The sequence below is a fragment of the Desmodus rotundus genome, chromosome 6 (assembly GCF_022682495.2).
Source record: "Desmodus rotundus isolate HL8 chromosome 6, HLdesRot8A.1, whole genome shotgun sequence".
NCBI lineage: Eukaryota > Metazoa > Chordata > Mammalia > Chiroptera > Phyllostomidae > Desmodus > Desmodus rotundus.
In genome coordinates, this window is record NC_071392.1 from 104,490,002 (window position 1) to 104,763,535 (window position 273,534).

At 49.7% G+C, this 273,534-nt stretch overlaps 21 protein-coding genes, 1 long non-coding RNA gene and 2 pseudogenes across 36 annotated transcripts; 15 read left to right on the forward strand and 9 right to left on the reverse strand.

Moving 5' to 3' along the window:
- Positions 1-3,378: 3,378 nt before the first annotated feature.
- Positions 3,379-21,868, forward strand: ZNF335 (zinc finger protein 335). Of its 4 annotated transcripts, XM_071221743.1 has the most exons (29): positions 3,379-3,518; positions 4,191-4,441; positions 5,774-6,014; positions 6,825-6,902; positions 7,102-7,407; positions 7,496-7,627; positions 8,517-8,663; positions 10,098-10,350; positions 10,434-10,611; positions 11,537-11,649; positions 13,038-13,056; positions 13,164-13,280; positions 13,364-13,440; positions 13,531-13,691; positions 14,417-14,649; positions 15,473-15,566; positions 15,669-15,763; positions 17,486-17,745; positions 18,676-18,787; positions 18,865-18,996; positions 19,117-19,239; positions 19,983-20,125; positions 20,209-20,363; positions 20,500-20,603; positions 20,696-20,773; positions 20,968-21,051; positions 21,136-21,201; positions 21,279-21,360; positions 21,446-21,868. In XM_071221743.1, exons 2-29 carry the CDS (start codon positions 4,241-4,243, stop codon positions 21,571-21,573), a joined length of 3,912 nt encoding a protein of 1,303 aa, XP_071077844.1. In that variant the 5' UTR covers positions 3,379-3,518; positions 4,191-4,240; the 3' UTR covers positions 21,574-21,868. The 4 variants fall into 4 exon arrangements, with proteins under 4 accessions (XP_071077844.1, XP_053782226.1, XP_053782228.1 ...); XM_053926251.1 differs by having other exon boundaries at positions 18,865-19,239; XM_053926253.2 differs by having other exon boundaries at positions 18,865-19,239; positions 21,449-21,868.
- A 698-nt stretch (positions 21,869-22,566) lies between these two features.
- PCIF1 (phosphorylated CTD interacting factor 1) lies at positions 22,567-34,472 on the reverse strand. 2 transcript variants are annotated; one of them, XM_024559364.3, is made up of 17 exons: positions 34,010-34,472; positions 32,143-32,315; positions 30,617-30,759; positions 30,403-30,527; positions 28,608-28,745; positions 28,302-28,432; positions 28,009-28,163; positions 27,215-27,362; positions 27,040-27,123; positions 26,700-26,799; positions 25,483-25,645; positions 24,656-24,828; positions 24,433-24,519; positions 24,161-24,345; positions 23,388-23,481; positions 23,117-23,292; positions 22,567-23,030 (listed from the first exon to the last, which is right to left on the reverse strand). In XM_024559364.3, the coding sequence occupies exons 3-17, from the start codon at positions 30,738-30,740 to the stop codon at positions 22,796-22,798; spliced, it is 2,118 nt and encodes a 705-aa protein (XP_024415132.1). In that variant the 5' UTR covers positions 30,741-30,759; positions 32,143-32,315; positions 34,010-34,472; the 3' UTR covers positions 22,567-22,795. The 2 variants fall into 2 exon arrangements, with proteins under 2 accessions (XP_024415132.1, XP_024415133.1); XM_024559365.3 differs by having other exon boundaries at positions 32,031-32,315.
- Positions 34,473-46,984: 12,512 nt separating this feature from the next.
- PLTP (phospholipid transfer protein) lies at positions 46,985-56,342 on the forward strand. Of its 2 annotated transcripts, none has more exons than XM_024559606.4 (16): positions 46,985-47,115; positions 47,679-47,789; positions 47,873-47,972; positions 48,627-48,755; positions 49,051-49,206; positions 50,442-50,505; positions 50,585-50,648; positions 51,374-51,465; positions 52,431-52,607; positions 52,699-52,758; positions 54,550-54,714; positions 54,812-54,879; positions 55,267-55,309; positions 55,412-55,475; positions 55,560-55,636; positions 56,017-56,342. In XM_024559606.4, the coding sequence occupies exons 2-16, from the start codon at positions 47,690-47,692 to the stop codon at positions 56,158-56,160; spliced, it is 1,503 nt and encodes a 500-aa protein (XP_024415374.1). In that variant the 5' UTR covers positions 46,985-47,115; positions 47,679-47,689; the 3' UTR covers positions 56,161-56,342. The 2 variants fall into 2 exon arrangements, with proteins under 2 accessions (XP_024415374.1, XP_045050953.1); XM_045195018.3 differs by having other exon boundaries at positions 46,999-47,125.
- On the reverse strand, positions 56,270-62,091 carry CTSA (cathepsin A). Of its 2 annotated transcripts, none has more exons than XM_024559607.4 (15): positions 61,950-62,091; positions 61,577-61,758; positions 61,319-61,430; positions 61,037-61,087; positions 60,862-60,948; positions 60,475-60,630; positions 60,080-60,171; positions 59,668-59,752; positions 59,040-59,131; positions 58,879-58,957; positions 58,659-58,798; positions 57,882-57,957; positions 57,159-57,248; positions 56,879-56,983; positions 56,270-56,637 (listed from the first exon to the last, which is right to left on the reverse strand). In XM_024559607.4, the coding sequence occupies exons 1-15, from the start codon at positions 62,001-62,003 to the stop codon at positions 56,554-56,556; spliced, it is 1,485 nt and encodes a 494-aa protein (XP_024415375.2). In that variant the 5' UTR covers positions 62,004-62,091; the 3' UTR covers positions 56,270-56,553. The 2 variants fall into 2 exon arrangements, with proteins under 2 accessions (XP_024415375.2, XP_045050954.2); XM_045195019.2 differs by having other exon boundaries at positions 61,876-61,952.
- A 27-nt stretch (positions 62,092-62,118) lies between these two features.
- On the forward strand, positions 62,119-64,990 carry NEURL2 (neuralized E3 ubiquitin protein ligase 2). Its single transcript, XM_024559820.3, has 2 exons — positions 62,119-63,119; positions 64,161-64,990. Exons 1-2 carry the CDS (start codon positions 62,378-62,380, stop codon positions 64,274-64,276), a joined length of 858 nt encoding a protein of 285 aa, XP_024415588.1. The 5' UTR covers positions 62,119-62,377; the 3' UTR covers positions 64,277-64,990.
- A 246-nt stretch (positions 64,991-65,236) lies between these two features.
- SPATA25 (spermatogenesis associated 25) lies at positions 65,237-66,407 on the forward strand. Its single transcript, XM_024559210.3, has 2 exons — positions 65,237-65,377; positions 65,757-66,407. The coding sequence occupies exons 1-2, from the start codon at positions 65,239-65,241 to the stop codon at positions 66,386-66,388; spliced, it is 771 nt and encodes a 256-aa protein (XP_024414978.3). The 5' UTR covers positions 65,237-65,238; the 3' UTR covers positions 66,389-66,407.
- Positions 66,408-67,010: 603 nt separating this feature from the next.
- On the reverse strand, positions 67,011-70,098 carry ZSWIM1 (zinc finger SWIM-type containing 1). 3 transcript variants are annotated; one of them, XM_053927425.2, is made up of 3 exons: positions 69,864-70,001; positions 68,842-69,052; positions 67,011-68,725 (listed from the first exon to the last, which is right to left on the reverse strand). In XM_053927425.2, exons 2-3 carry the CDS (start codon positions 68,886-68,888, stop codon positions 67,537-67,539), a joined length of 1,236 nt encoding a protein of 411 aa, XP_053783400.1. In that variant the 5' UTR covers positions 68,889-69,052; positions 69,864-70,001; the 3' UTR covers positions 67,011-67,536. The 3 variants fall into 3 exon arrangements, with proteins under 3 accessions (XP_053783400.1, XP_024415278.2, XP_045050955.2); XM_024559510.3 differs by lacking the exon at positions 69,864-70,001 and adding an exon at positions 70,017-70,098 and having other exon boundaries at positions 67,011-69,052; XM_045195020.3 differs by having other exon boundaries at positions 67,011-69,052.
- Positions 70,099-71,120: 1,022 nt separating this feature from the next.
- On the reverse strand, positions 71,121-86,214 carry ZSWIM3 (zinc finger SWIM-type containing 3). Its single transcript, XM_024559786.3, has 2 exons — positions 85,654-86,214; positions 71,121-73,527 (listed from the first exon to the last, which is right to left on the reverse strand). Exons 1-2 carry the CDS (start codon positions 85,806-85,808, stop codon positions 71,601-71,603), a joined length of 2,082 nt encoding a protein of 693 aa, XP_024415554.1. The 5' UTR covers positions 85,809-86,214; the 3' UTR covers positions 71,121-71,600.
- Positions 86,215-86,289: 75 nt separating this feature from the next.
- ACOT8 (acyl-CoA thioesterase 8) lies at positions 86,290-98,267 on the forward strand. The gene is made up of 6 exons (XM_024559627.3): positions 86,290-86,423; positions 87,683-87,819; positions 92,881-93,106; positions 95,245-95,402; positions 95,802-95,996; positions 98,015-98,267. The coding sequence occupies exons 1-6, from the start codon at positions 86,305-86,307 to the stop codon at positions 98,131-98,133; spliced, it is 954 nt and encodes a 317-aa protein (XP_024415395.2). The 5' UTR covers positions 86,290-86,304; the 3' UTR covers positions 98,134-98,267.
- On the reverse strand, positions 98,014-103,752 carry SNX21 (sorting nexin family member 21). Of its 4 annotated transcripts, none has more exons than XM_071221744.1 (4): positions 103,090-103,750; positions 102,438-102,595; positions 98,700-99,362; positions 98,014-98,127 (listed from the first exon to the last, which is right to left on the reverse strand). In XM_071221744.1, exons 1-4 carry the CDS (start codon positions 103,349-103,351, stop codon positions 98,116-98,118), a joined length of 1,095 nt encoding a protein of 364 aa, XP_071077845.1. In that variant the 5' UTR covers positions 103,352-103,750; the 3' UTR covers positions 98,014-98,115. The 4 variants fall into 4 exon arrangements, with proteins under 4 accessions (XP_071077845.1, XP_053783404.1, XP_053783401.1 ...); XM_053927429.2 differs by lacking the exon at positions 98,014-98,127 and having other exon boundaries at positions 98,265-99,362; positions 103,090-103,383; positions 103,608-103,752; XM_053927426.1 differs by lacking the exon at positions 98,014-98,127 and having other exon boundaries at positions 98,265-99,362; positions 103,090-103,357; positions 103,608-103,744.
- A 3,445-nt stretch (positions 103,753-107,197) lies between these two features.
- Positions 107,198-110,074, forward strand: TNNC2 (troponin C2, fast skeletal type). Its single transcript, XM_024559601.3, has 6 exons — positions 107,198-107,329; positions 108,757-108,808; positions 108,949-109,092; positions 109,198-109,312; positions 109,463-109,599; positions 109,900-110,074. The coding sequence occupies exons 1-6, from the start codon at positions 107,327-107,329 to the stop codon at positions 109,929-109,931; spliced, it is 483 nt and encodes a 160-aa protein (XP_024415369.1). The 5' UTR covers positions 107,198-107,326; the 3' UTR covers positions 109,932-110,074.
- Positions 110,075-114,418: 4,344 nt separating this feature from the next.
- On the reverse strand, positions 114,419-117,641 carry UBE2C (ubiquitin conjugating enzyme E2 C). The gene is made up of 6 exons (XM_024559699.3): positions 117,453-117,641; positions 116,885-116,912; positions 116,068-116,154; positions 115,250-115,454; positions 115,086-115,145; positions 114,419-114,671 (listed from the first exon to the last, which is right to left on the reverse strand). The coding sequence occupies exons 1-6, from the start codon at positions 117,551-117,553 to the stop codon at positions 114,613-114,615; spliced, it is 540 nt and encodes a 179-aa protein (XP_024415467.1). The 5' UTR covers positions 117,554-117,641; the 3' UTR covers positions 114,419-114,612.
- Positions 117,642-118,697: 1,056 nt separating this feature from the next.
- Positions 118,698-138,192, reverse strand: DNTTIP1 (deoxynucleotidyltransferase terminal interacting protein 1). Of its 2 annotated transcripts, XM_024559637.4 has the most exons (13): positions 137,999-138,191; positions 137,333-137,403; positions 134,952-135,048; positions 132,115-132,213; positions 128,997-129,065; positions 128,698-128,754; positions 128,384-128,442; positions 127,444-127,489; positions 125,415-125,473; positions 125,265-125,325; positions 121,002-121,073; positions 119,173-119,228; positions 118,698-119,061 (listed from the first exon to the last, which is right to left on the reverse strand). In XM_024559637.4, exons 1-13 carry the CDS (start codon positions 138,170-138,172, stop codon positions 118,923-118,925), a joined length of 1,059 nt encoding a protein of 352 aa, XP_024415405.2. In that variant the 5' UTR covers positions 138,173-138,191; the 3' UTR covers positions 118,698-118,922. The 2 variants fall into 2 exon arrangements, with proteins under 2 accessions (XP_024415405.2, XP_045050782.1); XM_045194847.2 differs by lacking the exon at positions 128,997-129,065 and having other exon boundaries at positions 137,999-138,192.
- Positions 138,193-139,963: 1,771 nt separating this feature from the next.
- WFDC3 (WAP four-disulfide core domain 3) lies at positions 139,964-151,784 on the forward strand. Of its 2 annotated transcripts, XM_045194778.2 has the most exons (7): positions 139,964-140,073; positions 140,351-140,439; positions 141,143-141,274; positions 142,088-142,234; positions 149,605-149,736; positions 150,799-150,984; positions 151,570-151,784. In XM_045194778.2, the coding sequence occupies exons 1-7, from the start codon at positions 140,051-140,053 to the stop codon at positions 151,584-151,586; spliced, it is 726 nt and encodes a 241-aa protein (XP_045050713.2). In that variant the 5' UTR covers positions 139,964-140,050; the 3' UTR covers positions 151,587-151,784. The 2 variants fall into 2 exon arrangements, with proteins under 2 accessions (XP_045050713.2, XP_053782712.1); XM_053926737.1 differs by lacking the exon at positions 149,605-149,736.
- Positions 151,785-155,941: 4,157 nt separating this feature from the next.
- On the forward strand, positions 155,942-157,270 carry LOC112304224 (heterogeneous nuclear ribonucleoprotein H-like; annotated as a pseudogene).
- A 27,314-nt stretch (positions 157,271-184,584) lies between these two features.
- Positions 184,585-191,528, reverse strand: WFDC13 (WAP four-disulfide core domain 13). The gene is made up of 4 exons (XM_045194865.2): positions 191,441-191,528; positions 188,980-189,130; positions 187,676-187,740; positions 184,585-184,881 (listed from the first exon to the last, which is right to left on the reverse strand). Exons 1-3 carry the CDS (start codon positions 191,526-191,528, stop codon positions 187,698-187,700), a joined length of 282 nt encoding a protein of 93 aa, XP_045050800.1. The 3' UTR covers positions 184,585-184,881; positions 187,676-187,697.
- LOC112303630 (protein WFDC10B) lies at positions 191,417-197,042 on the forward strand. Of its 2 annotated transcripts, none has more exons than XM_024559206.3 (4): positions 191,417-191,547; positions 194,208-194,366; positions 195,835-195,985; positions 196,694-197,042. In XM_024559206.3, the coding sequence occupies exons 3-4, from the start codon at positions 195,886-195,888 to the stop codon at positions 196,825-196,827; spliced, it is 234 nt and encodes a 77-aa protein (XP_024414974.1). In that variant the 5' UTR covers positions 191,417-191,547; positions 194,208-194,366; positions 195,835-195,885; the 3' UTR covers positions 196,828-197,042. The 2 variants fall into 2 exon arrangements, with proteins under 2 accessions (XP_024414974.1, XP_045050801.1); XM_045194866.2 differs by having other exon boundaries at positions 191,425-191,540.
- A 7,737-nt stretch (positions 197,043-204,779) lies between these two features.
- WFDC11 (WAP four-disulfide core domain 11) lies at positions 204,780-211,036 on the forward strand (the record flags this gene model as incomplete). Its single annotated transcript, XM_053927405.1, has 3 exons — positions 204,780-204,882; positions 205,894-206,036; positions 210,974-211,036. Coding segments are annotated over 3 exons (309 nt in total), but the record flags the coding sequence as incomplete, so codon positions are not given.
- Positions 211,037-211,111: 75 nt separating this feature from the next.
- Positions 211,112-212,233, reverse strand: LOC112303800 (WAP four-disulfide core domain protein 10A). Its single transcript, XM_024559324.2, has 2 exons — positions 212,137-212,233; positions 211,112-211,260 (listed from the first exon to the last, which is right to left on the reverse strand). Exons 1-2 carry the CDS (start codon positions 212,231-212,233, stop codon positions 211,112-211,114), a joined length of 246 nt encoding a protein of 81 aa, XP_024415092.2.
- Positions 212,234-216,967: 4,734 nt separating this feature from the next.
- Positions 216,968-219,158, forward strand: WFDC9 (WAP four-disulfide core domain 9). The gene is made up of 3 exons (XM_024559291.2): positions 216,968-217,058; positions 218,453-218,594; positions 219,119-219,158. The coding sequence occupies exons 1-3, from the start codon at positions 216,968-216,970 to the stop codon at positions 219,156-219,158; spliced, it is 273 nt and encodes a 90-aa protein (XP_024415059.2).
- A 3,128-nt stretch (positions 219,159-222,286) lies between these two features.
- WFDC8 (WAP four-disulfide core domain 8) lies at positions 222,287-235,668 on the forward strand. Its single transcript, XM_053927406.1, has 9 exons — positions 222,287-222,335; positions 222,499-222,554; positions 226,268-226,350; positions 227,995-228,024; positions 229,068-229,177; positions 232,239-232,379; positions 233,504-233,671; positions 234,417-234,557; positions 235,523-235,668. The coding sequence occupies exons 3-9, from the start codon at positions 226,301-226,303 to the stop codon at positions 235,666-235,668; spliced, it is 786 nt and encodes a 261-aa protein (XP_053783381.1). The 5' UTR covers positions 222,287-222,335; positions 222,499-222,554; positions 226,268-226,300.
- A 2,055-nt stretch (positions 235,669-237,723) lies between these two features.
- On the forward strand, positions 237,724-238,517 carry LOC128781282 (adenylate kinase 4, mitochondrial pseudogene; annotated as a pseudogene).
- A 6,049-nt stretch (positions 238,518-244,566) lies between these two features.
- On the forward strand, positions 244,567-251,007 carry LOC112303759 (eppin-like). Its single transcript, XM_045194989.1, has 4 exons — positions 244,567-244,657; positions 246,167-246,298; positions 250,155-250,322; positions 250,843-251,007. The coding sequence occupies exons 1-4, from the start codon at positions 244,567-244,569 to the stop codon at positions 250,854-250,856; spliced, it is 405 nt and encodes a 134-aa protein (XP_045050924.1). The 3' UTR covers positions 250,857-251,007.
- A 13,589-nt stretch (positions 251,008-264,596) lies between these two features.
- On the forward strand, positions 264,597-268,165 carry LOC139441014 (uncharacterized). Its single transcript, XR_011651388.1, has 2 exons — positions 264,597-264,795; positions 267,789-268,165. It is a non-coding gene; the product is annotated as an uncharacterized lncRNA (long non-coding RNA).
- The last annotated feature ends 5,369 nt before the right edge of the window (positions 268,166-273,534 follow it).

The following is a 273,534-nucleotide window of genomic DNA, read 5'->3' on the forward strand; positions in this document are numbered from 1 at the left end:
CATCACAAGCAAACACTATTTGGACTACACACTGTTTTCTGAATCCAGCTGTGCTGGTCCTAGGACCTTTCCCCACCACCCCCCAGCCCCTCCAATACGGAAAGAGAACAATTTAGGACAAATAAAAGGAAGCCTTAATTTACACCATGGGGAGTCAACTTAAGGGGCTCATTATGCCAAGTGGTGTTACAGTTGTCAGCTATAAATAGGTTTTTAAGAACAGGTTTAGCTAAACCCATAGATGGCAGTGGCAGGGAGAGAGAAGATAGAAATGAGTCCCAGAGCACCCACCTGCTGACTGCCTACTCCCAGCCCTGCCTGGGGCATCTAGCACCAAGGAAGGAGCGCTGGCTGGGAGTCGGGAAACCAGGGTTTGAATCCCAGATCTGCTGACCATCAAATGCCTGATCTCGGACAAGTCATTTCATTGCTCTTGAGCCTCTGTTTCCCCACCTGTAACACAGGAATCCTGGGAGGAGGGAGGATCTCTGGTTACGTGATGACGAGTTTAGAACTGCAGATAGAGCACCTAATGCTGCTCCTGGTACTTGGTCAGAGCACAGCACACATTCACCAGTATGGCTGTTATCTGCTGCAGGAGATCTGGCTGGAGCTGGAATCGCAGCCCTCGGCATTAGCTAGCCTAGGAATCTTGCTGTGGGATCTTGAGCCAGCCACCTTTCCCTTGGGGGTTCGATTTCCTCATCTGCAAAATGGAAAAATAGTAACCACCCTGCCTGACTCAGGAAGGCTAAAGGGTCATCTAAGAACCAGGTGTTTCTACATGAGCAACAGAACCATAATCTAAGTGTGGAGTATGGAACCAGATTGCTTGGTTTTCAATCCCAGCTCCACCCCTCACCGCTCTGTGCCTGTTTGTTCATACATAAATTGGAGATAATAATGGCAACTACCCCATAAGGCGTTTGTGAGGATTAATTAATGTAGATAATCAGTGTAGATAAAGTGCTAGAGCAGTGACTAGCATACAGTATTTTAAGTGTTGTGATTACTAAGCATACTTCACATGGTGATAGATTGTTTGGGGCTTTGGAATCAGACAGACCTGCCTTCATATCCCAGCTCTACCCTCTTCCTGTGTGACCTTGGGTAAGTCACTTGCCTCTCTGAGCCTCAGCTTCCTCCTCTCGACAATGGAAGGTGATAACTACCCCTGCTCCCTTTAGATACCAGGATGCAGCAGAGCACAGGTACCCTGCCTGGCGTGTGTTAGGTGCTCATTGAAGGCGCTTTCCCGTCTTTTCCTCTTGGCTCCTCTCCTCAGCACTTTTCTCAAAGGTATACTTTAATGTCCTTCTGACCCAGAGCCCCTTCACTGCTTCTGGAAGTTTCCCCAATCAAAGCTGAGGCCAGAACTACAAACTGCATGTTCTGATGGGAAGAACCCTGAATTAGCAGTCAGAAAACCTGGGCTGGCCTGCTCATCTCTGTGATGCAAGGATTCTGATATGTTGTTTCCAGGGAGCCATGACCTTGGTCCATGAGCTTTCCTTCTCTGGACCTTGGGCTCCTCTTCTGTTCCATGATGAGGCTGTCACCTTCTGTAATCTTGCGATTTGGTGGCGAAGGCCAAGGTTAGGGTGGAGCCTTGGTTGGGCTGGGAATAGGATGGGTAATGCGGGACTACTCCTGAGTACCAGGACACCCTCGAGTGAGGATGTGTCCTTCTGGCATGGGCTGAGAGTTGGAGGAAGGCTTTGTAGAGGTGAGGAATCAGGTTGACGTTGGAAAACTACCTGTGGGGTGCTAAACCAACCTGTTGTTATGCCATAGTTGCCCAGCTTTCCAGGGGCTGGTCCTGCCAGATTGGGAAAGGGGGAGATAAGTGGGCCTAGCCCATCCAGAAGCCTCATGATCCCCCCTACCAAGACCTGTTCCTAGGAAAGGACCAGGGAACCCCCCTCACACTCAGGTACACACAAATTATAATAGCTCAAAGCACTTTTTGTCTTTTTTCATAGGTTTTCTTTAGAGGAATTTTTAAAAATTCTCCCAGGTTCCCCCCAAATTTGTATTTTTCTACTGAGGAAAGTAAGTTTTGCAAGAGACTTAAGGATAAACCAGGGCACCAGGCTCCTCTGCAAAATATTTAGGTCTTAAAGAGAGGGTAGTGCCACAGATGCCATTTTGGGGCATCGAGGAGGGGCACACCTTTCTGAAGGGCTGCAGGCCTTTAAATATATCTACGCCTTCTACATGGAGCAGAGGGCTGTGGAGGACGCCCTGACTTCCAGCTCTATTAATGTAACAAATACAGTAGGCCCCCCTTAGCTGTGGGGTATAGTTCCAAGCCCCCTCCCCCCCAGGGAATGCCTGAAACCTCAGCCAGCCAACCCTACATATACTACATTTTACCTATACATACCTATGACAAAGGTAATTTAGTATATAAATTAGGCACAAGAGATTGGCAATAGCTAATAATAAAATGGTAACAATTATATAAAAATACATGGTAATAAGTTATGTGAACATGGTGTCTCTCTCTCCCTCCCTCACCCCACCCTCGACAACTGAACTGATCATTGAGACGGCTACCAACTAAAATGAGGGTATCATATACACAGGGAGGACAGTCAGGACAATGGACCATCCTGGGCAGGAAGGGGCTGAATGGCACAAGATTTCATCATACGACTCAGACCAGCATGCAATTTAAAACTTGTGAACTGTTTATTTCTGTAATTTTCCATTTCATATTTTCAGACCACAGTTGCCCCCGAGTAACTGAAACTGCAGAAAGCAAGAAGCTGGGGATAAAAGGGCTGTGTATATACAAAGCTGACGAAGGGCCAAGCATCGAATCCTCTCCATTTGCCCAACTCCAGACATCGGGACTTGCCTTCGGAGTCCCTTTACTTGATGCGATCTTGGACCATGCACATCCCATCTTCAGACCTCAGTTTCCCCACCTATACAACAAGGATCATAAGCTCCCCAGCTGCCAAAGGCACATCAAACCTAATCGAGAAGGATTCAACTAGTAGCTCGGTAAGAGCATTAAGCAATTAGTTCAGAGCCGGGAGAAATGACTGGTAACACTTATTTCTCTACCTCCAAGTTAAAATCTCCCGGTTACCGCAAGGTCTTTTGAGCTGTTCCGGGAAAGGCGTGGTCAGGCCTCTGCGAGCCACACCCCCAACACCAGGGCGGTCTTCGCCGCGCCCAACCCTGCGGCCCAAGGTTGGGACCCAGCCGTGAAGACGTACCACTCCCTATATAACCATCCGCCAGAGAGAAAGTAGTTCCCAACCCATAGAGGACTCCGTTAATCATACTAGGCGACATATAAAATTCTAGCTCCTCTCTAGACTCAGCTATGATTTTGAGGCGTAGGGGTCACCTTCCGGCACACTGGAAACCTGTTTTTCACCCGGTCGCCGTGGAAAGTAGTTCCGGCCTACGATAGGCTGATGGGTCCCTCCGCAGCAGGGGAAAGAAGATGGCGACCTCGTCGATGCCGGAGTCGGAGAAGAACGCGGCTACGAAAGCGTCAGGTGAGCGTCGGGTAGAGTCAGGTCACCCCACTGCATCCTGCTGTGAAGTGAGTCCACACCACGGGGGATACCCAGCGGCAAGGTCCTGGCCGGCGGGGCTGTCCGAACAGGGCCCCGGGGTCCCAGGCCCTTTAGTCGCTCTCGCACTTGCCTGAGCGGAAACCTGGCGCCGCCACAAGATGGCGTCGGGCCTGGAGCGCAGGCAGCGCCGGGGACAGCCCCGAGTCTCCAGGCCCCGGGACCGTCGTTGTCGGCCCCCTCCGCATGTGAACTAGGGGAAGGGGGAGCGAGCCACTGACCAAGGGTGCCCATGGGCTGTACCACCGACCCTGCACCCGGGGGAACTCGGGAGGTCGAAGGGCTGAACCACTGAGCCCGGACGGGACCCTCAGAGCGAACCACACTGCAGGAATCGTGGAGGGGAGGAGAGAAGTGTCATACCGGCCCTTGACCACCCTCCCGGGGATGGGAAAGGACCCTGGATTGGGGTGCAAGGCTTCTCGGTCCTGTTTTCCTGAAGCTCCTCTCTGTGCACACGAGATAGCCCCATCCCGTCGGAGACTCAGTCTTTTCGCCTGCGGAATGGGCACAAGGGTGCAGCTGGGTGGAGCGTGGGTGCCGGGGCCAGTAAGGTGTCCCACCTGTATCAGCCCCCACCACCTCTTCTCTCAGAGTGAAGGCCCCAGAATCTGCGCCCCCTTGTCAGGCGGGCCCCCGAGCCCATGGAGGAGAACGAGGTGGAGAGCAGTAGTGACGCGGCCCCTGGGCCTGGCCAGCCTGAGGAGCCCTCTGAAAGCGGCTTGGGTGTGGGCACCTCGGAAGCCGTGTCCGCCGACAGCAGCGACGCCGCCGCAGCCCCGGGGCAGGCGGAGGCCGACGACACCGGAGTGGGGCAAAGCTCGGACCGTGGCAGCAGCTCTCTGGTATGGACCGTGCTGGCCGGCATGGGTGGAGGCAGGGACCACACGCAGCAGTGCCTGGCAGCCAAGGGGAAGCTGCCAGCAAGGTTGGCTTATAACTAATAACTTGTTTTTGGTTTACTGTGAGTCAGGCACCATGCCAAGCCCCTAACATGGATTTTCTCATTTAAGCCTCAAACCTTGTAAGGCACATACCACTCTTTCCCACACTTTTCAGTAAAGGAAACTGAGGTACAGAGCGTTGACAGAGCCAGGATTCAAATCTAGGTTGTGGTCTTACCCACTGTCCTTACTATTTGAGATACAGGTGTCTTGGTTCAAGCCTTGCCTCTGCCCCTGATTCACAGAGTACCTCTTTGAACCTCAGTCTCCCCATCTGTAAAACGGGGCGGGAATGTCTGCTTCTGAGGATGCTGTCTCATGAGCTCCCACCAGACATTCTCTTGGAAACGCTTTGTAAAACCACCTCCTCCTGGTTCTGCCACTTCCCTAAGCGCCCTCCCTAGTGCGAACTGCTAGCTCTCCGTTTTCTCATCTGTAGAGTGGGAATGATGAATACACCTGCCTCAACAGGGTTTTGTGGAGGATTAAATGAATTTATATGAATGCGCAACACAATTAAAACAGTGCTCAGCACGTATTAGCCATTACCATTGTTGTTATCTGCAAGACAGTGATTGTTTTCAAAACATCACGGTCTAGAGGTGCACAACAACGGCCCCCACTTTGGGGTTCAGGGTTTCATTAATTCAGCAGAAATGAGCCTACCATGTGCCCAGCTTGCACTGGATCCTGGAGAAACAGCAGAGAACAGGACAGATGTGGTCCCAGCCCTTATGCAGGGTACAGTCAGCCCTGGGAGATGTCACACTACACAGTAAACTGTGTGATGTGAGAACACAGGCTACTGCAGCACCAAAGACAAGAGAGGTCCCAACTTGGCCTTCAGGGTCAGGGTCGGCTTCCGAGAAGAGGTACTAGCTAAATGGTGGGGAGAAAGCTGGGCAGGATTTAGCCATGCTGGTGCAGTGCTGGGAAGCGTTTCAGGCAGAGGGAATAACTTATTCCAAAGTGCAATGAAAATAGCTACCCCTGGCTGTTGTGTGGGGGAAGTGGGGCCCTTTACCTGAGCAGAGAGCCAGGTACCATGGGACTTGTTCTTGGGGAACATGTTGACTAGAGGGCCTTTTCACTAGTACTCAGTGGGGCTGACGGTGTGCGTGACTCCACTCACCATGTCCTTGGGCCTAGGAGCTCTATCTAGCAGGTAGCAGCCTGCCTGACCACCCCATCCCTGGCTCCTAAACTCCCTCTCTCCCTGTTTCCTGTCCCCAGGAGGAGGTATCTGAGAGCAGCTCAAGCACGGATCCCCTGCCCCATGGCTACCTCCCTGACTCATCTTCTGTGTCCCATGCGTCAGTGGCAGGGGTGACAGGTGGCCCCCCAGCCCTCGTGCACTCCAGTGCACTCCCAGACCCCAACATGCTGGTGTCCGACTGCACAGCTTCTTCCTCAGACCTGGGCTCAGCCATCGACAAGATCATCGAGTCCACCATTGGGCCTGACCTCATCCAGAGTAAGTCAGGCAGAGGGCGGCAAGGGTCGGCCCACTGGGGTGTCCCTGCAGAGGCCAGCGGAACCAGCTCTGCACACCCCAGCTGTGCAAATCCCACTCTGGAAGTGTAACATGGGAACAGTAACCCCTGCCTCAGAGCGGTAAATGGTGTGAGGATTTAATGAGGCAGCACAGTAAAGTTCTTAATGTAGTGCCTGGCATGTGATAAGAGCTCAATAAATACAGAAACAGTAACGCCTAACTTTATACTGTTCTAAACACTTTACATCCAGTAGCTCGTTAATCCTCCCAGGAACCCCAAAAGTGGGTGCTGTTATCATCACAGTATAGAGGAGAAATCGAGGCACAGAGGATGTAGAGTACCTGCTGCTGTCAGCAGGTGTTGGGCCATGGGCTCCTGCAGTCCAACTCCAGAGCTCATGATTTCCCGCACTGTACCTCCTGTTCATAGTGCGTGTAATGGCCATAGTGCCCGGGAAAGCCCCGGGGTGGTCTGAAAAGCCAGCCCTACAAAAGTGGTGCAGGAGCGGGGACTTAACCTTGGGCCAGTTTGGAGAGGAAGGAGGGAGACTCTCCAGGATTAGTGGCTGAAGGCGGGGCAGCTGGGGCAGCCATGGCATCTCTGTGACTGGGGGTCATCATGGCACACCAGCCAGACTTCCCAATAGCCCTGCCCTGGAGTTGGGGAGGCATCCGAGGCCCAGAGGGAAGATGCAGCTGGTTCTCAGTCACCCAGGTGAGCCAGAATGAGTGTGGGCAGTGACACTTGTCATTGTTACTTGGGAATCCTCTCCCCACATCTCTGCCCAGGCTGCATCACTGTGACAAGTGCTGAGGACGGTGGGGCAGAGACCACGCGGTACCTGATCCTGCAGGGACCAGATGATGGTAAGATCCCAGGCACCAGGCCCAGGGAGCCCTGCCACGAACTCACTGTGATCTTGATGGGTCATGTACTGCGTTGGGCCTCAGTTTCCCCACTCTTCCTCCGGTAGGGCGTTGGGTTCTAGAATCCCTGAGAGGGACAGCTTCATGGCCAACCTCCCCCTCCACTTTCCTTCCCTCTGATTCCCTCACCCACCCCCAGGTGCTCCCATGGCATCGCCAATGTCCAGTTCCACCCTGGCCCACAGCCTGGCAGCCATCGAAGCCCTGGCCGACGGCCCCACGTCCACATCCACATGCCTGGAGCCAGCTGAGGAGGCCCGGGGTGGGCCCAGCTCCCCAGCACGGCCTCCCCCGGCTTCTGGCACCGAGGAGCCAGACCTACAGAGCCTGGAGGCCATGATGGAGGTGGTGGTAGTGCAACAGTTCAAGTGTAAGATGTGCCAGTACCGAAGCAGCACCAAGGCCACCCTATTGCGCCACATGCGGGAACGGCACTTCCGTCCAGGTGCACTGACAGCAGCCTACCTGGCTGGGACAGCACGGGTGGGGATGGGATGCGAGAGTCAGACCTGAATGCATGTCATCCCCCCCAGCAGCAGCTGCAGCTGGTAAGAAGGGGCGTCCACGGAAGTGGGGCACCTCGACCAAGACCCAGGAGGAAGAGGCACCAGAGGAGGAAGACGATGACGACATCGTAGACGCTGGTGCCATTGATGACCAGGAGGGTAGGTCACCCTAGCCGCCAGGCCTGCTGCCTTCACTCCCATCAGCAAACACTGAGCTGCTCCTGCTCCTTCTGACCCCATGGAGAGCCAGAAAGGAACTGGCAGCAATGTGGCCCCGGGCGCCTTCAGTATGAGACAGAGGAGTGGGGCGCCCATAGGGTCAGGACCCCTGTGCGCAGTTGTGCCCACTGTGTGCTGAGCGAGGGCGCCGGCCACACGCATGAGGGCCACACACGCATGTCCAACAGGAACGGAGTGCATGCTACACAGGCGCTTTCTTTTTGTGGCCATATTTTTTCAAGAAAAGAAATATGGAATTAAGTTTATTTTATTTACCTAATATATCCAAAATATTGTTTCAATGTGCAATCATTATAAAATATTATTAGTTACCTTTCTTTTTTCGTATTAATTTCTGGAATCCAGTGTGTATTTTACACTTACTGTGTCTCAGTTTAGGCTCGGCACATTTCAAGGGCTCAGGAGCCACATTTGGCTAGTGGCTTCTGCATTGTCACAGACTCCGTGTCTTGCATAGTCGCAGAGTTTGTAGGCTTGAATGTTTATTTCAGCTGTTTTCTAAGTGACTGTAAAGCGACTGGAGGAAGGGGTGCCTTTTTCTAATTCACATGAAGGTGCTGTGTAAGCTGATGGTGGGTGTCAGGAAAGGTGCAGAGAAAGGACTGCAGGGGTCTGGAGAGGGATGCTCACAGTCAGCCAGGGGGATGTCAGGAGGGCTGTCTGGAGGAGGTGTCCCTGGTGGGCATGGAGGAGGCATGGGCAGGAGTGGGGATGTAGGCCTCTTCCCCGGGGGAGCAAGACAAGGGATCAGGACTGAAAGGCTGGGTTCAGCATTATTAATGCCCACCTTATCTCACTGTCCCCACAGAGGACAGTGACTACAATCCAGCTGAGGATGAGCCCCGGGGCCGACAGCTGCGACCCCAGCGCCCCACTCCCAGTACACTGAGGCCCCGAAGGAGGCCTGGCCGGCCCCGGAAGCTGCCTTGCCTAGAGACTTCGGACCTCCCAGATGGTGAGACTTGGTTGTGGGAGGGGCTAAGGGGTGGCCTCCTTCCCTGCCTGCCTGTGCGGAGTCCTGGGGCCTGAGTGTGCTGTGCAGAGCAGCATGTCTCAAGCCCGGGTAACCTGCTGACCTCCTTGTAAAGGGGAAATCCCTCCCAGACCGGGCTTGAGAAACCCTGATTTAAATGATTATGTGCTTTATGGAAGGGCTGTTCAGTGGTAAGTTGTCACAGTGCAGAAGGCTGAGGCTTTATAGCTGAGCTAGTGAAGTAAGTGTTAAATGTCATTACTGAAATAAGGACAAAGCTGAGACCTGAGACTGTCTAAGGAGCATGGGCTAGGAGCATTACAGGTTGGGGACAGGAATGACCCATTCGTGCCAGCTCTACCATTAACTAGCTGTGTGACCTGGAGCGTGTTCCTCTGCCTCTTGAATCTCCTCTTCGTGAATGAAGGTGATGGTGCCTGACACTTAGGGGTGCTTTAAGGCATAAATGCGCACAGAAAAGCACATGGTAGCTCTCTCTGTACCGGCGATTTGGAGGGAGTTACATTCTGTAGTCTCCTTTTTAAAATGACCTTACTGAGATGTGTGTATGGAAAAGCACACCTGTCTTGAGTGCATGACTCTGAATCCTCACAAGGTGAGCACACCTGTGTGATCTGGCACCACAGTCAAGAAATAGGACGCGGCCCTGGCCGGTGTGGCTCAGTGGGTGGAGCGGTGTCCCACAAACTGAAAGTTCGCAGGTTCAATCCCTGCTCAGAGCACGTGCCTGGGTTGCAGGTTCAGTCCTGGTTGGGGGCGTGTGCAAGAGGCAGCTGATCCATGTTTCTCTCCCTCTCTTTCTCTCACCCTTCCCCTCTCTCTAAAAATAAATAAATTCTTTTTTAAAAAGAAAAGAAAAAGAAACAGGATGTTACCAGCATTGTCTGGATCGTTTTTAATTTTTACAATGTTACATTGAAACACTATTGATGTATTTGAATAGGCAATACTCCTAGCTGCCCTCCAACCACCCAGCCTCCCTGGGGAGACCAATGTTAAAATGCTGCTCCCCAGACTAGAATGTTCTGTGAGGTAACTAGAGCAGCAATTATCATTTCCGTTTGCCAAATGGGGAAAATGAGACACACAGGGGATAACTTTGCCTAAAGACACACAGCAAGTCACTGACGGACCGAAGCTAGCACACAGGTCTCCTGGCTGAGAGGTCCCCAGCGTGCTGGCTGCTGCTCCAGACGGTCACATGTGAGTCACGCTGTGCCACTGGCATGGGAGCATATGCCTGCTCTCACCGTGGGCTGTCTGCGTCTGTGCTCTGGCCGGACATGCCCATGAGTGATTGGACTGTGACCACGTGGGGGAAATATTTTGACTGGCTTCTGTTACATCTGTCCTGGTGTGTTGTGGCTGATTTGTGACCGGGCATGTCTGTGGCAGGTGTGGAAGGAGAGCCTCTGGTGAGTTCCCAGAGTGGACAGAGCCCTCCGGAGCCACAGGACCCCGAAGCACCGAGCTCCTCAGGCCCAGGACGCCTGGTGGCCCTGGGCAAGGCCAATAGGGTCCCCGTGGACCCCAACGTGAGCCAGTCAGATGTCGAGAACACAGCACCCACCTGCCAGGAGGAGCCTGACACCCCACCCCGCCGCCGTGGTCGACCCTCCAGGCGCTTCCTAGGCAAGAAATACCGCAAGTAAGTGGAACAGGGCTGAGGGTCAGGGAGGCAGCCGGCCGGCCCCAGCCCAGCCAGATCTGTTCCCAACACCCTCCTGGCAGGTATTATTACAAGTCGCCCAAACCGCTTCTGCGGCCCTACCTGTGCCGCATCTGCGGCTCCCGCTTCCTGTCCCATGAGGACCTGCGCTTCCATGTGAACTCCCATGAGGCTGGAGACCCCCAGCTCTTCAAGTGCCTACAGTGCAGCTACCGCTCCCGCCGCTGGTCCTCACTCAAGGTGCGAGCTACAGAGAGAAAGGAGAGCAGCTGGGGCCGGGGGTGGAGGCGGGCATGGGAGAAGGCAAAAGCCAACTGACTGGTGGCGCCAGGGAGTGGAGGTAACGGCCTTCCCGGGCACCCTCTCCTGCTGCTTCGGGGACACATCTGGGCTGCTGCGGCGGTTTTGCAGGTCGCACACTGCATAGCAGCATCTCATCTTCAGGGGTGCGGTTTGTATGGTGGTTATCATAGACTTGCTTGTTCGCCACCATAGCCAGCAGGTGGCAGTAAAGCTGGTTTTTTATCTAATTCAGTATGTTAGAAAGTTTTCCAGCACGTTGCAATAATGTGTCTCAGGAGTGGGGCCCAATACCCAGGCCTTGCAGGCCACTCTCATTTCATTTTCATGCAGCCCAAGGAGGTCCCTCATAGGTGTCGGTGGTCCCATTTTACTGACCAAGGACATTGCAGCTTGGCTGGACCGAAGTGAGGCAGCAAGTTGAGCATCACTGGGGTGGAGGGTCCTCCAGGAGAAATGGCCAGAGCCCCTGTGCTCCCGCGCACAGTGCCTCCTCAGACAGGCACTGTGACCCCGAAGTTTTTCTCTGGAACCCCGGGGGGGGGGGGCAGTGGTGGCTGTCCCATCCTGCAGTGGGGAGTGTGTAGGCTGTGGAGTTGCGCTGCCTGGGCTCAGCCTCACATCACAAGGTCACTGTGGGGCCTTAGCAAGTCACTTCACTCTGAGCCGCCATTTCCTCCTCTCAAATGGTCGGCGGACGGGGCCTGGGGTAGAGCAGGCGGTCTCATTGGAGTGAGTCCCCAGCCCTCACTGGCCAGATGCTGGCAGCACTGCCCACCCCCGCTCGAGTACTGTGGGCACAGGTGTGCTGCAGCAGGGGGGCGAGTCTGATCCCCGGTCCCTTGTCGTTTTGTCTCTCTCCCAGGAGCACATGTTCAACCATGTGGGCAGCAAGCCCTACAAGTGTGACGAATGCAGCTACACCAGCGTCTACCGGAAAGATGTCATCCGGCATGCAGCTGTGCACAGCAGGGACCGGTCAGTGTGTGGGTGGGACGGCACCAGGGTGGGAAAATGGGAGCCCAGTCTGGTGTGGTTCTCAGGTGGCACCGGCTCAGGGCCAGGCCCTTTTATAGCACATTACAGACGTCGGAGAGGTGAGGCGATTCATCCCAGGTCACTTGGCTCAGAATGGGGCAGTAGCAGGCCCTTAAGGCCCCCGATTCAGTCTGCCCCCACCTGCGAGCTTTAGTGTCCCGTCAAAAACGGGCAGCCATTGTCGAGGGCGTTGAAGGAGACTGTGTTCCCAGAGGGGCTCCGTGAATGATCGAAAGACCTTCCGATCCCTGATCCACACTCATCTCCCGTCACACCGAGAGAGCAGACTTAGAACCGGTATGAGGGGCCTAGTGACTGCCCGCCGAGTTAATGATTAGACCTGCAGTTTCATAGAGGAGTTAGCTTCACAGGAAGGAGGAGCAGCGAGCAGAGGTTCAGTACAGATATCCAGACCAGGTGGGTCTGTCAACAAAATTTTCAATAGAAATTCAAGGAGAATTTTATTCAGGTGTGATTTGCAAATCAGAGAACATAGTCCTTGGTATGACCTAAAGACTCACTGGTAGGGGGTGGCAGGGCTTTTAAAAGGAGAAAGGTTGCTAGGGAAACAAGGTTATACACTCAGGCTATTGGCTTTCTTTCATATTCCAGTGCATGAGTCTGTCAGAACAACACGTTGCACACCTTAACGTTGTTTTCTGATTGGTGGGGGCAGCTGCATTTTCCAACAGTGGGCTGACTTGGTGGTCAGAAGGTGGGGCTGTGATACAAGAACAGTGGGAACCTAATGTTTCGGCATTTGTCAGGGTTCTAGTTCCAGTTCAGACTTGTAAAACAAAAGCTTTGGGGTTACTTAGCAACAGAAACAGCACAGAGGGACTTCATTCTGCAGACATTTTTCAAGTCCAAGGAGCAGAGTCATGCTCTGTCACCAGCCTCAGCATTCAAACTGCAAAAATCCAACTATTGGGCCACAAATTATGATGTAAAAGTTCTTATAAGTCCTCAGATCTCAAACTGTGTTTGTGGGAGAGCCAGCTCTCCAAGATGCTTACAGTTTTGCTTAAGAAAATACGAGGAAGAGGAGTTATGTGTCCAAGTAAGATTGGAGACGCTAGGGGTACAACTGTGTTCTTTCCTATGGGGTTCCTCAGAGCCTTAAAAATGCAAGTGTGTTTTCTGGCTGAGAGAAAGGGTGCACCATTCCTAAGTGTAGAGAAGGGCAGAACTAACTTACAGTACCCTCTTAGCGTTCCCCCAGGAAACTCCAAGAGAAAGGGGCTTGGGTGGGGAGTAGGGATGCTCAGGGCTGAGGCTGGGCCTGGGGGTCTCAGTGATGGTTTAACGCCTGTACCTTTCTCCTCCAGGAAGAAGAGGCCAGATCCCGTAAGTCTGGGGCCCGGGCCTGGGAAGGGAGCCTGCTTGAGGGCTGCTTATGGGATGGGGCCAGAAAGTGAGGTCTCTCCATCTGGCCCCCTCTCGTCCCTCCCCAGACCCCGAAGCTGAGCTCCTTCCCCTGTCCCGTGTGTGGCCGTGTCTACCCCATGCAGAAGAGACTCACGCAGCACATGAAGACACATAGCACTGAGAAGCCCCATATGTGTGACAAGGTGAGTGGGCCAAGGACTGGGCGGGGATGGGGTAGAGCGCCTCCCTGGCTGATCCACCAGCCAATGCAGCCCACCCCTTACAGTGTGGAAAGTCCTTTAAGAAGCGCTACACCTTCAAGATGCACCTGCTCACGCATATCCAGGCTGTCGCAAACCGCAGGTACATCTCTTGTGAGGCCTGCGGGGCTGGAGGAACCCCCACCCCCACCCCCACCCTCCACTGAGCCGCCCTCCCTCTGACCACCCCCAGATTCAAGTGCGAGTTCTGCGAGTTCGTTTGCGAGGACAAGAAGGCACTGCTGAACCACCAGCTGTCTCATGTCAGCGACAAGCCCTTCAAATGCAGCTTCTGCCCCTACCGCACCTTCCGCGAGGACTTCCTGCTGTCTCACGTGGCAGTCAAGCACACAGGTCAGGCCGGCCCCACCCCTCCCTGTCAGCCCTCAGTCAAGGACTCAGCTCTGTTCTTCTGCTCCCCCTTCAGCCACGGGAACAGCTGGAATCCTACCAGAAAGGGAACCCCTCTGTGGGGTCACTCTCCCCTCAGCCCCAACCCAGCTCCAGCCCAGCACCCTGCTGTCAGGGTGGCCCTGGGTCAGTCACTTCCCTCTGCCACATGATGGTTGAAAAAGCGAGGCCCGGTTGCTCCCTGAGCCCTGTCTTTTCAGGGTGCCGGGCTGGGCACAGGCCGCCGGTAGGCCCTGCCCTCGGCAGCTGATGCAGCAGAGACGGCATCAGTCTGCACTTGCTCCGCGAAAGGTCTACCACCAAAACGGGTTTATTCTTCTCCTGGGTACCCAGCCCTCTGGCAGGCACACTAGGGGGGACTTAGAGAAAGGAAGCCAGGGGCCCCCTTCACCAGACTCTGCCTGGGGGCTGGTGACTGTTACAAGAGGAGCGTGTGGTCATGTGCCCTTGAAAGGGGGCACTCACAGGAGGGCTGTGAGTGCAGAGGGCAGGCCTGGTTCCCTTCCGTCCTGGCCCACCAGCACGGACAGCGCGCGTGTGTGCCTGAGCTCAGGAAGGAACGCCTGGGAGGGAATCAACTGGAGAGGTCCTCGGGGTCGTGGAAGGCTTCTCTGAGAGGGTGGGTGCGGCAGCGGCATTCTCAAGCACCCCCTGACGTGTGCCTACAGGGGCCAAGCCCTTCGCTTGTGAGTACTGCCACTTCAGCACGCGGCACAAGAAGAACCTGCGCCTGCACGTACGGTGCCGACACGCGAGCAGCTTCGAGGAATGGGGGCGGCGCCACCCCGAGGAGCCCCCATCCCGCCGTCGCCCCTTCTTCTCTCTGCAGCAGATTGAGGAGCTGAAGCAGCAGCACAGTGTGGCCCCTGGACAGCTCCCCAGCTCCCCGGGAGCCCCCGAGGTTAGCTCAGCCAAGCAGGATTGTCATCACACCTCGGGTACGACAGGGCTATCCCGGCCTCAAAGAGCAGCGGAGGTCACAGGCATGCCAGCCCTCAGCTCAGAGTAGGAGAGGTTTTCCGGACTAGTGACAGAGAGCAGGAGTATCAGGAGCTTGTTATGGTGATGGTTTATTATTTTCTCATGTGAAAGAAGTCCACAGGTCAGCAGTCCAGGGCTGGTGTGGCAGCTCCATGATTGGCCAGGGACCAAGCTCTCTTGTTTTTTCCCAGCCCTCTGAGGGAAACCGCTTCTATCTTTGTGATTCCCTCATGGTTCAGTATAGCTGCAGGAGCTCCAGCCTTCCTTCCTAGCCACATCCTAAGCAAGAAGCAGGAGGAAGGAGGAAGGGATGGGGGAAGAGCAGAAGGGCTGTCTGCCATCTCTCCACGTGTCTTCCGTACGACGTTTACCAGAAGCTCCTGCTCAGCCACATGGCCACACTTCACCTGACTGCAAGAGAGGCTAACAAGCGTAGTCCTGTAGCTGAGTACATTGCCAGCCCACTCCCCTGCCAAAAGGCGCACCGTCACACTGTGCTGCCAGAACACAGCCTCTGGAATCTGTGTGCCGCTCACTAGCTGAGAGATCTTAAGCCAGATAACTTCACCTGTCTGAGCCTCAGCCAGCTCTCTGAGGCACTGAGCCAGTAAATACCTTTAAAAGTGGTTGTGAAGATGAAACAAGCCAACATATAACATGCTCAACACATGGGAGGTACCCAGTACCCACAGCACTTGAACCTGAGCTGCCTCTCAGTGTTGGCCATTCCCCCCCCCCCCCAGGTCCCTTCAGAGACAGCACCTTTCCAGTCACCTGGGACGCCCCCACTGCTCTGCTCTGACACCCTGGGTGGCGCTACCATCATCTACCAGCAAGGTGAGCTCTGAGGAAGGGTGGGAACCTGAGTGTGGGGCAGGGGGAGGGAGTTGGGTGCCAGTTTTCGAGCCCTTTCTAAGTCTCAGGTCCCACCCAACCCAGGAGCTGAGGAGTCAACCGCTATGGCCACGCAGACAGCTTTGGATCTGCTGCTGAACATGAGTGCTCAGCGGGAGCTGGGGGGTGCAGCACTGCAGGTGAGCCCCCTGGGGACCTCTGTGCTGGGCGCCAGGCGGAGAGGAGAGCAATGAAGTGGACATGCCCCACCCTTGGGGAGCTCCCCAGTAGTGGGTGAGACAGATGCACTGACCCCCCGTGGGCACACACACGAGCTGTGCCAGGGAGGCCCCGGGAGGGCAGGGAGGGCAGAGGACCTCCCCCTGGACTCTCCAGAGTCACCAGCAACCTCTGCAGTGCTGAGCGGTGAGCACCGCTTCCCGTGCCTTTTGGGTCCCTGTTCTCGTTCAGTTTTCCTCCTAGCTCTGTGGCCACCCTGTGCCTGTGGGTCTGAACTAGCTTCCTCCCACAGCCCGAGGACTCCCCAGGCTTTCTCCTTTCAGTCCTCTCTCTTGTCCATGCTCCTCAAGCCCACACCCTCCCCTGAGTTCATCATCTTCTTCCTCTTCCATCCAGTTGCCCATGGTCACCTTCACCCCATCTCCCTTCCCTCCACACCTCCCTGCACTTCTCTAAGGAAGGGAGAAGTTTGGGTATGCGTCCTGTCTCCCAGCCTCTTGAAAACATGTGGTGTTTATCTGAGACGGTACATTTCAAGAACTTGGAGCAGTAACTGCTGCCGGGGGCTGGGAGACAGGGAGCCTAGCGTTAGACCTGGAAATCTTCATAGGATTTAGCTTGTGGCATTTGGGGGTATAGAGACGTTTTCTATTTTTTAGATAATTAAATGTTTTAATCACTTTTATCTCAATATCATCCCTAGAAAGACCTCTTTCCCCCCAAAACTGTATGAACATTCATTTGGACCTTTTTTTTTAGGTTTCATTTTTTACGCTTTAATCTGTTCTTAAAAAGATTTTATTTACCTATTTTTAGAGAAGAGGGTAAGGGAGAGAGAAAGGGAGAGAAACATCAGTCGGTTGCCTCTTGCACACACCCCAACTGGGGGACCAAACCTGCAACCCAGGCATGTGCCCTGACTGGGAACCGAACCGGTAACCTTTTGGTTCTCAGGCCGGCATTTAATCCACTGAGCCACACCAGCCAGGGTGGGAATCCGTCTTTTATGTCTTGTACGAATTGTTAAACCCTGCTCACCCTCCAGTTTCTTTATTTTCTGATCTCATGGTTTGTTTTGCTGTAGTTTGTAGCTGGTTTTCTATCATGATTAGAAAAATCTCCTTACCCTAGGATGATAAAAATACTTATCCACATTTTTTCTTCATATGTATTGAGAGTTTTATTGTTACGTTTCAGTCTTTAATCCATTTGAAGCAGACTTTGGAGCGAGATCTGAGGTTGCACTGTGACTTCATTTTTTTAAAGTGGTTTGCCGCTTGTCTGTCCACCCCAAGATTTCTCAACCCTGGCACTTGGGGCCAGATAATTCTTCAGGATAGGGGGCTGTCCTGTGCATCCTGGAGTGTTTAGCAGCATGCCTGACCTCTACCCGCTAGACGCCCATTGCGCCCCCTCTCCAATTGTGACAACCAAAGAAATGTCTCCAGACACTGCCCAGGGCCCTTGGGGGGCTGTGGTGTTCTCCCGAACTCTGGCTGAGTCTGTTTCCAGGATCCGAATGGGGTTTGGGAAGCCAGGTTGTGTTTCGGAAAGAACACACAGTTGGGGTTGCACAAATGAGTGCTGGCGCAACGGGGTCTGGCCAGAGCCTGGGGTAGCGAAGGGCCTGGAGTACCAGCTCCCACAGACCCTGCTCCAGATGTGCACCGGTGCCGTTGCAGGTGGCCGTGGTGAAGTCGGAGGATGCGGAAGCACAGTTGGCATCCCCCGGTGGGCAGCCCTCCCCTGCGGGCGCCGCTGCACAAGTAGTAACCCTCCATGTGGCAGAGCCGGGGGGCGGAGTGGCAGCCGGGAGCCAGCTAGGCCCCCCTGACCTACAGCAGATCACCCTGGCACCCGGTCCTTTTGGTGGGGCTGGGTACAGCGTCATCACAGCACCCCCTATGGAAGAGGGGACATCAGCTCCTGGCACACCCTACAGGTAAGGCCTGCCGCCTGAGAGGCTGCCTTCAGCCCATTGTAAGCAGCTGAGGGTGGTCAGAGGAGTCCCCTGCCTGTCCAGACCCAGGTGGCAGGAGGTAAAAGTCCTAACACCTATAGAGTGATTGGGCCACAGGGGAGTTGTCTCCTCCTCAGGAGTCAGAAGCTACTGTCTCGGGGCCACTTAGATGTTCCAGGCAGTGGACACCCGTGAACTCACCTAAACCATTCCTGTGAGGTCCACGTTTCCCTCATTTTACAAATGAGAAAACGGGCCCGGGGGGGTCAGACATGCAATGGGTGAGGATTTCAGCCCTGCTCCCTCTGGCTCTGGAGCCCGTGTGCTCTTTGTTCCGGATGATTCCTGAGGTGTTTCCCAGTTCTGACCTTTGGAACAAACTCGGGCTCCTTGCTGGCATCTTCTCTCAGCTTCCTCCACACTGAGCAAGTTTGGGACAGAACTGTTTGTATCTTGGGTGCTGACCGAACCCCCAGGCGGTCTGAGGAAGGCCTGAATTCAAGCACCGAACTGTGTAGTGGGGGTGGGGGTCAGGGTCGCTGGGCCAGGGCCTGGCAGCCCAGTCTCAGAACCTGCCCTCTGCTCCTGGGCTGCGGGGTCTGTCGGCCCTGTCTCCCCCACTTGGCCAGCCTTGGGCTGGACCCCTCGAGCTTCCAACCCCCTGCTCCCCACTATGCCCATCAAGGGGACAGGGTCCCCACTCCTAAGCAGCACAGGACTCTAGACGCTGTGCCACTGGCAGCAGAGACAGTGGAGGTGCCGCTGGTGAGGAGCAGAGCCAGGATTTCATCCAGGGTCCGCCCTTGGTGCACTCACCCTGCAGTTGATGACTTTCTTGGGGAAGGGGTCTCCTGTGGCCCTCTAGCCCCACTCAGAACCCTGGTTTGCTTCTCCCCTCCTTTGTGCCCACAGTGAGGAGCCCCCAGGGGAGGCAGCCCAGACTGTGGTTGTGAGTGACACCCTGAAGGAAGCTGGCACCCACTACATCATGGCAGCCGACGGGACCCAGCTGCATCACATCGAGGTGAGGCTGGGTAGCCCACCCTGCCCCATTTCCTGGCCCCACCCCGCTCAGCGCCTTATGCTCGCCCCTGTCCACAGCTGACTGCAGATGGCTCCATCTCCTTCCCAAGTCCCGATGCGCTTGCCTCTGGAGCCAAGTGGCCTCTGCTGCAATGTGGGGGGCCGCCCAGAGATGGCCCTGAGTCCCTGTCTCCAGCCAGAACCCGCCCGGTAGGGGACCCCCAGGGCTCCGCCTCCCCACCTCCTACAACCAGCAAAGCCCTGGGCCTAGTAGTGCCCCCCTCACCGCCATCTGCAGCCACCGCATCATCCAAGAAATTTTCCTGCAAGATCTGTGCCGAGGCCTTCTTCGGCCGAGCTGAGATGGAGAGTCACAAACGGGCTCACGCCGGCCCCAGTGCCTTCAAGTGCCCTGATTGCCCCTTCAGCGCCCGCCAGTGGCCCGAAGTCCGGGTAAGTGTGGTCCCCGGCGCCCCAGCTGGCACCAGCTTGTGTGACAAAGCCTGAGCACCCCCTCGAGCCAGCCGTCCTTTCCCCTCTAGTCAGAGATGACTCAGCGAGGTGCTCAGGCAGCTCCGTCTGGGGGGTAGGGAGACCAGACGGCATGGCTGGGGCCCAGCAGTGTCCCCAGAGTGAGCAGTACCCATAGCAGAGCACAGACGGGGACAAGTCACATGGGCCTGGGGTGCAGGGGGTGTCACAGAGGCGGTGTGGAGGCATGCTTAGGGAAATCTTGAGTCATTCAGAGTACAGAGCGTGCAGAGTCCAAGGAAGGTTCCAGGGCAGGTTCATGGTCCAGTCGGGAGCGGGGCCAGGGGGGTGCTCCTTCCCTCTCCCCGGGGATTTCCAGATCCAGCCACACACCGAGTTCTCCCAGCAACTGAAATCAGGGAGCTGGGCCCCAGGGCCCTAGAATGTCAGGGCTGGGGGAGACCGTCAGAGGTCCCTCTGTCCGAACGTATACATTACTTGGGGTAAACTGAGTCTAAGAGCAGGGACAGGGTTTTCTGAGTGACCTAAGGACAGAGCCCGTGACTCTTTCCTCTTGTAAGTGTACAGCCCCAAATCATAGTCTGGTGTGTGCTTTCTGTCCGGCTCCTCCCAGAGCCCCCTCAGGGGACAGGCTCCCCTCCCCGACAGCTCTGCCTGGGAGCTGCCTATCCATACCCCGCTGACGCCCGCCTGGCCCCCTGTAGGCCCACATGGTGCAGCACTCCGGCCTGCGGCCCCACCAGTGCAGCCAGTGCAGCTTTGCCTCCAAGAACAAGAAGGACCTGCGGCGGCATGTGCTGACCCACACCAATGAGAAGCCTTTCTCGTGCCACCTCTGTGGGCAGCGGTGAGGCTGGGGACGGCTGGGCTGGGCTGGGCTGCTGGGTACGTATGGTAGGGCCTGCCCCTGAGCCTTCGTCCCTTCCCCAGTTTCAACCGGAACGGGCACCTCAAGTTCCACATCCAGCGGCTACACAATCCTGATGGGAGAAAGGCAGGGACCCCTACTGCCCGGGCACCAGCCCAACCCCCCACCCAGACCATCATCCTGAACAGTGATGACGAGACACTGGCCACGCTGCACAGTGAGCTGCCCCGGGGACCCAGGGTAGACCAGGGACTTGAGCCACTGCCCTAGAGAGCACCCTTGGGCCATGGTGGGGGCCGAGCCATTTCAGATTTTCCTGGAGCCCCCAGTGAGCACCTCCCCTCTCTGCCCAGCCGCCCTGCAGTCCAGTCACGGGGTCCTGGGTCCAGAGCAGCTACAGCAGGCCCTGGGCCAGGAACACATCATTGTGGCTCAGGAACAGACAGTGACCAATCAGGTAAGAGCCTGCGTGGAGGGCCCTGCTGGCAGGTCAAGGGCAGGGTTGGGGCATGTGGAGAGCTGAGGCTGGCACTGGCTTGCCTGTGGCAGGAGGAAGCCACCTACATCCAAGAGATCACCACAGCAGATGGCCAAACGGTGCAGCATCTGGTGACCTCTGACAACCAGGTGAGCTGAACACCTCAGCGTGAGTGCCCACGTCCCAGGCCCCACTTTGGGGGCAAGCAGTACTTCCCAAACCACCCCTCCCAGGGTGTGTGCTTGCAGCTGCTAGTGCTGTCGCCAGCCCCCCTGCTCTGGTGTCCTTGCTGAGCTCCTGGGGAGCAGGACTTAGCACCTGCCTCCTCTCCACCCTCCTTCAGGTACAGTACATCATCTCTCAGGATGGAGTGCAGCACCTGCTCCCCCAGGAATATGTTGTGGTCCCAGAGGGCCATCACATCCAGGTAGGCCAGTTCTGGGGTGAGAGTGGGACAGAGAAGGGATGCACAGCTCCTCCTGGAGTTACCAGGTTGGCTCCCTGTCTGCAGGTACAGGAGGGCCAGATCACACACATCCAGTACGAACAAGGGGCCCCGTTCCTTCAGGAGTCCCAGGTAGGGCTTAGGGGACCCGATGGAGCTAGGGCATGGGCAGGATTCTCCGAGGCCTCACCAGCTTCTCTCCCTTCCAGATCCAGTACGTGCCTGTGTCCCCAGGCCAGCAGCTCGTCACACAGGCCCAGCTTGAGGCTGCAGCACACTCGGCTGTCACAGGTATGGTGCCGGCCCCTGAGGACTATGGGGCCCAGGCCTAGCTTCTGGGGCCTTGGGCTCACCATCCTTTCCCCTCCTCTGGCAGCAGTGGCTGACGCTGCCATGGCCCAAGCCCAGGGCCTGTTTGGCACAGAGGAGACAGTGCCTGAGCACATCCAGCAGCTGCAGCACCAGGGCATCGAGTACGACGTCATCACCCTGACCGATGACTGAGCCCCAGGGCGCAACGCAGACCACGGATGTTGGGGCCGGCCCTGCGGGGGTGGGGGCGCCCCACCAGGACTCATGTCCTTGCTCCACCTAGGGTCTCCGGATACTGGGAAGCCAGCATCCCGTCACTCCAAGGGAACCAGACCTGTGCTGTGGGGGTTGGGGGACAGCCACGGGCGCCAGCCTGGACATGCTGGGTGCCCCAGCCTGCAGGCAGGCTTTGGGAGAGAAATTTATTTTTGTTTGGATGGACCCACTGGCCTCTCAGTCTCAATAAAGGGACCAGAGTCCAGCCCTGGCCAGCTCAATTTGTCCACTTGTTGCTACAGCGTGAAAGCAGGGAAGACTTGGGGAGCAGAAGGAAAGAAAGGTGGAGCCTGTGACAGCCACAAGGGGGGAATGAGGTGGAGGCGGCCTGGCCTGCAGTGCATCCAGCCTCGCCTGTGTAAGTACGGTGGCCCCAAAGCAGGGCAGGCCTGATACAGCCTGTGAGAGCCCCCAGCTCCCTCCTCCAGGCCCCAAGGGGCACCTACTCCACACACAGAGGTCCGCAAAGGGCACCACAGCCAGGAGCCCGTTTGCCCGGAAGCTGTGGTGAGGCCTGCAATGGCTCAGAGCCGCGTTTCCTCCTGACCCTTGACTGCAAGACACCTGCTGCCCACTCACTGCGCCGGTTGCAGGGCCAGCATGTGTCCAGCTTTCCTCCTGTGCACAGCTGCCTGGGGGACTGGCCAGGGCTCAGCAGTGGGAGTGTGGGGCTTACCAGACAGATGATGCAGGGCTTGGGACTCCAGACCTGCTGGGCAGAGGCTGAGGCCACCAGGGTCCCAGTGGTGGGGACAGCAGGGAGAGAAGTTAAGACCCCGGAGCCCTGGGGTGGGGCGGTAGGAGCCAGGGGTTATGAGGTGAGCCTGGATGTACAGAGCTGTGGTCCCAGAGTGGCTCCAGGTACCTGAGCCCTCTCTGCCCTCAAGACCTTCACTCGTTCTTGGGAGAGGGCTTTTGTATTTCCTTTTACAAATGAAACAAGGTGGCACAGGTGGGGGGAGAAGGGGTGGGGCCTATTTACAGGGGACTTGGAGTCTGAGGTGGGAAGTTGGGGGGGGGGAGGCAGGGAGGGGAGCCTTAGCAGAGCCGTAATCTTCCTATGTCATTGGCAGCCCGAGAGCCCTGAGTCCCGTAGTCCGTACCAGCACCCTGGGGCTCCTCCTCCCCGCAGGATGTGTTAAGTGGGGTGAGGCTCTCTGCTAGGGCCCTGTTCTCGGCCGGAGTCCCGGTCCTTGGCCTCCGAGGAGGAGGAGGAAGAGGAAGAACTGGAGCCATGGCTTCGGCCAGACTGCCGGTAGGCAGCAATCAGCTCCTGCAGCCGCTCAGCTGTCGGCCCCCACTTGGCAAAGCCGGGGTCGTTCTGCAGGAAGAGGATGGCTGTGTTGTGGACAGCCTTGTAGTGCATCTCCTCCCTGCGGGCAGAGGCAGCAGCTCAGGGTCAGGCTCGGCCAGCCCAGTTGGTCCAGCCCTCCCACCCTGCCCCTCCCTGGGCACCCACTTCTTGCAGATGTGCTGGGACCCACTGCGGTACTCATGCTCAAAGGCGGGCAGGACCAGCTGGTGGCGTTTGAAGTGGCTCTGCTCCATGCGGGTGAGCGCTGGTGTCGGGGGGTCCCTCCACTCGGGGATGAACACGATGAAGGACAGGGGCTCTGGAGAGCTCTCGAGCAGTTTCTACGGGAGGTGGCATGGGATGGCTGTCAGGGGCTGCTCTCTGGGTGGATGGCGATCTTGCTTGCCACCCCCCAGCCCAGTGGCAGCATACCCACCTCGAAGTGAGAAACCATGGCATCCATGAGCTCCTCGCAGAAAGGAGGGTTGGCCTCAAAGGAACCACTCAGTGGGGAGAAGTCCAGGCAGGGCCTGGGGACAGAGGTGAGCATTCTAAGTTCCGGTCTCAGCCAAAAACAGATGCTGCCCACCCCTAGGCAGCCACGCTGAAGACATGGCCTTGATGAGGCCGGAGGCCAACACTGACCACGAATTCCTCCTGTGACAACATGTGGCCATCTCCACTGAATACATGAGGACAGAGAGGCCCAGGCTTGACACCCCAAGTCACCAAGCTGACCAGTGGAGGGGCTAGAGTGCAAATCCAGCTCTTAGCCCACTGCCACCACAGCACAAGCCACACTCAGAGGAGCTCCCTAGCTGCTGAGCTTGCCCTACTGCTGGCCTGGCCCCATCTTCCTACTGGAGACAGCATCATCTCCTATCCGAGCTCACCTCCCACCCCCATGTGAGTCCATAAGGCCTGTAAGGCCTGTACCACCATTTCTCTTTCCTCTCAGCGCTCCAAATATGGGCTAACTGTGAAACCCACAGGCTGGGTGGGGGTGGGGGGTGCAGGCTCCTGGAGGTTCAAGGGTATGTGCAAGGTCACAGAGTGACCTGGTAGGGTACAGGCAGGGACTGTACCAGAGACGGCCCAGCTCCAAAGCCCTACAGTGTTAGAAAAGAGGCTGGCCAGGGTGAGATCTCTGCCCTGGATGACAGCTTTCCAGGCCTGTGCAGCAGAGGCCCAGCATCCTCTAGCTCTCACCCGCGGGATCCAAAGTAGCCATCTGTGTCGGGGAAGGCAGAGCAGTACTGACGGAAGTAGCAGTTGAGTGGCGAGGCAAAGCACTCAAAAGTGACACCAAAGAGTCGGTGGAGGGCCTCGAAGACGTGCACTGGCAGCGATCCCTGCAGGCCTGTCCCCTCATAGAGGCCCACACCAAACATCATCTGCAGAGTGGCCACAGTCAGCATTTGGGGTTCAGCCTGCCCCCCGCACCCCCAGAGGAGCCCTGCCCTGCTACCCCAGGCCTGTACCTGGTACCGTCGGAGAAGACACCAGACTCGGGGCAGGAACCTCTCGAAGGCTGAGTCATCGATGCAGCTGTAGCGGTAGAGGAGCCACTGTGGGACAGAAAGCAGTGGGCTTCAGCACAGGTCCCCCTTCCTCACTGGCCTGCTCAGGACTCGGGGTCAAGAAAGATCCAGCCCTTGCCTTTCCCACCTGTGAAGACCTGCCTCCCCTCCTGCCAGCTCTTACCAGCTTACTGAAGTAGTTGCGGCTGACCTTGACCATCTCTCCCTTATACCGGATGCAGACCACATTATTCTCCATATGCATCTCTACACTGGGCATGGGGGGCGCAGACACAGCCAGCCGTACTGGGTAGCAGTACACCAGGCGGGGCTCCACCTCTGGGGCCTCCACCACCTCTGCAGACAGGAACAGCAAACAGTGAGGAACCACCCTGCCCCCGCTTGGCCGGTATCCTGGACAGCCTCCATGCTCACTGTGCGCCAGGGGTTCCCCCTCATCCCAGTCACCAAGGGAGGTACATCCCATCCCACAGAGAAGTGTGTGCAGCTCCAAGAGACACGTCAGGGATCAGTGGGGGCAAGAGCTGGGGGCCTGTGTCCACGGCCCTGTACTGACCCAGGCTCCCACTGTGCAATGTCTCCGGCCTGGCGGGCAAGCAGGCTCAGATGCCATGTGGAAATAACACTGCATCAGCTTCACAATAGTTACAATACCTTACTTAGGGATCTTTTGGGGGCCAAACACTAAGTTACCACTGAATCCTCACGTGATACTACTGGCCAGGTATCATACCTCTGTTTGAGGAAATTGAGGCTTACAAGAGAATGGATCTAAATGCAGGTCCAACTAACAATACTTACCCCCTGCCTGCCTGTCTCTCACCTTCTCGTTACTTCTTTCCTAGAAGAGTGCTGAGACCCCTGACCCTGCTGGGAGGAATGGCCCTCCCCAAACCAGTCTGGCCTTGAGGCTCTCACCCGTCCCTTCAGTCAGGGCCTAGGATACAGGACTGGGGCATCACAGCTGGCTCCCTGCCAGTCGGCCCCTACCTGGGATGTTGTTCTCCTTGAGGATGGCAAGGTGCTTCTCGCGGATCCGTTTGACATACTCCAGGGAGATGTGGTAGATCTTACTGCAGATGCCCTCCACGGAGTCCTTGGCGGCAGCCGAGACGTGGGGACCACACTGTTTCCGCAGATGCTCCAGGCGGTCCTGGAGGAGAGGGCTCTAGTGGGCTGGTGGGCAGGGGAGTGGCTGCTGGGTTGCAGCAGTCCTTGTTTTGAAACAGGCTCTGCTACTTACTAGCTGTGCCACTTGCATAAATCCCTTTGTGTCTCTGAATCATTCCTAGATGTTAAGGGCACCTGAAATACCTAATAAGACACTTGGAATATTAAATGTGATCACTCCTGTTCAGGGCCTAACAAGCCCCTAGCATACAGTAAGTGTCCAATAAATGCCAAGGTTACCCTGTGCCAGGTCCCATGATACTTGGCTGGGGAAACAGACAACCAGGCATTGTCCCTGCTTATACAGCATTTCCTTTCAGTGTACTGGGGGGAGAGATCATTAAAAAACGGGGTCCTTCCTTGGTTACTGCAGATTTGAAATGTGAGCTTTTAGCAGCTTGCAAGGGCAACGATGGGCATTTTCAGCTTCGCTGAATCACACGTGCGGAAGTGATGAGTGAGAACGAGTCTCTCTGGCTAGTGAGCACACACCTACCTCTGTCAGTCTCTACGTGTCAAGTACAGTTACTATCGTGAGGTACTTAACCTTGTTTCTTGTGAAAAATGGTCCTGAAAAGAAAGCCCACTGCTAGTGCTGGTGGAGTCAGAGGGGCGATGGGCCTGGTCCGGAACAAAGAATTGTTTGGGACACCTTAGGGGACTGAACTGAATCTTGTGGTAGCTCTTAAATATGATGTGAACACACACACCCAAAAAAGACAGTTTGTCAACCTGTTTCTAAAAGTCACTCAAGAGATGGTGACTGTTACGTTAAGCTGAAAAGGTAGCAACTGACGGCGCGCAGCCAAGCACAGGAGTTCGTTGGGAACCTTAAGAGCAATGTTCTCTGGGAGAAAGCCAAGAGCCTAGACAAACATCTCCACTTTCGTGAGTTTGGGGACCGAGGAGTGTCAAGTCTGCTGTTTTGCACAAGAACAGGCTGCTGTGGGGCCCTGCCCAGCTTGGGCAGGCAGAGTGGGCTTCTGGGAGGAAGTGAGCACACAGCCTTTCCACTGGCCTTACTCAGGGCCACTTACCATGTAGTCCTCCTTGGAGGCTGAGTGGTCCTTCCGCAGCCAGCTGAAGGTGTCCTCCACGTTCCACTTGACCACCTTCCTGCTGTCAGGGGATGCACTCCTGCCAGAGGGAGGGCATGTAGCGGGGGCAGAGGTTAAGTGTCTGCTCCACCCCTTACTTCCCAAGTTTCCCCCATCCCACTTCCAGGCATCAACCCCTAGGCTTTCTTCTGCCTTTGGGAGCTTAGCCCCACTCTGCCTCCAAGAGCAATGACAGAGCCCTGTGAGTGAGCCAATGGCCTATGACCTCCCCACCCCCATCACAGAGCCCTCCGGCTGGAGGCAGGAAAGACAACCAAACCTGGACTCGATGAGCCGCCTGGCGGCCTCTGCGTATTTAAAAAGCAGGCGCTTGGCTTCCTCCCGGAATTTGATTCGAGATAACCTAGGTTAGAGAGTGGACAGTTAGAGCCCTGCTATACAGAACTGGACACAAACTAAATGGCCCTGGGCCAGCCTCAGCTGTGGGGACATACCTGATAGGAATGTCATTCATGATTTCACGAAACATGGAGGGCGACACAACCGGTTCACAGTTGCTTGGCAACAGAGGGTCAGAGCCTTTGTCCACGACCTTGCGCTCCAGCATCCAGCGGTTGAAAGATTCCCGAGGGGGCTCAATGCCTGCAAACAGGAGAGCTGATCACGGTCTGGATTTAGTCTGCGGGCTCCAGGCAGCCCAGCGCTGGAGAGGCACCACGTGGGCATTGGAGGTGCGACAGGAAACAGGACGCGGGGCGGGGTGTCAGGAGCTTCCATTCTCAGCAATGTTTTCCAAAGTGTATTCTGAGCATAACTGGTTTTATCAAGTATGCTAATAAGTGTTGCACAGGGTAAGCAGGGGGCATTCTGTATTTCAGCAAAGTTAAGCAGGGTTATTCACTAGTTAAAACTGCCGTTCCTGTGCACTTCCCATCCCACTTATCCCCTGCAGTGCTCACGGGTGCTTTCATGTTTACACCCTTTCACAGACAGGCCTGGCCAGAGTGAGCGCTCTGAAAGCATCACTAACTGTGTTTCACTGTTACTGACCCCAGCCCCCCTTAATGTAGGCACTGTTGTCCCTATCTTACAGGTAACGACAGAGAACCAAGTGCAGAGAGGCTAAGTGAGGAGCCCAAACTCGGAGCCAGGGCTTAGTGGAGCTGGGACTCCAACAGGCCTGCGCCCTCCGCAGCGCATGCTCAACCAGTGGGCCTAGCTGGCAGACCCTCGCTCCTGCTACAGATGGATAAAACAAAGGAGGCCGAGCCCCCAAGGGGACAGTTACCCTCTCGCTGCTGGCACAGCTCCCGGTAGTGCTGCCGCAGCTTCAGGATGAGCTGGGAGCGGAGCAGCTCCACGTCGGGATGCGGGGGCAGCACCTCTGAAGGCCCCCGGTGCTTGATGACAGCGTTGGTCTGGATGTCCAGATCCCAGTACACCCTTGGGGCACGGACAGGAGCAATGAGGAAAGTAGAGGAAAGGGAAGGAGGGGCACCCTGCCAGCCACCACACCCCCTCAGTCCCAGGCAGGCTGCCCACCAATGACGGATGCCCCTAAGCCAGTCAGCAGGGACTCACTCAGTGGGACGGAGAAGAGCTGCCTGCTGTTTATCTTCAGGGGACGCCCCCCAAATCTTCAGTGTTGGGGTTCCTGGGACATTAGGGGAGCTGGGCACCGATGGACCTGTGGGTGTCACAGGGATTTCGATCTGGAGCAAAAGAGTCAAAGGCAGCAAGTTAGGAAAGATGGCCAATGGCTCCAGCGCTGTGTGCACCTGGGGAGCTGTGCCCTGGGCTCCCCCCACCCCTGACTAACCTGCCAAAGCCCAGCCCTTGCAGAGAACCACAGAACCTGCTGACTGCCTACCAGGGCACTGAACTCACCTTGGGCTTCTTCACACCATTGCCGCTTGGCTGCTCTTCCGAGAGCTGCCGCTTCCGAGGTTTGTTCTCAGCCGGGGGGGTCTCCACCAAGCTTGAGTCTTGGGGCAGAGGGGTCGCATTCAGCCCCAAAGGGTCCGACTGGAGGAGGGAGACCAGCAGAGTTACAATCAGGGCCAGCACCTTAGGAGTCCCAGTACTGCAGAATCCTGATGCCCTCGCCCCCTGCTCCTACTCCTTGGAGACCAACAGAGGGTGCTGGGATGCAGACAGAACACTGGGTTCCACTCCTGATGCTACTGGGTTGGCCAGAAGGTCTGTTACGTTTTTCTTTTCTATAAGATGGCTCTAGGAGGGCTGAGTTGTCTTGAACTTCATTCGAAACATTTTTGTTAGATTATATCGTGACAGCTGCCAAAACAGAGTGCATTTTTTTAAAAAATCAGAATTGGTGAATTTTTTGTGCAGCCATTTTAACATTGAAGATGGCAGAAAACATGCAACATTTTCGGCATGTTATGCTTTAGTATTTCAAGACAGGTAAAAACGCAACTGAAACACAAAGATTTGTGCAGTGTATGGAGAAGGCGCTGTGACCAAACATGTCTAAAGTGGCTTGCGAAGTTTCTTGGTACCACTGACAATTTGACAAATGATCCTTTGCTGTGGAGCTGTCTTATGCATTGGAAGATGTTGAGCTGCAACCCTGGCCTCTGCCCACTAGAAGCTAATAGTGGGAGAGAGCCGACCTACTCAAAATATCCAAATCAATAAAGTTACTGGTGAAAATGAAAAATGTGTCTTTCATTTTATGGAAAGAACTAAATGAAGAGACTTTTTGGCCAACCCAGTACTTGCAACTGTATGACCTTGGGGGTTACTTCCCTTCCTAATTCCCTCAGCTTCAAAATGGCCATGACACTTCGCCACTGCGACGGTAATTAAACAAGTCAAAGAATATGACCAGCTTAACATGACATCTGGCGTGAGGCCAGCACTCAATACACATTAGTTTCTTTTCCTTAAGGACCAGAATGAAAGTCAGGCGTGAAGGAAAAACTCAGGAAACGCGTATTTTTTAAGAAGCAAGGCCCTGTGAATGAACGCCTTTGGCGACACTAGGACTATAAATGTGACGATGGGCAGTGGGGCCCTGAAATCACACCAGGGGCAAGTCCTGCCCTGCTCGGATTGGCAGTGAGGTCTTGGGCCAGTCATTTCCACTCTCTGCAAAATGGGGGTGCCAGCTGGCTTGACTGTTGCAAGAAAAGAAAGCCTATCCCAAGTGAGAGGGACCCAGGAGCTCACACTCCCACCAGAGAGCCCATATCTCCCCCACCACACTAACATCGCAGCTCCCCAGAATGCCCTTGTCCTCCCCTTACCATTTACCCTCAGCCAACCTTCTTATCTTAGCCACTAGTTCAGAAAAGCTCACAGAGAATCCCCCACCCTGGAACCCACTCAGGATCTTTGATGTACTCTAACGCCCTCCTTCACCCAAGTGCCACACTGTAATCCCACTGGCCCTGCCCCCCAGATGGTGTGCCCCGAGAGTGCGAGGGCAGGACCATGTCTACCTCGTTCACACTGCATCCCAAGTACGGTGCCCAATGTGTAGCACACGTTCAGTATTGTGCACTATTTTAATCATCAGTTTCCACACCAGTCTCGAGTCCAGGTTCCACGAGGGCAAGGGTTGTGTCTGTCTTGCTGTCACTGTACCCACAGGACTGGGCACAGAATAGCCGTCCAGGGTACATTTGGGGAAGACCAGATGCCCAAGGCTAGCACTTACAATCACGTCATGCTGGCCCAGCACAGGCATCTCCCACAGGGACTGGTTGGTGAATCTGTTGAAGTAGTAGGGACGGTTCTCCCTCCTGCTCCAGCACTTCTCCCAGCCCGCATGCACCAGCTCTTCTGCAAACAAGCACGGAACCCAGCCCGATCAGGGAGGCTCCTGGGCACCCTTCTGACCCCGCCACCCTGCCACTGTCCCTTGCCAGTACCTGGGAGGTCCTGCACCAGGCGGACGGGCTTTGGAGAACAGGGCTGGCTCTGATTGGAGGTGCCTGGGGAGTGACTCAGCAAGGACGCTTCCTCCCGGGGGCTGCCGTGATTCTCTTTGGCCATCTCAGCACCCACACCGGACCTGCCACAGAGGACCAAAGGGTGTCAGGGCCAGCAGGGCATGGAGTTCAACTCCACCGCCACCCACCAATTACAACCTAGAGGGCCCCGGGAGCACCTGCGGATGTGGGCAGATCAACCCAGACCTGTCCTGGGGGACCAGCACGGTGCCACAGAAGGAACCTGGAATCTAGGTCGCAGTATCTCAGCTGTAAAATGGGCGCACTCCTGTTGCTCCTCTTGCCTGAAATGTTCTTTCCCCAATTCTCTGCCTGGCTTGCCACTAGGTTCACATCCTCCAGGAAGCCTTCCTTGACTCTGCCTTCCCCAAGCAAGTGGTCAGAGCCCCTCCTCAGGACCATGAACATCTACACGGTAGCACACAGTAAGTCCATGGTCTATCAGCTTGGGGTTTTCCTCCCCATTAGACTGTCAGCTCTCCCAGGACTAGGAACTGGGTCCAGTGTAGCTCTCTCCAGAGTGCTCAGCAGGGTACCTGGGCCCCACAGGAGCTGTTTATTCTGCGCATGTTTACAAAGCACCAGCAACAAACGACAGAATAGGATCTGCCCTGGAGAAGCTATTCCCACAAGGAGGAATTGTAACTCCTCTTTCCTGCTTCTATCTGGTAAAATCTCACTGGCACAAGGCACAGCCCGGGAAGGGAGATGCCATCTAACTGGATGCCTCATTTTATGCTACAGGGTAAGAAGCAACCTGTTGCTAAAAGAACCAGTGGAACTGAGAAGGAATATCTAATTCAGTCCATCATAATCCCCAGGTGAAGTCTGTTTAAATACCAGGAAGAGGGTCAGCTCCTTTAGATGTGTATCAACTACTACCCCCACCCAAAACACACCCAGTACAAGTCTCAGTGGACAAAGTAGTTCCCAACTTGGCGTCAGACTCCTAGGCCGCCAACCGTGACCACATCGGTGATCCTAAAGGTGTTTTCAGTATGTCACAATACCCAAAAGAAACCAAACATTTAGGCCACAAAGGCACATTTAAACATCAGTTATCTTTGCCTGCTGAAATTTTATCAACTCATTGTGGACACACTGATTATCTCATGCTGATCAGAAGCTCTGATTGGCTATTGACAACATCATAGAAATCACTGGGACATTGATTTTATTGTACACTCAGTTGCAAACATCTCTGTTAATTTGGAAAGGGACAAGTGAATGGCTACTTCATCAGTACAGTCTGGCAGATAAAAACACAGGAGCAAGAAGACACACGTACAACAAAAAGGGGGCCACAGGGACAAAAAGGTTTGGAACCACTGACCAAGGGGAGAAAAGGCTCTGGTTGCTTTGGTTCTCTGAGGAAGAGGGATTCCTGGTGCCTTGGGGCTGAGCCCACAGGTCTCAAGGCTGAACGAGTTCCCCCTTTTTCTCACCCTCTGGGGTCTGCAACGCTAGCATGAGAGGGTTTTCTTCTCTGGCCGGATGGACCCCACACCACAGGGTCCTACAGAGGCGGGAGGGAGGCCTGCAGAAAGGCTCAGCTCAGGTGGGAGGGCTGGTCAGCAGTGACGGGAACGGGGACCCAGGGAACTCCTTGCATCGGCAACTGCAGAGCAAATAAAAGAAAAGAGTCACAGACCTGTGAAACGCTGCAGAGAGAGACCACAGCAAGAGGGGCAATGACACAGAGCCAACTGGCAGCCTGCAGAACACGCTGTGGGAGAGCTGGGGGTTCAGGGCATGAAAATGGTGCTTCTCAAGCTTCCCAACTGACAGGTTCACCCTCACAGACTTGCAGCCCAAAGGCACACAGAGCTCCACCTTGGGCTCACGAGGGCCCTGAGCCTAATTTAACACTCTGCCATCACTGTGTTGAAGTTTTTAACAAGGGGCCCACATTTTCATTTTGCACACTGGACCCTTGCAAATTGCTCAGCTCATCCTGCCAACTGAAGTATCCCCATGATAAGGAGAAAATGAACCACCACACACATCAACAATGGGGGCAAGTCCCAAGCCACCCAGAGAGGGAGAAAAACACATTTCTTTGACTGAGTTCTTAAAAAAAAAAAAAAAAGCACACACATGCAAATGGTTATATAACACAGCATGTTCATCTTTATTGAAAATTGTCTTCCCCAGGAAATACTGTGTGATATTGATGCACCAGGAAGATTAACTATGCAGAGCAGGCACAGCGGCACACAGCTTAATGAGGCCAAATGGGGACACTGCAGCGTTTCCAAAGCCGGCTATGCATCAGAACCACCAGGGGGCTGGTAAAAAATACCCCATCAGATTCCTGTCCCTCACGCCACATCCTGGGTGTCAGAAATGGGAAGGGAAGATACACAAGAATTTCTATTTTTCTATTTTTTTAAACGAGCCTCAGGAGTGGGACTGAGAGACGTATGAACAACCTTTTGCTTTATACCATTTAAAATCTTTATCAAGACTTTACAACTTAAAAAAATTAAAAATTTCCAGCTGATTTAAATACAGCAGGTCGTTGACTAAAGTACCAGCTGGGTTTGGACAAACCTAGGCACCACGCCCTTCTGACACTTTCCGATTTGTAAGCCGCACTCAACCTCTAAGGTCTATACGCATTGAGTTTAGCATATTGTACATTCTCAGTAATAAATAACTATTCTTAAAACGACGTTTTTATTTATCCTGTAGCTCACTGGTCCCCAGCATACCAAAGTTTAACAGTTTACGGATTAACAACTCTGCGCAACCAAGGGAACCCACCAGAACGTATAGTCCGATTCCCGGATTGGACAATGATGGGGCGGGATCACTTCAATAATACACCAATCAGAACCCTCCAGACCAGTAGGGCGGAGTCAAAGGACTGGCAAAATGCGCAGGTGCGGGGGGCTCGCGAAGGAGGGGCGACCCCCAGCGCGCGCACACCTTCCCCTCTCCCCCTCCTCAGCGGGGGCGGGATGTTTGGCGCGCGCGCGCAGGCCCTTCTCTCGGACTCCGCCCCCCGCCCCGCCGCGCGCTCCCGCCCCCGGGCTGAGGCGACTCTGAGTCGGAGCCCGACACAAAGGCGGTGGCGGCGGCAACGGCGGAGGGGCCCTAGAGGCCGCTCCGCCCGCGCTCTCCGGGCCCACCTCCTTCACCCAGGCCACCGGCCCGGCGGCGCACCCGCAGGCCTAAGATGGCGGCGGCAGAAACGAAGCAAGCAGTGGCCCCGAGTGGAAAGCGTCGGAGAGGCCACTGCCACACAGCTTCGGACTCCCGGATCCTGGCACGGCTCGCGGCGGGACCATAGCTTCCTGGGGCTCTTACCTGCCCGAAGCGGACTCGAGGGGATGCGGCTACACGTTCTGCTCGGCTGCCCGTTTTGCCGCCTCCGCCTCGCCCTCCCCAGCGCCGCTCCCGCCATCTTGTGTCCCGGGCCGGGACTCTGCACTACGCATGCGCTGGTACCGCCTCTGAGGGACCTCGCCGCTGCCGGTCGCCATCTTGAGTGTGGCGGACCGGCCGGGTCCTCAGACCCTGCTAGCTGTCGACCCCCTCCCCTTCCTTCTATCTTTTCCTTTTCTTCCATGCGGGTCCGAGCAGGGGGAGGCAGTTTGTGGGCCCTGGGAGGTGAACTGAGGACGGACCGGACTCACAAACACTCCCTGCCTCAGTTTCCCATCCTAGTACACCCGCTGGGGCAGAAGGGCTCGGGTGGGCGGTGCGCAGGCAGGGTCGGACTGAGTGTGCGCACCAGGGGGCGCGGGGCGGGCTTGAAACCTGAGGGGGCTCGGCTCCAACGTCTACCCGAGGGCGGAGCCCTGATGACGTAGTTGTGAACGTAGCGTGCATCCCGGCCCTATCTCCCCCCCACCCCGCCCCGCACATCTCTGCCTCGTTCAGCTGGTCGCTTGCCCTCTCTGGGGCTCTGTCCAGAATTTTTTACAGGCATTTCCTGTATCCGGGCTGCATGCAAATCCAACCTTTTCCCATAGTGAGACCGCACAGGTTATAAGTGTTCTTGAGTAGAAGAAAGAACAGCTGTGGAGGCATAATAAAGACGGCTTTTCTTGCCGAGCCCAGCGGGCTAATTTTAAGTACAAACATTATACACTCAAAAAACAAAGATGACTTTGGGCAAAGTTGGGAAATTATAAACTAAATGCATCTGAGGGGCTTTCCAACACTGACATCTATGGCCACTAGTTGAAGTGCAAATCCTCACTGAGACCTCAAGCCGGCCACAAAAGTTGGTCCAGCAGATGCATAGGGTTCCCTATGCCCAACTCCGTGTCAGATTCTTTGTAGAGGCCCAGGGACTCGCTAGCTCCACCTTCCTCTGGGCTCCCAACTGAGCCGGCTTGCCAAGGGTAGCTTGAGAGAGAAAATCGCTGCCTGCTAGTCTACTTGAGCTTCCCATGTGGAGCCAGAGGCTGCAGATACCCCAGCTGGGCGGCCTCTTGTGTCCATGGTGCTTGTCCCCATGGAGCTCAGTGGAGCTGGCAGCAGCAAAACGAAGCAGTGGTGTGAATAGTAATTAAGAACTGGAGTTCTCTTTTTTTTCAAGATTTTATTTCTTTTTAGAGAGGGAAAAGGAAGAAAGAAACGTCAATGTGTGGTTGCCTCTTACACACCCCCCCCACTGGGGGGCCGGGACCACAACCCAGGCATGTCCCCTGACTGGGAATCAAACCAGCGACCCTTTGGTTCTCCAGCCAGTGCTCAATCCACTGAGCCACACCAGCCAGGGCCGGAGTCCTCTATTTGATAAAGTAAATGAATAACTGGTGTTGGCAAGGATAAGGAGAAAAGGGAACCCTCGTACACTTGTTGCTGGGAGCATAAATTGGTGCAGCCACTATGGAAAATGGTACAGAACTACCATATGACCCACGTATTCCACTTCTAGATACCTATGGGAAGAAAAGACCAATTTGGAAAGATATGCACCCCTATGTCTATGTTTATTGCAGCATTATTTACAATAGTCAAGGTAGGCAAACAGCGTAAATGTCCATCAATGATTGAATGGATAAAGGTGTGATACAGGTGTACATACTGAAATTACGCCACCGCTAAAAAGGAAATTCTGCCCTTTGCAACAACATAAATGACCCTCGAGGGTATTGTGCTAAGTGAAGCAAGTCAGAGAGAGAAATACCATATGATTCCATGTACATGTGGGATCTTTTAAGAAGTTACAGAAGTTACCGGTTGGTGGTTATCAGAGGGGGGGGGGTATGGGTAAAGGTAGTCAATTGATGGTGATGAATAGTAACTAGACTTACTGTGGTGATCGGTTTGTAATGTATGTGTGCTATTCTGACAAAAAGTTTAAAAACAATGGGGCTTGCATTAAGGTAGAGGAAACTCAAAAGATTGAATTTGTACGTCTAAAACTAGTATGTTACATACCAATGTTACCTCAGTTTTAAGAATAACTAGGTTTCACCCTGGCGGCAGGCTAGCTCGGAATGTCATCCCTATAGGCCAAGGTTGCGGGTTCCTCACAATGAAACAACCAATAAATGAGTAAGAGGAACAACAAAGCGATGTCTCTCCCCACTACCCTTTCTCTCTAATCAGTTAAAAAATAGGCCCTGGCTGGTGTAGCTCAGTGGAGTGAGCACAAGCCGGCAAACCAAAGGGTTGCCAGTTCAATTCCCAGTCAGGGCACATGCCTGGGTTGTGGGCCTGGTCTCCAGAAGGGAGTGTGCAAAAGGCAACTACACATTGTTTCTCTCCCTCTCTCTCTAAAGATAAATAAGTAAAATATTTAAAAAATAAGTTTCTCATCAGACTGGGTTCAAACCATCTCCTCACTTGCCACTGTGTGTACAGTAAAAACCTCTCCACTCTTGTTTCCTCTACCTTAAAGCAAGCCCCGTTTTTTTTAAACTTTTTGTTAGAATGGCACACATACAGAAATGTCAAGACACTGATTTGGCCCTTGCGGGTGCGGCTCAGTGGGTTGAGCGCCAGCCTGTGAACTAAAGGGTTGCTGGTTGGATTCCCAGTCAGGGCACACGCCTGGCTTGTAGGACAGGTTGCCACTAGGGGGCGTGTGAGGGGCAGCCACACATTGATATTTCTCTCCCTCTCCTTCCCTTCCCCTCTTTAGGAAACAAAAACAAAACTGTCACAAAGTGAACACCTGAATAAGCACTCAGCTCGAGGTATTGCCAAGCAGAATTCCCTAATGGGGTAATTACTCTCCCCACTATTGTGATTGTTTCCTTGCTTTTATAGTTCACCACCTGAGCATGCATCCCTAAACACTACAGTTTTGTTGTGCCTGTTCCTTGAACTTGATATAAATGGAATTACACAGTCCTAGTTTGTGTTTTCTTTTGCTCGACATCACACTTGCAAACCCATCCTTGTTGCAGGCAGCTGGAGTTCATTGTCATGGTCGTATTCCGTCTTTCAGCGTCTATCTACTCTGCTATTGGGGGATATTTGAAGATCCCTACCCCCACCACTTTTCTGAATTATTATAGTAGTCTCCAGACTGGTCTTCCGGTCCCCCAGCCTTGCTTCTCTCCTACTCTGTAATCCACCCAGCAGTCACAGGGCTCCCTTTAAGTCTGCTCCTATTGCAAATCTGATCAAGTAACCCTGGGCTTAAAAACCTTGAATGTCTCATCGGTGTCTGCAGGATAAAGTCCCAAACCCTCAATTTGGTTCACAATGAGCGGTACCATGGCAGAGCATTTGTGATGGGCTGTGCCAAGCATTTGACATAACATGTTATTCACAGCCTGGAGCTTCAAACCATCTCTCCATCCAGTCCCAGCCATCTTGAACTACCCAAGTGTCCCAGGTTGTCTCTTGACCCTGGGCCTTTGCATATGCTATTTACTCTCTTCCCACTTTGCCTAATTCAGCCTTCAAGTCTTAGATGTCACCTCTACCAGGCAGCCTTCCCTGAACTCACCTGCCCCCCAGCTAGGTCAGCTCCTCTCTTCTATATTTCCATGTAGGCCTGTGCTCATTTTCCATTCTTTTCATCCACTAGGCTGTGACTGCTTAAGCGCAGGGCCAAGGCTGTTCTCCCCTGTGCTGTGCCAGACACTAAATACTGTATTTGTTGACTGTGGACAGAGCACACTGGGTTGAAGTCTGGGTGACTTTTCAGGTATCCACGTTTCTATTCCAGGCTCTAGTTTCTGTGATGGAAACACCAAGGCAGCGCCCTTTGGGGTGCCAAGAAAAGCACAAGCCACCCACTGTGGCGAGTCCCTGCCAGCAGCCCAGTGTCCTCTACTCCCAAGATGGGGATGAACAGGTTGGGCAAAGATACTGGGTCTTTTAAGCACTCCACCAACTTTCCTGGACTAAGAAGCCTCTCTGGACAGCAGGATTGGGTTGGGAGAGATGGTTAGGATAAGCGGGGCTTCTCCAGCAATAGCCAGTCTTGGCTGGGAGCCTGCTATCAGGGCCTCTGAGGACCCGGGCTCGATGCAGGACAAAGCGGAAGCATAAACATGCAGGCGGAGGTTGCCATATACCTTAACCTCCTTATTCTTTTCCACTACAGTAAGAAGCAGCTGAGAGGGAGCCACACGTTTCAAGCCCTGAGGCCCTGGTGGTTTGGGAAGGGAGGCTCCAGCGTGACCCTGTTCCAGGCTGTCCCCACCCAGGCCAGGCCTGAGCTACCAACCATAGGCCCCGTTCTGCAGTTTAAATAACATTAGGGCAGTTTCCAAGGCGAGAAGGCCTGGCCCCAGGCAGGCTGTGGAAGGGAGGCTTCACCCCAAACTGTGGTTTCCACAGGGAGTGGCTCTCTGGCCATTCTGGGGCCACATGAGAGAAGCCATTTAGGCCAGGAATAGATGAGGGGAATGGCACGTCTGGCCTTCCCGTCCCTGCTGTCGGTGTCTGATGTGGTGTCACGCTCCCTTTCATTTCCTCACTCCGCACTGCCCTCGGCCCTCGGACCGGAGAACCAGCAGTAAATAAGGCAGGCTCTTTACCCCCAGGGAGCCCACAGGGGCGTGGGAGAGGCAGACCATAAATAAACCCTCAGCTGCAGGGAGATAAGGGCTCTTTTGGGATGTCCAGAGGGTGGGCATGCAAACTAAAAGACTTCAGAAGAGATGACCATGAGTTGAGTCTTGCAGGAAGAATAGGATTTTCCAGGTGGGCAAGGAGGGGGAAGGATGCATCCCACACCAAGGCCGAGGGTTGCAGAAAGGCACAGTATGCTGGCAGAGTCAGCCTGAGCACTGCCACGTACTGGGGCAGGTGTAGGGCGAACCAGAGCCTTGGAGCCCAAAGGCAGGTTCTGTTCTGGGTTAGCACTGAACCTCTCCAACAGGCTGTTTGGGGCAGCTCAGGATAGGGGTGGGGGCACTTCTGGTGGTCCCTGCCATCGTCCCACCCATTCCCTCTGATGCCCACTTTTCTATTTTGGGCAGAGTGGCCAAGAGCCAGGATGTTTACACCCATATGAGCTGAGACAGCAGAATTAAATCCCAGACTTCTCCAAACAAGAAGCCTGATGACAGCTGGCAGCTTCCTGAAATTCTAAGACCAGAGGAAATTTTGACCCAGAGCTGTAATGGGGGTTGGGAGGGAGGGTACCATCTGAGCCTGGGTCCCAGCTGAGGGGTTCCTAGGACACTTGGCTTCTAACCAAGAGATCTCAACCCTGGCGAGGAACAATCTTTTTAACAATCTTTTTAATCTTTTTATTGGGGTATAATTTCCATACCACCAGATTCACCAGTTTCAAATAGACAATGATTCTGGACATTGCAGTTTCAAATGCAATGTTTTAAGTAAATTTATACTTTTGTACAACCTTCAGTTTTAGAACATTTCCATCACCCCAAAATATCTTTTGGGACTATTTGCAGTCAACCCCTCTCTCTGATCCCCCCATCCCAGGTTAACCACTGATCTGCTTTCTGTCTATAATTTATAGAGTTGCCTCTTTCAGACCTTTCATATGAATGAGATCATACAAAATGTAGCCTTTATGTCTCGCTTCTTTTATTGTGCATCATGTATTTGAGATTCATACATATTGTGTACAGCAGGTATCAGGAGTTCGTTCTTCTTCATTGCTGGAGATACCACATTTTATCTGATTAGCAGCTGGTGGACATTTGGGCCGTTTGCACTTTTGAGCTATTGTAAATAAAGCTGCTAAGAACATTCGCACACACGTGTCTGTGTGTGCGTACATTTTTCTTTTTGTTGGATGGATGATACAGGTCTCCTTATAGGGACCTCGGAGTGGAATTGCTATAGAATAAATTTATGTTTAACTTTACAAGGAACTGCCAAATGTTTTCCAAAGCCATTGCGCCATTTTAACATTCCTAGCAGTAAAGTATGAGGGTCCTTGCCAACCCTTGTTATTGTCGATCTTTTTTTTATCACATTCTGCTAAGGAACGTTGTAAAAACACCCTTTGATGCCCAGGCTCCATCCCAAACCAATTAAACCAGAATCATGGGGTTTGGGGCCCAGGCACAGGTATTTAAAACAGAACAGAACAAAGCCCAAACCTTTGTCCCTAAAGGCTGCTCGTGTGCAGAATGGTGGAGAGCCCTGATTTCAGGTCTGATTTCTGTTCTCCTGGGCACTGAGAGGGAGCTCACACTGGCCAGCGGCCTCTCCCACACTGGGAAGCATGTGGGCTTGAGGTCCAGGAAACCAGATTGCCCCCCCCACGAAGGGACATGGACAGTCCCAGAGCAGACGGGCCTGTTGGGAGTGAGGTGGAAAGGGCCTGGGGTTGCAGTAAGGAGGCCTGACTTCTGCACAGCCAACTGAGATCCTGAGGGGTTGGGGTACCTCCCACTCCCACAACCTTCGGACTGTTCGGGCTTCTGAAGAGATCAGGAGAGCATGACACCGCTGGCTGCAGGCCAGCTACAGAGCAGCTGCAGACACCCCCGGAGAAATGCAAGTAAATGAGTGAAGCTGGCAGGAACTATAGGGAGCTTAGTGGCTCAGGGAGATAATCCGGCCAGGGTCATGCAGTCTGGGGTACAATCTCTTCTTTTCAAAGGGTCCGCAGATCTTAATAACCACCCATGCCCCGGGTACCAGACCCTGTGCTGGGCACTGAGGATACAGCCATGAATAAGTGTCTGGTTCCCACTCTCGTGGAGCTTGCAGTCTCCTGGAAGAAACAGACAATACAGAATTAAACAGAATGACAGGTAACGATGGGGCCTGTCAGTGGGGGTGACGTCTGAGCAGAGACCTGAGTGACTGCAGGAGGCTACCTATGCCAAGGTCTCCGTGCCAAGATGGATCTGGTAGAGGGAACAGTTCATGGAAAGCTCGAGGCTGAGCGAGCTTGGTGTTTTCCAAACAGTGAGAGTAGATGGAGTAGTAAAGAGGAAAGAGCTAGACTCTTTTGGGGGTCACGGCCAAAGCCCAGGTTTTATTTTGTGTGCAATGGGAAAGAGGGGCAAGTGGAGGGTTTCGAACAGGGTGGTAAAATGCTATGATTTCTACTTTTTTCTAAAGATTTTATTTATTTATTTTTAAATAAATAAAATCTTTATTTATTTAAAAAGGGAGGGGAAGGGAGAGCGAAAGGGAGAGAAACACCAATCTGAGAGATACATTGATCGGCTACCTTTTACATGCCCCCAGCTAGGGACCTGGCCTGCAACCCAGGCATGTGCCTTGACTGGGAATCAAACCGGTGACCTTTTGGTTCGCAGGCTGGTGCTCAATCCACTGAGCCACACCAGCCAGGACTGACTTCTGTTTTTAAAGACAATTTTGGTTGGTGCAGGAAGACTAAATCTAGAGGGGCAATAGTGTGGCAGGGAGATAAGGCAAGTTGTCCAGGTAAAAAATGAAAATGGCTTGGGCTAGTGTTGTTGCAGATGGAGAGGAGAAAGTATAGATGTGGGATAGCTTTTGGAGTTGGGGACACAATTATTTACTGCAATGGCGTAGAGAGAAAAAAGGAGTCAAGCGTGAGTCCTACGGTTTTGACTTGAGCATCTGGGTGAAGGACGGTACTGTGACCTGAGGTGGAGAACACAGAGAGGAGCAGAATTTATTGCGGGGTGGGGGGCAGGGGTGATCAACTGTGGGTCTAGCTGGGTGGAGAGAGTGGGGGAAGCTGGAGGGCTCTGACGTCCTCATGGTTCCTGGCTGCAGGCGTTGGCAATCCCTGTCAGATCAAAGCCTGTTTGTATCAGTATTTATGTAGTATTAGAGCATCTTGAAAAAAAATTCAAGATGCTGGAATGTGTTGGGTGCTTCTGTCAACCTTTAGGAAGCTTTCCCTGCTAAGTAAGAGACAAGCTTAGGTTGAAGATGGTGGCGCATCCTTATCATCCAAAGGAAGTGTCACTCCCTGTCGTTGCCCCCTCGCTTCTCATTACTTTGAAATTTTATGACTGGCTTTTGAACACCCTGATAGCACTGCCACAGATGTCCACCCTTCCCCAGGCTGAGTGACTGACTCACGAACACAAGGACAGGAGGCTTAGAGGACCTTAAGAAAGAGGCCCCACAAGTCAGAGTCTTCTAGCAGGCTGCAAGAGGCATAGAAACTGGGAGGGAGAGTGGAGCATGAAGAAAACAAAGGGGAAGGAAATCAGAGAGACGAAGGAGCTGCTGGAGGTCAACACCCGAGCTGAGCGCCAGAGGTGCCAGGGGCGGCTTGAAAAGAACCCAAGAGAAGGTGACGCAAGGCCCTGCGAGGAGCATTCAAATTCTTGAGTTTCAAACTTGGAAGGGCCTTTGGGGACCAGGTGGCCTTCTCCTTCAACAGAAAAAGGAACTGGTCTGCAAGGAGGAAATGGGAAAGAAAAGGAGAAACAAAATAACCAGGTCTCCAAGGTTTAGAAACCACAGAAAGAAGTCGACGGGTCTGTGCTGAACTTAGAAAGCCCCAGCCCTTCATTTCCCATCTCTCCCGTTTGATAAATGTCTGGCCCAGTTCGGTCCAGCTGCTTTCTGGAATCAGGAGGTCATTCCACCTGTTTGGGAGATAGAATCAAGGTCTCCTTGTCTGACATCTGCCCCCCACCACACACACACTCCTCCCCTTCATTCCAGCTGGGTCCCCTCTCACACGTTCCAGCTCACCCGTGCTGACCAACACAGGCACGTACATTGCAGTGCATGGCCTCAGGCAGAGCGAGAGGGTGGAGGGTCACTTCCTGAGGGATAGCTTGGGTGGGCACTGGGGGTGGGGTTGGTCAGGAGGAGAGATGGGCTGACGCAGCTTCTCCAAGCCATGCAGGGATCCAAAGAAAACACAGCTGGAGACGGAGAGGGAGTGGAGAACCAGGCCAGGCATGTTGACATCTTAGGCAGAAATCCAGCTTGGTATCCCGTGGTCAGCGGAGCCTGTTTACTTAGGCCGGCTACTTCCTTTCTGCTGTATCTCAGTTTCCCAATCTGCACAACAGGGGCCCTAATAGCTATCTCAGAGGATTGCCGTGAGGATTAAATGGGGTCATTGAAGAAGAAAGACAATAGAATGCAGTGTTTAGGGGCATGGGCTCTGGAGCCAGACTGACTTGACTTAAATGCTATGGCTTAACATTAGTTACGTACAAATGCACAGCTACTCATGAACTTGAACCTGTGCCTCCAATCTATGTAACAATATTTAAGAAAAGAGTTTGTATCTCTAGATCAGCCATGACCACTGCAGGGTTAATTAACCTCTCTGGGCCTCAGTTTTCTGGTCTGTAAAATGGGGTGATGATACCTATCTTATAGGATGTTATGAAGCTTAACTGAATTAATATTTGTAAAGTTTTTTAAAAGATTCTATTTATTATTTATTCTGAGAGAGAGTGGAAGGGAGGAGAAAGAGAGGGAGAGAAACATCTGTGTGTGAGAGAAACATTGATCGGTTGCCTCTCACACACACCCCAACCAGGGACTGGCCCAAAACCCGGGCATGTGCCCTGACCCGGAATTGAACCAGATGACGCCCAACCAACTGGGCTACACCAGTCAGGGCAGTAAAGTTTTTGTTATTAAAAAAACTAGTTAATATTAACAACCAGAGATATTTATTGAGCCCTTTAGTATGCCAAGTACTAGGCTCAGCACTTTATCTTCTTCATTACATTAAAATACCTCTGCCACCCAGAGAAGTAGGCAGGTACTAGATCATCCCCATTTACAAATGTGGGACCTGAAGCCCATAAAGAGATTTACTTATTATTTTACTCTAGAACTACAGCCCATGGCTGAATCCAGTGAGCAGCCTGTTCACTTAGATACTGTTTACAGCTGCTTCCATGCTACAATGGTGGAGTTAAACAGCTGTGACAGAGACTGGAGGGCCTGTAAAACCTAAGTGTGTGCTATCTGGCCCTTACAGGTAGAGTTTACTGACCTCTGCTCTAGAAAGCGGCGGAAGCGGGACTTGAACCAGGTGTATCTGATTCCAAAGTACCTAGCCACTTTGCTATCCTGCTGCTTTTATTCTTAAGATTTTTATTTATTTTTAGACAGAGGGGAAGGGAGGGAGAAAGAAAGGGAGAGAAACATCAGTGTGTGGTTGCCTCTCACACACTCCCTTCTGGGGACCTGGCCGGCAGCCCAGGCATGTGCCCTGACTGGGAATCGAACCCGTGGCCCTTTGGTTCGCAGTCTGGCGCTCAATCCACTGAGCCACACCACTCAGGGCTCTATCCTGGTTTTTTGTTGGTGGTGGCTTGTTTATTTGTTTTTGTTTTTTGTGGGTTTTTTTTTTTTTTTTTTTTTTGCAATATTTCTGTACTGCCTGCTCAACAGAGGCTAGAAAAGCCTTTCTTTCCTGTCCGTTTTAGTGCTGGAAAGTCTCCGTTCCCTCTTCAAAGCCAGGAGTAAAAGTGGAAAGGGATTTGGGGATTCTGATCTCTCCATTCCTCAAGCCAAGTTTTGGAAGAAAGGAGAAACACGTGAGGGCGAGAGGCAGGCTGAGTAGGCAAGTCTGGGGAATCAAGGCCAGTGACTGTACCTTATTGTTTCCCAGCCCAGGCCAGGCCTGTGTTTAGAAGCAGCTGGCCTGAGACTGGCGAGGTGCAGGAGTTGAAAAAAGAATCCCAGGCTGGTGTAGGTACATCTGCTCCCAGGGACATTGGAGACCTCCAAAGCAGTTCAGTCACGCCACAAATGTTTATTCAGTGCCTACTCTGTGCCGGACACTGTTCTAGATACTGGAAATAAGTGGTGAATCAGGTCCTAGCTCTCCACGCCCCCATGAACCAGTAACTTAACAAACCAACATTAAATCCAAATAGGATCTATAAAGAAAAGAAACCAAGCTTATGTGATTGAGAGCGACTGCTGGGTAAGCAGGGAAAGCCTCTCTGAAGAAGTAACATTTAAGCTGAGACCAAGAGAACCAGGAACCAGCTGTGGAACGAACAGGTGGAAAAGCATTCCAACCAGTGGGAACACAAGGGCAAAGACCCCGGGCAAGGAGAACGTGACCTGCAGGTTCACGGAACCCAAAGGCCAGTGTGGCTGGAACAGAATGAAAAAGGGGGATAGTGGTGCAAGACCAGACGAGTTAGGCCCTTTCACATGCTGGTACCTCAGGGCAGGGAAGCAGAAGTCTGTTCACTTGTGACGGAAGCCACCAGATGGATGATGGCTAATGATGCTGATGATCGCAGCTAACATTTTGTGAGCCCTTTCTAAGTGCTAGTTGCTTATTAAGCCCTTTAAATACATTAACTCATTTAATCCTTACAGGCAATCTAGATGAGGAAACCAAGGTCCTGAGAGGTGAAACCCCGCGCCCAAGGTGACGTAGCCACATTTCAAGCTCACTGGGGCTGCTGTGGGGACGGTAGGTTGCAAGGGATGAGACGTTATAGGAGATAACAATGGCACGAAGATGGAGCTCGCATTGCAGTTAATGAGAGGAAAGAAAGCTAACATCCAGCAGATTTCCTGCTTGTGCCAGGCTCCAGGAAGAGTGAGAGTTACTGGAGTTCAAACATACGTTTTTCCACTTCCTCCTCTGGATATTGTTAGCACATTTGCTTACACCGCCTCTGCCTTATTTGCCTGTGGTTTGTGCCCGTAATCATAACAGCTAGCATTTATTTGATGCTAATGGTGTGCCATGTACCATCCCCAGCACACGCACTATGGTCACTTAGTTGATTCTCGCAATAAGCTTATTGCGGCCTTTTTACAGTGAGGGTATCAAAGGTCACAGCTGATTAAGCAAGGGATCCAAGAATTGGTACTAAGAATTGACAGTGTAGGATTTGAACCCTGGTCTTTCAGACACTAGCGGCTAAGCACTTAGCTACTGGGTTATAACCACCCACCTCCCACCTTCCCATGAACGGTCAGTCTGTGGGTTCCCCAACAGCGGCCACAGGACAGCCTCTTCTTCTAGTTGCCTGCTGAGGAGGGTTCACAATAGTGCAGACTTCGCAGGTTAAGAAGGCTACATTAGCTTCTCTAGATCTAGGGTGACCAGCCACACTGGTTTGCCTGGGACTGAGGGGTGACCGGGAAGGGGACATTCAGTTATCAAAGCCAGGGAAGTTCTGGGCAAATCAGGGCAAGTTGGTCATGAGTGCTTGTTGCTAAATCTGGATTCGATGGACATTAGTCATTATTGTTCTCCTTTCCTCTTTCTTTAGTTTGACAGTAAGAGAGCAGCAAGCACCTACTCCGTGCCCTGTCCGAGGAGGGAACTCTGCAGGCAGTAGATCTGCTGAGGGGTTGGGGTGGGGTACTATTCAGAGAACCTAGTTCCAAAGGTTCACACAAAAAATCCACAGTTCCTGGGGAAACGCCAGCCCTTCCTCTGGGGCGACTCCAGCAGCCTGTGTGGACTTGTTTGGACCCCATGGGAGAGGTTCCAGGACCCTTTTCCCCAGGTGGTGACACAGACAGTTGGGGATTTCATAGTGAAGCCTGGCAAGGAGAGTTCTTGAGATGATTGTGGGTGGAAGGGAAGGAAAAACTGTGCCTTTGGTGTTGACTTTGTGGCTTGCTCTGGGCTGCAATAAAGGCCTAAGAGGTAGTTCCTTCAGCACACACATTTTGCTGGATGAGGAAACTGGAACTCAACGACCCCAGCGAAGTGACTTGCCCAGCATCATGCAGGAAGAGATGGGTAACTGGAATCTCAACCAATGTCCCAGAGAAGCAGAGATTGTTGGGGCCGGGCGGGCCGACTCTTGCACTTCCCTCCCTCCTGTCCGGCTTGGGTCTGCCACTCGTCTTGACAGCGTCCGGGTCTGTCACGGGGCTCTGTACAGCCTTCTCTACCACCCTGCCTGCCAGCGTCCCGCCCCATCTCCTCCCAACTCCCGAGAGCGGGAAGAGGAGGGGGGGTCAGAGAGGCCCGGCTTTATAAAAGCGGATGGAACAGCGCGGCCCGCCAGACCCCGCCGCCCGGATCTCTAGAGCTGCCAGCCGCCCCACGTGACGGCGCCGACCCTCCACCCCCACCTCCCAGCTCCACCGCAGTAAGTTGGGGTGCGTTCCCACCCACCCCTAGGCCTTCGCTGACCCGCGTGGCCTACTAAACCCGGGGTGGGGAGGTTACTCCATGAAGGAGGGCGCTGAGATGGGGGTCACCAGTCAAAAATCCCGATGGCAGGGATTTAGGACCCGGGGGAGCCGAGAGACCCCTCTGCTCCCCGGCTCGGGGCCTTGGAAACTGCAAGCCAGCCCCCAGGAATGCGCGTGCAGCCGTTCCCATGGTAATGGGCAAGCCGCGCCCGCCCTCCGCTAAAGGAAAGAGGTTGTTGGGGAGGTCCAAATTCGTCACGCAGCGGATGCACGAGGGAACCGAAGATGTCCCCTCCTCCTCCGCCGTGCTCCCAATCCTCTGGGAGCCAGAGCGCAAGTCGCGTCGTCTTCCTCAGTCTCAGTTTTTGCATCTGTCGAATGGAGCCAATATTATTGGTCCAAATTCCCCGAAGAGCTATCTCGAGGGTAACGGCCCGCGCCAGCCCCTCTCCTGGCTGGACATCCGAGGAGTGGCTTTTAGCGGCCGGGTGACTCTTGTGACCCACCCTACCCTCAGGCCCGCTCGCCATGGCCCTCTTCTGGGCCCTCTTCTTAGCCCTGGTGGCAGGAGCTCACGCCGAGATCCCCGGCTGCAAGCTTCGCATTACCTCCCAGGCTCTGGAGCTGGGTAAGGGGCGCGGGCGGGGGCGATTGGGGGTGGGGTCACCCCAGCAGCGGGCGCAGGAGCTAACTATCTGGCTCCTGCCTCAGTGAAGCAGGAGGGGCTACGCTTTCTGGAGCAAGAGTTGGAGACTATCACCATTCCGGACCTGGGAGGCAGAGAGGGCCCCTTTGCCTACAACATCTCTGAGTAAGTAGGGAGCCTCTCGGCAGGGCTTCGAAGAATGGGCGCGGCCAAATCGATGAGGCGGGACTAAAATAGAATGGGGCCTAGAAGACAAAGGCCAAACCTGCCAGTATAGGTGGGAATCGAGCAGGTGGGCGTGGCCTGTGAGATGTGGGCGGGGCCAAGAACAGCTAAGGAATTGTGGCGTGTCCAAACAGCGCTAGAGAAGCGAAGTCGAGAAACTTGCCAACGGACGGGAGTTAGGGCTAGGGCACCCGAGTGTAGCTAATGGGAGAGATCCTGGGAACAGATGAAGCCCCGTGTTTTAGAACGGTAGGGACAGGGAGATCGGATTTTCGATGAGGTAGACAAAGGACTCGATGAAAAGACCTTATCTAGCAACCCCAGGGTGTGGAAGGGAAGGGAGTGCAAGCAACAAGACTTCTAAGAGAAGGGGTGAAGCTCACTTTTCACACCTGAGTCAGGAGAAGCTCATTTCGGAGCCACCATAACCCAAGTTGAGCCACCCAAGCCCAGGGTGGGCACTTGAGGAGCAATGGAATATTTCATTCCAACCACCCCAGTTTTCCCAGGCCTGGGCTGGAAGAGGAGGGGCTGAATTTCCCGTTGGGTGGTATCCCCTCTTGGCCTTGAATCTGACCCTGAGGCCTCCTGCAGGGTGAAGGTCACAGAGCTGCAGCTGACATCCTCCAAGCTCCATTTCCAGCCAGAGCAGGAGTTGGTGCTACAAATCAGCAATGCCTCCTTGGGGCTGGGCTTTCGGAGACAGCTTCTCTACTGGTTCTTGTGAGCACCTGGCACCCTCAGGGGAGTGGCAAGTGGGTCAGGAGGGCTGAGTATGATGTGCGTGTGTGGGCAATCCCTCAGCCTTTCTGAGTCTCAGTTTCTTCATCTGTACAATGGGGACTGTCATACCCACTTCACAGAGGCTGACAGGGTTTGGTAGAATATCTGGTAAACTGTGCAAAAGTGAAGCCTTCTTAAGAGGTATCATGATGTATGGGATGGGGAGCGGGCAGTGAAGTCTTGGTTAAGCTCCAAGCTTGGGTGCACCGCTAAACCTGCACCCCACTCCTGGCAGCTACGATGGAGGCTATATCAATGCCTCCGCGGAGGGTATATCCATCCGCACCGCCCTGCAGCTCTCCGGGGATCCCACTGGCCGGATCAAAGTCTCCAACGTCTCCTGCGAGGCCTCTGTCTCCAGAATGCACGCAGCCTTCGGGGGAACCTTCCGGTAAGCCCCACGCCCAATCCCAGCGCACCCGCTTCGAGCTCCACAGTCCAGCTGCCTAGTGCAATGCAAAGTGCACGGACTTGGGAGTCAGACCAACTGGGTCCAAATGTCAGCGCCACCGTTTCCTGGCTGTGTGACCTCGGGCATGTCGCTGAAGCTCTGAGCCTCCGTTTCCTCATTGGCAATAGGATGATAATAGAAACTATTTTGTAAGATGTGGAGAGGCCTAGTTGTGTTAATATATGTGAAACTATTTAGAGCAGTACCTGGGATGTAATAAGAAGCTAGCCACCTAGATAAGAGTAACCGTGAGGATATGAGTGCACAGTTGGGCATGAAATGGGTTCTCAAAAATTGATGGCTCTTATTAGTTATAACAAAAATAATAACATAGGCCCAGGTTTGGGGCTCAGAAGGGGACTTTTTGCTGGTTCCAGAAGGGACTTGGGGAGAGGAGATGGTAGATTTGTCATCTGGTGTTGGTACACTGTCACATTTTAATTATTCAACAAAGTGTATGCCGCCCTGACGAGTGTGGCTCAGTTGGTGGGAGAGTCAGCCTGTACATGGAAAGGTTGAGGGTTCAACTCCCAATCAGGGCACAAACCTAAGCTGCGGGTTCTGTCCTCCATCAGGTTGCTTAAAGGAGGCAATCGATATTTTTCACATCGATCTTTCTCTCTCTCTCTCCCCCTTCCTCTCTCTAAAATCAATTTTAAAATATCCTCAGGTGAGGAGTTTTTTAAAAAAGGATATTCCAGTCCCTGAGGATTCAGAAAGAACCTCAGAGCCTAGTTGGAGGGAAAACACATTTGTCACTGGGGCCTTGAGAGCGGGACTAAGGAAGTACTCTGGGGACTAAGAAAGTCATCTGGGAAGACTGCCTGAAAGAGGAAGCATCTGAGCCTAGGCAGGGAAATATAGAATGTGGGCATTGAGGGTGGAAGTGAGGGCATGGGTAATCACGTGGAGGTGGGATGCTCAGAGCAGGTTTGAGGAACGGTGGCTAGATTCATTTGGCTTATGGGAGGTTGGGATAGGAGGGCTCTTGAGAATAAGGCTGGAGGGGATTTGGGCCTGAGGCATGCAAGACCGCTTATTGAAGAGCTAGTAGTTCAGGTCAAGTTGATGCGTCCAACCCCTCGCCCCCATCTCTCTGATCCCTGTGATTTCTTTTGGACCTGGATTTGGTTGGGGCAAGGCCCCAGCCTACTTGGTCTCTCCTCCCCTCACAGGAAGCTGTATGAAATCCTCTCCACATTCATCACCTCCGGGATGCGCTTCCTCCTCAACCAGCAGGTGTGGGCAGTGGCAGGTCTGGGGGACAGCGGGGGTGCCCTCTCTTTCAAAGGCCCTGACTCTAGCACCCACCTCCCAGATCTGCCCAGTGCTCTACCACGCAGGGACGGTGCTGCTCAACTCCCTGCTGGACACTGTGCCTGGTGAGTTGGTGCTGGTGGGGTATGGAGCTCCAGGCCAGGCCCTGGGGCTGGAATGGGGGTGAGAAGGAGGCTGGATACACAGCTGTCAGGCGGCACTTCAGAGTAAGTAAGCTCCTTCCACACCCTGCTGTGGAACGGCCCTGGGTTCAAATGTGGCCTCTGCTGATTTGCTCTGTGACCCAAGGTAAGTATGCACTTTTCTCTGGGCCTTGGTTTCCTCGCTTAGCGGGTGAGGCCTCCCCCTGGGGTTGCTGGGAGGAGTAACTGAGGACCGGTTTTCAAGATCCTCAGTGTGTGCTTGCTGATCATCGGGGCCTCTTTGTGTTCATCACCTGGCACTTAATAGGTGCTCACTTAACACAAATTCTCTTTTCCTGAGCTGTGACCTCTGTCTGCTGTGGGGAATGGGCAGGGAAGGAGGCGGCAGGGGAAACCAGGAGGGAAGGGAGTCCCTTGTCATCTTGTTTAGTGATCTGATGAAACCCCCTACCAATAATGAATAATGATAATAATAACAATAATAGCTACCATTGTTGCACACTTACTGCGCATCGGGCACTAAGTGCTTTCCACAGAAAACTAATTTGACCCTCATAACAACCCTATGAGGGAAGTGTCGTAATGACCACGTGATAATACTTATGGGTGAGAAACCGAGGCCCAGGGAGCTTAAGCACTTGGCCGAGCCTCACACAGCTTGGAGTGATTTGGGCCCCTCCCCACAGTACGCAGTTCTGTGGACAATCTCGTTGGCATTGACTACTCCCTCCTAAAGGACCCTGAGGTCTCCACCAGCAATCTGGACATGGACTTCCGGGTGAGCTGCCCTCCCTGCTGATGCGTCTGTCACAAGATTCCCAACTTCTCCCTCAAGTCACTGGTTTCATCTTCCTAAAGCACAGTTCTTACAATAGAAGCCACTCCATGGCTGGGAATGCTGTGGTGACCCCCTGCTGCCTACAGAGTCAGGCCCGCCTCCGGGATCTGGCCCCAGCTTTCTAACTTCACCCTGTGCCTCTGCAGTGACTCTTTCTCAAATTTGCGCCCCCGCTTCCTACTTCGGGGCCTTTGCTCACTCACGCACGGCCTTCCCCCATCTCCTCTGAAACAGCTGGATGGAGAGCTCCGTGCACATAATCTCATTGCAGACTCTCACAGTCCTGAGAGTCAGGTACTAACGTTATACCCTTGCAGGAATGTGGAAACTCGCTCAGAGAGGTGATGTCCCTTGCCCAAGGCCACACAGCACCTTCGATCCTCTTACTGGAGTAGAGCAGAGTGTCAGGGCACAGATTCCGGAGCTGCAATGCCTGCAGTTCAGATCCTGGCTCTGCCACGTACTAGCTGTGTGACCTTAAGCAAGCAGCTTTGCCTTTCTGTGCCTGTTTCCTAATATGTAAATGAAAATAACACAGTAAAGAAACTTACCTCGGGGGATTAAAGGAGTCGGTCTATGTGAAAGGCATGGAAGAATCACTACCATGTATATGGAAGCAGTAGCTGCCATCTTTACTGTCACTTAGCTTTCAAGGTCCACTCAAATGCCCCCTCCTCCTTGAACCCTTCCTGAGCCTCCCTTCCCAGGTCCGATGGCCTTGCTTCTTTGCGGCACTCCAGCTGCCCTCCTTCCCAAGCCTTTTAGGGTGGGTGCTTGCAGGTCCCCCAAGGACAGCAGCTGGGTCTGACTCCCCACCACCCCTCACAGTGCCTTGCACTGGGCCTGGAGACATCCTTGTGCCAGGCCAGTCGGCCTTGGCCCTGACCCTGATGCCCCTACCCCAGGGGGCCTTCTTTCCCCTGGCCCAGGGGAACCGGAGCTTCCCTAACCGGGCAGTGGAGCCCCAGCTGCAGGAGGAGGAACGGATGGTGTACGTGGCCTTCTCTGAGTTTTTCTTCGACTCAGCCTTGGAGAGCTACTTCCAGGCAGGGGCCCTGAAGCTGTCGCTGGTGGGGGACAAGGTATGCCAGGGCCTGTTTGTGGGATGGGCAAGAAGGGACCTGTGATGGAGCTTCTGAGAACCCTGCCTCACCACCCCATTCCCCTGACCAGGTGCCCCACGACCTGGAAGTGCTGCTGAGGGCCTCCTACTTTGGCAGCATTGTCCTGCAGGTGAGTTTGGAGGGAGGTAAGGACGTGGCCAGGGTGGGTGCGTCCCTTGTGCGGTGTGCGGTGAGGTATGGAGGTGGAGACCCCAAACTGCAGCCACGGAGTAGACAGAAGGCCTGGCCTCTGGCCTCTGGTCAAGTCCCGTCACCTAGCCAAGCCTGTAGCTAAGGAGGCTCGGTAGTTCCTGCTCCATCCATCCTAATACTTGAAGCGGTGACGAGGATGGGCTGAGAACCCAAGCTCTGCAAGGAAGTGTAGAGGCTTTAATAACCGGTAGGATGTTCTTTTTGCTTATTTTCCCTTGTTTAATGGGGAGAAGGGGGGGAGTCCAAAATTTAACCAAAAATCTTTCGGTGTCCTCGGTTCGGTTTTGTAAATAATGGAGTTGGGATTTGCATCTGGATTATGAATCTGTGATTCCGGTCACACTGGCATTCTCCACTACACTGTACAACCTCCTAGGGTTGTCATGAGGAGGAAAAGAAATAATACATGTAAAGCAAGTAGAACAGTACCCGGGACAGAGTAAATGCTCAGTAAACTCTAGCTGCCATTGTTATTGCTATCATCGTCATCACCACCATCAAACCTGTGGCCAAGCACTGCTTCTAAGAGCATGCCAGACTGCCCGGGTTTGAATCCCAGTTCTGCAACTGAGTAACTGTCTAACCTTGGACAAGTTACTTGACCTCTCTGTGCCTCAATTTCCCCATCCCAAAAGGAAAATACCTGCCTCGCATGATTATTTTGAGGTTTAAATGAAGTGTTTGGGACTGGCTGGTGTGGCTCAGTGGATTGAATGCCGGCCTGCGAACCAAAAGCCCATGGGTTCGATTCCCAGTCAGGGCACATGCCTACGTGTGAGAGGCAACCACACACTGATGTCTGTCTCCCTCTCTTTCTCCCTCCGTCCCCCTCTCTCTAAATATAAATAAAACCTTTAAAAAGAAATGGCCCTGGCTGGTGTAGCTCAGTGGATTGAGTGTGGGCCTGTGAACCAAAGGGTTACCAGTTCAATTCCCAGTCAGGGCACATGCCTGGGTTGCTGGCCGTCCCCAGTAGGGGGCAGGTGAGAGGCAACCACACACTGATGTTTCTCTCCCGCTCTTTTTACTTTCCTTCCTCTCTCTCTAAAAATAAATAAAAATCTAAAAAAAAAAAAGAAAGAAAAAATGAAGTGTTTGCTCAAGAGTAAGTATTTAGTCAGTGTGGGAAGCGAACCGTACTCGTACACAGCCTCTGGAAGAAACAGCACAGCAGCGTAGGGAGAGGAGGTATGGCCATGGACTGGGATATGTGAGGCAAAGACACTGGCCTCGAGGGGTCGGGATGGGAGACGGATTGTGAATACTGAGAACCTAGGAAAGCAGAAAGAGAAGGACAGGGACCCTTATTTTTTTTTTTAAAGATTTTTATTTACTTTTAGAGAGAGGAGAAGGGAGAATGAAAAAGAGGGAGGGAAACATCAATGTGTGAGAGATACAGCATTGGTTGCCTCTCGCACACCCCCAACCAGACACCTGGCCCCCACAACCCTGCCATGTGCCCTGACTGGGAATCGAACCAGCAACATTTCAGTTCACAGGCCGGCACTCAATCCACTGAGCCACAGCAGCCAGGGAAGGAGACCCCCTTAGCACAAGACATTTCTTTGCACAAAGGCAGAGTCCGGACACAGTTCTGCGGGGTTTGGAAAGTCACACCTCTTTCCGACGTGTCACTCGGGGCTCCTCCAGGTGGGCTCACCTGGGAAGAGACCTGGGACTTGACCCTCCCTCGCTGCTTTGTCCCCAGAGCCCAGCAGTGATTGACTCCCCGCTGAAGCTGGAACTGAAGGTCTTGGTGCCGCCGCACTGCACCATCAAGCCGTCAGGCACCACCATCTCTGTCACTGCCAGTGTCACCGTGGCGCTGGCCCCACCCAACCTGCCTGAGGTCCAGCTCTCCAGCATGATCATGGTGCGGGCACCCGCGTGAGGGCTGCTGAGGGTTGGGGAGAAGGGGGCTGGGTACCTGCCTGGTCAGTGACACGTTGCCCCTCCCCACGTCCCCGCAGGACACCCGTCTCAGCGCCAAGGTGGCCCTGCAGGGGAAGGCTCTGCGCGTACAGCTGGACCTGCGCAAGTACGCAGATGTCTGAAAATCTCGGGCAAGCTCTTAACCTCCCTGAGCCTCAGTGTCTTCAGGATAATCACACCTGCCTAACAGAACTGGGGAGCTAACATTCAGTCACACCCACATGCCACTGGAGAGCTGTGGTCTTTGCTAACACCCCAAAAGCGCTTTATGTATTAGGCATTGGGGTGAAAGGGCTCGACAGATAAGCAGCCAATGTGGAGAAAAGGACACCTAGAGGGAGAAATGGCTCTCCAAGGACATACAGTTGGAGTGGAGGAACCCCCTGGAAAGGGGTGTAGGTGGGACATCTAAGACTGAGGCTCAGCTCCTGGGGGCCTGATGGAGGGGAGCTTCCTGGCTCATGCCCACCAGGCATTTCTTTCCCTCCCCCAGGTTCCGAATCTACTCAAACCATTCTGCACTTGAGTCGCTGGCAGTGAGTTGGGAATGGTGGGTGGGCCAGGGCTGGGGTCAGGGTGAGCGGCTAGGGCAAGCCCACCGCCCCCTTGGCCCTGACTGCACCCCTCCTCCCGCTCAGCTGATCCCACTGCAGGCCCCTCTGAAGACCATGCTGCAGTTTGCAGTGATGCCCCTGATCAATGGTAGGGGTGGGGGTCATGAGGAGGGAGGGGGGAGTGAGGGGGACCTGGGTAGGCCCAGACTGAGCCCACTGTCCCCGCCCACAGAGCGCACCCGGCGTGGGGTGCAGATCCCACTACCTGAGGGGATGGACTTTGTGCGAGAGGTGGTGACGAACCACGCGGTGAGTGGGGGCAACCACGGGGAAGGAGGGTGCAGCGGCCCTCTCCTTCTGCAGGCCCCCCTTTTCCCTCCCCCACTGGAGTCTTACACAGATCCCTCCAGCCCTTTGCACAGGCTGTGCCCTTACCTTGGAACACTCTTCCCTGATTCCACCCCCAACGCCTATTCATCTTTCAGGTCTTAGCTAAGAGGTCCCCCTAGAGCCCCAAAGGCTGTACTCCTGCAGCCTCTCTTTCGGCACCCCTCACACGAGTTTGAAGAACTGCTTTGCTGGTCCGTCTGTCCCATTAGACTGAGAACCCCCACAAGGCCAAGGACTCTCTCTAAACTCTGGCCTCAGTAAGGGAATGAACGGACTTCCTTCTCTGCCCCGCTGCACAGGGCTACCTCACCATCGGGGCTGACCTCCATTTTGCCAAAGGGCTGCGAGAGGTGATTGAGAAGAACCGGCCTGCGGCCACCAGGGGCTCCCAGGCATCCCGCGCCCCACCACCCTCCACACCACCCTCCACGGCGGCAGTCTGAGCCCTCAACCCCCACCGCTGGCGGCTGCACTCAGGACTCCAGTGCCTCGCATCCCCTCCCTCACAGCTTATAGTGTCCTCTCTAACCCCGGTGCCACAGAGAAGATCAGTTTTAAGCTGTACTCAATTTAATTCCGTAATCACAGTCAGCCCGTCAATTACAGTCCGTCCAGCCTCCAGGGGCTGTCCTGAGCTCTGCTGTGTTCCTGGGGTGGCATCAGTGCATTCTGGGCATTCTTGAAGCAGGGAGGGGCCAGGCCCTACCCCAGCCAGGAATAAAGTGCAAACTCCCCCACTGCCCTGCAGGGGACTTCGACATCAAGAGAGACCTCGCTTCTAGCAGGAGAGGCTGGGAGGGGCTGGACTAGGCAGTAGGGGCCGGCCCGTGGTGGCCTCAGTATGGCTCTTTATTCAGGAAGCGGGAGAACATGGTGAAGGCAGCCTGGGGCATGTCAGTGGGGACCATGTGTCCAGCGCCCTGAGGAGCAAAGCTTTGTGAGATTCCTTCCCTGTACAGCCTCTGGCTCAGAGGGCTTCCTTCATCCCCCTGGATTCCCCTAGTCAGTGACCTTCCTCCTCCCCTGACTGCACCCCAAACCTTCCCTTCTTCCCGTCCACACCCTCCCCCCACTGAAAACCGGCCCTTAACACGGGTCAGATAGCGACCCAGCTTAAAAGGCCATGGGAAGGAGAGGAAGGGGGGGCCGGCCTGCCCCTACCTTGATGGTGAGAAAGGCAATGTGGGAGAACTCCTTCACGAAGCCCGCGATCTGCTCTCCGCTGTCCCTGTAGTCCACTAACCAGGGCCGGCGCTGCACCTCCATCTGCCCCACCGGGGAAGGCTTAGCAGCCTGCAGGCACCTGTCACCCCTGTGCCCAGGCCCCAAGCCTGGAGGGCTCAGGGGCCGGGAACTCCCCCAGGTAGGCCCCGCCTGCCAGGCACAGTGCTCGCCTTGCTCCTGCACCAGCCTCACCCCGGGGCCCAGACCCCTGCCTTACCTTCTGGTTGAGGGAGTCCACAAACCACTCATCGCCCATGAAGTTGCAGGCCATGTCCACGTCCCCGTTGTACAGCAGAATCCGGTATTTCTGGAGGAGAGCAGGGGACAGTGGCAGGTAGGGGACAAGCCCAGGCCTCACCCTTACCAGGTTCAAGCCCCACCTCTGAGGGAACTCAAGGGGCCCCGCTAAACAGCACAGATCAGGAAATGCTTTTGTTTTCTGGCTGCTTTCCTGCATGCCCGGTGCTCTACGTAATGCTTCACCTACAAGGGGAGTTAGCGTTATTAATCCCACTTTACAGATGGGAAAGCAAGGCTTTGGGTTTGTGAGAAACTTGCCCAGGGTCATACACGCTGCCTGACCCCAGAGACGATGCTCTAACCTGTGCCACAGGCCTGGTCCTCACCTGGCTCTACCAGTATCTGCTAGGTGACCTTGGACAAGACCCTGTCCCACCCTGGCCATCCATTTGCCTCTCTGTAACATGATCCGACTAGCTCTTCTCACGCTCAGGGCTCTTTGGCTAATGCAGACTCCTCAGCCTCCTACACCAGACAAGCATGGGGTGTAGCCAAAGCCTGGTTCGTATCCCGACCCTGCCAACCACAGGCCTTTGGGCAAGTGACATCACTTGGAGTTTCAGCCTCCCCTGCTCCCCTGCCTTGCCACTCTTCCAGGGCTGAGGCTGCTGGTGGACCTAGCTGTGCTGCCTCTACTCACCTGCGGGGCGAGCAGCTTAAGGTACTGGGCGTGCATGCTTTGGTAGAGACGGCGATACTGTAAATTCACGAGGAAGCTGCAAGAGCACGTGGCAGGCCCCAGGAAGACCAGGTAGGGGGAGAGAGAGTCAACAGGTCAGACCTCCTCTCCTATCCCCAAGCTCCAGCCTAGGAGGTGGACAGCTGGGACTCACTCAGTGCCCTCCTGAGGCACACCTCCTCTCTAGGACTTACCTGGATTGGGCGGGGGTTGGGGGTGGGGGGTATGGAATTCAGAGGTCCTCAACCCACTTCCACTTAGAAATGCATAGGGACACTTTGGTTGTTTCAATGACTGGGATGCCCTGGCAAGCGGCTTGTCGGGGTGCGAAGCACAGCACATGACAACAGCAGGGCATGGGCACTGACCCATCCAGAAGGGACCTGAGTGGCCCCTGCTGTGCCAGGTCATCACCTTTTGACTTTCGGGGTCACAGGAGAGCTGAGCCGCCAGGGTTGGCATTGGAGTGGGGGTGGGGGAGGGCAGTTGGGAGTGTGTCTAGTAGTTAAATGCCAGAGAAGTAATTGATATTTTCAACAACCATGTGGCCATTTAAGAACAAACTGGCTGAATATCAGTCAGTTTAGGGGTTAAACATCCTGTAAAAAACTCACAGCGGCCCGACTGCCCCCACTGAGAAAGCCTAGCCAAAAGACCCCTGGGAGCTTTTCTGATGCCCACGAGCGCCAAAAGCCTGCTGCTGTGCCCCGCCCCTCCCCAGCAGCCACAGAGCCTCACTTGCACATGTCCCAGGGGGGCAGCTGCTCCGGGATGTGCAGGGCCTTCCGCACGAGAGGGTTGTTGAGATAGGTGGAGGTGGCTGTGGTGTTGGTGCACGGGGGGTCCATGTGCACCCTGGCCCCGGAGCGCAGCAGCGCCTGAGGGGCACACAGTTAGGGTCTTCGATTCCCTGCCCCAATCCTCCCCACCCCCGGAGGAAGCCCAGGCCCCTGCACACCTGATGCCACATGCGCTTGACTGGCAGGCGAGTGAAGAGGTTGCCCAGGTCGTGGACCACGACGGCATCTTTCTCGTACCTACGCGTGAAGTGGGCGGATGGGTGCCTGAACCTCCGGAGGAGGCTGGGGTCGGTCCCATGGGGCACTCAGCAGCGCCTACCTTAAATGGCCAGGCACGCCCCCAGCACATGGGGCGTAGAGGTTGTAGATATTGAGGCCAGAGTTGCCCACGATGCGGGACACTTCCTGCAGCTGCAATGACACACCGAACCACCGCACTTGACAGAACCCTAGCCTCCCCATGACATTGCCCGCTTGTCCCAAAATTTGGTGCTTTCCTACTTCACCCTGTCATTACCCTCCTGCTACTTTTTTCACAGGTAGGGAAACTGAGGCTCAGTGGGGAGGAATTTGCCAGAATGGTCTCTAAATCCTAGCGCTTCCACTTTCCAGCCCTGTGACTTTGACATTCTCGGCCCTAGTTTCCTCACCGGGAAGATGGGGATAATATGATCCCCCTTGAAGGTCCCCCACTGGAAGATTAACCCACAGTGACACAGTGCAGCGGTCCTGACACATGGCAGGTGTTCTACAGAATGCCTGTCCCCTCAGGGGTTACAGGGTTTGCTCAGAGTCACAGAAGTGGTGGCGGATACCACCCACATTCATGTGTCCCAGAGACACCCAGTTGCTGAAGGATGCAGGGTAGGACAACAGTGGAGGATGTGGTCCTGTTCTCAGGACTGGCAGTATCGGGGGAGACACATGGCAGCGGGGCAGAACCTTACGCTGGTTACACATTCTGGGTCTCTGTTGTCGTAGAAGTTGCACTTGTTCTGTGAGCAGCAGTGGGTCTGGAGAGAAGACCAGAGCCTGGAGAAGATCAGAGCGCAAGTGCTTAGAGACCCACAGTGGGCGGGGAAGGCAAGAACCCCACCTTCTCCCTCCAATATCACAGGGTGTGGTACTTAGGTCTCCAGCCTAGCTGCCCTGGGCCATGATGGCAGGTCTGCTTGGTCCCTTTAAATTCTAATCTCCAGTCTTTGGCCTTTTTGTACCAAACCCTTCAAAGCAACCCCAGCCCCCACCATGTGCTGATAAAGCGGCGTAGGTCTTGGGGTATGACATGCCTAGAGGACACACCTGAGATCTTGTGACCTGCCCCACCCTGAAGACCTCCCGGCTGCCCCCCTCCCATACCTGTTCCCCAGAAGGCCATGGTAGTAGGCGAAGTAGACAAGAGAGTTGTCGTTCTGCTCATAGGAGGAGAGTCCATTACCCACGGCCAATCCCTGTGAAACAGCCGGGGTATCCAGCTCAGCAGGAGGGTGAGGAAGAGGAGCCACCCTTGACCTACACCCAGGGTGCTTTGTGGGGGTGTGTGGGTGGGAGAGGCCACAATACATAGAGAACAGAGCTGGCAGCTTGACAGGTGAGCTTCCTCATGGGAGACACACAAGCAGAGAGAAGCCAGCTTGTGGCAAGGGTGTTATGGAGGAGTCCGGGTCGGATGGGGGAGTCGACCTCTTTGACCTCGCTGGCCCCCAAGCTATGGTCTCAAGTTGCCTCCCTTCCCTTCTGCAGCTGCCCTGCACCTGAAGGTTCATGCTTGGGTCCTGCATGACCAGCACGGCCAGGGTGGGGATGTAGATGCCGGCATAGCTCTCTCCCGTCAGGAAAAGCTCGTTGTTCTTGTACTCGGGGAAGAGGCGGAAGAAATCTTGAAGGGCCTCAAAATTACTCTGGGCAACCTGAGGACGGCAGGGTGGAGGGGATCCGGAGACTTTAGTGTCTGAGCTGGAGAGACTCTCCACATGACACCAACCACCCGGTATGTGCAAGAGGAAGTGACAGTGACAAGGCCACAGTGCATAGCACGTAACTGAAAAATGGGTTCCACAGCCATGGTTTTTCTCTCCCTGTATCACGCCACCTTCAGAGAACCAGGGCGTCTGGGGCACCCGGGCAGGTGCAGGACTCACCTCAGTGTCATTGGTCGCATAAAACTTGTCATTGGAGTAGGAGAAGCCCACCCCAGCCGGGGACTCGAGGTACAAGATGTTGGCAATCTGGAGGGGAGGAGGAAAGCAGCTGCAGGGGGCTCCACCCATCCAAGCGCCCAAGACCTCTCCACAGGACCCACAGCATCGCACATACCAGGTTCCACGAATAGGGATTGTACTCCAGGGTGACACCATCTGGCTGGATCTGAGGAGGACAGGTGTGGCTGATTAAGGCCCAAGAACCCGCCAGGTGGAGGGAGAGGGCCACGGCGTTCAGCCGATGATACAGATGAAGAAACTAAGGCTCAGGAAGAGGTGACATTTTTGGAAAAAAAGACAAAAGTCCTCTCCCCTCTTCGCCGGCCTTTTCCTTTGGGAAGTGTCCCCACCCTCTCCTTTTCCTGGGTCACGGAGGAGAGAGCTGCTTTCCACTCACCAGGAAAGGGCCGTGCTCCGTGAGGAAGCCATCTAGGGAGCTGCAGCCCGGCCCTCCGTTGAGCCAAAGCACCACAGGGCTGCTCTTGGGATCCTTCTGGGACTCCACAAACCTGGGAGGGGTGTCAGGCCGGGGTGGGTGCAGGTGGAGGGGCCTCTTCCAGCCCTCCCCTCTCCCCAGCTCCGCAGTCCTCTCCCCTGATGAGCATCACTGTGGGCCCCCCTACCCCACCCCGCCCAGGGAGAGAGAGCTGCGGACCAGTAGTGGAGATGCTTGGAGCCGGAGCCTTTGAGGTAGCCAGAGTACTGGCGGAAAGAGGGCTGCTTGGCCAGCCCGGGCAGACACTGGATCTCGTCCTGATCCGGGGCTGCCTCGCCTTGGGGCGACCACAACAGCAGCAGCAGCAGGAAGCACGGCGGCGACGACGCGGCTCGGACCATCTGTGGAGGAAGCGGGCGCCTGCTGTTTACTGTGTCCCGGGCTGCCCGCAGACGTCCCCGGGGAGGAGCTGGCGGCGCTCCGGCAAGGAAATCCCCAGCCCCGTGCCCAGCTCCCACCGCCGAGCCTCCTCCGCCCCTCGCGCCCGCAGCGGTGGCTCCGGGATCCCTTCCAGCCTCCGACGTCTTCTCACCTCTGCTCCCCCGCGTCCCAGCTCTCCCGGTGGTGCCTTGCTACTGCAAGTCATGTGTATGCTCAGTCACGTGTGCATTGGCCTCACGTGACAGACAGCCTCCGCCGCTCAGCTGCTTCTGCTGACCCAGGGTGGAGGGGGCGGGGACTGCGGCAGACCACGCCCTGTCAGGGGCCACCGGCTTCGAAGGTCAAGTCCCTGGCGACCTTGATCAGATGACTCGGGTGTGGACCTCCAGGAACCCCTATCCTCCAGGGGAATCTCGTTCTAGGCGGGGTGGCTCAGAAGGGGGCGCTAGGACCCCCGGCGCAGAGCCTCAGGGAAGGGAGTAGGTGGGAAATTCCCTACATGGTGCCCCCCGCAGTCATCTTCTGAGCCAGCTGCCCAAAATAGTCCCAGGCACCCGCGAGCCAGCTCTTGGCGGGGAAATGGCTGCTGTCTCCGACCCCGTGGAATTGGGTCCGACCTGGGGACCCGCGCGCCCCGAGCCCCCTCCCACCCGCTTCCACCGGGTGCACGGTGCCAACATCCGCGTGGACCTTTCTGGGACGCGAGCCACACGCGTGGAGAGCTTCGCTCACGGCGTGTGCTTCAGTCACGAGCCACTGGCCCCGGGCCAGGTATTCCTGGTCGAGATCGAAGAGAAAGAGCTGGGCTGGTGCGGCCACCTGCGCCTCGGCCTGACTGCGCTAGACCCCGCCAGTTTGACCCCTGTGCCCGAGTTTTCGCTGCCTGACTTGGTCAGCCTCGGCCACACCTGGGTCTTTGCCATCACGCGCCATCACAACCGCGTGCCCCGGGAGGGCCACCCGGAAGCAGAAGCAATGGCCCCCAGCCGCCCCCCAGCTCTCCTGGTGGAACCGTATCTGTGTATTGAGCAGTTTCGTATTCCCCGCGACCGCTTGGTGGGCCGCAGTCGGCCCGGGCTCTACAGCCACCTCTTGGACCAGCTCTATGAGCTGAACGTGCTGCCTCCGACCGCGCGCCGTAGCCGCCTGGGCGTTCTCTTCTGCCCACGCCCGGACGGCACAGCGGATATGCACATCGTCATCAACGGCGAGGACATGGGCCCCAGTGCCCGGGGGCTGCCAGCCGCCCGGCCCCTCTACGCAGTGGTGGACGTGTTTGCCTCCACCAAGAGCGTTCGCCTGGTGCAGCTTGAGTATGGCTGTAGGTATCCCACCCCCTGGGGATCGACCCCTCCTGGCCCAGGGTGGGGACCCAAACTTGCTAGGCTCCCAAGCCAGCTAGCAAGCCCTTGGTCTGTCCAGAATTTCAGGGATTTGACCTCAAATTCTGCCTTTGCTTGTGATCTTGGATAAGCCACTACCTGGCTCTGGGCCTGTTACTCATCTTGGCTGTGATTGATTAGGATGCCCTCCAAATTCCCTTCTGGCTTTGACAGTATTTTCTGTATTAACCCAGGGCAGGGTTTCTAAACTGATTTTAGATTCTGGGCCTCTTTGAGAATTGTGTGCTCTTTTGTCAAGCAAATGCTCCTAGATTTGGGCATATCAATCTTTTAAAATTTACTTATTTATTTATTTATTTATTTATTTATTTATTTATAGAGAGAGGGGAAGGAAGGGAGGCAGAGAAGGAGAGAAACATCGATGTGCAAGAGAAATATCGCTCATTTGCCTCTCTCAGGCCCCCAACCAGGGACCTGGCCCACAACCCAGGCCTGTGCCAGGACTGGGAATGGAACTCACCACCTTTTGGTTTACAGGCTGGCACTCAACCCACTGAGCCACACCAGCCAGGGCCATACCAGTTTAAAGTCATCACAGACTGTAGACTGAGAGCTTCATCCTTAGGTGTGGTTCTCTGGGTAAACCCTTTATTTAGATCTCTGATCCCACTTTTATGTATTCAGTGAACTAGAACCCACTTTGAGCCAGGCCTGTGCGGAGGCTGGAGCTGCAGAGCTAAATCAGACGCTACCCCTGCCCTCAGAAGCTGCTAAGTGAGGGGGAAGGGAGGGCCCTGAGTGTTATAATACAAGTAGGGCTGCAACGTTGTGAAAGTGTTGTGAAAGAGAGGTGCTTATCTCAACCACAGGTACAGCCCCGTGAGTCACGGGGGACCGAGAGAGCAGAAGGGAATTGCGCAAGTTAACGACAAAGGGGAGACCGAGACCTAGATCTTCTGGAACTCAGCCCTAGACCCAGCCCACAGTTCAGTTTGCCTTTGACCATCTTCTTTCCACAGTGCCTTCCCTGCAGACCCTGTGCCGCCAAGTGATCCAGAGGAGCGTGGTGCACCGGTTGGCCATCGACGGGCTCCACCTGCCCAAGGGACTTAAGGATTTCTGCAAGTATGAGTGAAGGCCAGCAGCGACCCCGGAGCGGAGTCCAGGAGCACGTCTTGGCCCCAGAGCTGTGGTTGGTCTGAAGCTGGCCGCACTGCTGTCAGCCAGGGCCGGAAATAAACCCAGCCGTTGCTGCACTGATCACGGGAGGGTCTCCTTGCCCCTGAGGCCCGTGAGGAGCACTCCTTTTAGAATCACTGTGGGCTTGCAGGCCAGAGCAAGAGACAGCACGTTAGATCACCGGGGGTTCCCCAGCCTGGGTGCTCATCAGAGTCGTAGACTCCACTCCAGAGATTCTTACTAGATTTGTTGGAGGTTTGGGGCCAGACATTTCTTGTGAAAGCTTCCCGGGAGATTCTAATGTACAGCCAGGGTTGAGAAGCCTTTCCCTAGCGCAGAGGTCTCAGCTTTGGCACATATTGTAACCACTTGGGGAACTTTGAAAAATACTGATAACTGGGTCTGACCCTGGAATTCTGATTTAATTGCTCTTGGATGAGGCCGCACATAAGGATTTCTAACGTTCCCAAGGGAGAGACTCCTGTGAAACCTGGACAAGAACCAGTGCCCTAGAGCAACTATTTCATTTTGTAGGTGGGAACCCAAAGCCCAGAGACGGGAACATGATTTTCCAAAAATCACACAGCAAACGCGTGGATGCAGAGCGTTCCTTCCTCACACTACAGGCACAAAGCACTAGACCCCATTATCTGTACCTCTGATCGTTTCCCCCCACACGAACGGTCTCATTTAATCCTCACAACTTCTGAAGTCGTGGGCGGTCATTACCTCCACTTGACAAGTGAGAGTATCAAGGAACAGAACTGCCCAGGTGATTCACCCAAGGTAAAGGCAAGAACCTAGAATGCCCAGATCCTGGTCCAGTGCTCTTTCAACCCCACCCCGTTGTCTTGTAGAAGTTCTAGAATGACCAGATCAGCGCTGTGGGGTGGGTCCCAGGTATAGAGGGGAGGGATTATGAGGGGACATTCTAGAAGGGTGAAGCGGGTGGGAGAGGAGGCAGATGACTATTCCTTCACAAACAGGGGCTTTGGGACAGTCATGTCCTATTTCATGTCTCCACAAACTCATCCCGGTCTTCTGCCTTCCGGCCAAGGTGAGAGAGGGGCTCCTGGAATTGGAGTGGGTGCCACGGCCTCCCCTGAGAACCTGTGTCCTGGCTCCGGGGAGGTGGAGGTTCTGCTGGGCATTTTGGGGCTGGCCCTCAAGTGTATTTTTTTCAAAGACCAGCCATTCCCAAAGGGCTTGCCAAGAGCTAGCCACTCCCTCTCTCATTCATTGAGCAAACACGTCATCACTTAGGGTTGAGGACTGGGTGTGTGCATCTGAGTAAAACCGAGTTCCCAACCACTAGCCGCCCCTCTTAGACTGGTCTTAACTGCTCCTGTTCCCAGGGCTCTGCTCCTGTGCCCTGCCCCTCAGGGCCTCCTCCAAGAGACCAAGAATAACATTCCATCTCATTCCTGTTTCTGCAGGTGAGACTGCTTCTCCAGGCTCATCCCTTGGCCCCTATAGTCCTGTAGAGCCAGTGGTGGTGGCCCCTGGTGGACGAGGCCCACTGCACCAGAAAGCTGAGCAGGTGGTACCTGCTGCCCAGACCTGGGGCCCAGCCCTGGCAGTGCCGGAAGCCAGGGGCTGTCTTGGGGGGCCTAGCTGGGAGATACTGCAGCAGAAGGAGTATGGCCAATACTGCCCCAAGTTCTCCCACGTGAAGCAGCCAGAGAGCTTGGGCTGGGAGGATGGCTGCTCCAGAAGCCGAGCTCCTCACCTGGGTGGCTCCGGCAGGCCTGGGTCCCTGCTACTGCATGGGCTGTCACCAGGGGTTGTGCCAATGCCCGCCGAGGCAGGGGGGAAGGAGGCCGGCTCCCAGCCTGACATCTGCATCCTTACCCTGGCCATGATGATCGCTGGCATCCCCACCGTGCCCGTCCCAGGCCTGCGGGAAGAGGACCTGATCCGGGCAGCTCAAGCTTTCATGATGGCCCATCCAGAGCCAGAGGGGGCTGTGGAGGGGGTGCAGTGGGGGCCGGCACGTGCCCACGTAGCCTCTGGGCAGATGCCCCCAGTGAGGTCCAGGAGGGGCCAGCCTCCTGGCTCCTGCTTGTAGCTGCTGAAATAGCATCAGACGCATAGGGTGGCTTCTTCGTATGGTTTTTGGGCAGACAGGCTTGGGGGTGCCTATGGCAGGGATGGGGTAGGGTGGTGGTTTGAACCACTCTGATGAATACCAGTCCTTCCTCAGGGCCCAGACACCGCTAAGCCAGGAGACAGTTCTTGTCAGAGGAATTGTTCAACACAGTGAAAATGAGGTAGGCACCCTGCTTGGACAGTGGACTTCTTTGGTAGTTTTGGGACTCCACCAGTTTCTTGTACAAGGTCCCAGGCAACGTGAATTTCCCAGCCTGCTGAGGGCAGGTGCTGGAACCACAGGCAAAGAAAGAAAATTAACACTTATTTGAGCGCCCACTGGGCATCCGGCCTATTATACACGCCCATTCCTTCAGTATTACCAGCGGTGTGAGGATCTCCATTTTTACAGGTGAACAAATTGGGGCTTAGAAGGGTGACTTGCCCCAAGTCCCACGGCTAGGAAAAGGCAGAACCAGGCCTCAAAAATCAGGCGGGTGAGGATCCAGGATTTGCTTGTAGTGCTGGACTCCAAAGTCTCTCTCCTTTCCACGGTATTTCCCAAAGTGCCTTCCACAAGATAAAAAACTAGACCAGTGCAGAGCGGGCAACATTCAACTTTAATGACGTCAGGATAGGGCTTGGGGGGCGGGGTTAGTAAAAAGGCTGGGAACATGTCTGAACCACTCCCTCTAAAGGGCCCCTCCCTCTGCAGGTCAGGTGAGTTGTCTCATGACTGGGAAAACTCATCCCAGACCTTGATCTTACCCACTGTGCATCTCTTGTGTCAGACCACGGGTCACCTGTTCTTATAAGGCCCTTGAACTAATGGTTTGTACGTTTTGAAAAGACTGTAAAAAAACAAAACAAAAACAGGAATATACAATATACTGTGTATGGCCAGCAAAGCCTAAAATAATTTACTGTCAGGTCCTTTACAGAAAAGGTTTGCTGACTCCTGGCTTAGGGAACTAGACATATTGTAGGTACCAGGCTATGGCAGACTAGAAGACGCTTGTCCTTTCCTGGAGGAAGGGTCCATGGAAGTGTAACTGTGTGTGGGGGGGGGGGGGGGTGGGGGGAAGATGTGTGTAGGTGTGTATGAGCATCTTTCAGCTCTGAGGGCAATCACAGTTGGACCTGCTCATAAGGGCCGATCCAGCTGTCGGCCAGTTCCCGCAGGGTGCTGTACCGCCGTTCAAACTCCTCCTGGCTGCAGTGTTGCAAGAGCTGCCCCACCTCCTCAGTGAGGAGAGCCACGGCCAAGTGCTTATCCAGGGTCTCACTCCACTTGCTGCCCAGGATGTCATTTAGCTTGGTGGCACAGCCGGCCGTCCACTGAGGCGGCAGCATGTTGGGCGGCAGCACCTGGCGGCGGGCGCTGAGCATGGCTAGGATGTGGCGGCAGGGCAGGTGGAAGGCCTGGTTAAAGTAGCAGCTGCAGCTGGCAGGGGGCTGGGGCTGCACCCTGTGGGTGTCTTCCAGGATCTGTATGTTCACCTTTTCTGAGCCAGAGCCAATGAGGTGCACGGATTTCTGGACCACGGCAAGCTCACCCAGGCAGAGCTGGGCTGCTGGCTCCGTGCAGATGGTATTGAGGGAGTGCTGGATGCAGGCTTCTACCAGCTGCTCCACTTTGGGGATTTGGGGGCTGATGTCTGAGGTGGCGCAACTGTCCTGGGGACTCAGGCCCAGGCTGAAGCCTGCCTTGTCTCCAGAATTCTGCTGCTTATATCGGAGCAGGGAGGTCATGCCCTGTTCCACAGATGGGGTGGCCCCGAAGAACTGGCTGAGGATGCGGGTGGTGACCTCCAGGCCCTGGAAGTAGCGGCTGCTCTCAGCTCGGCTCCTCCAGCGGTGGGCCAGCCAGATGCGGTCGTTGAGCAGCCAGTGTGAGTGCAGCTTGGGCAGCTGGTCCGAGGGGACGTAGTTGATCAGCAGTGCATACAGCTTCCTCAGGTTGCTAGCGGTGGCTGAGCACATTGTGCTCTGCAGGGAGGTCAGGAGCACCTGCTCCACAGGCTGCTCGAGGGAAAGCTGATAGAACTTACCCTGGAGGAACTTGCAGATGTGGAAGGCCGATGGCAGGACCTCAGCTGCGGGGAACTCCATGGCTAGGGTGGGCATCGGGAGGAAGCAGGGATCCACTAGGATAGTACAGACTTTCTCCCAGGCTGGGTTAAACTTCTTGAACACCTGGAACATCTGGGCCAGGCCTTCAGCATCCTCCTTGGCAGGAATGGCAAAGTAGACCGCCCGGGCAAGATGGGCCTCCAGCTGTACCCGAGGACCATCCACCAGGAAGGTGTATAATACCCTGCCCGTTGGGTTATAGGTCCGGTGGATAAATAAGATCTCAGGGAAATGGGCAAAGACGCTCTGCATAAAGCAGCTCTGATAGTTAAGGGTATCTAACTTGGCAGTATTGCTAACCTGGTACAGAAGCATCGGTGGGCCTGGGTCCTCCATGAGGAGCTCATTCAGCATGGTCAGGGCCATGGGGGAGAAGGGAGATGTCTAGAGGCCAAGGTCAAAATACTTCTATGCCAGGCTGCTGTACAGGAGGCTCTCAGTTTCTCAAGCACCAACTGAGTTAAGGCTTGAGGCTGGACTGTATTCTCCAGATCTTGTTCCAAAGAGGAGCCTAGGGAGAGAAACAGAGGGTTAAGGAGACAGTAGGGGCTTGGCTCTTCAATTATTCATCCAGACAATATTTATTGAACTTACTATGTATCAGCACTCCTCTCAGGGAGATACACCATAAACATGTAAACAAATAAGGACATATCAAATAGTGAAGATTACAAAGACCACAAGACTGGGTAACAGGGAGTAAACTGGGGAGGGAGGGGAACTGCAGCTAAGGTGGTCAGGGAAGCCCACTCTGGGGGAAAGGAGGATGACATTGGAGCTGAGACCTAACTGACGAGCCAGCCATGGAATGATTAGGTTCCAGAAGATCTAAGTGGGTGGGAAGGCTAGTGCTGCATTTAGTCATCTTTTAAAACACAGTACTTCAAATATTTGTACAGCACTTTGTATTTACAATTTACTTCTTGGCGTCCATTCTTTCATTTGGTCCTGGTGGATACAAGAGAACTCAATTGCCCCAAACTTGCTGTGGGCTCTTGGGCAAGTCGAGGACACTCTCTGAGCCTCCATCTCTTCAGCCATAGAACGGGGCTAGCGAACGTGCATAGCTGCTCCAGCCTCTATGCAAATCCCTCTTTGCACCGCAAAGTTCTAGTCAAATGTTTCCCCTACTTGGCCCCAGAGCAGGTTATTGTCCCCATTTCACAGAAGGGAAACTGAGGCTCAAGGAGGTTGTAACTTGCCCAACATTATTCTGTAAATAGCTGGATACTGCGTCTTTGGCTACAGATCTTGAATGTTTTCCAAAGTACCCGAGTCGGAAAACCAGGGAGAGAGAGAGGAGGGGACCTATGACCTCTCACCTCTAGCCCGAACAGGAGGATGCGGATGCCCCGCGATTCCAGACAGGGTGTGGCCGGGGCCAGAAGTCAACCTCCCACCCCACTGGAAGTTGTGTCACGGCTGAGAGCAGTCGTCAGTTGCCATATCTCCCCACTCCTTCCTAAATCACTCACCCACAGCCTGGCCCCGGTCGCCATTTCTCCATATTTTGCCCAGTCTCTGGCTCTGACGGCTCTCTAGGCTCACCAACCCTGGCGCCAGTTTTCTGTGACTCGGACCAATGGGCCGAGGAGCTCACGGTAGGCTTTTCGGGCCTGGACCAATCGTAGCCTGGCGGTTCGTGGGCGGTGCTGTCACCAGGGTTACGAGGGGCTCGGCTGGCGGTAGCCAGTGAGAGCCTGAGGACACTGGCATCCAGGCGAGTGTGAGCCCTGAGGTGGAACTCTGGAACCTCCCATCTGCGTAGACTACCGGAACGGCGTGTTACTATGGAAACTCCCTCAGCTGCCCCAAATGAAAATAAACAGCGATGTTTCATGAATTTTTTCTTTTCTGGTCAAATTCCAAAGGCCCAGGATGGGCAAGAAAGCGTGCAGATGTAGCTGTACTGGGTCTTCTGTCTTGGAAAAACTGAGGTTTGCAAATTTTGCCTTTAGGTCAGGGGTCAGAGGCCCAACCCTTGGCTTTGAGAAAATCCAGATCACCTTGGGGGAGCTTGGTGTTGCCCAGCCCGCCCCTCCCAGGGTTTGAGAGAGAGAGAGAGAGAGAGAGAGATCCAGAATGGCGCTGTGACTTGCTAAGGTCATGGCGAAGGTTTGCAAGACCTAAGACTGGCTCCATCTGTTGACCTCAGTTCCCCCGAAGCTGGCTGGCTACCAGGAGGTTAAGATTGTAACTGGCAACAGCAAAAGTGGTGTTGATGCTTATAAATGCGACAAAAATGTTCTGTGTATAGAAACCCAGAGGGGAAACTGGGACTAGTACTGGCCAACACTAATTTTTGCAGATGAAGAAATTAGGGACTTTCCCACAGCTCCCCCCCCCCACACCCACCCCCCCCAAGCTGTGGGTAACTAGCTGATTCTAGGATTCAGGTTTTTCCTCCCCCATTTGGCCGCCTCCTGCTAGAACATGAGGCTGCCTGAAATCAGTGCTGAAGGTTTAGTTGGCAGGCAGAGGGTGAAGTGCTGGATTAAATCTCCAAGGTATCAAGCTGTTTCGCTTCCCAATCCCCACCAGATTCCTTCCCTATTCAAGCAGCACACATTTCCCTTGCTTATTTGATTTTATTTAAAAAAAACCCAAAACTTTAATATGAATAAAAATAGACACAAATAACAGATTCTTTGTAAAGAGCAGCAATAGTTAAGGACAACACTCCTTCCCTCTGTCCCTGAAAACAGGCCCTTTTACCGGGTCCACTTTGTCTCACCCTATCCTGGGCCTCGGGTTCATCTCTGTAAAGTGAGTAAAAAATCTCAGGGATGAGGGGAGAAAGAGGCATGACCTTTCAACATGAAAACAACTTTGGCCTTGAACAATGAATGAGGCTCTGAGGAATGCCAAAGGTAGGGCAGAAAAGGGAGTGATTCAAAGGACTGTCAAACGGGGCTCCTCTCTCCCTATTTTAACGATCTTCCTAGCCCTTCCTAAGAAGACAGCGGATAAAATACTGACTCCTGGTGGGTCCTGCTTTCTCTGAGCTCTTGGACTTCCAGGGAGAGAGGATGGCGATCCAGTGCATCAGAGCAAGTTCTTCAATCATGAATCATGGTTCCAGCAAGAGGGAGTCCTTCCCCTTCCTCCTGCTTTCCCCAGAGAAAAGGGAGGCGGCCCACATCCTTGAAGTCCCCTGGCTGCTGAGTGGGCTCCGACAGCTGGCAGGGGTCAGCCCAGATGTCCACAATCTTGCGCAGGGTGGAAAGGCGCTCCTCCAACTCTGGCCCCTCACTCTGCATTAGCAGGTTTGCTAGCTCCCTGCTTAGGTCCTGAATCATGTCCTTCCGTCCTTGCTTCCCAGGCAGGCCTATGTTTGGGACCCCGACAGGGTCCTGGAGCTCCCCACCAGGCCCAAGGAGGTGCTGGTACTTCTTTTGCCACCGGCGGCAAACCATGGTTTCACCCACAGGCTTCTGGCTGGTGTGCAGCAGGGCCAAAATGTGCCGGCACGGCAGGCGGTACTGTTGTTGAAAGGAACAGCTGCAGCTACAGCCATCTTTGCTAACCTGGTGAGAGTCCTCTAGCAGCTGCACGTCCACTGAGGAGCCACCCATATCCACCAGGTGAGTGGAGTTCTCGACCACCTCCCATTCGTTGTAGCACAGCTTATAGGCCAGTTCGAAACCACTCTGGCGCAGGCTGTCTAGCATGCCGCCGTGGGAGGGCTGCACCAGTGGCTGCTGCTGCCCCTGCACCTGCTGTGGGACCTCCTCCGCAGGGATCTCGGTGAGGCCCCCTCCACAGATTCCAAAAGGCTTCTTAGATTTGGGGGGCAAGCTTGCTGGCCGTGCTCTCTTTAACTTGGGGGGAGCTGTGGGCAAGTTTTTCACGCCTTTGGTATTGAAGAAGTCTATGTAATCCACAAAGCGGAGGATGCAGTCCAGCAGGGACTGCGGTTCCCGAAAGAGGCTTGACACCTTGCTGGTGACGACGTCTAGGCTGTCCATGTAGGTGTTACACGCGTGCAGGCCCTTCCTGACGTGCATGTACCACAGCAGCTCGCAGGAGAACCAGTGGGCCTGCAGGAAGCCGAAGAGCTCCTCATCTAGGAGGGCCTGGGACATCCGACAGAGATTCTGCAGGCTGGCGTGAGAGGTGACAAACACAGCCTCCCGCAGGGCTTTCTTCATGAGACATTTAAAGGACAAATTTGCTGAACTACGGTGCAACTTCTTCTCCAAGAGGCGGGTTGTGTGGTAGATGGAAAGGAGGATGCGGGCAGCGGGGAAGATCTCCTGCAGGACAGCTCGGTGAGGGAAGGACGGGTCCACAAAGACCACCTTGATCTTGGGCCAGTCTGGGTTGAACTCTGTGAAGATGCTCAGCATCTTGGCCACAGACGTGGCTGTCTCGGCCTTGAGCACAGAAAAGTGCACCACTCGGCCCTCTCGCTCCTTGTTCTCCACCAAGAAAGCATAGAGAATGTGGCCCTGGGCATTCTCCACCCGATGCAGCAAGAGACTTTCTGGGAAGCGGATGAACAGGCTGCTCATCTTGCTGCTCTGGAAGCTGAGCCGGTCCAGGTCCTGGCTGTTGCCCACACTGAGGGACGCCATGGAACCCTCATCCACCTTAAGAAAGTTCTTCATCACTTTTGCTACTTTGGCCAGGTCAGAAGGGGTGATACCCTCCTGCTCTGGCTGTGGGGCTGCTTGGACCTTATCTGAGCAAAATGACGGCTCAGCCAGGGGCTTCTCGGCCACGTTAGGGTCTTTCTTGAATGCGGGCTGCTCGGGCTCCGGTTTCTGCAGGCACATCGTCTTTTGAGACTTGCCAGCTGCGTCTCCTTCGGGACCCGCAGTTTTGGAGTCCACGTGTACGTGCTGGGTGTTGAGTTCACTGATAAACAGCCTGTCCAGTTTCTCACTGTACCGCAGGAGCAAGTACGCCGGGCACATGTCTGCCTCTGGTGTTCTCTTCCTGTTTGACTGGGTCCGAATGCAGACGAATTTCACCCGCACGTATCTAGGGAAGGCAGAGTTGACAATGAGAAAGGGGCTGACCACCCCGTTTCTCTGATAAGACAAGGCCCTGTTGGGACTTGCAGTGGCTGACGTTTTCTGGAGACCGCAATGCAGTGTGGGATGCAGGGAGGAAGACTGACATTCACTCTCCAATCCCAAAGTACACAGCTCATTCTTCAAGACCCTAACTAAAACTCCCTTCATGTTCATCTACAGCAGCTCTAAGCCCCAGCTCCTGGCATTCACTCTCCCTTGCCCCTCTGTAGCTGCCTACAGTTCAATCTGAGGGCAGGTATGAGGGAAAATAGATAAGAGGCAAGAGCAGAGCTCCCAGCTGCTTACAGGGGGTGGGGGGAGAGGATTTGGTAGAGGTAGATAAATGGTGATGGGAAAAAACATTTTTTTAATTAAAAAAATAAAATGCCCCCTTCACCCCTGCCTTTTGGGAGCCATTGTCCCCTGCCCCCCACAGCGAAAATGAGAGTGGCCCCCAGGGGTAAAGTTACGTCTGGGCCTCCCCCTAGGACAGAAGACCTCTGTTCACCTTTCGTTTAAAGAAAAGTGTCCACATCCTCAGAGATTTTGAGAACCCCTGGGCTAGGTCATCTTTGGGGTCCCTGCTGGCTTTGCCACTCAAGTGGAAAGTGATGATTCAGAGGAGAAGGATAACTAAAGTGATTATCTGCTCTCTCCCTCTTGCTATCATCACTCAGCCCAAGCTCCAGGCCCACATCAGGTCCCACCTGCTCCAAGGAGCCTTTGTGGATGCCCTCAGGCCACAGTAATGGCTCCTTTCTCTGTATTCATGGCATTTATTTAGAATGAAAGGGTTAGCAGATTCTCTGGATAGCAGTAGATCTAGTGGTTAAACGGAATAAACGCTGGAGGCTAACTGCTGGATTTGAATCCTGAACCCCAACCCTGACCACCACCCAGAAGCTGTTTGACCTTGGACAAGTCACTTCGCCTCTCTGTGTGTAATTTCCTCAACATAACATGAAACTATCTTACTAGGGTTGTTGTGAGAATTAAATAAGCCACACTTCACCAGTGTTAACAGAAAAAAAATTTAAATTTCCAGTTGGAAACAACAGTGGATTAAGATATAGAAATAAAATCATAGTAACACTAGAGCTGCATTTCCTTAAGCCTCTGCTACCTGATTCCCCATACGGAAGATGCACACCCCTGGCCCTGGCCGGGTACCTAAGCTGGTGAGAGCATCATCCCAATTCACCAAGGTTGCAGGTTCGATCCACAGTCAGGACACATGTAAGGATCAACCAGTGAATGCATAAATAAGTGGAAAAACAAAATCAGTATTTCTCTCTCCCTTCCTGTTTTTAAAATCAGTTTAAAAAAGAAAGAAAATGCATACCTCTCACACCTTACTTCTGGACAAAGGCAATTAGAGGGGTCTTATCCCAGTATGGCTGGATTTTAAACATACCTGTGTTTCCCATAAAACCATCAGTCTTGAGAGAACTTGGGAACTGATTACTTTTTTTAAAAGGATTATTCTTTTGTTGATGAGTTATTTTGAGAGGAATGGAGATTCTAGAACATCTTGAAGGTGGAATACAAATACTACTATTTTCTTGGGTTTGGGAGAGTTGAAGCAGTTCCTGCAAGACCATCAGCTAATTTTTCAAAAGAAACCTCACAGGCAAGAAGGGGCTGGAAAGAAGTATTCCAAGTCATGAAAGGCAAGGACCTACATCCAAGATTGCTCTATCCAGCAAAGCTACCGTTTAGAATGGAAGGGCACATAAAGTGCTTCCCAGATAAGGTCAAGTTTAAGGAGTTCATCATCAACACTTATATGAAATGTTAAAGGGATCTTCTTATCTAAGAAAAAGAAGATCAAAAATTATAAACAGTAAAATAACAACAAACTCACAACTGTCAACAACTGGACCTAAAGAACAAAAACAAAAACGAAGCAAATAACTACAACAGGAACAGAATCATAGAAATGGGGATCACATGGAGGGTTATTAGCAGGGATGGAGAAGGGGAAAATGGGGGGGAAAGGTACTGGGAATAAGAAACATAATTGGTAGGTACAAAATAGACAGGGGGAGGTTAAGAATACTATAGGAAATAGAGAAGCCAAAGAACTTATATGTACGACCCATGGACATGAACTAAGCGGGGGGAATGCTGGAGGGTGGGTGACGCAGGGCGGAGGGGAATAAAGGGGGGGAAAATTAGGACAACTGTAATAACATAATCAATAAAATATACTTAAAAAGAAAATATTACAATAACTAGTAAATAATAACCTAAGAATAAACTGTTTCACGTAAAAAAAAGTCAGCTAGTGTCATCACCGCTCTTATGCCCTGTGACGTTCACTTGGGTGTTTTTGCAGTACGTTCCAACGGAATGGGGCTGCCTTCAGTGAGAACACTCAGCGTCTTCAGAGCACCTAACACAGTGCTCGCTACTCCTTCGTTGAAGATCTACTGGATGAATGACTCATTACTCATGGGTAGAATGGGTCACGCCCCTGCCTCTTCAGGGAGTGTCCCCGCCCAAAGACAAGCGAAGTGGGGGTGTGGGGAATCTCAGCTGCTGGCATAACACGACACAGCCTGGGCATCTCACCCACCCCTCTTCAAACACCTTAACCCAGCTGGTCCGGTTTGCTTACCCTGTGGGGCGAGCTTAGAGAAACAGGATATGCCAGGACCACAATAACAGGGTGGAGGGGCCCGAGGCTGAAAATGCACATGTTGTAAGCACAGTGCCAGGCCAGCAACACCATCCCAGCTTGGGACCAGGAAGGGGCTGGAGCAGCCCTATCGTGCGGCACACCCAGTGAGGGATGACTGTGATGTGGCCTCTGCCAATGTCTCCAGCCTCGTTTTCCACCCACTCGCCATCTTGTTTTTTTGTGGTCAAACTGTCCACAGCTTCCCACGTTCATTATGCTGTGTCTCACCTCTGTGCCTTTGCTCGTGTGTGTTTCTGTCTGCCACGCTCTTCACACCTGTCTTCAGCGTGGAGTGTATTCATCCTTCAGCACTATGTGCAACCATCACCTTCTCTAGGAAGACTCCCCTAAGCCATTAGATTGGGCCCCACCCCGCTTCTGCTGCTTCAACATCCTAGCGTAGCTCTAGCTCATCAAATTATATTGACTTTGTGAGCTCTTAGCGCGTATTTGTTAAACTAGTCCAACGAAAAGGTGCTGACGAGTGCCACCCATAAAGGTCTTTCTGCCTTTCTTGGTTCTGGTAATGACTGCTCCTCCCAGGGTAGAAACCTTGCCATTCTTTTTAATTCCCCCTTCTCCACGTATCTGTCTATATCTGATATGTTAACAAGTCTTTTCTCCTACCATGCCGACATGTGTTAAGGATTATTCTATGCCACACTATGTGTAAATCTCTGACATGCATAATTTTATACTACGAAAAGGGTTCTATTATCCAAATTTTACAGATGGGGAAACAAGCTTAAAGAGGCTCTTCTCAAAGGTGAGAATCTGGGATTTAATCTTGCAGCCGAAAAGCAAGGATATGGGAGTTGAGCTAAGACTGCTTGGCAACAGTCTGTGTAATTAACCATTATGTTGCCTGTTTTCTTTCAAAGTATTTCTCCTTTTTCTGAATTCTCCTTTTATCCTCCTCAATTTGACCCTCAATCCATTGGTTCTTCAGCTTCAATAACTTCCTTAAAGATCTCTAAACAGATTTCTGGCCAAGATGGAGGCGTAGGTAGATATACTTGGCCTCCTCGCACAACCAAAAGAAGGACAACAACACATTTAAAACCAAAAAATAACCAGAACGGCCAGAAATTGAACTGTATAGAAGCCTGACAACCAATGAGTTAAGGAAGAAACATTCATCCAGACCAGTAGGAGGGGCAGAGCAGGGCAGCCAGGCAGAGAGGACTCGCAGCAAGGCGGGGGCTGGCTGACGGGCGGGCCCACATGTGTGTGAGAATAAACTGGGAGTGAGACAGACCGAGCAACCCAGGGTTCCAGTGCAGAGAAATAAAGCCTCAAAATCTCTGACTGTTAAATACTGTGGGGGTTGTGTGGGCAGGAGAAACTCCCAGCCTCACAGGAGAGTTGGTTGGAGAGACCCACAGAGTCCTAGAATGTACACAAAATGACCCACCTGGGAATCAGCACTAGAAGGGCCCAATTTGCTTGTGGGTAGTGGGGGAAGTGACAGAAAGCCAGCTGAGAGCTGAGCAAGCAGCTCTGTTCCCTCTTGGACCCTCCCCCCATGTACAGCCCCACAACACAGCGACCTGGGTTGCCCCACCCCGGTGAACACCTAAGGCTCTACGCCTTACTACGTAACAGGTGCTCTGAGACAAAGAAATATGGCCCAAATGAAAGAACAGATCAGATTATATATGATACATTCAAATATGAAAATAATAAGAGTATCGGTCTCTGAATAATCTGTACCTGATCCAAGAATAACCAGAATCACTAAAAATTCACTTAAAAGGCTCTGAAAGGATCCCTTGGTGGCCACCCAACATCCCATGGCCCCTCCTCCCTTCCTAACAGACGGCCATCCTACCCGCCATAGCTAAGCGCTGCTGGCCTAGTCTAAACCCATTAGGGTAATCTCATTAGGAATGGACAGCAGGAGAATGGCCCAATTCTGGACCAGGAAACATGATAGGAAATCTGCGGGAAATGAGGAAGGCTTTATCTTCTGGACGTGACTCCTGCATTTGTGCCGTGTGGGAGGCCACCCTGAGGGCACAGCTGAGACCTGAGGGTGGCAGACTGGAAAGAAGCCAAAAGCCTGGGCCACTGAAACAATAGCCTCCCAAAGGCCCACCCCTGGGCTTCTAAGAAATAAGGCATTTTACCCTGGCTGGTGTGGCTCAGTGGATTGAGGGCCAGCCTGTGAGCCAAAACGTCGCCGGTTCCGTTCCCCGTCAGGGCACACACATGGCTTGTGGGCCAGGTCCTCCGGTTGGGGGCATATGAGAGGTGACTGATCGATGTTTCTCTCCTTCCCTTTCTCCCTCCCTCCCCCTCTCTCTAAAAACAAACAAACAAACAAACAAAGCAATAAAGCATTTTGAGTCAGGGTTTCAGTTACTTGAAGCCAAAAACATCTCCATAGTAAATAGCAGGAAAAAAGATTTGAACGGAACTTTATGTGTAAAAATGAGACTAAAATTATGAAGTTAATTTAACAAAACTTAAGTGATAATGGTGGCTATATGCCAATTCTTAGAATAATCAAAGAATGACTTAAAGTGCCATCTGTTTTTTTCCCCCTTGTATATTTTCCCCTTCTATCTCACTCTTGTAATAAGCAAAGGTTCCCGGGTTTTATCCCATGTCCCTAAAACCTATTTAAATATTTGGCTATGTAAATCCTTCGTGTTTCAAGTTCCTATCCCATCTTCACCCTTTTGACTTCCCTTCTCCAATTGTTCACTGGCATAAGGCTGAGTGAGGGTGATGTAAGGACTTCACCAAGTCCTCCAGCTCCTGGGAGCTGGGCAGTTTCAGTGTGCAATCAGTTTTATTTGTACTGTATTATCCAGATGTTTACCACATCTATTCATCAGCCAGAAACTATGGAGGACATGGATGGGGCTGGCAGGGATGAGCAGGAAGGGATGACTGAAGTAGTGACTCATTTTGTAAGTGGCCAGTGTGTTAGCTAGATTTTTGCGTCATGACTTGTGCTTTCCTAGCTGCCTTGTGACAACGGGTACGTGTAAAAGGCAAACTCAGATATCGGAGTTCACTTAGGTCAAAGGCTGTGATGAGGATTAAACAAAACAATGCCTCCCAAGTTCTCAGCAGAGCGGAACACATTCCAAAACAGGGTGCAAAAGAGGTAACTACTGCTCTTTCAGTCTCCCGCTGCTGCAGCGAAGAGCAGCTGCCTGCCCTCCTGCAGGGGACAGTGTACAGACCTGCTCCAGCTCCCCAGTCAGAAGAGCCAGCAGACAGGAAGAGCCAGCAGACGTAAGGCACCGACCCCAGGAATCTGAAGGCCTGCAACTCCTTTTGCCACAACAAGCTCATTCAACGCAAGATGGTGGGTGTGGAGCTGGCGGGTGATGGCAAAGGTGTGGTGGTCATCAGGTGTGAAAGCCAGTCACCTCCTACGGGCCAGCAAGGGGACCACCACCAACAAGAATGCCAGGGCCACCCTGAGCAGCACCGGGCACGTGACCTGCAAGAACAAGGACCGCTGGGATCTGGGCCAGGCAGCCATCCGCAGGGCCAGTGCCATCCCACCTGATGGTGAAGAGGAAGCAGGCCACCCCACCAGGAGCTCAGGAGCAACCCCTTCCCCTGAAACAATAAAGGAATCGGCCAAATTTCCTTTAAAAAAAAAAAGCTATTAAACTGAACAGCAATGGAGAGAGACATCAAAATACTTCCTGGTCTGCAGTGCTTGCAAGAACATTCTGAAGCCGTTTGAGGCCTTGCTGCACCCAGAGCTAGGTTATGGTTAAAAAAAAAAAAAAAGAAAGAATACTTCCTGGTCTGTTTGAAGAACATCAATCCCCCAAAAGACAAAACAAAACCCCCCACAATAGCCAGCGACAGCCACATATAAATAACATGGGATAGGAAGTCGCACATAAAACTACAGAATCTCCCCAGGACTGAGACTTTCGGTCAGTTAGTGGGAACTCCCACAGCACACATCTTTGGCTCCGAAATGCCTACCACTTCTTATCAGTACTTGCAGAGCCTCAGCAAGTATCTACTGAGTGCTCTGTTTCAGTCACTACATGCATTTTCCTCCCTCCTTTCATGCTTTCTTTCTCTCATTGAGTTTATCGAGGTGACATGGGTTACATGTATCTTCTTATTTAATCTTCACCACAACCTCCTCATTTTACAGAGGAATACACTGTGTGGCAAACATTTTTAAGAAGTCTTGTCCAAGGTCAAGGGTAAAACCTGCTTTTCAGGCTCCAGAGCTCTTGCCTTTGGTTCTTTTTTTTTAATCCTCACCTGAGGGCATGGTTTTCATTGCCTCTTTTTTTTTTTGAGAGAGAGAGAGAGAGAAAGGGACAAAGAGGAACATCTACTCGAGAGATAAGCATGGGCCGGTGGGTGGCCTCCCGTACAGGAGGCCACCCAGACCAGGGGTCAAACCCACAACCTAGATATGTGTCCTTACTGGGAATCTAACCGGCAACCTTTGGGTCAGGGGAGGGCACTCCAACCAACGGAACCACACTGGCCAGGGCACAGAGCTCTCTTTCAACCACTACACCAGCTTTCCCCGAACTTCCAGGAATCACAGACCACCCTCCACATCGGCCATATCCACCCATATAAATTTGCATTATTATTTTCAAATGGTTTGCTCTAAGTCAGCTCATTTTACTCTATACAATAAGGATCTTTGTTTAGATATTAACGTAGATACTTAATCTCACCTGTCCACCAGTAGTATGCATATCTGGTTGCAAGAAACGTTGAGCTCTGCTAAATTTTCTCCTAAAAACACTCCCCCCACACACACGAGAAGTGCTCATTCTACACATTCACGTACCAGTCAGAAAGCCTAACACCCTGTGCAAGAATATTCTTTATATAAAAATATGACCAGTAAAATGACAACAAACTCACAGTTATTAACAACCGAACCTAAAACAAAAACAAACTAAGCAAACAATTAGAACAGGAACAGAATCACAGAAATGGAGATCACATGGAGGGTTATCAGCTGGGGAGTGGGAGAGGGAGAGAAGGGGGAAAGGTACAGAGAATAAGTAGCATAAATGGTAGGTAGAAAATAGACAGAGGGCAGGGCAGGGGGTGGCGTTGGAGTTAAGAATAGTATAGGAAATGGAGAAGCCAAAGAACTTACATGTATGACCCATGGACATGAACTAAAGGGGGGGAATGCGGGTAGGAGGGGGTGTGCAGGGCGGAGGGGAACAAAGGGGAGAAAATGGTACAACTATAATAGCATAATCAATAAAATATATTAAGAAAAAGAATATTCCTTATAACATCCAAACAGCCTCTGCTGAAGGCCTGGGCTGCTCACGAATTCACTTTGTCATAAACGAGCTCAGTCCACCACTGTCCTCAAGGGGAGAGACCACAGTTCACCCTTCTGTGTGCTCCAGCTCAACCCCTGTTAGAGGTAAACATTTTGCCTCTAACTAGAAGTTTGTTGAATGAACTAGTAATTGCTGTTAAAAAGCTATTATAACCCATTGATTAAGTAGGGCAGTTAAGCACTCAGACAATAAACAGGCTGACTTTGACCTTCAGTTCTAACACCTACGGGCTTTCTTACAGTTTTTTGAAATCCTACCCCACTTCCTGTTCCAATGTGAGCCCTCTTTTCTGCCCATTCCTATTTTTTTCTTGGCTGTAACTGTAATAAATTCAGACTTCCTTGGCTCACACCAGGTGATTTTTGAAGGTGAGGGTGCATTTGCTATAGGTTCTCTTATTTTCCTCTCCCAAGTATTGAAAACCTTAATCGCTGTTCCTGGCCGCCCCTTTACTAAATCTTTCCTCTCCTGCCTTTTGCTCAAGCAAATGCAACTCGGAAACTCTGGGCCTTAATGTAAAGCAGAGAGGTAGAAACTGTTAGTCCTCTTAACATGTAACTTCTCGTAGCTCTGCTTCCCATCTGCAAAATAATATTACTACAGCTAATATTTATGAAATGGTTTCTATGTACTAGGCACTGTGGTGTTAATGCTATTGTAGCCCTTTACATGTTATTAATACACAATGGGAATAACAAAACCTACCTCTGACAAGGTTATTCTGAAGACCAAGTCACATAATGAAGGTGAATGTGCTTTGTAGACTATTTCTGCAAAATGTTAGGGATGACTTTTTCCCCCCCTAATCTAGAGCCTGCACTGGTATCAAGCATCAATCAGCACCCCCACCCTACCCACCAAGATTAAAGTTCCCTGTCATGCCCCATCCAGCACTCCAGACTCTTCCGTTGGAGCACTCACTATTATTTTAAGGAAATAATTATTTCTGTGATTAAAGTTTAACACCTGTGTCTGACTTCTGCAGAACTATTAAGATAATCTGCGTTTAAATCACTGCGTTGGTGGTCATTTGTTAGAGCACCCAACAGAAAGCGGATTTGCTCTCTTGTGGGTCCCTACAACTGCCCTGTTGCTGAGTCACGGTTAGCACTTGATGACTCGTCCATTCAAACATTACTGAAAGTCTGCTATGGGCCAAGACCTGGGCTCGAACCCGGGATGGTCTGCCTGAAGGGTGTTTACAGGCAAATGTGAGGTGTTCAGACTTGAGCCCATGCAGTAGCACTGTGCTAATCAGTGAGAACACAGAAAGTGGTAAGCTACAGTCCTCCCAGGAAGAGCTCAGCCGACCCGTGGAAACCTCTGAAAACTGTATTTCAAAACAAAAATTTGGCTGCTGTATCTCTCCACACCGTGCCCCTCTCCCCTCCTGGAGAGTGAATTACAACTTTACTCTCTACACTTTCTTCTCTTCGTGAATTCTTTCACAGTCTATGTTACCAACCACCCTAACATTTTGGTGGCCCGTACAGGGACATTCTCTATTTCTCCCTCTCCTCCAGCCTCCTGAGACCGGCAACCAGGGGAGCAGCGGGTAGTGGAAGCTCGCCCCGGGCTGACCCCCTAACCCTGTCTTAGTGAGGCTTGGGGAGAAGATTCTAATCCTTCTCCGTCTCTGAGGACAGCCCCCTCCTTGCCCGTCTTCACTGCCGGTGATGGATATAAGAAAACTTTTTTCCCTAGAACAACTTGTGAATTAGACCCTCATAAGCAACATTGAAACATTTACATTTTTCTCCCGACTTAATTCCTCCAGAATCCAGCAACTCTTAATGAAACTGGAAATGACTGGAAGCAAAAACTTCAGTGAGCAGAACTGACTACTCCCTACAGCCACAGGCAGAAGACAACACTGGACCAAACCGCAGCTGCCGTGTGTCACACTGCCTCAACATGTGCCCCAACTGCTTGGGGGCCTCACAACAGCACCCCTACCCTTTTCTAATCTGATTATAATACAATAAAAGCTCAAAGCCCCCCCCCCCCCAAATTGCTATACCAGGAGTAACAGGTGCTGTCGGACCACAGATGAGCATCTATCCTAACCTTCGGGGCGTTAAAGCCTTCCTGGAAAGCGTGCTGAACTTTGAAGGAGAAGTCACAATGAGCTAAAACAGTTTCCCCTGACGGGTCCAAAATGACATCCGCTTGCATAAGAATATTTATTTTAACAGTTATGTATAAATATATCCCATTGGGGGAGGCCTCTATATTGTTACCTCTTACATATTGTTGCTTAGATTGGGCCTAACACAGGTTTCTTCGAAGGTTAAAACTGAATTTAAAGAAAAAATGCTAAGTCACTTGTAGTACAGGATATACAGTACTGAGATGAGAGTGTACAAAATTACTAACATAGAAGAAAAGTGATGGGCAAGGTCATTCTAACCGATGGACATGGTAAGTGTAAGAGCCAAGAAGCCGGGGGCTTGGGACAGGGGCTGAGTATGAAGTAGACTCGCTATGGGCGGGCACAGGGTGCAAGATGGAGAGGTCAGGGGGTCAGATGGTCTGGAGGGCAGGTGAAAGGTCTTAGACTTCATCCGGAGGGCAATGGGAGGCCCCTGCATTTATCTGACCTAGACTGTAAGCATCTCAAGAGCAGGGCGTCTTTTGTATTATTCTCACTGCTTAGAAGGGTGCTATTGGCATAGGATCAGTCCAAACACCTCACAATGGTCCCTAAAAACTTTTCAGGTAGCCTGCAACTGACTTCATCTCCTGCCAAGCATGGCATCCCACCTTCTTTCTTAAATATGCCACCTTCTTTCACACACCTGTACCTTGCTTCATAGCTCCCTCTGCACCGTAACTTCTGTCAAACTCCTCCATGCTACTCGGTCATCAACCACTGAACTCCTATTCTAGCCCTTTGCATTCATTCACGGCTCAGCAGAAACCATCACTTCCAGCACGAAGCCTTTCTCTCCTTCCCAGGCGTTTGGCACTTCCTCTGCACATCTCTTTTACAGCATTGATCACGTACCACTCAGTTTACTGGAGTCCAAATCTATTCATTCTTAAGCTTTCTGAAGGTAGGTTGGTTTCTTATTCATCTTTATGTTATCTGTACACAGCATGGCCATGGACTTCAGAGCAGGGGAAAGAACGTAGCCTGCCTTCCTAGATGGGCTTTGGCCAAACATCTCAACCCAGGTCTCGGATGTACGTTGACCCTCGGAGTTGGCTCACGTAGTCTACATTCAAATTGAACTGATTTTCAATTTGTAAAAAGTGGACAAATTCACAAATAGCCTGGATTTCTGACTTGTCTTGCCCCAAATTCTGGCAACGCTGGGTCTTTATTTTCAAGTGGCAGCCATCGGCTGGAGTTGATTCACTAGGGCCTGCTCTTCCTGTTACCCCATTCACTCGCCTGCTGTCCCTAGCACAAAGACCTGGTGTTGGTTGTTAATGGCACCACTTTTCTTTCAGTTAAATTAAAAGGAAACTTTCTCACACTGGGTGGTTTCACCTGAGCCCTGAAATACATCTACCAAATGGGAAAAATAACATTTAACTATAATTGTCGATACAGCCCTGTGGGGTAAAGTATGCATAGACTAGAGAATGCTGCTTAAGCCACGGAAAGTGTCTGAACAACGGTTGTTAATCTCAGGAGCTCAAGAACCGTTTAAAAAGGACTGATGGAACGAATGAATGAATGAACCGAACTAACCAACAATTGACCTCATTACTGCTTTGTAAAGAGATTGATGAAGGAAATTAACCCCAAGGCATTTTCCACCTATTTGTGAAGACCATACTTTGTGTCTGGTATACTGCACGTGCTCAGAAAATGGGGCAAACTGCACTTAGTGTGAATTCCAGAAAAGCTGTGAATGAAGGACTGTGAGTGAGTAAAAGTGGTGAAGTGGGAGGTCAAAAACTCATGCTTGTGGAGGTTTGGCTCTCTTTTCACCAGGCACCCAGTAGGTGCTTAATGAGTGCCTGTTGAATGCTTCCAGAAACAAGGGCCCAAATGCACTCCCTCCTCCTCCAGGCCGCCCTCCAGGGGACTGTCCGGCCTCCTCTCCACCCTCCTGCCCCGTCCCCACCCCGCCCTTACAGGATGTCCTCACGGATAGAGGTGCCATGGCTGAGGTTGTGGAAGCGGACGGAGACGCGGTCCCTGAGAATGAAGGAGCATCTATTCTCCTTTTTGTAGACGGTGAAGCACTTCTTGAAGTCCTCGTAGGTCTTGAAGCAGCTGCCCAGCTCCATGGCTGCCCCCACAGCCCACTCCAGGGGCTGGGCTAAGATCAAATACCAGGGTCAGAGGTCACACTATGAGGGTCTACAGGCTGGCGTAGACCCAGAACGCCTTCAAGGTCGGCCCCAATTGGGTGGCCTGCGATGGAGACCAGGAGGAGTTCAAGTCTCAGCCGGTTAAATGGGTTGGGGGGCGTCTTTGCTCTTTGACAGAGGGGAAATGACGCTCAGCCCTCATTATCAAGTCCCTGGGCTCCGCCCCATCACGGTCACATCCAATCACACATAGGATTTCCAGACTGATACTCATTTTCTCCAATCACTAGAGAAAGTTAGCAACAGAGCCGAAGACTGACAGGAGCACTGGCCAATCATAATTTGCATCCTTTATTCTCAGGGTTCACAGACTTCCGGTTACTTGAGCAAGCTGCGGGAACCTGCGAATTCAGGACTGGTCTCCGCGAGTCCGACTCCGCTCAGGGTTTCCGGCCGGCAGCAAGTGATCGACATGACCTCCCCGCAGGCCCCGGAGGATGGGCAGGGCGGTGGCGATCCCCCCGGGGACCTCCGCAGCGTCCTGGTCACCAGCGTGCTCAACCTCGAGCCGCTGGACGAAGATCTCTTCAGGTAGCCGGCCGCATCTGGCGCGCATCCCCTATTAGGACAGAGGCTCCTGATCGCCGCTGCTTGCCACTCTGTATGTAGTAGCCTCCGGCTCATAGTCTTCTGGAAGAGAATGTGCTCTGTGCCGGATGTAGGCTCTGCGGCGATTGGGAGAGAACTTGTGCCTGACAGCTGACCTCGCTGCCCTGGCTTGCTCCCTCTCCACGCCGGTTTTGCGCAGCCCCACCCCTAGGAGGACCTGGCAGTCTGGACTAATAAAGTGGTGACCTGAGATGTCCTTCTCAGCAGCTTCCCATGTCCCTGGGAACCAGGCTCAAAAGGGCTGCGATTAGTCCAAAGGCACGCAACAAATAATCAGATTTAAAACTTATCCTTAGCTTCTTGCATATTCACTATCCTTTTCCACACCACCACTTACTTGTTGAGGTGTGGTAGCTCCCTACTCATTCTGAAGCCTGACCCATTTGCTTTCCCCAAGCCTCGTAAATTCTTGACTGCAGCTGGGGATTTAACCGTTTTGGCCACCAAGTTTCCTACTGGCTTGTCGGGAGCTATTTGGAGTGTTGACTTCTCTTCCCCCTATTTAAGGAATCACAAATAACTTCCTGGAGGCCTATTAACAAAAGCATTGTATAAAATTGCTAAACTTGGGTGTGGCCTTGGATCCGCAAGGTTCCTGCACTGGGCAATCCGTTTTCACCTCTGGGGCCTTAGTTTTCCCATCTGCATACGGAAGGGGTTAAACTTGAAGTCTGAGGACCCTTTGAGCTCTAAATCTAGTTCTTGGGTTGTCAAAGTTGAGGGGTGTAAGTGGCAAGCCCTTAATGCAGTCCATTTTAGTTCTTGGGGTTCATCTTAGTCCACTCAAGGCCTTGAGAGGCTTCTGCCTTATCCTGGTATGGGCTGTGGAAGAAATATCAGACTTGGGGTCCAAAGACCCAGATATTGCTAAGTATTAGCAATTGTGTGACCTTGCTAAAGCCACTTCCCCTCTTTGATCCCTGTTACTATAAAATATGGGGGTTGGTTTCTTAGCCTAAACCGAAGTCCACAGAAGGGTTAGGCAATCCCGAAGGCCTTGAAGATGCATTCTGTGTGCAGAATGATATAAGAGCATTTGTCTGGGCGAAGGGTCCAGGGCTTTCTTTCACCAGATTCTCAAAAGGATCCCAAGCCCCGATGAAGTTAAGAGATTGGTACTGATCATCGTAGGATTTGGTCCAGCCCTGAAGTCTTTTCCTGCTTTCCCTTTCTCCCTGCAGAGGATGGCATTACTGGGTACCCATAACCAAGCGGCTGTTTGGGGGTCAGATCATGGGCCAGGCCCTGGTGGCTGCAGCCAAGTCTGTGAGTGAAGACGTTCACGTGCACTCCCTGCACTGCTATTTCGTACGGGCAGGTAAGCCACCCCCTCCTTGCCCCCAACCCACCCCTGGTGGCCCAGCAGGCACTTCTTCCTGGTGTTGGGGACCTGCCTTGGGAGAGGGAGGAGGACGGGGGGGGGGGGGGGGGGGGGGAGGCAGTAAGGGAGGGAGAAAGAGAGTTAGTTGATCACCAATAGGGGAGCCTGGAGAGGAACAAGACCTGAATGGGGCCAAGAAGAGCTTTAGACCTCACACCTGCTTGTTATGTGGCCCCAGATGACACAAGACTTAACTGCTCCCTGTGGGTCTTTTGTTCTTCATTCTGTGCACACCTTCTGGTGCCAGGTACTGTGCTGGAATTCTCAGAGTGGTGCTGTAACCCCTGCTAGGAGTTTGGAGGTAGGCAGCTTGGTTTGGGGAAGAGAGCACCAGCCAGGGAATCCAGAGACAGTGGGTCTAGTTTCCGTACTAATTCACCATGCCACCTTGAGCGAGGTCACCCCTCTCTCTGAGGCTTGGTTCCTTCATCCCTCCTGAAAAATGGAGGAGGGCGGGACCAAGGGTGTTTTAGTGAGATGATTTCTACAGCTGCTCACAGCTTAAAGGAACAAGAGAGTAATCTTTTAAAACTCATGCTCTCTGTTGAGAAACAAAAAGCTCACTGGCTTGCCCTCTCTTCCCCTCATTCCTGAGGCAGATGCCCCAGGTTTTAAGAGTTACTGTCTTCTGCATAGTCCCATCAGCTGAGAAGACTGTATGGAACTTAACAATGTGTGATTCATATTGAGAAAACAATAATAGGCCCTGGCTGGTGTGGCTGAGTGGATTGAGTGCTGGCCTGTGAACCAAAGGGACACCAGTCCAATTCCCAGTCAGGGCACATGCCTGGGTGGCGGGGCCAGGTCCCCAGTAGGAGGTGTGTGAGAGGCAACCCTCTCTTTCTCTCCCTCTCTTTCTCCCTCCCTTCCCTCTCTCTAAAAATAAATAAAATCTCTTTTTAAAAAAGAAAACAACAATAGGGTTTTCCTCTTCATTTTACAAACATAAAATAGTTATAATAGCAAGTACAATATATAACCTTTTCACAGTACATCCCCATGTCCCTCATTCCCCATCCTTTCGCAGCCAGACCCTCCCCGGCGGGCATTGCTATAAAGTACACAGGCATTGCATTCTTCCCTTTAGGCCAGTGGGGAATAAGAGTGTCCTCTATTTCTTCACTGTGGTTGTAACTCCAAAAGTGCTGGCCCTTTGATACCGTACTCCTAGCACAGTGAGCTTGTTGGTTTTGTTTTGTTTTGAGGGTGTAGGGACATTATCTGATTGGTTTCTTCATCCTGTTCCTGAAAAAATTCTGAGTCTTTGCAGCTAAAGTATCTAGTACAAGACCCAGTATGTTGCTGGTTTTCCATAGATGACAACATTACTTTTTATAACGAGCTTATGGGAATGATTCAAACTTGCATGGTGCAGAACACAGCCATGTATGCTCTCTTGTTAGTTCTCATAAGTGACACCAGGGGTGGGGATTCCTGCCTCAATTCTGCTTGTATGGAGACCGGGAGTCCGAGAGGTTAGTGCTTAGAGTGGCAGAGCCAGGATATGAACCTGAATTTGTGTGACTCCAAGCTCCACATTCTTCCCTCCTTTCGTGGTTTTCTCTTTCATTCTTAGGAGATAATTCCAAACCACGGGAGAGCTGCCAGAGTGCCCATCCCAGGTTCTGGGGGAAGGATCCTCTTCCTGGGAAATTCTCCACCCAGGGGGGCAGCATGAAATGAGCCATGCCTGTGCCACTGTTTCTAAATAATCACCAACTAGTTATGTCCCAACCTGCCTCTTGAAAGGCTTCCAGACAGTTTAAAGTAATTGGTTGCTGTTTTAGAACTATTACAATAAAAACCCAGGGACAGGAGTCTAGTAGTATCAGGGGATTTGGGGAATAATTATGTCAAAAAACTAGGCTAAGGCATATTGTTGCAGTTCTACACAAAAATTCTGAGCTTCCTGGCACCAAGGCAAAAAGGGAAACTCTGCCTTGATGTTAACCTAAAAATAAAAAGGCCTTTCAAAGTAAGAGGCAACAAGCATTTCTTTGACATCAAACGAAAAGCTATTCCAGAAGCACTGATTCAGGCAGAAACCCAAATAGTGTTCCAATTAGGAGCCAAAGACAAGGGGTATTTATGAGAAAGGGAAGGGGAACAATGACATCAATAGAAGGAAGTAATTTCTATTGGTGCAGATAACAGTGATGTTAATTCTAAGCAATGTTTTTAATTTTCAGTCCAGTAGTCACCAGTCTGGTAGTCATCATCTCTGTTTTCTTGTTATCTTTGCAAACAGTTTATCGGGCCACAAGCTTGCTTTAAGCCCAGTCCAAAGGTTATTTTGCCCCATTTTTCCCTCCCTCCCTCCCTTCCTTCCGCTTTTCTTCATTTATTTTCAGAGAGAGGGGGAGGGAGAAAGAGAGGGAGAGAAACATCAGTGTGAGAGAGAAACGTCACACCTCCGACCCGGGGACCTGGCCCAAAACTCAGGCATTTGGCCTGACTGGGAATCAAACCAGCAACCAAACTTTCAGTTCACAGGCTGGTGCTCAGTGCCACACCAGCCAGGGCTTTTCTTTTTAAAGAAAAATTGATTTAAGGGTGAGAGAGACAGAAACAGAAACATTGATTTGTTGTTCCACTTATTGATGCATTCATTGGTTGCTCCCTGCCTTCAATGTACTATTCCAGAGCTGTTAGCTCCCTACTTCAATGTACTACTGCAGAACTGTTAGCTCCCTGCCTTCAATGTACTACTGCAGAGCTGTTAGCTCCCTACCTTCAGTGTGCTACTGCAGAGCTGTTAGCTCCCTGCCTTCAATGTGCTACTCCAGAGCTGTTAGCTCCCTGCCTTCAATGTGCTACTCCAGAGCTGTTAGCTCCCTACTTCAATGTACTACTGCAGAGCTGTTAGCTCCCTACTTCAATGTGCTACTGCAGAGCTGTTAGCTCCCTACCTTCAATGTACTACTGCTGAGCTGTTAGCTCCCTACTTCAATGTGCTACTGCAGAGCTGTTAGCTCCCTACCTTCAGTGTGCTACTGCAGAGCTGTTAGCTCCCTGCCTTCAATGTACTACTGCTGAGCTGTTAGCTCCCTACTTCAATGTGCTACTCCAGAGCTGTTAGCTCCCTACCTTCAGTGTGCTACTGCAGAGCTGTTAGCTCCCTGCCTTCAATGTACTACTGCTGAGCTGTTAGCTCCCTACTTCAATGTGCTACTCCAGAGCCTACTTTCTCTGTTCTAGTAAAAATTTCCAAGAGTAGGTCTGGAACTCATTCACACTGAAAGGTAAAGCACTCGTAACTAGAAGTACTGTGTTAGCCCAAGGATTAGATGAAAGCTAATTTAAGTTCATTGGTAGGAAGGAGGCTTCCCTTCCTGCCCCTGAGGTCAGACTGCACTTGTAGCTATCTCTAGTGTCTGGACTCTTGGCCTTTGATCTTGAGGAGTCCCCATTCTGATAAAAGTGCCCCTTCGGCAATGCCAGATATCAGACTGACCAGCCGGCCACAGGGCTCCACAGTGATGTTTATTGTCATTGAATGAGCCTGTGGTGCCTGATGAACTCCCCACTTGGCTTGGGTGGAGGAAGTGTCACTTTTCTAGATCTGGCTTCTTTCAAGACATCATATTATCTGGTTGTCAGGGTTGATCAAGGTCAGAGTTCTCCAAGGTTGTCCTAACTCAGAGAGACAGTGAAGGACTTCAGGGACACCAGGGAGACTCTCTCCCTCTAAACCCCACCCCTCTCGTCCGTTGTTCAAGGCTGACAGTCCTCAGCCTGCAGCCAGTGCCTTCCATCCTGCATTGGGAGAGAAGACCGGAAGGAGAGGGACCGAGCGACTGCCATTTGCACCGGGGAGGAAGTGACTGACAGCAGGCTTTTCCTGAGAGAGAATGAATATTCAAACAGTGGCCAGACCATACACAAACAGAGAGCTCGGATCCACGACTGGCATCAATAAGCACAGAAAGCCAAAGTACTTTCTATATGTCAGGTTTGAAACCACCATCTGTAGCAACCAGTCCAGAAGCCAAATCACAGCCCCTGTAACGATCGCCCCAAAGAGCCAGGACTTGGCTGATGACTGACAGCTTCCCTAATTTTTGCCTGTACTAACGTAGGACCAACTGTGGACAGCCAAACGTGGACCCCTAGCCAATTGCACAGTACCCACTGCTTCTACTTAGCCTGCCTCACCGCTTCCCCACGGCAACAGCCTCCAGTCAGGGGACATCTGAAACCTTTTCTCATGAGAAAGCTTGCTCACTCCTCTGCCTGCCTTTGAGTCTCTGCCAAACATTGTGATGGCGGCTCACTCCCTTGCTGTACTAAACTCTGAATGAATAACCTTTGCTCATTCTTGAAAGGAGGGAAGGAAGGAAGGAGAGAGAGAAAGAGAGAAAAAAGAAAGGACAGGAGGGAGGGGTGAGGGAGAGAGGAAGGAAGGAAGGGAGGGAGAGAAAAAGAAAGAAAGAAAACAGGGGTCAGGACAGATGTGCTGGCCCCTAATCTAGAAGAATGGTCCTGGACTCATGCATGACAAGGTCCCAGTCACAGAGGGAACAAGGCAAAAGCTGGGAGTGTTTATTTTATTTAACAAACCCTACAGAGCACTTTCTGTGTGCCAGATATTATTCTAATCACTTTACAATTATGAACTAATTCTCATTAAAATCCCGAGAGTTATGAACAGTATGATGATCCTCACTTTATAGTGGGTTAAACTGCTCAGAGAGGTTAAGTGACTTTCCCAAGGTCACACAGCCCATGAGCTAGGATTTGAATGCAGGGGATCTGGCCATGTCCCTTCTGTTCGTTGCTGTTGAGGAAGAAGGGTTTCACCTGCCCTGGGAGCATCGCCGGGCAGGGTCTGGTGATCTGTCTGTCCCTGGTACCTGGGCCTCCGCTGGCCTCAGTCAGTAGCTACCAAGCAGAAAAGGAATGGGGAGCGAGTAGCAGCAGTGCCTGTCCTGCCACTGTGATGACGACAGGGTATGTGGGGCTCACTCGGGCTCACTGTGTCCCTTGTGCCCCCTACAGGGGACCCGAAGGTGCCCGTTTTGTACCACGTCGAGCGCACACGAACAGGGGCGAGCTTCTCGGTGCGCTCTGTGAAGGCCGTGCAGCACGGCCGGCCCATCTTCATCTGCCAGGCCTCCTTCCAGCAGGCCCAGCCCAGCCCCATACAGCACCAGTTCTGCATGCCCACGGTGCCCCCACCGGAGGGGCTGCTGGACTACGAGACCCTCATTGACCAGTACTTAAGGTGAGAGACCTGGAGACTCCGGGACAGTGCCGTTGCCACCTGTGTGTGGGTCGCGGACTCCGTTAGTGCGTCTTGACCATTTAAAAATATGGACTCGGGAAGAAGGTACTGGGGTGTAATGTATGTAGTAGGGGTAAGAATGCTCGTGTGAAAGTTGAGTTTCAGTTGTGTGTGTCGGCCTGTCTGCGTGTGTACGTATGTAAAGTGCAGGCTTATGATTCAGCCAGTCCAGGTACAGTACAGTTTTACTGGTCGTTAAAATATTGAAACACTTCTGTAAGTACTTGGTAAATCTTCACCTCCCCAGTCCCTGTGTGACGCTCCCCCCCACCACACCTTTCAAGGTCACATGATCCAGCAGCCTAAGAGCTAATGCCTGGCAAGGGGAGGGCTCGCTCCTGCTGCCTTTGCCTTAGTGCATGTTAAATTTTTTAAAGATTTTATTTATTTACTTTTAGAGAGATGGGAAGGGAGAAAGAGAGGGAGAGAAACAGTGATGTGCAAGAGATACATTGACTGGTTGCCTCTTGCACGCCCCCCACTGGGGACCTGGCCCGTGACCCAGGCATGTGCCCTGACCAGGAATTGAACCGGTGCAGTGACCCTTTGGTTCATAGGGCAGCATTCTGTCCACAGAGCCACACCAGCCAGGGCATGTTAAATATTTGAAATATCACCTGGTAAAATATATTTCTTACTGGGATCACACTTGATAAAGTTGGAAAAATGCCGGGGCGAGGGAAAGCGCCCTGGGCTCCGACACCGGGCTGGCGCGTGGGCTTCGGCCAGGGCTCTGCTCTGATGCCCATTTGCTCTTGACTTTGCCCAATTCCCTGGCCTCTCAGAGCCCTGCTTCTTCATTTAAAAAATGTTTGTTTCTGCTCCGCCTGCTCACAGCTGTGTCTGAGGGAGAGCGCCTCTGTCTCGAGCTGCGTGCACGGGCGGCAGCAGGTGGGGCAAGTGTGGTTTTGAACCTGGGAAAGCTCTAGGTTCAAATCTAGACCCTGTCTCTACTAGCTGTGTGAGTTTGGGCAAGTTGCTTTCCCACCCTGAGCCTATGCTCTGAGTTATAAAATGGTGCTAATCATAATTCCTGCCTCGTAGGAAGGCTTCAGTGAGGATTAAATGAGGTAAGAGATTAATAAGGCACTTAGTGAGTGTTAGTAAATTGTAGTTATACCACTGTTGACCGAGAGGAATAAGCTCAGAGCCTAGTTTGCGGTTGGAGCCCGAGAAATGTTTGCCGAAGTGAAAGGAGGACATTGTTCTTACAGGTCCCTGAATCTAAAGAGCTGTGCTGTCCAATAAGAAAGCCACACAGCATTGTATTTAACATTAGGTAGAAGAGTCCTGTTCCCCAGTCACACTAACCGCATTCCAGGCATGCGGTAGCCACCTGTGGCTGGGGGCTGCCACGGTGGACAGTGAAGATAGAGAACATTCCATCCCCACAGAATGGACAGTGCCCGAGAGGACAGGGATGAACGTGGAAATTCCGTCGTGTACCAGGCGTGGCTGTGACCAAGACAAAGGAGCTTCCCTGGAAGTGGGCTCCTCCCCCTGGGGACACAGTGTGTCCAATTGCTCAGGGTTAGGTGACTCAGTCCAAGTCGGGCAGCCTGGCCCCTGAGTGTTTGGAAGAGAGAGACAGTTAAGAGTGTGAACCATGGAGCCAGGCCGCCTGGGTCCAGACGCTAACTTCTGTACTCCCTGCCTGAGCAGGCTGCTCGGATTCTGCGCTTGTTGCAGGACTCACCCAGGGGGAGATAATCGCGCCTGACTTACAGGATTGAGAGGAGCGAGTTACCGCGGGTGCAGGTACGCCTCGTGACTGTCCTGCGTTGGCTTTGTGCGCATTATCTTGCCTTCCCCAGTGTCACTGCGAGGCAGGCTGCTGTCACTGTTCGCATTTTGCAGATGGGTGAATGGGCTCAGGGAGATTACTAACTTGCGCAAAGCCACATGGCTCCTCAGAAGCAAAGAAGGGCTTCAAAGACTTGTCACTCCTGCCTGCCAGAGGGGAATTTTCAGGCTAAGGCCAGACTCCCTACAAAGGAATGAGGGGGTAGGAAGAAGCAGTTCAGAAGACAGGCTTCCCCCCTCTCTGGGTCTCTAGCTCTTCTCCCCTTTACTTTCAGGGACCCTAACCTCCAAGAGAAGTACCGAGTTGGCCTGAACCGAATTGCCGCCCAGGACGTGCCCATTGAGATCAAGCCAGTAAACCCACCCACCCTGAGCCAGCTGCAGAACACAGAGCCCAGACAGATGTTCTGGGTGCGAGCCCGGGGCTATATTGGTAAGAGGACCCCCTGGCCTGCACCTCATTTGCCCTGTGTGGCCTTGGGCATGTTACTTCCCCTCTCTGGGCCTATTTCCTCATCCGCCTGATGGGGAGGTTGGCTCAGCTTCTCACCAGGCCCGTCAGGCTTTTGCATGGGGAGAATGGGAGGCGACTGTAATCCTAATGTAGGCCCTTTCTGGGGAAGGCAAGGCACCTTGCTGAAATTCTTCCCCAGGTCCACTGCTACCTGTGTGGGAGACTTGGGGACTGAAGACTCCACCCCCTGCCAGGTGCCCTCATGCAGCGGACAGTCTGCACGTCTGTGCGCGGCAGCCCCTTTCTCCTCGCCTCCCTGCAGGTCCTGAGCTGTAAAGCCCAGGAGCCCAGTGCTGATGGGGCTGGGACCTATTGCAGGGGAGGGCGACATCAAGATGCACTGCTGCGTGGCTGCCTATATCTCGGACTATGCCTTCCTGGGCACAGCACTGCTGCCGCACCGGTGGCAGTGTAACGTGCACTTCATGGCCTCCTTGGACCACTCCATGTGGTTCCACGCCCCCTTCCGAGCGGACCGCTGGATGCTCTATCAGTGCGAGAGCCCCTGGGCTGGTAAGTGTGGGGCCATGTGGGACAAGGGCACTGGCCTTGGGGTGGCAGGGAGCCTGCTTTTCTATAGGGTACCCATACAGGTCACTTGCTCTCCTGTCCCCCTAGGCTTTGGCATCCTTGTCTTTGAAATGACAGGGTGAGGCTGGAGGACAGGACATCTGCTCAGCTCTTAGTTGCTGTAGCACACTGGGACTGTGACTCACTTAATCTCAGAGACCCAGTTCAGGTCCCAGAACCACTTCAGAGTCTCCGTATGACCTTGAGCAAGTCCCATCGCCTCTCCGAGCCTCAGCTTCCCAACCTAAATAGAGTTGTGTTAGAGTAGTAGTATCCCAACCTGGTGGCCCATCATACTACCACTTGGGGGAGCTTTGTCAAAATAGATGCTCGGATTCTAAGATTCTGACTCAGCAGGTCTTGGAAGAGGTCCAGGAAACTGTATTTCTAAGAAGCTCCGTAAGTGCTTCTGCCAATTAACCTGGTTGGGGCTGGGGGGCACTCAACAATTTCTAAGGCCCTCGCTACTTGGAAGCTCCTCACCAGGCATGGAGAAACCCAGACTCGTTCATCAGTGTCTGGTGGCAGAGCCCTGGGTTCCTCTCCAAGGAAGTACTTTTCAAATGAAGAAAAGCCTCGCTTTGTACAACAGGGACAAAACTTAAGGGACTCTTTATACTCAGGGAAGGGGGACTCTCAAGTACCAACCACATCACAATACAGGACCAGCAACCTTGAAGTTGGGAGACTTGGGTTGGGGTTTGGCCCGATTCTTAAAGCCAAGTTCATGAGCCTCTCTAAACTTCAGGCAGGCTCATATGGAAAAGGAGACAAGCAGCCCTGCTTCACTTGGCTGCTGTGAGGACTAAGTGAGCTGCACTGTGTGGAGGGGAAGCCAGCAGCTCCCGTCATAACCACCAAGCTGGGCCAAGGCTGGCCAAGACTGGCAAGGGAGAGGAGAAAATTGGCAGGTGGGGAGGGAGGACGGCCGGACCTCACAGCCTGAGGTCCTCTCCCCCGAGCCCCTTTGTACCCTTGGAGGTGGGGTGGGGGCGGGGCAGCTTTTCCTATAATACCAGCCTGGAGGGACTGGTTTAATTTATTGTAAAGGGAACTGACGGGTCTCCTAACACGAGCTTGGATCTGCTTAGCCCAGGTACTGACTGAGACTGTTCTAGAAGTCCCCGCTCTGTGATCTTTTTTTTAAAAAAGGTTTTACTTACTTATTTTTAGAGAGAGGGGAAGGGAAGGAGAAAGAGAGGGAGACAAGCATTAACGTGTGGTTGTCTCTCACATGCCCCTACTGGGGACCTGGCCCCGCCACCCAGGCATGTGCCCAGACTGGGAATCGAACTGGTGTCCCTTTGGTTCACAGGCCAGCACTCAATCCACTCAGCCACACCAGCCAGGGCCTATTATTGTTTTCTCAATATGAATCACACATTGTTAAGTTCCATACAGTCTTCTCAGCTGATGGGACTATGCAGAAGACAGTAACTCTTAAAACCTGGGGCATCTGCCTCAGGAATGAGGGGAAGAGAGGGCAAGCCAGTGAGCTTTTTGTTTCTCAACAGAGAGCATGCGTTTTAAAAGATTACTCTCTTGCTCCTTTAAGCTGTGAGCAGCTGTAGAAATCATCTCACTAAAACACCCTTGGTCCCGCCCTCCTCCATTTTTCAGGAGGGATGAAGGAACCAAGCCTCAGAGAGAGGGGTGACCTCGCTCAAGGTGGCATGGTGAATTAGTACGGAAACCAGCCAGGGCTCTGTGATCTTTCTGAGGAATCCGGAGGAGATGTGAAAGTGCTTTTAAGTTGTCATGTTGGGTTCCTGTGGGAGGAGTTATTCCCAATGAGTGACCACCCTAGGCTCATAAAAGGGCACTTGGAGTTTGGGAGTGACCACACACTCTGTGCGCCCATGTACAGGGCAGCTCAACCTGGACGGCACCCTCTCCCAGAAGCCGGTTTGGCTGTGCTAAAGGAGAGAGAAGGCTGTTCTTACCCTTCTCCTCCCCTGCAGGTGGCTCCCGGGGGCTGGTCCGTGGGCAGCTGTGGCGTCGGGACGGGGTCCTGGCTGTGTCCTGTGCCCAGGAGGGCGTGATCCGAGTGAAGCCCGGGGTCTCAGGGAGCAAGCTGTAGCCAGAGGTACCAGCTTGGCCTGGGCTTCAAGGACCTCTCTTCTCCCCCCACCTCCCCCACTCCTGATGCAGGAGTCACAGCTGAGGGCTGGGCCTTCTGTCCTTCACATCCAATAAAGAGACTGATAACACTGGAGCTGCTGGCCTTTAATTCCCCTGGGCCAGAACTGCAGCGTGTCCTCCAGCCATCACCTCCAGGACTCCAGAGGCAGAGTCCCTGGCCCTACGGCCAAGCTGCTTCACTGGCTGGGAGGCCCGAGGCAAAGGGAACCCCGAACCCAACCTGGGGCACAGCCCCGAGCTGTTCATAGGCTGAAAGGAGGGCACCAGACTCCCTCCCTGCCCCGTCTCAGGCATCCCCAGCCAGAGCTTTTCCTGAGCCCAGCTCAACGGAAGAATCACGTGTCCTTGGTCTGCCACAAATTCTCTGTGGTACTTCCAGGGGTTCCCAGCACCCCTACAGCCTCCCAACCGCTGTTAGGTCCTCACCAGTCCCCCGCCCCTGCTATCCTGGGGCAGCGCCTCTCCCCAGGCTGGCCTGAAGTCTAGGCAAGGTTAGTCCAGTACCTCCTTGATGAGCAATTCTTTGAGACTGGGGGGTGGCGTGGGGGTCAGGCCTGCCTCCTGCAGGGCCTGGAGCCGGGCTTCTGATTGGCGTTTGTCCAGGCCGAGGCGCCAGGAGAGCCGGACATAGGCCTCTAGAAAGGGTGCCAATAAAGGGTGGGGGCTCTTGTCCCCCAGCAGCTGAAGGGCTCTCTCGCAGCACGCCCGGGCTTCCCCAGGGTCCTCCAGTTCCTGGTGGCACACAGCCAGCCCAGCCAGGGTCAGCAGAGGGCGATCGGGGCCGGACGGGGTGTCCAGCTGGGCCTGCAGCTGCCAGGCATTGGCCCAGAGCGCCAGAGCCTCACGATAGAGGCCCGTGCAGGTGAGGCTCTGTGCCCGCCGCAGCTCAGGCAACACGAAGAAGTCCTGCAGGTCTGGAGCCTGGCGCAGCGCGGGGACGGCCTGCAGGTGGCTCAAAAACTGCTCGAAAGCCCGGCTGCGGCGGGCAATGGTCTCTGCAGTGAAGTTCCGGCGCAGGCGTTTCCGGGGGAAGGAGATGGCAGCCATGGGGCCCCGGAACTGCCGCTGCAGGTTTCGGTGCAGCCGCTCAAAGTCCGAGTACCGGCGAGAGATCTGGGCCGGCTGGTGATCGGGTGGCCCTGGCCCAGTCACTGCGATGGTGTAGAGCTGCAGGGAGGGTAGGGGTCAGGGCAGGTGCAAGTCGTCCATGGCCCCTTCCCTCCCCACACCCCACTTCCAGCGCTGTTCCCCCACCTCTTCCCTTCACCCCTAAGACTGGGCCCAGGAAGGTGGGGGCTGCTGGGGCAGCAGCCAGGGAGCCCAGCTCATCTTACCTGAGGCTCGTCTGAAATGGCCCAGGCCCAGGCAGCACGGGGAGAGAAAGACAGAGATGAGCTTCAGTGCCTGGAGCTGCTGCCCTTCTGCCCCTTCCAGAAAGTACTCCCTTCTTACTGGGGCTATTAGCTCTTCTCACAGCCCCTCTGGAAAACCAGGGGTGAGCGGAAGCCCAGGCCAGTCTCTTGGGCCTCTGAGCCAGCCTGTAGGAGCTTCGCTCTACTCTAGCACAGAGCGCCCACCTCCCTAGCCAGGTTATTCCCGTCCAGACCTGGAGGACGGGTCTTCAGACACGCCAGGAGCCATCACTGTAAAGTACCCTGGGCGCAGACTCCAGTTCTAACCCTGGGCCAGCTATTCCCACCCTCCCTGTGTGACATCAGGCAAGGCAGGCCCCCTCCAGTCAGCTTGCTGCTCCAGTGAATGAAGCCTGGGCCCGGGTCAGTGTTTACTCAGGTGTGGTTTGTGTACACACGTTGGCCCTGAGATCTTTAAGAGGTATGTGCTGGAGTAGGTAACACTGAATCAGAAGGAGGTGATTCCTGCGCCCCTGCCCCCGCCCAGTTCCCTTTAAATCTTTCTGACCACAAATCTGAGAAGTTCTGGTTTTAAAAAAGCACTTCAACACTTCTCAGCTCCAATTTTAGAAACGAGCCCGAAAACACAGGCAACAGCCTCCAGGCAGGGCTTAACACTGTGTCACTGCTTTTATTTTTGTGGATATCTTCTCTTTATGGCAAGCGAGGCTTTCCACATACCACAGCCCTATAAAGTTGTCTTTTAAACTTATGTAAGGAAAAAAAGTTTTATTTAAAGAAAAACATTAAACCGAGAATGGCACAAGCTGCATTCCGATGGGACAGGAATCGTGAAGGTGAAACCGAGTGACCGATGTCTGGGGAAACGCTGTGCACCTCCCCCCGCCCGAGAACCCAGGTAGGGAGCAGTCCATAAGAACGCTGAGCCAGCAGCTTTAAAAGGGGGTTAGTGAGCATTGGATGCTAAAGGCAGGCTAACAGCAAACCCGGTGTCTCCGCTGGGTTTGCTCTGTGAAACTGCCAGCCCTGTAGCCACCCGAGGCCAGTTAGGTCTGCCTACTCTATCCTTTTCTCGAAGATTCACAGTGTGCTCTAATAGTAAGGATTACAAAGTCAAACAGTAAGGAAACTTTATCTTACTCTTCAACTCTGCATTCCCCAAACATACGGACTGCAAAATCTTTTTTTTTTTTTTCTTTTAAAGGAACAGTTATTAACATTCCAGGAAACCTATTTTCTGTAGAACACACTTCAGGAAGAACTGGTCTATAATGGCCCCCTTACGCTTATCTGGCTTTTTTTGGGAGGGGGGGTGGCACCAAACCATCTAATATCCATTATCTCGTCTGACCCTGCAACGTCCTGCCGAGACAGGTGATCGGGATAGTGGCCCCACGAACTGAGCGCCTACCCTGTGCCCTGTATGGTGCCGGGCCCTTCACAGCCACTGTCTCACTCCATCACCACGGCACTGCAAGGAAGGTGTCCCCGCTCTGACCGCTGAGGCCTCAAAGTCACACAGCTGGGAAAGGGCCCAGCTGGGATTCAAACGCAGGCTGACCTAATTCTAAAGCCCGTGCTCTAAGCCCCCAGGGGAAGTTCGGTTGGGATTCAGGGTCCCCAGTGGACAAAGGAGGTATTTGTTTCTCCAGACAGGGGCCAGGGCCTATTTGGCCATCCTGCTCTATCTTGTCACTCTCCTCCCAAGAGTCACGCCCATACTTCCTTGTGTCCCAGCTGCTCCTTGATAACTGATCCTTGGGGTCCCCTTCCTGTGCATGATGCCTGGCCAGGACTTTAGCTACTCAAGACTTGATCATCGGTCAATTCCTGCTCAAACTGAAGCAATCACCCGCTGGGTGTGGACCTTGTTTACTAACAGCAACGGAGCGGTGGTGAGGCCCAGATGTGGGACCGGGCTCCAGGCCCCTGTCCTGCTGAGTCAGAAATGGAGGAGGGAGGTGACGGGCAGGGAGCCGCCGCCGCCAGGGCTAGCCAGGTCAGACTGGGTTTCAGGCCCAGCCTGGAGCAGGACCTGGCAGACCTCATTTTCCATATCAGTTTCTCCTTCCCACGGAGAAAACAGGGACTCCCAGGCCCTCCCCACAGTACTCTTCACCCAACCCCACCGACCCCCTAAATGAAGCCCTTAGGACAAGGTTATTCTGTACACAGCGGTTGCTGGAGAGTGGGTCGGCCTGGGTTGTAAGGAGGCCACGACAGGGCCCACATGCCAGACGTTTTCAGCCCAAAGCTAACATAACAATAGAGCTACTTTTTATTTTATTACGCATTTTCTGAAGCACTTCATAATGCCAGGCACGATGCTGAGGGCTTTCCATGCCCTGTCTGATCTGATTCCTGTGACAGTTCTCTGCAGTATCCCCATTGCTCGGATGAGGAACGGGATCATCGAGGTTATAGAACTCACCCAAGGTCAAACAACTGGGATTTAAATCAAGTTTTTACCCAAAATCTAGTTTTTTAAAAACCACCAACCAATGAAACTTGGGTCTTCAAGCCTGATCCAGACAATTTTGTTTCCTGTGCATCTTGCATTTTGCTACATTTTGCAAAACCCTGGGGGGTGAGGTGAGTAGGGCACACACACCAGTTCTCTTATTTGCAAAGCCAGGATAGGCGGCAGGTCCATAATCCTTTCTTTACTCAGTCTCGGAGAAGCTGTCATTTGCTTGAAGACTTCCACAAGTTACATCCCCTTTCTAGCCTCAGTTTCCCATCTGTAAAATGGGGGCAGCCATTCATAACTACACAGCCAGCTCCCTTCCCCCCAAGAGAGTTGGAATCTTCCCTACTCTCAGCTATATTTGTAGACTCACAGCCCAGGGGTTCCTGGAGCCACACTCACCACGTACTTGGAGGGAGGCTCCTTGACCACGTTGGCGCTGGTCACCTCGAAGAGCAGCCGCTGGGGAACCAGGGTGTTCCGGGACTTCTTCCAGAAATCCTGCAGTTGCCGTGCCAGGAGCTGGCTGCCCCGCTGTGCATCAGGTGAGGGGTTCCGTTCTGTGTGAGGAAGTGACCAGTCTCATCAGTAGGCCTGGGGCCAGGTCAACATCAACCATGTGCCATGACCTCACTCCTTCCAACAGCGGACACAGCTCTATCCCTGTTTGTCATAAATGGCAATTGAGGGCCAGAGAGGGGCCAGATGCCAAACATGGTGCTTGGCAGACAGTAGGCACTAAATAACTGTCTCCACCCGCAGAACATCCCCTAGCACATTACCATCTGTATCGCAGACTATGTGCATTTACTAATGTCCCCACAACCCTGAGCAGGGGGTGATGTCCCCATTTGACACAAGGGGAAACTTGGCTCAGAGAGGTGTTGTGACTCTTGAGGTCCCACAGCTAAGAGGTGGCTGGGACACTTAAAGAAGTGTCAAAATTTCGGAGTTTAGACAGGATCAACTCAGAACCCCAGATGCTTTCGGAAACACCACCGAGGTGAAGGCCTACTCGAGTCCAGGGTTCCCGCCTGTGTCCGCCCGCACTCGCCTGCGTCCTCTCCCGACGCCCCGTCCCCTGGGGGCAGCGGGTCGGGGCTGGCCGCCTCGTCGTCCTCATCGTCCTCGTCGTCCTCGTCCTCGGCGCTGTTGAAGCTAAGGGTGCCGCTGAGGCGGGAGGACAGGCCCTCGGCGTCGTCGTCCTCTAGCTCTGAGCTCTCCGGGAACTGCTCGCCCTCGGTGGCGGCCGCCGCCTCCCCAGGGCCGTCGCCGGCCAGGGCGTGCCGCAGCCGGTGCAGGAGCCGCGAGGCCATGGCACCCTGGGGGGAGCGCAGGACGGAGGGTCCTGGGCCGGGGCGAGAGTTAGACGCGGGTCCCCCGCGGAGGGGCGGGGCCCAGGCCTGTGGGAGGGGCCCCGTGGAGGACCTGCCCCTCCCCGCTGGGGTCCTGCGAGCTCCTAGACTCAGCTCGCTTCGTCCTCCCCTCACCCGTGCCTTTGGGGGCCGAGCACTTCCCCGGAGGCAGCCGGGTCTCTCCCTACGTGTCTCTTGCTCCCTGGTGCGTCTCTACCTCCTGCGCCCCGCGGTGCACTCCGGGGCGCGCTGCTCCCCAGGGGTGGGTCCGGGTGCCGCCTCCGGCGGATTACCGAAGCCGGCGGGGCTCCGCGGGCCTCCGCCGGGCCCAGCTGCTGCGCGCTCCGCTCCGGCCGCTTCCTGGCGCTGCCCCGCCCCCGGCCCCGCCCGCTCCCCGGAGCCGCCCGGGAATCCCGGGCCCTTCGCTCCAGGAGACTTGGAATCCTGGGTAGGCCTGAGTGAGCCCCAGGCCTCTGGCTGGATCGTCCTCGAAACCTCGGGTCTCACACCCTCCTTGAGCCCTCCTACCCCTCTCGGAGACCCAGGCTGGTCCCAATCAAGCCCTCGGTTTCCATCTTTTTAACTTTCCAAAGTCATTCGACAGTGGGAAGCCCATCTCTCTGGTGAAAAAACTGAGGCCAAGAAAAGGCACGTGGTCTGGGTTGGAATCTGACCTTGCTAAGCCTAGGTTTTCTCTTCTATAAAACAGGAGCGATTAATACAAGTACTATTTTGTAGCTCTTACGAGGACGCTAGTCCAGCGCCTGGCACAGAGCAGCAACTGACAAATGATCAGTGACATGGTTATCCTTTCTATAGTGTTCACAGGCTTTTTACAATCTGACGTGAGCCACACACGCAGGACGTAGGCAAGCGGGGAAACTGAGCCCCCAAGACTGAGTTGGTTGCCCAAGGTCAGTCTCAACAGATTGCCAAGAGGTCTGAGTGTGGGGCCTCGCAGCCGAGGTCTCCTGAGTTGTGTGTCCTGTTCTTTTCCCGTGAAGCAGGCAGGGTGATCTCGGCAACCCCTCTGGAGGGCTGTTTTATCTGCTACCCATGGGGGTAGCAGCAGGTCGGGAAGAGTGTATTGCCGCTTCCTGTCAGCAGGCCCAGGTCTCAGTCCCTAGCAGGACAGGTGTTGCTAGTTACACAATCAAACAAATGAAATCAGACAGTGGCCCCTACTCCTTTGGAATGGCACAGGAGAAGGGGGTCCAGGGAAATAGATTTGAATGAAAACAACACTCCCCACCCTCCCTATGTACAGCAGGGGCGGGGCTCTCGTTTTTCGAGGTTGCATTGTGTTGTACATCCTGTTTTAGGTGCTTCACACGAGGTCATATCTCACCTCACGACATGCTGGGGAGGAGGTTGCCATTGCACAATCACGTTCCATTTTCAAGATGAAGAAATTAGGCAAATTGACTTCCCCAAAGGCCACAGCTAAGAAATAGGGGAGCTGGGATGTAAGGCCAAGTCTGTGTGATTTCAAAGCTCTGAGTAGTTTTCATTCAGCTTACCAGCAAGGTGTTGGGGAGAGAAAAGCAGACTTCATTCATTCATTCGTTCATTCACTAAACACAGGCTGAATAGTAACTTGTACTTTGGCATATGCCTAAGTCTGGGTACAAAGCAGGGGTTCATAAAACCACAGGTGGTTGGAGCAGGGGGGTCACTCAGATATCTGGAGTCATGCCTTCACTTTCCAGATGGATAGTCTGAGGCTCAGGGAGGGGAGGGGGCTTACTCTGGGTCCAGAACAAAAAGACCTTCCGATGTCCTGTGTTCTCCGCTACTCTTAGACTCTGTATGGGTGTCTTCCTACAGCCTCTGGGAAGACCGTCATCAAATTTCTGCTTGCATACACTCAGTAACAGGAAGCTCATCACCTCCTGAGGTTATTGTTCCCGTTATCGTTCAACTGTGATTCTTAGGAACTTCCTCCTTATACTGAAGCAGAGACCATTCAGTGCAGTTATTCTTACAAAGAACACAATAGTTACTGAACAGTCGCTAAATGACAAGTGCTGAGTGCTGGGGGATACGACGGTGAACGGAACTCTGGTCTGTGGAACTCAGAGCAGGTCGTGAGTATGAGGCATGCTCAGTGCTACGGCTGACGAAGCTGCTGGAGGCCACTTTGGAATCCCTTGGCCTGGGTGTAGGCAGGGCAGTAAGAGATGTTACAGCTGAGAAAGATGATGGGGAAGTAGGCAGATGGAGAAAGAGAAGATGAGAATTCCTGGCAGAAAAAAACCCGAAAACAACCCAACATGTCTAAAAAAGCCTGGAGGCCAGGAAGGCTGATGTTTGGAGCTGTTTGAGTATTTTAGTCTGAACAGAGCAGAGCAGCATGCAAGCTGGGGAGGGAAGGCGAGTGAGCTTGGAGAGGTAAGTAGGCCCTCGCTGGGTTGCACTGAGTTCAGACCTTGCCTATCTCCCTGAATAAATGAAAGAACAAATTAATGAACAAATGATTGTTGAGAGTTCCACACTCTCTGTTCCAAAGGGATCCATTGGTTCCAATGTTTGTGTGCAAAGTGGAATCCCCTAGGTGTGGTCGCCCCTTGGCCCTCTGCCTGGCTGGGGGAGGCCTTATTTAGCCTGGCCTGGCTCCGCTGAGCTTTCCTCGGGAATGGCTATATATAGGGGAAGAGGGCAGCCCAGTTGCCACTGTCCATCTGTTTTCCTTGGTGTCCAGCCCCCTTTCACTGGCCCCAGGCTCTGCACTCGGCTGTCTCAGTGCTCTTTCTGCGTGACTGTGAGCACCGCCTACCCCCAACACCCAGTCGGACCCTGTGGACCCTCCGGCTGGGCCCCCTTTGGGCTTGCTCCACCCACCCCTTCACTCCCCCATGGCCAACTGAGAACCTCCAGACTTCCTCACTGAGCTCCCGCAAGGGGCCGTCTACTCCATCACCTACTTAGAGAAACTTCTCCCGGTCCCTTCCTGGCCCCAGAATCATTTCCCTGGAGAAGGTAAACTTGAGAGAAGACTCCGCGTTCAATGTTGATTCCTCCTCCAAGTGCACACCCTATTCCCTGGACCCCTGCATGCATTTCTCCTTCTGGAGGATTCCCGCCAGGACTGTCTGTCCCAGCTTCCCCCCAGTCAGGATTAACAACAATCACCGACATGACTGTGGACCTTTATGATTTACAAGCTCTGCAATAAAAAAGAAATAGTAACAGTTGCCACCTCATAGTACAAGTACTGGAGGAGAGCACGTGGTTAAAATGCGTACCACAGTGTGTAGGGGATGTTGTAGAAGTTTAGTGACTGTGGCTGTCACTTCCCCTCCTCCTGCCCACTGCCCCTGACCATGGTTCAGAGACAGGGCATTCCTTTGGTTGAGCGCCAAGCCTATGTAACCTGCACAAGCTAGGAGATTGATAATTTGGCTCGCATACGCCACGGTCTCTCTGCGAAGGACCATCCCCATCTCACGGATAAGAAAACAAGCTCAGAGCGGCATTGCCACCCGTCCAAGGTTACACGTGGACCTTGGGTTTCAGACTTCAAGGCCTGTGCTCTCCTCATTCCGCCATGTACCCTCACTTTTCTCTCTTCTGATTGTCCTTACCCATCTCGGAGCTGGTGTGCTTCTTGAGGGGAAGTCGCTAAGGCGGTGGAGCAGGGCGGGTTCTCCTCCGAAGAATCTAGGACGTCAAGTCCTGCCACCTGCTCTGAGTCTTCAATTTCTCTGCAAGGTCCCTTGGCTAAATTAGGTAATGGGCTAGGAAGCTGGGAGGGAGGGGGGAGAGCTCGCTGACCCCAGGATCTGATTGGCCAGGGCGTCCAGTCCTGGGGAGTAGGGAGGTGGGAGGAGAGAGTGCCCCTACAAATCTCAGGGGCTGGGGCAGGCCAGAACATCTTCGGGTAGTGGAGTGCAGAGGAGGTGGCCCGTGGCAGAGGAGTCCCTGTGATTAGCAACCATGGTAAGGACGCGAAGGGACTTCATCCCTTTGCTCGCTGGAGCATCTCTGGGCCTCTCTGGGGCCCGATCTGGGTGCTCTGTGGGGCAGTGACTCGGACGTTTGAAGGTGGAACGTGATGGTGCCTGACACCCAGCAGGAAGCCTGGGAAGGAAGCCTTGGACCTCTCTTAGAAGGGCAGGGCTGGGATGTTCCAGGCATTGATCCTGAAGGTGTGCAGATCCCCTGCAGACCTTCTGAGACTTCCAGCAATGGTGGTCAGAGAACTGTGAGGGGGAGGCTCCGCGTGTGCCTACCTTAACTAGGTAAAGATGGGGATCCAAAGGCCGGAGGGAGTCACCAGCAAACTGGCTGGAAGCCTGGCCAAACCTTCCCAGGGCCAGTGAGAGAAGAAAGACTCCTCTGGAAGATGGGAGGCCTGCAGGGCCTTGAGCCAGCTCAGGTGCGGGACCCCAAGAGCTCCAAAGGTGATGAGAAGGGACAGAAGATGCCAGACCAGTGTTAGAGAGACCACAGCCTCCCAGACAGGGCTTCTGATTTAGAACTCTCACCTTGCTCTAAGATCCCCCTTCCCACTGCACTTCAAGGAGTAACTGAACCCTGGAGGCCAGCTGTTGCTGCCCTTGCCAGACTAAAATTAGCCTGCTCTCCTGGCATGGGCAAGGAGGGGAGAAGGAGGGTGGGGGGCGAGGAAGAGGGCCAGCAGCCGGCAAGCTAAGGAACTCCTGGGACACCTCAGCCCTTCCTCACCACCAGCTGCAGCCCAAAGCCCCCTGCCCAGATGCCTTGGCTTAGACATGACCAGAAGTCCCCACAGAAATCTTGTCTTCACTCCCACAAGGGCCCCGTCACATTCTGCCTGGTGTGAGTGGCATTTACTCCAGTGACTGCATCCTCTCTGCAAGTTCCTCAAGGGGAAGGATGACCTGTCTGACTCTGGTGGGGGGAGGGGGGCGCCTAGTCTATGGCCTGACACTAAGTAGGTGCTCAATAACGTGGTGTCACATTATTTATTTGAGAACGTTTTTATCGAGCACCTGTGAAAATACTAGACACTGTTAGGAGATTGGGAAAACCACGCTGGAAGGGTGTCCACTTGGCAAATTCCGTTCATTTCATTTTATCTCTGAAAACCTGCAGAGAAGGGGGCGTGAGGAGACATTAAGTGATTTGCCTAAGTTACCGGGGCGTTCCTGATTTGACCTCTGATTGACAAGTGAGGAGGCCTCGGGCATATTCTGTTTCGCCCCTGGCTCTCCAAATCTGGGGTTGGGGGCTGTGGGAGTGGGCAGGAGCGGTGGCCAGTTTGGAGTTGTCCTGCTGGAGGACAAAGGGGCACTAACAGAGGTGGGGGGCGAGGGGAACAAGGTTAAAGCAAGACTGTGCCCCTGAGCTGCCCCTTCCGCCCTCTGACTCTCTGTCTTCTGCAGACGGACCAGCAGGCGGAGGCCCGGTCCTACCTCAGCGAGGAGATGATCGCTGGTGAGTGGCAGAGTGCAGGCTGGCTGCTGGGCGGTGTGTGCTGGGGCTGTTTGGTGCCCGGGAGCGTGGGAGAGTAGTTGATGTGAGGCTGACCGTCCATCCAGGCTCACCTCAGCTCTCTGCCTTCCTTCCCCTCGCAGAGTTCAAGGCTGCTTTTGACATGTTTGACGCTGATGGTGGCGGGGACATCAGCGTCAAGGAGTTGGGCACGGTGATGAGGATGCTGGGCCAAACACCCACCAAAGAGGAACTGGACGCCATCATCGAGGAGGTGGACGAAGACGGTGAGCGGGTAGCCCTCCGAGGCAGGGCTGGGGGGGGGCGGGGGGGGGAGAGGCGAGCACCCAGGCACCCGAGACTCAGCCTCGCTCACCGCCTGTGCCCCGCAGGCAGCGGCACCATCGACTTCGAGGAGTTCTTGGTCATGATGGTGCGCCAGATGAAGGAGGACGCGAAGGGGAAGAGCGAGGAGGAGCTGGCCGAGTGTTTCCGCATCTTTGACAGGTGTGTTGGGGGCCTGGGAGCCGCGGCAGGGCTGCAGAGTCCGAGCCTGGCCAGCAGGGCACAGAGGTCCCCGGGGTGAGGGCCCAGGAAGGGGCGTCGAGCGCGGCGAGCCCCCGTCCGCCCTGAGCCGCGCCGTCCGTCCCCCCGAAGGAACGCAGACGGCTACATCGACGCGGAGGAGCTGGCTGAGATCTTCAGGGCCTCTGGGGAGCACGTGACAGACGAGGAGATCGAATCGCTGATGAAAGATGGGGACAAGAACAACGACGGCCGCATTGACTTCGACGGTGAGGGCTGCGGGAGCGTGCGGGGCGCCGGGGACGAGCCGTGCGGGAGCGTGCGGGGCGGGGCGCCAGTGCAGCTGGGTCCCACGCGGGCGCCCACTGGGCATCGCTTGACCAAGTTCCTCCTGCGGGCGTGCAGGGAGCCCCCGGCGGTTTTGTGCCATTTCTCACTAAACGCGAGGGCACGCCCTCGGTGTGGCCAGAACCCTGGCCGGGCCTCACTCGTCCCGGGACACTGCACCCCGGCACAGGGCTCCGCGTCCCGAGGGGACCCCTGATAGCCTGTTCCTCTTTTCCCCGCAGAATTCCTGAAGATGATGGAGGGTGTGCAGTAAGAAGTCCGCCCCAGCCTCCCCCGAAACCGCGCGGCCCTCGGGCGTGGGGCCTCCGCCGCGCCCAGTGTCATTCCCCGCCCCGGAGGGAAGCGCGGCCCCTTCTGGGATGTCCTTCTAGAAGGAATAAAAGCAAACTTTGCAAAGCGCTTGGCCTGAGTGAGGGGAGGGTCCACGAGCGGGTGTCAGAGGAGCCGGGCCGCCGTGCAGAGCGCCATCTCCGCCCTCCGGCTCCTGGGGGGCGACTCCAGCTGCGCAGTGTGGGAGGTCGCAGGAGCCGAGAGCTGGGCAGCGCTGGACGCGCTCCGCAAGTTCGCGCCCCGCCACCCGCAGCTGGCGCTGGGCGTGTGCCGCTCGGCGGACTCGCCGCGGTGGCGCCTGGCACTGCAAGAGGGAGGCCGCAGGGGTTTCGGTTTGAGTCAGAATGAGCCGGCAGCCCGCGGACGGTGCGGGGGGACCTGGGGTAAAGTGAAGGCGCCGCAGGAGGCTGGAACTGGGCGAGGGAGGTGAAGCTTTCTTTCAGCGCAGTCCCTCGTTTCTAGAGCCTTTGGGTCTCGGGCGCAGGCTACCGGGTTGAGGATGGGGGAGCGGGTGCCCATCCATCCCAGGCAGCAGCATTCCCCCTTGATCTTTTCCACTTCCTCTGTTCTGAGCGCCTTATAGGTCTCCTGCTGGCGATGGTAGGGGTACACTTAGCCAGGAAGGAGGTTCTGACATCATCATCTCCACCCTGGATCCATCCCCGCCTCTGCCTGGTCTCCCCGACTTCAGTCCCCTCCAAGGCCATCAGCATGATGTAGCTAAAAATGAAATCTGACCTGGCCGCTCCCCTTTTGAAAGTCTTCCAAGGCTCCCCATTGCTTCTAGAATCAAATCCAGTTTCCTTCCCCTCCCCTCGTGGGCTCCATCCATGCTGGGCAATCTACCATTCCTGCTGTGAACAGTGAGGATGCGCATTCCAGCCTTTGGGCCTTTGCACATGCTGTTCTCCCTTCTTGGAATGTCTTTCCTCTTCCAGTAAGCCCGGCAGATTCTTCAACCAGCTCAGATACCATCTCCAAGATACCAAGACCCAGGGCAGATACCACCGTCTCCTCCCCTGAAACCTGCCCTCACTGTCTGCAGGCTGGCTTCCATAGTTCTTTGTACCCAATCTGGTTACAGCAGGCTGGGTCAACGCTAATTAAGGACAGGGGTAGTTTGGCTTTAGGTGAGCTTAGTTTGAATCCTCACTCCTCGTGACACATGAAAGCACTCTGTGCTTCAGTTCCCTAATCTGTAAAATGTAAAATCTGATCACGGTGGTACTGACATCACAGGGTCGTGAGAAGGAGTTACAGTGTGGCAAGTACTTAGAACCTGGCACATAGGTTCAGCATTTAATATATGCTATTATAAATATCATTGTTATCATTCTGAAGCCCTGAACTCCTCCGTTACTCATAGCTGCAGCCCTCCTTCCCCAACTCCCATTCATTCATGTTTCCTAGTTTTTATTTCCATTTCGGATCAGTGCTGGGGGATAGTAATTGGGCATTACTTCCGTTAGCCACACAACCCCGGAGGCACACGATCTAATGATCTCTACCTTATAGGCGAGGAGGCTAAGGCCTAGTGAGGCGCAGTACACAGGCACACAGCTAACAGCCTAGATGGCATCGCTCTGTGGTGGAAACAGGAACAAGGCCCTTGTCTGTTGACAGTTCTACCTGGACATCCTGCCCTGAGCAGATAAGTTCCCCTACTCCTCCATCTTGCTCTCCTGTGTGCCTTGTCTTTGGGATGGTACCCTGAGGGATGGGGCCCAGCCCAGGAATTCCGGAGCCCCCTTCTCACCTCTAATTTACTTGCTGTGACCTGCTTCCTTCTATCTCCTTATCATTTCGTCCCTCCTCTCCATTCCATGCCTGCTCAGCGTTACAACTCAGGCTTCCGCCATTGCATACCAGGCTGTTGAGAACAGCAGTGAACCTCCTCCCCTGCCCTTTACTCACCAGAGAGACAACAGCCAGAGGGATCTTTCTAACACCAAGTGTGATCGGGTCACTGCCCGGTTCAAGGCATCGTTAGCCGCCAGTTGCTCTCAAGATAAAGCCCAAGCATTTTAATATGGCTTTACAAGCCCTTGGTGACCTGACCTCATGCCACTTCTCCAGTCTTCGTTCCTCCCCTCCTGCCCATCCCCCTGAACTTCTGGCTTTCCAAGGAGTGTGCTTTCTTATTCCAGCTGTATGGTCCAATCCGTCTTCAGAAAGCTCTCCTTGGCCCTGCTAGTCCTTGTTAGGTGCCCCACCAAGTTGGCTGTCAGAGCAACATGTGAGTCTAGCACCCCACAATTATTGAGTGCTTACTATGTGCCAAGCTAAGCTCCTTCACCTCCTGTTTTACGAAGAGGTTAAGTCTAAATGCCCAAGTGTATACAAGGAACATGGGGGCGGAGCAGGGATTCTAACACAGTTCTCTGCCTGCCTGGTCTGCGCTCTTAACCATCACTCCGTAGGACACTCTGTCTGCCCTGTTAATATGTCTGTCTCCGCTTTGAACTTCAGCGTCTTTGAGCACAGGACTGTGTCTTTTCCCCTGCTTTATCCCCAAGCATAGGGCCTTTACCCTGTAGGCGCTCAATAGGAATAGGAATAATAATAATCATACCTTTAAAAAAAATCACAAATAGGGTTTTTATTTGTCACCATTAAAACTCTCACTCCTAAACAGCTTCTTGGACTAGGGGCTGGTATCCATCAGCTCGATTCACCATGAAGCTCCATGAGTTTTTCTAATTCAAACCTGGGCTTCTTCAGCATTTTGACTTTTCTAACAAAGACATCGTGGGGCAGATACATAGACCAGCAAGCCTTTTCTGTGTCTTTTCCAGCGCTATCTGAAATCAATTTATTGACCACTTCTTTCAATCATTTGCACTCTTGGGTCATGATATCCATCATCTTCTGTTGGATTTGGCGGACCCGCTGCTGCTGAGCATAAGAGGTCTTCCTAATCTGATTGCTGCGCTTCTTAGTAAAACCAACAGAGTAGACAAAGCAAATAACCATCGGTAGTCTTGACGTTAACATGAGCTTCAATCATGGTCTGCCGTTTTTTTGACCATGGAGCACGTTTTGTCACAGGTAAGATCCATGCCATGGAAATTAGGCAGTTTTTTGTCCTGGCTGGTGTGGCTCAGTGGACTGAGCACCCACCTGCAAAATGAAAGGTCGCCAGTTCGATTCCCAGTTTGAGCACATGCTTGGGTTGTGGGCCAGGTCCCTAGTACGGGGCACACAAGAGACAACCATACATTGATGTTTCTCTTCATCTCTTTCTCCCTCCCTCCCTCTCTAAAAATAAAAATAAAATAAAAATCTTAAAAAAATTAAAAAAAATGCAGAATCCATACCCCAGACCAACTAAATAAAAATTTACATTTGAACAAGAATTTAAGTGGACTTATAAGCACTTTAGATTGAGAAGCACGGCTCCAAGCTCCAAAGAGAGAGCTAAGTGCACAATTTTAGAGATAAGGAAACTGAATGAGGACACCCAAGTTCCACCCAATTTGACAACTCCAGTTCTCACATGTGGCTGCTTGCTGGGGGCTGGGATAGCAGGAGTAAGAAAAGGAGTGGGGAAGAACCTTCCTGATGGGCCCCTGCTGTCTCCTCCCCTCTGCCCAAGGCCTGCACAACCAGCTGCAGGCAGAGCAGACCCCAGGGTGAGCGGAGGCTGAGACCTGGGCAGTATCAGAGTGCACCTGGGTGCTGTCCAGCTTGGAGATCTTCCTGCAGGACCTGGGCTGGGCCCATTGCCTCAGCCTGCTCTTCTCTCTGCTAGGACCCTGCTGGTCAGCACAAGGGTTTCTTCATGGGGGAAAATGGCCAGAGGGGCTGTGGGCCTGAGTCACTGGGTGCAGCAGTTAGAGGAAGTGCTGGAGGTGAAATGTGCCTCCCTTGGAGCATGGGGCCATCTGTGGGAGACGTGGGACAAGAGGCAAGTTGAGAGCTCTGTCTGGAGGGAAGGGGCTTTCCCTGCCTCTCTCTAGATCCTGGACCTGCTCAGGGTGACCCGAGCCTTCTCCTTTTTCAGGGCCAGAGCACCTACTGTCAGAAGGTACGTGGCTGGTCCTCTGCACCCCACCTCCCAGACTATGGTCTGGTTTAGCCTCATCGGCAACACTGCTGGGGCGGCTCCAATAGTTGCTAGCATCCCTGGAGCAGGTCACTACTCCAAAGAAATAGGCATTTTGTGACACCCGTCTTATAGATGCATAACAGATGTAAAGTCATAAAATAAGGTCACAAGGGAACAAATCCTAGTCACCCCACTGCTTGGCCCTACGGGCTTGGACACTTTGAAGGTCAAGTGCTTCTCCCTGGAAACAGAAGCCCAGATCCTAGGAGCCTGCCCCCGCCCTCCCTGCCCCACCTGAGTACTTCTAACTCTAGGGTAACTACAAGGCAGCAACTTGTAAAAAAAAAGAAAAAACAACAACACACCAATATATACTTATTTAATATATTCATCACAGGAGTTCAACCAGACTTAATTTAAAAAACAGAAACAAAACAAATAGGACACCACGACTGAAGATACAGAGTCATATACAGAAATCAAGGCAAGGATAGACCATCTCTGGGAGAAAAAAAGTAAGAAAGACAGCGCAAGGAGAGGGGCTGGACAGCCTGGGTCAGGGCTCTTGGCTGGAGACCTGCTTCGCATAGGTTTCTTGCACGTACTTCTTAAAGGCTGGAAGAGAACAGGAAGGTCTTGGTGAGTGGGGGTGACAGGAGTTAAGGTGGGCAAGAGGGCAGCAGGGATGCAAAGGTGGGCAGAGTTTGGGGGGCAGCTCCCAGAACATATTCCCCCTCTGCTGCCCACCCAATGAGTCTTCCTGCCTCCCGTGAGACTGGGGAGGGTACTGGGGGCCTTGGTGAGCAAGTTTTTTGCACAAAGCTCTGCCTTCTCTTAAAAAGCCTCTCAACCCATGGGGTTAATTTTCTGATTTTATATCCAACAGGCAAACCAGAAACACCAAGGTAGAGGTAGGACTGGCTTCCCTGCCCCTTAGGACACATTCCCAAGTCATGGAGATTGTTTTGCTTGACGGAGCCTTGGAAGGCTGGGGAGGGATCGCCCGGTGCCGCAGGAGGAAGGGCTCACCCGTGGGGTTTTTCCAGAGCTCGGCAGCATGTGTGTTCAAGGGGCTGTCGATGTTGGGTTCTGTGGGCAGAGAGAACAAGATGGTCATGGGGGTGGATGAGGCTGCCTGGGGGAGTCCTGACAGGTTCCCAGGTGGCAGGGGAGGGGCTAGCCTCAGAAGTCACCTCCTAGCAGGCTCTGGATGGAGAGCAGGATGGTCCTGACGTCATATAGCGCAGACCACTTGTCCTTCAGGATGTCCAGGCAGATGTTACCCTGGGTGTCCACGTTGGGGTGGTAGCAGGGCGTAAGGAATTTCACCGTTGGCGCGTTGTACGGGTAGCCGCTGGGGAACTCCAGGGAGAGCTTATACCTCAGGTCTTCGTACACCTGGCATGGGGAAATAGAGGCGGGGAGTGAGTCTGCCACCCCGAACCTCAGATCCCAGCCCGAGCCCCACATAAGGGGCATGCTAGGACCTCTTGAGTTTTTCTGGGGCCTGACAGCAGACAGTCTTATACTGGCTTTGGTGCTTTCTCTCATATCTGGTGGGGACATCAGGGATCCCTTGGCCTGAGGGTTGTAAAGTAGCACCTGAGGGTCACCACAGCTGTGCTTTCTAGTCTAATTAGACTATTAGTCACTAACATGTACAAATTAGGAGATTTGGGGCACAGATCTGGAGTTCTGACTTCTCTTAAACCCGGATGTGCAGCAATGGGAAGCTGCCCTTTCGAGACCTGTGCCCTCTCCATGGCCTAAGTTCTTGCTTGTCCACCATTCCTTTCCTTGCTGTCTGGCCTCTGAAGAATCTAAGATGGAGAGACCTGCTTTAAACCCACCTTCTCACTATACAGAAGGGGAGACCGGGGACCCAGGCTCAGAGAACAGGGGTGTCCTGTTCGCCTAAAGGCTAGAAGCAGAGCTGGCACTTGTATTATTTCACCTCCCTCCTCTCCCCAGACTCCGCAAAATCAGTCGTCCAGCCCAACCCTACACTTACCGTGCCAGCTGCTCCATGGATGGTCCCCACCCACTTGAAAAGGTTGTCTGATTCAGGGAAGGCAGAAATTCCTTTGTCACCAGACATCTGGGGAGGAAACACAGCACTTGCTGGGCTGCTGAGAACACTCGTAGGAACAGGGGCTGACCCCTGACCCCTCAATCCCATCACATTCTGATCCAAAACAAAGCGGCCAGGCCAAGTGGATGGGCTTTGCTGCCGAAGTGGTTAGACTCCGGGGCCGACCATGCCCTTCTGGGGAGGAGGTTTGGGATTATACAGGTTCAGGGCCAGGCTACAGAGGGAGGGATTATGCAGTGACCATGTTGGTTGCTGGGAATTCAATTCAACATGCTACTGAGTGCCAGTTCCATACAGAGCCCAGAGACTATTCACAGACCATGGAGATATACAATATAGGCATTGAAGGACTTGAATGGAATATTCGGGGTTAACGTAGAAAAGATCATCTGGGACGGAAGCATCACAAGGAAGACAGGACTAGAGATACTAAGAGTGGAGAGCTGGTCATGGCTAAAGCTTAGGGCAGGAAAATAGGGTCAGGGGAAGGCCTTCCATGGCTTCCGGGAGCTGTACTTTAGAGGTAACTTCGTTGCGGGGAGACGGGATGAGGAGCAGAGGCTGCTGGAAGAAAGGCGTGGGTGGGCATATGAACTTCTTCCCGGGAGAGAGCAACCCAGACTCATCTTTTCACCCCTGTGTCCGAGCAAAGAGCCTGATGTGGACCAGGAGGCTACTGATGAGTGTGTCCATAAGTGGGAGGGTGGACCCACTGGCTGGGCAGCCAGTCACTCACCATGAGCGTCATCAGCTCCTGCTGTAACCTGCAAAAAGGGCGATCGGAGTCACCTGGGAGTCTGGATGGGCCACGACTTCCGATGGTCCCATCTCCTCCCACACAGGTCTCTCTGAAGGCGCTGTCACGGAGGCTTACCCCTACCCTGAGGGGAGACTGAGCTGGGGGCACACTCCCGTTTCCACTCGAGGGTCCCAGTGAGTCCTCAATCTCCCTGCAGGGTGATTACAGCTCTTACAGCATGATTCCAGCGTGTTCCTAACCCCCACTGCTCTTCTGGCATCTCTCCCCGTGCCAAATCTCAAAACTGTTCTCCTTCGTCATCCCCACAAAGCCACCGAGGGTCCCCGGGGCATCTTCATCGTGGCTCACCCGCGGAGTATCCTGGCAGCATTCCTACATCTTCTGTCCTCCTTCAGGAGGGTCTCTAAGAGCAGCCTGAGCTCCTAGAGTGTCTCTCCCTCCCATATCTCAGCCGGTCCAGGAGGCGAGGGGGTCCCGGAAGTCTTTGCTCTCGGGCCCACTGCTCAGGACATGTCACACCTGGCTTTAGCCTAACAACACTCACCTCTTGCCCACGGGGCCCCGGGCAGCGCCCCCGCTGGGCTCGGCTCCTTTACGAGCAGCGGCGACGCTGGCGGCGGCTGGGTCGCGGTTCTGGGAGGCCATGCGGGCAGCGCAGGCAGGGACAGATGGAGCAAGACCTCTGAGAACACCACTGCAACTGCAGAACTGTAGGGCAGTCCGCTTGTATTTGAATTGCAACACTCTGGGAGTACTGGCCAATCAGAGGCTCGCTTGGGTTTGATCCAGCCAATGGGCAGCGCTGCAGGACTGTCACGGTGCAACCGCTAGACTCACGCACTAGAGCGGCGGGAATCCCGCTTCCGAGGGACGATTGGCCGGAGGGGCTGCCATTAAAACGATTCTGCAGTGGATTGGTGGCCTTTGGAACACAAGGACCATTAAAGGGCTAAGTAAACGTCCACGTGGGATGAGCCCCTTTAGGTCAAAGGCCTGGCTATGGGCGGCAGCATCCAGCAGGCCCAGCCAGGACCCTGCTCTCAGGAAAAGGGAGGGTCTTTAATCTTGCCCTGCCAGCCGAGACCCTGACACCGGAAACCTCTGCCTCTGCCGGTGGTAATGTCCTGGGCTCATCGCGGGGGCAAAAACTTGAGGCTGATGGCAGTCTAGGAGTAGACTATTAGAGAGAGGTTCATATGCTGCCTTAGCTCTACTTTAGTGTTTTAACCTATAAGAATGACTGTAATAAAAGCTACTGTATTTTTCTCCTGGTTTATCATCAACCCACCGTCGTGCCACCCATTACATCCTGCTACAACCACACCTTAGTTGGGTGAAGAAATTATAAATAGAGGGACATGCCCTGGCCTGTGTGTCTGGGTTGGGCGATTGCAGGCAAATCTAAAGGTCATCGTTAGATTTCCGGTCATGCGCCTGGGTTGCTGGTTTCAACCGGTCAGGGCGTACCCAGAGGCAACCAATTGAAAGGCAAACCAATGGGATGTTTCTCTTCCACGTTCTCTCCCTCTCTTTCCCCCTCCCTTCACGTATCTCTAAAAATAAATAAAATCTTAAAAAAAAAGAGAGAGCTCAGAGGGACAGGGCAGTGTGCAAGGTGTTCCCAGCTTCATCTCATAAAGCAAGATGCATGTGCTGGGGCTGCAGGGCCTTCCTGGGTCTAACGTGGGATTGGAGGGGGTAGCTGGTCCCTTTTCCCTCTACCCACTTCTTCTGGAGCCCTTGATGTTTCCTCAGCCCTCACAAGGCAGAACACACAGCAGGCTCACCATCTGTGTTTATTACAAACTGTTTAATTGCATCGCATCTTAATAACTTTACAAATACAGAACTACACGCCAGTCTGAGGGTGCTCTGTAGTGAGTCACTACAGACTAGCCCAGACTCAGCTTAATGCTGCTATCACCCATCCAGGCGCAGTATCAGCGGTGGCCTCAGCCATTGCGGTAACAGGGCCTTGGAGGACAGCTGCCAAGTGCAGCCAGGGCACTTGGCTTCAGGTCTGTGCAGGTGCTTCGACAGCACGATGTTCATTCTCTGTCCGCTGGGTCTCCATGTACTTTCGCATCTTCTCAACTATCCAGGAGGGTAGGACAAAGGATTTCAGCTCCTCTAACTTCAGGTCCACGCATCCTCTGGCACAGACACGGAGGAAAAAAGTTGAAGACAGGATGGAGGCCCAGGCTCACCCTGGGGGCTGCTGTAAGGCAGGGAAAAGGGTAGGGGGACAGATCTACTGGATTTACCTATAATCATCGCTGGCAGCGAGGTCCCGGATGTCCTCCTCAATGAGGAGGTAGGCCTGGAGCGGGAGCAAAGGCAAGTGATTACCAACTCTGATTCATTTCTGTCTAACTTAGTAACACTTTATTAGACAGCTGCTTAAAATAAGGGCTGTAAAGGAGGGGGCATAGTTAATAATTTGGTATGGAGAGTAAATAGGGAGAGACTGTCTAGGGAACAGTTCCTTGAGACAATCTTTCATTCAAATAGAAACTTTTATGGGTGAGGGAGTGAAAATTGGTGACTGTAACTTCTTCCTCTTTTAAAAAAGGACCCTGAGCCCTGGCTGGTGTGGCTCAGTGGATTGAGTACCAGCATGTGAACTGAAAGGTCACAGGTTCAATTCCCGGTCAGGGTATATGCCTGGGTTGGAGGCCAGGTCCCCACATGGGAGCATGTGAGAGGCAACTGACTGATGTTTCTCTTCCTCTCTTGCCCTCTTTCTGAAAATAAATAAAATATTTTTAAAAAAGGACCCTGAGGTCCCATTAATAACAAACTGGCATGAGAGCTGGCAAAATACACGTGGAAACCTGTACTTTGAGGAAATCTGGAGGAAGCTCTGCTAACTCTAGGAACCAAGAGTATTTGGTTTTGAACTTTGGGGCAGAAAGGAACACTGTCTAGTCACTGGGCTGCGTTGTCCCGGCGCCTATAAAACTGCTCTGGCGCCATGCCACGGGCCGAAGTGGGAGCAGGCCCTCTTGTGAGCGCGCCGTACAGAGGATGCTGCCCGGCATATGAGAAAGAGTCTTCCGAGGGAGCCGTTTCTTTCTAGTCTTAGGGTTGGGAATAATTAACTGTGTGTCCCTTGAGTAATTTGACTGTCTTCATCTTAAGGGCACTGTGAACTTTGTAACAGACCAGGTGTTCTTGAGAGGGGCCTAGAGCTGAATTTGTGAAAACTTGGACGTGTACTGGTCTCCCAGGCCAGCAATTAAATCAAACACACACAAAAACTAGCTTTGCTCATAGCTTAATTTTAGATCTTGTTTTTCCTTTCCCTTCTTATTTCTTATTTATGTTATGTTGTACTTTATGAATCAATGGTAAGTTCCCTGAAATCCTTTTTGAAGCAGGGCGTAGGTTTAAATAGAGTAGTAAAATAAAAGATAGCTTTCAATACCAGGAAGGAGATGGTATACTGGTGTACAAGGCCATTAGATTCTTGGTGTATCATGATAATGCAGTAATTGACTGAGCTGCTGAGTCTTGGGGGGTCGGGGGTGGGGGAGGGGCCACCGCCTGTGATGGACAAAGCCCCGCCACGGCTTTATAACTTGTGCAAGGGTGATTTTCCTAAGGTCGAGGCTTGATGTGAGCAGAAAACTCTTGAGGTCATTCCAGGAGGGGCTGCCAGGTGTGGCAAACACGTTTCGCTCCTACTGACAAGGGGTGCTGCCTGGGGCACTGTGTCGAGGACAGATTTTCTAACGGTGTCTGGTGGCAGAGTGTTGTGATGGATGAGCGAGAGCTGTCAACGGCACAGGGATAAGTAATATGAAGTGTGTCTTGTACCTGCTGTTGGACACAGCTAACAACATCTAAACAGGAGGGTCAGAGGTGAGGGGTGCTGTATGGGAGACCTAGGGACAGTGAAGGGAACCCAGGGATTACAGCCTGACCTCCAGCATGAAGGAATGGGCCCCCTCTGCCCTTAAGAGCCTCCCTTTCTATATTCATCAGGCTTTGGAAGTCTCTCACATTTGGAGGTAAGCTGCCTCTCATAGCCAGAACCCTGGCCGCTCAGCTGGAGAGGTCTCTGGCAGTGCCACGAGGAAACAGTGCTTACCATCTTCCCCCCGGTCGCCCGCATGTGATGTTGCTCGGCCAGCCAGTGCTTGTCCTGGGGATCAGCTGCATACTGTGAGGAATGAAGTCACAGAGGAGACATTAGCCTGACGGGAGGGGATCTTCTCATTTGGTTGTAGAACACACCCTCGGCCCTTGTTGGGAACTGTCCTGCCTGGTTTCAGAAGCTGTAACCCCTCATGGCTAAGGCTGAGGACCTTAGTATGGTCCCAAGTAACGGACCTTGGGACCATAAGCTACTAAGGAGACAAAGCTTATCTCCCTGGCAGGGACACCGCCTCTGCCCCCTTTAACTTCACCCTGCTTGGCCCTGGGTGGATAACGGGTTAGCCAATGATGGTAAGATTCCTCAAGGGAGGGATGACCTAAGACAGGCACAGTCATGGAAGGGCCCTCAGGGAAGGACTGGGAGGGGGCTATAGAAGAAGGGGGTGATGGACCCTCACCTCTTGGCTTTGACATAGCCTGAGTCCTCATTCTGTCTGCAAGAAGTCTCCTAATCTCTTGGCTGCCTTCCTTCCCCTGCCTGACTTAAGCCTGAAACAATGCGGTGCAGCCCCGGGCAGGAATAGGAGGTTCCCCAGGGCAATCAGGCCTAAGAAAGAATGGGTAAAACCCTGTGAAACCTGCTTTGTTAAGAATGTCCTCAGTTTTCTGATAAGGGTCCAAGCAGGAAATGAGTTTGTTTTCCAAAGTTTTATAGCCCTTTAGCTACCTGACCCTGACTCAGAAGCCCTCAGAGTTCTTTGAATGTTATCTATTGTGTGATCCTTACCGCCTGACAATGACTGATGAGCTTTACTTGTATTCCTGTGCAAACTGAACCCAATAAAAGCCCAGGGAGGAAGAGGAACAGGCTCAAGGCCCTTCTCCTGTGAGATCAGCCACCTTTCCTTCCTAAGCAGATCATGTCTTGGTAGACTTATTCTCATCCATGGCGGATGTGGGGGGTCTGCAGGCAGAGTCCCCCCACAGGCCCTTAAGCAGGTCTCATCAACAAGCCCTTGTCTTGGCTGGGTGGATGTAGTGGGCGCACAGACCCCTTTAAAGCAAGTGCAGGGGAGCCCAGGAGGCCAGGGGTGGGGCCTGATTTCCAGAGATTTCGTTCATATCTAGTCCCCAACCCTCTCCTTTCTCAAGCATCTCTGATGAGTCAGACTGGTGACTATTGTTACAGAGCTCTACTCCTCTTTGCAACAATGACCTGAGGCAGCCTGTAACACATATGACTGGTATGGTGGCCAGACTTACTAAAACAAGAATCAGGACACTTCGTGCTCCGGGGGAGGAAGGACAGCAGCATAGTTAACCTGGTTTGTGAATCAGACAAAAATGCTTAAAGTCTAGTTTCTGCCACTTACTAGATGGCAGAGGCCTGGGCAGTTATTTCCTTGAGACTCAAATTCTTCATTTGTAAAACAGACAGTATTAATACTTGTAAGGTGGTTACAAATAAATAAAACGGTGCATGAAAAGTGCTAAACAGAGCATCTGACACACAGCAAATGCTCAATGAAGGTAGGTTTTGTTTTTTAAAAAATCCTCACTAGAGGATACGTTTTTTAATATTAGAGAGAGAGGAAGGGAGAAAGAGAGAGAGAAACATCAATTGGTTGCCTCCCTTATGTGCCCTGAGCAGGGATCGAACCTGCAACCTTTTGGTGTACAGGACGATGCTCCGACCAACTGAGCCAGGGCATTAAGGTAGGTTTTATAAAGTAGGCATAACCTTTGAAATAGAGACCCAGCTGGGAAATATGTATGGTGATGACCTTTGAGTTTAAATAATTGTTTCACTTCCCCTGTAATATAAATGTCAGTCAGAATTTTTAAAGTGTGCACTTTCTGGCCCAGCGATCCCATCTCCAGGGATTACCCTTCAGGATCACCCACACACGTACACGGGCACGTCTGCTGCACCACTGCTTATGACAGCAAAACGGCTGGAAAAAACAAATACCCGCCACCAGGGACAATGAAATACTCTACGGAATATTTACCCTATGGATTCTGTACAGCTGTTAAAAATGAAATGAGGCAGACTTATTCAATAACATGGACAGATCTCTAAGGTATCATCCATCAGCTCTACAGTGGCTAGCACACTTTTTCTGTAAAAGGCCAGTTCGTAAATATTTTAGGCTTTGCTGGCCACATACAAGAGGTACATCTCTGTCGCATACTATTCTTCATTTTTCAGCCCCCCATCCCTAAAACTCTAAAGCCCTTCTGCCCTGGCCGGGTAGCTCAGTTGGTCAGTGTTGCCCCGAGACACCAAGGTTTGTGGGTTTGATCCCAGTCAGGGCACATACAAGAAGCAATCAATGAATGCACCAATACGTGGAACAAATCTATGTTTCCCTCCCTTTCTCTCTCTCTCCCTTCCTCTTTCTCTCTAAAAAATCAATGAATAACAATGTAAAAAAAGTACTTTAAAAATGTAGAAACGTTGGACCTGGCTCACAGCCCCTAGTTTGCCCTGCATGCAATGTAAGCTCCGTAAGGGCAGGGAGTCCTGCGTGTGTGTTTGGTTCGCTGCTGTCTCTCTAGCACTTTGTGAATGCTCTGCACTCAGTTTTTGTTTGATGAATGAATGAATTTTGGGGTGAAAAAAATAAAATCAGAGAACAATATGTGTACTAGGAATTCAGTAACATAAAATACCACTAAGGGACAAGGAAGGACGCACATGAGGAAGGGGAGTGAAAATGCTTCCGTGGTATTGGTGAGGCCTTGAGGGGAGGAAGTCAGAGTCAAGGGCAAAGGAAGCTCTGTGTTTTGTTCCCTGTTAGCTTCTGTGTATTGTTTGAATCTTTTTACAAGAATGGGTTTGTAAATTATTTTTATAATTTGAAAAAGTTGAAGAAAAATTTGAGTAATGCCTTTAGGTCAAAAAATTGACAAAAGGTATAGTAGGCAGTTTACTTAAGATACCAACAGACTGCAAATGAATGAAAGATGCTATTGTCATGAACACAGAATCAAAAGTAAAACCCATTTCCCTTCACTTGTCAGACTGGAAAGATTACAATGAGAGACAGGACCCGCTGTCCACTGGTAATGAGCGTGAGCCGGGAGCTCATTACAAATGGGGGGTCTAAGAAGTGGGTAATAACGCTCAACGCTTACTGAGCTTCACCCTTGCTGTGTGCCAGCCATTGTGTTGGGTGCTTACCTGCACTCTCTCAATTTACCCACCCTGTGAGTTAGCCTGTATCATTCCCATTTCACAGATGACAAACAGGATCAGAAACGTGGAGCCACTTGCCCAAGGTCACACAGCTAGTAAGTGATGGAACCAGGACCGAAACCTTACTCTTAACCATCAGGCCATGGAAGTCAGTAGGTCCAAGAGCGTGTCTATTTGGGGGATGATGCAATGGCATGGGGGCAGGGGGATTATCCTCCCTCCTGTACAGGTGAAGGGAGCAGCAGGAGTGAAGACACTATGGAATACGAAGAAGTAGCAAGTAGGCAAATTGTCCGGGTTGTAGGAATCCCAAAATATAAGACTGAAACGGTAGAGGGCACAGGTCTGCCCTTCAAAGAACTTGAACTTGTGCAGAATGTTGTAGACTGAGTCCGTGATTCTGGGATCTCGGAGGGGATATGTAGTTCTGGCAAGGGGGCCAGGCCTTATGAACAGATGTTAAAAACATGTCTTGCATACACATGCAGTTTTTGTTCTTAATATGTTTGGATGCCTGTGTGACGAATACAAATTCACTTAAGAAGGGGAATGAATTCATGACTCCCGCCCATCCACTGTGTCTCAAATGGTGGCGACCAAGCACAGCTGCTCTCTGGAGGCAGTCCCCTCTTTGAAAAGGGTTGGAGCCACCACCTCGCCCTCATCTCTTCACAGACAACGGAAGAAGGCCGTGTTTAAGAGCTCTGGCTTGGCTGAGGACAGACCCAGATTTGAACCCTGACTCACTAATTACTAGCTGAGTAACTCTGAGCAAGTCACTTAGCCCTTCTCAACCGTAACGATTTTAAAGGACAGTTCCATGAGACATCGGTAAGTGCAGCGCCTAAAACCGTGTTTGGTACACAATAAATATATGAGGCAAGTAGCTAGAGGTGTTGAGTAAATTGCAAAAGACAAAGGTCAAGGGGAATGAGAACTCAGATGCCCTGACTCCCAGATTGGTGTTTGTCCCAAGCTTCCCTGTGCCATCTAGAGTCCCCACTGTCACATGGTCCCCTGCAGGGACCTGCCTAACCCCCAGCACTCACCTACCTTAAAGAGGTGTGGGTGCTTGATGTAGATTCTCCCTCTGGTGCCCCCCATCCCCAGGGCTCTGAAAAGTAACAGACAAGTGGTAAGGATTCCAGCCGCTGGAGTCCCAGGGGTGGACCCCTCCCTCGGTGCCAGAGCTCTCAGACTTACTTGTTGGCTCGAGATCCTAACACAAAGGTGGTTGACTCGTTCAGCCGAGCTGGGTCCCACTGTGTGGGAAACAGAAAGGCAGGTAAGGGTGAGGCTGATCTGTTGGGCAGAAGGAAGTACTCCTCCCCCGCCCCTCTACCGACACTGCCCTTGTCCATTATTCAAAACAGTTGATTCAAGAAACTGAATACTTACAATAGGCCAGGCCCTGTGCTAGACACTGGGGATAGAGATAGGAAGACAGTCTCTGTTCTCCAGGGAGCCACAGACTTACATGTAGGGATAATGACACCATCCCGAGATGGGCAACGATACAGGTGAGTACAGGGTGTGGGGGTGCCAAAGGGGAGGGTGATAGGAAGCCTGAAAGTGGTAATTCCCAAGTTGATTCTGAAAGGGTGAGCACGAGTTAGGGTGGCGGGGAGGAATGCGAGCTGGTCTGGCATGCCGGGGAGACTACCAGCAATTCTGTGTTGCCCAGAGAGAGAGCACAAATTAGGGAGTGGGAATTAAGGAGGCTCGAGAGAGAAGCCGGGAGGGCCTGGAGGCCCTGGAGCATCTTCCTCATTCTGAAGGCTATGGGGAGTTACTGGGGGCCTCTACACGGGGGTGAGGGGGCTTTAAAGATAGCCACCCCCAGATTCGCTTTAAAGACAGCAGCTCATCTTCTGCAATGTGGCTAATGGATTTGAAGTGGCAGACTACAGGCGGGGGAGGGGGAGGAACAGAAATGGTGCAATTTAGAGATTGTTCTAATAGAGCACTTTGGAAAGAAAATGAGGGCATGAGCTAGGACAGCTGTAAGGATGAAGAGCGTGAATCACAATTGTGATACATTTAGGAGGTGGAAGCATCCAGGATTTGACTGGATGCAGGGAGAGGAAGGAAAGGAAGCGGCAGAGATGGCTAAAATAGAGAATGTAAAAGAAGGCCTGCGGAAAGATTCAGACTTCCGTTTTGGGTACATGGAGTTTGAAATGCTACGGAAATTCCAGGCAGGCAGGTCTAGCAGACAGGAGGATATTCGAGCTTCAAACTAGAGGGAGGTGCGGGACAGACAAAGAGGCGGGACAACTCTGGCGCACGCTGGTCCTTGAAAGCATGACGTGAACGATTCAGATCATCCAGAGAGAAACCTGGTGGTCAGTGGGCCGAGGAGACAGTTCTGGGGATGCCCCCTTTATATGGGTCCCTGCTGAGGAAGAACTCACAAAAGAGAAGGGGTGTCTGGGGAGGGACAGAAAGACCCGAGACCCAGGAGAATGCAGGGCCACCTGGTTTATGAGAGCAGTTTTCTAAGACAAGTGTGGTCACCCTATGAAAGCGGAGGGCTGGTAGGACAAGAGTGGGCCATTTATACCAGACACAGCCTCAACCAGGACAGTGGGGCTTTACCTATTTTACCGGGCTCCCACACCGGACTTTACTTAAAGGGTTCTGCTTGCTAAAAGAGCTTGCAACAACTGTTCTGGGGGCAACAGAGGCTCATGGTCAAGAACACAGACTCTGGTGTCAACTGACCTTGTGTTTGAGACTTGGCTCCTCACTTCCTAGTGTGCAACTTTGACCAAGTCCCTCCGCCTTGGTGTACACACGAGTGTATAAGGTAACTAAATGAAATAATTTCTACCCATAGGGAGCTGGCAGGAATGGAAGCTCCTCAACTATAGAAAAGCAAAAGAATCTATTTCATTAAGGTCATTACAAAGATGAAGTGAGGTAATCCACGTAAAATTCAGGGCAGTGCCTGGCATATATTAAGTACTGCATAAGTACTAGCGACCACTAGCTTTTGCAGGGGGAAGCCTTCAGCAGGCTCAAGCCTTCTCTTTGTTTTGCCCCTAACTCCAGCCCCTGCTTGGGCTCCTTCTGAGTGGCCAGCACTGGGGGCAGGGGAAGGGGCAGATGGCCCTGGACTGGCGTGTACATGTCCTTCACCACCCCCAGCCTCTTTCCCTCATGGTGGGCCCCGGAGCCTTGACGGAGTCTCCCTGGGAGAGAGGTCGCTGCCACGCTCACATACTCATACCTTGGGGCCTTCTCGGCGAATTGGTTCACAGGATTTTGGTTTCCACCTATTTAGAAGGCAAGAAGAAAGGTGAATTCTCCAAGGTCAGGTCCAGGACTGGCAGCAAGTCTGCTGGTGGCGGGGGGGAGTTCCCCACACACCCTCACTTTAGCCCTGGGTGCGCTTCCTCCTGGCAGCCCAGCGGAGGAGGTACAAAAGGAGAAAAGCACTAGACTAGATGCCGCCCCAGGATATCGAGTCCAAGAACCTCTCTGAGCTGCGGTTCTCATCTATCAAGAGGAGGTCACAGCAGCAACTGCTGTTGTGTCCGTGAGGAATGCCCTTGCTCAGGCAAGACACAAACCGAAGGCATGATGGTTACTGCTACCCCATCTCCCCAGCCAGTGGCTCCAAGCTGTCCCCATCACCTTTAACCAGACCAGTGGGGCTTTATCTGCTTTATATACTGGGGCTCTATGTGAAGTTTTATTTGAAAAAAAGGTTCTCTTGCTTGAAAAATCTTTGAAAATGACTATCCTAGAGGGAATGGAGGTGTTTTGGACCTTATTAGCTGTATGGCCTTGGGCAAGTAATTCTCTGACTCTGCTTCCTGATCTGCAAAATGAATTATACCTTCATCGGAGGGTGGTTGTCAGGATTAAAAGGTACGTATGTAAGGTGTTCGGACCAGTTATGGTACATTATAAACATTCAATATACACTAGCAGCACAGAAAAGTCTGGTGTTTAATCAGGTTGGGCTGAACTGTTCTGGGGCAAAGGCAGATAAAACCACCTCCTACTCACTGCTTTCTTTTCCTGCCCCTCAAACCTGGGTAACCCTCCTCCTCACCGCCTTAGCTGAACAGAACTGCTGTCTAACGGAACAGAACTCTGGCCTCTTTCCCTCCACGCCCATTCCCTCCCTGCTCCTCCCTCCGGCTCCGCTGGATCCTACTCACACCATGCCAGTGGCTGCCCGGTCATTTGACAGGATGTGTCCAGGAGGCCGTCCCTTCCTCTGCCACAAAGAACAGCTGTCAGAGGCCTGACCCCATGGAAGCCCCCCTCACCCCACTGGCAGGTGCAGGGTCACTGTTGGAGATGGTTCTTCCAAAGAGACCAAATGATGCTTGAGAGTGAACGGGGAGAGTTGCGTGTTTCCAGCGTTCCTGCCCCTCAGGCTAGAAAAGCCCCAGGGTGCACTGGGGAAGCCCACCCCCTTCTCTGGAGCTTCGAGTTCCTTTCCCGGCCAGGAAACACAGGGATGGTTTACCTTTTTGGGAATGGGACTTCCTCGATGGGCACCTTCCTCTTCTGCCTGCCGACCACGCTGCAGAAAAAGAAAAGGGAGTCAGGGGAAGGCCAGTGCCTGGGGGCTACAGAGGACAGGGCCCCTGGACCTCGCCCCCCAGCCCTTCCCTGAGCCAGGCCTCGGAAACCCTCTCAGCAAGGTGGTATTGGGACCTGGTCCTACAAATGGATGCTGCATGGAACCCCCCAGGGCCCACGGATTTCACCTGCCCTGGGTCTGATCGGCCTCCCCCTCCAAGGCCCCAGGGCAGTGACTCTGACCTTTATCCCCGGAAGCTCATGGGTCAATCTGGGTATGACTTTTTCTCCATCTGAGAACAGCAGTTTAGCCTGGAGAGAAGAGACCATGCTCACCATCACTGTTTTGGTGGGGGTCTCTCTGCCTTCCTTTTTACAGACACACTCCAAACTGGGTCAGGACTGTGGGTCACAGTCAGTACAAGGGCTCTCTGAGACACGCACAGAAGTAGGTATCTATGTTTTTAAAAACTTGTGTAATTAATGATCACTGTTTAAAACTTAGAAAATGTAAATAAGTAAAATAATCAAACCTGATAGCTCAGTATCCACAGAATACTGTTAACATTTCAATGTAAATTCTTCTTCACTGTTTTCCATGTAAATATGTACTATAGGTGTTTTCTAACTAAATGCCTCAATATACTGCACTTTCCTCAGTAAGCTGCCGTTTTCATTTAATAAGCATTGCGTGCTTAGTAGGTGACTGCTGGGGATGCAGCAGGAAGTAACACAAGCAAGGAAGGTCCTTACTTTCGTGCAGCTCATATTCTGTGGGCGATCTGAATAACAAGCAAATAAATAAACATATAAATAGGGTGATTTCAGATCACGAGAAATGCTCTGAAGAAAAAACCACAGGCAGATGGGACAGAGACTCGCCAGAAGGGAGGGCCCCTTGAAGCAGGTGGTCAGGCCCGGCCTTGCGGCCTTGCTGAGAAGGTCGCCTCTGAGCTCAGGGGTGGAGATGAGGAGCTACATTACGCACTGTCTCCCAGCAGCTGCCTCCTTCTGAAAACACTTTTCTATTGGCTCCTGTGGCCACACTTCCCTGTTTTTTCTCCCATTTCTCCAGCCACTCTTTCTTAGCCTTCTTCACTGGCTTATCCTCCTAGATCTGGTTCTGTTCACTGTGTCCTCTTTCCTCAGATATTCTATTGGCTTTTCTCCACGCTCACAGCTTCAATTAACATCTATGCACTGATGACTCTGTAATTCCCATCGTCTGCTGTAGCCTCCCCTTTGTGCTCCAGGTTTATTTAGGAGTCTGCCCAAGTCCATGTGTGGCTGTCCCAAATAGGCTGAGTCCAAAAGTGAACCACGACCGTCTCCTCCAAAAGTTGTTCCTTTACAGTGAAGAGTGCGCAAGTCTCCATGCACACGTTTGTATTCTGTTATTTCACACCTGTCTGCCTGACAGGGATGTAAGGTCTACAGGTGCAGGAACTCTGCTCTCTGTTTGCCATTCATTCATTCGTGCATTTGTTCACTCATTCATTCAACAAACAGTGTACTCACATTAACAGTCATGTTCTAGGGCTAGGAATATGGCAGTGAGCAAGATCAGGCCTCAGCTCTTATAAAACTCAAGATTTTGCCCTGACTGGTATGGCTCAGTGGTTGAGTGCTGGCCTGTGAATCAAAGAGTCGTCTGTTCGATTTCCAGTCAGGGCACATGCCTGGGTTGCAGGCCAGGCCCCCAGTAGGGGGTGTACAAGAGGCAACCACACGTTGATGTTTCTCTCTCTCTCAATCTCCCAACCTTCCCCTCTCCAAAAATAAATAAATAAAATCTTAAAAAAAACAAACCTCAAGATTTTAGCAGAGGTAGGGGTGAGAAGGAGGCAGAAAACAAACACATGAACTATTAATAATTTCAAGTTGAAATAGTGGCAATGAACAAGTGAGGTGACAGAGAGTGACTGGAGATGGAGAAGGAAGTGAGGCGTAGGCCTTGGAGGGAGTGGCCAGGGATGGCCTCTCTGATCAGCTGATATGTAAGCTAAATCTGAAGAGAAGCAGCAGCCAGCTACGTAAAGAGTTAAGGGCAGAGCATGCCAGGCAGTGAGAACAGCAAGTGCAAAGGCCCTGAGCTGATGTGCTGGAGAAGCAGAAGTATGGCTGCAGTATAGTCCGCAGGGGCAGGTGGGATGAGACAGTTAAAGAGGCAGGAATCTGTCCACGCAGGGCTCTGTGGGCCATGGTGAGACGTGAGGGTTTTATTCTGCCTGCAAAGTGAAGCCATTGGAGTGCTGTAAAGAGCAGAGGGGGACAACCTGATTCATCTTTAAAAAGATGGGTCTGCATCTTTTGTGAGAATGGATGGGAGGAAGGCAAGACTGGAAGTAGCTCAGGGCTGAGACATACATTTGGAATCACCAGCAGCTAAATTTTTAGGCTTCAAAGCCCAGGACTAGACGGAACCACCTGGCACAAGAATGAGCCACAGAAGAGAAGGATCTGAGGACTGAACTCAGAGTGCGCCCACAGTGAGGTTCGGGTAGCTGGAGGTTAGGCAGAGAGGATGAGCTGGCCCGGGAAGCTGAGGGACAGGGCTGATAAGGCTGCAGACAAGAGAGGATCATTCTAAGAAACATGACTCGATCCAGTGTGACAAATGCCACCGAGAAGCTGAGTAAGCGCTCACTGACGGAATGGAGTTCTGCCCTTTCAAAGCTGAGGTCCAGGCCCTGATCCTGCTCTTTCTCAAGGCTGTGCCCGAGTAGCTGGCCGGCCAGTCTTCTGGTAATTACCCTCATGGAAGTGAACTCAAAGCAGCCCCTGTGCCTTTGATTATGAAGAGATTTCCATGTCTGACAGCTAGTGGCTTCAGAGTCGAGCAGAGTCTGGGTGATGCTGACGATTCCTGTTAATAGCAGCAGCTGACACATGCGAATTCACTACTATCTTGGGGACACAACCATTTATAGACCTGATGTCATGCCTCCTGACCACACCCTGAGAGGCAGGGAGGCAGAAAGGGCGACAGTCCCCATGATGCCAAAAGGGGTGCGACTACCTGAAGGATCAAGTCACAAGTGCTCGCAGAGGTGAGATGGGCCTTGGCTATTCTAACTCTTGCCTGTCCTAAGCCACGGCTTCTGCATCCGTAAGTTAGGGATTAAAATGCGTCTCCTGCACAGGGCTTCTTCCGGGATGCAAGTGAACAAATGGTGTGAGAACATTTATCACAGTACCTGGCACATAGTAACCCCTTCCTCCCCTCTGTCAGCAACACCTCTACGCCCTATATGGGTGTAGGGGCTTCTCCGGCACCCCCACTGGTGACGGAACCACACTTCTCAGTGGAGCCCCACAGGTGAAGCCCAGTGCCTACCTCTCTCGTCCTGTTTGGCCTCACCTGCTCCAGGCAGCTCCGACAGGCCTCCTGGATCAGCTGCTCTGCATCCACTTCCTCCCCAACGTTGTCTCGCACGTTCAGTGCTGCCTTCTGGAAGAACTAGGGGGGAATGCCAAGAGGAAAAATCAGAAGTCCAGCTAATTTGCATCAACTTGAAGGAAACAGAATATAAAAGAGAAGCTTTTGGCTCTTCCTGCCACCTGGGAGCCTGGGGAGGGCCGGGAACAGGACTCTGAAATGACAAATACACGTGGAAGGTGGTGGTCCAGGGTCATCGCTGCTGGCCATCAGCGGGGTCTCCAGAACCAGAGGGAGCACACAGCTCTGCTTAACACTGGAGGTGTTGACTGCTCGGGAAGACTGAATTCCCTCTGGGCAAGAGATGTGCTGATATGCACCAAGCAAAGAACAACACAGTGACTCCTGGTGGCAAACCAAGCAAAGCCCGAGTCACCTGGGGAAAGGAACTAGGGCTCACGGGAGCAGTGGCTGGCTCGTGCTGAATTCCACAGCAACCTTCCTGCTGAGGCTGTTGGACGCAGAATCTGTGTTATGTTGTGCCCTCACAGATTTAAACTTACTGAGAAGTAAATAAAAGTAGATTGGTTCCCTTGTACTTTTGTTAAATGGCTTAAATATAAAAAAAATAGAAGAGAAGCGTTTATCATACCCTCATAGAGAAGGCAAAAGTGACCGTGAGTGTGGCTTTGAGATCAGGCAGACTTCGAGTCATATCCCAGGCTCGTTCCCCCACTCTACCCTCATTTAAAGAGGAGCACAATCACAGAGGTGCCCAAAGGACGGTCACTGCAGCATTACGTGTAAATAGTGCAAAATCAAATAACCTAAGTGTCCAGGTACAATTCAAGTAAATTACCATACCATGAATATGCAAATATTTAAAAAATCATAGTAAGGATGTATAGGAAGTACATTTTGACATGAAAGGTGTTCATCATATGCTGCCGAGTGAAGGAAGCAAGTTATAAAATAGTTTGGCATCACAGGAACCTATTTATGTAAAATAGCAAAAAGCAAACACAGAGACAAAAGAACTGTAAGAATATACATTAAAGTAACAGCAGTGATATTATGAACGATTGCTTTCTTATCTATATTTCCTCAATTTTTATAGGTACATGTATTATTTCTGCAGAAGAAAAAAGGAACACCAGTGCTCGAGGTGAACAGGCCAGGGCAGGCCAGGAAAGACCCAGGCCACAGAAGGTCCTGGCAGAGTCTGACTTCGCGCCACCTCAAAGCAGCCGCTGTGGACAGGAGGGGTGAGGCCTGGCCAGGGTGGGGATGCTGGCAGCAACGGAAAGTCACTGAGGGACTTTAAACCGGGAACACCACCACTGGATTACATTTTAGGGATCACTAATAGCTGTCATGGAGGGCGGGTTGAAAGAGGGAAAGAATGAGGCACTTAGGGGTTACAGCAGGGGCCGGGTGAGAGATAATGAAGCCCTGAACCAAATCAGAGGCAAGGAAGACGGGCACGCTGGACGGACCATGCAGTGGCCCACACAGGACTCTGAGACTGGATGTGGAAGACACAGAAGAGGGCAGAGCCCCCGGTTTCTGGTTTCTAAGTGAACGATGGTCCCACTCACACTGCGAATGGGACACGTCTGAAACTGCGCTCCCGATTTCCTCCGTGTCCCCCTTCCTCCTGTCAAGTCAACGTGATCTATTTTGCAGGTGCCCAGGGCCACTCGCTCGGGAGTGGTTTGCTTCTCTTTTTTCATCCTGCACATCCGAATCACTGGCAAATCTTGTGGATACTTTTAAAATAACATACAGAATCTTGACTCTCTCCTGACATCCTCACTGCTAACACCCAAGCCACTATCATCTCAAGCCTCCTGACTGGCTCTCCTGCGGTCTGTCCGCCATACAGTAGTCAGAGTAACTCTTTAAAAAGGTGCAGATCGCATGCTTTGCTCAACACTCTCCCAAACCCTTTATCTTACTGATAATAAAACCCAAGGTCCTTACCATGGCCTCAGAGGTTCTGCCTGAGCTGGGCCCCTGTTATATCTCCGGTCACCTTCCCTACTACTCTCCTCTGGCTCAGTCTCCCCCAGCCACACTGGACACCTCGTTGCTTTGAAGGTTCCAAGCACAGTCCTGCCTCAGGGCCTTTGGCCTTGTTCCCTCAGCTAGGGTGGCTTCTCCCCCAGGGATCTGCGTGGCTTGTTCTTTCCTCATTTTATTTAGATCTGTGCTTAAGTGTCCTTTTATCTGAGGGCTTTCCCAGCCACACGATCTATGAAATAGCACCCCTGTTCTCCACTGGTCACTCTCTCCCCCTTCTCCCTGGCATTCCCTAAGAAGGTACAAATTTGCTAAAGGGGGACAAGGACATTGTCCGTCCTGTTCACTGCCACAACCTCAGTGTCTAGAATAGTGCCTGCCATTACGGTAGGTGCGCGGTAAGCGATTCTTGAGGGAATGAGTAAACACAGGAGGAGGAGGTTTAGGAAAAAAAGAGTTCAGTGTGAAGTCTCCATGAGGCATTCTCATAGAACCATGTAGAAGTTTATAGTCCTAGATAATAATTTTAATTAATGATAATGGTGAGATTATTAAACAAGTAATAAAAACACTTTCTATGCTCCAAGCAGGGTTCTGAGCATAATCTCACTCATGTAATTTGACTCTCACAATATAGCTTGGCAAAAGAGGTGTTCGAATTACCCCCAGAGAGGGGTTCAGAATCGGAAAACGTTGGGTATCTGTGTGTTCTAGAGGAAGCCAGGGAGATAACGATGAAGGAAGGGATGCTCCTGAGTCTTCCTCCCGCTAACGCTTTACCTTTGCGTCCTCCTCACCTTCATGTACTTGTTGAACACGGTCTGGATGTCCTCGTTGATGCTAGGCTGCAGCACGGCTCGCAGGAGGTCCATGGAGATGGCAGGATCCGTGAAACTGCGTGCAGAGGGAGGCACAGTCAGGGGACATGTCCCAAACACATCCTTTCTTAGTCCGCCCAGCCAGTTACTGACATAGCATCCTTTGATAACACTAAGAGCTTTTACTGAAAACTAGCTCTGTGCCCAGGTTCTCTGCAAACGACACAGATGCGTACCTCTATTTCATTCTCGTAACTCTATGAAATGAGTATTATTTAAAAAGTGTAAGGGGTATTGTTGGTGGCAGTGGGAGGGAGGGAGGGAGGTGGGCTGGGTCTGGCCACCTCCAGTTCCGGCCCCTCTCCCCTTCTGCTGCAGGCCCACGATGCTGCGGTACCACACCTGAGAGGAGTTCAGTCCCACCGCCGAGAAACTCTACCTCGCCAACCCTAAGAAGGCACGTGTGGTTCTCAAATACAGGCATTCTGATGCGAGTTTGTGTATTAAAGTAACAGACGATTTAGTTTGTTTGGTGTATAGAACAGACCACGCTCAAGATGTAAACAAGACAGAAATTCCACAGCCAACTGATGCAACTTAAGGTAGCCAAGGAACCCGCAGCGTTGCCATGGACACGGACTGACTTGTTTGAAATGAAGACTGTTTGCCACCGTCTTAGGAATTAAGTATTTTCTGAATTTGAGAAAGCGCTGGGACCGAAAATACTTCATGTAACTAAGTGGGCTATTCCGAAGCCGAGAGATTTTTTGTACTTTGTTTCTGAATATTTACTTTAGAGAGCTAGGAATGTAAATGCTTTCAGTTAGCAAACTTTTATTTATTTTTGGAAATTGAACAAGAAATGTGACCATCCTGGAAACTTTCTGCAGATTATGTCCTGGGCAAAATATACAATTACTTCTTTTGGTAAGTTTGTATCAATAATTTGAAAATGAGATATCAAGAAAAGCCCATTTTTCCTTCCGTTTATTCATCTTAAAAGAAAGTAAAAGTAACCATTTTGCTGAATTGACACATTTCTCTTGGGCCATAAAATCTGTGCAGCTGATGACGAAGAACTATAAAATCCGGTGACTAGACTTACCTGTGCACAGCAGCACACCTGGTTACGGACAGGAGTGCAGCCCCCTTGTATCTGAGAGTAATTATGAAAACGAGTAGGCCTTATCTTGAACTTCCCAAATTTAAACGATATTTTTGAATACAAGGGCTTCACAGTATTACTGGCTGGTTGAGCAGACTCTGAATCTGAGCTTTCAGTGTTCAAACTGCATGAACGGAATGATCACTGATGGTCCACATTACAGGACATTTGTCACATATTTCCAATGTCCAGTTTTTCAGAAGGGCTGAGACACCCCTGCCCACTTCTCTACTTCCTTAACCAGGTGTCAAGCATGACTGTCAACTGCTACGTTTTCCAGTGAACCAGACGTATGATATTTACTACTTATTTTATATTTGTAACCTGAATTTTACCACCAAAGTGTAATGTTCACATGTTGATTCCGACATTAAAATATTTTTTGTTAGGAATTTGTCATATTGAGCAACACTCTGATAAGGAAAGTTCCATTAGCCATATGAATTTCGACATGTTTCAGAGAGGTCAGTAAATAAAATATTATGTATATATATTGTTTCTCTTGAAGTTTTTAACTCCACACAAATTACTGATTTCTTGACTGGAGTATACTGTATTCATATAAAGTGAGCCTAATGATACAGTAAGTACATTTTGTTTGTTTTGTTTCTTGGTACTTATTACATTTCTGAGCCTAGGTTGATGGCCAGGTTCTCTTCTGGACTAAGGAAAGTAACCCAACTAGAGTAGGGTTAAAAAAAAGGGTTAAGTACTATATAATACTTACACAGAAAAGTCTATACGCTTTAGCAAATAGCGTTACTGAACATTCATTTACTCACTACCCAGGTCAAGAAATACAATCAGCATCCCAAAGGCCATTTTATGCTCCCTCGCTTCCCTTTTATTATTTATTTAATAATAATTCATCATTACCCTATATCGCCACAGGGCTACCGCACCCTGTGGATACTATTTTTTAACCTCCATGCTACTCTGCCTCTTTAGAGCCCTCAAATACAGAGCTAGTGAGGGTTAGGGATCCTGTGTAATCCACCTGTCCCCCCCGATTTTGTACAGGAGTTCAGAGGGGGAAGTGACTCGATCGAACTCATGCAGAGTCACAGAATCTGAGCCTCCGCTTCCCCAATCCAGTGCTCTTTCTACTGCCTGACCCCCTCTTCTCAGCCTCTACACCTAGGCCTCCAAAGCTGCCAGGGCCTGGGCGGTAAGTCCCACCCAGGGTCAGCCTTACCTCGTTGTCATCTGAGAGCGGCGGCCCCTTCGCTGCACTTGCCGGTGTTTTATCATTATGTTCCAAGGGTTCTGTGGGGACCAAGGGAGCACATGTCACCGAGGTCTGTGATGCTTGCTGGGGTGAAGGTGGCGGGTGGGTGTGATGAAGTTAAACCTAGAGTGTTGCTTCTCAAGTGCTTACACCACCTCTCCCACTATGGGGTGGGGATGAGGGGGGCAGTGATTGGAAGGCCCTGCCAGGGAGGAGAAACTCAGGGAAAGTTTCCTGCCTCAAAAGTCCCGACCCCACCTTTTCAGGAACGGCTGGAGGAACGGACTCAGTGTTTACAGAGGGCCCACTCTGCGGCATCTGATACGCTGGGCACTTTACCTGCACTTATATCCCATCCCCCAAACCACCTCACGAGGCAGATACTAATTATCTCCGTTTTATAGAGGAGGAAACTGGAGCTCGGGGGAGCTGACAGCCCGGCCCACGTCCTCTAGCGAGGAGGGCAGCACCAGAATTTGAATCCAGGCCGTCGGGCTGCGAAAAACGCCAGCCCCCTCGGCGTTTTTCCAGCTACCTCGTTCCCTCGCCCGTAGGCTAGGTAGGGTCCCGGGAACCCGAAGCCCTGCCGGCCCGAGCCCAGGTCCGGCCCGGCCTCCCTGGGGACAGTCTCACCGTGAGAACCAGCTGTCCCGCTGCACCCAAATCTCCCAGCTCGGGGCCGCCCCGCTCTGCCCCGCCGGGTCCCCGCGGCTGCTCGGCGTCTCCAGTGGCCCCCATAGCGCCCCCAACCCTCACAAGCCCTGGCCGACTCTGCCAGTGGGCCGGAAAGCGGCCTCGTGACGTCATTGGAACGCGCGGCCGCCTGCCGGAAAGCGCGACGCGGCGAGCTGCGGAGTTACCCTGGGAACCAACTGCCGCGTCCGCCCGGAACTCGGGCGCTCAGAGTCCGGTGGGGCGGGGCGGGGGTGTGTAGGGAGAAAGAGGTGAGGGGAGGATCACGGGGGCGGGGCTACATTCCCGGAGGGGTGGAGTCTCGGGTGTGGATGGGGCATGTTCAGTCAAGAACCGTTCTCCGTCTGGGGAAGTGCTGCGGGGAGCAGGTTTCCAGGATTTGGGGTTGGGGAACGTAGGGGAGCGTTTCGTACAGTGGCTCCTGCAGTTCAGTCTTTGCAAACTGTAGATTTTAATGTGGCCGGTACTCAGCCCCCGGACTGGAGTGGCTTAATGCGGGGGCCCGAAAAACCAACAGCAGGAGGCCCATGCCATCCTTAACACTCATTCCAACCCTCCGACCCTAGGGCTGCCTCTTAGATTTGTAGACATGAGAATGAAGGTTGGGACCTGGACCGTGGACTCCTCCAGTCCCAGGGAGCTGGGCTTCTCTTCCCAGACTGGTGATTCTGGGCTGGGCCAGGGATGCAGGGGTTTAACAGCCGTGGCGTTCCCCAGAGCTCCCCTTAACTCTGCCATATAGGTAAGACGGCCCTGAACAGAATTGGGTCCATTAACGAGAGAAAGTTAGTTTTTCCAGGTCACAATATAGAGTAGTAGAAACTACATGAGTTTTGCAGTTAGATCTGAATTCAAATCCAGTATGATACAGTGATTTAAGAACTATGGAATTGGACTGCCTATCTTTGTTTTACCGTTTACCAGCTGTGTGACCCATGCTTCTTTCTCTGTCTCAGTGTTCTTATCTGTAGAATGGGTACAATAGTAACAAACTCATAAGGTTGCTGTGAGGATTGAGTTAATTCATGTAAAACGTTTAGAACTAGGGTACAGCTCTGAGTGGTGTGGCTCAGTGGATTGAGCCCTGGCCTGCAGACAAAAAGGTCGCTGGTTGGATTCCCTGTCAGGGCACATGCCTGGGTTGTGGGCCAGGTCCCCAGTTGGGGGCATGCGAGAGGCAGCCCATCTGGCACAGGAAAACACTCAAACGATGCTATCTGTCATTACTATTAATATTAACTTCCAGCAGCCACCACTTACGGGCTTTATGACCTTGGACAATTTTTCTCTGAGTCCTTCTGAGCCACTTTTCTGGCTCAGCAAGATTGTTGTGAGCATTAAAATAAACAATGTATATAAAGCACATAACAGGTCATCAACAAATGTTAATTACCTCCATGCTTCAATATCAGCCTTAGAAAAAATAAGGCAACTTCCTGGCACCAAACTCTTCAGTGCTATTAAGGAAGTTTTTACCTTGAGCCTTGAATATTCCCTCCCCTTTAACCTCACTGGGCCAAGCAATGCCAGTGGACACTATTAGGTATCATGGCCGACCGAACTCATAAGGAGACAGATAAAGAAAAATAAAAAGACATAGAGGAAGAAGAGATAAAAAAAGAGGAATATATATGCTCTAGACTACTTGAATGATAGCAACTGTTCTTTGGGGTTCTGTCAATTAGCATTCAGACAGTCCAAGAATCACCTATGTGGGCCAGAGGGACCAAGATGTAGGCTCTGGTGCATTTGTATTAAATCTGAACAGACTCAAATACAGCTTTTCTGTAGCTTTTCAATAGTTTCTAAGTATCTGTTCCATTCTCTGTCTTCTAGGTTGCTAGGATGAACAGAAGCCACAGTGCATTTTATTAGCTTTGGTGTTTTTGTTTTTTTTTTAATTAGGTCATGTCTCTGGTCCTTCCCTCTGTCATTTCAGCTATAGCTGTGTCTTTCCAAGGCCCTTAAGAGCTCCCTTTGGTCCTTGATCCAATGGCCACTCTCCATTTTCCCAGGTTTGTGATCATTATCCAGGGGTGTTGTGCATTGCACATTACAGAGTTTGGTCACCACCATCACATGTGCCCTTTGGTAGTGCCAGGAATTTTCCCACACACCAACAACCAATCATTTTTCTCCTTGTCTGGAGAGGCCATCCTCGGGGATTATTGCGAAAGGGAAGACTGTGGGGCTGGGTATAGGCCATTCTCCCGGGCCTCCCTTTCTCCCAGCTGATACTTGGGGCAAGGTGAGCACCTCCGGCCTGACCTGAGCTCTCATCTCAACTCTCAGCATCCTCACCATGTTAAGCTGCCTCTTCCTCCTGAAGGCACTTCTTGTTCTTGGGTCCCTGACATCCTGGGTGACTGCAGGAGAGCATGGTGAGCTATCATTTGGGATCCCTGGCTGACAGTAACAGAAAGTGCCTAGAGAAAGCATGCCCTGCCTCCCTCCCAGAGCCAGGGGCCTCATTTGTGAAGATGTAGGTTTTTGGGACAGCCAGGGTGGGTTTTCCTGGCTTCCTTTACCCTCTCTGGGCAAAGAGATAGGAATTCCCTAGAGTTTCTTTAAAAAAATTATTATTATTATTATTATTATTATTACTATTATCATTATCATCATCATTATTTTATGTCCAGAGAGAGGGGGAGGGGGCAGAAAAAGAGGGAGAGAAACATCAGTGTGTGGTTGCCTCTTGCACACCCCAACTGGGGACCTGGCCTGCAACCCAGGCATCTGCCCGGACTGGGTATCAAACCAGTGGCCCTTTGCTTCACAGGCCAGTGCTCAATCTACTGAGCCACACCAGCCAGGGCTCCCCTAGAGTTTCTTAAAAGAGAACACAATCACCCCAACCTTTCTCACTCTCTCTCTGCAGAATGGCTGGTCCTGTAGTCGTGGTGTGTGTGTTTTTGGCTGTGTGGGTGGAGGGGAACATGGTTGCCCCTCCATGTTCCTCTGGGGAAGAGATATTTTAGATAGGAGTGTTCGGAGAGGCTGAAAGTTCTTAAGTACGTTTGGCTTTCTCTCCCCATTTCTTGAGGCCCGGCCAGTTAGCCCAACCTCACGTGATGCCTTTTGCAGTGAAAGAAGGGGAGTGCCCTCCGGACAAGAGCCCATGCGCAGACCTGTGCCAGGGGGACCAGCCATGTCCGGCGGGGCAGAAATGCTGCCGCTCGGGCTGCGCTCGCGCCTGCCGAGGAGGCGTTCCGCAGGGTACGTTTGTACGAGAGGCGAGATCCTGACCTTGCCTCTGGGCTGGAAAGACCCAGAGAGAGCTTCCTGCCTCTTAGATGGGCTCTGGAAATCTAGCTTGGGTAGAGCTCCTCTTCTTTCTCCTTTTGGGGTCTCTTCTCCTTTACCTGCTCACTATGCCCAGTTCTTTGTCTCCTATCGGGAAGGAACGTGGGGACTGATTGGCTCGGCCTTTTACTCTGAACCCAGGGCTCTTGTGAAGGCTGGAGGGCGAGCGTGGGAAGGGAAGTTTAAGATTCTAGTGAACGGGGTAAACCCTAGAGCCAGGCAGACCTTCTTAAGCCTTAAATAAGGCTTAAAGAGTTCTTTTTAAGTGTTTTTAAAAAGCATTTTATTTTCTTTATTTCAGAGAGAGGAGAAGAGAGGGAGGGAAACATCAGTGTGTGAGAGAAACATCAATCAGTTGCCTCTGGCACGTCCCTCCAGGTGCCCCAACAGGAAATTGAACCTGTGACCCTTAGGTTCACAAGCTGGCCCCCAATCCACTGAGCTACACTAGGGCTAAGTGCTAAGTTTTTAAGGCTCCATGTCCTCCTCTCTAAGATGGGGATAATTGTGGGTACCCCGTAGAATCGTGAGGATCAGGTGAGAGGCATAAGGTCAACTCCATGAATGTCCCAGTCAATGTTCTCCTTGTTGTCAGTGCCTGTGCTTTAGCACCCGGGTGGAGGGTCCTAAAGGAAGCTCCCTCTGACCTTCTGGTCTGCTGTGCTTGTGGGTGTCCCCAGGCACCTTTATCTCCTTTTTTTGTGGCTGTCTCCCTTTCTGCTCCAGGGAGAAAAGGCGATTGTGCCAGGGCTGTTCGGAAACAATCGTGTTTTCAAAGGTGCGTCACAGATGAGACCTGTCCGGGGGCAAAGAAATGCTGCAGGTTTGGCTGCAACAAGAGCTGTGTGGTCCCGGTCTCTAAACAGAAGCTGGGTAAGAAGCTCCGCCCCATACCCCACGCTCTCTGCTTGGCCTCCTTGTTTCTTTCTCAGATATGCGCACATGCCGTCTTTTGGTTTTACTCTACTCTGAAAAACTGATAAAGCTCCTCCTATATTGAGATCTTTTTCAAGAAAAGATATATGAAGGGTACCGAAGCTGGGAGGGAGTGTGGGGTGTGGCCTGGGCAGGCAGAGGAGGCAGCTGGAAGGGAAATCTTGGCGTATCTGTGTTTGCGGGCAGACTTGAAAGCTGTCGGGCAGTTTCCAATCCCCGTTGTCAACTGCAGTATTCTCTATGAAAATCTGAGCTCCAGGAGCTGCGAAGAGGTTCTTGCCTCCTATGCAGGGCAGCACACATTTCCCCATTCACTGGCTTCTGAGGCTCTGTGTCCTCTCTGCCCGCACCCAGGATGGCCATCTCCTGTTGGAAATGGGCCCTATTATTTTTTTGCCCTCACCCGAGGACATGTTTATTGATTTTAGAGAGAGGGAAAGGGAGGGAGAGAGAGAGGAGGAGAAGCATGGATGTGAGAGAGAAACATCTATCAGTTGCCTCCTGTATGTGCCCCAACTGGGGATGGAACCTGCAACCCTGGCATGTGCCCTGACTGGGAATCAAACCCACAGCTGTTCGGTTTACAGGACGACGCTCCAACCAAGTGAGCCACACCGGCCAGGGCAAAACGGGCCCTATTTTATTCTGATTCTGGCAGAGAGGTGTTTGAAAGAGATTTCTTCTTCCTCTTACAGCGTCCCCATGACCTAATGCTCTATTTACATATGATTGCTTCAACAGATATTTATTGAGTATTTACTATTTGCTAGACCCAGGGATAGGTTCTTGGTACATTGTGGCAAACAAAGTAGATTCAGTCCCTGTCTTCTCGGAGCTTATAGACTGGTAGGGGAGGAGGAGGCTTAACAGATAAGCATGCAAATAAATATGAATTTCAAACTGTAACAAGGACACAAGGAAAATTGAAGGGTGCCTAGCGGTAGAATAAACGGGCACTCGTTTTATTTTATTTTCTCAGAGAAACATTTTATTTACTAGATCATCAGTCTGTTTTAAAACAGTGCACTCCCTTCAGATTGTGGGTGGTCCAGGAAGGCCCATCTGAGGTGGTAACATTTAACCTCCGTCCCGGAGTTGAAGTTAGCCAGGTCAAGGGTGTGATGGACATTCCAGGACGAGAGAGGCAGGCGCAGAAGTTGTTAGGCTGAGAAGGACGTTGCCACATCTGAGAAACTGAAAGGAAGCTGGTGTGGCGTAAATAGAGACAGGGAGGGAGAGCGTGACTCCGGGTGAGGACGGAGTGTAGTTAGACTAGGGAGGCGGCAGTAGGGAAGGAGGAAGGTGACACAATTGAGAGAATTTGGAGGCACAAGTTACAGAACTGTCTGCTCTATTCCTCGGCTCCTCCCCACTCCCTAGAAAGGCCCCCAGAAGACATTAGAAACTGCTGGTGTGTCTCCACGGCTGCCCCTTCTCATCTGCCTTTGTCTCAGTGCTGTCACGGCTGCTTTGGCTCGCTCGTGCTTCCAAATATATTTTATTATCATGTTGTCTCTTCCCCATGCCCCCAAATACTGAGGCTACTTTCACTGGAGAGGGGTTAGATACATACATTAACTTAGAGAGAACTGACGTTTTTATCATGTTGAATCTTTATGTCTTCCCATTTTTTCCCCAAGTGTATTTGGTACATTTCAAGGTGTTTTCTAGTTTTAAAGTATTTCTTGGTAAGTTAATGCCTGGGTTATTTTATTAGCTTCTTTTTTGCTGTCTCAAATGGGATCTTGCTTTATGTCTTCCATTATGGTTTCTAAAGGAACTGGGACCGTTCTGCCATCTGAGTACCCGTGGCAGCATGTTGCAATGGCAAAGTGTAGGTGTTGGTTGTCAGAGAGCTGGATTCAAGCCTGAGGCTCACCAGTTACTGGCCAGTGGGTCCCTGGCCACGTCTCTTCTGCTTCTCTGGGCCTCGGTTCCCTGCCCTGTAACATGGAAAAAATAAGCCTCGAAGGTTGTTGTGATGACTCGAAGTCTGTAAAGTGTTTTGCTCTTGCTCTGCATCAGCTGTCTTCCTCTTGCCTCTTAAGGTGGGCTTTGTCAGGGGTACGATTTCTAACCAGCCCCTTTTATCGAGAGCCAGGATCATTTTCTCCTCCCCTGCTCACCTCTCCTCCGAGACCCCGAAACCACACCACATGTGACCACCTCTTTCCTTCCAGCCAGACCTCCCCAGGTAGCAGGGGCCCAGTGGGGCTGTCTGCCTGCTTAGGCAGCTCTCTCGGGCAGCCTGCCCATGAGAGAGAATGGAGGGTTGTACTCCTTGCCAGGACTCCTGAGGCCCAGCTCTGGAACCAGAGCCTGGGAATCTGCGGCAGGCAGGTCACTCACTGCCAGCTTGCCGGGCCTGCTACAATCTGCCCAGTGTTTGAAGCTGATGGCTGCCTTGCAAGGGCTGAGGAGGAGGCTGGCCCCCTGGCAAGGCATCTTTGTGAGCTGCTCTGGGCCCTGGCCAGTCCACATGGAGCTTCCGCTTCGCTTGGAGCTGGGCAGGCTGGAATAGTAATCTCCCAGAGTCCGTAGGTTGAGTGGGGTTCCTGGTCTGGTGAGAGGCGACACTGGCTGCTGTGTTGGTAGTGAACTACTTTTCTACAGTTCCGGTCCTAGAGGAAGGCTGGGCACTCACTCAGCGGGGCTGGTGGCTACACCCAAGCCCATAGGAAGCTCTCCTTTCTGGGCTGTGAACAACTCCTGCTTTTCCTAAGCTCTGGTAGTGCCAGAGGTTTAGCATGGCCTGGGCTGCTCGGTTTGGTTTGGCAGAGCGGTGGGACAGTTGGGTTGCTGAGGGCACCGGGCAGATGCTAGGACCTGCTCCCAGGAGGCTGTTCCGGCTTGAGTGTGGGCCTGAATCCTGGTGCCTCTGCTTGCTTGCTGTGTGGCCTTGGGCAAGTCCTTTCATCTCTCTGGACCTCACTTTTGGAGATAAGGATGCTTACCTCATAGAGTGACAATGCAATGTCTCAGTCTGTCTGAGCTGGTATAACAGAATACCATGTACCGGGTGGCTCATGAACAACAGGAATTTATTTCTCAGAGTTCTGGAAGCTGAGAAGGCCAAGGTCAAGGTGCAGGCAGATTGAGTGTCTGGTGAGGCCCTGCTTCCTGGTTCGTGGACTGCCTGGTTCCTGGTCTCTTTGCTGTGGTCTTATGTGGCGGGAGGGCAGTCAGAGCACTAATGTTTATGGGGCTCCACTGTCATGACCTAATCACCCCCAAAGGCCCCGCTTCCGAATATCCTCATACCGGGGATTAGATTTCAACATATGAGTTCTTGGGGGACACAAACATTCTGTCTATATCATGCAGTTTAGAAGAGATGCATTTTATTTACTTATTTAATTTTAAGATTTCATTTATTTATTTTTAGAGAGGGGAAGGGAGGGAGAGAGGGAGAGAAACATCAATGTGTGGTTGCCTCTTGCATGCCTCCTGCTGGGGACCTGGCCCGCAACCCAGGCATGTGCCTGACTGGGAATCGATCTGGTGACCCTTTGGTTTGCAGGCGGGCACTCAGTCCACTGAGCCACACCAGCCAGGGCAAGAAACGCATTTTCAAAGCCTATACAAAAGCTGCCAAGTCATGTCCATAGCTCATAGCGATGCCCAGCACCCCTCCATTCAAGTTCCCTCCCAACTTGCCTGTGCTCTCACTCACTCACTCATTTATTCAACCCCTACCCAATGCCTCCCCCACCTAACACTCGGACATCCCCTGGTAACAAGGCAGCCAGGGTTCTTGATCTCAAGGTGTGAGAGATGGGAGATAATCATCAACATGTACTAAAAAACACACATTGTGACAAGTCCTGGGAAGGGAAAGAAAGAGAGGTATAGAGAAAGGGTCATTTTCACTAGGAGAGCGAGGAGCTGGCCATTGGCCAGAGTGCCATGAAGAGGGAACAGCGAGGCCAGGGCCGTGAGGTGGGTGGGGGACAGCATGCTGTTCTTAAGGAGGTGAGAAGAGGTCAGTGTGGTTGGGTGGAGGAGGAGGGGGTGGTAGCTCCGGTTGAGGCTGAGCCCAGACTTTGGGGTCTATAGGGCCTCTCTCTAGGGCTTTATTGTAAGTGCAGTGGGAAGGCCTGGAGGGGCTTGTAGAAGCAGGAGAGGCCTGGTCCAGTTTTCATTTTAAAAAGCCCCCCGCTGGTGTGTGAAGAATGGGTGGAGCAAGGGGAGAAGATGGCGGCCAGTGAAGGGGGCATTGTGGCAGGCTGGGCGAGAGCGACCGTGGCTGAGGCCATCGGGGTGACAGTGCAGGCAGAAAAGTGGCAGACGCGGAGCACCCCTGCAGGCAGAGTTGGCAGGACGAGGTGAAGGAGGAGGGGGATGTGGGTGTCGAGGAAGTATCAAGAATGGCGCTTGGGTGTCTGGCGGGAGCAGCTGGGCGATGCTGTGCTTCTTACTGAGGAGGAGCAAACTGGGGAGGAAGAAGTTTTGGAGTGAAGATTCAGATTATGGCCCAAGAGCTGTCACCTTTGGCTCCCGCCGCATGAAACTGGACCACGCCCAATGCCCTGTGACCCTGTTTTGCTTGTGACAACGTGTGCGCCATACCCTTTGTGTGGACTGACGGCACAGGCTCCTTTCCATGAAACCTCACTGCTGGTTGTCATGGAAAACAGCACTGCAGGCTGGAGATGGAGATTCCTAGAAAGGCCTACTTGCAAGCCCGGCCTTGACCGGCTTCTGGGAAACGGGATTTTGAGAGTGTCACCACGAGCCTAAGCGATAAGAGTATCTCAGTGGAAACTGTGAGCCTAATGAGCTCCCCTGGTGGACAGCGCTACGAGTTCTTGTCCCCGCTGTGTGACTGCACTGGGAGAGGACCCTTGCAAGCTGGTGTCTGGTTTCCTCTGGAGTCTGTTTCACTTCTCTTTGATGATTTGCTTTGTGTCCTCTGCTGTAATAAATCAGAGCCATGGGCACAGCTATACGCCGAGTCCCGTGTGTTCTAGGGACCCTCCGAACCTAGCATGGCCTTGGGGGCCCCCGCACGCTGGCTCGTTTATGTCTCCCTAGCCCCTAAAACTGCCCACCACCAGGTCTTCTCTTTCGGCAGAACTGAGCGGAGTGAGTCCCAGCACTTGTTGATTTTGTTTTGGGGTGACCCTTGTGGAGTAGGGGCTCATGGTGATGTGGTTTAAAGGGCACCCTTCAAGCTGGGAGCTTGGGACCCGATTCTGCCACCATTGCTCTCAGGTCAGCGCCTCTCCTTTCCTGGACATCTGTCTGTCCGTCTGCAAGAGAAGAGGAGTAGGTTTCATAGTTCAGAGGGCCCGTGGTGGCTGAAGACGTCTTGGAATTTCACTCTGCCGCCAGCAATCGCCCTCATCCCCAGGACCAGCATGGAGACCAAGCCTCTACCCTCTCCCAGTGGCGGAGTGCTCCTGGCCTCGGGCACGTCAGGGCCACACTCAGCAAAATGGTGCGGCCTGGGAAGCGTGTTACCGTACCCACCCACTTTCCAGGGCACGTGGCGTAACTCCACGGGGAGTTTATGTTGCTGGGTTTTTCCCACCAGCGAGATTTAACTGTGGGATAGGAGGCTTTGTTCTTTGGTAAGTGGACTTGGTGTTTGCCAAGCAGCTAGGGAGGTGTGAGGAGGCGCATCTGGTGGTTCTAGTGACCATGTTTTCTGCGTGAAGAGGATCAGGCCATGCTTTCCATGTGATCTGACAGTGGCGTGGAGTATTTGGAGTAGGAGCTGTCCGGGAAAATCCTAGGTTGCGGGGTGATTGCACCTTGATTGCTGAGCTGCATGTGTTCTCTCTGGAGGGGCCACACTCGCGTTTTCCGTCACGGAAGACCTCCTACAGCAGCCTCATGGGACTGTACATGCGTGTTCCCACTCAGGGGCACTGAGCCAGACCTGCTGTGGTTTTCTACAAAGCCTTTAATGGCCTGTCACTTTTTTCCATTCAAAATCTTGAAATCTATAAACACTGAGGTGAATGAGTCACGGCGAGTTGGTTTGGTTTGGATGTGACTTCTTTGGGTGTGCCTGCGTGCTTTAGGGATGGTGTAGTAGAAAGAATGCTTCACAGTGAAGAGAGAGGCTGCACTTTGTCCCGCTTTCCCTGTGACTCACTCTAGTTCTGGCAAACCCCTCCTCTTCCCTGGGTTTCGCTCTCCACTGTAGGTGTGGTGACGGGGCGCATCAGGAATGCCGCCGAAAATGAACCAAATAAGGGTTTACTTTGCTCGCATAACAAGAAGCCCTGAAGTAGGTGCTAGGGCTGGGGTGGCAGCTCCCTGGTGCCAACAAGGATGAGGCTGTTTCTCTCTCTTTGTGACCCTTGACTTGCTCATCCTAGTTGTCTGCTAGTTGAAAGAAGGCTGCTGTCCCTCCCTGTGCTCCGTCTGTCTTTGCACTGGAAGAAGGAAGCAGTGAGGGGCAGTTCGAGAGGCGTGTAGTCCTTATGTCAGGAGTGCAGAAGTTTTCCCAGCTCTGTCTCAGTCTGTGGTCCTCCCTCGTTACAGGGGACTACGGGGAGCAGATCATTTTAGCTGCCTGGGCTCACTGCCTCTCAGAACAAACCTGGGGTTCTGTCAACCACTGTTTCAGTTACCTATTGCCGCATGCTAGCCGCCCCCAAACTTAGCGCGGGCTAGTGGGGCAGCTCTTTCACCCACAGGGCACAGCTGAGGTCACGCTGCCGCATGTGGCTGGGGCCTTGGCGGGGCGCTCAGCAGGGGCTGGGATGTCCAGGATGCCTCTGTTCCTCCAGGTCCTCTCTCAGGGGCATCTCATCATTCTGTAGCCTATCTAGCCCAAGCTGCTACACAGCGTGGCGGCCAGTTTCCAAGACGACGTGTTCTCAGAGGACAGGGCACTATGGAAGTGCTTATCCAGCCTCTGCTTGCATCAGTCATGCTTTTGGGTGTCGTGTTGGTCCAAGCAAGTCACGTGGTCAAGCCCAGAGGCAATCTGAGAGGGGGCTCTGCAAGGGCATGACTCTCAGGAGGTGGGGTTCATTGGGGGCCACGAGGGCAGATATCTGCCACAGTCAGAAAGTGGGTTAGACCCCCACAGTGCTTTTCAAACTGCAAGTCTTGAGTGAATTTAGTAGTTTATGGCCTGCATGAGGAGCAGAAGAAATAGAGTATAAAGTATCAACATTGCACATACACGGATGCCCCCCTGTGCGTACCTTTACCGTATGAATATACGCAAGGGACACGGTGACACAAGCATTTCGTTCTCAAGAGTCACAGTAAAAGTAGCTGGAAACAGTGGGCCAGAGCGCCTCCAGCTGGAAACACTGGGCCCCAGCGCTCTGGTTCTGTGGCAGGGCTTGGCGGTGAGTGTCCTGCTGACCCCCTTCCGTGCGAGGAGCTGTGTGATGGGGACGAGTCCTGCCCCCCGGGACATAAATGCTGCAGCACTGGCTGTGGCCACACCTGCCGTGGAGACATCAAGGGAGGTAGGTTGGCTCTTTGGGGAGGGAATCCTTGGGTTCCAACGTCAGTTTGGGAGGGAGTGGTCTGCGGCCTTCTTGTTTATCCGTTCCCAGGAGGAATTGCAGTCCTATCCTTCCAGTCCGCCTGGCCCCCTCAACCCAAAGCAACCCCTCTCCCAGGGCCAGGGGCCCTCGTGGGCATTAAATAACCAGGGGAAGGCAGCAGGGGGTAGCAGGAACAGCCCCTAGGCAGGAAGACAGGCAACTTGGCTTCTGGTCTTAGTTCTGCGGCTGATTTGCTCTGTGACCTTGGGTAAGCAAATGCCTCTTTTTGAGCCAATTTCATCATCTGTAAAATGAGAGAGTTGCCCAAGATCATGATTTCCTGACCTAATTCTTAGCACAAAGTTTCTCTCTCTGCAACATAAAATCTTGGTTGGAAGCAACATGTAGACAACAGATAAAAGCAATCCTGATCTGATTTCTTTGTTTCTTCAATATATTTTTCCAAACACACACCTATTTTTGAGTGCTCCGGTGGTGCCAGGCACTGTGGAAGTCCGTTTCAGAATCGCGGGCCCAGAGGTTGTTTTAGGCAGCGTTTTCCTTCCCAGGCAGCAGTCGAGGTCCTTAGGGAGCATAGAGCCCGTCAGGGAAGGTAGACGGATGAGTGAATGACAGTCAAGTCTGATGGAAGAGCACAGTGCAGCACAGACTTTGTCTAGGGCGGCAGAGAAGTCTCCCTGAGAAAGTGACACTATGAAGCCCATGCAGAGGGGAGAGGCCGGGGTTCTGGGAGCCTCGGTCCCTTTGTCCTCCACCTAGCCCCACCTCCACGCCCACAGAGGTGCTAACCCCCAGGTACCTCTAGGGAGATCCCCATGGGGCACTATCTGAAAACTGTTGGTCTGGGTGCTCTCTTGGGGCCCTACAGATTCCTAGATCCGCCAGCTTCCAGGTTTCCCAGCCAGCTCTTTGGTTCAGGGATGGATTCGCTGGGAGCCCCCATGTCTGAGTTCCAGGTGGGCATTCGGAGTCAGTGGAGCCGACTGTCCTGTCTCTTTACCGGTGCCCGCTTTCCCACAGGGCGGGGCGGGGACTGTCCACGCATTTTGGTGGGCCTGTGCATCGTTAACTGCATGATGGATGACAACTGTCAAGCCGGGCAAAAGTGCTGCAAGTCGGGCTGCGGCCGCTTCTGTGTCCCACCAGTAACGCTGCCCCAGCTGGCCATGAACCCCAACGGGACCATCAGGGCTGATTCCGAATTAGGTGAGTACAGCCCCGCACCCTCAAAAACAAAGGGCTTCACTGCTCTGTGTGAAGCACTGGCTTAGTTGCGGGGTAGGAGACTTCAGAAGGCCCAGGTTTCTGCCATGGAGAGTCTAGTTGGAGAGACGGATGGAAAACCCTTGCTTAGAGAATGCGGGCTTTCAGAGTGGGTGGGGCTCCTGGGGAAGGTCTTTCTGCTAGAAGTAGGGTTTGAGCTGGGCCCAAAAGGTGGGGCAGGATAGGACAAAGGGAGGACGGCCCGGAGAACATGCTGGACAGGCGGGCTGGTGATTGTTAGCCAACGCACAGAGGGCGGAATGTAGGCAGCGTGTTTGGGGAGCCAGGGCTGGGGTGGGGTGAGAGTGGGTAAAGGAACAGACAGGCTGTTGTTAAGACAGGAGCTATAAATTGACATCTGAGTGTGAGAGTTTTCCACGCCTGTTTGCACCGGGTTGTTAGGAAGCAGGGAGCCAGTCAAGGCTTCCAGGAGCAATGAATGCCAGGCTTCTCCAGGGTAGAGGGAAACACACTGGGGAGCTGGAGCCAGAGGGGCACAGTTGTGACTTGATGTCCTTCTTCTTGCAGAGACCCCGCTGCCCTAGCTGTCCCGGTCTGTCCTGACTGCCAGGGGCCTGTCCTGGAATCCGGGAGTGGATGGTGCCCTGGGGTCTGCGGTGCTTGCAGGGGCTCTCACTGCCCTCCCCACCCTGCTTCTGTTCCTGCTGCTGCCCCGAGCTCGGAAAATAGCCCTGGGGTCGGTCAGTGGGCGGGTGGTGCTTTTGTCCTCAATAAAGGCTGGTGCTGACCCTCTTGTCTGGACTGTTTGAGGACTAAGGTGAAGGAAGCGAGCTGGTGGTCTGGGCATGGCTGTGGGGTTCTGGGGCTCCTTTGGGAATGGTAGGAAATCTAGTCTTTCTGAGAACACCGAAAATGTCTTCTGGTTGGGTGTGGCTAGGGTAGAGATGGGTGGAAGATAAAACTTGGGGTAACTTGCCATAGGTGTCCCTGTCAAACCCCAGGAGTAGGACGGTCAGCCTCTTTTGGGGTCTGCTGACCTTGCTTTTATCAGAGAATGTGGGTTGGACACAGGACTGGGCTGAGTGGCTAGTTTATTATAGTCACTTGGACGTTCCTGCCTTGGGCCTCCTTCCTTGGGGGCCAACCCTCGGCTCCAAGACAGGCAGTTTGGCTCCTCTGGGTGGCTTTATGGTAGGGAGGGGGTGTTAGGTTCTTGGAACCAAGATAACTTTTAAAAATTATATTCTTATGTATACAAAATGGATCGTATTCTGCATCTTGGAAATCTTTTATGTCATCACATACGTTCTTTTAATAGAATTTTATAGAAATAGCTGATTTAACTAGTCATCTCTTGCTGGCCATTAATATCCTTGTACCTCTAAATCTTGACTGACTTTTGCCCATAAATCAGGGAAATCCTTAGTAGCAGAATTCCAGTTTTTAAAAGAGAGCCTGGCAAAAAAAAAGAAAAAAAAAAAAAGGCCCTCAATAACTATTTGTTGAGTGAAAGAAGGGATGTGATTCTCTGGTCTATCCGTCAGGAGTGTGTTGGGCTGTCAGTCACAGAAAACCCAGCTCCCAGAGGCTTAGCCGATGCAGACATTGAACTCACTCGCTCTGGAGCCTGGAGGGAAGCAGCGAGGCCGGCTCAGCGGCTCGGCCACAGCGCCAGCGACCAGACTCGTTCCTTTCCCACCACATCGGTGTGTGGGCTTCTGTCCTCATGCCAGTCACCTCACGGGGGTGGGAGGGGAGATTGTGGAGAGGGTGGTTGCTGCAGCCCTAGGTGTGACAGCAGGAAGCAGGTGCGTGTAGAGGACAGCGGAGAGAAGACTCCCTTAAATAGCCAAATACCTTGAAGAGTTATCTCAAATGGTGCTCTTCTCTTAGCGACAGAGGACGTTTTCCCCGAAGCTGCCCGCTCCCCAGACTTCCTTTCTCATCTCACTGGCCGGCGATGGGGAAAGCGATGCAAAAATCAAGGTTGTACGTATCAGCCAGGAAGGAGAGAATGCTCTGGGGACAGGCAGGTAACAAACTGGCTGGGTGTGCCGTACCAGGGCAAAGGACATAGCAATCAGCAGTTGACCACAGTGCTGAGTAGGCAGGGCTGTTTGAACACAGAAAAGAAAAGGGCATTGGCGCTTGCCTTGGAAATTGCAGAAATGCTTTAGGCAAAGAGGCGAAGTATAGCTAAAAAAATTTTCTATCACTGAGGGTTTTTTTTTTTTTTTGGTCCCTTTTTCTGGCTCTGTTCTCCCATCAGAGTGTGAAATTTAGTTTCTGCCCGCCTGAGGACATGTGTCGCTTTCAGTAGAGTAGGTGCCTGATCCGAAAGAGTGGCTGGCCTGAGTCTCCCCGTGGCCACTGGAGGGATGGGGGATGTGGGTGCCTGTGGCTCCAGACTCTTGTCGCAGGGGACTGGGAAGTGCTGGGGTCCGTGTGATAGGCTGCTGACTTTTGTCAGATTCCCCCACCATTGTTTTGCTTATCATTTTATTGCTTATTTAAAAAAACTAGTACATGCACATAGTTAAATCAATAAAGAAGAGCTTTCAATGAAAAACAATGGTCTGGGAATCTCAAAATACTGTAGGATGATTTTCTGGGAGTGATGGTGGTGAGGGGGACTAGAAAGGAAGGTGTGAGCCCCAGGCAGCTCAGGCTGAGTTCTGGGAGAGAGGTCCTTTCTAGATCTTTCCTTGTCATCTGGGGCAGCAGCACACCCCGTCCATGGTGGAGCTGCAGACGTACCTATAGGTAGCAATGACAGGGGAGAGAGACAGAGAATGAGAGAGAAAGAGGTGGGGGGGGGCGGGGCATGAGCGAGTGTGAGCCCTGAAGGGCTGAATTTGAATTTGAGATTTTGATGGAGGAAGAAGTCAAGAGTTGACAGAGGTGAGAGTGTTCAGTGGTCAGTGAGGGCTCAAGACCTATTTGAGCCCTGGCTGGTGTGGCTCAGCTGGTTGGAGCATCGTGCCATAAACCAAAAGTTTGCAGGTTTGATCCCCAGCCATGCACATTGGATCCTCCTTCCTGTCCCCCATGCATATGATCCCTGGTCCAGGTACATGAGGGAGGGAATTAATCACTCCTCTCTTGCACTGATGCTTCTCTCTCTCTCTTCCGCTCTCCCTTCCTCCTTCTCTGAAAGCTATGAAAATACGCTAAGCGAAATAAGCCAGGCGGTGAGGGACAAATACTATATGATCTCACCTTTAACTGGAACCTAATCAACAAAAGAAAAAAGCAAGCAAAATATAACCAGAGACACTGAAATTAAGAATAATCTGACAGTAACCAGAGGGGATGTGGGAGGGGATAATGGGAGGAAGGGTTTTCAGGAACAACTATAAAGGACACATGGACAAAACCAAGGGGGGGTGGAAGCAAGGGAGGGAGAAGTGTTTGGCTGGGGTTGGGGGGAGTGGTGGGAAGTAAATGCAGACAACTCTAATTGAACAACAGTAAAATAGTTTTAAAATAAAAAATAAAAAATAATAAAGCTATGAAAAAATGTCCCCAGGCGAGAAAAAAAAAAGACTTATTTGAAGTGGTGGGGGACTCAGATGCTACCTGCTGAGACTCTGGGCTCAGCGGTGTTTTGGATACCAGTGTGGGAGCCACAATGGCCTGGTTTTGAGTGGAGATTCTTTGCAGAGTGCCTTTATTCTCAGAGCCACCAGAGGGCAGCAGAAGTCTGTCATAGACCATTTCTGGGTAAGAGAAGGGGGGGGGGGGCGGTGTTGACCCTACAAAAAACATTATTCTAGAAGCCTAGTTACAAACTGATTGCTGAGTTCCTCCCAGCTTTCCCAAGCCCCTTCGGGAAAACGTTACATAGCTGGACCTATACTCCAGGTTTCTACTGAATTGCACGTAATAAATCAGGACCTAATGTAATGCTCTTCCTTGGCGTATGATGTGGAATGCTTCTGTGGTTTTGGTAACATTTATCTTGGGAACATTAACCATCATGTTGTGTCAATGTATCATGTACAAAACCACAGAGCAAATTCTTTTTGGAGCTCAAGGTCAGGAAAAAGTTTCTCTCATAATGTGCTAATGAAAATGGGCAGGGAAATCACTTATTGGGCATCCCCAATGTTGCCAGGCACTGTGATTGGTGCTTTCTGGAGCTGATGTTTTCTTTTTGCCTTGGCTACCTGGAAGCCAAGAGCTTCGGTTTTGGAGCGAGGCCTGGGTTTGACTCTAGATGCTTCTGCTGCTTATTAGCCCCATGCAAAATGAGTGAGGACAACTTTCTTACATTGCCCACCTCAGAGGACTGCTGGGAAGAGTGAATATGTAAAGAAAGCACCTAGCACAGAACCGGACAGAGAACGTACACCCGACAAATGTTAGCTAGTGGTAGTTATTCAGCTCTTCTGACGCAGTTCATTGCCTCCTGCTTCCCACTTTTATTACTTGTCTCTGCTCTTTTTGTTGGCTTAATGATGTTCAGTTTTGTGTCTTTTGTTTTACAGAGTTCAGTTTCTCAGACCCTGTTTGGAAGAAGGTGAGGTATGCATAACTGAGAGGTTAGTACCAGTGGAGTTCCTGGGCAGAAAGAAACATGTAGAATATCACTCTTGAATAGAAATACGTGAATCACAGGTGTGATTTCAAATTTTCTAGTAGCCATGTTACAATAGCAGAAAGCTTGGTGCTTTCTCAGAAAATTATACGTGGAATTACCATATGACCCAGCAATCCCACTCTCAGGCATATATATACCTGAAGGAATTGAAAACAGGTGTTCAAACAAAAACTTACACACAGATTTTTCGCTCAGCCACGCTGAAGTCGTGTGGTCAGTCTGTTTGGACGCCAAGACCCGCAGGGGGGCCTTGGCGTCCACTGTGTTGGGCGCCGGAGGCAGAGCGGGGTTCGTGGTGGAGGTCCGGGCTTGCCCTGCCTTGCTCGGCAGATGAAGTGCAGCTTTTCTTCTCTGATGCAAAATTCAAAATGGGGCTCAAGGTATTCGTTTCATCTACACCAGAGAAGGCAGACCGAGTGGCGAGGTTTTCTTGCAGTTGAATCGGAAGAGGACATCAAACTGGCCCTGAAGAAAAGACAGAGAGACTATGGAGCACAGATACGTTGAAATATTCAAGTCAAACAACGCTGAAATGGACTGGGTGTTGAAGCGCACTGGTCCAAATAGCCCTGACACCGCCGCCGCCGGCTTTGTGCCGCTCAGAGGACTCCCCTTTGCATGTAGCAAGGAAGAAATTATTCCGTTCTTCTCAGGGTTGGAAGTCGTGCCAAATGGGATATCGTTGCCAGTGGGTAGACGTCCAGGGCTGTAGTACGGGGGAGGCCTTCGTGCAGTTTGCTTCACAGGAAGTAGCTGAAAAGGCTCTAAAGGAACACAAGGAAAGAACAGGGCATAGGTATATCAAAATCTTTAAGAGCCGTCGAGCTGAAGTTAGAACTCATTATAATCCACCACGAAAGCTAACGGCCATGCGGCGGCCAGGTCCCCGTGGCAGAGCTGGTGCTGGCAGAGGGCATGACAGCACTGGCAGGGGATGAGGATGATTTGCAGGGATGAGGCGTGGTGGTGAAGGTGGAGGTTATGGAGGCTGTGATGTTCACAATGGCCATAACGATGGCTATAGTTTTGGGTCAGATAGATTTAGAAGCGACCTCAGTTACTGTTTTTCAGGAATGTCTGACCACAGACACGGGCACCGTGGCTCTCCTGTCCAGGGCACAACTGGGCGTTGTGTGCACATCTGGGGTTTACCTTACAGAGCTCCTGAGAATGACATTTATAACATTTCTCGCCACTCAACCCTGTGAGAGTACATACTGAAACTGGTCCTGATGGCAGCGTAACTGGAGAAGCAGATGTCGAGTTTGCAGCTCATGAAGGTGCTGTGGCAGCTATGTTGAAAGACACAGCAAATGTGCAACACAGATACGTAGAACTGTTCTTGAATTCTGCAGCAGGAGCAAGCGGTGGTGCATCCGGTAGCCAAAAGACGGGAGGCGTGGGCTCGTCACACCAGTCCAGTTACGGTGGCCCAGCCAGCCAGCAGCCGAGCAGTGGTCGTGGAGGCGGCTACAGCGGCCAGAATAGCATGAACAGATACGACCAAGTTTTACAGGAAAACTCCAGTGATTTTCAATCAAACGTTGCACAGGCAGCCAAGGAGCAATGAACAGCAGCTACGACAGTGCCAGAAACCGTGCATCTGTGGGAATAAACAGAATGGGAGGGATGTCTGGCAGTATGAGTGGTGGATGGAGAATGTAATCGATCCTCGTACTACTTTAATGAAAAAAAAAAGTTTAACAGTTTTACAATACCAGTTTGTGATGTATGCTTTCAGTGGAAATGAGGGTTGTTTTAAAGACTTAAGGTTCAGTATTTTTGAACACAAATGTCATCTGGGATGTAACAACTAAGTTAGTAAACTATAACTGTTAAACAATTTTTAGCTTCTCTCAGGTTAGTTCTATTGTAGGATGTACTTAAGCAGTGAGCATATTTAGGTTAACGCAGTTGAATTAGTTTAAATGTTTCTCTTATACCACGTTGCCCTGAACACTGTTTGGAAGCATGTTGGAAGACACGCTTTTTTGGTAGAATTCAATATAGGAGCTGTCTATACAATTAAAAGTGAAACATTTGGCATGTTTGTTAATTCTGGTTTTCATTTGATAACTTCTAAGCCACGTAAGGTTAAGCTTTTTGTTTGTTTGTTTAAGCTAATGGAGAAAATTTGAGACGTAATACCAATACTTCAGGATTTTGGTCTTGGTGTTTGTATGAAATTCCGAGGCCTTGATTTAAGTCTTTCATTGCATTGTGAGTTCCTTTTAGGTGTATTGTGCTAAGGGAAACTTGTCAAATAAATCTTCCTTAAAAAAACAACTTACTAATGTTCATAGAATCACTATCTGCAATAGCCAAAAAATGGAAGCAACCCAAATGTCTATCAGCAGATAAATGGATGAACAAAAGGTAGCGTATGCATTCAGTGGGACACTATTCAGCCATAAGACAAAGGAAGTACTGATACATAGTTACATCACAGACGAACCTTGAAAACATTGTGCTAAGTGAAAGGAACCAGACACAAAAGGCCACCTAATGTATGATTCCATCCATATGAAATATCTGGGGCAGGTAAATCCAAACACATTGCGGATGATACAATGTAGAGACTTAGGATTGTCATCCTCCTCTGAAGCCTGTTGCATTTTCTTCCAGCGGGCAGTGACATTATTGCCAGGTCCCCTTGCATTTGTGAAGATTTGGCCTTATGTTTGTAAAGGCAGATGTGACTGAATAATCCCCTAGTTCTGGGACGGATGCTTCAGTCCTGAACATTGTCTGCCCTCCTAAGCCAAGGTTCTTCCAGGCTTTCAATGTAAAGCCGAAGTGTTTATCAAGTCCCTCTAGCGGTCAGGGTTCAGACTTGAACATCGTAGAAATCTCTGTTCGGTTTTCCAGCTTCCCTGATATTGCTCACCATGGACCCTTGGGGTCTCACGCACACAGGAGAGTCTGAGGGGTCATCCAAGGATCGGGGAGATGTTTATAGAAAGATTTTGGAGATTTCCCTTTGTGATTCTCTCCTCCCTGGATTTCCCGCTCAGTAGGTGGCTGCTCCGTCCTGATACTACAGTCCCCTGACTGCTCAGGACCCTAGGCTGTGGCCTTCCGCTTGGCCTTTATCTGCCACGTGCGGGTGGGATTCGGGACAGTCCTCGGTGGAAGAGCTTTTTTTTTTTTAATTTATTTACTTTTAGAGAGGGGGAATGGAGGGAGAAAGAGAGGGAGAGAAACATCAAGGTGTGGTTGCCTCTCATGTGGCCCCCACTGGGGGACGTGGCCTGCAACCCAGGCATGTGTCCTGCCTGACTGGGAACTGAACTGGCGACCCTTTGATTCGCAGCCTGCGCTCATTCCACTGAGCTACGCCAGCCAGGGCGCAGTTTTTTTTTTAAACTACACTTTTGTCAAGATGTGATCATCACTATCTGTAGCACAGTTCATTCAGTGTACACTCTTCTGCCGTTATCAGAACAAGAATTCCCGAATGGTCTCTTAAAAACATTTCTCTCCTTTTGAAACCCTGCATTCTTATCCATCTCTGTTGAAATAAAATCGGACCTCTTTCCCTGACATGTGAAGTGCTGCGTGACCTGGGTCCTGCGAACGTCTCTGTCCTCACTGTGCCCGCAGGCCTGTGGGGCACATTCAATTCTTGGACGACCTCGTGCTCTATGGCGCCTCAAGGTCTGCACATCTGTTCCCGTGAGGGGAGTTCCAGTGCCCCTGTGCCCCATTATGCTTCGGATGTCAGCTCAAACCTTACTTCCTCTGGAAACTAGTTACGAATCTGTGGGTGGACTGAGCTCCCCTCATCCACCTGCTGACGTCCCCGTGTGTCTTTTATGTAGAATGTGTATCACAGCCTGTGATCAGGTGCCTGGGTGGTTACTGTGCTGTCCGCCTCCTGTGCAGACTGTCAGCTCCATGAGGACAGGGCGGCATCTGGCTTGTAGCACATGCTCGGTGACCGTGCTGAAGGAATGAAGAAGGAGGAAACACGGCTTCGTGCGTGAGAAATGTTCCCAGCTGAGTGTCTGGGTGCTAAGACATGAATGAAGCCCTGAGACACCACAAGACCCACGTCAAATCGCCTTCCGTGTCAGCCCTTCTGCTCCAGGACGTGTACCGTGTCACAGCTGGACGAGGTGGCCCTGCCGGTCACTTTCCCCTCCCCAAGCCCAGGCACTCCTAAAAAGATAAGAGAAGTCGAGACAACAGCACAGTGTGGGAAACTAATAATATGGGACCAGACTTGGGGGACTTGGATAGTGGGTGGAATTTGGATTTTTAACCACAAACACTGCGCGTCCTGCCTGGGTCCAGGGCCTGAAAAAATATACATGCTGCTTGAGGATCATTGTTCTGGCAACTGCAGGTAGAATTACGGAGGTTTGGAAGCAGTCAGGTCATGGGTGAATCTGATAAGGAGACCTGGCAGGGTAGGGCTGGTGCCAGGCTGCTGAACATGGACATGACGAGGAGGGAGTGAGCCATCAGACCCAGTGACGGCCAGACTTAGGAAGGGTTGGGGGTGCTGTCCTAATCTGTTTTGTGTTTTTTCCTGCTACAGGAGATGGAAGAGGGCGGGGCTAGGTGGGGAAGAGATCCGAGTCCTTGCGATGATTCAGGGTCTCTCCTTCTCTACCTCACTCTCGGGCTCTTCTCTGCATCCAGGTATGCAGGCAAAACGCAGAGTATCTCTTCAGTGACAGCCAGACTTGTGCCACCTTCCAGGACCGGCTCCACTGTGGGGCCCTTGGAACCGGCAACTGAACCATCGCAAACCACTTCTGATTTTCGAGTGAACGTTCCCCCTGTCAGTGTCTGCGGTGATCAGGCACGACCACTTGGGGAGGAGACCGGAGTCAGGACCGTAATGTTTTCATCCTGTCTCTGGGCTGCATCCTGGGACCTTGTTTTCCCTTTGCTCCCTTTTATCAGTGACTGTCACCTGCAAATACCTCACCGGAATGTAGTGTGAAACCCGTTTGGGTTTCTTGTAGGGTCGTGGCCTGTGTTACTTCTTTTAGGTAGAAGCTTCATGTAGGAGGGTCTGTAGTTCTGGGGGGAAAGCCTGCAAACTCCATGGGGCTCTGTGCCCCTTCACTGATGTTTGTGGGTGCTTGTGTAAAGTGCCGCAGACAGCACACACGTGCCTTTTTCTTAGAGGCACATTCAGGGCTGAGTGGGAAGGAAACTGGGGCGATCACTCAAGTGCCCAGAAGAACCCTGAAAACCTGAAGCTAATTGGATCTGGGGTAGTTGTTGTCTCCAACTCTTTGTCTCCAGAAAGCTCATTACTTACAGTAATTCTTTGGAATTTTAGAATATAGCCCCGAAACACTTTTCAAGGACATTACTTGAGACTTCTTTATATATATCCCTGTGTTTCCCAAGAGTCAGAGGGAGGAAAACCTTCAGAATTCCCAGATGGGCAGCAGGTGGGTAATCTCCATGGTGTCGGGGCCAGAACAGTTTTGTCTGCAGTCAGAATGCTCTGGGATACTAGACTCTGACTCGATGCCCAGCAGCTACCTTCCTGTCTCATGTGTCCTGATTTATGTATTTGCATGGGAGTAATTCCTGGGCGAGGTACTAGAAGGACATCTCTAACCTATGCTTTCTCCCAGTTCCCAAGACTCGTCCAAGGCTGTGCCCATCGTCCAGCAGCAGGGGTTGCCGTTGTTGGGGCCGAGCTCGAAGGCTCACGTGGGGGCCTACCCGGGGCTGCAGTTCCTCCTGGTGTTTATGCCTTGAGGATACTGGCCTCGGCTGCTCACATCACCGTGCGGCCTTACCTGCGCGGCCAGGCACCTGATGAGAACTAGGAATAAGGCGTTCAGGGCAAAGGGGAGTGACCCCTCATGCTCGGACTGTAGAGGTTCGGCTTGCTTCCAGACTTGTGGCTCCGGATGTAAAGTCACAGTGTCTATATTACGGGCACCTGGGGCACTGGAGACATTTCCCTAGAATAGGAGCAGTGTTGGGGATTGAATGCTGATTGATTTGGGGCAGATGAAATAATTTGATGATGATGATTTTAGTGCCACCTACATGGAACTTCCATGGGGTCAGTGACAAAATACAGAAACACGTTGTATTTCATCAGGCCTCGCCGAGGAGATATCAACATTGATTGCCTTTATACAGACTCATGATGTGGTGGGCAGGGGTGGTGCCTTCAGAGAGGTTCCTTGTGGTTTGTGTTGGAAGAATCCAGGACGGGAGAGATGAAGGGATTTAGACCAGTGCTGACCCACAGGGATTTCTCAGTTAACATTTTAGGGATGTAATCAGCATGAGAGGCTAATCCAGGCAAAGAAATGAACAAGAATTTTAAATTAAAAAAAAAACACAAACCTCTGACAAATAGGTCCATTTATTGACTCAGAACAATTTCGATGTAATTTTTCATAAAGAATAGTCCTTCTTCCTTGTTTCTTCCCTCTGTCATATTAAGCATTCGGTCTTCCATCACCCCTGTCCCTGTTAATAAATGAATGAATGTAGTGACGACTGCTACCCTCACTGGGAGGCTCAGCGGGGCCTTTCCCTCTGGCGGAACCTCTGAGCTGCCTTTAGTGAGAACATACTAACAGCCCTCCCGATCCGTGCATCTACTCAGAGACATTAGTGGGCACACACAGTGCTACACTGAGGGTATGCAAGTCAACAAAGTGATGTCTCCGCTCCTGAGCGGAAGGCTGTGGCTTCCCCATTCACTACGCTCACTGAAGCGAGAGACTTGACTTCCCCTGCTGTCCTGCCTCTCACCGCTGCCCGTTCAACTGCGCCACCAGAAGGGGCTGGACAGCACTGCAGAGACCTGAGGCCCCCAGTGGTGGTAGGGAAGCGCTGGCCAGGTCTCAATCCACACATCCTTTTGTGAGCGAACTTGAAAAATCATTAGCCTCTCTGGGTTTCAGTCTTCACAATTTCAAAAGAGTTTTGTTGGACTAAAGGACCCGAGGCATTGACATTTGTGCCTATGACTGACTGTCCCCAACTCAGGTATAATTTCTGGCCCCCTTGCTCAATTTCCCCTGGCCTTTCGCTTGCTTTTTTCCTGGCAAACCCATGGTTCCTGATATTTGGTGTCATTGGAGGTAGGGCGAGGAGCTGAGAGACTTACTTTTCAGGAATGCAAAAATATTCACAGAGATATTTATGTTTGAAGTTGTTTCTGTTGCCCGAGCAGCCGGAGAAGACGAAGGGCTCGCACAAAAACGTCAAGGTGTTGTAGTAGAATCTGGTCAGGACCAAGTTACAGGTGCCATACAGAGGAGGGTAGTTGCAGATTTCTGTGCGTGAGAATTCCACGGTCAGGTTTTCCTTCCCTCTGCCCGGCTGGCATTCTTTCCCTCGTGGATTCAGACTACCCACACTCAGCAACCCACGGAAGCTACCTGACGCTTCAGCAGAGGAAGAGTTCCTGGGGCATAAGTTTCGCTGTCTATGTGATACCAGGGGAGTGAGTCTAGACTATGGCCGGAGCTGGTGACCCGGATGCAGTCGGAGGACCACACGTAGCTCTATTACCTTAGCTACAGAAGCAAGAAAGCCCCAGGTTGTCCTCTGTCCATCACAGCACCCTTTCTTCATATTCAATATATTCCATGTCCCGCCCTGGCCAGGTGGCTCAGTTGGCTGAGTGCCATCCCGCACACCACAAGGTTGCAGGTTTGATTTCCCGTCGGGGCACATACCTCGATGTTGGGTTCGGTCCCCCATCAGGGTGCATTCAGGAGGCAACCAATCGATTTCTCTCTCACATTGATGTCTCTCTCTCTCTCTCATCAATAAACATCCTCAGGTGAGGATGTAAACCTTTCCTGACTCTGCGCATGCTTTTCCATGCCACTGGAAGTGAATCTCATCTGCTCGCTCTCCCAAGGACACAGGTCAGAGCCCCCGCTTTCACTCCCACAGAATCCGGGCAAGCACACAAGCTAAAAGGGACTTTGACCCTCTGCACATATTCCTGATGGATAGGCTTGAAATGCCTAGTCTGGCAAAGGAGCTTTCTTTCCTCCACCAGAGCCCGTGTCCTCTCCCATCCAGCCCCCCTGCTTGGCTGCCCAGCTGGACTCACCTGGCCTGACTGAGACCATGAAGGACAGGTGGTTAGGTCAGGAGCAATGATGACCATATTGGAGACAAAGAAAGAGTTCGTGTCAGTCTTCTTGACGTCCATCCACAGCCCTTATCCTTAACTGGGCATTTGCCTCGTTACCCTAAGTCTTTCATACATGTCCATTATAACTTGAACGGAGCACATTAATTTAAGTAAGTAGAATGAGGGGTGTGATATAACAGTCCTTACCTCCGTGTTAAATAGAATTGAAACTCCTCTAATACACACACATACACACACACACACACACCAGTAAAGAAATGTTCCAGACACCCCTGACATCAATCTAACTTTTGTAACCCCACTCCTCTTCCATCAAAATCCCATGGGAAAGACTTAAGTCAGTTCCACTTTCTGTCTTTCTGCTTTTCCAATCCATAATAGATGGAACTCAGTGTAAGTCCTGGAATCAGATGCTCTAGAGCCATACGGGTTGAGATAGAAGCAGAACTTGACTCCTTCTCATCGGCAGCAACATCGCCTAGGCTGCCCAGACCTCCTCGGCCTCCACACTGTCCTCCTGGGTTGCCCTTCCTATTGGGCCTTACCTCCGAGATGTCCGCTTTCGCACAAATCCTGTTTGAGCTTTTCAGGGAAGAAGATACCTGCAAGTGTGTGGAGGGGCATGGAAAAGATGAGGAGCAACATGAAAGAGGGGGTCAATTCTGGCTTCATGGTGTTGCCGATGGCAGCGGGACAGCCCTAGACTGAGCTGAAGTTATATCTTGGGGGCCGAGCTCATTCTCTTGGGAGGAGTTGAACCCATACCTCTGATTGCATTTCCCCAGGGCCCAAGCATGAGCAGGGCTCCATCCAGAATCAACCAAGGGGCCAGGACACATTGTACTTGGGTGCCCAACCACGTAGCTTGCAAGGTCACGGTTAGTCAGCGCTCCATGGCTGAACCTCAGCCTCCCCCTCTCTCTTCCAGATCTAGAGATCGTGATTATTCGCGATGGCTCAGGATCTTAGCATGTCTATGAAAAACACTTGCAAATAACTTATCATCAGTGTTTTAATATACAGGGTGGGGCAAAAGCAGGTTTACAGTTGTTTGTATGGAAATTAACACAATAATTAGGAAATAATACAAGAATAAGCTCTATGTTTTGTGTACTCACCATTGCAAACCTACTTTGGTCCCACCCTGTATAAATGCAAAAATCTGAAAGGAAGTTAACATAGTCCTGAACCTCAGAAACTGGAACAAAACCAGCAAAATAAATATAAAGAAAGTAGACCGAAGAGATTGATGAACTTAGTAATTGGAATTAATGAATAAGAGAAACACTAAAATTGCTAAATAAAATGAAAGTTTGTACTGTAAAAACACCATTAAAATAGACAAAATTTTGGTAGGAATGGCTAAGAAAAATAGAGAAGAAGTGAATACCTCCCAAAACAGAAACAGACTCCTAGACACAGAGGACAAACCGATGGGCACCAGAGGGGAGGGAGGTCGGGGGCTGGGTGGAGAAGGTGCAGGGATGAAGAAGTACAAACGGGTAGTTACAGAACAGTCACGGGGTGTAAGCACAGCACAGGGAATATGGTCAGTCATATTGTAATAACCATGTGTGGTGTCGGATGGGTGCTGGGCTTGTTGGGGGGATCACTTCATAAATTACATAAATGTGTAACCACTATGCTGTACACCTGAAACTAATACATTTAATAAAATAGCATTAAATCTCAGCTCTCACTAACAAATAAAAAAAGAAACAAACATCTTCTATAATACGAATGTGAAAAGGATAGAACTCAAACATAGAGGAGATGAAAAACTTACTAGAAAATAGTTTGTAAAAGACTAAAAAACTCCACAAAGTGAAATTACTCAAATTAACTCAATACATAGCAGAATGCCCGAGTTCATTAATAAACATGCATGAAATTTAAATATATGCTGATTTTACTGGTGAGATGATTACACCTGTAAGTTCTATCAAACATTCGTGGACAATTTTCTGTCTTTCAAACTCTTCTAGAAAAAAATTTAAATTACAGAAAAAACAAAAAGCTCTCTATTGCCATCACTTTCGGTATTGAATTAGAGAAAGTAAAGACAGTCACTTCTGTCCGTCCTTCTGTCACTCTTCGCCTGTCTTCCCCGTGAGCTCAGAGACCTGTGTCCAGGTGTCAGTACCCTTGGCCTCTCTGAATGCTACAATCACCCTTTCGATGGTAAATTACGTGTTAGTCATCTACTACCCTTGTTTCTCAAGGTGGGAAAAATTCAACCAGTATATTTTACATAGGAGATGGAAGGCCCGGTAATTCATTAAGTGGGCTTCACTAAGAGAGCTGCTAACTTAGTTTAAAAATAACAAGGTCATAATTGAAATCATCCTATGCGGATGGATCTGGGATGTGCTTTTAATCCTTAACATTGTATTGCTGAACTTTTAAAATAGCTACATGGATTATATCAATGTATCATAACTTATTTAACTTTCTTTCATATTAAAAGTCAGTTAGATTGTTTTTGATAGATAATTACAAATAATGCTGTAGTGAAGATTGTTGTGCATGGATTTTTATGTGCAATTATTTATATGGTGTAAATTTTTAGAGGTGGGCTTCTGGGCCAAAAGTATCATTATAAAATTTAGCAGGTATTACCCAATTCATCACCGCCTCACCAATCCTGGTTTTTATTTTTGTTTTTGCTTTTATAAATCTAATGAGTGAAACGTGGCAGGCCATCCTTTTAAATTACATTTTCCTGACTATCAGTGGGGGGGGTGTCAGAATATTTTAGCATGGTTATTGACATTTTGAATTTGTGAATTACCTGTTCTTAAATGTTGGTTATTTTTATCTTAAGATATCATTTTTCCCTTAATGATTTACAAGATACTTTATACATGATGAGTCTTAATAGTAATATTTGCTGCAAATGTTTTCTTCTGGGGTATTACTTGCCTTCTCATACTAGTGTGGTTTCTTCGAGTACTTTTAATATTTATACAATTATATACATGTATTTGTATAATTAAATATGTCATTCATAAACACACAAACAAGTTCAGGGGCTTTTGAGTTTACTGTCTGTCTTAGAAAGCTCTCCATCACTCTAAATTAGCAAAGTGGTTTCTTACATTTTATTCTATAAGTTTATCATTTATCATTCTCTAAGTTTTTACATTTACAACTTCCATATATTTAAAATTTATTTTTGTACGTAATGTGGGGTAAGGATTTAATTTGACTATTGTATCAAATGAATAGCAAGTTATATTATCATTTAGTGAAGAATATATCAAAATTTCCTTTGACTTGAAATGCTAACTTCATCATGTTCTTAATTATACTTGGACCTATTTCTGGATTTTCTATTTGGTTTATCTGTGAATGTTTCTGTTCCTGGTGTTTATTCCTCATTGTTGGGCAGGTGGAAAGGAGTGTAGACGTGCCTCACTCCAGTGGTTCCAACGGAGTTCACATGCTCGTTTTACCTGCTAACCAGCCCAGCTCCCGATAAGAGGAATTAGCAGAAGTTAGCATAACTGAATGGGAGAGGACCTAGGCTAAGGCTATGACGAGTTGACTAAATATCTCCCAGGATGCTGGACACCTCGATGTTCTGCACGAAGTGTCTCTGCTGTCATATGTAAATATGGCAGAGAATGTCCTGCACCCCACGTCTCTAGGGGAGAGAAAGTGCGTTGTTCTATTTCAGTGGAAGGCACAGAGCGTAAAGCTTTAGATGAAAGAGATGTGAGGTGGAAAACCTTGAGGGTCATTAACTTTCCTTTAGTCATTTATTTTTCTGCTCTTGCCTCTTCTGCTCTGTCTGGTAGAAAACTAATAATTCTGGAGAAATGCTCGAGGCACCCCTGTGCCCAGTGGCAGAGCATTAAGAGAGCAAGCCGTCTGCACTGGGCCAGGCAATCTCCTGGCCCGCACAGTTCACTCCTCGCTCTGCCTCTTTTCACTGTGTTGTCACCGACTTCTCAATCCACTCTTATGGCCCCAGTGGAAATTCTCTTGGAAAAGCAGAAAAAGAAAGGTTATGTTTTCATCTGAAATGAGTGAATCTGACCACAGGGTGGTTATGCTTAATGCTTCACTGAAGGGACTCTGACGCCCCAGAGCATGTATTTATACGTCATCCTAATCATCATCCTAATCGTCATCCTAATTGCCATCCTAATTGCCATCCTAATTGTCATCCTAATCGGTCAGCTTTCACAGAAGTTAGAGAACAAGACACGGAAGTTAGAGAGCCTGAAAGATGGAAAGGTTAAAGCCTACCCAGAAGTCCCACGGTGAGCTCGTGTTTCTTCTGTCTCCAACGTTCATTCGGGTTACCCGATGTATAAAGAGACTAGTTAAACGGAGCTCCTGGCCAAAGATGGGGAACGTGGGATATATTTGCAGGGGGGATCTTATTAAAACTGGCTGCAGCCTCGTATGGTGTAGCACACATATCTTACCTATTGTCCCTTGCTTGTGTTGGAAAATTTAACAAAATTCCCTCTTTCCAATTTTACCTGCTGTTTTATGTAAGATAGGTTGGTTGGTGTAGAAACTGCCTATTTCATACACTGGCTGGAGAATTTACTAGCGGGATTCAGTCAGTGCTAACAGAGAAGGGAGTTCATCTGTGAGACCCTACCCCTGAAGCTAGTTGAGGCAGTAAGTGGGACTTTTAATTGAATCTTTTTGGTTCGTGGGTGAATGCTTTTGGCTCTGTTAATCAACAGCCTTTAAAAGGTTTAAAAATGGAAAACAAGTTAAAGAGTCAAGGGGTGAAATGTAGTGAATATTTTTGGTTTTGTGGGCTCAGCATTATTTCCTCCATCTGGTAATAGCACCTCCCTCACCCCCTTTTTTTGCAGAACTCTCCCTCCATGGACTGAACTCCCAGCGCTGGTTCCCTTTCTCTGCTCTACGTGTAGGCAGGAGCCAGTCCTAGGTGGGAGGACTGGCGGCGGGTGTACGTGAGTGGGCATCCGGGAGTCCAGGCCATCAGTGTTCAGGGCTCTTGATTTTTACTTTGGGCAAGTCTTAATTTTAACTTCAGATTGGTGCCAGAATATTTTCTTTTTGCTAAGGAAATCAATGATTATTTTGTATTTGGACACTATAAACGAAAAAGAGTTACACAATTCCACCTTGTCTGCATAGATTACCCCAATTCTGTTACATAATATGAGTCCTCATTTCCATATGATTAATAATATACATTCTATGTGGCAACAAATCTAAGTAACCTCAATATGGATACAGGTGGAACGTTAGTTTTGAAAAAGGTTAGACTTATATTTTAAAACCTCTGATAACCTTTACATTTTTTTTGCATATTTATAATCAGGATTCTGTTCCCCATTGATAAGGTAATTACCATACATTTGCTTAGTTTCCCTGTTGTGCTAGGTCATGCTTTGTTAGAGGGAGCTGAATGAGTCAGGATTCCTTTTTTTAAGTCCTTCCTAATGCAATTGTATGAAGGGCTTGAAACCTGATTTAATAGTCAATGGGTAGAGGCTAAGTGTCTGTGAATGACTGGAGTACATTCTCAACCACGTAGAAAAAGGTCAGGGCCAGAGACTGGAGTAAAAGGAAACTGAAGGTTCCGGTTCTGTGTTTCCAACGGGGTCAACATCTTTGCTTCTGACGGCCAGCTCCCTCGTCCCTGTTCCGACAAGGCTCAGCGGTGGCCGGGCTGACTGGGAGAGGCCTTAGGCGATGATGGAGGAATAAGTATGTTCCGGAGTGCTGGATGCTGTGTGGTCTCCCCTTGAGCATTCAGAAGAAAGGCTGCCTGATAACACTATTATTTGAATGTTGGGCTCCTTAAGTTCCTGTAGGGTCCTGTGGGAGCGTGGGAGTGACTGTTCCCGACTGAAGGTTTCCAGGGAGACGAGATGAGATGTTCCGTTCCAGCATGTGGGGTTGAAGACATTGGGTGAAAATGTTACAGGGTGGGAAACAGTGAGGACCATTAATTTCCTGCTTGGGTGAAAGCCTAGGAAAGAAAGACGCTTGAGAAAAACTTGGAATACCTAGTGAACCCTTTAACAGTCCATCCAAACAAGGAAGAAATACGCATGAGACCAGGCGGGAGGGAGAAGGCCCCAAAGGCACAAGTGAATTTTATGAGCGGGCAAATGATACTCTCAGCCTATGAAAGACAGGGTCTGGCGCAAATAATATGCCCACTTTTTTAATTACAAAATCTTTTATTTACAAAATTATAAGCATGTAATTCTGTAACATAACAATATCACACTCAAGCACACCGCATGACATTTTAGGTGAAATGTTCAAATTAAAAGTACACATTATTCCACCCATGCTATTACCCGACCGACCACACTCAAGCAGGCGTTCCTTCTGCCAGACCCTGTATGTTGTTGTGTTGTATTGCTGTAGACCTGAATCCACACTCACGGCTTCTTCCCAAATCCCTGAAGACCAGTTGCCTAAAGGTGAAACAATTATCTGGTTCGCACAATCCTCCTGTGACACGTGTCAGGACCAATTGGAAATGAACTGCGTCGACATGTACAGCTCCATGGTCCTCAGGGGCAGTGGGGAGAGGACGTTTTCCCAGTGGGCGGAGCCCGAGGAGATGTCTGTCCTTGTCTCTCAGCCTGCGCGGCAGGGGTAGTGGAATGAGTAAGATCAGAAAATCGGTGAGAACTGGCGTTAGAGAAGGGAAACATGAACGGAACTCCTATTACAACACGTAATCGTGGAATGGCAGTAATCATTTGTTGAATAAATGGACCCACAACATGAGACTATTCGTGTTCATTAAGGATCCTCAATATAGAAGATACTCCTAATGATCAAATGAACCAGATACGGCACTCGGTAAATGTCACCATCTTCGTGCTTAAGCAGCCCACCAGACTCATGCTAACCCTAACCACAGTCTTAGACATGGAAGCTGCGCACAAGTTTAACCTCAGATTTCCAACTTGTAAGTGTTCTGTTTGCTGTGGCATCAATTAATTACCATTCTATAGCAGGTCCCCATAGTAGATCATTTGGGACATTTGTTACATGTGTAGTGTTATAATGAACCTAAGCTTTAAAAAAATTGTGATACAATACATATAACATAAATTTTACCATTTTAACCACTTTGAATTGTACAGTGTAGTGAATTAAGTACATTTACATTGCTGTGCAAACATCACCACTATCCAACTCTAGCACTTTTTCATCACTCCATTACGCTTGCTTTTTTTGTCCATTCTATCTTTGTCCGTACCAACCTTAATGGACTTACTAAATGCCCTGTAAGTCATCTTAGTAAATAGTATTACATTGACCCTAACCATTTTGGAAGTTTACTTCCCAGCACAAAAAGAAGGAAACTACATGAATGCCTGTATATTCACTTACCTTGTTTTCCCGTCTGTAGAGCCATCTCGTTTTGCTCAAAGCTCCCTTCTACACTTCTGTAACAGGGTGCAGCAAGGGCTGCCCCCTCCCAAAGAGGGATTTGTAATGGGGTCCAGAACTCAGGGTGTCCAGGAAATATTAAAAGTGTGGGATGTCCTCACCCCCACAAATCTGAGCTGGGGGATGGGACACATAGAGCAGGGCCATTGAGAGTTGTTTTGCATAGCAACAGTTTTTCAAATAACCTTAGGAATGGTCATTTAACATATCTAAACTTTTAACCAGTTTTATGGATAAGTTAAATAGCTGTGGCCATGCTTTGAGCCAGGGAGATGGGAGTTACTCCACCCAGGAGGTAATTGGGAGGTAGCACCCCCTGGTTACAGCGCCTGTGCCTGCGCCTGCGTGAGAGCTTGGAGATGATTCGCTCCACACCATGGGGCCACACCTGCCCAGATTTACTATGGCAGCCCAGAAAAGCTGTAAAAATACGGGAATGCTGGCAGGTGTATCCAATTGTGGGAGGAGTTGGAAATGGGGATGCAGAAGAAGACTGGGCTGGGATTTAAACCCCAGAGTGGCAGCCATGCAAGGGGACCACGTGGCTTTGGCAAGAAAGGGAGAACCACATGGTCTTGGTAGGGGGAACCACGTGGCTTTGGGTGCTCCCTTTGCCATGGAGCTTAGGAAGCCAGAGAGCAAGATGAAGCAGCGATGCAGAGCTCTCTCTTAGCAGTTGGGAAGAATGCAGGAGAGACGTTGTGGGAAGGAAGGGGGTGAAAGGACTCTCACTGGTGGGCCATGAGAAGGTGCCACTCGGGTTTGGATTGAGAACTGGAGATCCTGGCGACACAGCTGATGGCTCTGGGAACCAAGGGAGGCCTGCCAGCCAAGCACAGATTACTGGGAAGAACTGGGAGCTACCTGAGCCACAGATTTCTATTCCTTTTCCTGAGATACAGTACCCTGGACTGGGCAGAGATGGGAAGGAAGAACTGTGTGTGTTTAAGGGACTTTGGGATTTTAATGAAGACATTGTCATTACTCTTAAGTCTGTATAACTTCTGAATAAATAATTCCTTTCCTTTTCACCAGTCTCTGACATGGAGAGCTATAATTCCCTGGCAGTGGACAAGGCAGATGTAGTACAGGGGCACCCTGGGAGAAGGGGGTCCATCTGGTAATTTGTGCCCCACCCTGGGTCCCTTCGGTAACACTTCCACCCTACCTTATGGAATTTATCTTAGCCTCTTATGCCCTTCTCTTTCCCTTCAACCCCAGGGGTTTGTAGATGGCCTTCTGTCGGCCTGGACTTTTCTTCCCTTAGCTTACCAGCCCTCGGCGTCATCCACCAGGTTCTGGCTCAGTTGTCATTTCTTCTGTGAACCTTTCTGTGGCTTCCCTGATGAGGTCACACCCTCTTTTCTATATTCTTACACCATTGTGTACCTGTCATTGTTAACACTTATGAAAGTTGTCCTTTTATTTATTTATATATTGCTTAATTAATTGTATCTGATTAATTAGACAGTTGCTTTAAAATCTTTGTCTAGCAGATCTGCCCTCAGATCTTTGTCAGGGACAATTTCTGTTGATTTATTATCTTTATTTTATTTACTTTTGTATCCCTTTGTATGCCTTGTAATTTTTTTTTCTGTGGATGAATGTTGGACATTTAAATGTGATAATGGTGGCAGTTCTGGAAATCAGATTTTCTCCCTTCACCTGGTGTATGCTGTTTTATTTCATTATTATTTTTGTGAGTTTCTTTGCATAGCAGCCTGAAATGTAAACTTAAGGTCTCACATCTTTTCTGAGTCTTTTTCTGGAGATGCGTGGTTATTTTGTAACTTTCCTCATATAGGCAGTTTTCGAATGTCCCAGTCTTTGACATCTAGCTCCCAGAAGGAGAAAAGGAGAAAAATGAAAAAAGAGAGGGGAAAAGGAGCACTGGCCTTTTAAATTCTTGGAAGTTACTTTAGCCTGAGGAGGAGGGGCTTGCCACTATAAGGGGAGGTGCTTCTTTGTGGGCACTCTGTGATTGGAAGCAGCAACCACTGATCAGAGCCCAGGATCCTTTTCGCCCATCCTGGACACCCCAACCTGCTGCTCCAGGAACACGTGCACAGGTGTTCGCCCTGTGGCCGGGGGTGGGAAGGGTGTAGCTGCTACTGCGCTAGAGCAAGACTGACCAAATTAACTGTGGTCACTGCCCAGTCTTCTCCTGGAACTTGCAAGCCTTTGATGGCATCCGGAGCTCTGAAACAGTTATGCCAGATAGATTCTGTCAGTGTCATTGCTGTCTACATGGGGGACAGATTTCTGGGGCTTCCTCCTCTGCCACCTCCCCCTACCCTAATTCTTATATTTAAAAATTTAAAATTCTTTTCTGATGTTTTCTGAGGGCTTCTCAACTTCCTCTTCTACCACCACTAATTCATACTTTGGCTGTATCCTTTATATTTACCTCAGTTATTATGTGATTAGGTAATCTACTATATTTTCCAAACTCTGTATTTTTTTGGTTCTTCTATGTTAATATAGGCTCCCGTTTTTATATACCAAAGTCCACTCTAATAATCTGGTTGAGAATGTTATGCCTATTCATTTCTCTCTTTAATAAATTCTGGGTTACTTCATATCAGTTATTTAGCTTGTCGTTTCTCTTTGTTAACATGTTCATGGTGAATTTGGTTTGTGATCATTTGTCTGTGGATATATGAGCTGTTTTTCCTTAGATTGTGTATGTGGTGGATGGATGGGGGGTGGGAGGAGGCAGTGCGGAGAAGGCCCAAAGCCCAAATCTCTTAACTTGTACTTTTCTTGGTTAACTTAAAGAGGGTGTTGGCAGCAAAGGAAGTCATCAACAAAATAAAAAGCCCACAGAATGGGAGAACATATTCACTGATACATCTGATAAGGGGTTCATATCTAAAATTTATAAAGTACTTACAAAACTCAACACCAAAAAAAACAAACAGCACAATTAAAAAATGGCCAAAGGACTTGAATAGACACTTCTCCAAGGAGGACATACGGATGGCCAATAGACATATGAAAAGATGCTCAACCTCACTAGCCATCAGAGATGCAAATTAAAATCAAAATAAGATATCACTTCACATCTGTCAGAATGGCCAGCATTAATAAATCAACAAACAACAAGTGCTGGCGAGGATGTGGAGAAAGGGGAATCCTTGTGCACTGTTGCTGGGAATGCAGACTGGTGCAGCCACTGTGGAAAGCAGTATGGAAATACCTCAAAAAAATTTAAATGGATCTGCCTTTGACCCAGCGATCCCACTTCTGGGAATATATCTGAAGGAACCCAAAACACTAATTTGAAAGAACATAAGCACCCCTATGTTCATTGCAGTGTTATTTACAACTGCCAAGATATGGGAGCAGCCCGAGTGTCCATCAGTAGATGAGTGGATAAAACAACTGTGGGACATTTACACAATGGAACACTACTCAGCTGTAAAAAAGAAGAAAATTTTACCCTTTCTGACAGTATGGAGTACATTATGCTCAGTGAAATAAGCCAGTCAGAGAAAGACAAATACCATATGATTTCATTCATGCGTGGAATCTAATGAACAAACCGAATGAACAAGGAAAATGGGGGCAGACTCACAGATGGAGAGCAGATGACAGCTGGTGGAGTGAAGAGTTTAGGGGGTGGAAGGTCTGAGCAAAAAGAAAAAGGCACTCATGGACATGGACAACAGTGTGGTGATTGCTGAGGGGAGGGGGATATAAGAGGACTAAACGGTAATGGAAAAAATACAATAAAGATTAAATTAAAAAAATAAAGTGCGTGTTGGGAAATTCCAGTCATAGACTCCGCAGTGATACAATCTGAGCTTATTTATACCCTTTTGCTGCTTCCCAAACAACACTATTCCCCTTTCTTTCCCCCCTACGCAGAAAATGTATCTGTATTTCTGCCTCGGGTGTGTTTTCTATGGAAATCTTTCTCCGAGGCTCAGTCATCTACCCCTTGGTGTGTACAGGAAGAAGAAAAGCCATGAACTGCTTGGCTGGCCCAGTTGTGCCTGTGTTTGCACACTTCTTATCCTCGCCGGGCTCTGGAACCACCATTCTGTTCTCTCAGTCACCTTGGTGGCATCTTGTGGCTGTCACTGCTTTGACCATGGAGGAGTAGACAGCGGCAGACGGGCTTTTGCGGTGGGGAGAATAACTCAACTCAAAAACTCTCAACCCAACTCATCCTCCCAACGCGGGTGCCCAGTCCTCTGCCTCGGGCACCAATTCCCTCTTCCCACCTGTGTGTAGCAGCCCTCCTTCCTCAGAGGCTTCTTTTTTCCCCTTTTTTGTGTTTTACTTCGGCTCTTCTGGGAGTTGGCTGGAAGAGGGAGCAAACTGGCTAAATGGGAGTGTGTTATTTTGTTCCTGAAAGACTGCCCACTTCTGGGACACCAGTTTTGTGACTCACGACAGGAAAATCTCAGAACTTCCACTTATGTAGACCAGTTAAATTAGCCTAGTCCCTATCATTTCAGGGCAAGCAACATGTTTCTTGCAGCTGATTGGATTGAGGAGTGACTTGTAATTCCAGATCTTCACCAAAGCTCGAATGTGCCAGAATTAGGGCTTCACTTGTTCCTAGTAAACTCTGTCTGGATGAGGGTCTGATCTTGAAGCACTCAGATTTTTTGCAGAAAATTGTATTAATTTAGGAGATTGTCTTTCTTATTCTTTTTAAAAATCCTCATTCGAGGATATGTTATTGATTTTAGAGAGAGGGGGAGGAAGGAAGAGAGAGAGGGAGAGAAACATTGATGGGTAGCCTCTTGCACGTGCCCTGACTTAGACAGAACCCTCAACCCAGGCATGTGCCCTGACCAGGAATCAAACCCGTGACCTTTTGGTTTACGGGACAATGCTTCAACCAACTGAGCCACACCAGCCTGGGCTGTTTTTCTGAAGACTGAACAGAGACCAGGCTTGTGTGTCTAGTTCTAGGACTCACTGGTTTACAATGCCTCTGATGATTCACAGATGAGAGATTGGATTTTGTCATTAAGATGGGCAGAGAAGGGATGCAGGGAAGGGATGGGTGAAAAAATTCAGAGATGAAATGGTCAAGCGGACGATCCTATAGCTGGGAAGATCATGCTGAACGCTGTAGCATGGTATTTGGAAGACTCGGCAACCAGCGTTTGGATGACCATTGTCTTGTCAGCTAACACAGTCGCTGGACTAAAGTTGAGGGTCCTTTTTCCAGAAGCACTGAGAATTGCCAAGTCAAAGTTCAGTGAGCGAGGTACTAAAAACTATCCCAATATAACTATTCATAAATTGGGATCAAGTCAGGGGTCTAGTTAAACTAATTGGGGCTCCTGGCTCGGTAGAAACGAACCAGGAAACATCACAAAGAAAAATCAGTTTTGAGTGCAGGGACATTTTATGTGAGTGGGAGGTTCATGGCTCAATCTGATTTCAAGGACAACAAGGAGAACAGGTTCGGTACTTGGGTTTCACTAATGGGCTCAACACCAGAGAGGAGGTGAGACAGCCCTATTTGGCTTGTCACATCTGAAAGCATAAATATTGCGTGCAGGTGTGAGGAGTGGCTCGGGAGGGAGAGGGAAGCTCAGGGACAGGACCAGCTGATATTCCAACCCTGGTTAAGGCGGGGGGAGGGGCAGTCAGAGAAGGAGGGGCTGACACACAGATTATTTCATTTTAATGGTCATACAGTTATTTCTCAGGGAAGACAAAACTAAAGCCAGGAAAATCACAAACAGACGGGAATTTCAAGGAAACATTACCGAGACCATAAAATTTGTCCGAATTTTCTTATGTCTGTCTTCAGATGGTGGATCAAGTGCTCAGGACATTACCGCCTTGCTTTAAATGGCTCCTGTTTAAGCAAAACACAAAAGCAGAACAAAGCACAAGAGATCTGTCTCAGGTTTTGGAAAGTGTCCCTGGATTAATTTGTCATTTTTATCTCAGGGGAAGCCCAGAGGATGCCATCGCTCCCAATGCCCCTCCTGCTCTTTGTTCACCTCTCACTCTCACTTTCTCACACCGCGGTCACCGCTTACTCTGTGCCCCGCGCTGCAAAGGCCCACTAGGAGTCCTCTCCTAACAAAGCAAAATTTCTGCTTTTGCGTGACTGCTAAGGCCACTCTCTGTCTCCCTGTCCTGGGAATCAGCTCTCCCCTAGCCCTCTTGGCCTCCATGGGCCTTCTTCTAGATCCTCCAACTGGGGGGTGGTCCAGTGCAGGCTGGGAGCTAGCTGAGCTGTATAAAACATCACATGGCCACGGAGAGTCCCTGAATCTGGGAGCACAACGACAGGGGCTGAGTGACCTTATGCGCAGAAGGTGGTCGAGTCCTGGGTAACTGGCAGATCTGATTAGAAGCCTTCTTACGCTATTTAATACTGTGACCTTGGGCCAGTTAGATACCTCCACTGGGCTTGGTTTCCTCATCTGTCACGTGAAAATAATAATACCCACCCTCCTTAGGATGCTTTTAGCTTTAATTTGTACCAATATATGTAAACTGCTTAGTGCACTGTCTGGCACATGCTAATTATCCAGTAAATTGTGGCTATTATTTTCTCTCTGGCCTTTTGATTTCCTAACTGCAAAATGACAGACAATCCTGAGGTCCAACCCAACTGTTAAACCTTTTGATTAAGACAATTCTCCCTCTTCCTGCTCCCAAACTGGGCTTTCTCTTGGGGTCCCCGAGCCTCTCCTTCTCCTCTCCCCAAGGACCAAGGACAAGGTTGGACTCCTTACGGTATCCTGTATGCTTCTTCACAGTTTATTTGACATTCTATTTTAAGCTTGTAGTTGTTAAGGTTGCCATTACAGCCAGTGAAGACAAAACTTTGGCACTGTTTGGAGGTTTTGTTGAAGAAATATCTAAAGTGGATTTCAAAGCAGCTGCCAACATTCAGGTCCATTTTGCAGGGATCTGCGTGAGAGGTTCCCATTTAGTTAGAGGGAATTTGTTAAGACAAAACAAGAGATCTTGTTTTCATGGGCCCTTAAAAAGTCCTCATGTGAGCCTGGAAATAGTCCCATATTCAAAGTCACTGAAGGACGCCTTGTTTTCTCTTAGAATTAGGATAACTTGGCAAGGTTGCCCTTGGCCACGAAAGTTGACTACAACTCCAGGTTCTGTCAGTGACTTGAAGAAATAGTGAGCAGTGAAAAGGAGGTTCTGCCAGAAGCTTGTTCAAAGTAATAAGGTTCCTGTTTTGTTTTATTTATTTTTATGAAAGCACAATCTCCTGCTTCTCTGTACTTTCATCTTTCTCTCCTCTTAAAAAACTTAAAAAAATATGTTTATTGATTTTAGAGAGAGAGGAACGGAGAGAGAGAGAGAGAAACATCGATGTGAGAGAGAAACATGGACTGGTTGCCTCCCAGAAGTGCCCTGACTGAGGATCAAACCTGCATCCTACTTATGTGCCCTGACTGCGGATCAAACCCCAAACCTTTTGGTGTATGGGATGACGCTCCAACCACCTGAGCCACCTGGCCAGGACTTGCTCTCCTCTTAACTGCTCACATAGGACATACAATTCAGAATGCCCACTCTCCAGTTTTCACATACTCTACTATCTGTGCCCCAAATTTCAGGTAACGGTGCCTCAAAACAGGATGCATAGAAAGATGCACAGCCTTGAAGGTGATGCTCCTGCTTTCATTCCCTGTCAGTTTTCCCTCCGTTGCCTTCCCAGAGGCACACCTTCCATTTTTACTGATAAGAATCCCAACGATAGGGTTGCACTGGCAGCTCCCAGGTTGCTCTTTATCATACTCAGTCTGGAAGTTACTTGCTGGTAAAAGCAGCTATTCAGGCACAATCACGCACATAATCTTATTGTGCACGAACCCCCTGAAGCAGGCATTTTTTCTGAACTACTTTTTACCCCGGGGAAACCAGGACTGAGGGATAGTGAATGACTGAGTGACTCAACCAAGGACACACTTCTGCTAAGTGGCAGGGTCCGAGTTTAAGGTCTCTGGCTCACAGTGTGGACTGTGCCACCTCCTATGTTCTGGAAGCACGGAGCCTGTACACATGATCTCACATCTATACTGTGCGCCCCTCTAAACAGGGACCACATGTCCAAGTGTTCTCTATGTCCCCCGAGCCCAGATATTGAAAATTCCTCAGTGGTTTTCTGTCTCAGCCCCTTATCCTCTCATCTCAGTAGGCACTCTAGGTTGGTCTGGGATCTTTGAAATTTGCCATGAAACCCCGAATTCAAAGTGCTCCTAGTCTTTGGAAACCCTACAAAAGAGAGCCCCATTGGAAAAGACTTATTTGTATTCCACTTTCTGTTTTCTCATCAGACATCTACAAGACCCCTAGAGTAAGTAATGTCCCAAGCGAAAGGCCTAAGAGTCTGTGGGTATTGACCCAAAAGGAGGAACTCCCTGAACCAACATTTTTCCCCAACACTTTCTCCCTCGCTCATAATTGGTCTTTGAATTTATATTCTGCTTCAAGTTCATACCTTTGAGGTCTCCACATATCCTTTTAGAAAGTCGATCAACACCACCCATTAACGGTGTAGTTTGCAAGAAGAAGATGAGGAGCCCTAGAAGAAATCTCAGCTCAGCGGGCTTCATGGTGCAGCAAGCAGCAGGTAGGAGAGTCTTGATATCAACTGATGTTATAGCTTGTGCTGGATATTTGAGAGCGCTGAGCCCATTTACCCCAAGGGCCAGGACTGGGCATTACTAGGTGTTGAGTTGAACAGTGAATGCCTGGGTACCCAGCCATGAAGCTGAAGGTCCCAGGCTGATTAGATGCCTGATAGAGAGTCCCATGTTCATGTAGAAACCAAAGAAACCAAAGGGGCTGAGCCTCTGTGTGTGTTTAACCATGGAGGGTAGAACCATCAGAACAAAAACAAATTAAAAAAGAATTGCTTCCTTTCCTCTCTTCAACCTTCTACAAACAGGAAGAGACTGATCCTGGTACAACAGAAAGAATGTAATAAACACAATAATATGAATGATAGTAAGTAACTCTGATAGTACTTCCTGCTAGGCACCATTCAAGCAACATACATACTAAATCATTGAAGCATCACATGCACCCCGTGGGTTAAATGCAATTGTTCTCATCATTTACAGATGAAGAACAGAGGCTGAGGTTAAGTTATGTGTCCAAGTTCACATACAGATTAGGTAGTGGAAACGAGCTTTGAACTCACTACCCGATGTTACCTAGGAACTTAGGACAGCTTGGTTCAGTTTTGTTGTGAGAGTTTTGAAATTTTGACTTTCCCATTGACCCCTTAAACCACCTGAAGTTGATTATTTTGGCTAGAGTATGGAATAGTTCTTAGTTCAGGAGGGAGCACCTAAATGGGAGGAAGGACCTATCTCTGACTCTACTGAGTAGGCAGTTTTCTGGAAAGTGGTCCAGGGGAGTAACTGGGTACTTTGTGTTTGATCAGAGGTTGATAAACTGACGCCAGCTGATGATGGGAACGGACAAGCCAATGGTACAGACAAATTCACCTGAGTCAGGAAGCATATGCCTGGAAGGGGACCCCTACGAAGCTAATGCTATATCAGAACTTCATGGAATCCCAGCTGCTGCCCCAGCCACTGCTTCTGACATACAATATTTGTTTCAGCAAAAGAGTTCCCAGGTGGGTTTTGAAAGCTGGGATACCAAAGAACACAGGCAACATTCTAGGGCAGGATGCTGTTGTGAATACATGCTACAGATGGAGTTCTGCCCATTAGAATACGGACACTATGTGGCAATAGCCCTGAGAGCACAGGAAGCAGGTAGTCGGTCTTCTGGGTCAAGTGCGCGCCAGGCCCGTTAACCTGGTTAGGACAGAACCAGACCTTTCTGTCTCACCGCACTTCCTTTTCTCTTAGTTTTGCCTTCTCAGACTGTGCTTTTTTTCATAGATTCAACCTTTACCCACATCACCGCAGAGGAGATCTTAGCGTTCTCCTTCCTTCCCGTTGTTTAAACAATGGGATATGACAGGTCTTCCCTTCTTCCTCGTCCTCCTGCTTCAGTCTTTCTAAGTTCTCTCTGTCTTGCCCTCACAAACACTGTTCATAATATAATAGTTTTCTCAAGTTTTAAGTCATTCAGAAGGGACATTTCCCTTTCTTGAAATGCAAACAATGAGTGCATTGGATGCATTATGCTTTTGTAGTATTTAAGTTGGTCTCTTTCTTGTAAACCTCATCAAAGCAATATTATTATGCATCTGCATTCTTCCGATGGCCTCCATGTGGACAGGCTGTACTTCCTCTGTATTTCCCGGTCCTTTGGCTTCAGCCTCGGTTCTGTTACTTGCTTCGGTCAAAGCTATGATTAGACTTGAATTGTGCTTGCAAGACTGGATTTCCTTCTTTGATCTCTGCATATTGCCATGGAAGAGTGATTCTTAAGAAGCCACTTACCCAAAAAGGATGAGAGACTCAAGGACCAAAAGTGGAGCTTACCCTCGGCCCAGATCCAAGCTCAGCCAAACCCAGAGTGGATGAATGGAACATGCAATTTCCTGCTGAGGTATGAAAAGAAAATAAGTCTTTTTAAAAAAGACTTTATTTATTTACTTTTAGAGAGATAGGAAAGGAGGGAGATAGGGAGAGAAACATTGACTGATCAGTTGTCTCGCATCCCCCCACTGGGGACCTGGCCTACAACCCCGGCATGTGCCCAGACTGGGAATCGAACCGGCGACCTCTCTAGTCCGCAGGCTGGTGCTCAATCCACTGAGCCACATCAGCCATGACAGAAAATAAACCTTTACTGTTGCTTGCCACTGAGATTTTATTAGCAGGGGATTGTTGCTCAACAATGCTGACTAAAACACCCATGCAATAAGTTCTACTTTAAAACATTACCTACACATATAATATAACATAAAAGGGAACATGGGAGATGGAAAAGAACTAAAATAAACACACACACACAATATTAATGGCACTTATATTTATAAACATCCATGATACAGAATAATATGCCCCTCTTTTCTGGTCAGAAAGTTGTGGCCGATATTGGTTTATTCCTCACATTAGTCAACCACATTCCCTTTGCTTTCAGCCAGCAATGTGTCAACTGGTTAGTGTTGTTTGTTTGTTTGCTTGCTTTTTTAACTTAGTAGAATGTTACACATTGTTATTTCTGAAGCATGGGAGCTCTTCCCGGCTCTGTCTGCATCGGTCGCTGTAATCTTCCACTGCACTAGATGAAGAACATTCCTACGTTCTAGGTCTGATTTCTGCTCCCACTGCCCCGCAGCAGTCCTATTCCTCTTGTAATGGGGATTGACCACTGCAGCCGGCAAGGGAGCCCTCGCCTTGATTTGCTCAGGAAGATGAGGAGCAGGAAATGGCCACTTGGTAGCCTTATTCCCTACCCCAGGCACAGTTTTCATGGCATTTAGAGGAAGAATTTCTCCCTGAGACACCGAAAAACAGCCAACTGGTAGATCACAGTTGCTGTTGCTGGGGACATTCTTAAAACCTTAGAAACACGATTTGTGGTGAGACGGAAGGGGACTCCTGGGCTGAGCGTCTAGAAGAAATTTAGCTTGTCCTTCCTCAAGGTGCATCTGTAACCAAGCCCCTTAATCAGAGGGTCCTCTTTCATTTCCAGCCTGCAGGATGCCCTGGTGCGGTGAGGCACCCTGAGTCAAATTCCTTCTGCAGCTGCTCCTGGCACCACATTCATGGAGACCACAGCTGGGCGCCTTCGTGTTGAAGCCCTTTCTAGATGTCTCAAGCTTGGCTACCCACCTTTATATCCTTGGCTCCCAAGAAGACTCAGGTTTCCTAGTCCTTTCAGCCTCTGGAAGGACAGACATTTCCCATCGCTTCTCTCTAGGCGACTGGCTCTATGCCTCCCGGCCTCAGGAGAGACACATCTCAATCGCTTCCGAGCACTCTTTCATGTTCTGCTTGGACAGCAGCATGGTAGGGGTCTCATGTTTCTGCGGTTCAGCTGCACTCAGTTTGGGGCTGGAATCTCAGCTGTTCCTTCCGGCAGAAGATTCAACTCACCTGTGAATGGTTGGCCCTTTTACAGCCCTTCACCGGGCACAGTGGAGGGGAACACAACATTTCTTATTTCTATGATGTCCCTTCCAAAAACATTTTCATGAACCCTCTCCCTATAAAACTCTAACCTTTTCTTAGATGGTTGGAGCTGAGTGATGACGGCCCTTGGACCACTCTGGCCACATCTGAATGCCTTTCTCTTCAGGAATTTCGTACTTCTCTTTAAAATGAATGGGCACTCACTGATGGTTGCCTTTAGCCATGAAGACTCTGCTAAAATCTATGAGACAATGGAAAGAGCCCCATTCCATTGCCTATCATAAATACACTAGTTTCAACCACAGATCTCCCATACTTTATATAACTAGTCTCCTACTGTTGAATATTAAATTTGATCCAACTATTTTACATTCAGAAGTGATATTGATAAACATCTTTGTCTACATCATATTTCATCAGTAGTTTATCTTTTAGTAATGGTCTTCACTTGGGGTGATGCCTATGGGCCCTCCAGTCCAACACCCTCCTAATCCCCCCAGACAGGGGCCCATTCTTGTATCATCCCCAATTCCTTCAAGTGGAAAGCCCATACTGTGGGGTGCCTATGAAAGAGGAGATCTCCATTTCCCAAGTCCCTTCACTGCCTGTTCCTGTCTCAGGCTCCTTTCATATTATAATCATATTGTGCCCAGAGTAAAAAGTTAAAATACATGATTTAACAATTGCTACAGAGGATCCAAGATGGCAGTGGAGTAGGTGGCAGCTACCTTCACCTCCTCCCAGCACCAAACTGGAATTACAACTAAAATATAGAGCATTCAACCTGAATAACTGATGACTAGCTGAAGAGAATGTACAGAAAAGCCACTGCGAGACTAGAAGGAAGGGCAGAGCCAGGAAAAGGGCTGGCCGCAATCCCATGGACAGTGGCTGAGATTCCGGAGGGATATCTCAGCTGCAAAGTTCCCCCTGAGAAGAGTAGGGTTTCAACTCTAAGCCAGACTCCCCAACTCGGAGGACCAGAGCGGGGAAGGGGTACCCACATAACATCTGGCTGTGCCAATCAGTGGGAATTCTGTCTGCCAAGAAGAGACAGGAGTCTGTTAGAGATACAGGTGCCCTCTTAAAGGGATAATGCACAAACTCTCTTTTGCAGCCGCTCACCCTGGGCTCCAATTGTGGGAGGGCAGAGAATTGTGTGAGTAGAGTTGTGTGAGGAGAGATTAGGCTGTGTGGCTCTACCGAAAGAGTTGAAGGGACAGCAATCTTAATGTGAGAGGCCTGGCTCACTACGTGAACTTGAGCCACATGGTTGAACCAGCTCATGGTGGTTGAGGAGCTACAGAGTTTCCTTAAAAATGTTTCCAGGTCTGGGCCAGGGGTCATCAAGGATCAGCCAGCTTCGAAAGGTATCACAGAAGAGAGGAAGAAGACAGAGACTTATGACACATTTATCTTGGGAAAAGTTCATTTGGAGGGGATGTGATTGAGGGAAAGTGGAGTTGTGGACTAGGAAACCACAAATTTCCAAGTTGGTAACATTCTCAAGGGATTTACAGAGAGAAACAATGTCTTCCACAGTTGCTGGAAGTTTAGTAGAGGAATCGAGATCATTGTTCAGTTAGCTGGTCCTTCATCATGTGGTTTAATCACATTAGCTTTCAGGGATGGAGTACTTCCCATAACTCTCTTCCATCTTAGAAGATATTTCAAAGATCAGAGACACGGTGCTTGTCTTCTTTGGGAGCTAATTTACATGGAACCTAGAGAAATTTTAAAAAGTTGAGTTTAAGGTGAAACATACACTCAGATTTCTTTATAAAACAAGAATTTTGGATAAAGGAAGGATGGAGGGGACACAAATAATAATAGTAACATTCTCCTTAGACTCTTGCCAGGCCGTGGGGTATGGGCTTTGCCTGTATCATCTCATTTCATCTCACAGCACACCTGAGGGAAGGTGTTATTTGACTTCATTTACAGACGAAGAGACTGGGAGTTGGAGAGACCCTGCATCACCAGGCCAGCCAAGGACCCTTAGCCCTGATTCTGTCCCTTGTGAATAGATACTTCCAAGCTTCTCCTTTGTTTGTTTTTCAGCCTATTCTCAGTTTTCAAAAGCAAATATAAATTAGTCTTTAAGAAAAAGTGTATAAAAGGAGGCTGAGTCCAGCAGGCAAAAGTGAAGCAGGCAGTGAATGCCTGCGGGGTTCTGGATGACGCAGGGAAGATTTTCTCTGTGGGAACAATTCAGCAAATGCTAGGGTTAGTCTACTCCCTGCCAGCCTCCTCTGCATCCCATTGGAAAAGTCCGAATTGTAGCCTCAGTACGTGAGGGGCGTGGTGTTTTGTTCTAGCCGTTCTGTGGCCAAGGAGTCAGACACAGTTCTTGCTTTTATGAGACATATTCTAGATAGAAAAAAATGCTAAGTTAAACAATTACAGTGCATTACAGGGACAAAGAGAATGACCCATTCCACCTGGTGTACATTGGTGAGTCTCCATGGAGATTGTTATTTCACATGGAACTTGAAGCGCGAGTGGGAGCTCATCGGGAAAGTGGGAGAAAGACATTCTGGGCAGAGAGAAGAGCTAGAGTCGGAGCATAGAGGAGGAGCATGTGTGGAGTCTTGGAGAGAGACCAAGTTTAGTGAGGCAGGTTTCCAAGTGTGAAAGGAAATGAGGAGTTAGGAGGCCTGAGTTGGAGGCAAAGGGAAGTGCATCAGTGGAACATTCAGGGGAAACAGGAAACTGAAAATGCACTCGGCAGAAGGGCGCTGAGCCACCCAAGGTGGCGATCCCTTGGGAAGAGGACATCTCAAGCATTGGGTTTATATTCCAGCTCCACCATCAACCAGTTAGCTAACGCTGAGCATATTACTTTAACTCTATGATCCTCAGTTTCCTGGTTGGTACACTGGGCATTATGGTTGCTGTGAGGACCGGATGAGATGGAGCATGTCATGGCTAAAATGTTCACAATCAAAAACAGTTAACGACACCCATCAGAGCCCAGGTGGCATGGAAGACCGTGACAAGGTCGGCTCGGGCTGTCTGTCCTTTGTCTATACCAGGCCACCACAGGGGCCTCAGTGTTGCACTTTCTGGGATCAAGATCAACATTTTTCTCAGGCCCTCGCTGGCACTGCCATCCCCCTCCTCACCTGACCTTCCCAGCAATACCAGGGTCTCTGGAGCGGTCCTGGTCAGTCGAGGGGAACCATTCTGCAGAGGACAGTCTGCAGGATCAGGGAGAGCAAACACTCTGACACGTGGCCCTAACAGATGTGGCAGTTAATGCGATGCATTAGGGTACAGTCTTGGTTGATCCTACCAGATGATATCAGAATAGGGGTGCTGGCTCCATAGAAGACACACTCAAGTTTATGGCAATGATTTTCTGCCCAGCCAAGGTGAAGACCTGCCACCGTGGGCAATGCATTGAGATAAGCTTACTAAGGCTTCTATACCCACAACCATGAAAATCTGAAACTGCAATAAAAATATCCTACATAGTTGCACCAGCCTGGTTCTCCTTTCACCTGGATATAACACCTGGGTTCCACCATGAGCTCAGCATCTTCATGCTGCATGGGCCCTGGATTACGTAGCAATGCTGATGGCCAGTGTGTGGCCTGAGCAGTTAATTATGCACAGGAGCGCAGAGGAAGTGAGCACCACTGACTCACCAGGGCCTGAGCAAGGGTGAAAGTGTGCTCCTGCACTTGTACTCCTCCACTGGCCTCCACGTGCTATCATTTATCAAACTCCTTCATACGTTGTTAATAAAAGGGCAGTTTAAGCAAAAATACCACTGTCCTAACCTGGAAATGCTGGTGACTTCAGGAAGATTATTGGAGGACTCTAAGCTCTTCATTTCTCTCCCATACAGTCTGAAATGACATCCATCAATTTATACATAGTACCCTTTTTTAGTGCTGGGGTTGCAGAGGGCTCCAATGTCCTTGGGACATAGGCAAAGTAATAAAGATGACCCCCCCCTTTTTTTAAAGAGGAAAAACATGGAACCCAGAAAGAGTGAGTTGCTGGTGGCTTCTAACCTTTATAGAATCTTTGCAATGACTAGTTTCTTCCCTTTCACATGGCCTCGAGTATTCTCACAAAACCCGAGGCACAGTGGCCTCTCCGTCATTGACACAAGGAAGCTGATGGTCTCGGAGATGGAGCGTGAAGTGACCAAGGCCACACGGAGTGTGAAGAGCTCAGCTTGACTTCCTGCTCAGGGCACTGTCCACCCGCAGGCTGGCAGCACCTGTTCCCCGGCACAGGCTCAGACATGAGTTCCCTGCGTTCCCCCTGGGCCACGATTCTGCCTGTCCCATGTGGCGTAACTCATCCCGGACCACATCCTGCTGCAGGGAGTGAGAACATAGCCCCAGGAGGAGGCTAACTGAGGAGGGACACAATCTGGATGACAAAGGCTATGCTGACCTTATGGGACTATAAGGTCAGACTATAAGGTTAGCCTTTAGAGAGGCTGGAGGAGGAGAACCAAGAAAACACACCAGGAACTCCAGGCCAAACCCCGCTACTTACAAAACGCCCTTGGACGCATGCCTCATTCGTCATTTTTCTTCTCTTTCCCCAGTCTGTGTTTGTTTCTGTAGAAGAAAAGTAGTTTCAGATATTTTTTCTGGTGAAATTTTATCCTTAGAGATACAATGTTTTTATTTTCCATTACTTCCATCTTTAAAACTAGACCAGGAAGCTAAGCTGTCCTGCCATGGAGAAAGTAGAACCTGGAAGAACCCAGTGACAACGAAGAGTCATACTTGGGCCCCTGCCTGCCATGAGGAGCTTTGGAAGGTGTGGGGTGTAATTGCAAGGGGCAGTCTCTGGAGAGAGAAATGGTTGCCTCATTGCTAAAATTTACTGAGTAATTATTATGTAGAGCTTGCATGAATTGCCTATTTTAATCTCATTACTATTGTTCTAGTATTAAAGATAAGTCAGTTGATGCCCAGAGAGAAGTGAATTAACTTGTCTGAGGTCACTCAGCTAAAAAGTGGTAGAGCTAGGATGTGAGTCCAGGTATTTGGCTCTGGTCTCATACTTCGTCGTTCCGTACTTTTTTTTTTTCATCGCTCTGTCCCTTGTCTCACACGTAGGGTATTATGCTCAGGGCAAGGAACACAGCAAGGAACAAGATGTTTTAGAAGCTTGCTGGTTGAGTCTCCTGCCTTGTGGGCCTTTTGAGACCTGATTTGGGATTATAATCTTGCAAGCTTGGAAAAAAGAGTCCTCATTTGATGCACGAGAAAAAGAAAGGCAAACACAGGGCATTGTCTTACCCAAGATCCTAGAAAGACAGTTGCAAGACAGGATTAGAAACTAGATGTCTCATCAGCACTCTATTGCCCTGTCTCGGCTCTGGGAGTGCTCTCCATTCAGCAGACTGTGGTTAATGCCCCCAGTGATTAACCAAAGCTTCCTTTGGGCTGGAGCACCTCCAGAGCCCAGGAGCACTAGGGGCCAAAGGATGGTGTTTGGTGAGAGAGGGAAAAGCAGAAGCGGAACAGTTTTGCTTTTGGACTTTGGTGACACTTGCAGCCCCAGATATAGTGCCCCAGGCCCCAGGGTGAAGGGGGATCCCGGGTCAGGGCAGGGTCTGCAGATGGAGGGCTTTGTGAGGGTATTCAGAGATTCACAGATGTGCTGATGAGGAGAGACGGATTCTGCAGGTCAGGAGTGCAGGAAGGCTCTTAACCGCGATGTTTATGGAAATTATTTTTGGTAAAGAGAAGGAGAGAGAGATCCATTGTAGTGGCTGGTGAGACACTCTCCTGTGGAGCTCCCACCAGCAGCTCCAGGGCCAGGACTGGGCACGAGAAGCCCCTTACCTTTTATGGGTCACCTTTTTGTTTAACGTACAGATCATCCCACAGAAGGCAGAACAGCACTGAAGTTCTTTTGGGCAATCTTCCTGCAACGTACAGAACATAGTACAGTTTTCAGGAGCCACTCTGCAGGGTGGAGGTTCCAAGATATACTCTGGAATACAGAACAGGAAAGAGAAGTGCCTGAACAACAGCCTGGAGTGACAGTCAGAACTCCAAAAGCCCAAAGAACTGCCAGGAAAACAGCCACCCTGATCTCCCTCGTGTGGCCCTGGGGAAGTAGAGTAAGAATTTGCCCTTAGCTGCTGCCTTCCACAGAGCTCTAAGCAGGGAAAACATCCAGAGCTCGGATATTTGATCAATGTCACAGTTCATCAGAACCCTACATCCACTGGTTATTCACCATCCTTGCAGATCAGATGCCAAGTCCCCATAGACCTGGTTGGGTCCAGTTGAAGGGAATAAATGAATGGTGTGCACGGTGAGCAAGAAAGGGGTACGCGCTGAACCATTGGTGTGGGGCTGACTGTGAGAATGGGGGGTGGGCTGGGTGGATGGGAAAAGAGGGGAAAATTGGGACAACTATAATAGCGTAAACAATAAAATATTTAAAAGAAAAAAGAGATCCATGTGCACTGACTCCTTACGTAGTCTCAAGTGAGTTGTAAAGCCTCTGATAACAATATAGTTTATCCTAGGGTCAACCTAGGAAGGTTGTGCATAGGAAGAATGAGCAGAAGGGAAGATTCCGGGAAAGGATGAAGACCACACAGCGCATGAAAGGTACTGGCGTCAGAATGCTAGAACCCAAATCACAAATGAGTTCTGGGGGTGACTTCTTTCATGGGGAGAAGGGTGTGTATTTCAGAGTGGGGTCAGCTTCTGGGGTCAGAGCTTCTCCTTCTTCCCAGATCTATACTTGTCAGGAGGCCAGAGCGCCAGGCTGCCCCACTGTCCACTGTTGGAGAAGAATATTCATTTTCATGCTGACATCCCGTTGCCCCCATCCCCCAGCACTCAGGTCAAAGCCAAGACCACTTCCTCCAGAAGATCCTGCCTCAGGCCTTCAGCTCACATCTCTGTGTTCCAGAATTCTAAGGCATGAAGGACAGGCCCCATTAATCACTTTGTCCAGTCCAGCCAGGCCTTAAATTTTGTACCTTGTGACTTGCCCTTTCTCTGGGGCAAATGTCATAGGTGGGGCATTCTATAAGCCCCTGTTGCAATTAGAAGGGGGGTCTGTAGGGAATCAAAGGTGACCTCAAAGGAATAAGTGAATAAAGTTGGGGCTATAATGATAGCAGCCAATGGCACCAGAGATGAGGTAAAAGGAACCCAGGCCCAAACTCTTGACAGTCTGGCAGAGACCCTCGCCCAGACTCCCCTGTCATCCTACAGCTCACTGGGATGAGTGCAAGAAACTGGAGCTAGTTCCCACTTTCGGAAGTTTGGGGTTCAGTGGAACAGCATGGGGAAGGAGTACCTGAGTCAGGGGTCTCCGAAAGGTTGACCCTCTCAAGTTCCATACCCGGTCCCAATTGCATAGCCCTTACCAGTCTTTCAGAAAGCCTCTTCGTGCCTCTGCTCAAATTTTAGTCCTTGATCCTCCAGGTGACGCTATCCTAGATACCCCCATTCTCTTGCAGCTTGCTTAGCCTCCTTCACTCTTACAAACCTGCATGCCTTCCCTGAGGCCCCTAAAGCAGGACTTTGCCTACCTCGGCACATGAGATACCACACACATCCCTGCCCTGAGCCCCCCGCATTCTGAAATGTTCTCCTCACAGACATGTGCAGGCGTGATGAATAATAGTTCATCTCCCATTTGGTAGAGGTCAAGGTCAACATTCCTGTGCCCAGCATTCTTGTTAGGTTGAGCTGGGCAACGGCGGCTGCTGAGCTGGATCGCATCTTCCCAATGTGGCCAATCACTGGTCATTGTGCGGGTAGCCTTGTGTGTTTTAAATGTGAAATAAAACGCAAGACGTTCCTTTCTTCCAAAACATCTGCCAAGCCCAAGATTATGTAGGTTCCAGCCTGAGTTCCACCAACTTAATTGTCCTCTCTGCTTTAATGCTTGAAGAGTGGGCCCAAGCATCCATGAAGGAACCAGGGCAGCAAGAATAAGCTGGGTAATGAGGTTGATAACATTTACAGTAGTTAATACTTACCGAGCATTTACCAGGGTCCCGTAAGAGTGCATAATCTCACTTCCTTCTCCCAACTATCCCAGTACCATTATAACCACAACAGAGATAAAATCTGAGGCCCAGAGACACTTTGCCCAAGATCACTCAGTAAGCAACAGAGCAGGGATTCAAACCTAGATCTTACTGGCAATAAAATCTGGACTCTTGAACATAACCCTGTATTTTTTCGTGAGACATGCCACGAGTCAGCCCTCAGATCCGCCCATCTTTACAGAGGCTCCTTTCCTGCCCTGGGCCCCAGGCACAGCACCTACTCATAAAATGTTGCTTGGGACTCCCAGGCACCAGCTGTGGTGCCAGATGAATCAACAGCAGGAGCTGGAGAAGCAGCACAGGCTTCATGCGGCTGGCGGGGTGGGTGGTAAGTCCTGGCTGAGGACTGCTGGGTTTGAGCAGGCACAGCTTAGGGGAGAAGCGAGGGAAGGAGGGAAAAGTGAAGGCGCTGTGACTGGCTTTTCACGGTGTATTGCAATTGGGGAGGGCTTGGCAGAAATCCCAGCACCTCCCGAACATGCCCACCCTGGGGCCAGGTAGCGTTTTCAAAGCTACACCTCTTCTGGGCATCCAGTCCCAATCTCACAGCCTTTTTCCTCCCCCTAAATTTGACCTTGTTATGTCTCTCATCCATCTGGGTGTTGTTCATGTTCTCTCGTGACATTTTTACATTTTCCCTGTCTTTGTCGTATTCACTCCTAGAGGCCTGAATTTTCAAATGCTACCATAAATAGTATTGTAACTTCAGTTATTTCTTTTTGTTGGTTGCTGGCGTAGAGAAATGACTTTGGATAATTTTCAATCATTTTTGATAATGTAGTATTTTAGATTATATTAGTTTCAGGTGTGCAGCCAGTGATTGGACATTTATATAACGTATGAAGTGACCCCCCTGACAAATCTAGTGCGCTCCGGGAGCCATACACAGTTACTGCAGTATGATTGACTATTCTCCTTATGCTGTACTTTACATCCCTGTGGCTGTTCTGTAACTACCAATTGGTACTTCTTAATCCCTTCCCTTGACCTTTTTTACCCCCACCCCTTTCCATCTGGCAGCCATCAGAATGGTCTCGGTACCTATGAGACTGTTCCTGTTTGATTATTCGGCTTCTTAGATTCCACATGTAAGTGAAATCACATGGCATTTGTCCTTCTCTGTCTGACTTATTTCACTCAGCACAATCCCCTCTCGAGGTCCATCCATGTTGTTGCAGATGGCAAGGTTTCATTCTTTTTTTGGCTGAGCAATATTCCATTGTATATGTGTACCACTTCTGTATCCATTCATCTATTGCCGGGCACTTAGAGAAGGGACTTTTGTATCTGTAACTAGTTTCCTTGCTAAATTCCGCCGTTGTTTATCATAATTGTTTGGTGCGTGCTTTTCAGTGTTCTGTGTGGTCAATCAGCATCGGCCGATAATAACTTGTACTTTTCCTCTTCAAACTTTATGCCACTTTAACTTCTCATTGTGCAGGCCAGGACCCCAATATGTTATTGTGTAGTTGTGGGAATAGTGTCTATTTTTGTCTGGTACCAGATTGAAAATGGAAACTTAAGTTTCCTCTTTTAGGATCATGTCTGCTTTTGGCTTCTCATAAACATCTTTTATCTGGTATAGAAAGTTCTCTTTCATTCCTGACGTGACAAGAACATTTTCACTAATTTATGTGAAATTATTTCTACAGCTTTTTCTACGTATGTTGAGACAGCATTTTTTCTACTTTAGTCTGTTAATGTATTGAATTACATTTCAGATGTTCTAACATGAAACCATTCTTGCATTTCTGCAGTAATCTAATGTGATCATTGCGCATTAACGTGTTTATGTCGTCTGGTTCAGTTCTCCATTTTCAAGGGCTTTATATCCACGCTCACAAGGGAACTGGGCCTGGAACTTTCCTTGCCTGGTTTTGCAGCGAGTTTACACTGACCTCATAGAATGTGCTGAATAGCAACCCCTCCTTTTTTATATCAATTCTTTGGAAATATTTGTGTGAGGTAACGATAACCCATCACTTGAATCCAATTCCCTCTTTTTCTTGCACAAATATGTTCATTTGCACTTGGTTGTTTTCATTTAACTAACATCTTGACTTCCCCTTGCTTACGGCTGCATTCTGCGCCTCCACCCGCACGCACCTCAGTCGCACAGCCAATCTGCCACCCGTGGGCATTTATGTGCTTTTCAAGCATTTGCTGCAATGAACCACCACGTGCACATTTTCCGTATTGTTTGAGGTGTAACATTCAGGGTTAATTTCTGAAAGTGTAATTGTTGGTTAACAGGGACAAGTCATATGCAATTTGATAGATATTCCCAGATTCTATTCCACAAAGGTTGTACCAGTTTGCGCCACTCCCAACCTCGGGAGCGTGGTTCCCATAACAAAAGGCGTTGTCATGCTTTTGAATCTTTGCCCAAATGATAAGTGGAAATTTTATCTTCATAGTTGTTGAGGTTCGTTCACGTTGTAGTATCAGTACTTCCTTCATTTCTATATCTGAATAGTATTCCGTTGTATGTATATGGTACAATGTGACAATGTGACTATCCACTCATCTGTTGACGGACATTTGGGTTGTTTCCACCCTTTGGTGATTATGAATAGCATAGTATGAACGTTCACATACAAGTATTTTTTAGTACTTATTTTCATTTTTTTGACTATATACCTATGAGTAAAATTGATGTGTAATTTTACGCATTTGACTTTTGGAGGAAACTGCAAACTCTTTTCACAGTGGTTGAAACTTAACATTTTAATCACTGATGCATGTGGGTTTCAATTTCTCCACCTCCTCGCCAACACTTATTATTTTCCTTTTATGGATTATAGCCATCCTCCTGGGCACAAAGTGGTTGGTACTAACTGTGGTTTTGATTTTCACTTCCCTAATAACTAATAATGTTGAGATTATTTTCATGTACTGACTGACCATTTATTTCTATATCTTCTTTGGAGAAAAGTCCAGTCAAGTCTTGACATTTTGTAACTGGGTTGTGTTTTTCTCAATGCACAGAAGCTAATATTGCAGGGCTAGGATGTACAGCTTCCTGGCGGGGATGTAGACTACGGCTACTTAGAGCTCCCTGCCTCCGGACTCATGTGTTCTGTTTATTGGAGACACTGCAGCACACAACGGCCTTCGGTTCCAAGTGTTGTATTTCCCAAGCAGAAGGTAAGTGCTCCATCTTTGCAGGGATCACCTTCAAAGTGGGCATCTATATGCTTCTTCAGCAGGCCAATCCACAAGTGTCTCAGGTTGACAGATTCTGGGTGACATAGTATAGGGTAGTACCACGGGATCTTGTCATTTTGGACCTGGTACAGCACCTCTTCTGATGTAAAATTTGCCACTTGGCATGAAGTGATAGCTCACGGAATCCTACGTCAGTACATCAGATACTCTATACACATCGTAGTCTTGGCCGGGGCACTGCAGACAGAAACACAAATCACACTCCCGGAAGATGTATCTGTCCCGCTCAAGGCAAGTCTCTCCCTTTCCAAGGAGGAATGGGTCTGATGTTCTAAACTTGCATCGAGTGGCTGATTTGCTCCCTGAGGGCTGGTGCCACATCGAGGGCTCAAGCGTGGTCTGTGCCGCTGTGAGGTTTCACTTTGCTTTTCGTGCCTGTGAGCGCATAGTGATGCACAGCCTACGTCTTTGTCGTCATGGCCACTCTACCCATGGGTGCATTGTAGACGCAGTGATGCAGCTAAGCACAGAGTCTGGCCTCTATTAACTGGCCAAGCCGTCTGGTGTGCCCAGGCGCACCCTCCCTCTGAGTTCTAAGGTACTTACTGTGCGCCCCCATTCTTTCCATGTCTTCTTGTAGTGTCTCTCTCTCTCTCTGATATATTGGTTACTAATTAATTATATAATATATATTTTGTTATATTTATTACAGTGAACATATAAATGGATCTGGAAAATAAGTGTGTAATATGTATTTTTAGCTTTATTAAGATACATTTATATACCTCAATTATACCTTAATAAAGCTGGGAAAGTACACATGTGTTATTTATAACATATAGTACATATGATACAGATATTAGGTTTCCCATCTTTGTTAAAAGATAATTGACATATAACATTGTGGAAGTTTAAGGCGTACTACGTGTTAATTTGAAAAACACAAATATTGCAAAATGATGACCAACACAGTGCCATCTCACACCTCCATCACTTCAGACCATTATTATTTATTTTGTGGGGTGAGAACATCTGAGACCTATGCTCTTAGCAGCCCTTCCCCTGCTGCCCCGCTACCAACTGTTCACCCCTGTGATACACTGAAACCATTATATCACATCTTCTTTACCCATCCACCCGATGATGAACTCAGTTTGTTTCCATATATTTTTACACATTTAATGTTTTTGCTTTCATTTTTTTCTGTAAGTTACTTTGCAATGAGAAAATAGAAATAGATTACAGCTTTCAGAATAAAAGTTCCGTTTGCAACAGGAGGGGTAGTTATGTGACAGAAAGGTCAGAAGCTCAAGTCCCACACAGAAAAGGCCGTGGGACGGGGCAGGCACAGGGGAGGAAGCCGGCGCTCCTTGCCCTGCCCTGGCCTGGCCAGTGGAGGCAGGGAGGAGCCCAGGACACCCTTCCTTTCCTTCCCTCCTCACACCAGCTCTCTGGGAAAGTCTGTGCCAGTCTCAGAGCTCCCTGCTCTGGCTGAGTCATGGCGTCCCAGGCTCTGCTGCCCACCCTGCTCCTCTGCGTGCTGCTGCTGCTGCTGCTGCAGGCCCAGGGAGGGCCCCATAGTCGGATCAGGATGCAGAGTAGGTGAGGGACTGGGGGGCGGGCATGGGAGGAGGCACGAGGAACTGTGTCCAGCTAAGGGGGACCTGGGAACTGGAGCCTTTCAGCACCTCCTGCTCCGACCCCAGCACTGTGAAGACTCCGGGTCCTCCCAAACCATGGCCCTCCCGCCCCTTTACCCAGCCCTGGGACCAGCAATGGGGGTGGAGGGCAGCCTACACCTTTCCATTCTCCACTCCCCAAATCCAGAGCCATGTGGACATGTGTAACACACACGAGTGACAGATGCACAGAGCTGAGAATCAGATGGGAAGGCAAAACAATTCTTTGGTGTGTGCACACCTGAGACAGGTCAACACCCCAAGATGTTTATGGGAACGCAAATTTATTTTAGCATGTCTCAGATATCACTGAGGTCTCGGAGTCAGAGTGCAGATTGTACGGGGTGACTTCACCGAGGCCATGACTAAGATGAGAGAGGGTCCTGGCTGCAGGAGTAAGAAGAGGGTCCAGGGCGTCCAGGCCCTGAGCTCCATTGATAGAGAATGGGGGTAATGGGTTGAAGACACAACCAATCACCAGGATGGGTGCGGGGTCGAAAGTGAGGTCCTGGGGAGCCCCAGAGTGCCACGGGTGGGGCCTGGGTTCTGGGGTCACGAGGAGACTTAAGCTTGAGAGCAGTGCCCTGTGTGGCCCGGCTCCATCGACCCTTCCCCTGTTCCTTGCAGGTACCAAGGCCTGTGGGATGCAGCCCAGCGTCGATCTGTGCCACAACCACTGCTCGTATTTCCTGCAGTGTCCAACATCAGACACCATATGCTGCTCCACCTTCTGCGGGAACGTGTGCATGGACCTCCTGTGAGTGGGAGACAGGGCTCGGCTGGGTCTCCTGCTCCCCTAACTCTATTTAAGCCTGTGCCTGTGGCCGAAACCCAAGGACCTAAAATCCAGGACACAGGGTATCAACCTCCGCACTGTCTGGAAGGCTTGTTCCTGTCCAATAAACCAGAACAAATGCCTGGGGACCTGGCTCTTTTCCTTCCAGAACTTGTGCTTATTGAGAAACCAGTGCAGAGCCCAGCGTGCCCCGCCTTTCTGGGCCCTCTCCCCTTGTCCTGCCTCTCTGCTCTCTCTCCTTTTGGCCCACGCACCCTTGCCAGGCCCCTGGAGGCTCAGCCCCCTTCTTGCTCTGTTCACTGAACCAGCACTCCCAGAGGGAAGAACTGTTCCTGTGCACCGTCCCCCAGTGCTAACAAGAACATCTTCGCCCTGAGTCAGAAGGGCCAAGTGAACCAGGAGATGGGGGGCACTAAACTCTGGGGCATAGAGTAGGGGGCCCCCCGAGGAGGCCTCTTCTTTTTTTTCTTAATCCTCACCTGAGAAGATGTTTCTATTGATTTTAGAGAGATGGGAAGGGGGGTGGAGAGAGAGACATCGATGTGAGATACATTGACTGCCTCTTGTATGCATCTTGCCCAGGGATCGAAACCACAACCTAGGTATGTGCTCTGACTGGGAATTGAACCCACAACTTTTTGGTACACGAGACAACACTCCAACCAACCAAGCCACCTGGCCAGGGCAAGGAGGCCTCTTCTTAAACTTGACTCACACTTGTCCCTTTCTCTCCATTCTCCTTGTAAAGTTCAGATAATTGTCTCTTTATGCAGAAGAAAATGAATCCCAGGAAGTTAAGTGACTTGCCCAAACCAGGGAGAGGGAGGGGTCACGCATGCCCTGGCTGCCAAAGGGCACTTCCTCTGGCCTCCCTGTGTTCCAGTTGCATCTCTGCTGTGGGGAGACCTCGGGCACAGGAATGAGTGTGTGAGCCCATGCAGGTCCCCCACTGCAGCCTCTATCAGGACGGCCACTCTCACCATGTGGCCTGGAACACGGTGCCAGGGCCTCAGACTCCAGTGCCTTCCAGTGACAGAGTGCTTCCTACCTGCCCCAGGTCCTCCTCCTGATGGCCTCCATCTCTCTCTCTGTTTTTAATCCAGAGGAGAGTCACGGGGTGAGGAGGACAGGTGGTTCCATTGTGAGGCTGCCAAGGATTAATTGGCACAGGATGCTGGGAGTCTTGTCCATGGTCTCCTGGTGAGTCAGTGAGAATCAATCCCTGGGGTCCAGGCTCCCTATCTGTGTAACCACAGCGCCTCTGAAATGGTCCTGGGGAGAGACCAGGGACTGAGTCACGTGTGGTCCCTCGGGGCATGGAGTCGAGTGTGGAGGTCACAGGCAGGCAGGCTCTGCTGCAGGCGGGTGTGCAGCGTGGCCCTGCAGGCCAGTGCCTCCTGGCATCAGTGCAGGAGACATTGGAGAAGGACATCTGCCTCCATCAGCCCAGAGCCTCCTGCCTACCTCGGAGGCATCACAGGGCTCCTGATTCTGAGCATCTTCTCCACCTGTACATACTGAGAGCTGCCCTTGGACAAGGGGGCCTTGGGAGAGAGGTCATGACCAACCACCATCACAGGCATTGTCAGAGGTGGGCAGGTGGGAAGGGATGCTCTACAGAAGTTCTTATTGGTTTTTTCTCAGAAAACCTCACTCTGCAAGCATCTTCCCAGGCTTGGCCGTGCCTCAAACACCCCAGGAGAGACTATTAAGAGAAGCAAGGTGACCTGCAAGGACCCACATAGGGAGAGAATGACCTCCCACGTCCAAGTCCAGTGCTCCCCGCCACGTGGGTGCCCTGTGGCTGCCAGGCTGACCTATTCCTTGCTCCTGACATGAGCACCATGGGCCATGAATTATACTGGAATCTGTTGTTCTTCTTCCTTGTGAGAACTGGTGCCGACCTGTGTTCCAGAGAGTTCTCTGGATACTCCTGCTCCACGGAACTCAGAGACCTCACCTAGAATGCTATGGCTGGAAGGAGTGCTCTCCTGGACATCACTGCCTGTTCTGTCTCATTGGAGCAGCGGTGCGCCTCCATGTTTGGCAGGGTAGAGGAGCAGGGACACCTGGGAGACCCAGAATCTCACGGAAGCAGAAGAAAAAGCAAACACACATTCTGCCACGAGCTGGGTCTCCAAAATGTCAAGTCCCAGCAGAGCTGTCAGATCAGAGCTGGACTGTTTGCCACCAAACACATAGCCTCATGTTTGCGCTGCTTTTGCATCATTCTCTCTTCATGCTCCTGACCTGCTCCTAGAAAATTCTGTCCCTTCATACCTGTCGACCAAGGTAATCAGAAGTAGCTTTCTCGCAGGTATTGACTCACAACACGCCTTCACTGTCTTGACTCAGGACCGTTGTTGCTTTGGCCCTTTGTCATAATAGCAGCTGAAGAGACTTTGGCCCCTTGTTATTCCTCCCAACATCATGCCTGTCCATCACACTGATAACATTGTGCCAACTGGCGCTAGGGAAGAAAAGTAGCAGATATCCCAGGTGCTTCATCACGTGCGCGCCAGAGGATGGGAGACACACCTGATAGGAGTCCAGGACTTGCCATATTGGTGAAACTTCCAGAGAGCCAGTGGTCTGGGGCACACAGCGACAGCTCCTCTGAGGCAGCAGACGCGTTGCTGCGCCTTGCACTGCCCGCCGTGGAGGAAGACACAATGCCTGATGGGGCTTTCTGGAGTTTGGAGAGAACAAAATTCACTCTTGGACATTCTCCTCTCGTCTGTTTCCTGAAGGAATGTAGCCTGATTATTAGTTTTGAGCGGGACCCCGAAGGGATGCATTAATCTTCAAGTGCAGGCTGGCAGCTTCTGAGGCTGAAGACGGAAAACAGAACTACCTTTTGAGAAAACACATCCATCCTTTAGCTCACTTAATTCTTCAAATACCTGATGGGATGAGCTCTATTATTATTCCTATTCTTACGTGGGATTAAATAGAGTTTCCAAGAGCTTGGTCTCTGGAGTTCCCTTTCCCATGATGCTTCTCTGCTAGTATTGTAAGGGCTCCTGGAGACAGTGACCTTGGTGATGGGAAATGGGCCCAAAGAGTATCATACCTCCCAGTGCCAAGAGGGGCTGCAGGCATCACCGTCTGGCATACATTACTCTGGGCTCACATCCTTTGAAATCCCGTAGCTGGCACCTGGAAGCTCGGTGGTCTTGAGCAAGTTACTTAACTTTTCTGTGCCTCAGTTTCCGCATCTGTTAAATGGGAATCATCATAGCGCTAAACTCATAGGGTCATTGAGAGTATTAGTTAGTACACGCTAAATATCTGACACTTAGTGAATGTGGTTGAAACTGGGTGACTCCTGACACTCCAGTGGGTGTGCCATTTGTTCATTTAGTAGACCTTACACAGTGCTGCCTGTATGCCAGATGTTGATTGGCTCTAAGCACTAAATAAAGAATCGCTCACGGAAGCCTCACAGCAACCCTGTGAGGAAAGGCCTGTTTTTATCCCCACTTTGCAAATGAGAACATCGAGGCGGAGGGAGGATTAGCTATTTGCCCAAAGTTAGTGGGAGCTTGGATTTGAACCCAGGTTAAATGTGTGTTTTAAATCTCCACGTTATGTGGCCTTTCCAAGCTCTCTTAGAAGAACTCTCTCTGTTCATCATCACAAAAGCCACGAGACGTTGATGACGGGGTAGTGGAACACTGAGGCTGGCAGTGGAGAAATTAATATAGAGGCAGATGGGGCTTTGTAAAAGTCATCACAGAAATGTTAGAGAAAAATAGATAGACCCTCCCCCACCTCCACAATCAGCCGGACTTCCGGGAAATGTGTGTGGCAGGGGAGGGGAAGCTCTTGCAATTCCAAGGGCCCTGTGTCTAACTACATTTATTATCTGCAGAAAAAAAAGGAAGTACTCCTTAAGGTGAATTCAGTGACAATCTGTACACTCAACTGATGGCCCGGGGCAGAACTCAGCGGTCTGTCACAGCCCGAACCATAACTACATTCTGAGTCTTTGAAATCTGTTCTGCTGGCGGTCTGCCCCCTGCGCTGGGGCTCCGTGGTTCCCAGGGCCCAGGAAGAGGAACCGACAGTGAAACCATCACCAGCACTTCTGACCTGCACACCTTCAGAGGTAGGTGGGTATCAGGGCCCTGGGGCTGAACGTGGGAGGCTGCAAACCCTTTCATTTGTGGCGCACCTGGATGAGCGCCCTGGTCAAATCAGGCGCCCAGGTCAGGCCAGCACTAATTCTCCACCGAAGACATTATTGCCCTCGTCATTCCGATGGAGAAACTGAGGCAGAAAGAGGCCATGGACGGACACCTGTCCCTTCCTATGTGATACCCTGAGAAGGACACTGTGTATTGCCTATTTCCCCTGACAATACATAACCTGAGTCTAATCATGAAGACATTTCAGACAAACCCCAAATAAGGAATGTTGAATTAAAAGCAAATGTCAGCTGTCTTTGTATTTGGAGCATTCAAAAATTTTGGTGGGATAACAGACAAAGGACATTGTTGGCTGAATTTATAAAATGGAATGCTGATGGTAAAGTAGAAACGTATATTTTATTAATGTTAAATTTAAGGAAGTTGACAGTTGCACTGTGACCACGGACGAGAATGTCCCTTTTGTTAACGCTCACAGAAGTATCCTTCCTAAATCGGGGCCAAGATACACGACGCTCTCAAATAGTTTAGAATATGTGTGTGTGTGTGTGTATACTATATATGGTGTGTGTGTGTATGTATAAATTCTTGAACTAGGTGAATCTGAGCAAATGGTGTTCAGATGCTCTTTGTACTACTCTTACTCTTGTAGCTTTGAAATTATTCCCAAATGATAATTTTTTAAAAAGTTAAAGGCAACCCATCGAAAGGTCCATGGCCCTCAAATTTTATGTTCCTATTTTATTTTTTCACATATGCCAAGAGGAGAATAAGTTTTGCACCGTTTAAAATGTCTGTAGGTGGTGTGCCTGATTCTGAGCACTTGGGGGATTTCAACCAGTGCATGTAGGTTGTCTTTGGCTTGGTTGAAGACATCAAAGCAAAAACAAAGGCTTTGGAAGAGAATCGATCCCTTGCAGGGGAAAGAGACAATTACTGCCTTGTGACTGTATTATTCATAGTATCCAGACTTCTTTGTCTTTGCTTCTTTTCTTTCTTTCTGTTTGGCTTGGTAACGTGAAACACCGGGTTGGGGGTGAGAGAGGACTAGGGAAAGGAGTTTTTCTGAACAGTACTTAACTTCTTTCAGAAAACCAACTCTCACCACCAGTGAGCTGCCTAAAATAAGAGCCACCAATTAATTTGCATATTGTCCCAGGCCCTAGACCCTCTCTTATTTTCTCTCCTTTATAGTGATGTCCATCTACTATTGCGTATTTCTTTTACATATGTTGTGTGTCGCATGTCCCCGTTACTAGAATATAAGCTTTATGAAGGCGGGGGGGTTGCTGGCTTTGTTCATTTCTGTATTCTCGGTATTTAGAGTCGTGTCTGGCTCATAGTAGTCACTTAATAGGAGTATTTGTGGGACAAATACATTTAGAACAGAAGAATGAAGAATAGAATCTCACCCATTCATCAGAATTAATTCTAAGTAGATTAAACAGTTCAAAGAAAGACCATGATGAAGTCAACGAAATTAAGTAACTTCCACTCTTCTGGAGGAGAAACGAGAGTCTGAGCTTAATAGTGGTAATAGCCAACATTATTTTGCCTACTTTGTGTGCCGAGTCATATACTCAGTGCTTCACACATTCAACATTTGCAGTGGGGATGCTAATATCACCCCCACATTACAGAGGGGGGGGGAACTGAGGCTCTGAGGAGTCACGGTAGGTGTTTGGCCAATCACATAACTTATGTTAAGCTAAATGTGTTGGGGTCTCGCCAGCTCCAGTGTCGTCTTTTGCTCTTTGTCCCAAATTACACTGACAGCCTTTGGAGTGGTAACGGCGGGAGAGATTCTCCCTCTTAGATGAGATGTATACCCGGTTGGTAGAATAAATCAACTTTAATAGAGAAAAAACTGGCAACAACTCTCTAGGGTTTGAGATACGCAGTATCCTCTACTCTGGACTTCCAGATTGACAAAGTTGAGCTCTGAAGCTAATAATGAATGCATTTAACCAAATTTTAGTTGCAAGAAAGTTCCCAATGACATTTATTATTTTCTCCCTCGGGAAGAGAAATTACAAATTCTCAGGTGTCTTACGATTAATGGGAAAATATCAATCATATGTGTAACTAATATGTTGGGGAAACATTCATGGAAGACTTGTCTTTTGTCTCATTTAAACTTAGTCAGAAGAGCTACCTCCTTCCCTGCAGCTGGGTGAGAGCTGGGGTATAGAACTTGACTTTGCTAGCCACCACCTAAATTTAGAGCATAAAAAAAAGTCCAGGCCCGTGCAATAGTCAAGACACTAAGCTTGAATTCATGCAGTTGGGGCAGAGAGTGCTCAGTTTTCCCTCCCTCCTCTCCTCCTGCAGTTGGCTGAGTGCCATTTTGGAGGTGGGGGAAGGAGAAGAGGCAAGGGAGTCTAGAAAGTTCTTTTTGGCAGGTAGTATTATACCTTTGTGTTTGCGCTTTCTGGGCTTAGAATGGACTCTGTCGTGGTGGGTTTCTGGGTTCTCGGAGTCTCTCCACACCCCACCAGATGGAAGTTGCTGAGCTGTGGGTCTCTTGATATGGGTGAATCCAGCTCCTTTCTGGCTGGGCTATTGTGACTCCTTTCCCAGACCCTGGGGGTGTGGCCACTCACTTTCTACTTCCTTCTGCTGAGGTCACATGGCCCTTCTAGGCAGCCTGCCTGGAACACTCTGGCACAAACCCATACTGGCTCTTTCTTGTATTCTTTGCCTTGTCAAATTAGTGTCAAGCTGTAGTCTCTTTCTTCTGGCCAGAGGTCACTTTGGCCAGCCTCTTAGGCTTTTGTGTTCTCAGGTGTGACTCAGACACCCGTCTACTAGGTCTTCACAAACCCTTGGGGCACAATCAGATTTCAGTAGGAGGTATTGTTAAAGCCTTTCTAGTGCCTTGGAATTAAGAGAGCACAACAGTATTTAAAGGAAATCCCCTGGAGATCTCCAAAAATTATGTCAAATTCCTAACCATTTTCCACCTTTCAAACAAGTAAGGTTTTAAGAGTTCCTTTACTAGTTTTTGGCCATCTTTTTCTCTCTTTTTAAAAGCCCTACAAGTTGATATGTCTCACAGGCCTGGCCAAAACTTTCATTTTAATATCATGTTATATAATTTTAAATACAAGTCAAGATGTATAACAGCAAGCCTGATATGATTTCCGTTTTATAAAAACAATTCATTTTCATATATATATATGCACATATAAAAGACAGAATAATATACCTCAGTAGAGAGGATTACTGGAAATAATCTCATTGTCTTCTTTGTACTTTTTTAGTGTTTTAAGAATTTTGCATGCTGAATTTTAAAAAAAGATTTTATTTATTTATTTTTAGACAGAGGGGAAGTGTGGGAGAAAGAGAGGGAGAGAAACATCAGTGTGTGGTTGCCTCTCTCATGACTCCTACTGGGGACCTGACCCTCAACACAGGCATGTGCCCTGACTGGGAATCGAACCAGTGACTCTTTGATTCGCAGGCCAGTGCTCAATCCACTGAGCCACACCAGCCAGGGCTGCATGCTGAATTTGAACGATCATTCACTCAAGGGCAGGCAACCCTCTTTAAAATTTTTTTTTTCTGCACGAGGAAGACCCAGAGTGCGAGATGACATTTTAAGTGTTCAGCTGAGGTGTGTGTCTGTTGTTGGGCGGGTAGAAGATAAGGAGGAACAATTAGAAGTTAAAGAAATCCTATAAGCACTTCCCCTTGCTTTACAACTCTATTTATATCTCTTGATCTCTGGCAGCAACTGGGAAGGAAAAAATCCTGACAATATACATTCAGACACGCGGTCAGCATCATGAAGCTCTGGACGCCTCTACTGACGACATTCCTGTGTGCGGTGCTGCTGTCCACGCTGGCAGAAATTAAGGAAAAACCGGGTATAGGTGACAAGGCTGGGGCGGAAACAAAGGGAGGGAGTTGCTGTGCTTGTTTCCAGACAAGTGAAGGGGTGCTACTGTGTCGGGCACATCTGATTCAGGTCCCACCTGCCCTGGATCACCTGTTAGAGAATCACAATCTTTGTAGGCACAGAAATCTAAGAAGTTCCCGACCTGAGGTCCTTCAATGCTTCCTCTTCCAAGCTTGACAGTGGCAATGAGTGTGTGTCAAGTGCACTGATTGCACACTCCACTGTTATGCACACTCCACAGGTTATAAGAATATACTGTTTCCCCATGTCAGGCTATCTTTGGGTAGGGGGCACCAATACAGAGCTGTGGTATTTTCCCATACTTCCAGGAGCTCTGTGTCCCGGCTGTGTGTACTTTGATGAGCACCAAATGGGTATTTAGTAGATACCCTTCGTTTTAGTGGTAAGGTCTTTCCGAATGTGAAAATATAGAAAAGAGACATGAAATGTGTCCTTTGTGTGGCAGAGGTGGGGGCCATATAATAAGAAGAAGCAATCCATGGAGGGGGCCACAAAAATTGAGTGAGAGAGAAGATTTTGAAGAGAGGCTGAGTTATTAAAGGCATGGCCATCAAGGAGGAGAAGAAAAAGGAAGGAGGTCTGGTCCTTATTCTTCCTGGTCTGGCTGCCCACACTATAACTTGGGCGTGGTAATGAGGCTAAAGGATATTTCAGGATACGAGATCTCCTTTTACATAAACGTAGAGTTTATAGGAGGGCACACGAGGGCTAGAATGCAGAGTCCTATCCCTAGGATGCTCAAAGAGGACCTAGAGATCAGCAGGTAAGACCTCCGGGAGCAGAGAAGGCAAAAATCTCAGTGAAAGTGCAACAAGGAGGCTGAGGAAGGGATTTTCTTGCAGGATGGATAGATACCTTGCCGGGGACTTGGGCTTGGATTCTCGGCAGGGTTGTTAAGCCTTGGAAGGGCTTGTCTTCCCATGCTTCTTAACCTCTTACAGTTTCACCTCGATTGCAGGGGAGAAAATGTTCATTGAGGAGTGCTGGGGAAATCCAAGCATCAGAGAATGTACCAGGAAGTGTTCTAAATCCTTTAAATGTGCAAGCGTAAATTACACGTGCTGCTGGACCTACTGCGGGAACATCTGTTGGAAAACTACAGTGAGTTGGGGGGGTGTGCTTGGCTGTGTCGTCACGGATTCTCACCCTCTGCTCAGCTGCTGTTATTCCTAAATAGAGGACTGATGTACCCCAAATCCTAGGCATGAAAATAGCAGAAGACAATATCCCCTAAACCTGAAAAGCAATTCACTGACAAATAAACCAAGACATCAGGTTGGAGCACATTGCTTCTAATAATTATATAATTAACACCTATACTGCCCTCATTATATTACTCCACAGTTTGCCCTTTTCCTAATTTTCATCCAGATTTCTAACCATTGACTCCATGAGCCCTTTTGGCTCAGCCAGGCCCTGAATTTCCACCTTTCTGTGTTCCACCAGGCAATACAACATCTGCTATCCACTCAGAAGTAGGCAATTTCTATTGTTACCTGTCCCACGGTCTGGCGGGATGGGTAGTATTAAGCTTGGGAATGAGGGCTTGTCTCTCAGAGTTCTCTAGCCGCTTAACAACTAACCTTTCTTTCTTGCAGACAATCTATTCAAGACAGTGAAAACCGCAACCTCTTACTTGGGACGCCAGCCAGTTCTCACTGAGGGCTGGGCAGGAGCAAGACCCTGACAAATAAACTCACTTACCAACAATGGCCTTGGCTTTTTCTACTCTGTTTTGCTACCCTTGATTACCTTATTATGATGCTCAAAATGATTCTTATCCTACAGTGTACATAAGCTTCCAGCATTTCCCCATCTGATTACCTTAGAACTGATAGGCTAGTCTCCTGGGTTTCACAGAATAGAATTTATTTTCCACGTGACATTTTAATGTAGGCAATTGGCCAGCAGCCCTTTAATCAGTTTTTTAGAGAGCAGGTCTCCGGTAAATCAGTTTCTCGAAGGGTATGGGTAAACAATTCTAAAACGAACTTACATATACATGAGATTGAACAAATAAATGACTGGCAGATGACAGGCACCAGGTTTCTAACTGTCTGAGGAAAGTAGTTACAATATAAGCAAAGGGAAAATGCTAGAATGAACACTGGGGTACCCAGAGACATCAATATACACTTGACTTTAGATTAATCTACATACAGATAAACAGACAATGGAATAATTACAGATACCTGTGTACACATACATTAGCTATACATACCTGTATTTCCTAGCTATGCCTGCTGAAAAGGCTTAGAAGCAGTGATAGTACAGTAGCAATAAGCACACCAAGAGCCCAGATCTTGGGTTCTAGATACCACTTTCCAATTAATGAGCCAAAGCTCCTTAGAGCAATGGCTGATTCTAGAGCTGGGCTTCAAACATACAAGATGAGACTGGGGCATCTTTTAATGTCAGAAAGTAGGGAAATGCTCAAAATTTAAAATATTGAGAAATTGGAACCAACCCAAAGGAGCTCCCCGTGGCCAAAGCTGAGAACAATTTGAGCATAAAACTGCTGCTGCTGGTCTGTTGAAATAAAATGTTACAAAGTGAATGGAAAACTAGCAGACAACTTCAACATAAAACTACTATTAAAGATAAGGAAAAGTGAATATCGAAATATTTCTGTTGAAAAATTCTCCCCAAAGGGTGATACAACATTGCAACTTTAATTAAGATACCTGTAAACAAAGATTTTGACATATGAAAAATACATTTTGCCAGATATTTTAAAACTTAGCACATAAGTAGACAAAACAAAACAAAACAAAACAAGACAAAAAAACCCCCAGGCCCTGGCTAGCGTGGCTCAGTTGGTTGAGTGTTGTCCCCTAACCAAAAGGTCACTGGTTCTATTCTTGGTCAGGGCACATGCCCGGGTTGTGGGTTTGATCCCTGGCCAGGGTGTGTGCAGGAGGCAGCCAATTGGTATTTCTCTTGCACTGATGTTTCTCCCTCCCTCTCTAATGAGAATAAAATAAACCCTTAACCCCCCACCCCCGTAAGAAAGATAAGAAGTAAGAGATTAACAGAACACAAAAAATTGAAGAAAGGGATAAAAGTCATCTTATAAATAAAGATTTTTGACAAGATACTCAAGACAATAAATTCAACTAAGCTTTAGGAGGCATTGCGAAAAAGAATGAAAAAAGCCGGGAGACCAAAAACAAAATGTGAAAAGTAAAAACCATAAGAAAGAAAAAGATTAATAACGAATATGGGCAAAGAAAATCTAAATATATAGTAACTGGAGTTTTTCAAAAAAAGAAAAGCAACTGATGTTAACAATGATAATTCAAGTAAACTTTCTGTCAATAGAGGGAAACCTGAAGCGACATAAAAAAGGACCGTCATGAGCCCAGCGACAATGGCCCAGAAGAGTCTTGGGGATCAGATGTTGGGTGCCCCCTGACTTGGAGTCCTACTTCTACGTTCTCACAGCCTCTCCCTAACCATTTTCAGGAAGTGAGCTCTTCCCACCTAAGACACTGGAGTCTGTGTTACTGGATGGGTATGCTCCTAGAGAATGTCATTTTAATGGTAAAATTTTAAATTTAGGAATAACTTCCTTTGGATAGAGCCTTCCTTGAGTCCTTCATGTCATGCCCATTCCAATGTGGGGGGAGCCGAAGTGCATGTCTTGGTGGTAGATATTGCACTCAGCACCTTAACCCAACCCTTGCATTCCAGAAACTTCTGGTGGCTTCTTAATTAGGCATCCTGAGTTTGTTATGCCACAGACAACTACTAGGTGTGGGGTGGGGCACACCTTGCTGCTGAAGGCGTTAGTATAGGCCCACCTGTGAGCACTGGGCACACCCAAAAGGTGGAAAAGAGGCAGGAGTTGACCAACATCATGATGTATGAGATGAGAGATACTTCTAGAATACTCCCATGTGAATTGACACAAGGAAGGAGCAGGTCTGGAGCATGAGAAGGGAACAAATAATGCAAAACCCGTGGTGACGGTTAGACTAAGTGTTCTGCAGGCGGAGATTTAATATTATGGAGACCCAGATCGTGGCAGAACGTGCATTTGCTTCTTTTTCTGCTTCCATGAGATTCAAGGTCTCCCAGGTGTCCCTGCTCCTCTACCCTGCCAAACATGGAAGCACACCGCTGCTCCTATGACAGAACAGGCAGTGTTGTCCAGGTGAGCACTGCTTCCAGCCATAGCATTCTAGGAGAGGTCTCTGAGTTCTGTGGAACAGAGTGGAGTGTCCAGAGAACTGTCTGGAACACAGGTCAGGACACCAGTTATGACAAGGAAGAAGAACAACAGATTCCAGTATAATTCATGACCTACAACACTCATGCCGGGGGCAAGGAATAGGCCAGCCTGGCAGCCACAGGGCACCCACGTGGCAGGGAGCACTGGACTTGGACGTGGGAGGTCATTCTCTCCCTATGTGGGCCCTTGCAGGTCACCTTGCTTCACTTAATAGTCTCTTCTGGGGTGTTTGAGGCACAGCCAAGCCTGGGAAGATGCTTGCAGAGTGAGGTTTTCTGAGAAAGAACCAATAAGAACTTCTGTAGAGCTCCCTTCCCACCTGCCTACCTCTGACAATGCCTGTGATGGTGGTTGGTCATGACCTCTCTCCCAAGGCCCCCTTGTCCAAGGGCAGCTCTCAGTATGTACAGGTGGAGAAGATGCTCAGAATCAGGAGCCCTGTGATGCCTCCGAGGTAGGCAAGAGGCTCTGGCCTGATGGAGGCAGATGTCCTCCTCCAATGTCTCCTGCACTGATGCCAGGAGGCACTGGCCTGCAGGGTCAGGCTGCACACCCGCCTGCAGCGGGGCCTGCCTGCCTGCCTGTGACCTCCACACTCGACTCCATGCCCCGAGGGACCACACGTGACTCAGTCCCTGGTCTCTCCCCAGGACCATTTCAGAGGCACTGTGGTTACACAGATAGGGAGCCTGGACCCCAGGGATTGATTCTCACTGACTCACCAGGAGACCATGGACAAGACTCCCAGCATCCTGTGCCAGTTAGTCCTTGGCAGCCTCACAATGGAACCACCTGTCCCCCTCACCCCGTGACTCTCCTCTGGATTAAAAACAGAGAGAGAGATGGAGGCCATCAGGAGGAGGACCTGGGGCAGGTAGGAAGCACTCTGTCACTGGAAGGCACTGGAGTCTGAGGCCCTGGCACCGTGTTCCAGGCCACATGGTGAGAGTGGCCGTCCTGATAGAGGCTGCAGTGGGGGACCTGCATGGGCTCACACACTCATTCCTGTGCCCGAGGTCTCCCCACAGCAGAGAAGCAACTGGAACACAGGGAGGCCAGAGGAAGTGCCCTTTGGCAGCCAGGGCATGCGTGACCCCTCCCTCTCCCTGGTTTGGGCAAGTCACTTAACTTCCTGGGATTCATTTTCTTCTGCATAAAGAGACAATTATCTGAACTTTACAAGGAGAATGGAGAGAAAGGGACAAGTGTGAGTCAAGTTTAAGAAGAGGCCTCCTTGCCCTGGCCAGGTGGCTTGGTTGGTTGGAGTGTTGTCTCGTGTACCAAAAAGTTGTGGGTTCAATTCCCAGTCAGAGCACATACCTAGGTTGTGGTTTCGATCCCTGGGCAAGATGCATACAAGAGACAATCAATGTATCTCACACCGATGTCTCTCTCTCCACCCCCCTTCCCATCTCTCTAAAATCAATAGAAACATCTTCTCAGGTGAGGATTAAGAAAAAAAAGAAGAGGCCTCCTGGGGGGGCCCCCTATTCTATGCCCCAGAGTTTAGTGCCCCCCATCTCCTGGTTCACTTGGCCCTTCTGACTCAGGGCGAAGATGTTCTTGTTAGCACTGGGGGACGATGCACAGGAACAGTTCTTCCCTCTGGGAGTGCTGGTTCAGTGAGCAGAGCAAGAAGGGGGTTGAGCCTCCAGGGGCCTGGCAAGGGTGCGTGGGCCAAAAGGAGAGAGAGCAGAGAGGCAGGACAAGGGGAGAGGGCCCGGAGAGGTGGGGCACGCTGGGCTCTGCACTGGTTTCTCAATAAGCCACAAGTCCCAGGCATTTTTTCTGGTTTATTGGACAGGAACAAGCCTTCCAGACAGGCGAGAATGGCATTGCTGCTGACAGCCCGGTGCCTGGGACCTGAGGTCCTTGTTCTTTTTGGTTCAGTCTTCAGTGTGGGGCTGGGGGTGCAGCGTGCACAGCCCAGTCCCGGTCCTGCTCAGAGAGTGTTCATGCAGATGCTTCCACAGAAGCTCAAACAGCATATGTTATTGGCTTGACATTCTCTGTGATGTTTACAGGGGCGTCTGCACAAATGTATCTTGATTCTCTTCTCACACTCCTTGATTTCTGTGGGTAGCTGTGTACCTGAAATTGAGCCGGAGCAGCGTCATGGAAGCAGGCCACACAGTGCACTCCTCTTAGACAGCAGAACCCAGGCCCCATGCGTGGCACTCTGGGGCTCCCCGGGACCTCATTTTCGACCCCTTACCCACCCTGGTGATTAGTTGTGTCTTCAACCCATTGCCCCCATTCTCTATCAATGGAGCTCAGGGCCTGGGCGCCCTGGACCCTCTTCTTACTCCTGCAGCCAGGACCCTCTCTCATCTTAGTCATGGCCTCGGTGAAGTCACCCCGTACAATCTGCACTCTGACTCCGAGACCTCGGTGGAGTCTGAGACATCTGTAAGCCCTCCCCCATTTTCCATGATTTGCAGGGTTCAGAGAAGATGAACTTGCCTGTCCACCCTCCCTCTCCTCTTTTCACTGTCTGTGGTACCCCTGCCCCTTCCCACAAAGTAACACTCACAATATTTCCCTTTCACTGTCACCATCCTGGTCCTCTGATGATAACTTTAATGTGACCATTTATACCCTAGCATCACTTCCATAAACATCTTGGGCTGTTGACCTGTCTCAGGTGTGCACACACCAAAGAATCGTCGTTTTGCCTTCCTGTCTGATACTCAGCTCTGTGCACCTGTCACTTGTGTGTGTACCACATGTCCATGTGGCTCTGGATTTGGGGAATGGAGAATGGAAAGGTGTAGGCTGCCCTCCACCCCCATTGCTGGTCCCAGGGCTGGGTAAAGGGGCGGGAGGGCCATGGTTTGGGAGGACCCAGAGTCTTCAGTGCTGGGGTCGGAGCAGGAGGTGCCAAAAGGCTCCAGTTCCCAGGTCCTCCTTAGCTGGACACAGCCCCTCATGCCTCCTCCCAAGCCTGCCCCCCAGTCCCTCACCTACTCTGCATCCTGATCCGACTATGGGGCCCTCCCTGGGCCTGCAGCAGCAGCAGCAGCACGCAGAGGAGCAGAGTGGGCAGCAGAGCCTGGGACGCCATGACTCAGCCAGAGCAGGGAGCTCTGAGACTGGCACAGACTTTCCCAGAGAGCTGGTGTGAGGAGGGAAGGAAAGGAAGGGTGTCCTGGGCTCCTCCCTGCCTCCACTGGCCAGGCCAGGGCAGGGCAAGGAGCGCTGGCTTCCTCCCCTGTGCCTGGCCGTCCCACGGCCTGTTCTGTGTGGGACTTGGGCTTCTGCCCTTCCTGTCACGTAACTACCCCTCCTGTTGCAAACGGAACTTTTATCCTGAAAGCTGTAATCTATTTCTATTTTCTCATTGCAAAGTAACTTACAGAAAAAGAAAAAGGTAAGTCAGGAATGACAATAATCTCACTGCCTAGAATTAACCTAGACTCAGTGTAGAGCAGACCCTTGAACAACCCGGATTTGAACAGCGCAGGGTCACTTATGCTTGGAATCTTTTTCAGTAAATACTGTTGGCCCTTGGGTATCCTTGGCTTTCTCGTCTGCAGCTTTAAGTAACCCAAGATCAAAAATGATTTCTTTTCTTTTTTTCTTTACATTTCTAAACTCAGGATTAAAAAAAAAATACTGTTTTCCATCTGCCATTGGCTGAATCCATGGATGCTAAGGGCCAACTATAGTTGAGAGTTGGGGGAGGCCAAAGTTGTGAGTGGATTTTTGACTGCGCTGGGGACGGTGCTCCTGACCCTCACATTGTTCAAGGGTCACCTGTGTTATCCTTTTAGTTTCTTTGCACGTTGAATATGAACAGTTCTTTGTTCTCTCACCTTCTGAATCACCCGCCTTTCATTATCCATCTTGTCCCGCCCTCATTTAATCGGGACAGTGTTTCACAAAACTTGGCTTTCCATGGTGGTCCAGCTCTCGTTTAAAGTGAACACCTATGGTCAAGCATTTGTGCTGTACCAGTTACTGATAGACAATGTCATGTTGAGAATTTTTACTCATAAGTCCTGAATTTAAAAAAATATTAAAGTTATTGGTATAACAATCAGTTATGTAACTATTGGTTAATAGTTACACATGTTCCTAGTGTACAACGCTATCATACATCTGTATGTAGCACTGCGTGCCCACCACCCAAAGTGTAGTCACCATATACTTGACCCCCTTCATTCTCTTCATACTCCTCCCACCCCCTTCCCCTCAGGTAACCACCATACTGTCGTGTTTGTCTATGAGTTTGTTTGTTGGTTCTGTTTTATATCTCATAAATGAGTGAAATCATATGGTTCTTGTCATTTTCCATCTAATTGACATTGCTTAGCATGATACTCTCAAGATTTACTATGGTTTTTTGCAAATCCCATCCTTTTTCATGGCTGAGTAGTATTCCATTGTACATATGTACTGCATCTTCTTTATCCAATCATTCACTTAGGTTGTTTCCGTGTCTTGGCTACAGTGAATAATGCTGCAATGAACACAGGGGTACATATATATTTATAAATAAATGTTTTGAAAAACTTGGGGTAGATACCCAAACGAGGGGTTGCTGGGTCATATGGCAGATCTATTCTTAATTTTTTGAGGAATCTCCATAGTAGCTGTACCAGTTTACATCCTCAGTAGTGTGCGAGGATTCCTCTTTCCTCCCATCCTCTGCAACACTGGTTGCTTCTTGTCTTATTGATAACAGCTAATCTAACAGTTGTGACGTAGTATCTCATTGTGGTTTTGATTTGCATTTCCCTTCCAGCTGGTGAAGTTGAGCATCTTTTCATATATGTGCTGGCCATTTATATGTCTTCTTGGGAAAGTGTCTGTTGAGGTCCTCTGCCCATTTTCTAATTATTTTTTTGTTGTTGAGCTGTGGGAGTTCTTTTGTGGGAGTTCTTTTCTGGATATTAGCCTCTTATTGGAGGTCTTTTTTGCAAACATCTTCTCCCATTTAGTTGGTTGCCTTGATTTTAAACTAATGTAAGGGAAGTGGAATTTGTGGATGAAAGAATAAATAGGTATCTCAGGTGTATGTAAATAAAGATACATACGCCCGTGTGCCCAATATAAGGTCCCTCTTTGATATTTGGTGAACCAAATCTATTCCTTCTAAAGTCCTTCCTATTTGGCCTCTTTTTATTCACATAAAAGTCACACGGCATCTGGTGGGAGATGATGTTATGCTTTCATTAGCAAAGGAGAATCAGTGCAGAAGAGGGTTAGGCCTTCCATAGCCCACACACAAGCCAAAGGGAAATAGGTCAACAGACCATTCTCCACGCCCAGTCGATGGATCGACGCAAGTGCAGTAGGTAAAGGCTCTAGACTGGGGTCTGTTGGGGGAGGCCAGAGCTGCGACCCAGGCACACAACGTGCCTCCTAGCTTAGAGGGAGCTACTGCTCACATCAAAGAAAGCCCAGTACTTTGGATGGGTGAGTACTGAAGGAAACAGCCTGTGATCTGACCAACACGTAGTTACTGGGCAGAACGTAAAGATCTGCTACTACCAAAATCAGCATTGAGTTCTAGGCCTTTGATCTTTATTATTCTGCATTCCTGCCCCCTGTTCCGGGACACTACCTCCCTTCCCCCTTCCCAAGGAAGAAGAGTCCAGATAAAAGAGCTGTCGGCTCACTACCTCCACAGACACTCAACTCAGACACCTTCAGAGGTAGGTGGGGGGAAGGGTCTTGAGGCATAGGCTTTTATCTGTGGCTTGCAGGCTGAGTTCCCTGCTCAGGTGGTGTCAACATTATTCCCGTGAGGTGGGGATCATTGTCTCTGTTGTTCAAATTTGAAATGGAGATAGAGGTGATATGACCTGCCTGAGGTCCCGAAGGTAAAAGGGACAGAGATGAAATAAGAAACCAGCATTCCTGACTTGCAATTCAATACTTCCTCTCCTTTAACATTACCTGGAAAGCCCAGGGGTCCTGAGTTTTGTGGGGTGGGAAGTAGTTCTGTGTCTTTGTGATACCTAGGGACGTTTTCATTGCTCTATACTCTATCTCAGGACGGCCAAAGAATCCACGCAGCACTCCCTATGTGAGTAGTACCCGGCCTGGCCGTGATGATGCTTCTCTTCTCTGGGATCACTTAGTACCTCTGAGTTGTGCAAAGAAGGGCATTGGGCATCCCCAGATCCTGGACACCCTTTAAGGGCAAGTAGGGAACTCAGAAAACTGGACTAAACATGAAACTTTTAAATGAACAGATGTCAAAGCTCTGGACAATTCAAATCCAGAATGATATTTTTAAATACCAATAAACAGCTTTGTAGAACATATTAATTTGGGTTTATTGTGTTTCTGTCACTATGTGCCAGTCTTCTTCCTTCTTTGTGCAAAAGGCAGGTGCCAGGAATCCCAACCCATGCCCAGCTTCACCCAGTTACGTCATACCTCATATCCTCACCTGTACGTGGTTAACCATGTTCTTTGCACACCTGTCTTGCTCTGAGCTGGTGCTTCAGAGGACCAGAAGAATGCTCTGAGCCACACTCGAGGCTTTCCTGGGCAATGCTCACTGGCTCTCCTGTGCACAAAAGCCAAGCATTGTGAATTATAGGGGTATGGAAGCCTACCATGCTCAGAGATAGTTCTTCTTTGGCCTGGAGCATCACCAATTAAGTTGTAGCCTTTGATGTACATATTGCCCAATGGCAAATGAAACCTCAGCACTTTAACTTGGCAATTTTCCTTCCTCAAGCCGTGCCAACGCAAGCTGGCAGGGATGTGGGTTCTGAATGGAGTAGGTTGCAGAGCAGATGTAAGCACTGAAGAGTAGAATTCCCCAAAAAGCTGACCTTTTACATTTTAAGGGCTTCTCTTCTTTTTCCCTCTATCTTTTCCATAATCTCCTCTTTCTTGTTCTTGTCTCTGCTCAAGTCACCTAAATCCAATTTGCCTCAAAGTCAAGGACTCAATGATTCACATGCCTAAAACTTGCGTTTACATCATCTATGTAGATGTAAGTTTTTTTTAAAAAAATTGATTCTAGAGAGAGGGGAAGGAAGAGAGAGAATCATTGATGTGAGAGAGAAACATCAATCAGGTTCTTCTTGTAGGCACCCCGACTGGGACCAAACCCATGACCCAAGCACGTGTCCTGACCGAGAATTGAACAGGTGGCCTTTCGGTTTGTGGGATGACGCCTAACCCACTGAGCCGCACTGGCCAGGGCTGTAGAGGAAAGCTTTAAGAGTCCCCTGACCAGTTGTTGGCCGTCATCTTTTCTCAAGTCCCAATGAGTAATCCATTTCATCGCTTTCCCTGGAATCACTCCGGTACTCTTTGTTTTAGGGCCTCGACTAAACTATAACATTCAGCTACATATGTTCTTAAATAGAAAATCAGGACACTCAGGGTGTTCTGTTATTCCAATTTTATAAAAACAATGACTGCAACCTTAAAGGATACACATATCCTGGTTATCTCTGGGGTGGTGGAATTCCTAATGCGTATCCATTTTTTTCTTTGTATTTTTTGTTTTACAAATTATACAATCTGCACATTTATTGGTTTTTAATTGCAAAAACAGTAACACATTTTTTAAAGAAATAATTTTGCAAAGGAAGCGGTTTGCAATGTGAGATGGGGAAGAAGCGTGGGGAAGCCAATGGCTAGCTTGGTATGTTGTTAGGTGCCAGAGGGTGAAAAGGAAAAGTAGGAGGAAGAATAACACAATATTCACCAGCACTTTCTCTCTCTTTCCTACCCTATTCTCCTTAATTCCTTTTCTGCCCCTCGCAGCATTTGGAGAAGACCTGTCTTGTGCCAGAACTTAACCCAAACATACGTAGAGACAAGCATGAAGCCCTGGGTTCTCCTACTCATCATGTGCATCTGTGGGGTGGAGACGCTTCCGCCTGTGCTGGGAGGTGTCAGGAACAAACTTCTCTGTAGGTGGTGTGGCAAGGGAGGAGGGTGTTCTGCCCAGGCCTGGGGTCCATGGCATAACTGATTCAGGGCTCACTTTCCAGGATCACCCTTCACAGGATCCTCCTTCAAGCGGAGACATCCAAGTAAGCTTAGGTTGGATATTCCCAGTCTGATGTCCTTTCAAGCTCTCTCTCCCAGATCCGAGAGCAGCGCTGGGTATATGGAAAGGCAATGTAGCTTTTGTCTGCATTTCATAAGCTCACAGGAAGTAACAGTCTGCAAGGTCAGACTGTTGGGTAAAAGAAACACCAGCACAGAGCTGCCCTCCGAGCCCATGTTTTCAGAGTCTCTGTGCCTGATCTGAGTGAGCCTTTGGTGAATACCAGAAGGGTAATATTTTAACACCAACACATTCACTTAGCTTGAAGGAAAAAATCTTTTCAACCATGAAAAATAGACAAGATAAGTAAGATGTATTTGGCGAGTCAAAATTTGGGGTCATCTGATAAAAACATGGGGATAATGAAGGGACTGAGAGGGGAGGCTCTGGGCCAGTGGAAGATACGGAATTTGGGGAGAGGCTGAACGGTGAGGTGGCATCATCAGGACAGTCTTAGAGAGTACTGTGTTCAGTGAAACACGTTAGACATAGAAAGACAGATGCCACGTGATTTCACTTGTACATGGAGCCTAAACAACAAACGAAGGAACGAACAAGCAGACCAGAAACAGGCGCACAGATACAGAGGACATTTCCATGGCTGCCAGATGGGAAGGGGGTGGGGAGGCTGGGTGAAAAAGGTAAAAGGGTTAACAAGTGCAAACGGGTAGTTACAGAATAGTCACGGGGTTGTAAAGGACAGCCCAGGGAATACGGTCAGTCATATCGTAATGACCGTGGGTGATATCAGGTGGCTACTAGACTTACTGTGGGATCACTTCATCAGTTACAGAAATGCCTAATCTTTTGGGTCGTATACCTGAAACTAATGTAATATTGCCTGTCAACTGTAAGTAAAAAATAAAAATTATTAAAAAATAAAAATAAAAGTTAAAGAGGAGAGAGGACAGGAAAGGGGGAAAGTGGGTTTCTAGTCTCTCCCAGCTCAGTTTTCCATTCTGCAAACTGGGTGTGGAAGTCGAAGCCAGAGGGTACGGCAGGCCCTGAAAGAGGGCCGGGAGGCCCGAGACACCCTGGGGACCTGTGTCAGATGGAAGTCACGCCACACGAGGGTGATCTCTTGTGAAAAGTCACTGGCTAGACTTCAAGCAAAGGGTTTCTTGGAAAGACAGAGAAATACTTTATGGCTCTGGGCTCAGGTTTCAGAGCTCAGGGATTGTTAAGCTTGAGAAGGGTTTCTTCTCCAGACTGTGAATGGATAGGCCCTGCCAACTCCTACCATCTCACTTCCAGATGAAGTAAGAACAATTGAGCAATGCTGGGTACAGCCTCCGATGAAGTATTGTGCACAAAGGTGCACCAAGTTACGTGGATGTATACGACCAAATCATTCGTGCTGCTGGACCTTCTGTGGCAACATCTGTTTGAACAATGAGTGAGTTGCTTGGGGAGGGAAGGTTGGGCCTGGGTACACTTCCTACTGCCCGTCAGAGGATGTGACCTGGAACAGAAGGTGGCAGTCACCCAGCTCCTGGTCAAAGAGACAGGACGCATAAGGCAATGCCTTCCGATCTCCGCACCTAAGCGGCCACTCGCTGTAAAATAAACCCAAATACCAACACAGGAGCCTCTACTCCTTTCTCACTCTCATTCAGTCCCCCTGAAATATCATCCTTCCTTTTGTTCATCCTCCCTTTGTCCAAGGCCCCAGTTATTACCTCCTCAGTCTGTTCTCTCCATTGACCCCTCGTCTCATCCAGGCCCCAGGACAGTCGGTCTCTACTATGCACTCAATTGACAAACCCCTTGGGTGAACTTGCTTAAAACTGGGTAACTCCTGACCTTACAGAAACAATACTTGTTCCCATCTTCATTAAGTGGGACCAAGGGTTATTAAGTTTGGGAATGGATGTCCCCCAGGGTTCCCTGATTTTTCAACACTTAATGTTTCTCTTCTAGAGAACCCTTTGCATCAATACTCAGCGCTGGTTCAAGCTGACTCCCCAGTAGTGTGGGCAGGAGGATGACTACGTGGTGTGAGACAAGTGCTGGCCGGCTCCCTGCTGCAGTACCCACAGGCTCCAGCTGAGGACCTCTCTGTTCTGTCCTTGACCTCTCTGTTCTGAGAAGGCTCAAGTCTTTGCCAAATAAACTGATACACCAACCTGTGGGCTTTGAATTTTTTTTCCCTACTCCCTCCCTGTGACTTCATTTCTCTTATTATAATCCCCAACTCTCCCAACAGTTGTTCCCATCCCTTTATGGGCCCAGGCACCCAACTCGGCCTTCCCAGTTAGATCTAGGTATTAGTCAAGGAAGCTCATGGCTGTAGCAAAAATACAGAGATTTATATGAGTGAATCAAAAAACTGTGGTACATTTACACAATGGAATACTACGCAGCAGAAAGAAGGAGCTCCTGCCCTTCGTGACAGCGTGGATGGAACTGGAGAGTATTATGCTATGTGAAATAAGCCAGGCAGCAAAGGACAAACACCATAGGATCTCACTTGTAAGTGGAACCTAATCAACAAAACAAACAAAGGAGCAAAATAGAACCAGAGACATGGAAACAAGGAACAGACTGACAGTGACCAGAGGGGAGGGGGATATCAGGGGAGAGAGGGGAAGGGTCTAGTCAAGGAACATGTACAAAGGACCCCTGGACAGGGGCCACAGGGTTGGAATTGACTGTGGGCAGGGTAGGGGAGAGCAATGGGGGAAGAACTGGGACAAGTATAATAGAACAACCATAACAGAAGTCTCATGGGGTTATCGCAGTCAAAGTTTGCTCTCATCCACAATACCTGAACCAAATGAAAGTAGGGACACAACGCACCAAACCCTACGGGATGCTGCCGGAGCAGTTCTGAGAAGAAGGACCTTCATAGCAATTAACATTGAAACTCAGAAGAAGAGGCCCTGGCTGGTGTAGCTCAGTGGACTGAGCATGGGCCTGGGAACCAAAGGGTTTCCGGTTCGATCCCCAGTCAGGGCCCATGCCTGGGTTGTGGCCCAAGCACCAAGTAGGAAGTGTGAAAGAGGCAACCACACACTGATGTTTCTCTCCCTCTCTTCCTCCCTCCCTTTCCCAGCTCTCTAAAAATAAATAAATAATAAAATCTTTAAAAAAAAGAAAAAGAGACATCTCAAATAAACAACCTAACTTTTAACACCTCAAGAAACTAGGAAAGAAGAAACAGCTAAGAAAGGATATAAAGACCAGAGCAGAAATAAGTGAAATAGAGACCAGAAAAACAATAGAAAGGGTTGATGAAACTAAGAGCTGTTCTTTTCTGAATTTTAGTTATTATGTTCTTTCTTTATAAAATTCCCATTTTTGTCCTTCTCTGTATCTTCTATGTCTTTGCTGACACTTTCTACTTTTCCATCAGTTCCAAGGGTGCTCGTAATTGCTTGATGCAGAATTTTTATAATATCTACTTTAAAGTGTTTGTCAGATAATTCCAACATTTATTTCACCTTGGAACTGGAGGCTGTGGATAGTCTTTTTCTATTTGGCGGATATGTTCCTCTTCCTTCATTTGCTACCGCATTTGGGATTGCACATTGAACAGTTTGAACACTAGCTTATGAGACTCCGACTCTCAATGCAGGAGGCTGGTGTTATGTTTTCAAAACTAATTGAAATGGTCAGTCTCAGGCTGAAAAGTTTGCCCCGTCTTCTGCGGGTTGTGATTCCGAGGTCAGTTCAGTTTTCAGAGCCTTTTCAGTTATTTTGGTATCTTCCCTGCATATATGCACCACCTTGTGGCTAGTCTGGGACCTAAGCGGTGGTGTGTCTGTTAGTTCGTCTCTCCAAGTTCTCTGTCAAAGGTCACACCCATGCACGCAGGGCTTGGGGGTGAACCCAAGAGTAAACAGACAACTTGATGGGTTCGCTTTCCTGACTTCCTCCCTCTGTGATCCCCCCAGTACTTTGTTTCCCCAAGGCTCCCAAAAGCTGGGGCTTTGGTTACCCTGCTCTGTTAGGCATTTCTACAACTACATCCTCATCCAGGACCAAGTGGTGGGAGAACAAACAGAGAGAAAAAGAGATGGACTGTCCACCCACTCTCTTAGGATTACAGCTGCACCCAGCAGAGAAAGATTTCCCTCCTTCAGAGTTTTGGCTCCTTCCAACCCCCACACAGCTGCTGCCAGCCCTACCATAGAATTTCTCCAGGACCACGGGACGGGAGAACACAGAGAGAAAGAGAAAAAGCAGGGGATTTCTGAGCCTCTTCTGAGCATCCAGGTTTCCCTTTCCATGCATCAAACCAAAATTATAGGGTTTTCCCCCAAGTTCTCTCTTTCTGTCCCCTGCTGCTTATTTCCAGGTTAGCCAGGGGATACCAGATGGAAAAAAATTCCAGTAAACTCATCACCAGTAATGTGGTGCTTGAATTCTTGACTTCTTTCCCAATCGGCCTGCTGTTACTTACTTTCCAGTTTTTACAGTGGGAGAGAGAAGGAATCAGAACCAGGAAATAGTTTGTATCCCTGGAAGTGGGCTCAGTAGGCCTCTAGTGGGGGAGTTTGTGAGCTGAGTTAGTAGTTCGTTGGTTTATTGTCGCTGTGGTTATTTCGAGTGCACTGCAGACCTCAAATTCCATCTTCAGGACATGAACACCTGTGTTTAGGGTGCAGCTGGCCTTACCAGATGATCTTTTTCCAGGTGGCCGCCCCGCTCTCAGCTTTGTGCTCTCTGGGAATGACCCGGCTTCTGCAAGTTACTTGTTAACTAAGTGTTCCTAGTCGGACTGTGAGCGCAGTGGTGGGGGTCGGGGCCCATTCTCTGCTGTTCTGATTGTCTCGGGCTGAGGCAGACACTGTGTTCCTGGGTCTCGGTGACATTGTCTTGCTAGTGACCCTGCTCTTCCTGCACCCTCAGGACAAAGTTCTGAATCTGGCCAGTCTTTCTGCCCCTCCCCCAGCTGCACTGAGATTTCTCTTGTACCCTTAGGGCAACTGTGTTGCTTGCTCTCCCAAGATTAAAGCTTCGTCAGTAGGAAAGAAAGAAAGGCTTTCAGGTGGAATTTCTTGCCCCTTCCATAGCGGCTGCTGCCTACTCTCCCCTGTGCAGCTCGGCACCACAGAGAGAGACTTTTTCAGATCTCTACATACATTTCCTCTAAGTGCCCAATGGGGTTCCCGGAGAAAAGGCCTGCAAGAGGGTAAGGACTCCGCCTGCGTGTGCAGCCCCCAGGGCTCCGTTTTCTCCTGCCTGTGCACACTCAGTCTCTAGCAGTCTGCCAGCACCCTCGCAGATCTCTTACTACCAGTACCTGGCTGCACGCCCTACAGGCCTTCAGTGCCCATGCTCTTCCCTCCATGCAGGTGCCGGCTCTCCCCGGACTCTGGACGGCTTGGCGGCCCCTGCGCTCAGCACTCCGGTGAGTTCAAGAGAGCTGTCCAGCTTTTTGTCCACGTAAGTTTGGGAGGTTTATTTAGCTCTCTACATCTCTGAGCAGAAACCAGAATTCCCTTTCCTTTTTATTATTATTATTATTATTATTATTATTTTAATTGTGGTAAAATGTACATAACATAAAGTTAACATTCTAACTCTTCTCCTCCAGCAAAAGTGACACCCTGTACCTGTTAGGCAGCAGCTCCCTGTCCCCCTCCTCAGCCCCTGGCAACTGCCATTCTACCTTCTGTCCCTATAAATTTGACTCCTCTCGGACCCGCATATAAGTGGAATATTATAAAACCCAGAAATCACAGATTCCTTTTTGTGACCAGTTTATTTTACTTAGCGTAGTGCCCTCAAGGATTCTAAGGATGCTGTAGAGAATTTCCTTCCTCTTAATGGCTGAATAATGTTCTATCATATACATATTCTACATTTTATTTAGCCACTCAATAGAGGGGGAAAGACCTCTTCAGGAATTCGTAACTACGAGCTGGTTTCCTTGCATGACAGGGGAGCCGGAGTGAGTGCGTGTGTGGAGTCTGAGCAGCCCGGAGCCAGGGCTTTAATTCAAAATGGTCCGAGCTGTTAGGGTAATATGGAAAACAAACTGACTTCGAACATCCTGCCCTAAATATGGGATTTCAAGAAATTCCACGGATAAAGTGCCATTAAAGATACGCTTCTGTTAAATATAAGAGCTCATAAGAAAAAAAAATCACCCACAGTTTAAGAAAACAAGAAAAGATGAAGAAAAGCCAAGAGAAACAGCCAGGATCCGCGAAGACTTCAGATACTGGAATTATCGCACACAGAAGGCAAAATAAAAAGCTTAGGAGGTAAAAGGAAAAGAGTTGAGAGATGGCAATAACAGCCTGATGAAGGGCAAAGAGAGCGTAAAAATGACCAGAACATTGAAAAAGTGCCAGATAGAACATCTAGAAGTGGAATACATCACTGAAGTAAAAAACAAAGAAATGGAAAGAAATAATTTGACAAAGAGCAGCGACAGAAGCCTGAAGACAGTGGGAACACATTTTCAAAGTGCTGGCAGAAAATAACTGTGAATCTAGTTCTGAATACCCAGTGAAACTTTAAAAAAGATTTAAGCAATTTGCTTCCAGCTTTAATGAGGCATGATTGACGAATTAAAATTATGTATATTTAAGGTGTACATCATAATGTTTTGATACAGGTATTTATTATGGAATGATTACCATAACCAAGCTAAGTAACATATCCATCACCTCATGCCGTCACTTCTGTTTTGGTGGTGAGAACGCAAGATTTACTCTCTTAGAAAATTCAAGTGTATAAATCAGTATTACTAACTGTAGTCACCCTGCTGTGCAATAGGTCCCCAGAAATTAGTCATCTTATAACTGAAGACTTGTACCCTTTGACCAGCATCTGCCCATCTCTCCCATCCCGCAGTGGCTGGCTGCCACCATTCTACCCTCAGCTTCAACTTCTTAAATTCCACCTATATGTGAGATCATGCAGGTCTGTCTTGCTGTGTCTGGCTTGTTTCACGTAGCATCATAGCCTCTGGGTTCATCTATGTTGTCACAAATGACTGGGTTTTTAAGGCTGAATCATATTTATATATGCCATTCTTTCTTTATCCATTCATTGATGGGCACTTCGGTTTTTCCATACATGGGCTCTTGTGCATAACGCTATAATGAATAAGAGTGCAGGTATCTCTTCGAGATACTTATTTCATTTCTTTTGAAGTGGAATTGCCAGATCAAATGGTAGTTCTGTTTTTAATTTTTTGAGGAACCTGCAGACTGTTTCCTGCCATGGCTGTAACTAATTTATATTCCCACTGACGGTGCACAAGTTTTCCCTTTCCACCACATCCTCACCAACACTTGTTATTTCTTGTCTTTTTGATGACAGCCATTCTAACAGGTGTGAGGTGGTATCTCATTGTGGTTTTGATTTATATTTCTCTGCGATTAGTGTTGTTGAGCACCTTTTCATGTACCTGTTCATCATTTGTACGTCTTCTTTTGAGAAATATTTATTCAAGTGCTTTGCCCACTTATTAATTGGGTTATTTGCTTCCTTGGTGTTGAGTTGTTTGAGTTCCTTATATAGTTTGGATATTAACACCCTATAGAATTTGGGTATAACACCTATGTGGTTTACAAATATTTTATTCCATACTGTAGGTTTTCTTTTCATTCCCTTGACTGTTTTTTTTTTTTTGCTGGGCAGAAGCTTTATAGTTTGTGATCCCATTTGCCTATTTTTGCTTTTGTTGCCTCTACTTTTGGGGTCATATCCAAAAAAATTGTTGCCCAGACCAGTGCCAAGAAGCATTTTCCCCTATATCTTCTTCTAGTAGTTTTATAGTGATCCTTTATATGTGCTGTTGAATTCAGTTTTAATCAGATAATTTAAAATGACCTGTTTTCAAGTCCACTGTTTTTTTTCCTTCTACTTGTCCAAGTCTGTTTTTGAACCCTCCAGTGAGTTTTTCGGTTCATTTATTGTATTCTTCACCTATAGTATTTTTGTTTGGTTCCTTTTTTTCATCGTTTCTATTTCTTTGTTGATATTATCATTCTGTTCATATATCTTTTTTTAAAATTTCATTTGGTTGTCAAACTGTGCTGTCTTTGAGCTTTAAAAAACAATTATTTTGACATTTTTGTTGGGCAATTCACAGATCTCCATTTCTTTAGGGTTTGTTACTGAAGATTTATTTTTTTCCTTCGAATGTGTCACACTTTGTTGATTCTTCAAGTCCCTGCACATTTGCTTCCTTGTCTGCACATTTGAAGAAGCAGCCTTTATGAACCAGTTTTGACTGAGAGAAACCTTCACTGGTCAGTAGTACTTAATATAAAATAAAGCAAGATAGAGACCAGCTCCACAGGGAGCACACTATAGAGGAGACCAGACTTCTTTCCCCTCTTTCCCTCCTTCCTAGAGAAAAAGCTTCACATCTGTGCTTTTATCAAACTTACAGAGGAGTGTCTCCTGTGAGAGAATGCCTCCTCTTTGCTTTGTTGCTAGCTGTCCCTGTGCTTGGTATATTTGGTCACAATATAATCATAAAAAATATTCAGCTCACCGGGAATTCATTCATATTTACCCAAATCAATAGGATCAGGATACATGAAACAAACATGAATGGAATTAAAGGCATAAGCTGAGAAACTCATGGCTGTGTGAAGAGCCCTAAACACAACTTTCTCAAGTATTGATACATCAAAGAGAAAAAATATTAGAAAGATTGAGGACATTTAAACGACACACTGTGAAGATATACCGTGCTCCACACTCCACACTTAGAGACTGCCTTTCCTCAATATCAGAATGCAGATCACGGAGTAGGAGTTATTTAGAAGGTCATGTCTTTGGAGGAGGCATCTACTTACCCTGCTTGAGCTTAAGGCAAGGTGTGTTAAAGAGACCTATAGAGCTAATTATCTTCCTCAGGGTCTCCTGCCCTGTGACCAAGGCTGAAGGCACATTCGTGGTTGAGCAGCCGTGAGACAGCACACACCATGCCACGGGGATGAGGGAGATGTGAACAAGGAACTTTCATGTGTGGAAACAGCACAGGACCCTGCTGAGGCAGGGTGTGGTCCCAGCACGGGAGCAGTAGGGGGTCGTGTGGGGCCTTACCTGTACTTTTCAAAGATTGTAACCTGGAGCTTCGCACTCTTTCCCCAGCTCCTGGACATCTGTAGATCTTTCCATTGTGAAATGCTCCTCGATTTACTGCAAAGAGTGACCTCTGACCTGTGGAAAAGGAGGTAGGTTTAATGATGGGGTTGTGGAGAAACTCCTGACCAATCAGGCTCAAGAACCAAGGACCCCCTTGGTTTAAAACAGTGTCCTAGGGAAAATTGGGAAATAGGAAACATCTTCACACCATCATTCTAAGTGATTTAGATTCTTAGAATCCCAGAGATTTAAACTAATTACTTGAATCTCTTTAAATATCTTCAGATTATACATCTATTAGAATGACTGAAATAAAGTCATATACATACTAAGTGCTAGCAAGTGTGGGGAGCCGGTGGAGCTCTCCTACGGTGCTAGCGGAAATGCAAAATGGCACAGCCACTTTGGAAAACAGTTTGGCAGTGTCTCACACACACTTACCATATAACCCAGCAGTCCCACTGCCTCGTACTTACCCAAAGAAATGACAACTTATGTTCATATAAAAACCTGTGTGCAAATGTTTATAGAGGGTTTACTCATAACTGTCCAAAACCAAAAAGAACCCAAGTGTCCATTAACTAGTGAATGGATACGCAAGCTCTGTTACATCCATACAATGGAAGATAACTCAGCAACAAAAAGGTACAAACGGTCCTCGACATCACAAAAGAATCTTAAATTCATTATGCTAGCTTGTTATAAATGAGTATTTTAAAAACTCCTTTATAACTTTGAAAAACAAATTAATTGAAGTCAAAACACCATACTAATTTGGTACCCACAATCATCCATTTAAAACATACATGATTTCTCTCTCTGGCTGGAGCTGCCACCTTCCAGTAATTCGCCAAAATGACTAACACAAAGGGAAAGGGGAAAAGCCTCCGCTATGCGTTCTCTAGGTGGTTTAGAAACCATGGTGTTGTTCCTTTGGACACGTATGTGCAAATCGATGAGAAAGCTGATTTTGTAGACATCAAGGAAATGGGCGCTATTCAAAAAGGAATGTCCCACAAATGCTACCATAGCCAAACCAGAGGAATCTACAGTGTCACTCAGCATGCGGTGGGCGTTGTTGTCAACAAGTAAGTTAAGGGCAAGATTCTTACCAAGAGAATTAATGTATGTATTGAGCACATTAAACACTCCAAGAGCCGAGAGAGCTTCCTGGGGTGTGTGAAGAAAAATGATTGCAGAAAGAAGGAGGTCAAAGAGAAGGGTATGTGGGGCCCCCTGAAGCTCCAGTCTGCTCCACGCACAGCCGCGTGCTATGTGAGGACCAGTGGAAAGGAGGCTGAGCTGCTGGAGCCCGTTCCCTGTGAATTCACGGCGTGATAAGTATAACAAAATGAAAGACCTCTGTACTGATGAAAAAGATATATGTATATATGAGAACCACTTTAATTGCTGGAAATTTTAAAACACTTTTTCTTCCCCTTGAACTCCTATTTCCAGCCCCCTGGCCCCACAGACTTTTGATCTAAGGGAGTACAAGCTTGTGTTCAACAGCCTTTCTCCTCACGACCTTTCACATTTCTGTGCAATGAGAACTTGCACGTCAGTTAAAATGTAATGTTTACATCTACTGCAGCCGTAGGACTCTAGGAATAACATTTTTTCTTATGGATTTATTTTCTGTTCAATCTGTCACTTAAGCAACATAATTCTAATGAATATATAAATAAATACATTGAAACTATTGACCAACACACAACATTTTATTGATAAAGTTCTACAGGTCACGCATCTCTCAGAGACACGTAAGTGCATGGGAAGGAAGGTTTGTTATTGGTATGTCACTTGGTTCTTTGACCTTCTAGTATGTGGCCAAATATCAAATAATTAAAATTAAATAATCAAAAATTATTTTAATGATCAAATTTAAATGTTAATCAACAGCTTGATTAAACCCCTCTTTCTATTTTTATCAAAGCATAGAATTAGAAACCTTATACTTACGAAAGAATTTGTTTCCTAGTAGTTTGAATACTGATCATAAATCACAAGTGATTTCCTTAATTTCTGGAAAGTTTACCAAAAAATCTTTACTAGCATTTACCAAATGATTAATAATGCTGTCAACTCTACCCATGACTCGTTTATTTAGACACCTCATTTAATCTGATACACTCTGTTAAGTGTTGGAAAGTTTGAATACTATTAACTTTGCTAGACTCTTGATAATATACATTTTGGAAAATGCTTTATTGCCGCAGACACAGGGTCAGGAAGAGACTCGGAATGGACACATGTGAGTAGGGGAAGATCTTCGGTTAAGTGGTCGTCTGGACATATCATAAGTTCCCAGACTTGGATGCCACCAGAAGGAATAAGAGGGATCCTTTTGTTAACTCAAGGCCATCTGGGATCTTTTTTGCTCCTGGGGAACTCGGATGCCCAGACTCTCCAGAAAATCTCAGCTTCTTGCCATCCATAGTGCAAAAAAAGGTGCCTGGGATTGCCCCGGGAGGGGCTCTGGGCAGACCAGCCCTGCACCTGCCCCAGACAAATCACGGTGATCATTCACGTGTGGCCGCTCGCCCAGAGTGAGACAAGGGGCAAGTGTCTGGGTAGATCACATACAGCACCATGGAAGAGTGTGGGACCATTGGGAGGGTCCTGGGACTGAGGGTCCTGCCCCACTTGCCATGTGACCAGAAACAAGCCTCCTCCCCATCATGCATCTCCGTTTTCTCTTCTGCGAACTAAGGGAATTGGTGGATCATCTTTAAGGGTCATCCAGGTGTGCTGTGTCTCCCTCTGGCTTGTGTCTGACTCCTGCCCCTCTTCTCCTCCCACACAGGTTCCTTCCTTGCGGCAGCTCCACCTTCTCCAGGAGGAAAGTGGTTCTCCTGCTGTTTCTCTCCCTCTCGCTGGAGCAGACATGGGCAGAGCCTCGCAAAAGAGTCAGACGTGGGTTCAGAAAAGCTGCAGCCACTCCACCTTAGCAGGCATTCCTGGGGACTGAGGGCCAGGCGCAAGGTGTCAGATGAAGCCACTTTGACTGTGGCCTCAGAGAACTAGCCCTACTCACCCACCCTGGGCCCTCCAAATCCTTCCCTCACCTGTTCCCTGAAAATTATTTCCCTAGCTTTTTCCCATATGTGTCATTTCCAAGTTTAATTTTTAAAAATAAATCAGTCGCTAGACAAGAGGAATCGTTGAGAATGCTAGGAGGAAGTCAGATGCTGACTTGAGGAAGTCGTAGTAAAGGGGGAGAAGAGATGGGGTCGGAGAAGTAGGAGATCGAATTGATCTGACCGATAAGGATGCTAGGCTGATGGAAAGGGAGGAGTGAATCCTAGGGTGGGGACTGATACCGGATGTCGAGATGGGAACAGACAGAAGGAGCTGTTTAGGCATGGAGAGACACTGGTTTGGCTTTAAACATGTTGCAACCAGAGGTGCTTATGAGATGCTCAAATGCCATTTCCCAAGGGGTTTGGATATAAGTGTCTTAGCCTGGAAGAGGGGGCAGGTGTGTGTGGGGGCAGGGGGTGGAGATCAGGCAATCACAGTTAGGACTGTCACAGGAACGGATGTGGTCACTTGGGAAGTGTGTGTTGAGTAATGACAGGAGAGGGCTGGGATCAGAACTCTGGGGACTGTCCCCCGTAACTGGAGGAAGCCCTGGGGTGTGTGTCACAGAGGATGCTGTACACACAAGGCTGAGAAGGGTTGACAGGGAGGAAAGAGGATTCCAAGTGAGAGTTCAAGCTACCAGTGGGGTAAGGAGTTACCATGACTGAAAGAAACCCCAACAAAGGTTTAAATAGTTCCCCCCAAACAGGAAGCAGGCAGAACTGGCTGGAGTTGGCACTAGTGAGAGAGAGGAAGTTTGTCTTCATAATCGCAAGGTTTCTGTGCCTCTTTACCCCTTCGGAAGTCTTCCTATGTGATTTATCGAACTCTGCCTGGGCCCAAACCTAGCACATGGCTCCCAAGTAGCAGCCTGCATGCAGGAGCCCAGCTGGCTGCTTCAGGATCGCCTAGGAACTTGAAGGAATCTGATTTCCTCGGCCTTCTTTCTAGCAGGGCTGTCCAAACTTTTGGTGTCTCTGGGCCACACTGGAAGAATTGTCTTGGGCCACACATTAAATACATTGTGACATGTAATCATGAAAAAATTTCATAATGTTTTAAGTAAATTTACGATTTTGTGTTGGGCCGCATGCACAGCCATCCTGGGGTGCATGTGGCCCATGGCTGCAGGTTGGACACTCCTGTTAGAGATTCTGATTTAGTCCATGGTCTATATTTGCTAAACAATGCACAGGTATTTTGACGTACACTCCAGGTTAGGAACCATATGCTCTTCTTAGCTTCAGGTTATCCTTGGAGGGTGCATTAGGATTGGGATAAGGGGTGAGAAATGCAGCTGGAAAGTGCTACAAGTCTCAGTGGCCAGACCTCAGGGGAGATGCGGGGCTTCCGGAGCGAGCCATGGATTAGAAGCCCCACACTTTCTCGTAAGTCACTGTATTATCCTATCTGGCCTCATTTTTAAAAAAATTATGAAATTAGGAGGTTAATACTAATGATTATTATAGTGTTTGTAATTCTAAACTTCTGTAATCACACACTCAGTATATTTAAAAGGGTCCCGCATCTCTGGTCAGGTTCCACTGGAGAGATGCTCAGTTTAGAGCCACAGAGCCACACCTGTAGTAGCTTGCTGCTGCCGCGTAACCACTTCCCTGTCCGTGAGGAGTCTGGCTTGGTGGGTGTGGAGCCTACGCTCAGGTTCTGACCAGGCTGGAACCAAGATGTCAGCCACGGCTGCAGTTCTCACCTGGAACTCGGGGTTCTCTTCCAAGCTCACTGGTTGTTAGCGGGATCATTTCCTTACGATTGTTGAACTGAGGGCTCCTCACTGCCTGTCAACTTGCAGAGGCCACCCTCGCTCCTGGGCACTCAGCCTCCTCCACCCTCAAAGCTACTGATAGCATCACAGGTTCCTCTTAGAGTTTGAATCTTTCTGACTTCTTCTCCTCTACTAACTAGGAAAAAAATTAACCTCTTCTTTCTAAGGACTCAACAGATCCGATCAGGAACACTTAAATAACCTCTGTGTCTTCAGGTCAACTGACTTGAGACTTTAGTTCCCTCTGCAAAATCCCTTCACAGCAGTATCTGAATGGGTGTTTGATTCATTAACTAGAGGATGGGTTTTGGAGGGCTGCAACTTTAGAATTCTGTCTCCTAAAACACTGATATAAGGATGCCACGTGCAGCCCTAAAAAGAAATCCCTGTCTGCCAAGCTCTTACCACGTGCCAGGTCCGGTGGTAAGTGCAGTACAGGCATCCCACTTCATTCTTATAAGCAGCCGTAAGGTAGAGATTGTATTCTCATTTTACAGATGGGGCAATGATGATGCAGACAAAGGACAACATTTTTTCCCCAAGGTTTTTTAGCTGGTTGTGTAGGAGTCAGGCTCCCAAGCCAGATCTACCTCACTTAGAGTGCTTCCTCCACTCAAGCAGTCGCTCCCCCCTTAGATGTACCTGAGAAGTCGTGTAGTGGAACTCAGGTGGTCTTGAGCTCACAGGGAGTTGGAGGCCAAAATCAGGCCTCCTGACTCTGATTTCCATAATATTTCTATTATTTCTCACTAATTAATTTCCCTTGTCAACTAAGATACAAGAGGCAGAAACTAGGCATTAAAATATTAAGTTTTGAGGGGAGATAGGAGCTCCTGAATTTAAGGTGAAGATCTTGGTCCCTATTTAATCCCCTGTCCTGGAATCCAAGAAGCTTCCCCTTTGGTTCTACCTGGGCAGACGTTTCTGATTCAGATCTACCTAAATGGGCTGACCGCGGTGAGCATAGGTCCAGTCCCTAAATATAAGCAGAGCAAGAACTGAAGCTTACAGGCAGAGGACAGGACTGGGAGAGTTTCACTTTTCACCTTTGCCATGGGAGAAGAGCCGAAACTCTCAAGGGATATGAATTTATACATGTCTTTCTTGCAGAGAAACCAGGAGTGTGCCCCCAAGAGAGGATCACCTGTGAGGCTTACGTTCCAGACTTGTGCAGAGAGGACCTCAGCTGTGGCGGACAAAGGAAGTGCTGCTCTTTTGCCTGTGGGAAGAAGTGCATGGATCCGTATGAAGGTATTGGCTTCCTGGCTGTGGTGCCTTTGGAGGTGCCCTACTTCCTGCTTGGTCCAGCCCCGGCTGAACAATTCCCTGGGATGGCAGGAGAAAGAGGCCAAGGTCTGAGCTTTGCTCCTACTCTAATTAGACTCCCAGCCTTCAATTACATGCTTACTGTGTGTTAAGAGACTATTGTTTGCACGGTGGCTTAGAGGCTGGGGTTGTTGTTGGACACTTTGGCCTCCAAGGAAGTTTTCTGGTAACTGAAAGTAATAAACACTTAGTAATAGGGAACTGTGCCTTTTATAGAGCTTGATTCAGCAAATATCTATTGTCAATGCCCTTTGGCCAAAGAGCATCCGGAACACATGTAGTCGAACGCATTGGGTTGGTTACTCATTGGAGTAAGGGAGAAGGCTCACGGTAGACAACCCGAGGCATCTCAGTAAGAAGCTGTTAGAATCTACAGTAGGGTTGAGGCTTTGACTGGGTAATTTCCACGAGGGTCTAAGTAAGCGGGGGCAATTCTGTGAGTATCTCAGTGAATCTTAGCTATAGAGAGGACAGGCTAGAGTGAAGACAGAGCTGTAATTGGTAGAGAAGCAAAAATCACTCATAGGGTTTGGTATTTTGTGGATTCACAATGATTTTTTTTTTGGTGTCACATTATCATGGACACAGAGTGACCTCATTTGATGTGAATGTTCTGTGAGATTGTTTATGTGCCACAGAGAACAACGTGACTTAGCTCTGAGCATCAGATAAGTTTTCAGTCATGAGGGGCTGCTTTTTTTCTTTCTCAGTATTTTATTGCTCCTACGTGTCAGATACTGTCTTAGGTACTTCAGATATACTGGCTGAACAAGTCCGGCCCCCCTGCCCCAAAGCTCAGAGAGTGGAAAGATCAGTTCCAAAGTATTCTTATGTCCTGTACATGACATCCTTTGCAAGGCAGACATGATGCTCAGAGATGCTCTTCCCCGCAGAGCACACGTAGCAGAGGTAGGACTAGAACACCTAGCGGCTGCGGCTCTTTCTAGGGCTGGAAGGGTAATACCACGTACTATAGAAAGACTGAGGGCCTGACCCCTCTCCTCTTTCGCTACATTTTATGTTCTTCCCTCTTTGCATCTTGCCCTCAGAACCCTGCATGCTCTCCGTAGATCCAGGAAACTGTAGGAGTGTTAATAAGCGCTGGTATTTTGACTTAAAAGATAAGTTATGCAAACGCTTTAACTATGGAGGCTGCAGTGGGAACGCCAACCACTTCCTCAGCCAGAACGACTGCATGACGGCTTGCTCATTAACCGGTAAGACTTTTATCCTTGGCAACCTGCGAGCTAGTCTAACTAGAAATAAAATACCTGCACTGATAGAGGCTCAGGCTTTGAGGTTAAACTGTCTTGGTTCAAGTCTTGGCTCTGTCATTCATGGGATGTCAATTATCTCCCCATCTTGGTTGGAAAAAAACAACTCCTCCTCCTAAATCACCGTTGGTACCTCTCTTTCTCAATCAACGCCCATTAGGTTCGAAAAATAGATCCAGAATCTGACCTCTTCTTCCCACCTCCACAGCTGCCACCCGGATGTGAGATGCCATTTTCTCACCTGGAATAGGCAAGAGCCCCTGGCAGGTCTCCCAGCTTCTATCCTCCCCTTTTACAGTCTATTACCAACACAAGATCCACAATGATCCTTTCAAAATATGAGTCAGAGTCTGTCACTCCCTGTTCAAAGTAAAACCAAATCCCCTAAAAGGGCTTACATTGATTTGCGTAGATTTCACACAATCACTGCTATTTTATAGAGAAGGAAACTGAAGTCACTTATTAATTGGCAGGACTGGAACTTTACTTGGGGTGCCAAACACCAGTCCTGACTCTCTTTCTACTACATCCCATGAAATGTGAGCCTTTCACGCCTCCCCAGCCTGTCAGAGGTGGGCAAAATGAATCACGTCACAAGAGATACTCGTTTTGAAGAGAAGGGAAAGTTGTTTGAAGGGCAGTGGGATGGGGTGGGGTTCTAAGGGGCTCATGTCTGCTCTTGTTTTAGTCAAGAAAGGAGAGTGCCCATTATTCCCTTCCGAGGAGCGTAAGAAATGTTCGGGTTCATGTAAGAGTGACCACGATTGCCCTCAAATGGAAAAATGTTGTGAATCCATGTGTGGCTTTGTTTGTGCCAGGGCCTGGACAGGTGAGGACTGGGACACATCTCCCAAAGTCTACCGGGCTAAGGGTGCCATGCTGTGTCTTAGGGTGACCTTGGGTCTCTTGGGAATTATTCTCCTTTTAATGTCCAACCAATTCTCTCATGTTGCCCTCCTGATCTTGGGAGACTACACGTTCTTCTTCAAAGCCAGTCACGCATGGAATCAGTCTCCATTTCCCCCATGAAATCTCATTTATTCTGAGTCTCATTCTTCAATGGCCTACAAGGTGACAGTGTGCGCTTATTTATACAAAACCCCCCATAACCATTGTGTATATTCCTAATAAGCCCTTGTCTCTGCACAGAACTTCAGAGCGTGCATGGCATATTCACATCGTGCGAGATGTGCCGGGGAAGAGACTGGCAGCAAAACGCTGTCGGGGTAGAAGAGAACTCTCCAGTCTCTAACTAAGGCTAGTGCTCATTCTGCCACTCGGTGCTGAGCGGGTACAGTCTTGTCCCTGGCATTGTCAATGTTTTGAGGGATGGCATGGTATGATGGAAAGGGTCAAGGCTTTTCCAGCCACTTCGACTTTTCTACTGGTATTTTTGTGTGTGTGTGTGTGTGTCCTTAGGCAACTTACTTCCCCCTATATAGCCCTCAATTGCTACAGTTTATAAAACAAGGAAGTTCTGGATAATGTCTAATACTCCTATCTCTGGCGCTCTGGGATTAGATAACCCAAATCCATTAATTCTGTAGGGGCAGGTAGGCATACCAGATTTTATCAGACTTTATAAGTCAGAGATGGCAAGACTTTTTGATGCTCCACAGACTATTAGCTGGAGAAGTTGATACTCTGCCTCCTTCACTCTAGTTTCACTGCAGGGGAAAAGATAAGAGGCTTAATCAGAGGAAAACCCTATTTAGGCTTCCCAAGATTACCCCAAATTTGTCTCAAACTAGAATGAGTATTTCAAGGTCAAGTGTTTTGTTTTATCCCATCAAGTCAAATCAGGTCTCTGCCCAGAAAAGCCCCCATCGTGTCTGAAGATCGATAAACCCAAGTGCCTGCACGATGAGGACTGCCCACTGGGCATGAAGTGCTGCTCGCGCTGCGGGCTCAAGTGCCTGGAGCCTGTCGTGACTAGATAGTAAGTACAACGTGTTTTCTTTAAACAATCTCTTACAGAGTTTATTGATTGAGTTTGAGAGAGAGAGAGAGGTCAATTTGTCGTCCTTATTTATGCATTCATTGGTTGATTCTCATATGCGCTCTAACTGGAGATCGAACCTACAGCCTTGGCATATGGGGACAATGCACTAACCAAATGAGCTACCCAGCCAGGGCAAGTCAAACATATTTCCTTCAAGATAATTAATTGCGACTAGTGTGATAAAAAGATATAGCTTTTGTCTTGCGTCCAACTACCTTGCCAAAATGTCTTAAGTGTAACTGTACTGAAGGAAGTTACTTTGATTGTATATATGATTTTATCATCTGAAGATGAGGAATTTGACTCTTATTTTCCCCCAACTTTATGACTTACTTTGTTCTCTTGTCTTATATTATGTAGAACCTCTGAAATAATGCTGAAAATGAAGGCAGTGGCCCCTATCCCCATACAGCTTTTTTATTTTAAAGGCATTGTCTCCTGCTGTATAAAGTACATTTGTTGTTGGGTTGGGGATAAACAAGTTCTATCACATGTGGATTGTGCCCTTTTTATCTAATTACAGCTGCTATTGGGAATTACTGCCGAATTCTGGCAAATAACTTGTAGACATCTAGTTATACAATGAATTTTCTCTTATAATTTGTAGGTATAATAACATATTAAACATATATATACACATATATACATATATATATACATACATATATATGTTGAACCATCCTTGCATTTCTAGAATTACCTTAATTACACTGAGGTTATACTTGTATCAAATAAACTCTTGGTTCTTTTAGCAAGTAGTTTATTTAGAATTTTCACACCTATAGTCAAAAGAAAAATAGGTCTATGACTTTTGTTTCTCTATTTGAGTCACGCTACTTTCAAAAACTAGCGTGGGAACTAACCTATGTTTCCTGTGATCTGCATGTTTTTAAATAATGTATCAATTCCCTGTTCTTTCAAGATCAGACAAAACCCCAAAAGCATCTGAGATTCCTTCTATGATGGTACATTTTTACTAATTTTTTGTACTTCATCTTATCATCTGTACAGGTTTTCTACCTCCCCTTCTGTAAATTTTGGTCTTTTATGTTTGCTAAAATGGATCTGTTTTCTCTCTATTTTCAAGTGTATTATTTTAGAGTAGTATAATTATTCTCTATATAATTCTTTTCATATCTTTAACTTTGGTTATTGTTTTCATTCATACATTCATGTTTCCACCCCCCACCTATGCACCACCTAGCCAATTCATTTACTCACCTATTCATCCATTCATCTAGTCCTCTAATTGACTGACATACCTTTCAACTCATCTGTCTTCCCACCGATCCATCCACTTACTCTTTCCATTCATCTTCCTTCTACCTATCCAGCTGCCTATTTTAAGTCCAGTGTTTCTTTCACATACCTATTATCCTATTTATCTTTCATACATACATATTCTCTAACAACCAGAAACATACTTCTCTGTCATTTCTATACCCATCTCCCCTCCATCTACCTACCAATCCACTCATCTACGTTCCACTAAGACAGCTGTTATCAACAGATCCATCATCTCATCATTAACTTAACCATCCTTATGTGGAACCCAATCCTCATCTTCACCCAGCCATCCTGATCCATGTATTCATGCACCCAAATATTCATCTTACACTAACCCATCCTTCTTCCTGCTCATCCAACCATCTTCCTGATCATTCCACTATGAGCCATTCATCCACCCACATATCTACCCACCAATCCCCCAACTACCTTGCTCATCCAGCAGAATGTACTGAGTGTTTATTCTGGGCCCATTCATGTTCTAAGGGCTAGGTCCTAGATATAAATATATTTCAAGGAGCACAGAGTTTGTCTGTGGAAACAAACATGAAACATACAATTGGATGCATAAGGAACAACACAAAAACCAGTGACAGGAAGTCAGAGCTTGGGACAGGGCTTGGTCTAATAAACAAGCAAGAATTTCCAGCTAAGGGACATCTACTCTGGTGCTCTTGGTCCTAGAACTGAAGTGTGGGGAGGCACCATGACCGTCAGTGAGAGGTGATAAAGGAAAAAGAGACAAAGACCCAGGTGGATCCTTACCCAACCTCTCCAAGAAATTAGGTGAGGGACGGGGCCAAAAATGTTATTCGTCCCAGGCTCTAAAGACAGAAATCTTATCTCACCTGCTGGGAAAGTGAGATCCTTGGGTGGGCTGGAAATTAGGCAAGACAGAATGGATAGAACAACAGAAATTCTGAGTTTTGGAGTCCTCCCGTGAGCAGAGGATGTCAGAGGCAGGGGCAGAAGGAACGAAGTTCCTAGGGCTTCTCCGAGGCCACTGTCCAGGTTGCCTGCTTGGCTAACCCATCCTTCGCAAAGGCAAAGGCTTTCAGACTCCTGCGCACAGTCGTCCTTGGGCTGCCCGGCTCCAGCAAGGGCACTGTGCGCCAAAGGATCCCCCAGAACTCTGGCCTCCAGCATCTCCCCAGTGGTCACTTTCTGCAGGAGAACATCAAGGCCAACAAGGCCAACACGGAAGACCAGTGCATAGAGAAAGGTCTTTTGGTTCTGGTTCAGGAGATCGTAGGCCAAATGAAGTCAGAGCTGGAGAAGAGGCGCGATCAGCACTGGCTACTAGGTGATTTCTCTAAGACATTTGTTCAGGCTGAAGCCCTGGGCGACATCTGTGACCCGGATCTGGTGATCACTTTGAACATTCCATTTGAAATACTGAAAGATCATCTCAGCCAATGTGGGATCCACCCTCCTAGTAGGAGGATGTATAACCTGGAGTTCAATCCATCTCACTCGTCTTCCTTTTACTCCTACCTCTGACACCCTCCACTCACAAGGGGACTCCAAAACTCAGAATTTCTGTTGTCCCAGCCCATTCTGTCCTGCCTAAATCCAGTGTTTCTTTCATATATCTATTCTCTACCTACTTATCTTTCATACACACATGTTCTCCAATAGCCATCAACATGCTTTTCCATCATTCCTACACCCACTCCTCCACCTACCTACCAATCCACTCATCTACCTGCCATTCAAACAGCTGCTATCAGTAGACCCATTCATCCCATGTGTCCACAACTCATTTTTTCTCTTAGGAGTGACACCTTCTTTTCTGCATCCATGCCTTATAGAATCTCTTCAGACACTCTGGAATGAAAGGATTTGGCTTCTGCTGTATACATCTGTTTTCTCCCTTCCTAGGCTATTAAGTGATACAGATAGTTACTGCTTTTATCCCTCTGAAATTCCTGAACTAGGCTGAGAAACCATCTCAGCTAGCTTCTTGAACAGAAGGACCAGGTCCTCAAGGACTAGGCTGGATGTCAAACGGTGTATGACCCAAGCTCTAGCTGATGTGACAGTCATGTTGTTGCCATAGTAGCCATGACGGCAATGGTCTCTGTGTCTCCCCATCCCCTAAAGACTTTTGAACCATAGCGCCAGTGGGCCTGAGCATGCTGAGGGCTGCAGCCTGGGTTTCGTCCTATGGTCTCTGGTATGTGCCCCTCTGGGGACAATGATGTTGCAGCCAGTTGCTCTCAGTGGTCACTTCTCTGACTTTGCGCGACTGTGCCCACAATTCATGTTTCTCTGTTAGGGGTGACACCTTTTCTCCATGCATGCTCTGTAGAGTCTCTTCTTTCCAGACATCCTGGAATGAAAGGACAGCTTCTGCTATTTTTATTGGACTGTATTTTTTTTGCACCTGTTTTCTCCCTTCCTAGGCTGTTAAGTAATACAGACAGTTGTTGCTTTTGTCCCTCCGAAATTCTTTCCTAAGAGCTGAGCCCTGGAGGACAGCGTTGAATCATTTCACATACCAGGAAGTGAGCTCTGCGGAGGGTCTCCTTAAACAGCACGCTGGTCTGATTTTCATGGGCGAACTCCGTGCCTTTCTTTTTTGTGAAACATAAATCCACAGAGTCTTTTGGAAATCCTCAAAAAAAGAAGAAATATGCACTTACATAAATATGAAAAGATCCTACCTTATGTACAGACGCAATAAGACCATACGGAATTACTGAAGTGAAATAATAGCTTTTTATTCAAGATTTTTAAAACTATATTTTGAAAATGCTGCTAAATGTTGATGCTGACAGCGTTTTTCTCCTGTGAGGGCCCGAGAATATGAGTATAATAAACAGTTGGTAAAGGGAATGGAGTTGAGGAAACATGCTGGCTGTGCCTAGACTAAGTATGACAGCTTTATAATTATGAGAAAACAAAATCTTTTTTTCTATTCCAAAGATTCAATAGGGTGGCCATAAAGTCTAGAATTATAGACAGTACTATTTTGTCATTCATTGCAATATAATATCAGTAAGTCATTTATTAAGGATTTGCTTGGTTTCCAGACTTTGTGGCCATGTCATATAATTATTCCTCTCCTCTGGGAAGGATGATGACATTTATTCCTGCTGCCTTAAAAAATACTCTTCTTCACGCATTGTGGTTATCCCCAGTGAGGGTGCTTTACCGTTCCTGGGAGTGACTTTGGGGAGATGTACAGGATGAGGGAAATGGCGTGATCCCTGATTCCCTACTCTACTCCTCCCTCCTTCCCTTCCTTCCAGCCAAATAGACAGCCATAGCCAACGTCAGGGTCCCACAGTATGTCTCAACAGTGTTGGCTGTTTCAGCAATTGCCCAGTGACAGAGGAACCTTTGCTAGGCGAGGCCAATAAAAGACAAACATCTTTCCCAGGGTCTTTGAGAGACGATGCTTGTTTTATGTTCAGTGACCTAAAAAAATCTGTTTCTGGTTTTCTTCAACAAACTCTTTCGATGATTTTATAAAATTAAAGTTTTTTTGAAAATATTTTGACCAAAGTAAAATTCAAGGGACAGTTTTCTTGGTTTCCTTCTGCTGCCACAAGCACAGTGCCTTCAGTGTTAACGTGGAAAGAGTAGTTTGGATGGTCTCTGAGATTCCCACCTGTCCTCTCAGTCTGTGACCGTAACCAGCTCTGAAGTCATTTTGCTTTCCATTATCCTGACAGCCTCCCCACTTAATGAGAGCTTAAAGATGTTGCTGTGTTTAAAGCCTTTTAACATTGATGGACTTTTTGGTACCTTTCTTTGGTTGGAGCTCTCCATTCTCATTAATAGCTAAAGCAATGTACAATATTTGCTCCTGCCTGGGATCTTTGGTTTTGAGGCTCTGATGCTGACACAGGAAATGCGGGTCCTCGTGGTATAATTGCACGTGGCGTATACAGAGAGCACATGTCTCACCTGTCCTCTGCAGGGTTACAGGATCTCAGGAAGCATCCCCATCTACCTGATGAATTGCACTTACTACCTTTCACTTAACGGAAGATGCCTTTCTTTGCTGCAGTTAATTTTGCCAGAGAGACAATTCCTAAATCAGAATCACGGTCACTGTATGAATTGTTTTCTCTCTCTTCCCCTCCATTTTTAGTAACTTCCTTGTCTATTGGGTTTTTCAAAGAAGAACCCAGTAATAGAGACTTCTTTCAATACAAGAATGTGGTCTGGTCATAAGCTATCGTCCCTTTCCATATACAGCTGATCCTGGATGGTTTCCAGAGGAAACGTGTGCAAGACCCAGATGTCGGGAAACCACGAAGCCATACACCAGCGACAAAGACAAATCTGCTTCCTGCAGCTGTTGAGATGTGTTATAATTACAGTTGTTTATAAATGTCATACCGTATCTTCCCTTTGACAGATCGCACAATTTTGGCCAAAATAAATGCCATTTATTTGATCTGTATGATCTGTATGCTTCAGGGAATTCCCCGATTTAATCCTAATTAATGTGTGTGCATGAGAAGGAGAGTGGGAAAGGGACGGTAAGACATTTCCAAAAGGGAGAAAGCTCTTGTGTGGCATAGGGGTTCCTTTCTTCCTTGGCGAACATTAGGCTGTTCCCAGAGGCACAACTTCATTCCTGAAGTAAAAGATTCCCCCTGTAAAACTTTTCAAAGGAGCGGTGCACCTAGAAGATTCTCCCTGGCATTGTGTCTGACTCCATTCATTAAATCTTTCTTTTCTTCATTTTTAAAGCATTGGCTATAAAGTCAGAAATGTACTAAATGAAAACAAACTGATTTGTATTTAATTTATAGAAGAGTAAAGGGAAGGAAAACTAAAACTCAGTCTTTAGGTAAGCCCCAAGGTGCTAGGGATTAGAGGGCTTTTCTAGTTTTATGAGAATTTATACTACTGATTTTTATATGCTGTCATTTTTTAGATAAACAGACCTCTGGGGAACATTGTTGGGTTCCAATCAGCTCTCTAACCTAATGACAACTTGTCTCTCTGGTTTACTGTCCTGTGAAATGCCAGCTCCGCTTTCCTAGAAGTCACGTGTTTAGGACGAGTCGGGGTCTTTTCAGTGTGAAAGCCGTCAGCCCTCTTGAGTTGGGTGGTTTGGGTGTTTATGTGCTTATTTCAAAGTATCTAAACTTAATCTGTAACTGCTTTTCTAACAATTCATTGTGTTATTGATTCCTTTGATTATCTTACTTAAGGACTGATTATTCATACTTTTTAATTCGATAGAAATAAAGGTTTTCTTTCCTGCTAAGAAAAAAAATTTCGGAGTTTTCATTTACTTTCAAGAAAATTTTACCTTACTTGGGAGCATGTGGGCGTTTACAGACTCTGTGGGATGTGAGCTCCCGTCCTCACTAAAGGCGTGACTTCCATTCTCGTTGGACCCACTGTTCTCTCCACCTTCAACTCCATAGTAAAATATTATATTTACACTAATACCAGAAAATTCCCTAGTGTGGCAAGAACTTAGACACTCAGCTCCCTCTTAACTTTATCTCTGACACTCACTTGTTGGGTAACATTCAGTTGGCATCTTTTGCTTTCCTGGGCCTTCACGATCCCTACCTGTAGGAGGAGGAAATGGGGCCTGATGGGCCCTCAGAATCCTTGCACCTAGGTGTCTCAGCTTTCCGCTCCCTCCTGGCCTGAGTTTGGGAGAAGGCAGGCAGTAGACACGAGAGGGACAGTGCTGCTGAAGACGTCTTCGTGGTTCATTAGAAATTCAGTTCCTTCGGATCTGTGGGGGATCTAGTGAGATTGTGAAGTTGAGAGTTCGGATTGTATGGTGTAAGCGTCTGGCATTAAGGTGGTTTTTTTTTTAAATTTTTTTATTGTAATGTAAGTACCTAAGGTTAAGCTTTTGATTGCAAAGGCATTTGTTTCAAAGACATCCACCTCTAATAAACATATTTCCAGCTGGAATACACAGTCATTAGCAAAACAACGGGACGAAGGACCAGACTGCCCCCACCCATGAAGTCTCCCTTTTTAGGAAGCCCTGAATAACCTAGAGAGCTGACCCCTGGAGTGACCCTGCTTCTCCCTTCCGATGCCTTAATTCCCACTTTTATGCTTCCAGTTCTCTAGTAAAGAGTGAACTGTGAAAACCTATACACCCCACACTTGGACTTCAATAAAGCCAGAGCCCTACATCCGTAGTTCCTGCCCCTCTCTCTGCCCTTGACCTTGCTTTGTGGCCCTCCAGCCTACTGTGTATCCTCTGGGACCTGTGAGTAATAAATGTTCCAAGTTCCCAGATGGTTTTGTAGAGGTGAGTCCTGCGATCACAGTAAGAGCCACAAGGGCTGGTCCAAGCACCACGCTGGTCCTGGTGGTGGTAGGGGCCTGTCTGGGGCATTCGCCACCTGAGTGAATACAGCCCCCTGGCCGCAGACATTCCTAGCCAAGGACATCGCTATCCATAGGCCGAGGGGCTCTGTCTGTGATCCTAAATGTTGTGACCATATAGTCACTCTCTGATGACAAGGTTGGCTTTGGATGGCTTCTGTCCATCAGGTAGGAAAGTTGGAGAACAAAGCTCGGCCCAGAAGTACAATAGCTAATTTGGAAAGGGAATGGGACCCTTAGAGATGACATTTACTCTAGGAAGACTGGTTGACTGATTTTTGGATTCCGTGGCTGTAGGAAAGGCACCAAGTAGTCCAGAACTCTCTCAAATGGCCTCTCCAACATTCTAATTAGAACCCAGCAACTCTGCTGTGTTACTGACTTTACTGAATTGTAGTCTCTCAGGCCAGTCTCTTTGCTTCACACTTCCTCCTCAGACAACAAGGGGTTTGCACCGGATGATAGAAGCTCTCTAGAAGCTCTGGCATTCTTTCCTGCTCTCCAAGCAACACAACCTTGACAAACTCTATCTATAAACTTTGCCATCAGCCTGCTTCCTTCCCCACACCCTGCTCTGGGGCAACTGGGGCAACACCTTTACTCTTTGGCCTTAGTCAAAGAGTATCAGTGACCTAAAGAGGAAAGGGAGAGGGACAGGACAAAAATGTGGGAAAGGGACAAAGAGACACAGAGATTACAGGAGATGCACTGAGAAAGAAAAAGCCAGACATAGATACAGAGAGCCACAGAGAAACGAAGAGATACCAAGAGATCAAAAACAAATGAACAAACAAGCAAACAACACATTGTCAGAGACGAAAGGGGTGTGCCAGTGTGCAGATAAAATGGAAAATGAATAGGGAATGAGGACATGTCACAACTCTCGAAGTTATCAAGATGACCCCATTCACTCCTAAGGTAGCCTAGAAAGTGAGACAAGCTTTGCCCACTCCCCGCTCTGGTTGAGCAAGTGGCCCAGCCCAGCCCAAGGGGCTAAGGATCCGGAGCAATCCAATAAGAGACCTTTCCCCAGGGCTGTGGGCTCTACGTGCTAGCTAGTCACACTGATACTCTCAGGAACTTGGTGTTCCCAGGAAGAAAGGGGGAGGCTGGCTTGACTCCATATCTAAAATACAGACTAAAAAATAGGCTGGACAAAGGCAGCCACACATTTTCACATTCTGGAACCACCGGACGGACAGACCAGCTCTTCTTCAGAATGGTGTCTTCTGGACTTTTGAGGATCCTGGTGCTATTCATCCTTCTAGTGAATGTCCAAGGACTGACTCTGAGGGACTTGCTCTTGCCCAGTAAGTACTGGGGCCTCAGCCCTGCCTGGGAGAGAGGGAAGTGTTGTTGGAAGGAAGTAACGAGGAACAATTATTCCTCAGACTTGAGTTGCTTTTCACTGTCTTAGCCTTGGTGCTGAGTTGGGAAAGCAGAGAGATATCTGAAGTGTTTCTTCCTATTTTCCTCTCTGTGGAAGATCCCTTCCGTGAATGCAAAAATCCAGACCTAAGGCAACCCTTACTTTTAGCCCCTTTGAAGTAGAGGGTCTTTCTTGCGGGGAGGGGGTGAAGGGCTGGGAGAGTCATGGGATAAAGCATTTGTGGGAGGGTCTACAGGAATCCAGGAAGCCTAAGGGACCTTCTCCTTCCTTGGGACATCATCCTTATCAACTCCAAATTCTTTCAAACACAGCCCAATAAAGTAGCCCTGCACCCCAGGGGTTCCTTGACTTTGGTATAAAAGATATACTCAAAAATTCCTTTGAACTGAAGACAGTAATGTTCCATGACTTATAGTATTAATGACAATTGCTGCCATTTACAGAACATTCAGAAAGTAGGGATTTAAAGAGAGGGATCTGGAGTCATACTTGGTGGGTCCAAATTCTGGTTCCACTACTCAGTAGCCACGTAACCTTGGACAAGTTACTTAAATTCCACATGCTTCGGTTTGCTTACCTGCAAAATGGGGATATTAATAGAATTTCCCTCATAGAGCTATCATGGGGATTCAATGAGAGAACACATTTAAGTTGCTTAGAAGAGTGCTTGGCCTTTGGTAAATACTTAACAAACGTTAGTGAATATTACTGTGCATCAGTTACTGTGATTACAGCCGTGCACACTGTCTTGTTTCTTCCTCATAACTCTGTAAGACCACAATGATCTTACCAGTGAAGAAACCAAGGCTCAGAAAGAATAAGTGGTCAAACCAAGAGCTAAGAATTTAAAAACCTAACTGTCTGACGCCAGGATGGATGATATTAATCACTGTACAATAGCACCTCTTGGAAGGAACTCCCCAACACGGAGTCCCTGACCAGGCCCAAATGACCAGATTCATTTAGACCAGTGGCTTTCAATACGGTGATTTTGCCATCCAGGGGACATTTGCAAAGTCTGGAGACATTCTGGGTTACAACGGAGGAGAGCTACTGGCATCTGGCGGGTAGAGGCCAGGGATGTTGCTAAACGTTCTGTGGTGCACAGGACAGCTCTCTCTTCCCCATCAAGTAATTACCCAGCCAGAATGTCCCCAGTGTCCAGGCTGAGAAATCCTGCCTTTGAAGGGAGGGGGCTAGAGGGTAGGACTAGGGATGGGATACGAAGGTAGAGAGTAAGGGGTGGTTAGGAGGGAGGGCGGTGTAATCAGTGCTGGGAGATACGAAAGGGCACCCTGAGGACAAGGACTCCCGGAGATGAGCAAAGGCAAAGCAAATTTCCCTGGGTCCCCAGAATTGCCTTGGGTCTGGAGAAGAGTGGACACTGTGCCCTGCAAGACTCGTGGTGGTAAGACTGTTTCTTTTGCAGAGAGATGCCCAAGAATCCGAGAGAACTGTGAATTCAAAGAAAGGAATATATGTAAGAAGGACAAAAATTGCCCAGGCAAGATGAAGTGCTGCGTCTTCAGCTGCGGGAAAAAATGTTTAGACCTCACACAAGGTATGAGGCAGAGCGTCGGAACAACCAATCCTTCTCCCCACGCCCTCACTTTCTGCCCTCTTGGGCTGGCTTTGTTGCTGGTTTGCTAAGGGTTGGTCTCTGGTCCACGCTGCTGGATTTGGGAGACCTGGTAACTACACGCATCCCTGCCCCTAACAGGATGTCTGACATTAGACGGTATCTTCATTTTGTCTGCGCTTCGGTCTCTTGCTCCACCCAAAGGGTGTTAAGGGTGTGGTTGAGCCAGATTGTCTCTCGGCTACTTTCCACTCTTACTACTTTAGGTCCTACCACATACCAACACTGTCGCTGCAAGTGATAATGACACTCTCTGCTCCGGAGTGCCCGCCTCTCTGCCTAATCTGACAACTCTGACCTGGCACCAGGAAACCTCCCCTGCCCCCTACAGACTGGGGCGTTTTTCCTTTGCCCCTGCGTCTTTACTCCACGCCCATCTCCCCGGGTTCCTGAAAGACTATTGAAGATTCTTTACTCATTCGTTTAACAAATCTCTGAGTCAGTGGGATTTGACCAAGGTGGTCAGGGAGGTGGACGAAAGCTTCCCTGAGAAAGCAAAACTAGAGTTGAATTCAGAAGGGCAGGTAGTAAGTTTAGGCCAAAAGTGGGTGGAAGGGCTTTCGGTGCACAGGGAACAACATGGACTTAGTAGTGGAGTTGAGGGAGCATCAGTGTGGTACAAGGAAAAAACATTGAAGGTAGGTAGGGTCTGGTGGGCTAGTCTCATTTTGATCTTAAGAGCGATGGAAACTCACTGAGGTGGGCGGCAACATGAACAGGTTCCCACTATGCCTGCAGAGGAGGAGTGGAATGTCTGGAAGGACTTCAGGATGAACGGAAATGACAGCTTGGACGAGGGACGAGGCTGAGGAGATCAAGGAGAATGGGGTGTGTCCGACAAGTGTGTAGGAGGTGAAGTAAACAGGACTTGACAATGTAGCAGAGTGGGGAGGCAGGAGGATGGTGAGTTGTTCATCCGCCTGCAGATGAGGGGTTCTGAAGTCAGACTTCCCAAGTTCACAACTTAGCTCCGGTTTTCGCCAGCCTATTTATCTGGGGGGTGGGGGGCAAATTAATAACTTTCCCTCACGGTGCCTCGGTTTCCTCAGATAATGAAAGGACCAACGTGAGAGGTTATTTGGAGAATTCAGTAAGTTGATGCACCTGAAGTGCTACGAGCAATGCCTGGTAGACAGTAGTCACGTGACACATATTAGCTTAAATTACTTACCATCCGTGACTGGGAGCTCTTACCCAGCAGGGGCCATTCCTTTTCCTGGTCTCCTCAAGTGTCTAGCACATGGCTGGTGCTCAATGAATGATTCAGCCCGAGTCAAAGATTCTTCGTTCATTCTTTGCTTTACCCTCAACATTCTGCCAGATTCTACACTGTGCCAGACTGCCTGCTAGGAATGGGGTTCCAAGATGAAATCAGATACAATCTGTTCATTAGAAACTCACCGCCTCACGGTCAAGGCCAAAGATGGACACAAACGACAAGCGTGCGCACAAGATTCAGAAGCACCACTGAACGGTGCCGGGCCAACTCGGGCACGAGAGGGGGTGGCATGTGGAATGGAGTCAGAGACACCACACAGGAGCTGATGTCCCAGAAAGGTTTTGAAGGGAGAAAAGGAGTGTCACTAATCAACGGCAGTGGGGTGGGCAGAGGGACTGTGGAGTGAGCAATGAGGAAGAGGGGGACAGCACAGCGGGGTGCAGGTGCAGGAGTGCGGAGCTCGGAAGGGAACTGTGGTGGCGGAGGAGGCGAGAGCCTCAGGTAGGAGCCAAGAGCCTCAGGCAGGAGCCAGATCGTGAATGCAGAATGCTGAGATCAGCTCTGTTTCAGACCCACCAGGTCCTTCTCTCTGGTGGGCAGCATGAGGGATGCACTGGAAGGAACAGGGACGGAGGCAGGGAGGTCAGTTTGAGGTCGTCTCAACTGTCCAGGCACGAGACACTGAGACTTAAAGCGAGGGGCAGATGTGGTGCATGTATACAATGGAATATGACTCAGCCCTAAAAAAGAATGAAATCTCCTCGTTTGTGACAACCGGGATCAGCCTAGAGCGCACTATGCTAAATGAAATTAAGTCAGACAAAGACAAACACATAGGATTTCACTTATGTGTGGAATCTAATAAACAAAATCAAAACAAACGAAACAGAAACAGACTCCTAGATACAGAGAACCAGTTGATGGTTGCCAGATGGGAGGAGAGCTGCAGGGCTGAGTGAAAAAGGTAAAGGAATGAAGAGGTACAAACTGACAGTTACAAAATAGTCCCGGGGATGTAAAGGACAGCAGAGGGAATATAGCCAATCACATCGCAGTAACCATGTATGGTGCCAGGTGGGCACTGGGATGTTGGGGGGATTACTCTGTAAAGTATGCGACTGTCTCACCACTACGCTGTCTGCCTGAAACTATGATAAAAGAATACTGAATGTGAACTGTAACTGAAAAAAATTAAAGAAAAGTATTGTAGTAACTATGTATGGCGGGTACCAGACTTATCAGGGGGATCACGTCATAAGTTATAAGTATCTAACCACTATGCTGTCCACTTGAAACTGATGTAATATTGAACGTCAACTGTAATTGAAAAAGAAATAACATTTCCTAAAAACGAGTGACAGCGAGGTTAGCTATGAGGAAGTGAAAATCAACAGAACCAAACTATTTAGCTGAACTCATCATTTCAGATCTATGTTAGTTTGCCGGGGCTGCTGTAACAAAGTACCACAAACTGGGTGGCTTTGACAACAGAAAGGTATCGTCTTACAGTTCTGCTGGCTAGAAGTCCAAGGTCAAGTGTTGGCAGGGTTGGTTCTTTCTCAGATTGTACAGGAGAATCCGTTCCCTGCCTCTTCCCTGATTCCCGGTGGTTTGCTGGAAATCTCGTGTCTTTATCTTCACACGGCGTTCTCCCCGTGTGTGTCTGTGCCCAAATTTCTCCTTTTATGAGGCCATCAATCATGTTGGGTTAGAGATGCACCCTACTCCAGTGTGACTCATGTCATCTCAACTGATTACATCTGCCACAGCTCTGTTTCCAAATAGGGTCACACTCTGACGTACGAGGGTTAGGACTTTCCCATATGAAGGGCGAGGGGGTGGGGAGAGATGCAATTCAACCCGTAACAGGACCGAAGCTAACTGCAGAAAGAAAAGGTACTTGCCCTTCTGAAAAAACCACTCTCTCCTTCCCTGCAGCAACTTGCACTTTACTCACGACCCCCTATTCTCTTCTTGACGTGGTTTGGAAGGCAGAGTAAAGGGCTTGCAGTTTGTAATTTTCAAGGCACTTCCATATCTTTTAACCATTCAGGGCGTATTTATTGAGCAGCTAAGCTACTCTCTGCTAGGCACTGTGCTAGAAGCTGCTCATTCAGGGACAATCAAGGAGCTCACAACTTAGGGGGCCAGGAGGGTGGTCTCACTTGCCCCTCAGGACAGCTCTGTGCAACAAGCAGGGTGGGATTTTGCATTTCCACTTTATGGAGAAGGAAGTCAACAACAAGACAGGTAATGTGGGAGGTCGATGGGCAGACACTGAAGTAGGAAAACAACCTTGAAACCAGAGTCTTCTCACTCTCTGGAGAGACAATGAGGCCAGTGGCCAGAAGGGGAGATACCGATGTTCTCCAGGGATGGAGGCACCCGAAGAGTTCCACTTTGGGGGTCTCCCTGCAAAGGGAGCTGGGCCCCCGAGGTATGACAAAGTGAAAGGAGCCCACTCAGTGTCATCTGTAGGGGTTGCTGGAGGGACAGTAACAGTTATATTTTTTCAGGGTGGGCGTTCTTTAAGTTCTCACCTCTGGGGTCTCCCTGCAGACATATGCAGTTTGCCGAAAGATCCTGGGCCCTGCTTCGCTTTGTTTCATCGTTGGTGGTATGACAAGAAAAATGACACCTGTTACAGCTTTACCTACGGTGGCTGCCAGGGAAACAACAACAACTTCCAATCCGAAGACATGTGCCTGAACATGTGCTCCAAGAAGCGTGAGTCCCAAGGGCCCCATGGGAGGTCTGGGTGTTGGCTAGTCTAATCTGGGAAGGCTACATTCTTGGTGGACCAGGTGCTGACAGAACCAGCTCCAATCAGGAGGTGAGAATACATCTCACAGAGGGTGGGCAGTGGCTTTCTGCACACTGAGGTTGGGAAGGGACACGGTCATGAATCAAAGCTGGCAAGTATGAGGGGTGGAGGGCGGAGGCACATGTGGTGAAATCTCAGGGACCCAACTTCAGAGAGCTCACAGGACATCCAGCCTTGCATTGGACATGTTGACTGACCATCCAAGGCCATTACTTTCCTCATTATAACTCTTTGCTAGCAACCCACTCCCATCATCCACTCCTATCCACATCCATTTTTCCTTTAAGGGGATTCCTAGCTTCCCAAAGTAAACCCAGTTCCTTTTGGTGTCCTATGCAAGATGTACAAACATAACTTCAAGACTAGTTCTGAAGATAGGCAAGCCCAAAATGCTCAGCTGGTCCTGTCCTACATTCTCAACAGGCTCCTCATCCTGAGCAGAAGGGTACACTGGAACAACCTTCAGGCTGTGGCTCACGATTCAAGGCTCTGTCTGCGTGCCAGGTTGATGCTCCAGGACGGGTTCCACTGCTCCACTCCCAGCATTCAAAGGCCTTAGCCCTTCCCAAAATGGAGCCCCAGGACCTGCCTCCCTCTTCCTCCATCTCAGTCTCTTTTCATACATAATATCCTGTTTTTCTTAGAAATCTCTCCTTCCCTCCATCCATCCGTCTGTCCATCCCTCCCTCCCCCACTCTTTCCCTCCCTCCCTCCCTCCCTCTCTTCCTTCCTTTGATTCCAGAGAGAGGGGAAGGGAGGGAGAAAGAAGAGAAGAGAAACATTGATCTGAGAAAGAAACATCAATTGGTTGTCTCCTGCATGCACCCCCCTACCAGGACGGAACACACAGCCCAGACATGTGTCTTGACTGGGAATCGAACCCACATTTTAGTTTGTGGGACAACGCCCAACTAATTGAGCCATACCAGCCACAGCCATAATATCCTGCTTTGATCCCATTTCTATAGTCCACCTTCTAGTGCCCCCTGTTTATACCTGTGCGGTTCCCAATTTTTCCCAATAAAGTGCTCTGTTTGATCCTGTGCCTCTGAGGCTGAATGATTCACATCTGTTGGCACATTATGGTTTGTGGAGAGTAAAAGCTCACTGGGGCTCCTGGAGACACCATTCAGGGAAGTGAAGAAAATCAGAACCTTGAAAGTTGAGAATCCCAGGGATATTGTTATCCTCCTCTGCTTCTTCAAAAAAATTTCAGACCCTTTTAAGACAAGGGCCCATGGGCATTGCGTTAGTTTGGAGCCCCCAGAAATTGATCCTAGGACAAGGGCATGGGTGAGAGTATTTTATTTGGGACATAAATATAGGGAATGGGGTAAGTGATACAGGAAAGCAAGACATTGGTTATGAGTAGGTTACCACTGTGGGGAACTATAGTTTAATCCTACTGGAGACCTTCTAAGGGACCGTGCAAAATATGCCTCCGTATTTTTAAAAATCTGTCTTCAGTTATGGGGAAGCTGAGGTGTGTATCCACTGATTCCCATACCCCAGTGGGTGTCTGGGGGCATGAAATCCCTCATTTTTCCAGGCTTTTCTGCACACAATCTGAGCAAGCCCCCAGGAACCAGAAGAAACCCACAGCAGAGACGTAGAGAGTCTGAAGCTTGAGATGAAAATCTATCAACGTGCACTGACTATTATTCAGCCATAAAAAGGAGTGAAGCACAAATAGACACTACACTGTAGATGAACCTCAAAAACATTACACTAAGTAAAGGAAGCCAGACACAAAAGGCCTCACACTCTATAATTCCATTTATCTAAAACACCCAGAATAGGTAAATGCATAAAGGTAGAAAGTAGTTTAGTGGTTTCCAGGAGCTGGAGTAGGCTGAGGGATAGCAGAGTGACTGCTAATGGGCATAGGGTTTTCTTTTGTGATGACAATGTTTTGGGACTTCTGATCAAGATGGTGGCACAGGCAGACATGGCTTGCCTTTTCGCACAATCACATCAAAATTATAACTAAAATATAGAACAGCCATCGCTCAGAACCGTCAGAAATCAAGTTGAGTGGAAGTCTGACAACTATGGAATTAAAGAAACCACATCCATCCAGACTGGTAAGAGGGGCACAGATGCGGAACAGGCTAGGCCCTCACCCACGTGTGGTGGATAAAAACTCAGGAGGGATCCTTCAGGAATGAGGAGTCCCAGTCCCACATCAGGCCCCCCAGCCCAGGGTCCCAGTGACAGGAAGATAAATCCCCACAACTTCTGGCTGCAAAACCCTGTGGGGATTAAATCGGTGGAAGAAAATTCTGGAGGCCCAAGCAGTTCCTCTTAAAGAACACACACATGGACTCACCTACTCAGACTCACTCCCTCTGAGCTCCAGCACCAGGGTAGCAGCTTGAAAGGCATCAATGGTATACAGGGAGAAACTGAAGTAACTGGCATCAAGGTGGGCAGAGGCCATTTCCCCTTTTCTAAATCCTCCCCCCACAGCGCTGGCAAGCTGGTGCCATATCTGAGACTCCATCAACCTGGCTAACACTGTTTGACCAGCCTTGGAAATCCTCAGAGACTCCACCCCACCCAATTTATGGGCCCACCCAAGCTGCTTTTCCATTTAAATGGCTGGTTTTGGCTCATGCCTCACAACTTCCTAAATCCGATCAAACAAGAAACAGCTGGCCTCAGTGAGCCCTAGGCCTGGCACTAGCAGCAGCCAGCCTAGTTTCACAGCTTGGCTTTGCCTGGGACTCTCCAAAGCCCAACATAAGTAGCAGCCATCTCAGATTCCTTTATAGCTCAGGCAGGGTGGCACTGGGCAAAACACAGGTGGGGACTGAACTTGGCCTTCACCACCTGGGAAACCCCATGGCCGGCACACCCAGTGGACAGTTACAGACCACATTGGAGCACCACCACCCTGCTCCTGCACAGCTGATCCTCCACTGAGGGTGGAGATTTGTGGTAAGTGGTTATAGCCAATCCTTGCAGCTGACTGGCCTGGGTAAATCCCTCCCATTGATCTGCCAAAAGCAACCAAGGCTCAACTACAAGAGGAGGGTGTACTTAGCTCACATGAAGGGCACACCTCAAGTACCCAGCTTGGGTGATAGGGGTGGCTGTGCCACTGGACCCTACAGGACACCTACTACATTAAACCACACTACCAAGACATGGAGTCAAAGCGGCTCTACCTAAACATAGAAACAAACAGGGAGGCTGCCAAGACAAGGAGACAAAGAAACATGGCCCAAATGAAAAAATAGATCAAGACTCCAGAAAAAGAGCTAAATGAAATGGAGATAAACAATCTATCAAATGTAGAGTTCAAAACACTGGTTATAAGGATGCTCAAGGAATTTACTGAGGACCTCAACAGCATAAAAAAGATCCAGTCAGAAATAAAGGATACACTAATTGAAATAAAGAACAATTTACAGGGAAACAACAGTAGAGTGGATGAAGCTGAGAATCAAATAAATGATTTGGAACATAAGGAAACAAAAATCAACCAATAAGAACAACAAGAAGAAAAAATAATCCGAGAAAAAAAAAAGAGGATAATATCAGCAGCCTCCGTGACAAATTCAAGAGGTCCAACATTCGCATTGTAGGTGTACCAGAATGAAAAGAGAAGAGCAAGAAATTGGAAAACTATTTGAAACAATAATAAAAGAAAACTTCCCTGATTTGGTGAAGGAAATAGACATGCAAGTCCAGGAAGCACAGAGTCCCAAACAAGATGGATGCAAAGAGGTCCGCTCCAAGACACATCACAATTAAAATGCCAAAGGTTAAAGATAAAGAGACAATCTTAAAAGCAGCAGAAAAAAAGGTTACCTACAAGGGAGTTCCCATAAGACTGTCAGATGATTTCTGAAAAGAAACTTTGCAGGCTAGAAGGGATTGGCAAGAAATATTCAAAGTCAAGAAAAGCAGGGACCTACCGCCAAGTTTGCTCTACCCAGCAAAGCCATCATTTAGAATTGAAGGGCAGATAAAGAGCTTCCCAGACAAGAAAGAACTAAAGGAGCTCATCATCACCAAACCATTATGATATGAAATGTTAAAGGGAAGATCAAAACTATAAACAATAAAATGGCAAAAAAGTACAAATCTATCAACAATTGAATCTAAAAAACAACCTAAGCAAACAAGGAGAACAGAGAGAGAATGGTGGATATGGAGAGTATTTTGGTGGTTGCCAGATGGGAACAGGGCATGGGAGAATGGGTAAAGAGGAGAGGGGATTAAGAAATACAAATAGATAGTTACAAAATAGCCATGGGGATGTAAAGTACAGTATAGGAAGTGGAGGAGCCAAAGAACTTATACACAGGACCCAAGGACATGAACAATGGTGTAGGGATTGCCTGAGGGGATGGGGGTGCTGGTTGGAAGGGGGCAAAGGGGGGAAAATCAGGACAACTATAATAGAATACTCAATAAAATATAATTAAAAAAGAAAATGTTTTGGAACCAATAAAGGTGACAGTTACACAACATTGTGAAGGTACTAAAACCCACTGAACTGTTCACTTAAAAATGGTTAATTTCATATAATGTTAATTCCACCTCAATTATAAAAATGGATTAGAAAAAAATGTGCACTGGAACTGTCTCCTGCAGCTGAAGGTGACATCAGAGGTGAGCGGAAAGTATGTGTTACTGATCCTTCAAGCCTTAAACTGGAAAGTTCAATGGAACAATCTTCAGGCCCCATTCACCGATGCAGCTGGTTCTGAGGTCACAATGGACATTTATTTACCATTTCCCTTCCGCACCACCTATCCCAAGTTGTGCTCAATAATAGGAACTCTCCATTAGCTCTCACATTCTCTCCTGCTTTCAAAGCACCATGATCGTGACAGGCCACCTCTGAAGATTTGGTTCAGTCTGGAATCAACCTGTCTCCTCCCCTACAGGCTACCCATGGCAACACCTTTACTCTCTGACAATGGTTAAAGAAAAGGGGTTGCCCAAAGAGAAGAAAGAGGAAGGGGAGAGAAGGGAAATAGAAAGGCAGGGAGAAAGAGATCCAGACAGAGGGAGACCCACAGAAAAAGACGCAGACTAAAAGAAAGAGGCACAGAGAGAAGAAAAACAAACAGTGTGAGGAAAATAAGAGGACAGAGAAATAAACATGCCATGAGAAAAGTAGGATGGAAAGAAAGACAAGAACTAAAACACTCTTGGCCTCCAACCTCCCCCTGAAAAATGGAAGACTCTGGAATCGAATACCCCCACTGATAAAGGAGCCTAGAAGCCCCAGATAAGCTCTGCCACCTCTCCCTGGTTGACCAGAAAGCCACAGAGCCTCAGCTCACTTGACAATTAGGTGCTGCCTATCAAGAGTCCCTCCATCCAGTGTTGGTGCTGTGGGTGCCAGCTGGTGCCAGCTAGTCCCAGGGATGGCCTCAGGGACTTGGCGTTCCTCAGAGGAGGAAGTGTAGCTGACTTGCCCCCAGGAGTGCTAGGCTGTGCCAGGGCAGCCAAAAGCTCAGGAGAAGTTGCTTTGAGCGCTTATTCTTAGTTTTGGTGCCACCAGCCAGAATAGCCTCTCTTGAAATGGAAATCTTGGGATTTCCACCCCTACAGATACCATGCATCCTCCTGGGGGGTGTCCAGGAGACTGGGCTGGTTGAGGGGTTCTTTAACAGTGAGTACTCGGAACTCAGGCCTCCTAGTGAAGAAATGGAACCCGGCTGGGAGAAAGGAACAAAGACTTCTACTCATAAGAAATGCTTTCCCCCACCTCAGCCTGAGATACTGGGTGGGAGAGAGGGGAGATATTTGGACTCATCTTTTCAGCTCTCTTCTTCCTGGTAAGATGCCTCAGTGAATGCAGGAGCCTGAGTCTGTGGAAACTGCCCCCTCCCCCCATCATTAAGAGAGGAGATTTCACTTCCTAGAAGTGCCTGGACCTAGAACTCATGAAATAAACTGAGAGAACTGGGAAGCTTAAGGGTCTTTTCCATAAGAAAGGCTACTCCTACTAGCACCTCCTTCCCATTGCAGCCCCCAAAAGTCTTCCCATACCCACAGGGGATTCTTGCCTTTGGGATAAGGAATAGCCTCTGGAAGTCCCTTGAAATGCTGAGAAATGAAGACCCCCTTAATATATGGAGTACTCAGACAGCAGTGGAGACATACATTGCAGGTTCAAATCCTGGCTCCACTCCTTAATAGTTGTGTGCCCTTGGGCAAGTTCCCATAACTTCCCTGTGCTTCCAGTTCCTCTCTTTATAAAATGTGAATAATAATAATAAGACTTACCCATAGAGTTGTCCTGAGGATTAAGGAGAAAAATACAAGTACACAGTAAGCCCTTCATCCATATTAATTATTATTGTGCCCCAGGCAGCTTGACAATGGCTTTACAAGCTTTGTCACCTTAATTGTCAGGGCAACCCCGCAGGCAAATGGGGAAGTCGAGGTTCAGAGATGATGCCTGCCATCCTAAGGGTTGCACAGTATTCAAAAGCTCAGCCATCTGACTCCAAAAACAGAGAGCTCAATCACCAAGAGCACCCCCCACCCTGCCGTCACTCAGGTGGTGTTCAACTACAGGAAGGTCGAGTGACCTGCAGAGTCCTAGCAGAGACTGTCCTTCTCCCTGAAACTTTGTGGGTGGTGGGAGTTGGGAGAAGGCTGGATTTAGGGGTTAGATTGTAAATTGTTAAGGGGTTGGGGATGCCGGCAGTGGTATGCAAATCATGAGCCCTTTGAAGCTTACTACTTTCTGGGGACAATGAAATGAAAACAAGCTCCCCTAAATCTGCAGTGGTGCCCTGGACCTGGGGATGGTGCTCTTGCCCCTTCAAGGTCCCTTCTTCCCCTCCCTAAGGGGGGTGCCCCAAAATCAAAGTACCATGTGAAGTTAAAGAAATGGACCAATATACATGGAGCAGACATTGCCCGTGGAAGATGAAGTGTTGCCAGTTTAACTGTGCAAAGAAATGTGTAACCCCCAAAGAAGGTAACATGGAAATCTCCTGAACTATCCAATGCCCTCACCCCTACCCCCACTTTCTGCCCAACTGCACTGGCATTGCTGGACCCCTTCCCTGGTCCACTGACGGCGGGTGTCTGACCAAGAGTCTGGGCACATCTTCTACTGGACACACATCCTGAACGGGGATGGGTGTTGGGAGTCACGGGTTTTATTTCATTTCTGCTCCTATTTAAGTATGTGATGTGAGTAACAGAGTTCTTCCTTTATGGGTCTTAGTTTCCCCATCTGTGAGAAAAATGTGGGCGTTAGTCCACGTTGTCTCTTGGCTCCTCTTCTGTGGCCTTCTGAGATGCCCAATAGCCAGTGAAGTCCCATCAAATGTTAACATGGTGTCAGGTGATAGCATAGCTATAGAGATAGGTATGCGATTTTTATTTCCTGGCCTTTTTTCCCCTGGGCCTCTCTGTCTGTATAAATCCAAGATGCTACCCCTAACTAGCGTCACTCCTCCATGCCTCTGCACATGCTTGAGATGTTCTCTAGGTAGGCAGGACCCAAACTGCTCTTCTCTGCAATCTCTTTGCAGATGTATGCAGTTTGCCACAGGTAGTTGGCCCCTGTGTGGCCCTCCTTCCATGCTGTTGGTATGATAAGGACACTCGGGCATGCTCCAAATTCATCTATGGCGGTTGCCAAGGGAACAATAACAACTTCCAATCTGAGTCTGCCTGCAAGGCCTTCTCCTTAAAGAAATGTTAAGTCCTCAGGGTCCCATATCCCATGCTCATCTGGGCTAGCTACCCTGGGAGGTCTGGGTGTTAGCTGGTCTATTCCAGGAAATTGACCAGTTTGGGACTGACCAATTCAATCAGGAGGGAAGAATACACCTTCAGAGGGGTAAGTAGAGAAAAAAGAGGATGGGATGGGGAACAGGAGACAAAGTTAGCAAGTATTAGATAAACAGGGGGTGCAGAGAGAGGAAGCAAAAGTGGTGGAGTGTCCGACACTAAGTCAGAAGAAGACCCAGCAATCATCCCAGCACTGGGCACCATGCACCGGTCAGTCACTCCAGGCCTTTACTTCTCACCAAACCTCATCACCAATTCTCTTTTCCTTCTTAAGGTGATTATGGCCAGCACAACCAAATGCTTTGTTGACCAAACCAAGACACTTTTGAGAAAGGGAATGCAATTAATTATTATACTGAGACAACAGACATAAACTGGGGCTCTACTGGAAAAACCAGAGCCACCAAGTCACTCCACTTCTGTTTCCTCTTCCTGTGAAAAAATGTCAAGGTGATATTATCTTAAGTACATCCACACCTTTCTTCCCCCTTTTCTCAGTATTTCTGCTCTCTTTCTCCTAAGCTCTGAGGGTCCTGGAGAGACTTGCAATGAGGGGAGCAGCAGGCAGCAGGAGCTCGTCCCAAGCTAACACTGTGAACCTGTCTCCAAGACCCCCTTTTCTCTAACTTTTCAATGAGCTAAGAGCAGCCCAGCCTTGGCTCACTTCTGTCTCTGTGACTTTTACTTCTCAGTGAGTCCACGCAGCCCAGTGTGGCTCACTTCTTTCCTATAACATTTCTAGAGATCCAAAGCAAAGCACTGCCTAGGCCTCTCCTTCTCTTCTTCTACCATAAGCCCTTCCTTTGTTCCACTGTCCCCAGCTTTAATAAATGTACTATCAGAAACACACACACACACACACACACATGAAATGATCTTATCTCCCTTTTTCCATTAACTGCAAGATTTTGTTCCTAAGGGGATTAGAGTCCCAGCATCTCACCCTTTTCTATCCTGCTACCTCGCAGAGTCATCTTCTTGGCTAGAATAACCTAACCTGAACGGAAACAACCTCCAGGATCTGGCTCATAACCCAGGCTCTCTCCACTTGTGCTTGACTGGTGCTCCATATTGGTTTCCACTGGCCACACTTCGGCTGCCCAAGACCTTGGCTTTTCCAAACACCAAACCCCAGGATTTGCTTACTCCCTTTCCTCCAGCTCAGCTTCTCTTCAAACATAATGCCCTTCACCTTTTGACCCTTTCTCAGTGTGTGTCCCTGTCTCTTCAACTTTCAGGGCCTCCATGTATGCTTTGGAGGCCCCCAGTTTCCCCTAATAAAGTGCTCTGTGAGGTCTGGTTTCTCCGAGGCTGAAAAATTCACATCTGATGCCCCAGTGGGGTTTTCAGAGAAGAAGCCATTGGGTCTCCTAGTGATGTCAAAAGAGGGAGAGAAGAGCAGGAAAATCCTGCAGATGGAGAACTCTGGTGACACTGTTGCCCTGGTAAAATTGTCATTAGATGCTGAAGATCCACAGCAGATCCATGTTTTGTATGGTCTGAAGCTTATAAAGTTAGGAGTGTCCTTTTACAAATGACTACAAATTAAAATCAGAAGTGAATAATATTTCAAATGAGAAAGAAAATTTTTAGAAAGCTAACAAATACCACAAATTGCACAAGATCCATACAAGTTATTAAGTGTTTACATATATGGCAGCAATGGGAAGACAATTGGGTCTTTTGTTGAATGTGGCTGGCCCAAAAATGATTATATTTTTATTTTGATTGTAGTTGGATGCATAAAATAGAAGCATGAATGCACAGCCATGCTTGATATTGGTAGTCCTATTGTAGGTTTGTGCTCTAAAAACAGCAATTTAAATAAATTCTCTTTGTACGATTCCATCAAGAAACCTGGCTGGGACAGGGTAGATAGAGTGCAGGGATGTTCCTCTCAGGACCTCAGCTTCCCATCCATAAGTTGAAGGCAGTGGACTAATGTCAAGGAATACTTCTAAATTTAAGAAGGTAAGGCAGCTCAGGAGTCCTGCCTAATCTGATAAGCACCTGGAGTTTTTCCATCCCATCAGAGCTACCCAATCCTTGCTTGGGGTTGATGTACATGAGTGACTGGGACAGAATTATCTACACTGGGAGCCCATAGACCAGAGAGGTCCTTGGAAATGGCCAGTGTGTGCCCTGTGGTTGACAGTAGCTGCTCACCTGCTGTGCTCGGCAAAGCACTCAGAGCCCTTGTGGCAGAGTGCAGAGATCTCCATGCCTTATAATGACCTCAGTGAAAGATGCTGTATCTCCTTGTTGTCAACTGTTTGCTCATTTCTCGGCCTATTTAGAACCCAGAGGACACCTCGAGTGGAATCTTTAGGTGTTATTCGTGGTGCCATGCAAACCTGGGACCCCTTGTCTTCCCTCTCCTTCTTATTCTCACCTCAAAGCTTTTTGCAGAAAAGCTTTGGTGGTTTGAAAACTCTGGGAATTTCCCAGTCGAGGAGGTTAGAGAGCTCCAATAGCCCCAATAACCCTCCTTTTTTATTTTTTACAAATGTACAAATGGAAGCTTCTAGTAGGAAATAGACATCCAAGATCACACAGCAAATCAATAGTATAAGTGGAGCTAAAATCCAGGGTCGAAGAGCGCCAAGGTGTTGTCAGATCCCACAGCCTCGTGGGAAATCAGGGTGGATGTAATGGCTACTTGTTACTTTGTTTTTTAATAGTCAGCATCTTAAGGTCACTCCTGCAGTTGAAGAAGTCCATACTCTGAGGACTCTTTGTGCAAGGTCAAGCCAGCGCTGCACTATCAAAGCTGAAAGGCCAGGCTCTCGCTCATCAGTCGGAGTTTAGTAATGAACACAGAAACCAAGCTCAGTATTTCAAACAGAAAACTCAATACTGCCAGTTGATTATGTAAGTGTTGGGAGGATCTGGACGTTAAGAAAAAACTGGGGCTTGGGTAGGAATCAGAGAGAACACTCTCTCCAAAAGAGCAGGGTAACGTGAGGCTAGTTCCATGAATAGTAAAAAAGCTTTGGGCTTGGGCACGGGCACCTGGTCTCTAATGCTGGCCCAGCCATTAATCTCTATGTGACAATGAGCAAGTCATTCTCCTCTCTGGGTCCCAGTTCTATACCTGCACCACTGGGAAAAGACCAAAAAAAAAAAAAAAAAAAAAAAAGGATCTTCTCTTCACCCCAGTCTCACCTGGGACATTTCCTTGGCTGTCATCCTTCCCAGCCCCAGTGACATCCAAAAAGGTGTCAGTCATGTTTGTGATGGGAAGAGTGTGGCCCCAACACTGTACTAGGGGTATCCAAACTTTTGGTGTCTCTGGGCCACACTGGAAGAAGAAGAGTTGTCTTGGGCCACACATTAAATGCACAAACACTAACAAAACCAAAAAAATCTCATGATGGTTTAGGTAAATGTACAGTTTTGTGTGGGGCCGCATTCATAGCCATCCTGGGCCCTACTTGGCCCACAAGCTGCAGGTCGGACAGCCCTGCTCCTTATGCCTTCCTTCCGGGAAGCCCTGGGAGTCCAAGCCCCTGTGCTCTGTCTGCCTGTCATCAGCTGAGCTGCGCTCCAGGGCCATAACATATCAGGAAGGGAGAGCCCATGTAGCTGAGCCCATGGAACTGTTCTGCAGCCCTAGGTTGTGTGTCTGAAGGACAGTTTCCACCCTGCGAAGTCAACAAGTACTGCCACCTGAGCTCGTCTATGCTATCTCAGACATGAAACAACACCAGCAGGCCCGGTGAGGAAGCTGGGCACGCACTGCGGAGCCTTTTAAATGCCGTGTCTGTTTTGGAGTAGGTCAAGGGTTTTCTTTTTTTTTCTTTGTAGTCAAATCATCTAAGTGGCTCATCAATACCAGTATTTTAAGAACTCAGAGATCCTAGAGTCTTTAAAACATCGAATAAGAAAAAAAGAAAGAAAGAAAGGTCCCAAGGTGGCTCTGTTTATATTCAAGCTATTTGGTGTAGAATGCTAAAAAGTATCTTCTACTACAGATTGTACTTGGATTTCTGAAGACATAAAGTGACTCTACTCCCAAAGTGATCAACCTTATCTTACACCTCTAGACATTTACTTTGAACATAAAAATAAGGTAAAAAAATAGAAATAAATTCTCTTAGTATGATATGCTTATGATAAGTGTATTTGTTATATGTATAAACAAGTCTTCTCTCTAAGTCCCTATTCCACTGCTCTGTAAAATGAGGATGACAATAAGATCTATCCCAAGGACTTTTTTTGTGACAGTTTAATGAGACAAGGCAGAAAATTCATGGACATATTATGAGTGCTGAAGTGATGTTAGTTTCCTTCCCCCTTCTAGAAAGGTTTTGTGGAGTTTAGAACCTGAAAGGGAAACTTTATTCTCCCATCTCTACACCAACCAAATCAATGGATCCCAATCAAACGTAATTTAATTCTTTATACACATATATGGTTATACAGGGTTAGGAAGACTCCTGTGACGAGTATAAGTGCTAGATAACCACCAAGAGCTTTTAATAAATCTTACACTTGCCCTCCATCTTCTGGAATGATAGTAACTCTACTATGTAAAACCACCCAAGGAAGAGCCAGTTCCCTGAGTGTGGCCAAAGATCCCCCAGGGCAACCCAGGTACAGAATGTCTGGTTTTCAAAGGCCAGTGCCTCCCACACCCACGCACCAGGCCTGCTCAGCCAGATAAGTACAGGCTCACCTCATCAAGCACAGCCCTCACTGCATGGAGTCTTTATCACACTGCTCACATTGGAAACATTTTTATAATTAAAAAAATACTTACATCCATAATTCTTCTGCAGGGTTTCCTAACCTTGGCACTACTGACGTTTGGAAACAGACCATTCTTTGCTGTGGGCTATCCTGTGCATTGTAGGGTGGCTAGGTTAGCAGCCTCACTGGCCTCTACCAGCAGGAGCCCCCTCCCCCGAGTTGTGGCAATCAAAAATGTCTCTAGATATTGCCAAGTGTCCCTGAGCGGTAGAATCGTCCCCTCCCCAGATGAAAACTGCTCTTCAGAATTGTGTGTTAAAAGGTCAGTCCTCACTTCCTGGTCAGCTGCTCTAGAAGAGGGAGCAATGCGGGAGCTCTCGGCCAAGAGCACGTATAGGCAGTCCTGCCTTTACTTTGTCCGAATGGCAAATGTCAGCTTGTTCACTCCCTGGGGGGCCTCCTTCTGCCATTGTTTTGGCTTCTGATGAAAAGATTTGACCACCCAAGAGAGCTAAGGAAAGAGATACCAGGAACAATCCTGGTGGACCCACCAAAGTGCAAAAGAAGATGTATCACAGAGACGTTGAAATGCAGGCTCCAGAGGAGTCTTCAGGAAAACGAAGGCAGAGGAAGCAGTGAAGATGAGAGGGTTGGCCAACCATTGTGTGAACTATAGTTTGGAGAAGCAAGGTCCAAGGACTGAGAATCGCCATGGCTGCAGGGGATTTAAAGAGAAAGATGGAAGAGTTACCGGTGAGATGCAAAGATGGGTAACACATTTCTATAGAGCAAGTATGGCTCTGATCCGGCTGGCACTCCCATTTACAAAAAAGATCATTGTACACACACACATCTGCAAATGGCATGTGCCTGTGTGCGCTTCTGATGTATGAAGCAGTTGTATATTCACTGAACACTTGTGCCAGTTCTGGGAAGTGTGCTAAACCAGCATAATTAGTCTCAAGTTATAGATGAGAAAACAGGCTCAGAAAGATCGCATGACTTGCCCAAGGTCAAGAGCACCTGAACTCAAAAGCACAACCTTAAATTTCATATTCAAGACTCACAAAATCCCACTAAAGCATGCCAGCTTTGTCTTTTAAAAAAAGTCAGATCCCTAGAGGATTTGAGAAAGGATGTGGGTAGGGAGTGTGCTGGTCCTTGGCAAATGAGGTGTGTCTCTAGACAGAATGGTTCTCTAAACCAAACAAAGTCGTGTCCCCCTTCTACACAACAATGTGTGTGTTGCTTTCACAATTCCCTGGGAGACCCCAGAGGGGAGGGAGGCAGCAGCTAAGACTGTGCCAGGCAGACTGCTGGGAATGCAATAAATGTTTGTTGAATGAATGAGTAATACAAGGGCATTGGAGCTGGACAGATGAGGGTCCCAGTCCTGGCTTTGAAACCCACCATTCATGTGACAATGGTGAAGGTAGTTTAACCTCTCTTCATCTACAAAACGGGGGCCCTAAGCCTTGTGGGAAACCTGGGTGGATTCAAGGACGGTGATGTGTGAAGTGTAGTTTACCTGGTGCCTGGGAAGGTAAAGACACTCAACAAATGGTACCTGTGGTTCTATTTTTGTTACAGCGGCTTCCACACTGAAGTGCTGGTAAGGTGGCCTTGGATAAAGGCCAAAGATCAGATAAGACCAAAGAAAAAGGGCAGAGACGTGCTTTGGCTGGACACTCTGTTCCAAGGGTAGCCCAAACTCGTGATTAGTAGGAGTTAGGGATGAATAAGCAGAATGTGGGGTCAGGCTCCTCCCCGTTGGTCCACTTTCTCCCTAAAATGCCAACCCCCGGCTGGGCCACTGGATGGGTGGCACCATGCAGCACCGGGTCTCTCTCCCATTTCTCCTGCTTCTCGCCTTCGGCCAAGAGCTTCAATCCGAAATAGGAAAAGGTTGGTATGGAAGTGGGAGCTTCAAGAGTAGCCTGGGAAAAGGCTGGGGTGGGGGTTCAGCAGTACAAACAGAGTCTGTTCGTTATCTCATAGGGTAGGGAGTCAATTCAATTCACTTCACTAAATAAGTGTTGGGTGCATATAATATGCCAGGTACTGTCCCTAGGTGCTAAGGCTAAAGTAATGAGTGAAACAAAGACCCTGCCTTTGTGAAATGTATATTCCGGTGGAAGAGAGGCAGACATTAGGTAATATACATAATAGATGATAAATGTATTATATAAAAGAGAAAAAGTAAAGCAGGATAAGGGGGGTTCAAAGTCTGGGGTGGGACCGTCTGCGAGCAAGGTAAGGTTGGGAAGAAGAGATACAAGCCAAAATTTGAAGGTGCGGGACTTCACCAGGTTAGACTTACGTGTAGAAAAAGGGTCCTTTCTGGACTACTTTTTTGCTGAAGCTTAAAATCTGCAAATGAAATTGAGGAGATGAAATGCAATATACCCAGGATAATCAATTAGAAATGAGGACAATTAGCAGTAGTTTCCAAGATTTTTGAGCAGGCAGGAAGATTCCTTTCTAAAACTATATCTTATAATACATGATTATAAAAATACCTATACTCTGTAGAAAATTCAAAATACAAAAGTATAAGGGAGACAATAGACATTTGTCAAAATCTTGTCTACCAGAGACTGTCACTGTTTATGTGTGAGTGAGTGTCCTTCACATATAGCTCTCTGCACGTATGTACATGCATGAAGCTATAGATTATAGATTCTTACATACGAGTGAGAACTATACCTCCCAATAACCCTGTAGGCCAGAGATTCTCAAAGGTTGTCTCCTGGTCCAGAAGAACTTACTAATTTCCAGTCCTTCTGGACCAGAGACTCTGGGAGTGGTTCTCACAGTTTACGGTTTAACAAGCCCCCCGGGTGATTCTGATGCTCACACTCAAGTTTAAGAACCTCTGCTACAAGGAAGAAGAATGTAGTGCTCAACAGGACGAGCACGCCTGGAGTCAGGAACCTGGTGGGGGGTGGGGGTTCGGGTCCTGGCTCTACCACTTACAAACCCCATGCCTTGGGGGTGTTATTTAGCCTCTCTGAGCTTCAGTTTCTTCTTTAAAATACGGTGAATGAATCTACTTTGTTAACCAACTGCTCTGTTGCGTATAAAGCTTTAGGTATAATTTAGCTGTTAATATATTGTTACCTTAGAACTAATCAATGATGAAAATGCCTTAGAACAAACCTTGTGGTATGCAGCTAACGTGGCTGTTAGAGGGAATTTGTAGCCTTAAGTGTTTATATTAGAAAAAAAGAAATGTAAGAGAATTAGCTAAGCATAGCACTCCAGACCTTAGAGATACAAGAGAGTAAACCCCCCTAAAACACTAGGACAGAAGTAAAAAAGTAACAACAGAATAGAAAATGAGATAAATAGGCATAACAAAAGAACTATTAGGTTCTTGTAAAGCATTAGCAGTTTCTTTCACACTCAAAATACACACATACACACACCCTCTTACACAGGCACACACACACAGAGGGTATTATCCTAATTTCATGAAAAAGGAAACAATTCGAGTGATTTTTTTCCCTTTGGCTTAATGAAATGGAGGAGCAGAGAGGCAGAAATGAGAAAATTATAAAGCAAGTGGGACTCCAGCCCCTGCAAAGCCACCTGTAAGCGTCCAGGGGGTGAGGCTGCTGGGACTAGGATGTCTCAGGAACATTCCAACAGGCCGCACCCCGCTTCCTATCTTGACTGGACAAACTAGTCTGCCTCTTTCCAATTACCCTTTCCCCTTAGAGTCAGCCTTTCAGGGAGGAAGAAAAGACAGAGACTGAACCTTTCCTCTGCTTAGCCTGAGGCCTGAATGTCTGCCACAGGAGTGATTATCCATCTGTCCGTCCATCCACCCATCCATCCATCCCTCCATCCATGCATCCTCCAATAACAAATATGGACTGAGAACCTGCAAGCCTTTGCAGCCTGACCATTCTTGGTTTGATTCTTGGTCCTACCACTTTCTAGCATGACATTAGGAAAGGAACTTCCCATTCTGACCTTAGTGTCTTCATATAAAGTTGGAAGTCCTGATATTTACCTTGGAAAGTAATTGCAAGGATAAAATGCTTTACGTAAAACAAGAATACAAAGAAACTTGTATCCCCACTTCAGAGGATCTCATGGGTTTCTTTTCTACTAACAAATATTTACTGAGAACTAAGAGCCAGGCCAGTGTGAGGCAAGTAGACTGTGGAAATGAGTAGGCCGAGGTCCCTGCTCTCAAGAGTCTTCTTGGTTAAGGAAGGGAAAGAGTGATTGAGAACAGCTACTCTTTATTGATGCTTTTCTGTTTATCAACTTTCCACAGGTTATCTCTAAGCCTTCAGTAAGCCTACAGTGTGAATACTATAGCCCGTTTTACATGAAGGAAATTGAGTGCCACAGATACAGGGGATTTGGCTAAGATCATACAGCTAGAAATGATTGACTCAACTTGAACCCCACTCTCAGATTCCAAGTCAGTCCTTTCATATCGGACATCTACTCTAGAACGATTATGAGGCAGGAGAGGGAAGCCTAAGAGAGCTTGCTCATCAAATCCTAGAAAATCAGGTCTGAAAAGATGCTCAGAGATGATGGAGCTCAACTGCCTAATTTCACAAAGAAGTGATGAGTGGGAAAAGTTAAGCTGATACAGTACCACACAGTAGTAAGTGGAGTTGAATCCACTAGAGCTAGATTCTCAAGTCTGGGATTTTTAGCACAGTAGGCTCCATCCAGAAATAAAAACTTCAATCTCTGTATAGATGGATGAGGTCATGGCTGGGTGGACCATGGGCTACATGGGAAGAGGTATGGAGCTCAGCTGCTGTGGACAGCCTCGCACTTGTGCCCATGGCCATCCCAGCCCCTGGCAGATGGGGCTAACAAGAGAAAGATGGTAAATTGGGCCTCTCTCAACCACTTTCTCTCTTTAGACCAAAAGAGTCACCGACAGAGTGTCTCCCCAAAGATTTGCAGGCTTCTTGTGGAAAGGGGCCCTTGTCGAGCTCACATCCAACGATGGTTCTACAACTCGAATACTTCTGAATGTGAGGTGTTTTTCTACGGAGGCTGCCATGGCAATGATAACAACTTTTTGAAGAAAGAAACATGCAAGAAAGCCTGCCAGCACACCCGATTTCCTAAGAAGAGACTAGCCCTCCCTGGAGTCAGGATTGCTCTAAGACAATTACAGACATTTTTGTGAACAAGAGATGCATTTCTCCACCCCAAATTTATTCTCCCTGCTGCGTTCTTAAAATCACTCATCTCTGTGCCTGAAATTCTATAAATAGTGCCAACATGTTTAAAATCGGAAGACCTGCTTTTTTACAGACATACATGCACACATACTGGGGAACTTAGTGAACAGTTACTCACACTAACTCACACTTAGTTTGAATCACTGCTTAGCCCAGTAGAGGATAACAGTTTTGGAGGAGAGAGGGGTGAAGCTGAAAACCTGAGCATGGTACGGAGGGCCGACACCGGACAAGGAAAGGGTTTCCAGAGTCCGGCAGAACAAGACAAGGGGAACAACAGAAACCAGAGGAGGAAGGGAAGTGGGGGAGGGACCAAAGATATTAAGGCCATTTTTAATTTGAAAATTGGTGAAACTTTCTAAAAGCCCACACTGCCCTGCCACAGGCTACATGGGGAGAGGAGTGAAGAGCCCCGGTCTTGGAGTCCCTTGATTTGCCTTCAGCGACACCAATTATTACAGCTTGGAAGGGAAGGAGGAAACATGGGTATAATTCATTCAGTTATCTAAATCAAGAGGGAAAAATGGAGGGCCACAGATGGGTAGGAACTTCTCTAAAATCACAGGGCAGAAATGAAATAGAGGCATCACTAATCAAAGAAAAAGATATTTTCATCCGCATTGTAATGCCCACACTATAATTTCCCCAAACTTGCTCTGTACTCAGAGCTGGAACATTCAGCTGGGCGGGAGACACAGCCAGATGGGCCTCCAGAGCCCTACAGATCAGCCTTGGCTGTGGAAACTGAAGCAGACCTGGGGCTCTGTTCCAGTCCTTCCGAGCCACGGTCTAGGGCCAGTTTTGCCAATTTAGGGACCATCCAGGGACCAAGCAGCAGCCATCCAGGGACCTGGTGGGACCCACACTTACGATCTGCCAGGAACCAAGCTTAGTGCTTAACATACAGCATCTCATTTAATATTCCCAACAGCCCAGAGAAGATGGTTCTATTAATATCCGTATTTTACAAAGGAGGAAGTTGAAGGTCAGGAAGATAAATTACATGCCCAAAATAGCAAACTGGCAAGGAATGAAGCTGGTGTCGAATCGGTCTGACTCTAGCGCCCATGCTCTTAATCAGTTTGCAATCATTAATGTTCAGCTTGGCCATGAGCAGCCCAGTCCCTCATTACCTCTCCATTCCATAACACCCCCTGGACATCTCCATGGAGACTATAAAGAGGTCTTCCAGGCTTGCCTGCCTCTACATTTTCAGGCTCCCATTCTGGAGGTTCTTGAAGTCAGGGACCTGGCCTTAGCAGTATCCAACCTACAGCCTGTGGGCCACATGCAGCCCAGGATGGCTGTGAATGCGGCCCAACACAAAATTGTAAATTTACTTATATTTTTGTGATTATGCATCACAATGTATTTAGTGTGTGGCCCAAGACAACTCTTCTTCCAGTGTGACGCAGAGACGCCAAAAGGTTGGACACCCCTGCTACACATTTCCCCCCTACCCTGAGCCAAGAGAAGTGGCATGCACAGAGCATGTGATGTTGATTTGTTTGGTTGCTCGTGATGCTAACTTTGACTACTGGAATAAGGTGGTATTGGCAAGTACTTGCTGGTTAGTTTCATAGGGATTCTATCATGCAGGGAAGGAGGAACCTGGGATTTAGTTTTTGGAATTAAGGTTTTAAACTAAGAGGGAATGCTATGAATTATGGAAGACAGCAAGGAGAGAAGAAAGGAAGGGAGGGAGGAGAGGAGGAAGGAGGGGAGGGGAAGAGAGGGGCCCCTAGGTCTGCTCAGAATGGGTGGGTTAACGTAAGGCTAGGGGTAAGCCCCTCTTGGGAGTAGGACGTGATACTACAGAGATGCAGTAAACCCCAGCATAGGACATTTAACCAAACTCAGAGGAGAGACCTCAACCCCCTACTATAGCTAGAGATAGGAAGCCAAAAAAGAACTCAAAAGGGTAGAATTAGAAAACTATTGTTTAGCAATCGTTACATAATCATTGATTCTGGCAAGAATCATCCACGAATGTTAAAAACTAGTGAGTAAAATTTTGAGAAGTAATAGGATATTTACAGAGTCTCAAAGTGTCTCCCTTGCTGCAATAGCTTAACTGGTCTCCCAGCTTCCACATCGCTCCCTAGAGTCTATTCTTAACATGGCAATCAGACGGATCTCTTTCCAACGGGGGTCATCGCTCTGTTCAAACCCCTCCCGTGGCTCCTAAATTCACTCAGAATAAGAGGCAAAGTCCTAGCAGTGACCACAGGGCTCTCTGTAATCTGTGACCACACGACATCTCCAACCTCATCTCCCCTGTGCTCCTGATCGTTCATTCACACCAGCCTCAAACACCCTCAAACAGTATGCTGACCTCAGGTCCTTAGCTCTGGAAGTTTCCTTGGCTTGGACAGCTCTCCCTGTGGATTGTCACATGGCTCATGTCTTCCTTCCTTCAGCTCACTACTCGCATCATACCTATGAATGAGTTCCCTGAATACCCTCTGCAAACTAACCACCCCCACCTCTACCCATCCCCTGGACCCATGAGTCCCTTACCCAGCTTAATAGTTCTCCATCACCTTTCCACAACCTGACATGTTACACGTGTGTTGTTCATTCTTTCATTGACTAGTCCCCCCAACACACACACTCCTCCTTGACGTTCTGCCACCTAGAACAAAATGCATAGGAGGAGCTCAATAAATAGGAAGCAAATGAGTGAATGCCTCTGTTTACACTGTTCCTCAGGCAGGGCTTTCTTCTATTGGTCTGTCTTTAGAACTTCATTTTCCAAGCTCCAGCTCACTCCTGCAGAATGCCCCTCCCACTCCAAACCTGAGCTTTCCCGAGGAGCAGATGTCTGGCCCCGCATGGGTGCTACCCTCCACAGTTCTGTGGACGGGATATGGGGTTTGGAGGTGCCAGCGAAGCAGCTTGCTGCCGGTGGGGGGAAAGGTGAGAGCAGGAAGAAACCCTGCCCCGAGCAGTGCTGGGAGGGGCCCCAGGCAGGCAGTCCCATTGGGACCCTGCAGTTTACCTCGATTCCTGGCCCTGGAGTCCCCAGCCCCGACCCCAGCCCAAACTAAGAATGGCTGTGGTCTGACCACAGGACACAGATCCCATCAAAACCTGAAAAAGGGGGAGGAAGGGGCCAGTCCAGAGCCCCCTCCTTCTTTCCTCTTCAGCCTCCTCAGCCAAAGATCTTCAGAGTCCCGGACCTCCAGCAGCCAGTTGGCTGCAAGTTTGATCAAAGAAAAGTCCTAGGCCAGGGGCTCCTTATAACCCCCGCACCCAGATTTCTCACCTGATCCTCTTTCCCAGGCGGATTCTTCCTGTTCATCCCTGAGAAGCTTCCTCATCTCCACCCTGGTTTTCCTCACCTCCTCTCCCCCAGGAAGCCCCTTGAGAAAGCCCCATCCCCGATTAAGGTTCTGGTAGAAGGCCTGGGAGTTGGATGATTAGTTGGGGGTCCATCTCCCTTGGACCCCCTACTCAGGGTGGCCCTGTGCATCCTTATCACTCAGTAAAACCTCAACTGCCAGGTCTGATATTCCACCATTGGCACTTCATATCTTGAGTTAAATCAGAAGTAGCAAACTAGCCTGTGAACTCCAATGAACGGGTAGCTGGTGGCAGCTGCCTGGAGCCCTGAGTTGAAGATTCTGTGGCCACAGATAGGCCCATGAAAGGAGCAGCATGAGGGGTAACATTTTGCATTGAGGGTGCTGGTGGAAGGAATGATGGCATGCATACAAAAGACAGACCTCTGCCAACCCCGAGTTAGACACAGCTGGCCCAGCACGCTCGTTCGGAATGCACACCTGGAGAAAGTGGAGGGGTGGCAGCCACACATTTAGTCCCAAATGACTCTACCCAGCCCATCACTGGCTGCCTTTGTCTCTGCCTAGAAGGGCTGGGAAGACCCAAGCATGAAGGGGGATAGAAATAAGAAAATGGGACGTTAGAAGGGAAGCTACACTGCCATCTATCACCAGGACGCCTTCTGCCTGAGCACTGCCACTCCCATCCAGGAAACCCATTCACCTTGTACCCCAGGGGGTGGAGGGAGAAGCTCCAACCTAGCTCAGGGCCTGGGGCCAGGACCTGCAAGAGGGTAAGAAAGGTAAGACTGGCCAAACACCACACCGCTGACCTCTTCTGTCTCCAGACCATCACACCCCATCTGCCCCCACCTCCCACATTCCACAGTGGGTGGAGCAACAGGAGGCATAAAGGCTGTCCTGGGGGCCAGAGTCACGGCAACCACTTGTGTCCTTTCCCTCGTTCTCAGCCCAAAGGCTGAGTGCACACTCCGTGGGTTAAAGTGAGAAATCACGGCAGTGGAGCAAGCATGGGACTGTGGCCACAGGTGACTCAGGTTCGAATCTAGGCCTGGCAGTGTTGAAAGCACTCTGAATAGTCCTAGTAGAAGTGTGGTTAAATAAACTCTGTACATCCAAACGATGGGATACTCTACAGCCGTAGCAAAGAATGAAGAAATTCTCTGCCCTTTACTATGGAGTGATCCTCAAGATACACTACGAAAACAAGATACAGAACAATGCGTCCAGGGCATGATTCATGTAAAAAGGTGGGATGGATGAGAATTGTATTCCTAGATAGATAGAGATAGATGATAGAGACCAGAGACGTAGAGAGGGAGGCATAAGAAGGAGAGAGAGACATGGGGGGGGGGCAGAGAAGGAGAGAAAAATAGATATAAAGGAATGGAGAGGGGCGGTATATGTAGAAGGCGAAGAGGAGGGAATAAGAGAGAGAAGGTAAAGAGAGAGGGCTGCCCAGGTGGGAGCACAGTCGGGGCCACAGCCGGGTGCTGCTCTGTCACCTGAGGGTGCCTTGTCCAAATAGCCGGAGGTATTGGAGGCGAGGTTTGCACCATATCCCCAGCCACAGAAACGTCCCTCCCTCTGGGCTTTCCTCAGCCCTGAGCCTCAGAAAGCCAGGAAACAGCGAGCACGCACCCTGCTCTCTCCACTGGCTCCAGTCAACTGAGCTGCATAGGGGATGCATAGGGGCGCCTGGTTATCTAGCTTCTGTTGTGGGGGGATCTGTCACCAAGGAAGTGACATCACCCCTCAAGTTTCCATTAATCACCTGGGTCCCTTTTTCCAATCAGAGCCATCCAAAGCCCCCTCTGGGCTGCTGACTGCTCACCCTCCTGGCCCACCTCATCTCCATACACCAATATCCAACACAGCTCCCGGGAAATGCACCAGCTCCCCAGCTTTGAGGAGAGCGGAGTTCAGACCTCTTTCTTCTTCCTAGTTCTGTGTCCCGGAAAAGCCTCTGTGCCTCTCAGGGCCTCCCCAGTCTCCCCAGTCTGCCTGATGATGATGATGCTACACACCATTTCTTAAGGACATCATCGGGTATAGAGGAGACAGTATTTATAACACCTGTGGGTATTGAGAGAGAGGGACAGAGAGAGAAGATA

What these genes read in the sequence shown, in the direction of transcription:
- ZSWIM1 (XM_024559510.3), bottom strand. Translation starts at nt 68,907, where the DNA reads ATGGCCCTGACCATGCTGAATGAGCTCCTCATGGAGGACCCAGGCCCA.
- PCIF1 (XM_024559364.3), bottom strand. Translation starts at nt 30,740, where the DNA reads ATGGCCAAAGAGAATCACGGCAGCCCCCGGGAGGAAGCGTCCTTGCTG. An exon ending in ATGAATGACATTCCTATCAG is followed by an intron (nt 27,124 to 27,214) that starts GTATGTCCCCAC and finishes TCTCTAACCTAG; the next exon opens with GTTATCTCGAATCAAATTCC. An exon ending in GCAACTACTTCAGTAAGCTG is followed by an intron (nt 24,520 to 24,655) that starts GTAAGAGCTGGC and finishes TCTGTCCCACAG; the next exon opens with TGGCTCCTCTACCGCTACAG.
- LOC112303630 (XM_024559206.3), top strand. Translation starts at nt 195,886, where the DNA reads ATGGCGTCCCAGGCTCTGCTGCCCACCCTGCTCCTCTGCGTGCTGCTG. An exon ending in TAGTCGGATCAGGATGCAGA is followed by an intron (nt 195,986 to 196,693) that starts GTAGGTGAGGGA and finishes TGTTCCTTGCAG; the next exon opens with GTACCAAGGCCTGTGGGATG.
- TNNC2 (XM_024559601.3), top strand. An exon ending in CAGCGAGGAGATGATCGCTG is followed by an intron (nt 108,809 to 108,948) that starts GTGAGTGGCAGA and finishes TTCCCCTCGCAG; the next exon opens with AGTTCAAGGCTGCTTTTGAC. An exon ending in CGAGGAGGTGGACGAAGACG is followed by an intron (nt 109,093 to 109,197) that starts GTGAGCGGGTAG and finishes TGTGCCCCGCAG; the next exon opens with GCAGCGGCACCATCGACTTC.
- WFDC3 (XM_045194778.2), top strand. Translation starts at nt 140,051, where the DNA reads ATGGCCACTCTCCATTTTCCCAG. An exon ending in GCCACTCTCCATTTTCCCAG is followed by an intron (nt 140,074 to 140,350) that starts GTTTGTGATCAT and finishes CTCAACTCTCAG; the next exon opens with CATCCTCACCATGTTAAGCT. An exon ending in CCGTGGAGACATCAAGGGAG is followed by an intron (nt 149,737 to 150,798) that starts GTAGGTTGGCTC and finishes GCTTTCCCACAG; the next exon opens with GGCGGGGCGGGGACTGTCCA.
- ACOT8 (XM_024559627.3), top strand. Translation starts at nt 86,305, where the DNA reads ATGACCTCCCCGCAGGCCCCGGAGGATGGGCAGGGCGGTGGCGATCCC. An exon ending in CTGGACGAAGATCTCTTCAG is followed by an intron (nt 86,424 to 87,682) that starts GTAGCCGGCCGC and finishes TTCTCCCTGCAG; the next exon opens with AGGATGGCATTACTGGGTAC. An exon ending in GTGCGAGAGCCCCTGGGCTG is followed by an intron (nt 95,997 to 98,014) that starts GTAAGTGTGGGG and finishes CCTCCCCTGCAG; the next exon opens with GTGGCTCCCGGGGGCTGGTC.
- UBE2C (XM_024559699.3), bottom strand. Translation starts at nt 117,553, where the DNA reads ATGGCCTCCCAGAACCGCGACCCAGCCGCCGCCAGCGTCGCCGCTGCT. An exon ending in CGGGGCCCCGTGGGCAAGAG is followed by an intron (nt 116,913 to 117,452) that starts GTGAGTGTTGTT and finishes CCCTTTTTGCAG; the next exon opens with GTTACAGCAGGAGCTGATGA. An exon ending in CATCCAGAGCCTGCTAGGAG is followed by an intron (nt 115,146 to 115,249) that starts GTGACTTCTGAG and finishes CTCTGCCCACAG; the next exon opens with AACCCAACATCGACAGCCCC.
- CTSA (XM_024559607.4), bottom strand. Translation starts at nt 62,003, where the DNA reads ATGACTTGCAGTAGCAAGGCACCACCGGGAGAGCTGGGACGCGGGGGA. An exon ending in TCCAAGCATCTCCACTACTG is followed by an intron (nt 61,431 to 61,576) that starts GTCCGCAGCTCT and finishes CACCCCTCCCAG; the next exon opens with GTTTGTGGAGTCCCAGAAGG. An exon ending in ACCCAAGCATGAACCTTCAG is followed by an intron (nt 60,172 to 60,474) that starts GTGCAGGGCAGC and finishes GCTGTTTCACAG; the next exon opens with GGATTGGCCGTGGGTAATGG.
- ZSWIM3 (XM_024559786.3), bottom strand. Translation starts at nt 85,808, where the DNA reads ATGGAGCTGGGCAGCTGCTTCAAGACCTACGAGGACTTCAAGAAGTGC. An exon ending in TCTATCCGTGAGGACATCCT is followed by an intron (nt 73,528 to 85,653) that starts GTAAGGGCGGGG and finishes TGCCTTCCCTAG; the next exon opens with ATACGTGCGGGTGAAATTCG.
- WFDC13 (XM_045194865.2), bottom strand. Translation starts at nt 191,528, where the DNA reads ATGAAGCCTGTGCTGCTTCTCCAGCTCCTGCTGTTGATTCATCTGGCA. An exon ending in TCCCAAGCAACATTTTATGA is followed by an intron (nt 189,131 to 191,440) that starts GTAGGTGCTGTG and finishes TCTGTATTCCAG; the next exon opens with AGTATATCTTGGAACCTCCA. An exon ending in AAAAAGGTGACCCATAAAAG is followed by an intron (nt 187,741 to 188,979) that starts GTAAGGGGCTTC and finishes TTTCTTCTACAG; the next exon opens with AAACAAACACAGACTGGGGA.
- NEURL2 (XM_024559820.3), top strand. Translation starts at nt 62,378, where the DNA reads ATGGCTGCTGTCTCCGACCCCGTGGAATTGGGTCCGACCTGGGGACCC. An exon ending in GGTGCAGCTTGAGTATGGCT is followed by an intron (nt 63,120 to 64,160) that starts GTAGGTATCCCA and finishes TTCTTTCCACAG; the next exon opens with TGCCTTCCCTGCAGACCCTG.
- SPATA25 (XM_024559210.3), top strand. Translation starts at nt 65,239, where the DNA reads ATGAGGGGACATTCTAGAAGGGTGAAGCGGGTGGGAGAGGAGGCAGAT. An exon ending in TCTTCTGCCTTCCGGCCAAG is followed by an intron (nt 65,378 to 65,756) that starts GTGAGAGAGGGG and finishes CTGTTTCTGCAG; the next exon opens with GTGAGACTGCTTCTCCAGGC.
- DNTTIP1 (XM_024559637.4), bottom strand. Translation starts at nt 138,172, where the DNA reads ATGACGTCACGAGGCCGCTTTCCGGCCCACTGGCAGAGTCGGCCAGGG. An exon ending in GTCGGAGCTGCCTGGAGCAG is followed by an intron (nt 129,066 to 132,114) that starts GTGAGGCCAAAC and finishes TCTTCTCTCCAG; the next exon opens with GCTAAACTGCTGTTCTCAGA. An exon ending in AGCACCCACACCTCTTTAAG is followed by an intron (nt 121,074 to 125,264) that starts GTAGGTGAGTGC and finishes CATTCCTCACAG; the next exon opens with TATGCAGCTGATCCCCAGGA.
- LOC112303759 (XM_045194989.1), top strand. Translation starts at nt 244,567, where the DNA reads ATGGTGTCTTCTGGACTTTTGAGGATCCTGGTGCTATTCATCCTTCTA. An exon ending in GAGGGACTTGCTCTTGCCCA is followed by an intron (nt 244,658 to 246,166) that starts GTAAGTACTGGG and finishes TTTCTTTTGCAG; the next exon opens with AGAGATGCCCAAGAATCCGA. An exon ending in ATGTTTAGACCTCACACAAG is followed by an intron (nt 246,299 to 250,154) that starts GTATGAGGCAGA and finishes GTCTCCCTGCAG; the next exon opens with ACATATGCAGTTTGCCGAAA.
- LOC112303800 (XM_024559324.2), bottom strand. Translation starts at nt 212,233, where the DNA reads ATGGCGTCCCAGGCTCTGCTGCCCACTCTGCTCCTCTGCGTGCTGCTG. An exon ending in TAGTCGGATCAGGATGCAGA is followed by an intron (nt 211,261 to 212,136) that starts GTAGGTGAGGGA and finishes GCTCAATTTCAG; the next exon opens with GTACACAGCTACCCACAGAA.
- PLTP (XM_024559606.4), top strand. Translation starts at nt 47,690, where the DNA reads ATGGCCCTCTTCTGGGCCCTCTTCTTAGCCCTGGTGGCAGGAGCTCAC. An exon ending in TTGGCAGCATTGTCCTGCAG is followed by an intron (nt 52,759 to 54,549) that starts GTGAGTTTGGAG and finishes CTTTGTCCCCAG; the next exon opens with AGCCCAGCAGTGATTGACTC. An exon ending in AGTGATGCCCCTGATCAATG is followed by an intron (nt 55,476 to 55,559) that starts GTAGGGGTGGGG and finishes CCCCGCCCACAG; the next exon opens with AGCGCACCCGGCGTGGGGTG.
- WFDC8 (XM_053927406.1), top strand. Translation starts at nt 226,301, where the DNA reads ATGCTCCTCGATTTACTGCAAAGAGTGACCTCTGACCTGTGGAAAAGG. An exon ending in GACGGCTTGCTCATTAACCG is followed by an intron (nt 233,672 to 234,416) that starts GTAAGACTTTTA and finishes CTCTTGTTTTAG; the next exon opens with TCAAGAAAGGAGAGTGCCCA. An exon ending in TTGTGCCAGGGCCTGGACAG is followed by an intron (nt 234,558 to 235,522) that starts GTGAGGACTGGG and finishes TATCCCATCAAG; the next exon opens with TCAAATCAGGTCTCTGCCCA.
- WFDC9 (XM_024559291.2), top strand. Translation starts at nt 216,968, where the DNA reads ATGAAGCCCTGGGTTCTCCTACTCATCATGTGCATCTGTGGGGTGGAG. An exon ending in TGTCAGGAACAAACTTCTCT is followed by an intron (nt 217,059 to 218,452) that starts GTAGGTGGTGTG and finishes TCTCACTTCCAG; the next exon opens with ATGAAGTAAGAACAATTGAG. An exon ending in AACATCTGTTTGAACAATGA is followed by an intron (nt 218,595 to 219,118) that starts GTGAGTTGCTTG and finishes TTTCTCTTCTAG; the next exon opens with AGAACCCTTTGCATCAATAC.
- SNX21 (XM_071221744.1), bottom strand. Translation starts at nt 103,351, where the DNA reads ATGGCCTCGCGGCTCCTGCACCGGCTGCGGCACGCCCTGGCCGGCGAC. An exon ending in GGCGTCGGGAGAGGACGCAG is followed by an intron (nt 102,596 to 103,089) that starts GCGAGTGCGGGC and finishes TTCCTCACACAG; the next exon opens with AACGGAACCCCTCACCTGAT. An exon ending in AGCCTCCCTCCAAGTACGTG is followed by an intron (nt 99,363 to 102,437) that starts GTGAGTGTGGCT and finishes CCCTCCCTGCAG; the next exon opens with CTCTACACCATCGCAGTGAC.
- ZNF335 (XM_053926251.1), top strand. Translation starts at nt 4,241, where the DNA reads ATGGAGGAGAACGAGGTGGAGAGCAGTAGTGACGCGGCCCCTGGGCCT. An exon ending in ACCGTGGCAGCAGCTCTCTG is followed by an intron (nt 4,442 to 5,773) that starts GTATGGACCGTG and finishes TCCTGTCCCCAG; the next exon opens with GAGGAGGTATCTGAGAGCAG. An exon ending in CAGAGGGCCATCACATCCAG is followed by an intron (nt 21,052 to 21,135) that starts GTAGGCCAGTTC and finishes CCCTGTCTGCAG; the next exon opens with GTACAGGAGGGCCAGATCAC.